Source organism: Parambassis ranga, chromosome 10 (genome assembly GCF_900634625.1).
Source record: "Parambassis ranga chromosome 10, fParRan2.1, whole genome shotgun sequence".
NCBI classification, from domain to species: Eukaryota; Metazoa; Chordata; class Actinopteri; family Ambassidae; genus Parambassis; species Parambassis ranga.
In genome coordinates, this window is record NC_041031.1 from 14,606,364 (window position 1) to 14,863,841 (window position 257,478).

Genomic DNA, 257,478 nt, shown 5'->3' on the forward strand with positions numbered 1-257,478 from the left:
GTTGTTATAAAGATAAGTCCACTCCGTCAGTTCTGCTCTTGTGCCCGTTTGAGCAGCACTCCCCAGCTCTTTTATGCAGGCCCGAGTATTGGCCTCAGCACAGTTCACTGGAGACTGGGAGTGAAAATCATTTTCATTTTCCACTTTTAAGACTAATCCGCTGATTCTAGTGTGGAACATCAAGTAAAATGCATGTCCAGCATGAAATGAATTTACTTTGTGCTATTTGCTGTGAGCAGCTGTGTGTGTTAGACCTAAACTGACCTGCTGTTCAGTCTCTTACTCTCACTTACCCCTTCTGCAGCTGAGGGGTTCAGCATGAAACCTAATCAGCTGTATGACGCTACATTGGGGCAGAGTGTGATAAAATGATTGTTGCAGTTCAACTATTAAATAGCCAGAGGCTAAAATAAAACTTCATCTTCATAAGCTGAGCTGCCGGACTTTTGTGGAACAGCTTAATTAAAGTCAGATTACCTGTCTCGGGTGCATAGTGATATAGTGATATATATTCTGTCCTCGGGCCAGTCTTTTACGTTATCCTGCAAGTTCCATGCAGGCTGGTTGTTCATGCATGTCACAAGTTCTTGTCTGTGAAATCAAGTTTTGTAAAAGATATGCTGCAAGTTTCATGCGGGCTTGTTAGCATATGTATTGACTCATGTGAAATATATATTATATATTATATATTATATATTATATATTATATATTATATATTATATATTATATATTATATATTATATATTATATTATATATTATATATTATATTATATTATATTATATATTGGGATACATTGTAAACAAACTAGTGTCAGTAAAGGAACTCTTTGAAGAAGATTAAAAACTACTAAAACATGTGTTTTAAAATCATTAAACTATATATTTTAACATATATTTCTATTTTCAGCTTGTGCTGAAGGACTGCTGTTCTGTGGAGCTGCAGAACTACAAGTGTTCCTGCACAGCAGCTCATGCAATGGCATGTGCAACCATGTGGCAGCCCTTTTGTACCAGACTGCTCATTACTGTCAACAGAAGATCCGTACTGTTCATCCAACACACAGCTGCACAAAAACTGAGCAGAAATGGCACAAGCCAAGAACCATGGTAACTATTTACTATTATTTACCCTTTTCAATATTTGAATAGATTGATTAAAGTAAAAAATAAATATTGCAGGGTGTTAAACCTGGTCTGGTAAATGACATGGTCATTCGCTCAGCAAGACCAAAAGAAAGAAGAGTGGGATAGGGCATCAGGTTAGTATTGTTAAATAGAATAAGGTAATAACGTCAGTAAGATAATAAACCAATAATCTGCTAAATGAAAGACTAAATCTTTTTTCATCTTATATTGTATGCATTTTATCTGTCAATCAATCAAAAAATGTCCAAACTGGATTTATTTTTATTCACAGAATAAGGCCTACTACTATGTACTATTCATAATCTTTTGTCTTTTTTATCTGTGGTTTATTCAAACTAGGTCTACTGAGGTCTACCATGATTTTCCAAGTGATACAGCTCCATTAATAACAACTATGGCAATATCGAATGATGTACCTCTGGTTGACTCTCTATTTGGAAAAGTGCAAGAGGGAAGTGTGTTGTTGTGTTTGATCCACGGGGGCAGCCAGCGTCTGGCCTTGTAGTGGTTAAATGCCCAAATGTGACAAGTTATGTAGATTGCCCATACATTAAGATCATTGACAGTAAAAACTATGGACAGAGTTTCCGTGACGTCACCCGTTTGTTTCTGAAGAGCGGTTTTGAGTCTCGGTGGGAGGTTCCGGGACGTGATGACCGCCGCCATGTTGGCAGCGTCACGTCAACTGAAGTTCCGAATATGGACAAAGAGGGGGAGCACGAGCGGGGTTTAGGGGGGCGGGCGATCGTGGGAGCAGGAAACTCACGCTGTGATACGTCAACTGTCTGTCACTCAAGCGGCAACGCCCATAATTAGGCGTAATTTTAAGTCCGAATACAATTGAAACGAGTGAGTTGTAAAAAAATTCACCCCCCCTACAATTGACACTAGAAGAGAACCTATCATCTGAGACCAGAGTGGTTTTTTGTACCAGGCCGTAAACATGTTCTTTTCTGCTGTGAAATCGGCCATTTTAACTGTTGTGACCTAATCTGGTCACCCCGGATTCCCAGACTCCGTCCCCGATGCACAGAACATTGAATGAAAACCAGTACTGATCAGTTTCAGTTTCGCCTTTATAAAGGGAGAATGCACAGCTCAATACAGACCCCTCGATCTGCTCCTGCAGCTGACCATTTGCATATTTCTGTCCGTCCCATGCATTAGGCTCGTTTTATTAATCTCACAACAAGGTGTGGTTACATTTACATAGAAAGGCATAAAAGGTAATGTTTTTCAGTGAAACATGCATATTCAATAATCACAAGGTGGAGGGCGTATACGAAACTAAAAGACATTGAAGTTCTCCCACTCACATCTTTGATGTGAGTGTGTGTGTGTATTCTCACAGGTCCTCCTGTTACGGCCTTGAGTATATCTTGTCTCTTTGGCAAGCTTGTGTTTTCATCTTTGGGGTCAACTAAGGGGTTTGCAGTTCGAATTTCTAAACTAACCATTAAACATCAGAATACTTTATGGCCTCAGTCAGAGGTCTCGATCTATGAGCAACCATACACTTTTACCATATGTGCAAACAAACATATATTTTGACCAAGTTTGACCATATATTTCCACAATTTTCCACATAACATGGGAGTCTATGGGAAGTTACTCGCTTCTGGAGCCAGCCCCCAGCTGTTGCAGCGTGAATTACAAGTTTTGACACTTCCGCATGGGCTTCAACTTTGAGCCCCGAAGGTTGCCGCTTGATTAAGATCCATGATGGCACAGAAGAGATACCCAGACCCACCCACATAGGTCTGTAACCACATACAGTATAAACCATGTTTCCCCACCAAACAGTTAGAACTGATGAAGCTGCTTGGATGAGCAGCGAAACGTCTTCTAGAAAACTCAAGTTTTTCACAAGTCCAGACGCCTTGCTTCAATCTTCTCTACGTATGATGACCTGGATGACTGAGAATCTTCATCAACATGTTGCCAATCACTCAGGAAATCTCATCCTTATGTAACCCAGGTTGTCTGCATTTATTTACAGATTTATTTATTTGTTACATTAGCCTATGTACATTTGTTCGAGTGTGCCATGAACGCAGCACTAGCGAGCTTCCTGACCGGTGGCTCGGCAATGCTGCGTACACAGGATTCCGAGCGCCCCTTGAACACAGCACTGGCGAGCTCCCGCAGAGGTGGCTGAACAGCGGATGTGCGGCTCGAGAAAAAAAAACTATCCTCTGAAAGTTTTAAAAGTAACAAGTGATACGCTGCTGGAGCAGGTGTTCCAGGTACACTACAGTGAGAGAGATAGTTTGTGGCCTTTGTGTCAGTTGAGTTGTGGGGAGCACGCCAGTTTGCTGTGTGTGGAACGGCTGAGGGACCTTGTTACCTTGAATATCCTGGTGAGTCAGCTGTTCTGTTAACGAGTACATGATGCGAGTTTGTTTCATGAGTTTATATATATATATATATATATATATATATATATATATATATATATATATATATATATATATATATATATATATATATTGTCAGGATATTGTCTGTGGCAAATGGGTGTTTGTTTGAAATGTGTTTATGTTGTTACTGTATGATTTGTTGGCTAGCCTACTAGGAATTGGCAGTGATGTAATAGCATGTAACCAACGGTTTTCGAACGGAGGCTAGCTGCCTGGATACGTTGATGTATTTTGCATGGGAAATTGGCAGTTGGCTTACGTATTTTGTTGTTAAGATGCAGTGTACAGAAAACGTTTTTAACTGTATGCTAATTGTTCTGCACACTTGTGTGCAGACTGTTTTTTTTCTGGCTGAGATTCTGCTGAGATTCTGATTGGGATCCTCTGTGTCCGGTGCTTTTTCGTCTGGATGCTGGTGGAGGAGCAAGGTGCCTTCCAGGAGGGCGGTAGGACAGACAACTGGATACATTTTTTTAATTTTTTCTCCTGAGATCTCAGTGATTTATTTTAACCGTGAAGGACAGAGCAAGAAGAAGCAGGACAGAAGGAAAGGCCAGACATTTGAACTTTTTATTCTTGTTATTTTACTTACATTGTTACATTCTACTTTTGAATCAAATCAATTTATTGTTCCTTGATTCTTAATTATTATTGATTCTGTTTTAAATATATATATATATATATATGTATCTTCAATAATAATTTTTTATCCACCTTATAACTACAGCGTTGTACGTGTGACTGTGTATGTGGGCTGGAGGTCTTATTGTTCTCAGAGAGTCTGCTACCACCAACCTCCTCAAAGACCTACTAAATTTTAGAAGCCTGTAACAGATCCAGAGTGTCCTAGACATTGGATCCTCGATCCTCTCTCTTCTTTTAGGGTTGTAGGAGTTACACTTACTTTTGGCAGATCCAGGGCTAAATGTTGATTTCTGGACTTGACTGGTGTGACTTTGTGGTCTATGCACAGGAAGACCTTTTGGTTCAGAGGATACCCAGAGATAAGGAGAGCACAGAAAAGAAATTGTTGATGGTTTCTTTTTTAACTTTTACCTTTACCTTTCCCCAAAAATAGAGCAAGTGTCCCACTGCAAACAGAAACATCTGTCTGAAGTTTAAAGGCCATTTCCAGTCATAATGTTTACCTCAGGCATGATCAGTTCATGTTGAGTTATCATTACCACTCTTAATGTTTGGTTAAATTGGAGCTGTTTTGTTTTACAGGTGTTCCTTCTGATGTTCCTGTGTCAGATGTACTACAATGCAACAATTTTTTGCACTAATGTGCCTATTTTTATGTATTTGTACATATCTGTGTAGCTGTTTTCTTTAGGTGTTCTATATATGTGTTAGTACAATGTTATCATGCTCTGTTTTGAGTAGCTTGAATCGCCAAATCTATTTTGTTACAAATTAAATGAAATGATAAAGCACTGTCAAATCACTTTGAAGTAACAGGTCATGATCGCTCCTGAATGACACATAAGGCGTATGTATGTGTATAGGCCTATTAAGATGCACAGGTTTAAAAAAATGTTTATCTTACCTCAGTTAAACATCAGTGTCAAAATAATACAATAAATCAAATTAGCATATGAGTGTCACTGCTTTGTTAACTCAGTTAATTGTTAACTTGTAGGTGAGGGGGACCAAAAACATAGTGCAAGTCAGGTTGGTCAAAGAAAATGTTTTATCAGTATTCAATTAATTTTAAAGATAGAACAGAACATTGTAATTTACAAGATGTGTGTTTGTAGCCTGATTGACCCCGTTGTGCAGCAGGGGCTGCTCTGCGATGCTGTCATCAGAGTGAAGGATGATGACTTTCCCATCCATAGAGTAATCTTGGGGAAGTACACTTACTTGAACTGGTGAACTGATTATCTCAATTTTATATTAATGTGTTAGTAACCCTGACATAGGGAGACAAAAACAAGGATTTGTTGTAGTTTATGATGTGAGTGTTTGGAGATTATTCATTGCAATCTTGTTTTTATAGCTTACAGTCAGTGTGTTTGCTGAAATTGTTGTGATGACTAGTCAACTGCTGGGGAAAATGTTGACAGCCTGACCTCATAAAGAAAGCAGCAGCAGTCCTTAACATGACAAAAACAACCGGTGAACAAGTGTGTGTTAATCTGCTGGCCCCAGGTGGGACTTGGATGAAATGACATGTTTGACATGTTGACATTAAAGCATCTAATAGTGATTTCTCCCTCTATAGGCTCAAACTAATTTTATCTTAAACTTAAACTTGATGTATAGTTTAGAAGTCACAAGTGAATTAGATAATGTTACAGCAATCAGATTTAGACCTTTAACTAGACTGTTGTATAAAGTTACCCATAAATCCACCAGTGACTTAGTGACTAATTTTAGTATCTGTTTTAAAAACTGAAATGCATAAAAGTGGTGTATAATGTTGTGGAACCTTTTCTGTGTCTTTCAGAGCTCTCACACACTCATCTGAAGCTGACAAGAAAGTCTACAGTATTCCTGACCTATCCTCAGACATGATGAAGCTCATCATTGAGTTTGCATACACCGGCTCTGTTGCAATGAGTCCAATGCACGGAGGCTTTTCATGGCAGCTGATTACCTCAATATAGTGAAGCTGGTGCAAATATGCTGCAACTTTTTTGAAAAGATGCTCTGCCCAAACAACTGCGTCAGCATCTGGCAGTTCACAAAAAACTACCACGTCCCTGAACTGCACCTCAAGGCTTTCCACTATGTCCTCAGTCACTTTGAGGAAGTGGTTTTCGGTGAAGAGTTCCTGCAGCTCTCAGCCCAAGATGTCATTGACATCATCAGCCGTGACAAACTCAATGTGAGACAGGAGGCACCTGTGTTTGAGGCTATCATTCGGTGGATCACACATGAACCTCAGGAACGAGAAGAATACGCAGATCTTCTCTTGTCAGAGGTACTTTATATTATACATTATCATTTTCATATTATAGGTTAATCTATTTCTTTATCAGGAGTCAGGACAGGAACACATATGTGCATTGTTAAACAAAAGTGTCAAATACAGACAAGACAGGGAAAGATTAGACTATTGTTATATATCGCTCAGCTACACAACACAAGAGCAATAGGATGAGTAAGCACAGACTACCTGCAATTAAGGTACTACTTCACAAAAGACGGACAGATGAACCAAATGAAACTCTAAATACAAACTTAGATACAAAACTTGTTTGGAAGATTTCATTGACAAGTCTTGACTCACATTAGAGGCTTTTACTGGTCCAGGGTTATGCATTAATTAATATTGCGCAGCAAAACAATAAATAAGACTAAAGGATGTATACAATGAAGATTCGAGCTCCATATCATTACCCCCTTTCACACAGCCTGGTCTTTACATGCTGTGGTCCCGTTAAAGTGCCCCCTCCTCTATGTGAAAAGCAGAGCAGTGGGTGAGCATTTGCGTTTATGAGCCAACAGCAAAGTAACAGCGCCGAAGCGACCCCTGTATGACAGACAGAGATGCAGATGTGATACTGAATGTGTGTGCAGATTCAAACGTGTTATTTATACTTCCAGATTAAAGATCACTCAATAGGTGTATGTGTAATTGACATAAAACAGTTAAATACTATCACCAAATCAATACTAAAACATACCCTTGAGCTCTGCAATGTTAAATAGTTGAACAACATAACAGTGTCCTGATCATTGATTTGCCCACTCCAGCATGAGGGTGCCTTGGGTCTCAGGTTAGCCCATTGCCTCCCTAGAAGAATTTAGCACTTTGGCTAAAAGTTATAAGAAGCACCTCATATTACACTGTAACAACTGTATGTAGGTACACAAAAAATACATGATGTATCTACAACACTAGTACATGGTATTGACACCGTAGATTTGTATACATGTCTCCATGGTAATGTGACAAGTGTTCCATTCACAGTGTGTCACAGGCAAAAAACACTGACAGAAGAAGTCTGCAAAGTCAACATGAACGTGTACACAGATCTCCGTGACCAGGAGCTGCTCTGCGATGCTGTCATCAGAGTGGAGGAGGTTGACTTTCCCATCCACAGAGTAATCTTGGGGAAGTACACTTACTTCAGGTGAACTGATTATCTCAATTTTAAACTAGAAAATCATTTTCTGAAGAAAATGCAAGTTTGATTGCTGCAGCTGAAGGATTGCTTTAAAAACTGATGTGAAGGATTGCTCTGAATTGCTGGAGAATCTGAATTTACTTTGCTGAAACATAGTTAAGAATTTGAAAAGATGAAGCTCTTAATTTGCAAAGTAGAAATGTTTGAATATTAGGAAGATAAGGAAAAGAAACAGCTGAAGACAAGAACAGTATGAAGTCACTGACCTGGCTGCTTGTATGCTTCCTGTGTCAGCCTGTCACCATAGTAACAGCCCTGCCTGCCTGCCTGCCTGCCTTCTAATACACTCAGGTGTGTCTATGAGGGGCCGTCAGGGACATTATTCAGAATTACCTCTCACACACACTACTGAAATGTTATCCTCTCACACACACTACTGAAACACTCTCATACACACTACTGAAACTCTCTCACACACACTACTGAAACGCTGTCACACACACTACTGAAACGCTCTCATACACACTACTGAAACGCTCTCATACACACTACTGAAATGTTATCCTCTCACACACACTACTGAAACACTCTCATACACACTACTGAAACACTCTCACACACACTACTGAAACGCTGTCACACACACTACTGAAACGCTCTCATACACACTACTGAAACGCTCTCATACACACTACTGAAATGTTATCCCCTCACACACACTACTGAAACACTCTCATACACACTACTGAAACACTCTCACACACACTACTAAAACGCTGTCACACACACTACTGAAACGCTCTCATACACACTACTGAAACGCTCTCATACACACTACTGAAACGCTCTCATACACACTACTGAAATGTTATCCTCTCACACACACTATTGAGATTTCAGTGTAACAGGACGGTGTTTCAGTGTAACAGGAAGGTGGCTCAAAACAGGAAGTGCTCTGGAGCATTCTCTGGAGGCACATGCTGTCATAGTGGATAATAGCCAGGGGGAATGTCATGACAACTGAAAGGGTTGCCCGGTTGCTATGAGGGGCCGTCAGGGACATTATTCAGAAACCTCTCACACACACTACTGAAATGTTATCCTCTCACACACACTACTGAAACGCTCTCACACACACTACTACTATGTACTTAAACTTGATGTATAGTTTAGAAGTCACAAGTGAATTAGATAACTAATTTAACTAGACTGTTGTATAAAGTTACCCATAAATCCACCATTGACTTAGTGACTAATTTTAGTATCTGTTTTAAAAACTGAAATGCATATGTGGTGTAAGTGGTGTATAATGTTGTGGAACTTTTTCTGTGTCTTTCAGAGCTCTCTTCACACGCTCGTCTGAACCTGACAAGAAAGTCTACAGTATTGCTGACATATCCTCAGACATGATGAAGCTCATCATTGAGTTTGCATACACCGACTCTGTTAACATGACAGAGTCCAATGCAAGGACGCTTTTCATGGCAGCTGATTCCATTAATATAGTGAAGCTGATGCAAATATGCTGCAACTTTTTTGAAAAGACGCTCTGCCCAAACAACTGCGTCGGCATCTGGCAGTTCACAAAAACCTACCACACCCCTGAACTGCACCTCAAGGCTTTCCACTATGTCCTCAGTCACTTTGAGGCAGTGGTTTTCTGTGAAGAGTTCATGCAGCTCTCAGCCCAAGATGTCATTGACATCATCAGCCGTGACAACCTCAATGTGAGACAGGAGGCACCTGTGTTTGAGGCCATCATTCGGTGGATCACACATGAACCTCAGGAACGAGAAGGATACGCATATCTTCTCTTGTCAGAGGTACTTTATATTATACATTATAATTTTCACTTTATAGGTTAATCTATTTCAAGACTAGATTGTGACTGAAGTGACTGAAGCCAACCTCAGCCCAATAGAGGGTTATCAGTTTTAGATGTGCTCCATGTCATGATGATGGCCAGTACAGCCATCTTTTACCCTTTTATAGGCCAGAAGGTGCAATATCATCTATTCTGATGAGTGATAAATAGAAAGCAACACAGACTACCCGAGTGATGCATTGTGCTCATGTGCATGCTGGTCTTCTGGGTAACTCTGAAAATGGAGGAGAATTTATGCAAATCATCATCTTTTTCAAAACCTTACCAAGCATTTGTGGTGTGACAACCTACCTATGAAAGAGCAAATATATGAAAACGAAACAAAAGTTACCAAACCTCCTGTTAAAGCTGGGCGCTGGCACAAGCATTTATAATTATTTATTATTAGTAGTACAAGTACATAAACTAAGAAGGAACATATATATGTAATGCTGGCTATTTGCATACGCATTGTGTGCAGGTTAATGCAACTCAGACAATCAATAAGCTGATAATGATAATATGACAGATGGAGGGAGGAGAGTAATGAGAGAAAAGAAAAAATATATTAAAGATAAGACTTCAAAGAGGGCTCAGTCCATCCTGGCCAGTGGTGGAGGAAGTAAAAGTACAAATACTCAGCAAAATATATATACTCAAGTAAAAGTAGAAGTGCTACATCAACAATCCTACTTAAGTAAAAGTTAAAGTAAAAAGCTGTGGACATCAAGTGAACAGAGAGGCTGCTAATAAAAAACAGGCATTCAGCATTTTTACTGTGTAAGTATTCCTGCTGAGATTCAGGTTATGATTCATGTTAATCAGACATTAATGGATGGACATGTGTTAGCAGACAGTAGCTAACAAGACAGTCAGCTAACTGAGCCAGAGCACCGACATCATGACTGAGGCAAATTATAGAAACACAGCTGGCAGCGTGACACCACCTCCATGCAGAGTCTGACCTCACATCAGTCCAGCACTGTGTTCATCAAATGTAACAATAACTACAAACACTGTAGAAATGTAGTGGAGTAGAAAGTACAGATAACAGCTGCAACATGTAATGGAGTAAAAGTATAAAGTATGCACTATTATTTTTACTTAAGTAAGGTATAAATACATAAAAAATTTACTTAAGTACAGTAACGAAGTAGAAATAATTAGTTAAATTCCACCAGTGATCCTGACTGACTGCCACGATGTAGAACAAAGAGAATGAAGACCTCGTTTGTTCCGGTTGCTAATAGCATTTAAAATAAATGACCATTATTTTATTGTTTTACTTGTTGTATTTATTGTGATGTTCTTTATTAGGATTTTTTATGTATTTTTATTTATTCTGACACAGACAGTTTTATCCTCTTTATTCTCTGTATTGTTGTAGGTCAGGCTGAGCATGATGCCTACAGAGTACATACAGAGTTATGTGCTGCCCAATAAGCTGGTGACGGACAACTTGATGTGCCAGGCCATGGTCTCTGAGGTCATCGAATGCAAAGACAGAATCCTTGGTCGGCCTCGTCTGCCTTCTGCCATCCTATTGGCCATTGGAGGCTTGAGCAGCGGCAGGGATCTAACTAATGTAATCGAGGCATTTGACGTTCGTGCAAATCACTGGATGAACATAACAATTCTTTCTGAGCCTCCTCGCGCCTATCATGGTGCAGCCTACCTCTGTGGGTATGTCTACTGTGTTGGTGGCTTTGACCAGGTGTTCATAGCCACCAATAGTGTGCGCAGGTTTGACCTGAGCACACGGACATGGCAAGAGGTGGCACCAATGTACTATCGCCGCGGTTGTGTAAGCGTGACTGTGCTGAACGGGTGCATCTACGCCATGGGAGGCTATGATGAGCACACACATCTCAGCAGTGCTGAGTTCTATCAGCCAGAAACCAACCAGTGGCTTAAAATTGCACCCATGCATGACCAGAGGAGCGACGCCAGCTGCACAGCACTCAACGGCAGGGTGGGTGGAACACAATGGAACATAACAGAGAACAGAAACATTTGTTTACAAAACACTGCTGCTCCAGTTTGAGCCAACAAAAATGACAAGTTCTTATTGCCTCCCCCCCTTTTTTTGTATTCAGATCTACATATGTGGTGGATATGACGGGAATGAGGAATTGCGATCAGCAGAGTGCTACAACCCAGAGACCAACCAGTGGACCCTGATCTCTCCCATGAGCAGCTGGCGCAGTGCAGTAGGAGTCATTGCATACGACAACCATGTTTATGCAGTAAGTGCATGAAAGAAATGTGTGACCAGCTTTCATCAGCGGTTTAGTTCTACTTCCGGCGCTAATTCTATGTCCGGCACTGGTGGAGCCCGGCTCCTGCCTACTGTCTCTTTTTTTCCCTATTTTTCGCTATTCTTTACTTTTTATTTTTGTACAAAACTTCTCTCTACACACTAGTAGAGTATAGTACCGTGTCCCTGCAGATTTTTATCAGGATTCTCGCTGTTTTTCTGCTTTTACAACAACATCCAGCGCAACAATGCATGAAGCGGCTCACATGCGCTGTGTTTACAGTAGGGAACAGCTGATTGCACTGCGTAGTGCAATCAGCTGTAGTGTTCCCCAGGGACATACACCAAATACCCCCGGAACTGGTTCAGAAGACCCGCCGTGGTTGCAGGGCCGGGAGGAACCGTCGGGAAAAGAAGAGACGCTTCAGACTGGCTCTCCCCACCGTCACTATGGGAAACGTGGGATCTCTTCCCAATAAGATGGATGAGCTAGCGGCACTAACTCGCCATCATTGTGAGTACAGGGAGAGCAGCGTCCTACTGTTCTCCGAGACCTGGCTCACACCGAACATCCCAGATTCTACTCTTTTGCTGGAAGCACCCCCTCCTCCCCCCATGCAGTCGCACCTCCATTCTCTGACTCCTGGCCTTTGTTCCTCTCCCACAGCCCCCACACTCTTAGCTTATCACAACATCAAACCATTTCACACCCACACAGAGACACTCACCCCCCACCCCCACCCCTGTCCTCCACAGCAGCCCAGGTGACAGCAGAACTCAGGAAGACAAAGACAAGGAAGGCAGCTGGACCAGATGCCATTAGCTCCAGGCTCCAAGTCCTGTGCAGACCAGCTGTGTGGAGTTATGGAGCACGTCTTCAATCTTAGGCTCAAGCTGGGGGTGGTACCACAGCTCTGGAAGACCTCCTGTGTGGTACCAGTGCTTAAAACACTGCACCCCAAAGACCTCCGCCACTACAGACCAGTGGCTTTGACATCCCACCTGATGAAGACACTGGAGAGACTGGTCTTGAGACACCTCCGCTCCACAGTGGGCTCCTCCATGGATCCGCTGCAGTTTGCATACAGGCCTAATGTTGGAGTGGAGGATGCTGTCACTTTCCTGCTACACCGAGCTCTTTCTCACCTGGCGAAGCCCGGTAGCACTGTGAGAATCACCTTCTTTGATTTTTCCAGTTCTTTCAACACCATCCAGCCAGCGATCCTGAAGGACAAACTGGAGCAGACAGGGGTGGACCATCTGCTGTCAGAGTGGATCAGGGACTACCTCACAAACCGACCACAGTTTGTGAGAGCCCAGAACTGTGTGTCTGACCTGCTCACCTGTAGCACGAGTGCCTCTCAGGGGACTGTCCTGGCTCCCTTCCTCTTCACCCTCTACACGTCGGACTTCAGACACAACACTGACGGCTGTGTGCTGCAGAAGTTCTCTGATGACACTGCGATTGTTGGTCTCATCAGTGACGACGACGACGACGCGGAGTACAGAGGACTGACGCAGATCTTTGTGGACTGGTGTCAGCAAAACCACCTGATCAATGCAGGGAAAACCAAGGAGATGGTGGTGGACTTTCGCTGACAACACTCACTCGCTCCACCCTCGGTGTGTGAAGGAGAGATACAGAAGGTCTTTCCTTCCTGCTGCTGTCAGACTGTATAATAAACACTTCTCATAGGTGCAATATTCACACACCACAGTGTACAGTAAATTATTTATTTAGTTTTTGATGCACTATGTACAGTTTTCTTACAGACCACTTCTACCTCCACTCACCTGTGCAATAACTGTAATATACTGTTTTTTTATTCTATTCTATTCTATATTTTATTGGTAGTTTATTTTATCATGTATATATCTTTTCTTAACGTATCCTTTGCTGTCTGTATCTGCTGTTGCAAAAATGCAATTTCCCCATTGTGGGACTTTATGTGACAATTGATAAGTGGTGCATCTTCTTCTCATCTTTGACTCCGAAGGTTGGTGGCTTCGATGGAACAGCCTATCTGCAGACCGCTGAGGTCTACAACCCTCACACCAACACCTGGCGCAATGTGTCCTCCATGATGACCCCCCGCTGCAACTTTGGCATCGAAGTAGTTGAGGACCAGCTCTTTGTTTTCGGGGGCTTCAGTCGCGTCACCAGCACCTCTAATGTTGAGTACTATGACAGTGAGACGAATGAGTGGTCTCAGGCCTGCGACATGGATGTCGACCGTAGCGCTCTGAGCTGCTGTGTGCTTTCTGGTCTTCCCAACATGGCCCACTACACCATCCCTCGTGATTCGTATAAATCTTGTATAAATATGAATGAATGAATGAATAAATGTATAAAGTGCGTAACAATACTATCACAGTACCTGGCTGTAATCATCTTTTTATTCCACTCTTATGCAATCTGCATGTATGTTTTAGGCTCGCAGTTATGCTGTACACATCTGGATTACTAGACCTGTCCTATCCACCATACAGTATGTACAAGTGTGACAGGCTAAGTTTATATTTTACCTAATGGTCGCTCACATCAATACAGAAGCGCTGAACTGCCACAGTAGAAAAAAAAATGTAATCACTATCTCATTATAACGTCAAATGCTATCACATTATAACGACATATTATCTTGTTATAACGTCATATTAACTCGTTATAACGTCAAACCGTATCTCGTTTTAATGTCAAAACTTATCTCGTTATAACGTGATAAGACGCTATGTCGTTATAACGAGATACATTTTATTGCTGTAATAAAAAATGAACTGTTTATAAGTAGCCTAACCTAACCGGTTTGCTGCTCACCACCGGAAAATGACTCATTTACAAGATTTAATTAAAAAGTTCTATTTCATGCTTGGATTAAGCCATGGGGAGATTCTGTCCTTACTGGCACAGATCAGCATACTGATCACAGTATCGTCCACTGTGCAGCAGCAAACCGGTTAGGTTAGGCTACTTAAACAGTTCATTTTTTATTACAGCAATAAAATGTATCACCTTATAACGAGATAGCGTCTTATCACGTTATAAAGAGATAAGTTTTGACATTATAACGAGATAATATGCCGTTATAATGAGATTATATATGGCTGGGCTGTCAGCTACTCTGTAGCTGTATCCTGTGTAGGGGTGGAACGGTTCACTAAATCCACGGTTCGGTTCACATCTGAGGTCACGGTTTTCGGTTTGGTTCGGTTTACAATGTTGAGGTTTTTTCTACTTTTAACACTCTGGAAATACCAGATGAGCACAAAATATATATCCTAATTAAATCTGCAAGCAGCGATGACGGGCCCTCGCACTCCTTGCGGTCCGCGGGACTCGCAGCCGCCGCCTCCTTCCCCCGGTACCGGCATGAGCTGTGGTCTGCAGGCCAGAAGAGAACACCAAAACACACATGTTCAAAAGACAGGTCTTCCGGCCAGTAGGTGGCCCACTGACTATAGCATATCAGCATAGCAGTGCGTGCAGAATCAGATGTTCAGCATGACTGTGAAGTTTCATCCACGTAGGATGAAGTATGAGGGAGATACAGCCAAAAAAACATCTATTTCCTGTGCGTTGGCAAAGGGTCAACTTCGTGGTGGTACCGGAGCCAGAACAACAATCAAGTATAATAAACGCTTGCATTTCAATAGGGTTCTCGCACCACTCGGTGCTTGGGCCCTAATTATCCAACATTTACCATATTTAAGAATCAGTTTAGTGTTTCCCCCTTATTATATCAGGTCAAGTCAATTTCATTTCTATATAGCACTAGATCATAACAAGCCATTTAAAATAACTTCACCTATAGAACAGGTCTACACCTTGTTCTTTTATTAAACAAACTAAAAAGCTCATGTTATTTATCTTATTTGCTTGCTGCTGTCTGCGCAAATAGGCATGATGTGCGTACACACACAGACACACGTACACAAGCACACACTCCCACCGTCGGACAGAGACTCTATGACTACGTTAGGCTAAGCTAACGGCGCTGATATCCATGTTTTTATTTTTATTTTTGCCATTGAAATATGCTATTTACATCACGCTCTGCAAGCATTGACGGGACCAGCGGCAGCTTTGCGCACGATTGGACACAGAGTGGTGTGGGTCTCTCTGCTCTGCCTGCAGCTGAACCTGCTGCGTGAAGCTACAGTGAGAGTTTTGCTGTGAGAGTTTTGAGGCGGGGGAGGAGCTCACAGTCGCTGCTTTTCGAGGACAGTAGCCTGACTGCTGAATGATTTCATGCAGTCTCCAAACGTCACCAGAGAGTCACTAGTTGCTTTTGACAAAAAAAAGTTTGTAAGCCGCCAAATGTAGCGAGAGAGACGCCAAGTTGCCAAAACTCGTCTCCAATCCATGCTGTGGTAAAAATGCCTCTCTGTATTACATGATGCGCATGTCCAGAACCCAAGCCCCGAACCGAAACACGTGTACTGAACGGTTCAGATTTTGTTAACCGCCCCACCCCTAATTCCCACCCCATTTTGTCCTTGTGTAGACTGCTGATGGGCTGAGGCGTGAACATAAGCTGGATTCATACGCCACGAGAACAGAGAACTCGCTCCTCTCCTCCACCTCACTCGCTACTCTCAAGTTTAACCAGTACCAAATAAGGTAAACTAAACAGCAGCTGAGCTGACCCCATTGGTGCAGAATTAGGGGAGGACATGTCACTTTATGGTACCCCTGGGGATCTCAAGATAGGATAAAAGGTGTTTGTAAACGAGGAGCATGTTGTTCTCCTCTCTTGATGCTGGGCAATCCGGAGGCCTCTGTTTCTGTGACTGTGGCTTCTTCAGGTGCGCAGAGAACACAGACAGAAGGAGGAAGTACAACAAGGATGGACAGATTAGATGAGCACCAGGCAAACAACTCCTGGAAGGAGAAACACAGCGCACAGAGGAGAGTGATCACGGCGATACGGTCACTCGACGTGCACATTAAACACCGGGAGATGGGATATATTATTCCAGACAGTCATCCACACATTCACAGTGTTGTTTTTGTGTTTTTTTTTCCCCCTAGTTGCTCTTTGATTTACATAGTTTTCATTTTCTATAAAGGTCCTAACATTGTTTTTTTTTTCGATTCAGAGATTTCTGAGTTCTCTGCTGTTAACTATCATGTTAACATGCTGAGGAGGCAGAGTCGCAGCAATCTACCACTCCAGTCTTCAGATGAATCCTAAACTCACAGTTCTTTTGAGAGTCTCACTCTCAGCGTGTCTCACGGAAGCTGGAAGAAGTCAGAATTAGTTTTACTTGTCGTAGTGTATCGTCCATCTGCTGCTGCTTATTCAGAGTTTGTATCAAGTTTAGTGCTCAGCACAGATAAAGTCATTATAGTGGGTGACTTCAACATTCATATGGACGTCGACTCCGACAGTCTGAAGACTGCCTTCACCTCACTCTTGGATTCATTTGGGTTCTCTCAGTTAGTAAATGAACCCACACACTGTCACAGTCACACACTCAATCTGGTTCTCACCTACGGCCTAGAAGCTGAGAACCTGCTAGTGTGGTCTCAATATCCTGTTCTTTCAGATCACTCATTAATAACCTTCGACTTCACTCTTTCAGACCTATCGGCATCTGAGGAAAAGGTCTACTACAGCCGATGTCTGTCTGAAGACGGACAGCAATCTTACCAGTACTCCCCACAGTCCCATGTATAAGTACTGATGGGGGTACCAACTTAAATATTACTCCTGCAGAAATGGACTGCTTTGACAACAAAACAGCAGACACATTACACTCAGTCTTGAACAGCATTGCTCCACTGAAGAACAACTACAAATCAGAAAAGGCTCAAATATCCGATCACTGAAAAGCACTACACAAAGGATGGAGAGGAAGTGGCAGTCCTCTAAATCAGATGAATCCCAGAGGGCCTGGAGAGACAGTTTGCTGATGTATAAGAAGGCCCTTCGTAAAGCTAGGACAGCGTACTATTCATCACTAATAGAAGAAAACAAGAACAACCTGCGCTTTCTCTTTAACGCTGTAGCCAATCTGACAAAGTGCCACAGCTCTGTGGAGCCTCGCATTCCTGCAGCTCTTAGTAGCGAAGACTTCATAAGGTTCTTCACCGATAAAATCACTAATATTAGAGGACTAATCAACCACGATCTCTCTGTGACCGCCAAGGATACACCGCTACTTCTGGAAACAGATCCTGATCTAACTCTGGACTGCTTCGTGCCCATCGGCCTCCCTGAGCTGTCCACCAGCATCAGTAAGTCTAAACCTACTACCTGTCTTTTAGACCCGATCCAATCACGGCTCCTCAAGGATGTTATTCCTCTGATCGGAGACTCTATATTAGGACAGATCAACCTGTCTGGAAACAGGATATGTACCACAGGCTTTTAAAACTGCTGTGATCATTCCGATACTTAAAAAACCTTCACTGGACCCAGATGTCTTAGGAAACTACAGACCGATCTCCAACCTCACCTTTATTTTTAAAATACTTGAAAGAGCGGTTGTAAGTCAGCTAGTCACCTGCATAGGAACAGTCTGCTTGATGCTTTCCAGTCTGGATTCAGAACCCATCACAGCACAGAAAATGCACTGCTGCAAGTCAGGACTTCACCTTGTCCACAAATTTGGACCATCCTTCTTTTAATCTATTGCCTGAAATATAAAAATATTACACCATCAGTCATTTTCCTAACGTATTTTACCATCTTGGGTACTAAACAGAGCAAGCCTTTCCTCTACATCATGAGTGTTATGTATAATGTGAATAACAATGAAGTCTGATATCAAACTCAACAGCAGGCTGGTAAAGGAAAATATAATGTCACACAGCTCACCACAACACATTGATATTCATCAAACTGTCATTAAAAGTCATCATCTTTTCTCTAAACACCCACTACCTCCATCTGCCTTTACCAACTCACTCTGGTCTTCAACTCCATGGAGAAATAACTCAAACCAGACGTCACATGACCTGATCTATAAGTTCAAGTGTCACAGCAGCTTTGAGCTGCACTAAATCAATCACAACACACACCTTTCCCTTTTTCCTCTTTTCCCTTTTTCATGGTGGTGGTTGACATCTCGGCTCCCTGCAAGCTTCTTGGAGGAAAAAAGAAAAACACACACACAGAGATACACAGAATCAGGTCAATTCCAATTTCAAACACAGACGGTGGCTGTTACAGTCACTGCTTGGCAGCTCACTACCACAAGGTCAAGTCAGTGGGGTGCAAAAGATGACAGCCACTCACACATCACTGCCTTCCTCCTCGCCTTTGTCCTGTGAAGCCAGAGAGGTTTGGTCTGGGTCTGATCCACACAGCTCCTCCACAGAACATTTAGGTGTCACGCTGGCTCACCACCAGCTGGTTCACGTTGTCTAGGTCGGATAGCCATGTAACCAGCAGTCCCAAACCTGGAAAAAAAAAACAGCAACAAACTTTTTCAAGAATGCGGACATATTGTAAAACATGCATGCTTGCTTATTTGATGAGATACCTCACCATCATATCTGCACAGTAAATACAAATCTAAAGCAGGCACCTGGTTAACTCAGCTTAGTTTAGTACAAAGACCAGAAACAGAGCAGAAGCAGCAATCCTGGCTCCATCCATAGGTAACAAATCCATCTACAAACAGCTCTAAATCCAAGGAGCTGGGAGGCCTCAGGCCACATGTTCTAATCTTTAAGTGTATCTTTATATATATATATATATATATATATATATATATTTTTTTTTTTTGTGGCTATTACTATGAAACTCACAGCTCAGGTTGGCTTTAAGTGCAAACAGATACTTTTAAAGTCATCTTTAGTCCAAATATTTGCAGGCTTCTCTCATTTCTTCACACAGGAACTGATGAATGGTGTTTGAACTGCTATCATATGATCTACAAACACATCCCACGCTCTTTGGTTTAACTATTAACTTGTTAAATCACATCTTATCTAACAGTGCTCGCAAAAGTGGGCAATAAACACGGTGGGACCATGCAAAGCTGCAAAGTGTGGGCTCAGAGGAATACCTGGACAGGACTCTCCTTTGTCTCTTCATCAGTCTGAGTGCTGCTTTCTCGCCCTCTGTTTCCAAACACCAGTGGAGTACACAGGCAACACAAGGAACATATAAAATAGTGTAAGGCTGTGCGGCCGCAGTCTGAAAAATACCAGATCAATCCCAGAGTTATGGTGATGGAGAAGCGCCATAGAGACATCTTCTGTCCTCACAGCAGGCTCTCTGCTTCCCACTTTGAGCCGATGTGTGCTGCTCGTGTTGTTCGCCCACATCTTCTTCAGCACACAGAGGAAGCCAAGGCTGTTTCCTCGAAGGACCGAACTCAAACGACGGAAAACAACGAACTTTATTAAAAATGCCATCTACAGGTCATAGCTTTACCTGGCAGCCAGGAGCAGCGTTCAACACACACACACACACTGATGCTTTTAAAACAGAATCTTGTCTATAAATTAGGAAATTATTATTTATTACTAAAATTATCTGCTCCCTAATAGTTCCTGTTTGATTATTTAGGTGATGCACCAGTACAAGAGATGTCTGGTCTGGCTGATGCAGATCTCCAGCTAGAGCTGTTTCTGAGGTTTCCAGGATGGTGTTCACCAGCCTTATATTGAATTTATGGTAGCAGCTACTATAGTTATAGACCACAAGGTGGTGCTAACACTGTTTTACCACACAGAGCAGAGAGGGAGAGAGAGAATGTGTGTTTGTTTGTTTGTTTTTTGTACAATGGTAAATAAGATGCATGGCTCAAATGATTGACAGGCTTATTATTTATTGTTGAACATAATTTCCAAATGGTGACATCAGAATGTCTTCTGGCAGGGATGGAATTATGTAACTATGCACACAAGCATTGCAGTAAATAATCTTTAGACACACATAGGATTACTGCATATGAAGCGGAATCTTTCAAAACAAAGGCAGACATTTAGACAGCTCAATAGAGATAGAGGGCAGTATAGATCTTTTTTCCCCTATAAGCGGAAAGCACTGAGGTCACAACCTGTGAAGCTGTGACATAATCCAGTCTAACAGCTGAAATTATGCAATAGCCCCGGTGACAGAAGGTTTTTAGTAACCCAGAGTGAAGGGTAGCTTCAGTGATCCGAAGGCCTGCATGTGGACGTGCGCACTGACTATCAAGTCCCCCTTAAGAGTACAGCAGTGAAGGATTAAAGCGATGCACTGTCAGTCAAACACACTCAAGCTGAAGGAGTTATACTGCAAGATTATACTTTAGTATTGATATTTTTTCTGCAGTGCTGAGGGAGGTATTGTGCTTTTTACTTCAATATAATTTCAATTCATTTCAATTAATGAATAAAAAAAGCAGAAAGAACGATACAAGCTTCTAAATATGTAAGTGTAACGATTTAAAATGTAAACAGTTTACTGTTTACATTTTAAGTGAGGGATCTGAAGACTTGCCTCCCTGCAGCACCCTCACTCTCAAAGGCAGCTGTTTCTATTTGTAACACAGTGGAAATGCCTGCAGCAGAGATGTTTACTAAAAATAAAAAAAAAACATGTTTTCACCATGCAGATCTGAAAATACTCCATCCTCTCTTCTTCAGTGTTTACTCTATTCCATATACGTCACAAACTGGAAGGCTGTGAACGCTGCATTAATATAAAGTTCTTATAGATGATATTAAATAATTTCAGACTATGGCAAAGAGCATGTGGTTTAATGACAGTGTGTAGGCTGCACTTGTCTGATTTGTTAAGGGTGTGACCTCAAGGAGACGCAGTGTATCTGCCCCACAGACAGACAGACAGTGTGTAAATGTCTGTGATCCCTGTTAAAGCTGTAATGGAGAGAACGTCTCAGAATGAGGGATTAACTGTGGACTACCTGCTGAGAGGGGCTTTTTTAGTGATGGGACCAGTCAAAACAGTATTCCAACCGATTTCACCGGGTCACAGGTCACATCCAAGACTTTGTCAATTGCTGAGAGGAAGATTAGGCTATGTCCAACTGAGTAATCTGATAGTGTTGCTAAAATCAGGCTATGTCCTCCATTCAGGATCAGTCTGGGTCAAGGGTCCAAGACGTGACTGTGTCTCATCAAGACTGATTTTAATTGAAGTAAATGATGTGGATTTCGTAGCACTCTGTCCAGTGTCAGAATGAAACTTTTGATGAGCTTTGAGAATGGTAAAATAGGTCAAACTACTTTTTTTGTCATCACTGAAATTAGTCACGCTTTCAATGAGCGTAATTACAGTGAGTCATTGAGGATTTCAGGGACGCCCAGAGCAGCCAGTCTGGACCCCGGACATTTTTTAAGCTATTAACACTGAGAAATTGCAACTGCATGTCAAAAACTTCTCTTAATTGAAACTAAAACAGATAAATGATGCTCCAAGGGACAAAAGCTCTTTCAGTGGTAAAACAAATGGCTGATTATAGTTGTTAATTAATACATTTACCGTACTACAAGTGTCAAGGGCAAAGATTACACATGACTATAGCAGTAGGGCTCTTCCAAACGAAGGTTCAACAGGCCCAAAAATACACCAGGTCCCATCCCACGCAGGCTACAATCATGTGCCTCTTACACCCGCTGAGATCATGTATCAGGAGGAATTCGTTTTATGACGCTCCCTACTTAAAACCCACATCACTACCTGCTGCACATCCAACTATTAAACCGTATGCTTTATCATTTCTTTGCTGTGATAACTAGCTTGATTATGGATCTTTGAACACAACGTAAGGAGACAGAGATCCTTTGACCATGGCAGTAAATAACTTGTGTGTCATGCTGGTAAATGGTCAAACTGCTGAAGGACAAAGTCTGAGGCTGAAGAGGCTTTGCAGGGCATGTTAAGTATATTTAGATGGTCGGAATAATCCAACTTGCTACAGGTAATCCTGGGCATTTCTCTGCAGCAAGTCAGATATAAATACAAAATGTTGAATAATACACTGATAAAGCTCCTGACCTCCTGTGTGTGTCACTTCTCTACTAGCTGTCCCGGTTGAATTATCATCAGCAGGTCAACTTTCTCTGCTTAGTTTGGCTCCGTCCCAATTACAATCTGCAGCTCTAAACTTACACTTCAGACAGGAGGCTGCCAAATAGCTTCCCGAAGCAACATGACAGAGGACACGCCAGGACACCTAAGTCACACTCGTGTCTGTACACGTACCCTTCATAAACAGCATCACATTTCAAAACCAGGCTGGAGGTTCACTCAGTAGGTTGCCTTTATTTCTCTTTTTCTGGCAAGGTTCCTGTTGTTCAGGGAATGACATTTGGTGAAGGGGCGAAAACAAACAAAGAAAAGCATGGGCCAAGAGAAAAGTGCATAACAGATTCCCCCAGTACAACTAGTAGAAAATACTAGTTGGTCCCTATAAATATAGCTCGGCTTTTAAGTCCTTCCAAATGTACAAGATATGTAACAGTTTAACTTCACAACATGAACAGTGGACATACAAAAACAACTTAGATGACTTTCTTGAGCTCATCGTACAAGACGAGCACGAAGGCGCCACCCATGCCTCTGAGCACGTTAGACCAAGCTCCCTTGAAGAAGGCCTTGGAGCCCTCATCACGTGCGATCTTCCTCCAGCAGTCAAGGGTGCCAGTGTACATGATGTCAGCTGAGAGAAGACAGTGAACACGTCACACTTTGATGTCACACTTGCAAAAATGTGAAGTTCAGACTCTGAGGTGGTGCGTTTCTTACCTCCTTTGCGTCCAGACTGCATCATCATACGACGACGGACAGTGTCGAAGGGGTAGGATGTAAGACCAGCGACGGCAGTAACAGACTGTGCAATCATCCAGCTCACCACAATGTGTGTGTTCTTGGGATCTGGAAGCATGCCTATAAAAGAAATGTCAACTTAAGTTTCAAAAAGAAAGAAAATCCACAAGCAGAGAGACTTTGCAAGGCCTGATGATGAAAACTCACCCTTTGCTGTGTCATAGATGCCAAAGTAGGCAGCTCTGTAGATGATAATGCCCTGTACGGAAACATTGAAGCCCTGGTACAGACCCTTGAGGCCATCGGACCTAAAGATCTTCGCCAAGCAGTCACCCAGGCCTTTGAACTCACGCTCTGTGTTGCCTTTTCCGACATCAGCAGCAAGACGTGTTCTGGCGAAGTCAAGAGGGTAGACGAAACACAGAGACGTTGCTCCGGCAGCACCACCAGATGCCAGATTACCTGCAAAGTATCTCCAGAACTGTGTGCGCTTGTCTACACCGTCGAGGAAAATCTTCTTGTACTTGTCCTTGAAAGCAAAGTTGAGGGCCTGGGTGGGGAAGTATCGGATGACATTGGCCAGATTGCCTCTCCAGAAAGAGAGGAAGCCCTGTTCTTTGGGAATACGGACGACACAGTCCACGATTCCCTTGTATTGCATGTCAGCTGAAATCTGTTTGCTGGCATGTTGAACCTGTTGTTGAAGCAGAGACAATGTACCGCATTAGAGACAATAAAGTGTGACATCTTCCTTTAACCTGTTGACTCTCTAAAGAGGCAGCACAACCCTTCTGTTCTCACGTGACTCCCAGACAGACACATTTGTATACATGTGCCAACTCCTTACGCATCCATTCAACAATTCACAGCCCCTCCTCCTCCTCTTCCTCCTCCTCCTCCTCCACTGCTGCTGAGCTCAGGCCCACTGCAGCAGTGGATCATGGCGCAACCCTTACTGTGACCTTGGCTGTTTGTTGCCGAGCCAAACTACTGACTTGTCATAGAGAAGGTGTATTTATGAACCCAAAACTCTGAACAGATGAAGGTTTTCCTGCGTATTTTTGCATGGAGAGGCTGCAGCTCTGCCCGGTGTATTACGTAACAGGTCTGATACGCCTCCATTAAACTCATTCCTCATCTGTGCCTGCACCAACAGAGCCGCTCTGATTTACTATTTTTAGCACAGTTTCTACTCCTGGCATGTTTGTGTGATTCTGTCTGTCACTGCTGAATTGGAAATCAACATCAACAGCACATAAAAAAGACGCTGAGAAATGCGCATCAAGCGGTTTTGAGCCTGCAGCATCCAGGCTGTCAGATGCCAGGTGCCTGCAGAGAAAAATAAAAACACTCACCTGGAGGAGAAGCTTGACTCTCTCGATGGGGGCTACAGCTGTTTTAGAGATGGCAGCGGCAATACCACCAGCCAAGAAGTCCTTGGCGAATGAAACAGCCTGATCACTCATCTTCGGGTGTTATCAGAAGCTACTTGGTCGGTGGAGTTTGCCGGTGGAGTTGAAATGGCCGAATCCAATGTAGAAGTGAGGGGATTTAAGAAGGCTGAACGCGAGAAAAAACGTGAACTTCGACTCTCTCTTGTCATTGGTGGACTGTGGGAGTGGTGGGCGGGGCTGAGAGATGCCCTTCGATTCAGATTTGGTGATGTCTCTTGTCACTCAGGTGAATAAAATCAGGATCTGACAAATCTGAAAGTTTAACCACTAATCAATAACATGCAGATAGTCGGATTACATCAAACAAGACTCACGGTTAATGTTGTTAAATGGTAGTTTTTTATGCTGAAGGTCGGGTCAGATGTGTCAAAGTGTGTAGCAGCTGAGGCTTTCATGTTATGGTGGGTAAAGGTCATCCCCTTCTGTTAGTGTCCTTTGGCTGTCACTCAGTTTCCCACAGTGAGGAGGACATGATTCAATCAGCTGACTGATTCTACAGAAACCTGCCTGATCCAGCTTCAGAAGCACGTCACAAATTAAAACCAGACAATTATACGTGAACCACCAGAAGCTGAGGAATCGCTCAGATCTTTTAGTGAAAATAACCAGTGAAGCGCAGAAGTACTCTAAGGTCAACAGGAAAAATGTCAATATTTGATTTTGGAGTGCCTAACTAAGTTTGATCTTGTCATGTAATAATGGTTTTAAATTTTATTATACCAATTTAATAATAAAATAAGGCTTGAGAAAAGTAGACAAATACATCAAAGTGGTACTTTTTGTTTTGATAATTGGAAACAGAAAATAATTGTCTTAATGTACTCAATATTCACTTGAAGATATAAAATACCACTTTACCAATGAAAAATCAGGTCTTTTAACGTTATAAACACATTTCTTTATTAACAATCCATGTTAGTACATGTACACAGTGGAATAATTAAAATCTTACATTCACTATAAATATACAATATATCACTCAAGCAGTTCATTGTACAGTCATAATACTTACATTTACAGAACACATAAGCTTTTTGCAGCCTACTGTACTTTATGTGAGTGGCACTAGTTGATGGTCATGCAGCAACTGCCTCAAAAACAAAGGTCTGACTGAAGGCACTTATTGTGGTGAAGAAATATGAGCAATTCATGAGAAAGCAATACTGTCCAATGCAATGTAATGGAAGAGGTAGTAGAGCGTGCATGACAGGAAATCTTTTGTTTGTTGTGTGTTTTCACCAGCGATTTCTCAAGGACGACTCGCCAGACCCAAAGTTCCTGTTTTTCAAGTAACGCTTGACCTCCTGCAGCTCGTGCGGCCTAAGGCTCTGGTCGACCCCGGGAGTAAGCTTGTAGCTCAGAGGTGAGACGATGTACCCGTTGCGGTAAAGGCAAACCTGCTTACACATCTCAAAGCAGGTGAAGAGAAGGCCAAAGTACGGGACGATCTGTGAATGAATGAGACGCAGGAATTTTAATTATTGGTAACACGTGTCTGCTTTATGTCTGAACAACTTAAGCTTTGCTTTACTTTAAACTCTGGTGTGTAAAACAATGTCCAGATACACTATCATAATAGTTGCAGCTGAAATAGGAGAGTGGTGCATGCTGTTCCACCTTGCCTGTGATATTCCTGCTATGAGTTACACACTGAACATTGCTTTCCATGCCCTCCCCCTCTGCATATCCCCCTCCTTTAGAACAGGCCACTGTCATAAAGTCACCCATGTTCCTGAGCATGCACAATTATTTCAGTCGCTACAACCACAACATCGAGCACACACACGCTCAAATTATTACCAGTGTATAAGTGAACCGTACCTTTATTGTGTTGGCTGTTAGGCCGCTCCACAGTGACAGGATGCCCTTGTTTCTAACAACCTGTATGAAACAGTCAATCATTCCAGAGAAATGGACGTCAACTCCACCCATGTGGGGAAGACGGCTGCTCTGCGCCTACGAAAAGAATAGCAGGGAATAGAAGTGAATCACGAAATAATGACAGGACACAATGTTGTGATGTACAGTTTTCTTTTGCTACTATTTTAGTTTTTACTGTAAAACTGCAATTAGAAGTGGCTTAAATAATCTGTAAGATCTCTGTGTATGAGTGTGTGAGAGCATAGCAGTTGCAACTGGCTATATCCAATTAGATAAAAAAAAAGTTCATACGTGTGTGTTGTAAGCTAATACAATAAAAAAACTGAAAATAAAAAGAATTGAAGATTTAAAGAGTGAATGTGTGTTCTGTGCTCTTGTTAACCACAGATCTGCTGACCGACTGTCATGTGATGGAGGAAATGTGTCTTGAGTTTCAAGGTTCTCAGAGGGTACACACAGCCGTCAAAGTAGGACTATACAAACAGTCGCATTTGCAGAAGAAACATCAGGCTGGCTAGCAAGTTAAACTATACATAGCTTAAATCATTAGCCTGAGCTTCACCCTCATCTGTTTGCTATCATCTATTGCACTTAATGTTTGACTCTGAAACCTTTCGGAATACCTGATTGTAAATAAACTTTATTGTAAGGCAATTTAGAGGTGATGGTTTGAAATGGAAATATACAACTCTCTCCTCACTGCTGTCTGAAAGTTAGTGGCTATCTTTAGAGAACTTATCTATAGCTCCTGCAGACCCGGGGCACATTCACATTCCCAGCTGCTGTTGAACCTTGTGGTATCTAATAATAGGCTGATAAAACCGGATGTAGCATTCTGTCCTTTGCTGAGCCATTGTTACCCATGTGTCCTTTCTACCATACAGAAGACGTCTCGGACTTCAGATTCAAAGTGAACATGGGGTGCAGATCAAATTATTTTGGTATCATTACACCCTTTAAATGTATGTTTATGAATGTAATATCTAATTTTACTCCCTCATTTTGAAGTCAAACAACTTGTTTCACGTTCACTTTTCATTGACTTGCTTAAAGGGTCAGTGTGTTTTCAGGCATGCTAACACTGCCCTCTTATGGACAAAAAGTGGTAATGCAACCACATACATGACCTTCTATGGTGTAAACAGCTATTCAGCCAGTGCAAGAAAGATTTTGAAAGAAATATTTGTTAGAACCTAAATTACAGTATCACCAGCATCGTAATGCACTTTAAAGGTAAAAACAAAAGAGCTTGTTTGCACTCAATGTGATTTTTGTTTTATAGTATACAACTCTATTCAATTCTGTTTTCTATACAATCCCTTATCTTAAATACATGTGTTTCAGTTCCTGTAACAACCAGGGCCAAGTTGTAAAAATAGTTAACTTACTTGCATTTTCCTCTTTACAGTTTCAAATGGGTATGAGAGTGTTTGAGCCACTCCTGCTGCAAGGCAGCCATTAATGAAGTTCTGCAGAGGAGTGAAGCGAAAATGCGGCTCCTGCCAGAGCCTGTCCAAGTTCATGTAGACTGCATAGCAGCCCACTGAAAAAGGAAATGCGCCTGTGGAATGTGAATAAAATTTAGATGCAGTGAATGGGTAAAAATCACACACCAACCATATCAACAGAAAATCTTCAACACCACCCACAGGACATTGCTTAATACACACCCAAGACAGTGAGAGAAAATCCCCGATAGAGAGCCAACAGCCCCTCGTTGCTATAGATCTTCGAGAGTGTGTGAGCCACGCCAATATATGTAGGCTGCCGGCAGTTCTGAATGATGAGCCTGGTTTCTGCCACCTCTAGAGGGTACGTAGCCAGGGCAGCAGCAACACCAGCCAGTCCACCAGCAAATATGGCCCTCCAGTGAGAGATGAAGCCCAGTTCATCCATGTGAAGGTGGACTATCCTGCACAGACAGAAGTGAAAATATACACATTTACTACTGACAGACTCAACTATATGCATCATGTCAATTCAATGTTATTCACACATTAACAGCTGACATGACAGCAGAGCAAACACAGCACAACAGAAAACACAACAGTAATTCATAGAATAATTATTAAACCATAATTTATAAATATTTTCTTAGTGAATAATGAAAATATCCCTTCAAACATCGGTAAGTTCATATTTTAACATTAATAAAAAGTTTGACAGTAGGGCTTACACATATTCACAGTCATGGCAGTGTATGTTAACCATACAGGAAGAACCCTCTTTTCCTGGAACACTGTGTACAGAACAGCACCCAGTCAGAATGCATGTAAACACACGTGATCTAAAGCGTGAGGGGAATCACAATGGCTGGTGGTAGGTAGTCTAATGTCTGCACACAGTGCAGATAGTGGATTTATGACTCTATGGTGGATTACCACTGCCCACACCGCCCTGTAGCTTTACTTTATTCTACAGCCACGCTGTGGTCACTGCAGCATGTTTTTGTCCTGTAGTAACCCTACCGGTTGTTTAGGTAGTTCTGTGCCCTAAACTGTGACTCACAGGCAGCACTTCCGCTCATACAGGCCGTCAAATCCAAATTAAGTTCAAATTGCAAACAGTAAACATGTATAATATTTATAAGGCTTGATGTTAAAACCAGTATATAGTATTTTGCTGAAAGACTATTTTTTGAAAATAATGTTCGGTTGCGGTGAAGTTGGGGACCAAGACAACCTGTGAAACAACTGTTGGGGCACACACTACCCCTTTGCCTTTAAAAATGGACTGAGCAAATGCAGCCTTCTGATTGGCTGAAAATAGAAGGCGCACCTCGTACGGTAAAACAGGAAGTACATCTTTAGCTGCAGAAGTGAAAACAAACAACATTTGCACAAACACTTTTCGTTATATAATACTGTCAAACAATACACAATTAATCTGCAAATCGCATTCTGTCAAACAGAAGTCGGCAGTTTGTGTCTTATACACAGTTTTACAGTGTTCAGCAGCACACAAACGTGCTAACTAAACGTCAGCTGACCAGGTTTGCTAACAGGCTAAGCAACAAATATCGGCCAAAAACAACCCCATAAGACAAAGATAAAGTCGATACATGTGTAAACAAACGTAGATGTAGTTCTACTTACTTTTTGTATGTTGTGAGATGGACTGCAGTGTAAGGAAACAGCCGTAGACAAGAAGTGAAGTTTCCTTTCCAAAATCCTCGAAGTCCTTCATTTTGGTATATGATGAGAAAACTGTTCCAGAAGCCCTTCTTGCAGTGAAACGTGCCCACCTGACTTTTAATTTTCACCACCTCCAGGGGTGAAGTGACAGTTTTGCTGAAGAACCCGGAGAAACCGACGCACAGGAAGTTTTGAGTCCTGGTGAGTCTGTTGTCCTTTTTAACTGAGGCCATCACTGTTGGGCCTGAAGTGACCGGCTCCTGCGATCAATATCTCTGACAGGACAGGATTTGTATGTTGTCCAGGTTAGACATCTAAATATAGCCAGTGATGAGGTGTCCGTCTCCTGTCCTGACCAGCGGTGTTATGTGACAAACACACGTCACGTTACCAGTATGTCAACTGTGAACACAAGAGGGCGCCCTTTGACCTGTTTTTACAACCTCCAAATCCACTATTAGCCTGGATATCTGTGACACTTAATTATTCAACAATGGAACTAGTTTTGCGAAAAATGACACGAACCAAGGGGGAACAATATTTTTGAAAATTTTCTGTCTGTCTCTGCCAGGAGACAATTCCAGTTGTAGACAACACAAGTCTCTTTTGTATCTGCATAGGTCACTGCAACCTCATAGGTAGGGATGTGTTTGAACATTTTCTATATCCCTGTGTAAAGAAAAGTATGTTAATTTGTGACTACAGTCTTCACTATTTAACAAGCCTGATATTTGAAGTTGAGTACTGTTCCAGACAGATGAGAAATATTCGAATATTAGGGTAGGAGCTATTAACCTTGGCTCAATATGCTGAGGAGTCTCCAGCAAACCAATTATGCAGCTGGATTATAGTTACTGATGTATTAGAGTGTGAGCAGCATCCATAATCTTGTAGTTGAATGACATGGAGCTCATTTTAAAAAGCCTGCTCCATCCATTATTGAATAATCTACAGAGACTTTGCCTGTGAAGTAATTATGAGGTGGAATAACATGGAAGTAAAATTCATCAAGCAGAATTTTTATCATGTAATTTCAAATGTTAAAAAATCTTACATCCCTGTGGAAATATTGTTTTTTCAGTTTTACATTAAAAAACAAACAAACAGCAGATCTAAGGATCTAAGAAGCTGAGAAGAATTATAAGAATAAAAACACAACGAATTGATGTAACTTTCTGTTCCAAAAAAAAAAAAATCAGGCTGCTTTATAATCATGATCTAAGAACTATGATAAAACTTAAGTTCTTTCTTGCTTGCTTTTGTCAGAAAACCTTTAGCCAGGTTAACCATATTAATTATAATTTATCAGTGGTTTGTTAGTAGTCTACTTGGAATAAATGCATGCGCACAATTTTCAGTCATGATGGGATAGAAACGCCATATTTCTATCAAACAGTGAATTACATTATAGTAAAACAGCCACTGGTGAAAATAGCTGCGTGTTCTACTGCCATGGTAACCACATGTTCCAGGAAATAACAGGGTGTTTTATCTTTTGAGACACAGTGTTTGTGGTCAAATGTGCATGACATTAAGAGACATGGATGTAATAGTCTCCATTTTGTCTCTGCAGTTGCATGTCAACAGTCAATCCTTTGTATTTTCATTACTCTACCAACCACCTACAGTAGTAGTAGTAGTGGCACCAGGTCTGGTTTACAGCAGGAGTGTATTCATCAGCAGGGATTTGACGTCACTGTCTTGTTTCAGCCTCATGTTTGTTTTCTCCATGTCTTGGCCTGCCAGGAGCACCCTTCCTCCCCTGCCGTGCTGACAACCTCAAATGCATGCGAGGAGCCCACCTTCTGTCTGTCCCTGGGCCACATGGCTCCTTCACAAAGGCTTTCTGGAATAACAGAGCCACTAGAGGAAATGACAGCCTGATCACAAGAGGTTTCTACTGGGGGGTGAAAAAGGGTGTGTGTGTGTGGGATAGAGGCTTTCACTGCTGCAGTTTCAATGCAGTGAATGTAACCGCAGAGTAGAACTTTATTGACATTAAATATGAATGCTCACACTTTTTTAATGAAAGTTTGTGTATGTTTGAATCATGTTAAACCAGCGTAGCCAGCATATGACCATAATTTTAAAAGCGAGGATCACAGGCTGGAAAAGTGGAGCTAATTAACTTCATATCTGTGCTCCAGCTGAAGTTAAGAAGCCCACTTTGAATATTCTTTGATCTCTCTGTCATATGTCTTGTAATACATGAGATAATGAGATATCTTCCTTTAAAGATAAGTGGTGTGACTTGAGCTGTATCTTATCAATTAATGCTTCAGCAATCAAACAAGAATTGCTGCCAGTCTGTCTCCTCTGCTGTCCTTCCTCTGCCCACCAGTATTTGTATAGAATACAGATAGAGCACTGCCCTCTTCCTGTATGTATGAGCACTTCCTCCATGAAGGGAAAGTAGTGCGGGAGCTGCCTGTGTGCCTTTGTGTCTTGGGGACTTGCACCTTGCACTAGGTGTAGGCTGGCTGAGGCATTGTCATTCTCTGGATGTCATGCGCAAGTCAACCCTTGATCTCCTGCTTTGAAGTGCATTATTGCATGACTCAAGAGGACAGTGTGAGCTCCCAGTAGTCAACAGAGGGCGCCCAATACCAGAGAGCCTGACACAGAAGGCCCTTGGTGGCTGTCATCCTCACAGACTGGTGCCAGGCTCACAGACTGCTGCAATAAAATTCTCACCTCATTATCTCAGACAGTCACATCACAGGCTTGTGTTGGCAGGGGAGGGGAAAGGGGAAGAAAGGCTGGGGGTGGGCAAGAGGAACAGGCTCGGTTAGCCCACACTAAAGTCTGTCTGTATAATGTGAGAGTGGGGTGGAGGTGAGAAAAATCAGGCATAAGCACAATTCAGTTTGGCACCATGTTCACACCTCTACAAGCAAGGCTCAATGACAAACTGCTCCTGGCTCACTTAACAGGAATGAGAGACTTGTTATTCAGATGAGCCTAATTTTGAATTAATGGTTTCTGTGATGGTGTAAACTGTGAAAGGTTGTCAGCGTTTGTTAGGAATAGTAAATGCAACTTTGCACTTCATTAATGGGAACATTTTTATTACAACAGAGTACTGTTTCTCAGGTCTGCAGTAGATGTGCTTATAAAATCTGCTTTAAACATGTAGTCACAAACTTTTACGCAAGTTTATTTGCATAATAGTTGTAAAAGTGTTAATCTAAAAAATTGACTAATATTAGGTCATTTGTAGAAATATGTTCAGTGGAAATGTGCATTTGTGTGGTATTTATATCATTTTGAACTTTACAATGATATATTACCTATTTAGCCAGGATACAGAGGCCCAGGAGGCCCATTGTCTGTGAAGATGCAGAGGACATCTTCTGGCAGCTGTTGCCCTCTTATCTTCCCATGTACAGTCAATAAATCAATATCAAATCTAAGGAACAGGAAGCCAGATGGCCTTCCCACAACCTCTCTAGACCAGGACCCTCTCAGGGCCTCCTCGGCTACTGTACCGCCGGTGCATGCAGCCCTTTGAAGACATACACATTCAACAAGCAGCTCAATGAATGACTAAAGGGAACAAATAAGCTGTTACGACTCTGCTCAAATCAGTGTTTGTGTTTCCATCCACATCAAAGGCCCCAGTCTGTTTGATATGCATAAGCCCCCACACCTTCATCCAAGCCATGTACAGGTAGAGGGGAGGAGCAGTGCATTGAGGAGACAGAGGGTCATGTGGCTGCCTCTCTCAGCCCTGGCTCGAGGGTAGCTGACCCAGACGAAGGGTCTGTCAGTGTCTCTTGTTCCCCAGGGAGCTATTGCTCCTTACACCCATCACCAGACAGATTATTTATTGGGTGCCCTATTGATTACATGCTTTTAAGGAATATTCACAGAAATCTAGAGTATTAATTTGACATATTCTGCATTCTGAGATTAAATACATTTATTTTGATATTAGCCAAGGATGTTTGTAGATTGACTGGCTGAAGTAAGGTCGGTGAGGTCAGTTACCTTAAGACATCCCTCTCTAGACTCATCTTGATTCCTGCGTAGGCCAGGGGTCAGGTTAAACAGTAGTTTGATTGAATGGCTGTTCACAGGCTAGTGTGAAATGGCAGCTCTATTGCAATGTGGGAGTGGGGAAGGAGGGGGTTTCTCTGGCCTTTGTGTGTCCTGTGGTCTTAGAGCACGGACCCATTGTCTGAGGCTGACCAGCCAGCCCCTCAGACTCTCCTTTGCCCTGCTTTGTCTCGAGCAGCGTGACCATTTCCTTCACTCAGGTCAGGGCAGGGTCGTGACTTTGGACACCAGTCTTCCTCTGTCTGTCTGCCTGGCTGGCATACTAATAAATGTATGAAACACACAGACAGATGTGCTGTTGTCACATGTGAGTGTTAAAAAGCTCGTCTGTTTTGAATGATGAATGTCAATTAAAAATTGTACCTGCACACCCAAAACACTGACAATAAGTGAGACTGATTTACACATGTAGTGCCATAAATCTGCACTTATGCATTTATGGCAATTTTCCTGGTGAGAAATATGTCACTTGTGCCTTTTGTGAGTGTGTAAAACACACCGGCATACACACACACACACAGCTGAGATAACCTCTTTACTGCCTTGAAGTTATGCAACTGTTTAAAAGAGTGGACAGCTCCCTCCTTCTGTCCCGAGGCTGGACCTGCCTTATCACAGCCTGGTCATCACCGTGATAAGAAGAGGAAAGGCCAAGGGGCCGTAATGAACAGTGTGCCTGATCCAGGTCAACAGTGTGTGAGGAGACTGGACCAGAGAAGGGGAGGGGAGGGAAGGTGAACAAGAATATTATCAGATAAGAATCAAACAAGTCTTTTGATCTCAGAAGGGCTGATCCTGAGCTACAGGGTGTCATGCTGAGTGGACGAGCAGAACGACACAGCAGGTACAAACAAGCAAGCCCTTGAAGATCATCTGGGGTTAAAGCATATTTACACAGAGAGGGGTCTTTCTCTCTCTCTCTCTCTCTCACAGACACACACAAATATACGAGCGTAGCATTAAATCGTGATATTTTTTGTTAGATCAAAGAGCACCAAACAACCTGATCTCACCTAATAATATCGTTACAAAACTACAAATCAGTTTAATGAGGCAACATGTGAATATAAAACCAATGAAGGGGAGCTTGGACATCATGTCATGTCTGGTGGGTTTGTCTCATAAGTCACTGATTAAAAGCTGTCATGTGGAGGCCAGACAGTACCCAGGGCTGCAGTGCGAGCTGCGGCCTGAACCAAATGCCTTGTTGTCTCGCCCAGGGCAAGATGGAGGAGGGACTTTTTTTTTTCTTCAGAGGAGGGGTCAACAAGCTGCTGCAGAGTTTAAGTGTCCTTGGTTTCCCCATAGCAACAGTTAAAAACAAAAGAGCAGATTCACACATAAAAGCACATCTCACTATTATTGTTGAGTAGCCAGTCTGCCTATACTTCAATGGCACAGATATCAATTAAACTGTAACACATATTCAGACAGACAGCTTTGAAAGATGGTGGTTTTGTGGTATTATAGAGAAGTGGGGATTTACCAGCTTTCTCCTCTCGCCATGAAAATAAAGGTTATGATTTGTCCTTACTCCACATCGAGCCACTGCAGTGTCAGCAGGCTCTCAGCAACCTGTTACATCCACACTCCAATTAAAAGAATTAAGCTGTAAGGAGCCTTCATTATCAGCTCTCTCTGAAGCACATCAAAGAGTGTGCTGGAGTGAGAGTGCAGCTGCCCTGATGGTGTCAGTTTCTTCTTCTCTCACACCAGAGGAACTTGTTTGTGTTAAGGATGTTTACTGATCCCAGGAAAGACAAACAGCCTGTTTCTTGTTTGTCAGTGCAGCGCAGCTCAAACACACTGAGCTGTGGGCCCATTCTGTGAGTGTGCGAGACTGGGACAGGATATACTGTCTTGTTAGTCCTCATTGTTTATCTTGTCCCTTACTGTCCCAGCCCAACTTCCAAAGTTCCCATCATTGACCCTCAAATTCAATGCTGTGAAAGCAAGTGACCAAAGAGTCACAGGCAGCTGTAGCAGTAAGCATGAAATGCACTGCAAGTTATCTCAGATCTGCTTGTTTTTTATTGCAGCTGTTGTCTGATAGATAGAGGCACTTTCATGTGTAACCAGTCAATGCCACAGTTACACTGAGATACCAACATTTATTTATATGCATCCATAATAAAATCCAGTAGTTGTAATTTCTCATCTGAACACACGGTGTCACTCTTAAACATCTCTTCCCAGCAGCTGAAGGAAGTCCCTGGCACTGTTCCACATTTATCACAAACCATCATCATCATCCTCTCAGCCTGTTTTTGGCATAATACAGAGCCCTAAGTGTTATTGTGTAATATAAGTGCTTTATGTGATTTATTTTAAGTTACTTCACCCTGCACCGTCTGGTTACAGTAGTTTACTTTTATCTTTTTTGTTTTTTTTAATGGTTTCAAATAAAATAACATGTACACTGTGCTAAAATGTTTCAGTTCTATATCAAAGGTTTAAATAGATATATAATATATGTTTTAAATAAAAATATATTGTATTTAAGTGCAATGTTGAGATACTTTATTTAAATTTTTCCAGGTTATGCTACTTTCTACCCACAGCAGTTCAGGTGGAATTGTTACATATTATATGTTACTGATGGCTTTAATTGTAAAAGAACCCTATAAAAACATCTAAATGTCTAGATGTCTATGAGTTGTTAACAGCTCCATCAAATAGTGATTTTTCTTTAAAATATGGTGTCATTTATAAAAAACAGATTTGTGTAGCAGAACGGCTTCTTTCACTAACATGCTGTTAAAATATTGTTGCTTCATTATTGATGTTGAAATATCATATATTATATTAGTCAGACAGCCCAAAGGATTATCTAAATACTTCTGTCACCTCAATCAAACATGGGTAGTCTCACTTCAGTGATGTCTTATGAAATACAGACCAGTTGACATCAGTATTGCCTCCATGCAGTGTCTTAGTCTGTGAGCTTGAGTCAGCAAATGTCACTTTGTACAGCAGTTTCCTTCCACAGCTATAAATCCTGCAGGGAAACAGGCTCTGGCAGAGAAGTTTTATGGCTCGGAGACTTCCCTTCCATTCTGCAGGGGGTATCGTACTTTACACCATTCATGTGTCACAGCTTTTTTAACTGGTACAGATGTTAATACATTAGTTACACTGTTTGTTTCCTTCAAATATTTCACTATGCATTGTACTGTGTACAACACTGTATGCGACCAATTTGATTTGATTAGTCACACTTTGTATTTGTATAGTAAGCCTGAGCACATATAATGAAACACTGAGCATGTTTTTCAACATGTACTTTCACTTTCTCTGTGTTGTGTTGTTGCAGATTGAACCCAACAAGTCCATTCATAATTTTACCTTTAGAAATGGTATAAGGGCCACATTTACTGCTGCATACTGCACTGCTGTAATGTTTGCTCTTTTGCTGCTCTTTTGGAGAGCAGCATACCTAAAGACTGACTGCTGAGAAGTTGTCAGAGCTGTCTCCTGTCCTATAGGACACTTTTTATAGGACGTGTTTACCTGAGACACTTGTTTTGATCATCATTGGTGTTGTACACATATATAAAACAGAGAATTCATAAACATTTTTTTAAAATTGTTGTATGATCATCAATTGGTTCATTGAAACCAAAGATTTTGGAACAATATACATGTTATTATGGTGTTATTACTATACTGCGCAAAGAGGCTCTATGTGTGTGTGTCTCTCTCTCTCTGTGTGTGTGTGTGTGTACACCTGCGTGAACCTCCCCCTCTGTGTTGAAGCTCCTCTGTTCGCTCGAAACTGGGAAAGTCGCCCTGTCTTCGCCTGCAGGTTGAACTCCTCCGGCTGCGATATGCGGTAAAAAGAATAGAAAAGAAACTGAACTGAAAACCTTGCTTGTGTATTTAGACTTTGGGATGTTTAAAACTCGCTATTTGCCGTCTATATAGGGGTGTCTTTGTTTTAGCCACAGTGGCGTAGCTACTTCCGGGGAGAATCAACCTTCACACAGGTAAGACGAGTTTCGGTGTCGACTGACGCTAATTCTGTGGTTTCTTTCTCTAAATAAACATCATTACAAGCCCGATCCAGGCTTTAAGATGCGGATCAGACTAGAGATTATTGATAATTTATGTAAATTTAGAGCACATGAAAGCGAGTTTCTGCGCTCCAGGTGTGTGTGTGTGTGTTTGTGTGTGTGTGTGTGTAGCAGTCAGCGCGCACTCAGTGAGGGCTGAAGGTGAAGCCATGTGCTGCTGTATATTCACTTATTAAGAGCAACTTTTATTGCCTCCTCTGTCATTTGGATCTGTCACACAGACAGCCATGTGCTGTCAGAGGGGGACAGTGAGTTATTTATGGAGGCAGTGACAGCGCCCACATCCAGGCAAGGCTGGAAAGTGAAATGTCCTTCTGACTGTTGTTGATGAGCTTTTTTTATTTAAATGGACACACAACACTTAATTATCTGTTTGTCCTTAATGATGCTTTACTCTCTCAGTATTTCCGTGTTATTCTAGAAAATATGAATTTTTACACCTAATTTCACTGGTGTCTTTACATTATCAAATTAAAATCATTAATGCATGTATATAGAGTGAATGCCAAAAAAGGGCCAGATGTTAGTGGGTTTTTTGTCATGTCCGGTGTGAACAGGCCTTATTCAGCTTAAGAAAGAGAAGCAGAAGCGACCTGCTCTAAACATTGAATATGTTTTCACACTTGACTAAGGACACAGAACTTTTGACCAACCAAACCTCTGCGAGCATGTCCATCTTTGTTTATGGTTTGTTTTTACAACCTGATACTGGTCGTTGGGTGCTGACAGTGCAGTCTGTTCAAAAACAACAGCACAGGTGATGCCACAGTCACCCACCGCTGTCATTATTTGGTCCATTGGTGAAGCCTGTCCTTCACTTTTATACAACCCAGCATCAGAGACCTTCAAACTGAGCTTTAAAAAGCATATTTCTCTTATCAAAAGATGGCAGGTGTTATTTTTGTCTCGTTTATAAAGCCTGTATTTTTATCTTTTTCTTCTGAGTAAAGTTGGATTGAATAATAAAATCGTTTCTGCATGAAGGGCCCCACCTGCCATACATCCTGAATGCCTTCTAAGTTAAAGCCACGTGTGGTGTTTGTTTGGTGTGTGCAGCCTGGCTGCTGTTCAGTGAACAGCACTCACATGCCCTTTAAATGTGGGCTTAACCTCCATGTGTGATTTGTGGGTGAGACCAGAGCAGTGTCACCACGTGGGGGTCTGCTTGATGGGAGAACACATTTTAGTCACAGATCATTTCCTGCCCATGCTGTAGACATGCAATGCAAATATTGGTTATTGTCGTTAAAGCCAGAGCTTTGTGCATGTTGCTGCTACAGTAGTTACATAACAAAGGGCCAGTGCTTAAATTAGACATCAATAATATGTTACATTTTAACTCTGGTGATAAGTAGCTGCAGCTGGAATGACCTGTGAGCAGGAGCAACACCAGCAGCAGCTCATGGTGTCTCCTAAAGATGGATGCAGGTATTTTTACTCACCCACAGCATCTGTCAAACTTAAACTATGCAACTATTATTGTTGCTGAAGGTCTCCGCTGTTTCCAAGGGTTCAGCTTCTGCTTTATTTAATGACAGACAGGCAGGCAGACAGGCAGTGTGCATGATTTTACAAGGTTCAACATCAAAGAAGAGTTTTTAATCTCTCAGACATCAAATTTTCCTTTGATTATGTCATCCTCAAAACACTAATGATTAAGAGTTATTCACCTCTGTGTGGTAATTTGATTTATTTTCTTTTCCATGTGCTGCACTTCTTATGTTATTTTAATTAGTAATACCAGACACTGGTGTAATTCAGACATGACACACCTCCTGCCTCGTGGATGAGAGAAATTATTGTCTAACACGGCCTCACCTGTGTTCACCAAGGGTGTGTCGACACACGTGACTTATTCATATCAGCCATCAGCTCTGATCTGAAAAAAAAGCCACCTCAGGTAATCCCCTAGAAGACTGGAGGACACCTCATGGCCACCGACTTTTCCCTCAATAGATTACAGTGTCACATGGTTACGAGGCATTTGATATGGTTAAGGCGTTCCCTCGTTGTAGGATTTTGCTGTGGGAGGTAGTACCGACAGTGGAAGAACTCAAGTCTGCATTCCAAGACTTTGTGCCTGGCAGCCCAGGAACTTGTAACATTTCCTGTAACAACACTGGATAGGCTCGTTGTTAGTAGGGATGAAGCTTCAGGGCTTCTTAGATGCTATGGCAGGGCTCAAGCCATTACCCATGAGGGGGTTGGAGTACCCCTGCTTCCCTACAATGTGTGGGTGAGCACCCGTCTCACACGGGAAGCCCATGAAACTAACCACGAAGGCGTCGCGGGTACAGTTCTTCGGGTAAGATCTAAAGCATGGGTGGTACAGGGGCCAAGGATTGCTAGGAACATCATTGACTCTTGCATGCACTGTCGGGAAACCAAAGCAAAGATGTGCAAACAGGTTATGAGTGACAAATGGAGAACAAAGATGAAAGTGTGGGGGGTGGTGTTCAGCTGTATGGCTTCCAGAGCTATGCATGCGGACATAGTGGAAGATCTGTCCACAGAAGGATTCCAAAAAACGAATCAGCGCTTCACAGCCCTCAGGGGCCACCCACGGAAGCTCTGGTCAGATCAAGGCACCAACTTTGTGGGTGCCAGACCGATGTTACAGGAACTGTATGAGTTTCTAACAGACATTAACAGGGATCAGAGTCAGAAGAAGGCAGCAGCTAAAGGGAACTGATTGGACGTGGGTATTTCATCCAGCGGACTCTCCCCACTGAAATGGGGTGGCTGAAGCAGTTGTATTTAAGAAGGCGTTGAGCAGTGTTGGTGGAGAAAATGACCTAACAGTGTTGGAGTTCCAGACCCTCCTGTACTTGGCCGGCAACCTGTCAAATGAGAGACCAATTGGTGCCAGGGCCCAAGTACAAGATGAAACCGTGGAAGTCATCACCCCTAACTCCCTCCTGCTTGGCCGTGCAGGGCCTAGTGGGGGATACCAAAGGGTTTGAGTATCCAACTTACCCTACCGTACGACCGTACGACACCATGGTGTGTTCTGGTTTTGGATCAAGACCCCCCCCCTGCCGAACATCTTTGAGGCCAGTGGAGTGTTTCGACGAAGGATCCCAGAACGTCAATAAGAACCATTTGTGATAGTTATGTTAAGATGTAGCTTCTCCATATAAATATGAGTGCATAAGCATGGGGTGAAATCACAACATCACAAACCCGACATGCTATGGTGGCCTACTTGGATCTCGGGATCAGTAGGCCAAGTGGGAGGTGTAGGATTTTCCAGTAGAAAACTTTATTTTCTGATGTGGGTGTGTTAGACGTATACATGAATGATGCAACTGCGGAGTATGCGCAGTTGTAGTGTAGCCATAGCAACGCTTGTTGCTTTGAAGTGCAGCTATAGCGACAGTTTGTTTATTATTTCTGATTGCCCATCGGAACCCGATCTGCCGTGCTTGTTCCGACAACCCGTCCAGAGGGTAGACTAACGAAGAGTAAATCTGGACACTCGTTGAGGCTGGTAGTGCTGAGTATGTTATGTCTCAGTTGTAAGTTTTGCCTAACATTATTTTATTCTTCCTCACATGAAGGATTAGGATTAAGCTTCATCTAGTGGTTAAAGTTACAATTTTTCACTATTAATTGTTTTTCTTAATTTATCCATAATTAATTTATCTATGAATGGGACCTGAAAAAAAACTATTTTAATTTAATTTTTTTTTTTTTTACATTTATTATTTATTTGTTTACAGTCGATGGGTTTGGACATGGCCTTTATATTATTATTATTGATCACTTTCCAGATGATACCACATTTGAAAAAAGAAAACAAGTGTTTAGCTTAAAAAATTCTCAAAACCAGTCATAAAAAAATAGCACTCTTTGTCAGTAGAAGTCACAAACCTATGGATTCAGATGATATGTTAATGTTAAACTATGATACAGTATATCTCCATTTCACTTTAAGGATCCCAAGAAAGATGAGTGCTTTTATTGATGCCATGCTGTATCCTTGATAAACAGTGAAAAGCTGCTGTCAGTTTGGACCTGATGAACATGGATACTTATCTGATCTGACAGCTTCAGAATCAGGAGGCTGCTGCATGACTTCCTGTGAAGCAGTGTGTGGCTTTAATAGAGCTACAGTCAAAGCCTTTGGAAAGCCTGCTAGTGCATGTCGCTTTATCGCAAATTAAACGATAAATAAAGCAACACAGGTGAAATTTTTGATAAGAGAAGGAACCAGAGCGTATTTCAAGTAAATATGTTTGAATCTTTTATTTTACGTTCTTGCACCAAGTTATGTGGTTTCAGTAGAAAATGGAGCACAGCCTGGTTTCTCCTGTGCACTCCAGGATCTATGACCCCTATCCATTACAGGAAGAGGTATCACCTGCACAAAGTAAAGACAAAGAAAGGGGGAAGGTCTGTGTCCCTGTGTACAGAAAGACATATGCGCACACATATTTGTAGTCAGGCGTTTGTGTTTGCAATCAGTCACTGAGCTACTGAGAGTACTTTACCTGTAGTAGTGCAACATCAGCAGTCTGAGTCCCCAACCCCCAAACACACACACACACTCTCTCTCACTTGCTGGCACTGATGACAGAGGCAGAAGGAACATTTCTCCTTTCCTCTCACGCTGCCTAGTTATACCAATTCCCCTCTGCATTCCTCACACCGGTGCAGTCGCAGCTCATACACGTCCACACTGACACACACACACACACACATAGAAGCATTATACCGTCAGTCTGCTGCTAGGGAGGCAGGGCTCTGGTTTCATTCAGTCTTCAGGCAACTGCTAGAGTCTCATGTTTGCGTGCAGCGGCTACAGGGCACTTGACAACAAAGATATCATCTCGGGTGAGTCGCTTCAATAACACTGGACATAAAGCAGTCTGTTTGTGCTTGAAATCTGGACTAAGGTCACAGAGGCAGGCAAGAGGAAGGCTGTAGTTTTTGTCTTCTTTTTTTCATATGTGCCTCTATGCAAGACAAATATTCACCATTACTCTTCTGTTCTTTTGAAATGATGCTAATGTTTTGCTCCTTACTGTGATTAGCAGTTAAGAAATGTAAACTGTGGTTCAGTTTGAAGTCCACTAACTCCACTTCCATTCCCACACATATCATTTGGATCAAATCATGTTTAGTTAGTATGATTTGTGTTCTGTCACTTTATTTGGTACATTTGTTCTAATGTGAAGTAGATGTTCAAAAGTTTCTCCAAAGAATGCGTTCCTAATCAGAACTCTCCTTATGAGAAAGTATTAAAAGCAGATTAGGAGCTGCACAAAGGAATGGAGACCACTGCCGATTGGGTGCAAAGGGTCATTAGTGAAGGGGATTGCATTTCTGCTCAGTTCATTCAGGTTTCTTACTCTTGTGTAGTGCTGTGCCTTTGTTCCTCCCCATTAGCAGTGGTTTGACTTTAGTCCGTTTTCTTCTGCCTCATTTCACAGAGTTTAGTGCTTTCAGCGAGAAGCACGGTGACTTTTAGCTGAGATGAGAATTCCTTTTGTCCCTCAGGAAACTTGCTGAGAGGAAGCAGCTGTAGCTTGCTGCCATATTGCTGCTGCCTTGTGGATTTGTCATTTCCTGCAGAGCCGGCCAGAATAAGTGGGAATAGTCCTACTTCTACTTAATCTGTGTTTACTTACTGTGTTTCTCTCTCCACAGAAAAAATCAAGATGAAGACATGGAGATAACGTTGTTGACTCTGGATCATTGTTTCACCATTTCAGCGGATTCGGATTTGGACATGCAGACATAGAGGTATAACAGTTTGTGAGGAGATAAGAGGATCTTTCCCAGACACAGACTGAGCTCACTCAGACTATGGCTACAACAGAAACTAAAGTTGCAGGCAGCACCGCAGGTCTGTCGTGGGCACGCGTCTGTAAGGAGTGCGGCCAGCAGCACGAGGGTCTGGACAGCCACCTGTACGAGTACCAGGATGAGGTGGACGATGAACTGGTTTGCCATATCTGCCTGCAGCCGCTGCTCAAGCCCATGGACACGCCGTGTGGTCACACTTACTGCTTTCACTGTCTGAGCAACTTCTTGAAGGAGCAGGACTTCTGCCCTGTGGACCGCCAGCGGCTGCAGTTGCATCAGTGCCGTCCCTCCAGTCTGCTGGTCAGGAACCTGCTGGACAAACTGTCAGTCACATGTCCTCACTATGCAGAGTGCCAGCAGCAGATGCAGCGCTGTGAACTGCAGCCTCACCTGCACAATAGGTAAGACACTGGAGGTGGTGTCTACAGCAGTTTCAGTGGATGATGTTAGTACATGAACACCTTTTCTAGATAGACAGATAGACACGTCTATGTAAAGACCACCAAGTATTTAATAACAAACGTGCTATATGTACACTACAGTGAAATAATTAACAGTAGCTCTACTCTTGATTTAATGTGTCTTTTCTCATATTCATATTTCATACATCATGTGGTACTGAACTTCCTGTCGTTCTCTGAAAGCACATCCCACCAGCCGGTGGTCATCAGAGAAATAGTTTAACAAACGCTTTCTTGGCAAAACTTAGTTGAGAAGAACAAGTCCCCTGCACAGTGCATTATTATAAATGATATGACCGGTTAGATTTTTTTAGGAGATTTAAATGGTTCAATTTAGGTGTCCTTGATATTATTGTGATGATGTCATTATGTTGGTGTGTGTGTGTGTGTAAGAGGGACAAGAATGCCTGGTGTTTAAAGGTTTTTGAAGAACCTGATAGCAGGGTTTGCTAATAATAGCTCAGCATGCTGAGGTATCACGAGCAAACAGCAACATTGACCTTCAATAATAGAAATTTAATGAACCATCTTATTATGTTTTTGAGGCTTTACACAGAATGGAAGCAGTGAGCCTGTCTCTATGTGCCAAACTGAGCTAATGTTTTATATTTACATTACAGACACAATCTGAACGTTTCTCCACAGAAACAACAAAACATTTTGTGTCTCAAAATGAAGATTCATTTGAACATAAAGAAAATGCAAAGGTCATGACAAAGGAAGTGTGACAACTTTGCAGGAATTTTAAACAACTATCATCAGATTGTTTTGCTTCCCTCTTGTTGTCCTTTGAGGGAATGTGTGTTCCCTCCTTGAAGTTTTACCAGTTACTAGTTGCACAGTTCCTGTGAAAACATTGTAATTATTGAGCTTGAGATGAGGTGCAGGTTGGTCGTCTTGTTTTTCCACATGACCACTGTGGTGCTTATCGTCATGGCCAGCCATGACGCAGTCAGTTGTGGGAGGCAGATTGTCCTGCTGCAGCCTCTATGTGTAAACACTGAGGAGGCAAAGTTCAGGCATGAGGGACATGCAGCAGTCCCTGCACTCTGACTGACTTAATCAGACTCAGGCAGTCTCACCAGACACCCTGCAATGCAGTGAAATTGTCTACCCATCTGCATAGTGCTCTCTACTTGTCCTTCTGTACATTCACAAAATACATTTAATGTCTGCTTTTGTCCTTTGTTTCCGTGTTCACCAATTCCCCAAACTCTTGTAACATGAAAAAGTTAAAATAATCTTTTTATATTTTTAGTATATGGATGATTCATTACATGTTCCTGTCTCTTCTCAGATGTCCTGTGTTTAAAAGGCTGAGAGAGGAAGCAGAGAGGAGGAAGAGGCCTTCATGGAACGAATTAAAGGGGCGGAAAGGTGACGGAGAGTCGTCTGGAGATGCGAAACATTTGGCAACACTGTCTCAAAATCCCAGCCGGGATCAGCCTGAGCCTGGCCTGATTAATCCTGCCTTTGAGGAAAGTGAGGATGGTATGGAAGCATTTAATTATCACAGTCTGTTGTCTGTCTAAACAGGATAACCAACACACACCACCCCTTAGGACGGGTTTGGAAATAGGATGGTTGGGTGTGCTAATCACAATGAATGTTTATAGAAGCTTTAAAAAAATGTTTTCCTTGCTGGGCTGATTGAGACATCACACGACAGCCCATTTTGACAGGCTTCGGTTTGTGTGCTAGTGGTCAAAAAACACTGGTTTGGGCCAACATCCTGTGAGGACGTACCAGCAGTTAGTTGTATGATTTAAGTTTGAGGACACCGAGATATTTCGTTAGTCTCTGACAAACCATCTTGTGTTTCACATTAGCTGTTTTTAGCCTCGGGGTTTGATTCTGTCAGTCACAGGTGAATCATCAGCCTAGCTGTAGAAACATGTACCAGCTCACAGATGTTTTAACCAGACAGTCTCATCATGGGGAAAAACCCTTAAAGCAACGTGGAGGCTGGTACTGTGGACCAAAGTCTGCTCAAACAGAGTTGCCAGGCAACTAATGATTAGTGTCCTCTTAGAAGATTGAACTCTTGTCATCATAATCTCCATTGATGCATGCTCTTAAAGTCTGTACAGACCCAAAAATAAATCACCAGAAGCTATTTACAGTTTCACAAATGCTTTTTTTTTTACATAAAAGTGTCGGCATGACTTATCCAGGTCTCTGCTGTCAGACGAATTCTTTCCAGTGCCGGTGGGACTAACTCATTAGGTAGCACTGCTTAGAAGTTAGCATAAATACTTGTATAGTCTGCTTGTGTGTCTGTGTGTGCACAAGCCAGTTCCAAGGTTGAGATGCTCAGTGTGGTGCACTGTGAGATATTCCAAGCCGAAGCTGTCCACTCTGTTTGTATTCATGTTACTCTTCACTAGAAAATCAAACGTCACCTAAAGGTCAGAAACTGGTTACTGGTGCAGGCAGTACTCCAAAATGTTGGTAAAGTCTTGTCTCAACGAGTTAGATTTGAAGATCAAATCTGCTCCTCCACATTCTCTAGAAAGATCAGGACAGATATGCACGCCTTATCCTGGCACAAACAACGTGACTGAAGTCATCATCATATTTCTTCAAGATATAAAGATGTAAAGGAAGCTATTATTAAAAAAAGATCACTAAAAGTTCAAGGTATATTTAGTTTCTACTGTCTTAAAGGATAATAATAGCCTGGGTGATATTTATACCCATCTCCACAGTGTGCAGTAACTTTGTACTCACTTGGGTATTGATGTGTAAGCACATCTGACATCTGTGAAAATGTGATCACTACAAAAAAGGTCACACGAAGCAAGAACCACTTGAAACTTGTAAATAAGCCAAAATTTGTTCAGATAACCACTTTAGGTTTCAAGTAGGTTTCAATAGAGCTGAATCAGGATGTTTACAAATGACTACTGGGATCATAATTTAAGTGTGTGTCTGTTTTTCTAGAGTATCACTGAGCCTGTTTTCATGCCTCAGTGCTAGTTACAGCTGTGGTAGGGGGCATATGTTTACATAACCCATCATGCTCTTGTGGGCATAATATTTCAGGAAGATTCTTTAGGATATTTCTTGACATTTCTTGGATAATCTGAATAGATTTGTGTTCATTTGTTATTTTAAATCAAAGCCAGCACAGTGCTTTGAGTTTCTGCTTTGTAAACAGGAAATACAGCCATGTTTATTCCGGTCATCTTTTCTCCAGACAACACCCCGCTGCGCTCCAGTTTGGTGGCCGAGGCCAACGTGGTGGAGCTGTTCAGAGAAGACCCGGAGGAGGAGCTTGGCCTTCGGATTGTTGGGGGAAAAGACACACCGCTGGGAAACATAGTCGTACAGGAGATTATCCGGGACTCACTAGTAGCTCGGGATGGCAGGCTGGCCCCAGGGGACCATATCTTAGAGGTGAGAGAAACTATGACAAAAATGACATTATGGAGTCCATAATTCATCTTAGCTCTGGTGGCATAGCGTGACACAGGTCAGTCCAACAGAAATACCTCGTGGTAGCATTCTCATGGCTTGTAAACACTGCTGGGAATGAGAAAGTAGATATTCAAGATGAACAGGTTTGAATCCATGGTAACAAGGCGTGGTTACAAACAAAGGTTTCATGTCAGTGTAAGTAACTTTACCTAGCTGCTGCCATTTGCAGCCTTTCACTTTGAGTCAGTGTTCAAATATGAAGGAGGGATTAGAAGTTAATCTGTTATTATGAAACAATGTTGTAAATTCAGATGCATGTAATTACCTGAATTATTTTACTATAGATGACAAAAAGCCAAGTTCTCACGGAGGAGAATGGAGAGAAAGAAAATGAGTAATGAAAATAGTTTCATTAAATGTGATCCTCACTTTTCCTGCAGTATCCTCCTCCTCTTCCTCCTTGAATCTCTACCCTGCGGTGCTCTTGGTTATGTGGTAGAGCTGTAAACTGAGCTGCTTTCAGCTTCAGTGTGTCCTCTGAAATACACCTAAAGCCATCCAATCCCAAATGTGGAAATGAAAACAAAAACCTTCCAGCCAGCAGCTCACTTTCAGGATGTGAAACAAAAGCTGCAGGTTTTTTTGGAAGATAGGAAGATTTTGAAAGTTAAACATTCCCTTTTGAAAAGATTCAATTCAAATGAGTTATATTTGTATAGTCTCTAGATGCTGTCAAGAAACCCCGAGCCTGACACCTGAGCAAAATCGAGGTGCTTCAATGGGTTCTTTTTGCAGTAGCAGTGTACAGCATGCAGGACAATGTTTGTGTCGGCCTGCTTTTCTGGTGACACCATTGCCTCTCTCCTCTGTGGTGTTGTGTTTCCAGGTGAATGACGTCAGTCTGGCTTCAGTTCCCCACGCCCGGGCCATCGCAGTGCTGAGGCAGCCTGCCCTCCTCAGGCTCACTGTGATGCAGGAGAAAGGTTTCAAATTAAGGGATCAACGGTCTGATCATCACCCTGCCACCTCAACCACTCTACCCAACACCTCCCAATCCCCTCACAGTCCTTATGGCAACGCTACCTCCAATCACAACCCCGGCACAGTCCTCCAGGTGACGCTTATGAAAAACCAGCGTACAGAGCCACTTGGCATTAAACTCATCCGCAAGTCAGATGAGAGCGGGGTTTTCATCTTGGACCTGCTGCCTGGTGGTTTGGCAGCCAAAGACGGAAAACTGAGGAACAATGACAAAGTGCTGGCGATCAATGGACATGACCTGAGGCATGGAACACCTGAAAGTGCTGCTCAGATCATACAGGTACATCAAAGGATCAAGTAGGACTACAGACACTGTGAATACTGTTATATACTGTATGTTGTTGGGAGATTTAAGCTTTCGGTTTTTAAACTAACTAAAGTAAAAAGAAGGAACAATATGCAAACAGGAACTTTGTAGAAAGGGACAAATGAGGTTAAATCCATCCATCTATTTTCTAATCCGCTTCATTCTGAGGCTGAAGCCTGTTCTGGCTTTGAATAGGCGAGAGGCAGGATACACCATGGACCCCAGTCCATGGTCTGTCTCACTATTCCATACTGTGCTTTTTAATGTACTTAAATACATCTGATATCCTGATGTTCAAATGTGTCAATGCCTCACAAATCACTACACTGCACTTAAATAATAGCGTGCAAGATGATGGAGTCTAACAATTAGTTCAGCTCTTTGGATAGTTGTGTGAAAGCAGGGAGAGCATAAAGCAGGAGACTGAAGCTCCTTTCAGACATGCAGTCCTTTGATTAATCTGAAGACATCTGAACATGTTGGTTTCTTGTCTGAATGAACAATCTCTTAGTCACTTTCAACACGGCGTAACCAAAGAGAGGCATCCAGGAGCAAAGGCAATGTGAGGACAGGGATCCCAGGACTCAGCCACACAGATGGAGTAATGGAACATGATGCAGGATGCTCAAACTGTGACTGTTTAATGTGACCTGTAGTTGAAGTCATCAATGATGTCTGAGTGTTCTTTTCTTAGAGGCTTTCTTCTTTGTGCGTTTAGGCCAGTGAGGTGCGTGTGAACTTTGTGGTGATGAGACCAGCAGAGACTCAAGAGGAAGTAGGAGGCAGCCGAGAGGGACAACAGAGCAGAGCATCGGTCAGGAGGGCACCTGAGGCGCAGTATCACAGGCGCCGCTCCATCTACATGAAGGTAATATAAAAGACTTCACAAGCCTACGCTCACACTAAGGAGGATTGCTCCTGGTTACATATTTTATATCCACACATATTCAGGCACCCAGCAGCTGTCCACATACATGTTTCTGTTTACACAGTGTAGTGTAATGAGTGTGCCTCTCACACTCACTTGTACCATCCACAGTCAACAGAAAGAACAGCAACCCTACGGTTGGGGGTGAGAAGCTTTGAGCGCAGACACCTGCATTGGTGAGATGAAAGCCCTTCATTGGGGCCTCCCTCTGTCCTGATCAAAAGGCCTGGGGTGCTGCTCACTCTGCCACTACAGGGCCATCGTCTTGTTGTTGTTTTTGGTTGTTTCTTTGGGAGGCAGAGGATCAAAGCTGGTAACAGTTAGCTTTCGCCTGCAGAGTCTTGCTTTGGGGGGGATGGGTTCCCTGCTGTGGGGAAGGAAGAACCCCCACCTCCCCCGAGTTTCCCTTCTGATGGCTTACAAACTCCAGAGAGCAGCAAGGAGGCTGGTTGAAGTTGTCAGTTTCTACACATTTTTTCCACTACGAGAGCTCGGTGTTGATCCTCACACGTTCCCTCTACCCGTTCCTCTCAGCTCCATCTCAGATGTTTCACATTTGTTTCTACAAGTAGTTTTCTTTAGAAGGATCACTTAAGTCCAAGGATCCTGGGGAGGCTGAGATTAAGTGGCAGCAGAGACATAAAATGCATGTTTTGCCTAAGAAATAAGATAAAACCGTAATCCTGAGTGAAACACACCATCCCAAGTGACATTACCATCTATGTAAAAAGTGTTGAAATTGAAACCTTTATTAGTCCCACAATGGGGAAATTGCTTAAGGCAGCCCAGCAAAGAGCGCCATACACCAGTGAGTACACTGGAGGCTATGCGGGTAAACTGCCTTGCCCAAGGACACACAACAGTGTTTTTATTATCAGTATTATTATTACTAGGCTAATCAATGTGTTTCAAAATGTTTAGCATTTATTCTACTCGTTCTCTTAACAGGATCCTCCAGGTGGGTTTTCTAGTCAGGAGAAGACTGTAAGCCTGAAGAAGGAACCTCGACTTTCTCTGGGCATCACCATAGCCGGGGGGAGAGATTGTCGCTGCCGCCTGCCTGTTTACATCACAAGTGTGCATCCTGTTGGGTGTCTGCACCGAGATGGCACCATCAAAAGAGGTACAGATTGTCTCTGAACAACATTGTGGTTGTTGTCTTGATAAATTGGATGAACAATTTACGTCAGTCCGTTTACATCAGTCAGTTTACATCATAATATGGCCGGTTCTGTCAGTAGATCAAAGATAAAAATTCTACATGAATAGGAAAGCCCTCTTTTCTCTAGCGTAAATTTGGGGGACAAAAGTGTTCATTAGCTTAGTCTAAGATCAGCAGTAATGCATCTGGTTATCATGTCATCCATGATTTTTAGGCATAGGTTGTTGTGTTCATGACATCAGATATGACGCACATAAAGAGTTCATCACCTTATAACAAGAATTATATAATTTTAAACTTATTTCAGTGTAACAAGAGTGAAGGGGTGGCACTACAGCAAACTATTTGTTGGGAGTGACAGTAACTTTAAGGGAAAACCATATCAAATCCATATTCATACCACGTTTGTGTTTCCCCAGGTGACGTCCTGCTAAGCATCAACGGCGTTGATCTGACTCAGCTCACCTACACTGAGGCTGTTTCCGCGCTGAAGTCTCAGACAGCTCAGTCCCAGGTGGTGCTCCGTGTCATCCAGACCCTCTCTGAGGATGCAGAGGAGGACACTGAGGCTGCCAGCATGGATGAACTAGATCCAATAGATGAGTCGCAAGACGACACCTTCAACTGGATGCCACTGTGGACTCGCTGGCTGGGATTACCGAGGTAGATCTTTCCTTCTTCAGCGGCAGTTGCCTCACATTTGCTCCTCCACTGCAGCTGTAGACTCTTTATTGTGATGTAAAAGACTCTCTAATTCTGAACTTGTCACTGCAGTCACATGCACTGGTGTCGGGACATTGTGCTGCAAAAGACTAATAGTGAGAGCTGGGGCTTCAGTATCGTCGGTGGCTATGAGGAGAACCATGGACAGCAGCCCTTCTTTATTAAAACCATCGTGCCTGGTACACCTGCTCACTTCGATGGACGCCTCAAGTAAGTTAAATCTGATTTAAGCTCCTGCATTTCACCAGGTTTCACGTTAACAGTCTGCGGTCTGTTCAGGTGCGGTGACGAGATTGTGGCTGTGAACGGGGCCACAACTGTGGGAATGAACAATTCCTCTCTCATCCCCATGCTCAAGCTGCAGAAGAATAAAGTTACACTGACTGTGGTATCCTGGCCTGGAAGTCTAGTGTAGCAACACACACACACCTTGTCTTTTTTCTGTCCCATCCTTTCACCCTGCATTCTGTACTGTAAGACTCACTATCTTTTCCATGTGTAACACGTAATGTCACATTCTCTTCTACAGTTATGTTCTACAGTGCGCGTGTGTACATAAGAACCAACCTGTGTGCTTCAGTGTGTGGTGCACTCACAGGTTAGCCCTCTGCAGCATCAGGGTGCAAAAACGATGACAATCAAAGACAAACTGAAAGGATAGCTATTTTTGGAAGCTCTTTTTGAGGTTGTATGTACAGTACATTTACCTATTCAATATTGTATCATTTGATAGTCATTATATTTGATTCAAGTGATTCACATAAACACTGTGCAGAGATGAAACAAGGTGAATATGTCGAGAGGAGTTGCAGCTGAGTACACATCATAACAAGGCTTCTGACTCTATCGACCGATGCCAAAGAAAGAAAACACGTATCAATATAACTGCATTTTCAAACTGTGCAACAAGACAATAAGAATTAGAGAAAATTAAAATTAAATATAAACATTTTTTTAGGTGGTCTGAAGAGTCAAAAATATGTGTGATTCAGTCTATTAAACACACTTCTAATCTTTTCACCTACATGGAACAATTAATCCAATTGGCATTATTAGGAGACAGCTACATTTATTTCCTCTAAACTGTCTTAATCAAAAGTGCTGTTGATCCATATATGAAATATTTGACAGCTATTGATTTGTTACTTGAATGACAGATGATAAAATGGCTCACACTGCGGTGCCTTGCAGACACTGAAGGACGAAGCAGAATGTATAATTGCCTTAATTTGCCACTGTATCCCCATGATACTGTTTATAGTGGGTCAGATAGAGTCATGTCAGCACATTCCCAGTGGCCTGTTTGTATCTTAATATTCAAGATGGATTAAGCTGTGAAATTATAAACAGCAGATAATGTGTAATCAGGTTGTGCACTATTGTTTCATTATGTTCAATAAAATCACATTAAATCATGCTGTTCTACTGCTCTTGCCTATAGCTGCATCATAAATATGGTACTTATAATTTGTTTTGAGTTGAAGGAAACATTTTGTGGAGGAATATAAACAGAAGAACAAGGACCATGCATGTTAATTATACATGTGAATTATCAGGAACTTGGGCTTCACAGATGTAGAATGTCCAGAATTCCTTCAGAGTACAGAAACATTCATGACAGACTTTTGTGTCCAACAACCTCTATGCCTGTACAGTTTGGCTCAGTCTGACCCCTAGTGGACAGACAGAAGACAAAAATGTCCAGGATGCTAAATTTTAGACTCTTGCACACTTAAAATGTGTCTTATAAATCTATAAATTAAGTCCGAACAAACCAACAGACGGGCATCTACTTTCAACCAAACTGCAGGATGATGCTTCGTAGATTCAATTTGTGAATGTAGCTGCACTACAAACACATGCACAAGTTTTGACCCTGTAACTCTTTTCTACAGCTCTTGCTCTATGACACACACACACACACTAGTGTGTGCACACAGCAGTAAGACCAGTACAAGTGTAAAAAGTACACATATAAGTCACACACAGTTGGCAGACACAGTCTCACTGTTATCCACTATGAATAGCGAAAGGAACTCAAAGTACAATATACTTGTAACAGCTTTGTATCTTATTCCTCACAAGCCACCGAGGTTTTGTTGCAGAACAGGTTCTAAAGTTTCTATCAGTAAAGTTTCTTAACTGCTCATTTCATAAATCATATAATGAAAACATTTTCATTACATATAATCTATAATCATAAACAAAACACTGCCAAATTAATGTATTAGCAGAAAAAATGCCAACAATTCTTTTATAAATATCTAAAGTTGAATTTTTGTTGTTTTCCACCTTAAGATTAACAGATGAATGATGAATTGATCCAATTAATCTGACTGTAGTGTGTCCATTTAATAATAATTATACTCAAATTATAGATGTTGTGCTCTTATTGGAGGAAAAGATTCCTACAGATCTTGTGGTGTGATATAGGTTACAATTTCTTTAATAATCCAATCCAAATTAACTGAAACTAACTTTAAACTATTGCAGCAATAAAAGTAACCTTCCTTCAGTCCAAACAGGGAACGACTGTGAAAACAAAAACACAAAGGACCATAAAAGCAGCCACCCTGAAGTGAAACCCAGCACTTTAGCACTTTGTGGGGGGTGTAGTGGGATACAGTAGATACATGGTGCAGTACTTCTGTCTCTGACTAGTGGTGCAGAACATCAGGAAGCAGTGGCAGCAGGTTATGTTAACGGAGCATTCCTGAGTTGTACAAATGTGTTGAGTTATTGCGGGCTGTCTTGTTAAAGTTAACGATTCAACACCTTGTTAAACATGACAAATAGACACATTTCAGCTAGTAAGGCAGCAGGCTGTGCTTAGAGGGCAGCAATGATCCATAACAAACAGCAACGAAAAGTCAAAATCAACCATTTATTTTCTCTCTCTGTAGGGATTATTATGATGTACATTTACAAGAATTGTAACAAGGACGATATTGGGAGGAGGATTTAAAGGTTCCTTCTCTGTGGTTCTTTACTATTCCAGAGGCACTCTAATACAATGAGATGCAGCAGTCTGTTGACTAAGATTCAGGAAAGTAACACTGAAGAGAAAGACTGAAACAAAGGAACCATCTGCTCGTCAGGAGAGTCAAACACTGCACAGAGAGAAGTACAAAACTACAAAAATAATATAAAGTTGGAACAAACTTAAAAAAAATGAGTGGAAGTGCAGAGTTCAAATTATAATCTTCCAAACCTCTCCAGCTCTTAGTGTGATTTTCATTGGCAAAAACCTCACGGTAACGTGCACTGCTGCTGTCACTGGATGAATACTCAGGATGCACTATGGTTCTGAAATTCCCACTTTCTTCTGGGCTCAAATGCAACTTTCAGTCTTAACTCTGGCATCAGGTACATTGTCACTATATGGCTTACAAGGTAAACAGGTCCATATAAACTAGAAAGGTACATATAGACATCTTTCATTAATCAAAACTATGTTACAGCAATATATTGGCAAAAAAACTAAAGAACTACGTAACTTTATGTAAACAATGGTATACCACTGTACAGCTTATTCTAACACGATATTTACAGGTCAAGTTCTTGTTCTATCTATTTCCCATGTACAGAGGGTTCTTGTAAAGACAAAACACAGGGTGATGACGTACACTGTACGTTAGGCAATTTCAACCATCCCATCTACCTGCAAAGAACTGGAAACCCAACAAACAGCATCTACACGCTTGTTGAATCACCCCGAGCCTTCCTCCTCCTGTTACATGTAGAGTCATTTTTAAAAAATCATACATAAGGCAAGGATAGTTACAGAGGGTGGAGGCATCACATTCTTTGCAAGGGATTACTGATATAATAGATGGGATTATAGGTTGATGGTTCTTTGGGTAAATGCACTTTTCTTTCCTTTTTTTTTAAACATGTAACAAAAAGAAAAACACATCAGAGTGCAACAAAGGGGACTTGTCTAGTTTCTGTAGGGGAAATGTGCAAAATCTGCTCTAAAGCAAAGTGACAGTGTTGCAAATTCTAATGTACAGGGTACTGGGACATGTACAGGGTCGTCACAAGAGACGGTGGTGCAGACCCTTAATTCCAACATACTGTATATACAAGGCACTAAGGATAAGATTCAAGGGCCACTCATCCAGTCTGTCAACAGCCTCCTCAGTCCGGTCTGAATATAGGATATTTGGGTAAGAATTCTATAAGAATCACCTGCAGAGAGACAACGTTGGTGTTAAGAGACAAAGTTCTTGACTAATTTAGTTTTAGCTATGTCAGCCACAAGTCCTCCTTTACTTATGTCTGTCCAGCTGATTGATTGATTGGGTGATTGATTGATTAGGCGCAGGGAAGCTTTATAGATCAACAAGATTTCATCCACATGTGACGATAAACTGTCTTTGTGCCAATTATTCTGAAAGGTTTTTCTGACACATTGTTTCCCATATATATAAGTGTATTTAGCACTATCAGTTAACTAACTAAAATATGCTATCCATTAAATAATCTTAAATTATTTATAACTATTCTGAAACAGAACGTTCTCATCTCTAGCTTCTCATTACATTAGGACCTGTTTCCTGTTCTTGTCATGTGAAAGACTAAACACAGTTTTTTTGATCTATGATAAATTAAATAGAGACATTTTATGATCAGTTAATCCTGCATATCAATCATGTAGACACAATCGAGACGTTTCTGCAATAATTCAGTAAATCATTACAGTTGTGTTGAGCAGCTTACTTACATATTCCATCATATTACTGCTTTCACATTTTCTTTTACTGAGTTTCCAGTGCAGGCCCAGCTGAAGATAGAAGAAAAGACACAGACACAATGAATGAACATCTCTCTCACTCTCGAGCAGACACAAAGACACACACAAACACAAACACACAAAGGAAAATCTGTCTGAAATCTCCCCTTCAGTGTCAGGGGAATTTGTGAGCAGAACTGTCTGGTCTCACTGAGGTCAAACTGTGGCCAGACACCCTGAAGAGCTTCCTTTATACCTCTGCACAGTTACTAGCTGTAATTTGTTGCTGCGAGACAAAATAAAATTGACGCAGCCTTTTACTGCTGACCTCACAATCCTCTCAGACCCCGTGCATCAGGTCTGGCTCAAACAGCTCCGAGTGACTCATGTAGAACATGAAGAGTTTAAAAGTAAATTATTTGTCATTATTAGGATGATATTTAACCTGCCCTGCATGCTTACACACACAGATGCTAATGTGCAACTTGATGTCTTTCTTACCTTGTGATATAACCGGTTATTTTCCCACTCTAGCAACTTCTGAATGGACCGCCTTGTCTATTGTAATAGAAAACAGATACATACACATTAACACTAGCTCAGAAATACTCATTACTCAATTTAGCGCTTTAACAGGTAACAGTAAATCGCCAGTGTTTGGGTTTATGGACTGAACTTCCAATTTACCAGCTAGTAATTTCCACTTTGTTGTCAGTAATTCTCAGTGGTAACACCACCTTTAAATGACACACCCTTGAGCTGGGCAGGAGAGGGAGAGCTGCGCTGTGCAATGCATCATTTCTACACAGAGCCACTAATTGAATACGACTTATTACCCTCCACACTTAAACCAGTACAGCTGAATTGTTATAACAGCCCCTGAGTAATCAGCGCTGATGTAAGGGAGAGTTAAACTGTCCAACTCCTGTCACACGCCCGTCTGAAACTTACTCTCTTGTTGAGGCAGATAACGGGCCATAGACTGCAGCCGACTGTACAGCAACAACACAGGCAGCCGCAAAGAAGCCACTTCACATTCACAGGCAAGTTCTTCTTCAAACAAGCATTCACCCTGCTGATGCTGGTTTTGAATTCCTCTGGTGCTACCTTAAAAAAGAAAGAAAGGAAGGATGTACATGAGGATTTCCTACAGGTGTGCGCAGTGGAACAAATTATCTGTAAACCAAATAGCTGAAAGCAACAAAGAAAGACACAATGGAAGCATTTCTTGGTGTTGTTGACTTGAAAGATTCCTAATTGCTCTGAAAAAAATCTGTGCACAAGGATCAAAGAGCTTTAGACAACCAAAAGGTAGATATTTGCAGATGGTGTTCAGAGATGAGATCTCTAAACACTCTGCCCCTGACTTGCTAACCAACCTCTAGACTATTCAAGGCAAGGAGGGACTCAAAGGAGAGATAAGCTCAGTGCCTGTGGCAGCGCAGGCTAAACAACTTGAATGGATGCTCATTCCTCGCCGAGTCTGTACACCATAAAACAGGGGTCGTAATCTTTTATGACAGGATGCAAAGGTCTCTTTGCAAACAGCCAAAGACCTCAGAATAAAGCCCAGCAGGGCCTGATCTGCACCCTTCAATCATCATAATTGTGACCTCATCCATCACATGTCACCCTGGGTCACAATACTGAAGGTACATTTTATTGCCCCACACTTCCCTCGGCCTGCTCTTACCCCTGCAGCCTTTTTGTGTTTCTGCGTCCGACCCAGGAAGCTTTCCTTTCTTGTCTACGGCAGAGTCTTCATTTCTTTATTTTATCACCTGGAGCTGGACCCTCCAAAACACTGGGGTCCCTGCCAACTGAGCCCCATAGACAGCTTACTCATTTACAGAGGTGGACAGCAGCACATTCAGGCTCTTTTCTATGCCGTGTGGCACCGTGTTACTTATAATGCATCAGATCAAAACCCTTCTGGGAAGCTAGGGCTGTTAAAGGCCTAAAAAGAACAAAAGAATCACTGCAGCTTTAATTGCTTAATTCTTCCTACTTGGATTTGAACAGAAAGCAGCCAACAGGACTGAAGTGCAAGAAACCTGAAGAGAGGAACTGTACCTTTCCCGTGAGAACAGAGGGGAATTCTGTGTCAAATCTGTTGCTCAGTCCAAACCTGGAAAAACAACAAAGAGCCTGTTTGCAAAACTAAACACAAAAATCAGGCAATACATTCAGCATAATTATAAATAAATAATAATAATACTTATCTGGCAATGAATAAAGTGCTCAGGGAGACATTGAATTACACACAATTCCAAAAATGACACCACAATATTGTAGTTCTTTAGAGGCCGCTGCAGATTTTACAACAGTACTGCACAATAATTAGCTGTAATTAAATGTGTGCATCATCCTTGTAATTATATTATCTTCTATATTATCTATCTATATTATATTATCTCTTTATCATCATAGCGACACTGTACACTTTAAATGAATGATAAATCAGTTCATCAGTTTGCTACTTCAGGCTTTGTTATGTAAACACACTTATGAGATATATGAACATAAATTTGAAATAATTTGTTGTTTGATTTACTTTTTTATTTATTGTTTGATTAAAGTGACATTCAAGGCAAACGATAAGATACTTTTGATGGACAAGGTGGTCCTTAATGTGAATGCAGCAACAAACCTATTATCTGTCACTGCTGGAAATTAGAGATTTATATTCTTGTATTTATATCATTATTATTCAGATTCGCATATGATATGCAACATGTTATGGATTAGCAATGCTGCCCTCATAATATCTACAGGAGCCATAATAATAAATTGATATGCCATTTGTTTCTCATCAGCAACATTAAGCCAAGCCGACAAAAGTTGCAAGCTGGGATTTAGCATCTACTCATCAGATTAAAGATTAATATAAAGGAGGCGTGATAGCTATGAGTGTGAGAGTTTACAAGTGCACCAGTCTACTCGCTATGATCTGGATTTATTTATAGTGTCCTGACTATGATTTATGTATGTAAACAACCTTCCCTGGTCTTAACAAATCTGGACATAGTGCCTGATAAAAACCAGGGTAGTGTGGCATGTACAAATGTGAGAAAATAAAGCATAACTGCACAGAAATGACCAAGAATATATCTTAATACTGTTATGATATATATACATAATCATCTTCCTGAATAAGAAACACACTTTGCCTACTAATAAGAATGAAACACACAAAACACTGTGTGAAGTCGTGCTGAGCGCCTGTCTATTACCCCACATACTGTATTAATCACTGATGCAGCGTAGGTAATATTAAATGTACGCGACCAAAAGAATAAACAATGGTTGAATACACGGCTGTTATTATTGAGTTGTCAACACAGTTAGTAATGTCTGCTGCTGACTGTGTGTGACTGCTGTGAGTAAAGACTTCTAGCTGACGGTACATCACATGTAAACTGGACTAACATACACGTCGGTTGTTGGTCTTCCACATTTACTGTTGCCGTGGGATAAAACAGCTGTTAACGTTAGCTTATGTTGGACTAATGTCACGCTTGTAGCCAAGACAACTGTCCCCGTTCTTGATTAAACCTTTGGCTAACTGTCGGTTGTTGTGATTTGCGCTAGCTAGCATGCTACCATCAGCTAAAGGAGGCTAAAGGATAACAAAGCGACAGCAGCGACAAACACGGCTCTGCTTACACTGTGATGTGCCCGGCCCCTCGCATAACCACGGGCTCCGGACAGTATCTGGGCAAGTGTTCATCACTCACTACGTGCTCATCCTCTTCGTCTTCTAACTCATAAATGGTATCAAAGTCCGCCATGTTGGGTAGTAACACGCTCATGACGTCTCCGGCGGGGCTGCGCACGGACGCAGGGAGCGCGGAATATTATGTTTGAGAGAGACGGCGCGATCATGAACACCCCTCCGGATTCAGATGGACCAGAGCGGAGCATGTTCACCCAGCCGAGCATCCAACATCCCCGAGACCGGACAGATATGGATGTGAATACGGAAGTCTCGCTCTCAGTGTCAGACATAATCAATTAACTTCTCCAGCTCACGCATGACCAAAGGGTCAAATGAGGGAAGAGTTTGTTTCCTGAAACAGACTGTCTAGCCATAATTGAAATGTCACTTTAACTAATTAGTCTTCACATGAAACCGCAGCTGATTAACACTTAAATGTCCAAAATATATCAGGAATCAAGGTAGATGTATCAGGAACAACCCTCTTACATTTTACGTTCTGGCTGTTTCTTCAGGTATAACTGCTAACTTGTGTTCCTGAATTTATCCCAAATACCATAAGAAGTCAATAAATATTGGTCTTAAACTCAATATTTGTGATGCACCCAATTCTTCTTCACGTGGAACAAATCTACAATAGAGTCAAATAAAAAAAATGACAGGTGTTCTGCAAAAAAAAAGCCTTTTATTTACATTTTGAAAGTTGCCAACAAACGAACTTTCTACCCGCATCAATAACAGCTGCTCTTCAAACATAAATGATTTGTCAAGTCAAAGCAGTTTTTTTTTATCAGTGAGACTGAGCCACACGGCTCAAAACATCACCGGCAACATCCCTGAGTTCTCATTTTATTCACAAACACATAGACTTCATCACATACAAAAAAGGATATTTATATCTTATTAACTCACAAACAATTTAAAGCTTTGAAACACGTCGATTATTTCTCGTTGTGTAATCTCCACGTTATTAGAACTATTCTATAAAAAGCAATATTTCAAGAGCCTCCAGCAAGTCTTTGCTATAAATCAAATATCTGTCCGCAGCTTTGTGCGTCAGGACGTGAGTTCAGATCCTCTGGCTGCCTATCAAGTGTCCCGTCAGCGTGTCCGAGTGCTCAGTTATGTGAGATGGTCCACGGGGTGAACGGTTCTACTGATTCACAGTCACTTGCTGTATATTCCTGATAGATGGCAAGGTGTTCATTCCCTGAGGAGGGTACAGAGAGCCGTGGATGTCTGTGGGACTGAGAGACCCCGGCACCGGCAGTGGACTCACCGAGCCCGGGTCACTGTGAACCGAGCCGCCGCTGCCGTCAGACTGACCCAGTTTCTTCTTGATCAGCTTCCTCTCTTTAGCTCTGCGGTTCTGGAACCATATTTTAACCTAAAAAAAACACACACACACACAAAAATTAATCAATATGTTCCAGCAGCCACTTTTTTTCATTTTTTCATTTCCCTGCTAGCTTTATTAATAAATAAATAAATTATTAACAAATGGGTCATATAGACAGGCCTACAATCTGCAGAGATTTACAAAATTAAATAAAGATGGAAAGTCTGTGACCTCACATAGACCTCCACAGGGGGGAAAAAGTCTGAAAATTCAGGTGTGTTGCTCTATTATTTGTTCTCTTTTTGAGGTATAGTTTGCCTAAAACACATTATAAACAAAATAAAATAAATAATAGAATTATTGTTCATGGATTTCCCATTTCATTTTGTTTAGAAAAAAACGAAATGGCCTGAATATATAGATATTAAAATGTGCTCAATCTACCCATGTATCCATGTAATAATAATAATAATAATAATAATAAGAAGAAGAAGAAGAAGAAGAATTGACGTGTTCGTGGACATACCTGTCTTTCCGACAACCCGAGGTTGATCGCCAGTTCAGATTTCCTCCTGATGGTGATGTATCTGTTGAAATGAAACTCTTTCTCCAGCTCCAGTCTCTGGTGGTCTGTGTACACTACCCTGTATTTCTCCTTCGTTCTTGTTTTCCCTGTGAAGATGAGAAATAACATCATTAAGATTTGTGTTTGTCTTTATTTAGCAGCTGGAAGAACAGGAAGATTCGCGCAGAGCAGGCTGCAGGCCAGGAGCGGCCTATCTGCACACGGGATCTTTATTAGCTGCGTCTAAAACACACATCTCTGTGAGTTTTCCACAGATACGCAAATTGAGCTTTTTGATCTTTCTTTGATGACAGCTGTAGCTCGGTGAATTTCAAACAACCACGAGTCAGATCCTCCACTGAGCAGCTGAATAGAAACACTGGAGATAAGATCATATCTGTAGCAGAAACTGTGAATTTTAGACTCCTCTGTAAAATACCTACAGACAGCATGGAGGGTATTTGAGATTTGTTTTACACATTTACAGGCCAGATTGTTCTGTGAGAGCCTGAACATGTTAGAAAAAACATGCAGCTCATTCATTAGCGCAAATGGAGAAACATTCTATATTCGATGTTTACCTCACACTGCTGTAAAATGTGTACATGTAATGCTCCGTGTTTAAGATGTTAGCCGTGAGAACCGTCACTCTTTCCGGCCATATAACTCTCGGAGAGGAAGGGAGGTTGGTGCATATCAAAGTGACGAGGTGTTGAAAAGCAAAGGCCTCTGCCTGGATATGACGGATAACACTCAAAACACCAAACAATGTAACAGGGAAGTAAACCTCTCATCTCCAGGAATAATGACATTAACATCACAACTGGGCCTGGCGCCGACTCCTCACACCTTTTATTTAAAAAAAAAAAAAAGAGAGCCGAGCTGCAGGCCCTCAGTCCATCCACAGCTATGAGATATAGAAAAATAGTGGAACAGGTGCGAGAGATCATTCCTGCTGCCATATATTATTATTAATATTATTAGTATTATTATTGTGTTTTCTAAAGGATAAACATATTGATGTTCTAATCCTGACAACATTCTGTTATCATGTATTCATGGACCAGACGTTTCTATTTCTATTTCTACTTTTTTCGAGTTCTTTTGGTGTTTTTAAGTTTGACGATTTCCCAACAGTTAATTTAAGCATGTTTTAGTTCAATATTTGATTGGAACATTTATATGAAGTGACACGTAGCTGCTGATGTGTGCGTAAAATCCAGAATCAGACGCGTAAAAATGCCTTTGACTCAAAACAACGGGACAGCTTTCTTTGGTTAGAAATCACATCATTTCAATTTTCAGTCTGAGGATCTCACCTGTAGAAGATGACTGAGCAGTTTTGTTCATCCACTGGAATGAGTTGCGTCTTTCCCTCTCAGGAGACAGTTGTGCGACAGTAACGTTGTCCGGTGGTGGCTGTAACACCGCAGATCCCGGAGGATGCATATGACTGTACTCAGAGGAACAGTAAGGAACCTGTCCAGGAGAGGAGTTGTTCATGGGTGTAGGAATAGTATTAGGGGGTCCCAGACTGTACGCACCCCAGTCCTCTCGTGGGGCGCCATATGAAGGCCCCCAACTCCCCGCAGACTGTGTGTGCGTATCCATGTTTGGCACATGATGGTATCCAGTAAAGTCGGGGTACTGTGGTGTGGAAACAAAGTTCTGTGGAGGCAGATTGATGCCTGATCTTCTTACTGTCCCTTGGTGATACATGCCGCTTTCTTTATCCAGTAGATATCCCACATACATGATTTGTAAAAAAATAAAAAATAATAATATATATAATACAGTTAAAGCAGCGAAGAGGTGATGTGGCCTTTCTCAAGGCGACATTGTTGCTCTGCAACTGGTAAAAACAATCCTTTTACTGTTTATAGTCCAAATGGGTTCCCAAAGTGAAATGCGACGTACTTCCAGCCTGTTTCCACTCTCACATGTTGTGTCTCTGTTGACAAGAAGCTAAGGGTTTACTAAGGCTTTGCCTGACGTCAGTCAACTCCTCAACTCTCGTAGATTTGCATCCAAATGAGAGTGACCGGCGCTGCCGGCCCAGCTGTCTCCTTGCGCCTGTCCTGTAGGGCGTCATCACCTGACAGTGGGCCTATCATGAACCTGAGTTCTCAGCTTCATGAATAAATTAACACCAGGGCCTATCGGCTGCACATGCTGCACGAAGCGGCAATAAACCGAGGCCACAAATGCATCAAATAAAAAAAGGCTGCGCGTAATTACGCACAGAGACTGTATTTTATTATGCACCAGTTGTTAGGATAAATCACTTTCTAGTGGTGATTAGTTGAAATATAGCTGAAATTACAACGAAACTACTACTACTACTATGTCAGAATATAGTTTTAAAATTATCTGTGGAGTTAAATCCTTCAAAATAAAACCAAAGAGGATAAAGACATGCTTGCACTTTATGTAGATTCAAACAGTGTTACTGTGGGAATCAAGCATCTTTTGACCACGCTTCACACGTAAATCCCGATGTATTTGTTAAGATATTCACTTGCAAACGAGGTGCAAAGTATGAGAGACTTTCTTGAAGCAAGCCGGACCTTTCGTATTCCGTGTTCACACCTCAAGGTCGCACTTCACAGCTAATTCCGGTTACAAGGAAACTCCAACAACCCCCTCTGAGACAAACAGCGGCCTGTGACACATCAGTCACCGCACCGACATTACAGTGGATTTATTTCTCTGAGTCTGTGACTTTATTGGAAGCTGAGATAGATAGATAGATAGATAGATAGATAGATAGATAGATAGATAGATAGATAGATAGATAGATAGATAGATAGATAGATAGATAGATAGATAGATAGATAGATAGATAGATAGATAGACCAGCAAAACTGGTTCAGGCCATTTCTGGGGAAAATACTGACTACCTTTCATCCCACTTCTTGTCAGTCAGCCACTGCACTACATCAGTGTAATGAGCTGTATTTACTCCACTTTGCTCCATACTGTATCTGTACTTTCAAATGGCAACAGATGATATTCAGACCTACTGGTGCCCTCTTGTGGATTTAAGCAGAACTGCAGACACTGCAGACACTCCAGAATATTGACCTCAAGAGGGCATCCTCCACCAACAAACAGTCTTCAATAATCTACTGCACATCATCGTGTCATGTTGCACAGGCCGGTGTGTGGCTGCACCATGATCAGCTGCTGCTCCAATGCTCCTTTGATCCACTGTTCTCACTTTGAAATGGTTAGGCTGTCATTATTGGACAGTTCACCTTCTGTTATAAATGATGCTCCTTTACAACAACACGGCATGGAATGGAAGTATCTTGAAGACAGATGTTTATCTTCTTCTATTTTTGTCACATCTGCTGCTTCTCTTTCTGTTTCAGTAACATCCTGAGGGGAAACTCAACATTACATCATGTTATCAGGTGATATTTATTGAGTCAATAAGTCTGCGAAACCTGTATTTTGACAAATCTAAAAGCTAAAAACTAAAAACTGGACCTGACTTGTTCAGAGTGACAGATTAAACTGAGCACAGCTTGAGCTGGATTTCCCCTCACTGTTGTCATTCAATAGTGTGAGCAGCAAAGTCTTTTTTTAGATGTTGGTGCATAAATACTCTGTGCACAAATTAAACATTTTCATTAGATGGCGCAATCGAGTTACTTATCGTGCATGTCCAGACTTCCTAGAGAAGAAAAACAGTGAGCTGCTGGTCACTGAGGGAGCTTCTTTACTTAAAACACACACAGACTGAACTCCAATACATTTTAGCTGGAAACACCTCACTGTCATCTCCATTAACATTTATTACATTACACTGACACATTTGATAACAGTACAAGCCTCTCAATACAAAACACACTGTTAAAGGTTAAAGCAGCTTTTTATCTTCTGACCTATTGCAAACAGCAGAAGTGAGTTAAACTGCCAACATGGTTAAATTTCAATAAATGTTCAAATTTAAAGGAACAGTTTTAAGCTGAGGTGTTCCTGCTGTTTCTGTATGGATCTAAGATTTTTCTTGCAGGACTTGTAAAATTTAAAATAGTTGTGTTAGTATTTTTTACCACCTAAAAGTTGTAAAAATGTGTTGCTTCTTGTTTGATGACACTTTTTTGTGTCTGTATACGTTGGATGTATATGTTGCATTTGTGTATGTGCAAAATAAACAAACAAACACATAACACACAAAGCAACAGAGGCCTCATGTTTCCCTGAGCTCAGCACAGAGTCAAAGATCAATGACAGTCGGGTGGTGAAGCAGCTCAGGAATTCACTGAAGTGGCCACTGTGCTTCTCTGCAGGGAGGGAGGTGAAACATCTGCTGCTATTTTTAGTTCGGTTGAACCATCATTGAGTTTGTCATTTGTAATGTAAAACATCTGTCCAGCAGGAGGATTTCTGGTTAATATGTTCAACACAAATGTGTTTGCAGTATTGTGAAAATGTGCTTCTTTACAAGCTGAGATCACAGATGTTCACCGCTCAGAGATCAAAAGGATCTGCAGACAGGTCATTTACAGGGTGTTATGACATCACAGTAACAGATTATTCCAACAAGTAGGAACGAAGAGATTATGTTGAGATTTATTGTTACAGTGCAGCTAGTAACTGTATACATTTGTAGCGTCAGAAAGCTTACTGTAACAAACAGTGAAACTAATGGGGAAGTATCTCATAACTGTGTTCTTCAACATGTTTTGTTGGTCTGTGTATTGATGCTGAAGTGTTTTTTTGTTTATTCCAACACAAAAACAAACAAGAACACTCCTATTCCCAACAGAAATAAAAACACAAAGTGACACTACATTTTTAATGCAAATGTATACATGCTGCCACCACATTAGTGTGAATAACATGCACATGGTGTGATTTCTGTGGTGTTAATCCCTGTTCCGTGCAGTTCTGATGCCTCTTCTGGCCACCATGCTGCTCTGTGGCATCTTTTTCTCTGTGTTCAGCTGAGGGTTGCTGTGTTAGTTACTATTTACAGCATGTTATTGATGAATTTATGTGGTTAGCTGTGAAGGTTTTTTTTTACTGGAGCTCTTAAAAAAAAGTTACTGCATAAAAAAATGCTTGTGCGGTCTAAATTTGAATTTATTTAAAAGATGGAACAATGCACAATATTTACTTCACTCAGGAGATAGACAATACATTTGAATCTTATTTTCCAGTGAAGGAGCACAGAGCTTCATACTGTAAGTCTTGTTGTGAATTCACAGTCCTCCCTCACTGCTTCTGCATTGTTCCAGTCCCTGGCAGGAGTTGGTGGGTTTATAGAGTCCTCTTACACCAGGAAGGCCTGGGAAAAATGCTGCCACCACCTTGGTGTAATTAATGTGAACATGATGTGGATATTTTGGGAGTCAGATGCATGTTTGTGGTGTCAGTCCTTTTTCTTTTTTTCCTGATGCTTCCTCTGAGTCACCCTGCTGCTCTGTGGAGGCGTTTTTGTTTTTTTCTGAACTTCAGATTGTTTGCTGCACTGAGCAGTTTGTAAATGTATGGTGGCACTTTTTTCATTTTCTTTTTAGCTGTTGATCCAGACTGACATGATCAAACATCAATAACATTTTTGTATCAGTGCTCTCATCAGTGATGTAACTCTAGATGTATTATCTGTGAAGCCACCTTCTCAATAATGTTTCCTTTTTTGTGTAAAGTACCCCAGGGTTCTGTGTTGGGTCCCCATTTCCCTCTGGGCCAAAACATGCATGGACAGGACAGCCGGCCACTCCTCTCCTCTCCTCTGCCATCCATGCAGTTATCTCTGCCCACCATGCCCTCAGCTCCTATCAATAAACTTGAGTCAACCACTTCCTACAGCCAGGAATGTTTTTGCAATCATTTTTTGCATCACTCCCTGTCCATCATCTCCTTCAGCTTCACGTTATGCTAATACATGAACCTGCAGCCGATGTTTGTTTGTTTGTCTCTTCCACAGCAGCTCTTTATATAGCCGTTGTGTACATGTGTGTCTGCTTGTTAAAGGTAGACTATAGTTAGAGGTGTTTTAAGGGGGACAGCATCCGGCTCATTGTTCTGCTTTTAGGTGAGAGGCGTGAATGTGGCCGACCCACCATTCACCTTCTTAGGCAGGGGTCTGGGAATAGCATTGTGTGGCTGTTTATATGGGGAGGGGGTTAACCTTTTTTTGGCATGATTGTCAGTGGCCTCACATCACTGTATGATAGGATTTCAAGCTGCATGTTATTTTGGCACAGTTTCCCTGAATTCATTCAACATGGCATCTTTTTGGGGTGATTAATGGAGTGTTTTGCTGCTCCTTTCTTTTCTTTAGGAAGAGGCTCTTGGATGTGGTGAAGGAAGGAGGGGGAAGGAGCAAGGTTCATAATTGTAATTGTTAAATGAAGGAAACAAAAACAGGTCACACAGTGGATGTGATACAAACTGAAACTTTAAACGGTTTCTGAAAGAGGAGCTCTGCCTGACAGTGATCTGAGGGTCATATGTGGCACAGACTGCGAATAAAATATCATTAAAGACAGACTTCCAACAGTTTGGTCTTACAGGAGTGAAGTTTGAGCCAAAACTATTTTGCATTATTTTCCACATTCCATCTGGACTCATATCCTGCTCCGGCATGAGAGATTTACACTCTTGTGTGTTTCATCTGTGAAACTTGTAGCTACAGAACAATGATAGGAAGTTATCTAGACCACATTATTACAATTTGCAGTATGACACTAAACTCTGTATTGTTATTATGTGCCAAAAGAATTAATATTTGTTTGTTGTTGTCAGAAAAAAACATTTGATTTGAGTAGATGTATTCTGTGAAGGAGGTTATTCCCGTGCATACATGGTATGATTTAGTGCTGGTTTTGACTGTTGGGATTTTCATTCTTTGTGCTCTGTCTTTGCAGTGCAGCGTTCTGTCCTCATTTGGTTTCATCAGCAGATAAAATGCAGGTCACAGGTCTTTTCTGGACATGTCAGTTCCACATATACATCACATTTTGTTATCTAAGCTGCACAAATACCAGAATTTGGGTTAACTGTGGCAGGACCTTACCTGTGCCTATATGGAAAAACACTGTGTGAGCAAAGATACACAGAAACATGACAGCAACCCCCCCACCCCCACCCCCCACCCTCCAACATCCTTCCCTTGTTTGTTTGTATCTCTTATGCTGGAAATAGCGCACAGAGGTTGTGAACATTACTGTAAACATTCCTCTGAGGACCAGCAGAGACAGTCAAGGGTTCGGTCCTGTGTGTGTTGTTGTCCTCCCACCCCCCCCCCCCAACTGTGGACACACCCAGTAACCTGGGGCTCCCATAGGAAGCCCGGTGTGTTGTGGCGTCCGCCGGTCGTGACCAGGATGATTAAGAGTTTCTTCCTTTCCTGCTCAGAGGGGCATTGTCCCGGTGAACAGACAGGCTGCCGACACCTTGTCCCGGTGAGGAAGTGAGTCTCACACGGTCCAAAGAGCTCGGTGGCATGCTCTGATCTAACATACAGTACAAAGTTTGGAAACTCCAGTGGGAATAAATAAGAAGAATTTGATAAAGTGAATCAACAGGATCAGAGTTGAGAATAACCAGAGGCCTGGTCACACACACTTGGTTGTGCCAACACTGAGGGGAAATGTGAGCATTCATGAGATGTGTTCTTTTTACTGTAAAATAATGAATCATTTTTCTTTGGATCTGTAAAACCCTCCAGGTGAAAGAGAAAATCACTCCATGCTGACAGCACGATGCATCCCGTGGCTCACAGTAACTCAGACTCCTTAAACTGATGCAAAGTTTGCTTCACTCCTTAAAGCTTTTGTGAGCATTTGAATCAGAGTGACTGATGAAGAAAATAAAAACCAACAATGAATCCAGGGATTTTATAACCTTGGTAGTTATCATGGGAATCTGACTCACAGGATGGGAACTAAAAACGTAGCAGACTCTCTGTCCAAACATTATTCAGGTAATTACAAGTATATATTTAATGTGCTTGTGCATATAGCAGAATACTGAGTAGATATATGTGGCACTGGACTCAGCCTTTGGTCCACATCTGGATCCATTGTATGTTTTGGTCTTATAGAAGGCATGAAGCCATAAATTTTGTCGGATCACAGCTCCACCCAGAAATGTGCACAGCTCAGCGAGGCTTCAAGATGACTTGAGACATTTTCAGCACAATATTTTTAACAAAACAATAACAACCTCTGATGACACCGAGCCACGCTAGCAGCTTTGTGAGGTAAGTTCACAAAGAGGGCAACTGTGTGCAGCAGACTGCAAGGTAAGCTGTACAGTTAACCTTTCATCACAGAACTAACCTCAAGGTGGCGCTACAGGAAAACACAGAGGTTCAACCAAGCTTCAGGAGTCACCCTCCTGCAGCCACGCTGCAGAGTGCAGCCCGACTATAATGAATGTACAGGCAAATATGAGTCGAGAATACATATGTAACGTATAAATATATATATATCTTTATTAATTTATTTACTTAATACGCTCAGTTAACAGTGTGGGGGAACATCACTTTCATTGAAACTAACTTGTTACACTATGTTAACCATGTAGGAGGAGCTGAACCATTAGTATGAAGCTTGGAAGATTTATAATACGCAAAAATAATCTGTTAAATGAACTGTGGTGATGTTAGGCTGGCAAAAATAATACAACAAATACTGCAAGTGTTAGTTCCCTACTATGTAGCTTGCTACTGATAGTTAAATAAAAACAAAAATAAAATCTTTGTAACACGTGACCCTCAACATTAACTCATAATGATACACCTTTAAAATATAAGAAAAAATACATACTTGATATAAAGTCAGTGCATAATTACCTCTTCTCCTCTTAAACAAATCTGATCACATCATATCATTCAGAAAAAAGTCCACTTTGCTCTCAAACACTGTTACTTTAGTGGTCAATGAACAGAAAGCTAGCTGCATTTCTTCATGGTGTGTGCATGTTCAAACAGAGTAACTGAAGGGTTTGGTCTACAGTACTTTCACTCCACACACACATGTACAGCCTGCACTGCAAGCTTCACCTCATGAAGGAGGATGGAGGAGATCCCACACCTGTTTCTGCTTCAGCTTTACTCTCAGTGAATACAGCGGTGCAAACAGCATATGTGTGTCTGGATGTTATGTGTTGATGTGAGGAAGACTGGTGCTTTGGTTAGCTTTAAATATGGATCTAAATGAACAGGGCTGCGTTACTAAGTGACAGTGTTTACAGTCTATATAAATATATTTCACTAGTGTTTTCTGATAAAACTGTTCCTATGAAGTCTTTCTAACTAAATCTGTACACAAGAAATTACACAAACGTGACATCTGAACAGAAACACTTCAGGAGGAGTCTATGTGTACAGTAACTCGTCATTTAAATGCTTTCACGGTCAGGTTGTTGAATCTGAAGCTGTCTGTTCTTACTCTCAGCTCCACCCTGTTTCCTCCATTAACTTGTCGTTTTCCAAAAGTGTAGGAGAGCTTAAAAAATATCCATCCAATCCAGAGTTCTCCTCTCCTCTCTGTCACTCTGGGACAACCTGAGCTGAATTTGTATGACCTTACAGGAGCAATAACCTCAATTTTTATATATAATCATCAAATTACCTCCCAGTTGTCAATAAAATGAAAGTTTGGAAGACTTTTTTCTTCGGGATCTGTGTTAAATGCTGGAATGATTGCAGTTTTGTTTCACAGCAGTTCAAGAAATACCTGAGCCTGTTTTCAGCTGTTTGACACATCACAGTGAACGTGGATCAAACCAGCAGCATAACTTGTCTGAAACTGGAAAGGAATTGACAGGGCTCCTTAAGTTGCATGGCAGGTGCTCTGGAAGATGCAGTTGAGGTGATTCATGAGTGTCCTGAAAAAGGAGGGAGTCCCTCTAAAATGCTACAGAACAATCCGGTCATAACAATAAGAGTCATAACAGAGGAGAACAAAGCAGAGGCTGTAAGTCTCAGATCCTCCGGGGGCAGAAAAACAGGAGGCTACACAGGAGGGGTGGAGTAGCGCACCACATAGTTGTAGTCGGGTGGCGGGCTGTGACACTCTAGCCCGGCATCCAGAGCTGAGTCATCCAGGCTGAAGTCTAACGGGGGGACTGTGGGTGGGTACTTCTCCTTTTCTGTGTCAGTCAGCACAGACTCTTTACTCTTACTCACCGCCTTCATCCTGAAAACACACAGAGATACAAATGAAATCACCAAGTCACCATCAGGCCAGTACAATAAACACTATTCTAATTGCAAAAACACTGAAAAACAAACGTGACACAACAAATCACAGATAGCATGTATTAATATCTATAATTTTCACTGCAGGAAAAACAGATAATCTGGGTGGAAACTGGTGCCATAAGGAGACACAAGCCAGTTTCTCAAAGATATTTTGGACCTTTTTGCCTAGAATTGAGAGCTGTCAGTGCAGAGAGAAAGGAGGCTTTAGGGCTAGAAACAGGGCAATGACATGTAGTAAAGGCTTGTAGGTTGGAGCTGAATCTGGTCTGCTGCAGTGAGGACAACAGCCTCAGATCATGGGGTCCCGGTTCACCCAGGTAAGCTGTTTGACACCGCCAAACATGTTTGTTTTTCTTCATGATAACCTGACTTGATTGCTCTCACAACAGAGGGCTGTCTCTGACATCCTTTGTCCCTTGTGAAGTTGTACAATCCCCCCTACATTCTTGCATTATATAATTAATCATCCTGAGCTCTTTCTGCTTCATTTGATGCCCAGAATATGAGTAATTGCCTCTTATTGTCTGGCGTGTTGCTAAGGGTTTCCAGAGCTCCTCTGTTGGGGGCTAAAGGGTCAGTGCCCAGCGGGGTGAAGTGACACTGTTGTGCTGGAATGTTGTGCTGATGAACAAAGTACCTGCTCTCTTTAATAGTAAACAAGTGCACAGTGCTGTGTTGAGAGCATAGGCTGAGGCACGGGAAGTGAGTCAGGGTAAAAATCCCTTCTTCTCTGCAATGTACTAGTAGAAATCAGCACTAATTTTTTTGTTAAATGCTTCCTGCAGTCTTGTCTTCTCACACATCATGCTGAGGCAACTTCCAAAAAGCACTAATCAAAAAGTTGACAGAGACGCTCGAGGAGTGAATAGGCCTGGGGAGCATCAGGTGGACTGCAGTACAAAAGAACTACAGCAGGGGGAGGCCCTTGTAAACCCTCCTAAGTTCAAAGGTGACAGTGACTGAGTGGTTGCCTGGCAAGGAAGTCCTCCCCTTAAAATATAGATCATTCTCTGGATGCCTGTGCTGATCCTCTCTCCCACGCCGCGGCCCTGATGGGATGAACAGGCCTGTAACCTGGAGTGTGTGTTTTTTAGATCTTTGAGTGGGAGTGTGTTTTGTGTCTGGTGAGCTGTAAATTAATGACAGTACTTCAGAGGGAGACACTCTTAATAATTCATAAGTCCCATATTATGTCACAACTTTGGGTGTTCTCTTGTCGATAGATATTTGGAAGATATGCTTCAGAACAGTCTACTGCTGTTCCTCCTTTAAATCCTCTACATGTTCGCCACTACTCTTAGAAAGAGCATTAAGAGTCGCCACTGTGCAGGGAGCAGCAGAATAATGAGAAAAGGTTTAACATGCAATTATTGAGTTCAGAGGTTTGACCCAGTAAATTAACCCTGCCACTGAGCTGCTATAAACTTCACATGACACCAGGGGAGACTCTCATAAGAACAAGATTTACAGCAATCTCTCTCATATTTGAGTTTTCCCCTCAAATAACCTCTAAAGTGAGAACATATTGTCTCATTTTTCCCTCTTCAAGAGTTTTATATACTTCACATCTTTAAGTAATCATATGATCCACAGAGTTTTGGAGTAAAGACTCTGTCTACGTGACTGCGTTTGAGCTCATGTGTATTTGTTGCTTAGCTTTGCAGTATACCTCAGCAGACAGCCATGACTCATGAGTTCAATCAGTCTGGGAGGTATCTCATTCAGGAAAACAAAGAGCTTTTAGTGTGTTCTCTTTAAAACAGCCAAACCGCACTCTGCCTTTGTGGCCAGTCCTTCAGTTTGTCACCTTCAAGCTTTTTCCCACCCCACTTTTCCTTTGTGCTTCCGTCCCTCACACATGGCTTCTTCAGACAAAAGGGCAAACTAGCCTCTGAATTCTTCTTAAGGCAGAAGAAACTGTGTGTGTGGGTGTGTGTATGACAGTTACAGCGTCTACATTCCAGCACAGCAGGGAGGTTTCTAAGCTGCGTCTGTTTCTGGTTTGGTTTGAAGCCTCTTCTAGTGTGTTTGTCGTGTTCGTCGCTAATGAGTGGGTGTTGTGTGGCACAGGGTACGTACGCCAGGGCCATGATGCTCAGAGGTCGGCTTGACAACGATTCAAGGTGCATCAATGTCTTCATGTTGTCGGACGAGAGGCTCATCCCGCTGTCTGAGTGACCCTGCGAAGACAAAGGGACAGCAATTAATACCAGTAAATAGAATTAATAGAAGAGAATACTGTCATTGTACAATTAGATTTATACAACGAAATCTGGTACAAACAGACATATGATTTAGAGGTGCACATAAAACATATCTGGTCTCTCCTTGCCTCCACTTAGAATCTCTATATATTCACATACATGGTGTGAGAGTGGCTCCATCTGTGATCAGTTAACTAGGGGATTTACTTAGTTATCACTAGAGATAAATTTCATTTCATGCTTAACAATAAAAACACAGGTTCCAAGTTCCTGAACTTACATTGTTATGATAATTGTTTTGCTTTCTTGGTTTCCCTGTTTCTCTAGTTTTGATTCCCGTTTTATTTTGAAAAAGCATGTTTCCTACCTGTTCTACTTCCTCTTGTGTTCCCTCCATTACCTGCCCCACCCTGACTGTGTTCACCTGTGTCTTGTTACCCTTGTTGTGTTGCAACTCCCTGTTTGCCTCCGCTGATGTTTCTATGTTGCTCCCTGTATTTCCTGTTTGTTCTGTGGACTCCCTGTGTTTTTCATTATGTTGGTTTTAGTTAAGTTTTTGACTCTTTAGTTTGTACTTTAAACTTTTTGTTTTTGTGGCTTTATTAAATCTAATATCATATATTCAGCTGGACTTGCTTGTTTTTTTTTCCTGTCTGCATTCGGGTCTTCTTTTTGAACTTACACAAAACAAAAATATTATTTAGGATGTTATTGAGCATATTAAGTGACTGCTCCTGCTTTAGTTTGACAGTGACTGACTCACCCCGTGGTTCTCATTGGTCTGGTTCCCCATGGTAACCTCGTCAAAGGTTTTTACACTAGCGGGACGGATCTTGATGTTCCTGGGAAAATACAAACAAAAAATAAATTAAAGATTAAGAATTTGGTTACTGTTTCCAGACTTTTTAATTTACACACCTGTGAACGAGGTCAAGTTCAGCAACCAAACTGCAGGAACATAATCACTTAGATCAACATTGCATCTATGACATTGTACTTTAAAAACACACCTTGTTTGTTTTACTTTTCATCACTTAGAGGCTTAAAAGACAGCTTAACTCAACTCAAGGGGTGACGGTCATTACTGCTTTTCAGCACCTCTTTAATAAACACTCTGGACCTGTGAAAATCTAAGAGCTCAACAAATATTATTCTAAGTGGACATAAATCTTGAAGCTTGCTCTATAGTTCTTTTTTTGGTGGGGGGGGAAATTCCTCACAGGAGCCACAATACTGAAAAACTCCCATCAAGTGTGTGTACGTTTCTTATCACGTGCCAATCAGGTCTCTCATTGTCCTCAGGTCAGACCTAAATGTTCTCCTGATGGAGTTTAGTCTGAGCCGCTGCAGGAACAATAATAGTTTTGGATATTTTTCAAACAGAATGGGTAAATGATTTAGCCATTTCCTTTGCAAAACAGACTCTGAGCTGTGTCTTTAACAGTCAGAGGATTGGTTTACATGTATGTAAGACAAGGTGATTTATTTCCTTTCAGTGCCTTAACAAGTTCAAGGTGACAGATTAGAGCCAAAAAGACGAAGAGTCTACAGCCAAGCGAGCAGCTCTGTGCAACTGTGCTGTCATGTTTATTAGATTCTCAGGAATTTGGTCGCAAAAATAAAAATGAATATAAATTTAGATAGATTAAAAGTTAAGGCAGTAGTTCATCATTCATGAGTGTCTGTGGTGACGTGGAGAAGTCTGGATCACTTCTGTGTAAAATATTGTGCCAACCCTTTAGTCGATCAAATGTGTTACTAGATAAATAAGACCATATCAGCTGATGAACCCAATCTTACCATGTGCTCCCTGAATCAAGGTGGGAGACGGGTCGTGTGGGTGTCTCCTCTGATGGTATGGTTGTAGTCTGGTCTCCCACTTTCCCCAGCAAGGCTGTGTTGATGGGTATGTAGTGCTTTCCCTCCTAAATAAAAAAAACCCAAATACAGTAGATTTACAGTCAAAAGGTATCCGAGTTATGCAAACACACACATTCACAAATCACAAAAGACATCCAAAGAGACCATGTCACAGCTAATAAATCTATAACTGTGCTGAAGTTGGTGCAGGCAGCAGCAGAGATCCTGACAAGCCTTTCTGCCTTTACAAACCCTTGTGTGGTGTTGTCTTCATTTCTGATAACAGTTTCTTGAAGTGTTATGCCCAGAGTGTTATGTGTTATGCCTCTAATGGCCTGATCAGGCCATTAGAGCTGACCAATCAGTGTGCACTGCAGTGGCAGCTTCCCTAGGTCCATGTTACAGGAAACAAGATATACCCAAACAAATAGCACTTGACTTGGGCTGTTTCGTTGGACCTTTATTTATAATAATTCATATTCTATAGAACAAAACAGACTCTATTGCCACAGTGAGTACATATTGCTACAGTAAAATTGTTCTGTCTAATAAACTGTAAACTTGACCTCTATAACATGTAGTACCACATACGTTTTTCTTTATCATACCTGTTGCACGCTGGCCTGAAGCAGGTCTCCCAGCCTTTCCACCAGCTCGGTGAAGGTCGGCCGCTCCTGTGGCTGACCCTGCCAGCAGTCCAGCATGGTCTGATATCTGTGAGTAAAGAACACACCACTGAACACGCACCGCCAAGCATGCACACATGCAAACCTTCAGCATACTGTGATGGACGCAATATTCCAAATGCTAATGCCAAGAACTCACCGTATATTTGAGTTGATGTATTGTAAAATGTAACAAAATGTGTGCAAAAACATTCAACACCTTCAGAGGTGGTCCCTTTGTCTTTTCATCTTAAATAAACAAACCTGTCTGCACTGAGTAGCCACATCTGGTCTGCCTCTAAATCAGCCATCATCTAGAGCACTTGTACATATGCTGTTCTCAATGTGGCGGTAATCCTGAGCCTCTGGGACTGCATCTAACTCTTTCTTCGTCCTGGGTGTGAAGACCACAGTCCTGCTCAAGTCTCTAACAAGCTGTCAGTGTCTCTGAACGTCTATGTAAGACTACATCAGAGTGGCCTATGTTGTTTCATGAAGGAATTCAGAAACAGAACACCACAGCTGCTGTTTAAATTACGCTCACAGCATGTTACTGATCGGGATCCAGAGATCTTCAGTTTTCATGATTCCCCTCTGACATCATATATAGTCAATCTCAGGCTTGAGGACCTGGAGAAACCATGGGGCTCTTTCTCTTCTTCATGTGTGTTTGCATGTTTTCTCCTCTTAGTGATGGCAGCTTTAATAAATGTGGAGTATATTCGTCCAGGTGGTAGCCCTCATAACAGTGGCAGGATGTCTCACTGCATATCATTGAGGAGGAAGTAGACACATTGTATGGCTACACAAACTAACCCACACTTCCTGCCTACTCAATAATGAGAATGAATAGCGGAGCCCCAGATGATTTGGGTCTTGAGGGAACGTGCGGTTACTGAAGGGGAAAGATTCTGCAGAACTGAGCTGATCTGTCCGGCAACTGTGAAACGAGGGGAAATTAGCATCCTGTGTAGCAGAATTCTTTTGCTGTGTGTAGGACAGGAGATCGAGTTAACAGGCGCAAACAACATTCCTGATGAATCAGCAGTGGCACAACTTTTTTATGTCATTCTCGTACTCCATGGTTTGAGATGAGGGTTGTGGTGTCGTAACCTGGGCTTTGGAAGGCCTGTGATCAACTGCAGAACTCCTGAGGGGATCAGCACAATTCACCTTCCTGACTTTTGAGTGAAGTGCTGTGCGCCCGTTTAAACTTATATAAGCAGGTTTTATCTTGGCTTTAAATAAAGGCAGGCCTTGCAGCTGTAAGAATGCAAAATATGTGATCTGGCGGGTCTATTTTCGCCAATGGCCTGTCTGAACTGAGATGAAAAGTACAAGAGCTCCGTGGCCCCAGCAGGTCTGCACCTACAGATCTGACTGAAATCTACAGTCTGGATTAAATTTTGTTTATCATTTCCAATCACTGTCTCCTAAGTGTAGCTGATAAATTCATTTAGTTTAGTTTTACTTGGCATGAGATGTTTTAAAAATTCAAACCCTTTGATACAACATCATTGTTAAGGAGGAGTGCAACATTATGCTTTCAAAATAAATAATGTTTGTGAAGTTTAAGCATACGAGTCGTTTTAAATTGAAACCAGACACAACGTATGCACACATGTTAGGGTGAAAATCTGACTGCTGGGTTCTAGATCAGTTGCACATTGAACACAAGAATGGCAATACTAAAAAAAGTCAGACTGGCTGCATCACTGACTGACAACAGCAACACCAAAGAAGAGGACTCTGTGGTTTCCCACAGATATTTATCTCCAGCAGAACCCTCCACCTTCTCCTCACTGGAAGGGAAAGGGCTCCAGACCTGCCATTTATATGTGGTGCTCAGTTACATTTGCGCGACTGTCAGTCAGAAAGTGCTTCAGAGCTCCAAGCTGCACTGCTAATCAGAAGCTAACGTTACTTCCAAACATTACACACAGAGCAGGATTACCCATGATTCTTATCAGGAACCCCTGACCTAATGGTGCAGAGGCAGAAGGAAACAATGCTTCCTCTTAGTGGTGTATTGATATGGGAGGCTTTTTACTTGTGACCCTTGTGAGCAGAAAATGCAGCTGGTGGAGCTGACTGCATTATCTGGATAAAAAAGTAAAATGATAGTTGAGTAACTTGTCTTTACCAAGAACATATAAAATGTTTGAAATCCTAAATAATTAGTACGTTCAGTCTGGACAGTGAACATCATGGTTTTTGGTTTCTTTTGATGTTTACTGACATTTCAGAGGAAGCGTAGTCAGGTGCTCTCATCCTAGTCCCCTCTTTCAGTCGGCAGCAAAATTCTTCATCAATCTGGACGCCTGGGTATGGGGACGCGCCTGTGAGGAGGAAGAGAAGGGTTTTGTTGTGTATAAAAAGGTTACACACATAGTGTGAAGCTGCTTTGGTCAAATATGCTGCTATTAGGCAGGAGAGAAACAAGTTATATTCCTCATTTAGATTTATAATCATCATGAAATTCAACTTTAAATTCCTTTTGGGAACATTAAAGTTCCTTAACAGAAGAGTGTTGCTCTAATATTGCACATAAAAATGTATCTCTCGACACTCAAACGGGTAAAACATAACAGTAATGTTAACAGTACATGTTGATGCAGAGCCAAACCCTATTCTATGAAAACATTAAACATTATTCTCCAATATCCAGTTTTGTTGGTTTTGGGAAATAATTCTAGCATGTAATTGACATTTCTGACTCATTAAATATTACATTTGTTTGTTGAAACCCCTTTGTGCAATATAATATATATCATTTTTTTAAAGATTTATCGGGACCCACAGACTCCGGTGGGCAAAGTGTACTGCAACCCCTACATTAGCCTGGTACACTTTTTGGCATCAACACTATACTAACAAGCTGGATATTTGAACCCACAAAATGGAACTGACACATTTCGGTTCACCAAGTGTGATGTAAAAAACACACTTGGGTTACCCAGGTTTGACCTCCAAACCTGATCAGGTTGCAGACCTCACTTCTTTGCCATTTTTCTCGGCCGTATTTGTATCCATGTTTCCTGATTTATTTTTCTGAGGCCCAGCTAACACCACCCAGATGTGTAAGTGTTTGTTTAAAGGAAAATGTGGTGAGAATGTGTCAAGAGGAAAGGAGAGGAGGAAAGAGCAGGGAAGACAAAAGGTGTCATCCTGACGTCAGTGCGCTTTGAGCTTAAAAACACATACAATTTGACACACTTTTTTTTCAGCTGCAGTTGGTAAGAACACCAAATGGCACTGGGTCAAAAGCAGCACAGTCCAAATGGGCAGCACTGCCATACATCTCTGTTTCTTTACATTTACTTTTATGTTTTCTCTGCTTCCCTTGGTGATGTCTGAACATACAATATTTCATGTCAGGTCTCACTATAGAGACATGTTGTGAGCTCTGTGTCTCGGTGCACAGGCAATCATGGACAGACGCACAATGGTAAGTTAAGGGCTGCAGTTCCTCACAGCAGGAACACACGTTTACACTGATCTGGCTGCTTGGTTACTGTGAGTTTATGCTGCCAGCTGGGAAGAAACACACCGCTTAAATAGAAGGTGTTGTCCCTGTTTTAATGTCCCATGCCTGTACTAATAGGCTTACTCAGGCACTAATGTTGTGGCAGGAAAATAGTTTCCCCAGACGGACAATGCAAGTCCAGGCTCTTTGTCCCAAAGGCACAATTATACAGTGGGAGAAGACGGCTATTACCCAGTACATCTGGTGAGGCTGTATAGATGAGGGCACCAAACGAGTCCATTAAGCTAGAGGTCTTTTCTCACTGTACCTATATGAGCACAGAAACCAGTGTTTAACTCAGACTTTATGAGTCTGATGCTAAAAATAGGGAATATTATCAATAATATAGTATTATAATATCAATGTGAATATCACTTTTTACAGAGATGCAAATTTTAAGGCACACTTTTTATCTTTATTAGTTAATAAGTTAGACGTTGACTATATGTGGTGTTGTTGGTTAACATTATCACTGGATAATCCTCAATGCAACACTTCAAGTCAAAGAAGAAAGAGTTAACGTAGTGTAAGACGTAACACTGACCAGAGAGGTATTTTGCTTTTATACGTTCAACAATAAAAAACCTCTTTTCAATTTTTTCAATCGTGTTATGTGACACTTAAAAAGTAAGTAAATGAACAAAATAGTGAGCTGAAGTTTTTTGAAACTGACCATTAGAGAGTTGACCATGGTTTGTTTTCAGCCTAACATGCACCTTTGTGCTTCTGCTTTCTTGCACAATGCCAACAACATCCCCCTCTGGGGAGGCCTGCAGTCCCTAAATCAAGCCAAAATGTCACATTATCCAGCAGGCTGGTTGCCTGTGGGTTGGTTGGTGTATGATTTCAATGTTGTAGCATTGTGTGGCAAGCCTGTATTCAGAATCTGTAAAATGTAGCCTTAAAGAAAGAAACGTACCCAGAGAGAAGATCTCCCACATGAGAACACCGAAGGACCAAACGTCACTCTGAGTTGTGTAGATCTTGTCGAAAATGGCCTCAGGTGCCATCCACTTGAGGGGCAGTCTGGCCTGTGCACAATTGTTGAGATAATAAGACAGAATTTAGTGCTTTATCTCACTTTGGAGCATTTCATTCTTTAACACAGTAAGTACAAGACAGCTGTGAATAATAACTAATAATGAACCACTTACATCTCCTTTTCTCACATAATCTGGGTCTTTGTAGATGTCTCTGGCGAGTCCGAAGTCACAGATCTTTACAACGTTATTCTCAGATAGCAGAATATTACGCGCAGCCAAATCACGATGAATGCACTAATGGAAAAAAAGAAAAGGAATTACACACACTTATCTTTTTTCAAGTTATTGGCTTTACTACGTGCAGAGAAACACCTGGTTAACTCATCAGTGATATTACAATAGGAAATTATCTTGTTTTTCTTATCCAGGCTAAAAAGACTCATGCCTGTTATTTACAACAATAGCTCCATTCTCTAATCAGTCTCATCCGGTCTCCACCAAAACTATGAATGAAATGAACAGAGAATGAGCTGACATCCTTTAAAAAGCACTCTGCCGGCAAAGCAACATAAGTGGGTCAGTTGTACTTTAACGTTTATTCATTTACAATATTCAGTATCTCTTATAGTACTTTGGGAATGGTAGTCCAAGGTTAAGTTTAAGTGACACACATACACACACAAAACCGTGTAGACTGTTCTACCATGAGGAGAAACGTACCTTGCGTGAAGCTAGGAACTCCATGCCTTTTGCAACTTGGAAACCGTAGCAAATTAAATCTTCCAAAGTCAGGACCCTCTTATATAAATCCTCAGATTCTGTGAAATAAAAGCACACAAAAGTTTTCCCAGTGAGAATAATTTTTCATGCTGAACATATGAATTGTAATAATACTGTATTTTTAAATGCAGTCTGCAATCTACACCTGTCAGATAAATCAGTTAAGATGAAACCGTAATGATTCTCATGAGGAAACTACAATCCGTCCTGTCACGTACTTGCCTCCTCCTACACACTTTAAAACATCCTCTGCAGAAGAGCAATCAAAACAGATTACAATTCCCTCTATTTTTCAGATGTCTGGTGAAACGTGTGGGTATGAATGTAAAGTGCCGGTCGGCGGTCTGAAAGAGGAACTCAAAAGGACTTCTTCCACTAACCCACCTGAGTAAACAACTAATCAAACCAGAAATAACACATCAGAAACAACATGGCTGATGTGCCGAGATTAAGGCAGAGAGAAGAGCAATGCTCTGGGTCAGGACGGGAAATAAACAGACGCCTCCCCAGACTCAGCGGGGTGACAGTGGCTCCTGCTGCAGTGATTGTACTGCTGAACAGGAGGAGGAAACGTCCCATCAGGCTCAAGACTAGAAAACAATCTGTGGGGAGCTTTTTGTCTCTGGGCAGAGGTGAGTGGGGGGAGAACACATGGGGGAGGTGGTAGGAGTGCGGGGGTGGAAGACGTGCTTGGCCTTTACCTTCTTCCTCTTCCTCCGAGTCGCAGTAGCTCTTATCTTCAATGAAGCCGGAACTTGCTGAGCTGCCGGTGCTGGCCACACTCTCCAAGCGGCGCTTCATCAGCTCACTCAGCTCACAGCCTGACACCGATGACACCACCTTACCGTCCTGTCTCTGAACAGCACACATACTATATATCAGTTTTAATGAGACAAGAACACTCCTGCTTACATGCAAGGTTTAAGCGTGAGAAATGACCATGCAGCATGATAAAATGGAAATGATTCATGTGATTGAAAAATCATCAAGAATATGAACAGCTGTTCAAACAGTGATTTTCAGCTCACTGTAACAAGATGAAAAGGAATCAAGTATGCTGGGATGTTTAAATCACGCAGTTCACAACTCACCTTGTAGACAACAAAGTCTTCTCTCTTGCTTCTCAAATAGTTGGACAAGTTGCCATATTTGCAGAACTCCACTATCATCATCAGTGGCCCTATTAAATGACATGATATGATTATTACCTGTGCATGCAAACTGATGATTAAAAAAATAAAATCAGCCCTTCTTTTCTGCAGTCATGACGCTCACCTCCAGGTTTGGTGCAAGCTCCCAGCAGGTTGACCACATTCAAATGATGGCCAATGTGGATCAGGATCTTTAACTCCGACATCAGAGCTTTCCTCTCATTTGATGTAGCACCTCCTGTAGTGTTTTTAAATATAAAAATTTGTAGCATTGTGCATTGTACAGTCTCATTTTACAGCTGACAATTTTTGATTGGATAAACCTTTTACACTTAGCAAAACATGGACAATAAAAGATTATGAGTTTTTTTTTATTATAGAGATGTATCTCTCGCAGTTACAAGAGAGTAAAACATGGTACAAGGATTGTTAAAGAAATCCAATTTTCAAAGCCTAAAGATGAAAAAAAATAAGACTTTCCTAGGCCAATCAATATGAAGTGCATTTTTTGGAGCTCATCCAAGATAAATACCAAAGTAATCAGAGAAATAAAAGAGGAAATGCTCACATTACATCCTTGATTATAAGAGGTTTGTACAATTATATAAAATGCTCAACTTGAATTATGGAAATTAAGATTTAGTTGTTTTATGCTGCTTTGACTCAGTACGTTTTTATGAGCTACAAGTGAAAGCAACCAGGGAGTCTCTGGTTAACTCACGGTCAATTTGAGGAGACCTGCTGCTTTCCATTAAGTTTGACCTACGACTAACAACAGCCAGAGAGCCTGTACCTCTCAGAGAGCCGGTGATTTATGCCAGAACATGATTTATAATGAGAAAGAAAGCAATATATGCCCAGCGATCCAAAGAGTGTGCTAAAAAAATAAATGTATATATACATTATATTGTGCTTGCCTCTGCTACACATATAGATGTTCAAAAGTTAAAAATATGCAAAACATTTTGATTATCTTTTTATTATCTTTCAAATCAGTTCAGTGTTTGTTTGACATCCCACCTTTGAGCATTTTGACTGCAACAGTCTTGCAGGTTGAGAGCTTGTCAATCCCAAAAGCAGAGGCCTCAACTACTTTCCCAAAAGCTCCATGTCCAAGGGTTTTGCCTGGCAAAGAAAAAAGGTAACCGTTAAGTAGAAAGACATTAGAGCTTCCTGTTTCCAGGGTGAAAAAAATCGAACTGGACTCCCTCTCAGTCAGGCTGTGTGAAAAAACAACCTGCTGGAGCTCTGTTCCCCCTGCAGTTTTGAGAGAGAATTTATGGCTGACTCAGGACTGGGTGACAGCACAGGTCAGTGATGAGTAACGACCTGACACCTCAGCTGCAGAGAGGGTTGACATCTATTGTATGCATCTTAATGTGGCTGTATACTTATGATCATTCAATTAGCAATTGATCAATTATCTTAATTATCAATTATCTTATTTAATATGTCACTTTTTTCATATGTTGATAGGACTGTGCAGTGCTCACCTAGTCGCAGACGGTCACGGGGAAACTCCCATTTGCTGCTGTCGTACTGAAGAAGGTCATTCTGCTCCTCCAGAGGATACTCATCCGGATCAATGATGATAGATGGACCCATCTTGTAGTTAGCTGGTTGCTGAAATTTAAAGGACATATATGCATTTTTATGATCATCATTGAATTACATAAGCACATTATGTTCTCCTTTGTGGAAAACAGTACATGCAAATCTAAGCTGACAGGCAGAAACTGTGCCTGTTAAATCATAAAAACATTTCACAACCTACACACAGTAGCCAAACTATTTTTTAGTCATCAAGAACATGAAAGAGGAACTGCAAAGTTTCACCAATGCTATGTCACTTCCCATATCTTGGCAAAGATACAAATTCACATGGTTTCTGAGAAAAGAAGTAATGTCATACCTTCCTCAGCTTGCGAATGAAGAGGATGAGCATGAGCCAGAGGAATGTGGCAGCAGCTCCTGTGCACACCAAAATGATGACCTCAACGTTTGGCTTCCCTTCATCTCCTGGAAACAGACGAGCCACTGTCAACTGTCAGACCTCAGGAAATCACAGTGAACTTTTCATGATCTCATAAGTTGTCATATTGTGCTGGCAGGGATTTGTGCAGCATCATGTTTAAACGTAAACTGCCTCTTACAGTTATTCAAATAGAGTGCGGTTTTCCTTTTTGCAGACACTTCTACAGTATTCTTTGTCATTCTTTTTGGAGTAATTACTGGAACTCTTAACACTTCACACAAGTTTTGTCCTCTAGGTAAGTCCTTAGACTCAGATCATAAAACCCATGAAGGAAATGACTTTATATTCTTTGACAAATATGTCCAGTCAGATCAGGAAGAAATTACAACTCCCCTGCTGAGATAATGATGATAATGTCAGATGAGGTCTGTAGTGTGTTTAAACTTATAGATGTATAGGTATCCCACAGTGTCTGAATGACTCACCACGCACAGTAACAACAGCGCTAGTTTTCGCCACACCCTCCACATTGCTGGCTACACACTCGTAGAGACCCTCATCATCTTTCTTCACCCTCTCAATGGTCAGAGCGCCGTCCTTTCCCAGTGTGATGCCTGAAATCCACACAAGTGCAGTTAATTTTCAGCCATTAATAACATAAGATTAGTTTAAATGTGGCTTTTAACACTCTTTTTGCAGATGCAGGCATGGAAAAGTGAAATGCTATTTCATGTGCTTGAGCTTGCAAAAAATATTTTGACTGCAGCTGAAGCTTTATGCAGAATTGGAGGCACCCTGCACAAACTTTTTTACTTGGGGTGTTTTTGTCTTGATTAGCCACAAATAATATTTTTAATGGAAAATATTTGTATCATTGCACAAGAAATACTGTTTTTAGCAGTACCTGGGCTTTCTTCCACTGGAACACCATTTTTGTACCACATGATGTAAGGATGAGGAACTCCCCAAGCAAAGCAACCAAGCACCAAAGTGCTGCTACTGTTCACATCCTGATTAGTCAGATTTTGACTCAACCATGGCCGCTTCCTCTCTGAAAAAAAAAAGATTGTATTAGATGTACAATACTGTCTTGTTCCCACATTGATTCATCAAGTGTGGCAAACCCACACATGCCTTTCCTCTCTAGAACAGCTAATTTTATGTATCAGCTCAGTCATGTTGTATACATCTTCTCTGACTTACCTTCCACAGTAAGTGCTGCTGTCTTGATTTCAACCTTCTTGTGGAGCTTGTAGGCTTGGCACTTGTAACCTGTACTGTGGTTTTGGGACACGTTATGCAGATGGAGCAAAAGAGATATGGAGGTGCTGTCGATGTGGAGGCTGGACACGTTGGAAGTGATTGTTCGATTGTTGGAATCCAACCACTGCAGGTCTGTGTAGAGGTAACGTGTAGCCCGACAGGTCAGGGTAACGCCACCCCCCTCGATGGCTGTCTGAGGTTCGACACTTATTTCCTCGTGGTGATCTAATGCAACAGGTTATAGCATATGATATCAACTGGTCATTTGAGGTCAACAAGAGTTTGTAATTTAAAAAAATGGCAAGTTGCATCTGTTTTACATGCGTACACATGCGTGCTGGCCGGAAATCCTAATCTGGACAGTTTTAGACTCGTCAGAAGGCCAGGAATCTCAAATTTGCAGTTATTTCCTGTTTCATCACTGTTAATTGAAAGCATGTTGTTGGTGCACAGCACTGCGGATGGCGCTTCTGCACTCATCCAACTGGAGTGACTATGTGCCCCAAGGGAACCAGACTGTGCTTGTTTATTCAGTTTGCTGGAAAGCATTCTCTGTTCCGTAAGAGAAGACAGCTGTTATTACAATTCTGTCCTCTTTTTTAGCAGCATTCCATCATTCTCTGTCTCCCTCACCTCTGGAAGAAAGCAGCATGACCCGTGGGAATCTTCTCACTCTGGGAGAATCATTTTTTTTGTGCCATGCGTTACAACCCCCCCACCCCCCACCCCCCACCCCGTATTTTACCCTTCAGGGAATATGATTCACACAACTGTGATTCACTTTGGTGCAAAGTGAACTGTGGGGTGACACCTCATCCCTGCTGTTATTACATAACTGTCTTAATAGATATTCATTGTGGAACATTTGGACGTGCTCAGATGCACGTAAAAAATTTTAAATTCTTTACATACAAACACAGGTACAGAGAGAAAGAGGGATGGCCTGCTGGCACTGGAGCAAGAATGCAGTTATTCATAGCTGTTTTTAAGCACGTGCCATTATAGCACTCCATATGGCTCAGGACATGTTTGCCTCTCTTCCGCCCCGAAGCTGTTCAGCTACAGTGGAAGATGTTTTCAATTAATGCCCCCCTCTGGTCTCTTTATTGTACAATGCAATCTGCACATTCCTTCCCTGCTCTTGCAGGTCATTACAGTGCCAACTGTGTATGTAGATCATCTGAAGGAATTTTGTGCATGGTGCAGTGTGCTTTGCTTTACAATAAAACTCATTGGAGCCTTTCCGTATGCACTTTCCCCTGAGTAGCGAATCATAAACTTTCAGCTGCTGTATTCTGCTGACCCACTTACCATCAACGTAGAAAGGCTTTGTCACTGTGCTTAGGCCGTTCTCATTTTGGGCCAAACAGGTGTACTTTCCTGACACACGAGCCTCGCCAATTACCAGGGTACTCACAGTCTAAATGGAAACAAAAAGCCCATTGTTATTCTTCAAAACAGCATAAAATCTAATAGCATTCATAATATTACTCTGTGACTTTATACTGTCAATGTGATTTATCATTTGCGATTCAATCACAATCAGAGGTCTGCTGTGACCAAATGAGCGAGAGGTCTGGACCAAGCCTGGTGTGTTATATACTCTCCAGTGCTTGACATTAATGAAAGGATACATCTGGAGTTTTAAAGTCTCCCTCAGACCTGCACTATAGATCTAGAGCTGGGGCTCCATGTCCATTTCCTGAAAAGCACTTCTAATGCCATACTCAATTGTGAACGCCGGTGCAACATTTTAATGGCTTTAAAGAGACAAAATAATAAGTAAAACTTGGGCAAAGGCCAGACTGTGTGGGGTTCTGTTTAGTGTTCATAGTGACGTCTGTTTTTTGGGGGCAGGGAACAACATCAAAGAGGGTGAATGATGTGGGTATATTGTCTGGGGTATGCTGGCCTAAACTTCCTGAGCTTGCAGGAGCTATTGTGTTGACTTTCAGAAACCCATGAAGCCATTTCTGTGTCCCTGAACTGACAATGTTCACCTTACAAACATTCAGGCAGTAAAAGAATACGTCTTATATTATATAGTCCAATCCATGTTATTATGACATTTGTCAAAACATTGAAAGACTGGCCTTGTGGTATTATGTTACGGCTATTACTTTCCAAGATGTAACCTGAGATCAAGAACAGTCATTGCACATAGTCCTGCAAAGGTGACCCGACGAGGCACACTATGACCTCTGTGCCCATGTCTTCACCCTGTGTTTTCCTTATATTATGACCCTGGCCATGCTCGCTCTCCACTGGGCTGCTCAGAGGTCCAACTCAGGCTATGTTCTTATTCACGGGCCAAAAGATTTATGCAGGGTGACAGAGAGGAATTTGCTTCCAACAAATCCCTCTCCTTTTAAACTGGTGCTTGTTTATCATTGACCCTTAGTGCCAACCCTCATAAAGCACCAGTGACGGGCCACAAGTACTTGTAAATAAGTAGGGGCTCCCAATTTATGTCAAACACATATTAGAACTGATGTCCTGTGAAAATGTCCAAAGTTATTGTAGGATACAATATCTATCTATCGATCTTTTTACTACTACATCAATGCCAGTAGGAGGCAAAGACTTGTGGATTAGAGCTGTTGAATCTGTCCTGATTTTAAGTTCCTCTATCTCTCTCATCTTCTTGATCCAGTTCTCCTAAATCTTTCTATTGAGGTGGTCATTTCCATTTATCAAACTCATTTTATGGTTTGCTGTAAATGCATTATTTGTTTTAAAAAAATCATGTCAAACTACATACCTTGTTTTTTCCTTTAACCAGTTCAGGCTTGACATTTATGCTTTTAATCCAGTTATGGGAATCATTTCCTTTTTCATTAGTATTGACAGGGGTTTCCTCTGTGTATGTAAAGCAACTGCAGGGCAGAGAAAAAGAAAAAGAAATAGAACTGAATGCTGAAAACTGAACAATGCAGCAAAGATACAAAATCAGATTATGATGTTTTAATTGGGAATGTTGGTGTAACATTAGCAAGAATTCTAGAAGAAAGACCAGGCTGGGTTCTACAATCTAGAGAGAGAAGGCCGTGATATAACCACCTCCACCCCCTCCCACCCCAAACTCCCACCGCCTGTGGTGGTGAACAATCACCCTGATGAGTGGAGAGGCAGAGGAGGAAACAGCAGCAGCGACAGGAAGGGTTGTGCTGTGCGTCACCTCGTACCGGAACCCCCCCACGCATTCTGGCCAGAGGAGATAAGGTTGATCCTAAGACCTTGGTGGTCAGCAAGTGACAGCTGATAACTTCTCAACCTAGTGATAAAGACATCCCCATATTTCTGCCCTATCAGCCAGCATTCCCTCTAAACCCTCCGCAGACCCTGTGTTTCCCCTCTGCTCCAAGCTCCTGCAGATGAGATATGATCTTGAAGGGCTACACCTTGGATTTACAGTGACAGGTACTTTGCAGGGTGAGGGCAGTAAAAAACAAACATTTCGCACAATTGGCCTCCCACCAGGCTATGGCCATTCTTCTGTCTCATTAGCTGCCTGCCACTGTTCCTGGTGCCAGCACTGATTATCTTTGGGCCAGCAGAAACAGTTGCTTTGACCTTATTAACCCACTGCTATTATTTATCATGCATCCAGCAAGTACAAGTTGTTTTGTGAGTTGATTAAATGAATAAAATAATGGGTCAACAGCTTAAAGCTACTAGCACAATTTAGTCTCTTTCAGTCTGCGGTGTTGTTTTTGTCAGGGGTTTAGGCCTGACAACCCAATGACCCTCTGTTTTTCTGATCTAAAAACTCACAGTTCTCCTGCTGTCATTGCTCTCAGTAAATGTTCAAATGCTCATTTTGTTTCTGGGTTCACTACAAGGCCTGTACTAATGCACAGTCGCTCATGGTATTGCTCAGCTCTGTAATAGTTTAGGGAATCTGAGATTAATATATCTCCCCCTGCAGCGAACGGAACCGCTGACCACAAATAAGAGGGCAGCTCTCAAGGGCTGCGTTCCTTTGATTAATGTGTCATGTTCTGGGACAGAGTCAGTATAGATCTGTTTTATAGTGGGATCCCAGGGCTGGACTGGTGGTTCTGTGTCCTACAGTAGCATCCTGTAAGACTGAGATGGTCTTTGTCTGTGTGCATGCTTGTTTTGTGCAAAGCATGAATTTGCATAAGTGGAGAAAAAAGGAAATGCTATATATTACGTATAAATAAACACAGAGATTGTTACTCACTGTTTAAAAGTCAAGTTGGAATTGCAAGGCTGCCAAAGCCAAGTGATGTTTGGCAAAGGTAACCCGTAAGCAGTGCAGGTTAGCTGATGCTGTTTGCCTGACACGTAGGGCTGCACATCCACAGTGGCAAGCTCCGAATCTGAAATAGTTGGCTTCACTTTGAGGGACAAATACACACAAGTACACACACAGACATGGGGAGAGAGAGAGAGAGAGACAAGAGGTTAGATCAACCCATCCACAATCCATTGTCCTGACCCTGCCCACTGTGGAATCTCATAATGTCTTTATAATGAGGGACGACAGCTGTGATGGATAGCCATGACAAACGTGTCACTGACACAGGTTGTCCTTCAGATACTGTGTAGGAGAAAAATGGTGATATGACTGGCTTGCCCGGGGCTGTAGGTCAAAGAGCAACCTGTCTGTGGCCGATGCATAGGTCAGCGATTCAGCCATGAGTGCTGTAACGAACAACATGTGGTACCTGAGGAGGCAGCTGAACTATGCAAGCTACACAGTGACATGCTGTAGCTTGAACCTGCACACACACACACACGCACCAAACATCACGTAGAACACATTCATAATCCAGAGGGTGTCTGATTTTTCCACTTTTTGGCACGCTATTGAATTCCTTGGTAATGTTTAAAAGAATGCAATGAAAATAGCTCCACTCCCTCATGGTAAGCTTTAAGTCACAGATATAAACTCCTCTGCTCTCTAGACTCCGTTTAAGTTCCCACTTAACATTTATAGCCTCTGGTGTTAACAGTTATCAGTCATCATAACAATGAATTGCATGCTCAGTCCTTGTTTTTTCAGACTGTATACATATCATATAGAACATGTTGTTTATATGAGCAGCACTGCATATACACATGGTGAGGATGCAAATAAATGCTGGGGTCTGGAGGGGGACTGGAGCGGCTGGAGTCTGTGTGCAGAAAAGAGCCCCGGCCATTTACACACTGCGCCAAGCCCCTTCAAAAGAGCCCCAATAATCAACAACAGCTGCCCTGCTACGTCAATCCAGCGCTGGAATCAACAAGCCCCCAAATTCCTCTCATACTAGAGCTGCTACCTGCCGTCCAGCGAACTGGACTGAGAGCTGCAGCAGTGCAGGGGCAGCTTCAGCCGTGGCTGCTTCATTTCCTCAAGATTAGCAGTTATGATTGTAGCACGGTTATGATTGCTGATCCTTGTAGTGATGACTTACCATCTACAAACAGAGTGTAGCTCAGATTCCTGTACAGGCCCTTCTCTTTGTTGCCCAGGCTTATAGTGAAGACGCCTGCGTGCTTCTGTTGCACATCAGTAAGGACCAAGTTGAAACCAGATATCTTGTAACAAGTGGAATTCCTCTCAATAAGGTCCCCATCCTTGTACCTGAGAATTTAGAGAGACAGTTTCTCACTGTGTTTTAAATTGGTGGTGCTCACACACTCCTTGCATCAGTTTTATTTTTCAAGACTTTAAAACATTACATACCATGCTATTACGTTTGGTGGTGGTAGAGCATTGACCTTGGGCTCAAACACCAACTTCTTTCTCCCCTCTTTGACAACAACTAAACTAGGCCGCTCATGTCTGTAGGAGACGTTGAGGAATGGATGCTCTGCAACACATAACAAAGACAATGGAATCCATGCCAGAGAAAAACTGGACATTAAAGTTGAGTAGTCATATTATCACACAGTTGCAATCAATACTTTCAATAAAAAAGGCCGATAATATCAATCCATCTAACACAGTCTCACCATAGACGATGACTTTTGCTGACACATTCTTGTGTTTTGTGGGTTCAAGCTCAGCTTTGCAGCGATACACTCCCTTATCGTCCAAGGTAATGTTTGGCAACACTAAAGCGTTGCTCATTACAAGAATCTTGGCAGGCTTGAGTTTGAGCTTCTGCACATGATGTCGATCTTCCTGAAAAAAAGACAAAACAGCCATCAATGCCACAGCTACAACATATGATAGTCTGTTTTATATACAGCAACAGTAACCCCTGAACTTACTTCCTTTGCTGGAAAATCCCAGGTGAAGTTGATTCTTCCGTTATAGGTGGTCTCCCCACTACAATTGAGAATGAGGGTGTCTCCGACAAGCACCTTAACACGCTCTGGAGTGATCCTCACATTATTAAGAACAAGAGCTGTAAAATGGAGATAAATATAAAGTGAATGTGAGACCAATTAGACAAAATCTGTGCAAATCTGATTTTGTAATTCTAATTTTGTTAGAAAGACAACAAACTCACTCTGCCTCTGAGGGATGTACACTGACTTGAAGTTACGACCGTTGACCAAAGTGTTACAGGTGAGCATTGAGTACATGGTGTAAGGAGCGTAGGGAATCTTAAACCCCACCTTTGGATCCCATAACATTTGCTTAATGACCGTCTCTGATAAATGAGGCATCTGCAATAAAAACAAGGCAAAGCTGCTACATTAGGTGACACCTCTGAGGTTCAGTAAAGATCACTGAGCCAGACAGACTGAGGGGTACGGCACTCAAACTTCATTTAACATTTAACTCATGCTCTACTGGGCTCAGCTGGGGACAGACTTTGACAGAGGAGGAGGTCTAATTATATATTTTTTTTTATTGTTCTGCGGAGTGTAACCTCTGCAATCATTTATGCAACGGAGCACAAAACACTCAGAAGTCTTGGAAAAGGATGTACGTAGCTGCTGCTGTTTGTTCTCATGTCAGGAGTTGGGCTGGGAGAGGAAGCAAAGGAAGACAAGGAAGGAAGGAGGAGTGCCATAGAACGACTAATAGCAGGAAGGTCACACTGCCACAATCTGTGCCATCAGATGTGTGTCTCCACTCATGACACAGAATCAGTCACAGACATGATGAAGCATGCCATCTTTTTATGACTTTCAGGCTGTTTTATTTTTTTTTTACACAGATACTGGGTTCTTAAAGCTTCAACTTCCACAACTCCCACTATGTTACCTGTTGTTTACTGTGAGTGGACATAGTTTGTGCTGTTTTCTTCTGCATTTCCTGATGTTTGTAAGAGAAGAGCAGCTAAATTTAGTCTGAGAGTCTATTCTAAGAAGAAAAACACTCTTAGAGCACCTTCCTGCTCCTACAGGAAGCAGACAGGATGACTCCCATTGCCGCCCCTGAGCTTCCCCCCAACAAGCCACTGTCCCTGGTTTGTTTCTGTGTGTTAAAGTGATTTAACACACAGAGGGTGTGAGAACCAATGAGACATCAATAACACTGAGTGGAAACCTTTTTCCCCAAAATGGGAAGCTCTGCTGCAGTATTAACAGCAATATTGGTTCTGAAGTGACTTCCTGCATAATACTACTCAATGTCCGAGTATGCTATGTGGAGCCCTGTGTATTACAAGTTTAACCCATGAGTGTAGACTTGTCAAAGAGGTGTGTCTATGTAAGGTCTTACCGCTGTAAGTGATACAGCAGCATCAGGAAATGATGTCCGGCAGGGGATCACAAGGCTGGTCTCATGTCTGTAGATGCCCAGAAAATAAGGTGTAGGATAGTGGGGCTCCACAAATGGTTGTTCAGGATCTGAGAGATAAAAGAAATCTCACAAATAAGTTACAGATACTAACTGCACTTCAAAGCATGTGGCACCTTATATTTTTGTCTTCTGGGATAACCGTGATTTGTGCACTCATGCCACAGCAAGAAGGTTCTGGGTACAGATTATCTCACTGGCTGGGTCCTTTTTATGTGGTCGATGTTCATAACTATATTGTACCTATGAGGGTCAAGATATATGGGTTTCTCTCATACACATCTCCCGGTTAGTCTTTTTAACTAGTGACCTATGTATGTTTTACCACTTCTTTTGTCGATTGTAAATTTGAAGGCTTCCCTTACAGCAACTACATGTATGGAAATGCATACATTTAGAACAGAGATCCGATCTCAGATTATTAAATTTTAGCAACATAGGGCAACAGAGCACATCAGGCTAGTGGTGTTTTCCTACTGAGCAGCCAGGCATCACTTGAACTTTCAAGTTACATAAATAATACCTGAATATCTGAATTGCCTTTCGGGGATGAAAAAAAATCTATCTATTTATATCTATCTAATAGTCTGTAACTGGTTTGAAGTTAAGCATCAGTGATGCGTTGAAGTAACTAAGATTTGAAAAGTGAGCATGAAAAATAATTTAATAAACAACTCTGGGACTTTGAAAAGAGAATGTTAGACTAAACAAAGGCGCTACAGGCCGAGCCAACTGGAAACCGCAAGGAACAAAGGGCAAAAGCTTTCAACATCACATGACAATCCATCGCAGGTTTTAACTGTTATGGCCAACCGTTTTTGAAAATTGCATTCCCTCTCCAGAGGGATGTCAGAGACACCTCTCCAGATGGGGAACAACACATCTGGATAGTCAGGTTAATGTCTTGGAAAATATTTAATAACATTTTTAAGAGTTTTAAACTGTAAAACACATCCATGTCAAATGTCTAAAGCTGATAAAGAAATCTGCTCTCTATTTGATGCCAAAAGCAATCTTGATATGAATCACACTGTAACTGGTGCCATTTTTTTTGGGAAAAGATTTTGGAAAACAGTAGTTGTAGAAGGAAATCACAGTCAATGACGAGAGGCCTCCCGTGTAATAATGCTTGCCCTTTTACCTTCAGAAGAAACCACAGCACCACAAAACCACTTCCTGTCTCTCCCTCCTACAAAGAAACCTGTGGTACTTCAGTCTATTAGATTATCACTGATGCACAATATACAGCTACAATTTCACCCACCACTTCTTACATTCCTTCTTCTTTTTCTTCTTTCTTGCTGAAATTGATTTCTGCAGCTACTGTATCTTTCAGGAAATATCAGATTGCTCATTGCCTGTTTCATTGTTTCTATTAAGTGCCAGTGTTTGTGGGCTCAGTTCAACAGACCCCTACTGGCGTCAACAGATGCCAATCACCCTCTGAAAACCTTTTTTCTTTATCGTGTTTCTTACATGACTTTCACAAAACAAACAATGCTGAGCTGGAATGAAAAAACTAAATTCATTTCAAAAAGAAAGAACTCTTATCAGGGTTAGTTTCTGGACCAGTGCCCTGCATTTCTAAACAACATTACAGTTCTTCTCATGCAAGAACATAACATTCTGGACTGAAGGGGATAATTTGAGTCATAAAAGCGAAAATGTTTCTGCACAAAATGACATACAGTATTATATCTATGACTATCCTACATGTACAGGTCTTACCTTTGACGAAGACATAGGCGGAGGTGATGTCGTTCGAACCAGCTTTGGAGTATTTACAGGTGTACGTCCCTGTGTCATTGGCACTCAGGTGTGAGACTGTCAGTTTGCTGCAGTGTGAGTGATGTCTTAAATCACACGGCTCCACCTTCACACCCTCAGATGAGATTGATCGCTTTGCATCGGCAAGTGTCCAGTGCAAGATGCCATGACCTCTGACAGAAGACAGGTGGAGATAGAAGTTTGACTACTAATTTGCATAAAATATACTCTCTTGATGTTTTCTCTGTAAACAAAACACTGCCTAACTTGGGACTATTTTTAGGAAATGTGTCACAGCTGGCAGCGCCGTACAAGCTTCAGGAAGGCAGCGGCTGCTTGTGCCCTGGGGACTTTGCGGCTTGATGCTCATTTTAAGTTTATTTTCAGTTAATCATGAGTCATCCGATAACTTGAACTTTCACATGGGAACATGTTTGTCTTGAATGATGTGCTCAGCTAACACATTCTTTCCACATAGAATCCATTTCAAACCTCTCATTAAAGAGATCCCAGAGGAACATCAAACATGTTTTGCATACCAGTGCCATTGCTTGCAGAATTTTGGGTCAAACAACCTCTAGTTCTCATCCAGTGACAGAAAACAAGACAGCACCATATGGGCCAGGCCGCTTAGTGTATGGCCTTGTAAGGGAAGCATTAAATCAGATAAACACAAGTTCCTGAACATTCTTTGCAGGCCTGCAAAATGATGAAATACCCTAAATTCTTGACATATGTGAAGACAGCACACTTGGGTCCCACTATCCCTAAAGGAATCAAACTGATAAATGGGGACCACCATCAAAGGTTTCCCAGCTTCTTTACTGCTGCAACTCTGTCCTGGTCCAGCAAACTTGGTGTTGTGCAACATTGCATGTATTGTATGTATCTCAGGTGTGAAAAGGGTAAAACAAACAGTTGTAACTTAGTATTTAAGTAGCTTTACTGGAAAGATTCCATCACTGGTAAATTTGTGTTAGGCTACATACCTGCATACGAGGGTCAACACGTCTTCCTTATGAAGAACAAGGGGATTGTTAGAGGGAGAAATCTTAGGTGAGTGCCCCCTCTCTGAGTGCCCTGTTGAAAACACACACACAGGAAGATACGTAAACATCATCTCTTCAATGGTGTGTTTCGGTTGCTGTCAGTTACTACTAAACAACATGGAAATCACCACTGGAATTTCCCATGAATCACTTCAGCACTGTTGCTGTGCCTTTACTTTGTGCAGTTCTGCTCCTGCCTCTTATGCAAGAGATTGTCTACTGTGAGGGCACTGTGGGTGTTTCCGGTGCTGGAGGGCAGGTTGTTGAATGGACACCGTTTTGAGGATGAACAAACAGAAAAAAGACAGTACAAAGGTGGAGTAGAAGAAGATGATACAGAGAGCAGCTGTGTGAGTTTGTCAGGAAGGTGAAAGCAGTCAGAATCAGCGAGAATCGAGGCAAACTTGGATGAGTTTGTTTGCATGCATTTCCTTTTCTCGCTCAATTTGAATGCATCTTTCCTCTCTTTTTGGAACAAGGATTTTTTTCATTCAATATTGACCTTGCACTCTGACTGTTATTCTCACATTCATGAGGGAAAATAAGAGGTGGAGATGTTCAACTCAGAGGTGGGCTGTATTTGGTGAGCAGCCAGCTGAATCTGTTGAGAGGTCTTTCTAGCAGGCAATCAACATAGGAAACACTAATTCTGCCTGCTGTCCAGGAGGAGTCACAGTCCCATAAGTGATTTCCTTCTTTTCACTCATATCCCTGAACAGCTTGTCTTTGTGGTCTGAAAACACCTTTATTAAGTCTACTCTGACAGTCTTCAGGGACAACCTTTATTCATAGCACATTTTCAGGAAAGACAATGGTGTTAAAAATGCAAACACATCAACTAGCTGATGTAGCATATATGTACATTTGCATGCAATGACACAAGCACACCTGCATTCATAACTGTGCAAACACACACTCAACATGTGCACACATTCGCCTAGTATTTGCCTAATATTCCCAACAGGTGCTGTGCAAAGAATGAGCTGACGCTGCCAGTGTTGGCAGTGGCACTCAATATCCACTTCCTCACAAAATATTATAACATCATTGTTTTATTGTCCAAGGTTAAACAAAGGGGAAGGGTTGTGTCTCACACGCTTTCATGTGATACCCCACACTTCTGGCTGCATATTAGACAAAGCATGGTTCCTAGGCTTAAGTAAACAATCACTATATATTGCAGTTCACAAGTTAATAATGATCTAATGTTTTCTCTGATGTCAAATTAAATGTCCATCACTTAAGCCCATCACACTGCTTCTTCCTATTATCAACAAATCCAAAGCATTTGAAAAGAATGAGTTCGAAGTCTGATTAGACACTAACTACTTTGCAAGGGGTAATGTCATCAATGTGTCAATAATTTACTCTCCAAAATTCCACCAGTAAAGAGAGAGATCTGTACAGTAAAAGCAAAGCTGTACAGTTAAGGAGTGGGATCAGTGTCTTTTCAGATCCTTTATTTTACAAAATTGAGGCTGTACCTAACAGTTTTTATTAAAAAAATTATTACAGACAAAATATTCACAGATTCATTATTTCCCCTTTTTCTCAAAATGCATAGTATATTGGATCAGTACTTTTAATATAATTTCCATACAAACTGGAATTGCTGGTAGTAAGAAAAAAATGGATCAAAACACCAACATCTTGACCTCAAATATCACAGACAGGCTGCTCATCTCTTTAAACTACCCACTTTTGCCCTATTCTCTTCAGTAACACACCACAGATGTATGGATCAGCAGGAGACCCCAGCAGCTCACTTGAAAAAAGACTAGGAAAGAAAAGAGAGAAGAAATATCCTGCGGTTGTCTACACCCACACCCTCAAAACTCCCACCTGCCCTAGTGCCTGTCCAGCATTGACCCCAGCAAGCATCCTGAAGGCCTCAACCCCCCCACAACAGCTGTGTGCTGCATTCCTCAAGGATATTGCCTGAAAAATGTCAGAAATTGTATTTATTCTGTTGGTTCAAAGAGCCCTAAAGCTGGTTCTCATTAAGAGCCATTAAAAAGGGCAGGCATGGAACAAACAAAGAGAGGGAGGGCGAGAGAAGCTGAGTGACTCTTGGTTCAGTTTCTCAGTCACACAGCATCACATTGATCACTGACACAGGACCAAGTTAACTAAGGTTAGACATGTGTGTGTCCTTGTCCTCACTTGGCATTGATTAAGGGAAATGGCACAGAACTTGGTGTTTGAAAAACATTTGTGGTAGGTTGACAACCAGTCAGGTGCTGGACTTGAGGATATACACCACACCATCTGAAATATTTGTGGTAGAAAATATTCTTAAATATTTCGTTCTGAACAGCTAGAGTCCTTGCATTTGATCCAAAAGATCGTTGGGTGATGATGCTTGGCACTTATTGACATAAAACTGGGCATTTTCCCATGTATGTCCATTTGATAAACATACAATATCTTAATTTATGTTTATATTCTGCTTATGTAACTGCTTTTTCAATTCAATTTCAATAATTTTCTGAGTATAATTTTCTTTTGTCTCTGAGTAGAACTACTTTGGAGGGGCAACAGAACATTCCTCTATGCGGGGGAAACCTTGACAACAACAAAGAAGCTGAGAGGAAAGGACAAAAAAAGTTGGAGTAACTGCTGGCAAGGTATCACCCACTTAGCTGTTACAGCACTTAGCTGGCTGCCAGTAGCAAAGAGTTGGAGTTGCATAATAAAAACCACTATTACTGTATGAGCATACTGTGCTGACATTGAATTAAACAGGAAACCCCAAATCACAGCCTTTCAAGTGCAGAGGAATAATGTGTGGAATTCCCTTTTCTTTCGCAGAGAGAGTACACTTCGTCTCCTGTCATGAAACAACATGACCATCATGAGTTGGAGGGGGATGGAAAATCTTATTTTAAATCTGTGGAAAGAAAGATGTGGAAACGAAAGAGAAAGAATTACTGTTGAACAAAAGTGTGTATGGTCACTAGGTGAGTCATAATCACTGTGTGTGACTGAGGCAGTGAAACAGTAGTGAGCAGTTGGCAATCTGAGGCAGCCACTGCATACAACTTCTTGTAAGACTGTTTAGCCTAACACAACACACATTACAGAAGCTTATAGTAAATTTAAAAAATATATGGCACAATATTCCATTAAAAACTGAACAAAAAGCCTGATTTTTAGTCAATATTTAAGTTGTAAAAATTGACCCCAACTTAGCAAAATCCTTTACTTTGCCAACTGCAAGGTTAAGACAACAGTTATGGAGAGTGCCTTTTTTATTAGCCGCATATTAGCCTTTGGAGATTTGGAGGCAAAATGCCCCAGACTCCTCTTAAAAAAGCAAAATAAAGGAACATCTGGCCATGATGGGTGGCCATCCGAGGTTATATAAAGCTGAGTAGAGCCAACAAACAGGAATCTCCTGCATCTCTCCTAAATAGTAAACCCTGAGGATTCCTGCTCTATAATGCATGATTAAGACTAGAGGGCAGATAGAAGCTCCTTGAAATTGAAATCTCATGCAGGATTCAAAGTAAATATATTGCTGGCTCTGGGTGGATACGCCTGGTATGAAACAGATGTCACATTAATCCTATAACGCTGTGCAATTTGTAAAGCTGAATTTCCTTGTGTAAGGGAAAGACGTTTTCTGCTCTACTTGTAAGTCTTCCAAATTCAGGTTAGTGTGTGTATGTGTGTGTTTTTTTTCCTTTGTGCTGTCTGCATGAACCCAGACGTACCGCCACTGAGCAATGAGCCCTCACTGCACTTGGCTGACCTCTAATCACTCCCATTTTACAGTCCTCCTCAAGTGTCAAAGCAGGAAAGCAGGACTGACTCCAGAACAAATTAGACACAACATCAGCCTCCTCCGATGCAAAGGCAATCTCTGGATTGTAGAGGAACAAATAAATCAAATCAAATCAACCACAATGAGTGAAACTAAAAGGAGTTTACTCTTTCAATTTCTTTTGGACATTACCTCATAATTCTAAAACATATTCAACCATTAAAAAACAATACATAACACAGATTACTCACCTATTGCAGTCACACTACACTGAATTAATATCACTGCGTGCATCTTATCACTAGTGATAGAATGCTTGGAAGAGTCATTAACCATTATATACGGCATAGAACTGCAAAAAGATGATCTCCCTCTGTCTGAGCTGTTATGCTTCATTTAAAGTGGTGCCAAAAGGTCATGAAACAACACACTTGACCTGGGCTCGTTTTGTTTGACAAAGATGCCGCAAGTTAAATATTAACAAATTACCAGAGAGGCCAAAATATTTTTAGACTGTCAATCACTTATATGCCGTAGTAAAACACCGTGACAAGGCATCACTGAAAGATGGCAACATAAATCTTGATCTTGGTGGCTTTGCATGTTAGTCACACCTCAGCACAAACAGGGCCATCAGTAGCTAATGGCTCTACCAGTCAGTGCAGTAACAATACAGGCCCTTTCCTCCTTGCCATTGTCTTGTGGATGATGTTTGACATAACTGAATCTGAGCACAAGGAGCTCCAGGAAGAAATCTTTGCTCAGGTAGCGTGTCACGTTTCCGTGACCTTTACTATCCAGAACAATTCCAGGCCACCTCTTGTCTCTGCATCCTGCTTCCTCCTTACGTCTTTCCCACGCTTTGTGCGAGGACAGTGAAGGAAATCTACTCAAAAACATTGCAGACAAAGCTTCGTGCACTGAAAGTGTGTATGAGTGTGAGGAGGGGGGGGGCTGATTGTGAATAGTATTTCCTTTGTTTGGGTGGGCTTGTTTATTTGGAAGCAGTGAGGAAGCCTTGCTGTGTATCTCTGTAGTGCACTCGACCTGGCACAAGGTGAAGGAACATCCATGTTTTATCTTGTGACACTTGAGACAATGAAACTGACTGTACTGTTGGGAGAAACATGCAAAATATTTATCCTACTCATGGGATAACAATTACTAGAATAAAGTTTTTATTTTTTCATAAAATATAAAAAAACTGCAGCAAAATGATTTGAATATTCTAAAAATTCAACCATTCAAGTTTTCACTAGTGAAGTCTGTCTTATAATAAAATATATTCTGCACAACCTACCTGTCATTTTACCTACTTATTAATAAGCACCTGAGTATAACAGGGCAAGACTACCTCTGGCGGTTCAACTGATTACTGCAGCTCTAATAACGGTCTAACTATTGACTCTCTTAAGTCGTGCAAATTGATTCTGTTTATTCTATTGTCAGATGCATTGAAGGCAAAAACTCTCAAAAAGGTTTGTCTCAAATTAAAAACTGGCCAAAAACCGCTCAATTACGCACTACGGGGTGTTTTTTATAGACAATAAAAGACTCCACTCTCAGACTTCTTCTAATAACTGACAGCTGCTTACCGCGAAAGTCTGTAAAAACAATTCAGACATTCATTGGAACGACTCAAACCAGTCAGACTCTAATCCCTTTGTTTCATCTGTTTAAAGTCGTATAAACGTACACAGCCACTCTGTATGAGCATGGATGACTTCTTACCATGTGTGAGTGATGAACAGCACAAGATGACAACGAGCAATCTGAAGCAGGCGGATGAAGCCATCCTGCCAACTTTTCCAAAAATCCACACCGTGCGTTAAAGGAGGAATACCTGCAAGGCGCTTTTAATCCCGGTTGAAAAGTTTCTTCTTAAAGCAACTAAATTTAACAGGCTTGTCCGTCTTTTAAAAAAATATGCCTTACAAATCCACAAAGCCCTCAGGTGTACAAGGAAAAAGCTGCAACAATTCTCCCGAAGTCCATGACGGGGTTTCGCGGGGGAGCTGCGCAGCTTTGGCAGCTTGGCAATTCAACTCCCGCAAAGGGGAGACGGATGTGCCGCCGCTGTATCCTCCGGGCAGGTGCAGCAAAACGTTAAATGAACTAAATGTAATAAAAGGTAAAAATGATCTGACAGAGTTATGGCTCAGTTTAACAAGTAGTGATCAATAAGCTCCAGCCTTTGTGCGCGCCTCCCTTTCGCCACTGACTGTGCAACACTTTGCAGTCCATGCGTGACACACGTTTTATGGAGGCGCAGAGGAAGGACGCGCAACGTCACTTTGTTGGGGAGGACAAACTCATTTCTGTGGGTCCGGAGACAAAACCCACCTCATGAAAATGAACAGGCATGTTTATAATGACCACACTCTGTGCAACAAAAAGATGGTGAGAAAAAGAAAAGGATGATCGGGCATTACGCATTCATGGACAAATTCCATGAAAGCGACCGCAATGACCATGACTTGTGTTTCAGCTATACGCCGTCTGCAAGGGAGAGACTATGTATATATTATTTATGCCATGAAAACACTATTAAAAGGGGAGTAATACAGGCTTATATTGTCAATAGCACAACGACGATATCACAGGACATGCTCTAATAATGTATGACGATTCATTAGTCATGCAAAGGTATAATAATACTGACTGTAATACTGTTTTATGTTAATATCCAGTCAGAGGAAATGTTAGTTGGTCACAATAGTTCATGATTTACAGTATGAAGTAAACATTAACAGATGATTTTCATTTCATTTTCAGATGATTCAGTGTTAATCAAATGCAGTGATGATTTTGATGCTGAGCATCAGGAACCCATCCTATATCCTGCATGACATCATCCTGAGTATTTCACTGAGTAAGAATGAGTTAAGGTTAAAGGGGAAACTTTATTATAGAGCAGACCTGGGCAAAGTACGGCACGCAGGCCAGTACCGCTGCACTTTAAAAATGAGGTGCGCAACTATGCTGAAATGTACGGTAAAGCGTGCTGAAACTCCAGGGCGCATGCAGGTGTGACCACAGTGCTGCAGCTGACATGTTTCACTGTCTTCAGCCCCTGAAAAGCACATTTCTCACCCGAGTTTCAGAACCTTGTTTTTAAAATTACTTTGAACTTTAATGGTTTTCTTCAGTAGACTAAAATTAACTTCACACCAACTGTGCCTAACTATTTAAACTGGATCACATCATTTGCATCCCACTGAAGTTATGTGCTTATGGCACCTTCTTTAGTATATGTTTTGAAGCAGGTCGGTATGAGGAGTGACTGGTAAGTGTGTGGCTTAAAAAGCATAAAGACAGCTCTGGTTACATGCACCTCTAGCTCAGCTCTTTGATTAATCATGCAGAAAGTAGAACCAGCCTTTGTGCAGTCATGCACTAACTCAGTATAAGGTCTTATTACCCAAGGAAGTCTATGAGGACACGGATGTAACAGAGGATTCATCCTTTTTTGCATAATTTCAATATAAGCTCACAAAGTACAGTTTTTCCTCAACTGACCTGACTTGATAAAATCAACCTACAGGAAGGTTAAAGGTACCAGCAGTTATCTTCTGTGAAGAGGAAAAACAATCCAAGCAAACAATCAGTGTGACATCAGATTGAGTCTATCTGCCTGAGAGTTTAGAGTAAACATTCGCCGGTCTTATTTTTAACCTCAGAAACAGGATATGCTGCTTTTTATATCAATGTAAATAAGCCTCCTTTGTCTGTCTGTGCCCTGTAGTGTGTGGATATGCCACAGACTGTTTTCTTTTATCACTACAACAATTATCTGTCCTGCTGTATAGGTCACAGTAGCAGGGACTGTAAATAAGAACATCCTGCCCTTACCTTTTCCGCCCCCACCAGGACTCAGCGGCTACCATTTTGGAACCTGGATCAGGAGCAGTGGTGTGGATGAGGTACAGAATGAGCGAAACCTGATGAGCTTCCATCCCTGTAGAAGAAAATGGTGACATGAATACATGGAATATAATTCAGAACATTGTAGTAGTCTTGTTGGCTCATGGGATTATGAGGCCACACTGTCACAGCTCAAGAATTCACATTCCTCCACTCTGTCAGTAAATGATCATTTACAGTATCTTTTGATTTCATGTTTTCACCCAAAGAAATCACTGCCCATATTTAGACAAACACAAAAAGTCTCTCTTCTGCATGACTGACTCCAGAAATGCACACATCACCAGCTTACTTTTCTTTCGTTTGGGACTGTGGTTAAGAAACCTCAATGGCTGCCACTGTAACTGTCTTCGCGTGTGTACACAGTTAAGTCTTCGGTACAGGAGACATTACCCCGGGCTGAGAGGGCAACAGATAAGTCTACAGATGAACAATTGCTGGAAGTTGCTAGCTGAGAGGTGTGGATTTAAAGTGATTTATTTTAGAAGCTTGTGTTCAAAACACACTACAGGAGCACTGACGGGTTCTACACACACACACAGCATGCCGTCTTCCTCTTGCCTTTCTTGGGTAAATGCACTGGTAGAAATGTCTTTCTTCTGCTGTGAAGAAGAAAGACTGTCTGACTGTCTGCTCTGTTGGTCAAATGACTGTACTCAGTCTTAACAGGAAACAGGGTCACAGTCTCCAGATCCCATTCATACTGTAAGTTTGGATTGACTCATGCTGAGAGAAATCAGGTTTCTCCAACACAATAAGGCAACAGTCAAAGTTACACACATGCAACCCAAACATATGCCAACACTAAAATGTCATTATAAGACATTATTTTGTCTCTTAAGAACACAACTTTTTCAAACCAAATGTACTGCAACTTTAGAAGTTTCTGCAACTTTGTTGTACACGATGAAAAACATCACATAGGAAACAAAACAGCTAAAATTTAATGTAATCAATGTCATAAAGTATTATAAACAGCCTATCCATGTTGGCACACAAAGTCAACACCAACAAAACAAAAACTTGTATTACCGTCCAGGACACGGGCATTTGTGACAGCTATCCAAGGTTCAAGGAGCTAGGCCTAAACTCAGCCTGCCACTGTTGTCTGTGGTGAGCCGTAAAACATGGAGCACTTTGTCACAACTATAAAGTGTGAGTAGCTGTCGGTTCACTTGGTCAAACCAAACCATATATGTTATGTTAAACATAACAATTTAAGACCGCTATTGGCCACCGAATGCAGTTTTATCCGACAAAAGTTAACATTAGCCTCCAACCTAGCTATTAGCCGCCGCGGCTAACCACGTAGCTAGGTTAGCTTAATTATTATGCTAACAGCCGCTTCTGTATTTAGACACATAATCGATCTGTATGCTAATTTAGACACCGGTTTCCCTAAAAACATACATTTGATTAACAGCTGGACATTTGAAAATGCTCCTGGTTGTTCTGAATGTAATCAGTTAAAGTCACCTGTTGGTAATCTGCCATCTTTGAGTTTCAGAGTTGTTTGGATATTCTACATTACCCCACACTACCTGGATTACATTTAATACACTGCAGTACAGCAGTTTATACACTATAATGTATACTGTTGTTTTTATGTATCTATGGTAAGCTACTCTTAAATTTAGAGGTACACAATTCTATTTTAAATTGTTTAATATTTCATGTTTTGTGAGAGTAGGCCGAACGATTAAATTGCTTTGCTTTTTGGTGAAGTAATAAATAGTATGTTAGCTGTTCAACAATAAGCAATAACAGAATATCAAAGGGGTTTTAAAAACTGTCACCAGAAACTTTTTCGAAGTATTACTGGCCATTGAAACATCTGACTGAAAGCTTAATCAATCCATAATATTGATTAAACAATATTGTCACAGCTTGCTCAGTATCTAAATGTAAACACAAGTGCACATTTCCTTGGTTATCTTCCACGGGGAAATGAAATTAGCTGTCAAAACAATGCTGTGAAATGGGTAACTGCGCTTGTAAGGATGTGTGTCTGCTGTTTGCAGTTCGGCTGCTGCTAACATGTCATAATCCGCTCTTGCTCATGCACAGGTCTCACAGAAAACCTGCAGAAGCAGCAGACGGACTATGATGAGGCGATTGAGAAACTCTTCTCTGAAGTCTCTGGCCTGAAGGATTTTCCCCCAATACCAGACCCACAGGTAGATAAGAGTGTGTGAGCTAATTTTGACTTAGGGCTCACAGGCCTGGTCAGGAATATGCAACAGTAACAGTAAAATAATATTTTTCACATCACAGCTTGAGGAGTGTGCTGTCCAGCTGTGGAACTGGGCAGGTAGTAAGGGTGCCACTCTGAGAAAAAATCAGAAAGCCAAAGGTACATTTCTAGTTGCAGTACATATTTAAAAATGACAATGATACTATTGATTATGATGCCTAAAATACTCAGACAAATCAGTTGAAATGTTGCATGCAGTGGTAGTTTCAGTAGTATTGTGTCACATTAAAACATTTTCACAATCGTGACAGTGCGTCATGCAGCCTGCAGTCTGCTTTACTGCTATGATGCTGAGAATCCAACAGAGGGTGCCATACGCATACAGATCCTGGTAAGAATTACACCCCTGTGAGTGCTCAGAATTTTAGGACAAGGCACAGTTTGTCAGTGTCTAATCTTTACAGATGGCCAGCAAAACAGGGAGAACCTGGCTGGACTGCAGAAATCCACAGATGGCAGACCCTTTCCTAAGGCTTGCTGTCAAGGTGAAAGAAAGAGCACTTAAACTGAGAGAGACCTTCAATTTATTTAAGTTCAAATCGAATAGACATTTTCTGGCCCTACAAATTACTCAACCTGCAATTTCCCTAGAGCCTGGAAACCCTCTATAGCCAGCTAACGTCCAGAAGTGACGGAGCAGCTCACATGACTTCATCCAAGGAGGATGTGGAGAAAGATCTGCTTCGAATTCTCTCATGCCAGGCAGAATCGGTGAGCTGTGGTGCATGTGATATTCAACACCTTCAATGTGAATATTTGTTCTTGTGATATTTGGCAGCCTAGGAAGTGCTATTCTGACAGACTTGCAGTGTGAAGTGTGAGACAGCTAAAATGTGAACTGAGAAACAATGAGAGGGGGAAATCTAATAAGGAATATATTACTGCTGTTTTCTGACATTTAATGAAAAGTTCAAGTGTGCTCTTCTGTACAGGCCATAGGTCAAGGGAACAACCAAGAGGCTGTGGTCCATATGCAGCGCTGTAAAGACATGTTGCTCCGGATACCAAAAGATGTAAGAAAAAGCACTCTTTTATCACTTAAACAACACTTAATACCAGAGTTTCCCATCTGCAGAACATACTGTTGTGAATATACTTTCCCAATACAGACTGCATACCTTTCCCTCATGTGCTACAACTTTGGAATAGACATGTACGATCTGAGAAAATTTGAGGAGAGTGCATTTTGGTTGAGGTAAGTAAATGTTAATTACTACATTAAAGTGTTAAGAAACAGTGCGGTGGGAAAGGCTCTTCTTCTTTTTCAGCCAAAGCTATGAGATTGGGAAAATGAATGTGAAATATGCCCCTGGATCTGACGTCCAGGTAAGACAGTGTTTACAGCACCTAGTGGCTACTGTTTTATAGTATATAGTATGTTTTATAGCTATACTGTTTTTATAGTAAAATAGGAATTATTTTAAATAATGAAATGCTTGTGACTTCACTCACAATAGGCCAAAGTTTTGCGGCTCCTTGCTACTGTTTATTTGGAGTGGGACTGTCAGAGATTTGAGGAAAAGGCTCTTAATGCTGTCAGCTTAGCCAACAAGGTGGGACATGAGAAGTCAGCTACACACTGCAGTTACAGTTTGAAGCACAAACACGTTCTGTACCTGATTACACTGTGCAATTTGACAGGAATGTGTGAGTGCATCTGGACTGTACTTAAAGATCAGAATACTCCTGAAATGTGGAGCCTCAGATAACCATATCAGAGCAGGTTAGTTAACACCAGACCTGAATGAATTATTTACACAGAACGTGATTAACATTGGTAGCGGAAGATGTGAGTGGAGGAGCAGCTGCAGAGGGAAAGTGATACATAGAATGTCGCTAGTTTGATCCTTTGAAACCACTGTGAGTTTTAACAAGTTACAACTCTGGTCAGGTGTTCTCATAGAGCTGCTCAGGCTTCAGCACTAAAAGGCTGGGCCTGTCCTCATATAGAGGGAAGTACCATGTCTCTTAAGCAGATTAAAAATGCACATTTAAAAGATCACAAAAATACATTTTCAGGACTTAATGAGATGCTGGACTCTGAGGTTTCTCTTGACGGGTGCCTCAGTACAGTGAAACTGCTTATGTCTGAAGACAGGTAAAACTCTAGTAAAATCTTATAGCTCTGTGTAATGTGCAACACATACACACACACACACACACATACATACAATGGCACATTTAATTGTTTCGATTTTTCTAGAGAAGTGCTGGCATTTGAGTTTTTGAAACGTGTGTGCCAGCACTTTGAGTCCTCCCCTGACCTGGGAACAGCTCTTGTTTTGCACATTGAGCTGCTGCTTCAAAGAGGCAAGGAGCTTCTGGGCAAACAGAAGATCGAGGATATCATCACTGGTACTTTGTATTTGCAGTTTGTTCTCTAATAAGTCTAATTTGAGTAAAAAATTAAACAGGCAGTTCTCTGCCACTGTGTGGCTCTCTTTGTTCACACCCACACAGGCCACTACACAGGTAAACAGCTGACTCCACAGGCCCTCACGAGTCTACATGTCATGCTGTGGGACAAGGCATCCAAACACTTTGAGGTACAGCTTTGTTTACTCTTAATTCACAATTTGTTATAGTGAGCATACTGTGCATTTGACGTGTTCCCCTTAGTTATCATGGAAAACGCAGGTCTAGAGTTTGTGTGTGTGTTTTTCTTGGTTTCTGTGGTTTCCTAAATAACACGTTTCTACAGTTCTCCCAAATACAAGCTTAGGTTCAGTACAGACATTTTATTTCCATGTGGGCAAATAAAGTTTATCTGGATGTTTGTGTTTCCTTCCAGGCCAGAAACTATTCTGAGGCTCTTCAGTGGTATAACTACTCCCTTAGTTTCTTCAAGGCGGGTCAGATGGAGCCCAATTTATCCAAACTGCAAAGGAACAGAGCTTCCTGTTTTCTGCAACTCGAACAATTGGAAAAGGTAAGAAAAGTTGAACCACAGTGCCAACTGTTGACTTAATTTTACTGTCCAGGGGCTTCATCACTAATTATGTTATGCATATATTTTCAAATGTGTGTCTTCAGGCCAAGGACGCAATTAAGGAAGCAGAGAGATGTGATCCTGACAGTGTTTTTACTCAGTTCAGTATTTATAAGATTGCTGTGCAGGAGAATAATGTGAAGAAAGGTATGGTGTGATATCTGTTTTTAATAATGCTACATTTTAGGATGTTCTCTGTTGTGATGAGGCTGCTTGTTTATACCAGCTGCAGAGGCTGTGAATGCGATGGCACTTCTGTCCAAGAGCTCTGTGGCCAGCGAGGACAGACTGCTGCTATCTGAGAATGCTGCTTCCACTCTCCTCCCTCTGGCTGCACAGATTGCTTTGGAGGTATCATTTATCACAGGACTCATTTGTTTGTTTTTGTACCAGCACTCGTAAAATTTAGAGCTGATAGAAACATTATCACATTTCCTGGTTTTATGATATTATTATGATGATATAGCACCTCATCAGTGGTACTTGCAGCTTGAACACTCATTTTAACGCAGTGTTTGTGAGTGTGAGGCTGATGAGGGATCATGTCCTTGTCACTGAAGTCATGCTGGTTTGTGGAGGGTGGTGGCTGGGTTCTGAGAAGAATAGCATGGTCACAGATGTTAGGGCATACCACACCTTTCCAGGAAAAGCTCTCATTGTTGAGTAAAAAGAATCAGCTGTGATCAGAGGGCTCATTGTCTGCCACCTTCCCAGGTTTACTGTAAATGAAAATGAAATAGTATAGGCACATGCTGCAATAGCACAATCCCTGTACAAATAGATATATCTTCTCTCTCGAGCTACTTATTATAATTAGCAAAGATTTTCTTTGGTATACTGTGTGATTGTGACAAATGTGACAGGTGGGTGGTGGTATTAATGATGACGAGGATGTTGGTTCCCTTGTGACAGAGTGAGCAGCAGGAAATCGCCATGAAAGCCCTGGAGAGTCTGTGTGAAAACTCCAAAGACGAGGCTCAGGTTCTGACTGCTCTGAGGTCAGCATGAATACACAATTAAATAAACATCTTCATTTTACTAAGATCTATTTAAATTGTTGGCATCAATCCCTTTTTTGTTTTATTTGTTTTGCCTAAACATTATTATTATTTTCACATTTAAAAAGTGTAATAATTACTGTTAACATGTTGGAGGTGGAACACAGCGGCAGTGTTTCACACATTTAGTGACATTTAGTAGAGGTGGCTTCCAGATTGTAGTGAGTCTGTTCCGTAAACCTCTGTGATCCACTGACCTATATTCCCTCACTTCTCCACTGAAAGTGTGTCTCTGTATAATACAGTTAGTAGGTGAAAGAAAGGAGGTCAACGCTGGTTTCTTCATTCATATTTTTTTCAGGTGTTTGGTTCGCCTTGTGCTCTCCAGAATAGGAAAACCCAGTGAAGAAACCAGGTGAGGGAAAGCACCAAAAAATTATACATTATTACCGATGCCAGGACAGATTTGCATTTACTGAATTATTTCCATGTAGGGATGTGAATCTAGATGCTCTGTTGCCATATCTAAAAATGGGTGAGTACACAGCATGGGTTAGATTGTAGTTTGAGAACAAGTGTCAAAACAACAGTGTGCGTCATAACCTTCTAATGTTTTTGTTTACCATTGGTGCAGCACTGCTGGCAGTTTCAAACCAGTCCAAACTGCCTATTGAGCAGCGAACAGAGGAAGCAAATTGGTTCAGAAAGATTGGTACAGGGACTCTTTCCATGTCAGTTTTTAATCTAAAATGACTTAAAATCTTTCAGCACTTTGTCTGGTCCTGTATATCCTTGTTGCAGCCTGGAACTCTGCACTGCATTGCGAGAGCAGCCCTGACAGAATGAGGGATTTCTTTGTGCTCTCCTACAAGGCAAGTGCTGTTATTAGCTGTGTCAGGTGAAATAATCAATATCTGCTATACACGGGTCTAGATTAAGAACAGTTGAACTGGGATTAAATGGTGCTTTAGGAAGAGATTGGTATCTCTTCCCTAATGCTAGAAAACGACTTCATTTTAGTGAGAGCCTTTCTCTCAGTGCAGTATTTTAGAAATCAATCATGTATTGGTTAAGTATGTGTATCTCATAGCTTTCCCAGCTGTGCCCTCCTGATCGCACACTGCTCATGGGCCAGAAGACGTGTCTGCTAATGACCGCTGCTGCCTGTCTGGAACTCTGCAGGAAGTCTCACTCTGCTCAGGTGTGCCACCCACTGCCCATCTCCTACATTTAGCACATTCTCCATCCACATGAATGGAAATTTACCAAGTTTAATGAAAAGGAGAGGTGACTAACAGCATTTATTGGTGCTGGCGTAGGTGTTTCAGTTTAATCCCTTTGCCTTTGAAGAGCAACTGAACACTAGATGGCAGCAATGATTCCAGAATACATTGGTTCTGTTTGGTTCACAGACTGAGGAGCTCACTCAAGCTCTGGAGCACATTCAGATCTGCTGGGAGATCTGGAGGACCCTGAAAGCATCTGGTAGCGCCACTATGCAAATATCAACCACGTTTGTTTGAATATTACACAAAAACAGATGGAGGTCCTCACACAAAGACAGGATAGAGTCCTTCATGAGTTAAAATTGAGCTAAGGTTAGTATTGTCAAAATGTATTTACAGGAAGCTTCCCAATGGACCCAACAGACACACTGCTGCTGCTGTATGAATTTGAGGCTCGTGCCAAACTGAACGATCCCAAGGTTGAGACGGTATTGGAGTCTGTTCTGGAGCTTGAAAATGTTGAAGCCAAAGTGCTAGAGACCATGGCAGGTGAAGAAAACTAAAATATTTTCGGAAAGACACAATACTATTTACTTTCAGCACTCCTTTGTTTTTTGTTTTTTATAACATACATATATGCAGCGTTAGCCATGGAGCCTCCAGCCCACTTCCCTCTGCTGTGTAAAAAGGCCCTAAGAGTTGCTCTCTCTCTGCACAAGAAGCAGCCACAGGCTGACCTTGCTCGCTGCAGGTATACCCATCATTACTCTGCATGAAAACACCCTGACATTTCCACAAAGTTGTTATTCGGAGGAAGGAGTTCCTGATTGTTTTGCTGCTTTTTGTGTCCCTGTGTTAGCAAATGTGTTCACAGCCTGATCAAGCTGTCCCTCCCAAGTGGTGTAACAGAGGTGGAGGCCCATGTGCTCGAGGAATTGTGGGACTACTACGAGGAGGCCCTGTCCGTCATTGCTGCCGCAGTGAGTCAGCGCCAATCACACACTGACATCCCTTGGCTCCCACCTCCTGTTCCCTCAGAAATGCTCCCTGCTATATAATTAACCCCCTCTCTTCCACTCCATGCCTGCCTGCTGTTCTAGAAGCCTCTTTTTATCAATGGGCTTTCAGTCGCACTTCAATTAGCAGATGCTTCCATTCACCACCCCTTCCTGCCAATTTGAATGTTAATATGCTGTACAAATCATCACACTGCCGGTGAGCTACAGCTCTGAGAGAGACATGAAATTACTGAGACATTACGCTGCTTTAGAGGCAGAGCATAGTTCCCCTTTCATATTGAGATATTACTCGAAAGCTGTGGAATTCTTTGGATCAAAGCAAAGGGACTGGATTAAGTGTAGTAAAATATGAATCAAAATGAGTTTTTTTAAAGAATTTGTAAAGGTTAACCTACAAATGGACAGGATTTGATGAGAGTTTACTTGGTACTTGCTGCCTTGTTAAGAGAGTCTTCCAGGTGGCCTCTGGTAAAGGGTCTTTTGAACGTCTTCCTGCTCTCCTTTGCAGCCGGACGATTTCCCAGAGATGGAGACCCTGTGGCTGCTGACTCGGGCTTGGAACACAGGGATTTTGCTTTACAGCTTGGCTCAATACCCCGAAGCTGAGAAGTGGTGTGGCCTTGCCATGAGCTTCATCCGCCACCTGGGATCTTCGCAGGACAGCTACGAGACACAGGTAGAGGGGCTGGTGGGGGAAAAGGAAGGGATGAGGTTGTAGCACAATAGACAAAGAGTCTGCCAAAGTGACACACAAATCTTTGAAAAATGAAAGTTAACATAACTTGTACTTATTAGTGTTAGTATCATCAAAAACACACTGTGCAAATCTGACTTTTTGTAATGAAGGAATTGTGGACTTCTCCGCAGTCCTCCCAGTAGTGAGGACTGTGTTGTGCATTGCCCTTGTTACTCATTTCTTATGTGTACCCACAGATGTCTGGTCTCTACAGTGAAATCCTGGACAGGTTGGACAAAGCAAAGAAAAACCTGGTCATGGAAAAATAAAACAATCTGTGACAGGTCAGCTGGTGTTAGCCCAACGTTATCTGCATTTTCTAAAAGTTGAACTTGGATAGATTCAGTTCCGTTAATTTGTTGCAACTACATGTTCTCCCAAGATGTGAAAAAAATGTTCAGCACATGTTCAATTGTTTTGTTGGATAGGATTAAATAAGCAACATTCTGGCACTATTGTTGCTTATTTGCTCCCCACATCGTGCTATCTCCTTGGCTGTCAATACTATACATTTTTTCAAAACTCCAATGAGCTGCTAAAAGTAGAATAACAAGCACATCCAAATCATAACTGAGTCACATATTTTATTTTCAAACAAATAAACTCTTGTCAAGTCCCAAAATAAAACCCAAACAAAAATTGCAGGACTTTGTTCCCTCATAACTAGGACAGGGAAGACCATGAGGCCAAGTGTCCTGATAGGCTGTACCACCTGCAGTGACAGGAAGGAAACTACTGTACAATCAAAGGGTTCATGTTTGCAAGCACTTACTGCACAGATGTGCTATAACATAAACATATCATCACCCCAAAGTACAAACAAGAACCCTAACCCCCCCAACCCAAAAAAAGCATATATGTTGTCATTTCTCTCATCATAACAAAGACCCTCGTCAATTATACACACACAGAGGCATTCAGGTTCCATCTTGTTATCACAACCTCAATGGAAAGAGTAAAATGAAATCAAGTTCTTTGGGCTTTGACATGGCTGACTGAGGTATGAATACCACACACATTATTAACAGTCAGCTGTATTTCAACTAAACACCAGAGAGGACCAATTCTAAACTTCTAATAATGTATTGATCAATGCTCCTGGTTCCTGTGATATTGTGTAGATTTCTGTCTGCATCACTTTATTTTACAATATATTTTTTTTTTTAAATCTATACACCCAGACACGTTCCACAAGAAATCACATGTAGACAGGCCCTACATGAGGGAACTGAATTCCCAACTGACTAGTTAAGTGTTCCAATAGGCATTTGAAGAGAAATACCAACAATACAGCACATTTGTATGGAAATTATATTTCAAGAGTAGCTCAAACTTTACTTACCTGACATTTGTGGTCTATAAAACATGTTTGTCCCAGTTTGATTCACACATGCATGAAGCACAGGTGAGGGGGATCTGCTGGGGGCTTATTTACATTGTACAGCTACCACACCCTTTGAAACAGTCTGCAAGCAGTTTATAAATGGCTCTGTTCCCTTCGGTTATTCCCTGAACTCTGGTTTTGACACAGGTAATGACAGCTGGTTTAGCAGTGGTGCCTGGCAGGTGGGCACACCTGTTCAGAAAATGCCTGCAGGTACAGGTGCTCTGTGGGTGGGAGAGAGCAGGGGACCCAGACGTCTAGCTTAACACTTGTTGTTGGGTCTGGCTCTCTGAGGAGGGAACAAGAAAACAAAAACATCCCATTGCACTCTTCAAAAACAACAACAAAAAAAAGCTGAGGAAGAAAGCGTTCACAGGATCAGGGGGGCACAGCACTCCTTCAGTTGTGCCCTCTCACATGCACACGTTAACGTACAGCGCCAAGATCTGCATGGGAGGGTGAAGCAGGTCATTTCAATCCTGGTGAAGCCACACAGCCAACTCATTAGGTCACCAAACCAATGGCCTTGAACAAGCTCCCAGCCTCGCGAAAAAGAGAAGACACATTATACAACCTGATTACACCGTCCAGTTTAACACACCTTTAACTAAGCGCTTTGTTCACATTTGACTACTATGAACGGCGTCATTGTTTAAACATGGCCCTTCAGTCAGGGGAAATGGTGTCTGTGTGTTAGGATTCCTGAGCTGGTCTAGCTCACCCCAGATACACGAAGAGCTCAACACAGTGGTTCAGCATCTGCTGACAACAGATTTCTAAAAAATGTTTATAGATACACAAAGCATGTAGGTTTACTCAAACCCAACTTTAGTGTTGTTTTTGGTAGGGGGACAGGGGGACAATCCAAAACAGGTTATAATGACTCTTTAATTGTTAGGACATCCAATACAATTATTGTCTTGTTCTACCCGTTTTAAGGCCACCTTTATGGCGGCAGATAGGACAGTACCATGTGACCAATCAGATTAGAATCCTCTAGGAAGGCAGAGAGTGTAATAGGGTGATCTGCTGCTCAACATGCGTTAGGAGGCTCTGGCTGTCCAAATTGTAATCAGATGGCCAAATTCTTTAATCACACAGGAAAAAGGCTGAAATACAGGGGAGAAAAGGCGCCAACAAGGCAAGACTTTTTTTCTTTGAATCTATTGCACTAAAGTCAGGCCTCCTGACAGCTGGAGGCCCAATAAAGTAAGGAAAGATGAGACTGTTTCCTCTCTTTTCCTCGTCATTTGTGTGCAGCCTCCCTCACAGACAACAGGTAGTCACAAAACAGAATTTGTATTTGATGTAAGGCAGTTTGGTGTTTTGCAGAGAGCCCAGTTACACTTCTCTACCCCCGTCCTTTACACAGAGCAGCTAAAAACCACAAGCAAAAAAAATCCCACAAGAAAGAAAAAGAAGAACAAAAATGAAATCTAACAGCCCTCCAAATTGACAATTCTAGTGAAGTGTAAAATGTGTAGTTTTTTAATATGTAGTAAAATCTCAGTAGGATTTTATCTTTTATCTTGTGATTTCATAATATAAATGTAGAGATTCACAACGCATTTCTTCCTCTTGATCTGCCTCCCAAGATGTCTTTATCGGCTGCAGCACAGACAACTGGCAGATGACCAAACAGCAAGCTGGTTTGTGATAAATAGATCACCAGTTTGTAGACTCCTCCACTAATTTCCTCAGTCATTATAAACAAGAGAGATGACTCCGTGAACAGTACCATCAGCAGGGCTCGATTTTATCCAGTCTTAGAAAAAAGAAAAAAAAAAACCCTTAATTGGTCTTCAACTTCTCATCTTGCGTGTCTTTTTAAATGTGAATTGATGAACATTTACAAAGTGTTCCAACTTGGTATGATTTGTCTCTGTTCCCCTGCGACTTCTTTTGGAATCCCAACTCCTCTCTAGATTTCTGTAAAACATTCTGATCTTCAGTACACAAAAAGGATTAAGTCCTTTTTCCCTTTTTGTTTTCATTTGACAAATTCCTTTGGAATGGCATTTCCAGTCTTGAATGGATTTGTTGAGAAACTCATGCAGGGGTGTGCACAGTCACAGTAATGGTGATAAGACTTCTTTTTCATTTAGAGAGTAACATAATGATGACACTAAAACTTGATATGAAACATATCTGCAAAAAGGAGGTGAGGAGAGGGGGGGCTATTTGGGCTTGGGTGGGGTCTCTGGGAGGCAGAAGGGGAGCTCTGCACCGACACAGAGAGGACGGCAGGGGGCTCAGAGCTTCTCTGGGGAGGGGATCCAGATGTAGGGCCCAGACTGCTCCTCAATGATTAGCTTGATTTTGTTGTAGATCTCCTCTAGTGAATCACCCTGTACAATAGCTGGAGGTAAAAACAGACAAACATATTTGTTGGGTGAAATATTCAACAGATACATGCTTTGCAAATGTAACAATTGGTCAAATATCTGTTTTAGTATCTTCCTTTCAAATAAAAGGAATTAAAATGAAACAATTCATTTAATAATTAGATGGTGGATCTTTTCCCACAATCAATTAAAATGTGACAGACACAAAAAAAACTCTGCTTGGAGTTCAGACGGTAAAAATCACAACCCATGACCCAAACGGGTCACAGTACCTGTTAGGGTCAGAAATGAAACTAACCTGTGAAAAACTCTCCAAAGTCCTGCTCCAGCTTCACTGCCTTGTCAAAGACTTTATTGGCCTGCTCATACGTCTGTCTCTTATTCATTTCCCTAAAACAACAGTAGTTTTGGTTAGTATAGAACACACACACACACACACACACACACTTAAGAGATGCTGATATGTTGATAACAGCATATACAGTTTTGAAGGCTTGGACTTACATTAGGGCTTCAATGGATTTTGGTTTAATAAAGATGGCAATCGGATAAAGTTGTGCTTGCTGCAGTCGTTTTATGGCATTTCCAGAAACATCCAGAATGCAGTGTTTACCCTGTAGGTGGGTAGAAAACACTCACATAAGGAAGTGGAACATTAATGACAAATGTCTGCTTCATGTATTATCAGGCCGCCAGATGTAGTTATGGTTCAACCCCAGCTACACCAAAGCCACACTGATAAACCAATCATATAGAGAAACATGATGCTTACCCTCTCGGCCACAGTTCTGACTGACAAGATGCTTGTCCCGTAGAGGTTCTCATTGAACTGGCCAGCCTCAATAAATTTATTATCCTGAATGTCTTTCTCCATTTGTTCTCTAGAGCCCACAAAGTGGTAGTCCTGGCCATCTATCTCATTCTCTCGCCTTGGACGAGTTGTATCTGCAGAAGCAAATGGAACAGGTCTATTTTAATCCCTGCTTACATTTAGTGTGCCGTGCAGTAGTGACATGCGTTGACAACTCACGGGGTACGCAAGAGCCAAACTTGTGTGGGAACTCTGAGATGAGGTCATCATTTACTCTGTCCTTCATTGGGCCCAAAATGATCACAGGCCTTGTGTAGTGTACTGAAGTGGAGACAAGGAAGGCAGGTAAGGATGCATATAAACACATTCAACACATGTCTTGACCTTTGAAGTGTTTCACTCACTTTCCTGTCGAATGACTGGCTCATAGGAAAGAATTGTGTCCTCCTGACCCTCTGTAATAACACAAAACACAGTCTTCATGGGAGAGCAAATGCTAAAACAACAAAATTTAAAGTCATCTATTATATAATTTCTCTATGTGGGCAGTGTAAAATAAAACTGAAAAACCATGAGAAATTAAGGTGACTCACTTGAACTACTTTCGCTGTCACTTGTGTTGGATGTCAGGCATTCTGCAAAAGCAAGAGTGTGCATTTCAGATCAGTATACCCACAGCTGCATTCAAATAAATTCTCTTCTTATGTGTGAAAATTATTTTCACCAGCCTCAACAGCCTTAGGGGGGAAATGCACTCTGTTTCTCAACAACTAGGCCATTAAAAAAAAAGGATAGAAAGCAGAAGTCTAGTTCGGTGTGGCAGCCATGCTCTTGCAATATTAGAGAAGTGGTTTTAGGTGCAGGCAATAGGAAATTAAGTGTTTCCTGTGACAATATCCCATATGACCCACAATTCCCTGGCCAATGTTTCCTATTCCTTGATCTGTGCTGGTGGCACCGTATCTTATATCAGGGGAAAGATGGAGGAAATATACAGGTGTTTCACTGTCCACAGGAGGGAGGTAGGAGCTGGCCAACTCTAGGGAACTAGAGGGAAACATGTTTCCAGCCAGACTTAGCAACATCCTGCTCTGGTGACAAATGTGTTGTAGCTCTGTGGGACCTTATCTGACAAAACTCCACTAAACACGTATTCTAAGAAGGGATGCCTAACTTTCAGAACAAGTGTAACACTCCCTCGCCCTCTCATGGGAATGCATCTTTTATATGTACTGTGAATCTGAGTAGGTGAGTGTGAGCACGCATATTGGACTGTGTGTGTGAGAATAAAATGTGTGTGGTTTTTCTTTAAATTCTCAGCTGGGCCTGCAGTGACAAAGCATTTTTCTGAGCTCAGGGACAGCTTCTTTACACAGTACAACCACACACTTACTCAAACTCTTTGATCCATAAAAGTCATCGCTTAACCCTGGGAAGTCCTAGGTGTCCCGACAGGTGAGAGCAGAAACCAAGAGAAGAGAGCAGACAGGAAGAAGAAGAGGTTAGTCAGAAGTTGGGGCAGAGAGGGAGAGGAGTGCTGTGTAGTGCTCACCAGGCCCACTGACACATGGTGCTGCGGTACTCATTAAGCCTGAGCTCCACTTTGTTCATAGTAAGCCACGGCCTTTCAATTACAGAAGCCCAATCCCATTAAAATGGGATTTTGACCTGTTAAGTGTTAAAGCTTCAGTCCAGTTAATGAGATTCTTCTTGTTGTGGGTCAGCCACTGACTGAAGAATTGATCAGGACTTATACAGGGAGTAGCATCACAGTATTAGAAGGCCTGTGTGTTAATGCAGCCAAGAACTTGCAAATACACACATGCACAGCTTGAAACTCCTCTGAAGCCCATAGACAGATGCACAGACACACCAGAGAGAAGCCCCCCCCACACACACATACACCTCCAGCCTGATGAGGCTGGCTCATGCATGTGGAGCATCTCTCTGGGACAGTGAGAAAGGGATGAGTGGTGCCATCACACACAAACCATCCCTGGAGGTGAGCGGAAAGATGAAAGTTGAGAGACAGAACTGAAGCATGAAGGGCAAAGAACAGAAAAACACCACCCACTGCCCCTCAGTTGCACAGCTTGGTACTCACGTTCAGACTCCACCAACTCCTGCACAATATTCTCCTTGCTCTTGTAAAACGGGAACTTGCGTGAGAGGTTGAAGCTTTTTTTGCGCTTTACTTTGACTGGCTGCTTGTCGATGCGTGGGTGAGAGGAAGGAGGGAGGGGCAATGAGAAGATGAAAACAAAAACAGAATGGGTTTCAATGGGAGGTACTCAACACCCATGCAAAAAAACACAAAAACAAATGAAATTTACACAAACAATACACATCAAAAACAATGAAAATGAGAAGCAGGTAATGGGTGAAAATGAATGGCACATCAATGTCAAGAAAACAGGCATCTGTTGATCAAATTAAAAATGGTACCATTTTCAATTAATCTTTTTGTATATTAGATAATACAGACAACAATTCAGCTGATTTATGTTTCTGCAAATGAAATCTAACAGATCAGTCTCCGACAGATGTGCAGACATTTTACAAACTTAATATCACCAAATGTACAAGCTGTGGAGACCACAGAGACCTCTCATCTCCACAGAGCTTTAGTGTAATCTATACAGTAATATGAGTGCTTTTTGTGCTTGCTTCAGTGAGCAGGTGCTGGGCCCTTTCCCACACTCAGGGGGAAGTAGGCCACCTCCCTGGGAGCTGAGCAGCAGCTCTGAAGACAGCCGCTCTGGCACCAGGGCAGGGAGCAGCTGGCCCTCTACACTTACCCTGTTAGACTCAATCATGCCTGTCCTGGCGTGGAACTTGACTGTTTTTAATCTGGCTCGCTCTTTCTTCTCCACTCTGGAAAAACAAAAGGAAACACTTTAAGCTCAGGTTGGGCATGAATGGGAGTCATCACATTGCCAATGTCTGCCATTAGTATACCACTTTCATGCAGAGTGACTTTACCTTTTCTTGCTTGGTATGACACCAATTTGCTCACTCTCTCCATGAGGTGTGACGAGTCTCGCCTGCCACCATTCATCGTCAGACGCGTTTATGACATGAAGGATATCCCCATAAGAGAAGCTCAGACCTTGGCTGGGGAGGCAGCTGTCCCTCGTTCGGTCGTAGTCAAACAAAGCTCTACAAAAACAAAGGCTTTAGTTACACTCCCTGTTCTCTTTATCCTGAATTCCTGTGTAGAGATTCCACACACATCAAGCTCAAATTACTGGACCACTGTCCAAAGATGGCACAAAATGACAGATATGAACATCAAGCATTACATTATGGCCCCTGTTATTTTTTCTGTCTTCAAGTCTGGGTTTCGACTTGACTGAATTTCGAATAAATAGGATTGTGTCCGTAATAAAGGACACATTTAGAAATGTCCATATAAATATTACAGTATAATTCATGCAACACATTTACCAAGGCATTCCATTCAACATTTCAAACTGCTGTTGCTGGAGACTTTCCACTACAAACACACTGTATTTATTGTCTGTCTGAGTGCATTACCATCTTGTCAGACAGGTAAACCCAGAGCTATCTCTAAAGGTATGAATACCTGCTTGACAGGTTTAACACTTCCTTGACCTACAAGCCCATATCTTAAGGGCCTTTCTATGGTCCAGAGGACAGACAGGCTGGCTATGGCTCGCATGTATTAATAAGTGCAGCTGGTAACTGTCATGGTACAATCACGAGAAAGCTCATTGGTTTGTGAAAACAAGGCTGATGAGTGATAATCTCATTTCTTGGCTTGGCTGTGCTACAGCACCTTGACATATTTGTGTTAAAGGCAGAGTGTGAGCACACGTGATGCTTTTGTTTTTTTTTAAGCACACCTTAGAGGCTGAACGCCTCCACATTCCCGAGGCAGAGCTGGGAGGACATGGCGGCTCCCGCATCAGCTGGCAAACTAGACAGCTTTTCCAACATAACTGTGGGCTTAGTCACCCGCACAGGAGCAGGCTAGGCTCTACATGCCTCACAGGAGTCTATAAGAGAGGCATGAGTCACACTGCTTAACACACTTCTGGCTACAGCAGCCCTCCAACACCTATATACTCAGAGTAAGGTCCATCTCCACTGAACTAAAACAATCTAGTAATGTACCTATCAACTTAGCTTAGGGTAAGTGAAGCGCATTAGTGCTTTAGCAGAAAAAAGGGGAAGCAATTGGACTATAGAGTTATGTCAAAGCGTCCTTTCACCTTCACCCCTGCCAAACCTTACTGCTTTTATATGAGCAGAGGGATACCACCTGTTTTAATTCCTAAATGAGCTGCCAACCAGGTCGGCAACTAGCCAGCACTGTCATAACACAGGTCACTTTGACAAACCCCACCGTCAATCACATTACACCAAGTCAATGTCACACATTGCATCAAAACAACAACAGGGGATGCCTGTTCATTAGCTTTCAGGTGGTAATAAATTGTGTCAGCCCAATGTCCTAAATAAATTAAATGTTACGCTGCATAAAATATTGAAAAATACTGAAATATGATCTATGCTATACATGTCACACTGCTGTTATCTAACAACACAACAGCTTTTAACAACACATGCATTCAGGCTTTATTCTGTCCCACAAACAGGTCGAGGTTTATTATGCAACACTTGATATTCTACTTGCACATCTTAGAATTTGGCGTAGTGAGAGCAGTTGTGTTTGTGTGTGTGTCAACTTTACCTGACATAGAGAGACCGTTTCTCACTGGTGCGCAGGGAGCCTGATCCTGAGCTCATGCTGCTATTCATCATCTGCTCCCTCAGGTCGTGGATCTTAGACTCAAAGCGACTATACTCTGCATCAGGGAAAAAAAAACAAACTGTGTCAACAGCACCTAAAAAAATAGGTCCTGGAGCATTTCCCCTTTGGGCTTTAATGTAAAGTTTAACACAGGATAAGATGGACATATAAAAACTGTGTGTCTACATGGTGAAATCTGAAGGATTTGTGATATGGGAGCAGAGAGAAAACACAGAAATGGACCTGTGGAATTTTAATTTTTCAGAAACTTCCAATACCCAGACAACAAGGTGCACTGAGCAGTCATTTCCTGTATCTGTGTCACATGGGCATTACCACTGTGCTGTCTCTATAGGAGACACACTGGGTTTGGTTACTGTTCTCCTGGTAATACAGTATGTATCAAGCACTCCCCTGTCTGTATATTTCTAACATTAAACTATGAACACACAGACATACAATAAATACAAAAATACAGTTTGGAGTCCATCAGATAAGGCAGCTTACGTCACAAGGCAGTTTAAGGTTAACCTTTGAGAATGATGTACCCACAGTCTCTTCAATTAAGAGACCAAAGAGCAAGCACTCTTCTGTTCCAGTAAAATATTATGTGATATCTGTGTCTTGGTTTCTGCAGTGTGCAGAGAGGAAGGGGTTCAGTGAATCTTTAGGCTGATTAATTACCCCAGGAACAGATGGTTTATCACAGATCTGCCTTACACGTCTAGTAATGTCTCATGTCAGGTAATTAATTACAGAGATTAATGCAGTTCAACATGGGCTCTTTAGTGTGGTTAAAAAAAGGGAAGGCCTCCAACAATTTTGAATGCATGACCATTTGTCATAGGTGTGTAAATCCAGTTGGTGCTCAGGAGAACAGGGATGATGTATGAATCTACCTGGACCTCCTCATTAAGAATGCTCTCATTAGCCTGCTGTGCACAGCATGCTCGGTGCCTAGGCTGCTGGAACAAGCAAGGCCACCACACCACACAGCACACAGCCAGATAAACAGACCGGCAGATGCAGCTAGAAAAACAAGTAGGTGAAGGTGCTCATGTGATCACACAAAAGATGTGCCGGGGCCACAAAAAAGCTGCAATGCAAGCGACTAATCTCTACAATTCCTTGACAATTAAAATCTCTACACTGGAGACGAAAAAAGAAAGTAAATCAGGTTTTGATGTTTCCTGTAGCGCAGCAATTTAGTTTAACACAACAGAATGAAACCATTAACAAAACGCAATTATGTACGATATTACTGTAATGACAACATATCTGTGTTGTGATCATAATTAGTCTATAAAAGTAACAATTTATTCCACAGTTCTGTGACTGCCAAAGCTGCATGGGTTGACTCCTACCTTACAGCTTAATCATCCATAGCTGGCAAAACTTCCTGTAACGTGAACAACAGATCAAAGTCCATATTCAGTCAAACGAGTCCAGGAGTAGCCTTGGAAAAACAAACACCTATGCCTTGAAAAATGATCGAACCCAAAGTAACCAAGCTCCTTGAAATTCTGAGCAGGTGCAAAAACAAGCTTCAGGTCGCTGAACTGTAATCCCCTGCTGAAACCTAAAGGGGATTCAAAGCAAATACAGATCCAACCCGGGCCCAGTGACAGCTCTCCACCCTGCTCAAAGGGTTAACAATGCAACAGTGACGCTGCAAGGTGAGGTAACCAGACACCGCCTCACTGCCTGTAACCAAGAGCAACCTGCTAGCACTCCTACAACAGGGACAGCACATGCGGAAACAACCATTCAGACAAGTCCACTTGGCTTTCAGGCACAGGAGAGACGAGAAAAAGGAGTGAGTGAAGTGGCAGCTTTGGGGAAGGAGGGGCAGAGGGACAAGACAAAGAGCAGCTCTAAATAGAGAAAGGAGTCTTAATGCCCAGCTTCACAATACCTCCAATCTGAAGGGAAGCATGAGGGCTGTGCCAGTGAGATAGTTTATCGGTAGCAAAGATGGCAGAGCTAAATGCTTCCCTGTTCAAATTCCTAATGTTCAAATGATTCATCTCAATACTGTGGACATTCAGGAGGAGCAGAGAGTGCTGAACTGCAATTAGCTGCCTCTGTGGAGAAATTGGTGGGAGTCATAAGATAGCTATAAATTGCAGCCTCACCTTGTTGATAATAAAACATGTGCGATTCTGTATCACACTCCAAGTATAGAATGTAAAAAAAAACAACTCCTGTACAAGGTAATCATAGTTTGGTGACATATACACCCATTCCACTTTGATATGTTCCCTCTACTTAAGCAGAAGGCACTGTACCTCTTCACTGATAGGATTGAAGGAGCATTACAAAATCATAACTGCACCTCCAACTTCGAGAGTTTGTGGAGTTACAGTAAAGCAAACAAATCTTTTAAAAATTAGCCTGAGGCATGAGGAAATCAGGTAAGTAGTAACACAAATGGATGCAAATCCAAGTCAACAGAAATATCATAAGTAGGGGTGCAAATTTCAGCAAATTATTTATATTTTAATAATCTATAATCAATTAGTTATCAAAAAACCCTAAAATACAGGGCCCTGTGGGGCACTGACCAGACGCCACAAGATCCTCAGTTTGCTCTTTAACATAATGGAGATTTTAAAACCGATATATAGTTGATTACTGTAGTAGCACTTGGAAAAAATATAAACACTTGAGTTGTAAACTCAATTACAATGTACAATGATTATAAAAATCATATCAATGAAAATAGGCAGTGGCCTTCAGCTGTCACAGAGTGCCTAATAACTCAATCATGTTTGATTTATTCAAATTAATTTACTCTCAAAATATCCAGCTCCTAAAGGCGATCAATCACAGATATATTTTTTCCAAACACCCTTCACTCATAGACACAGGCAACAATTATGAATGTTAAATCCTGCTCCCTTAAAGCAATTAATACTCCAGAGTCTGCCTGTATTTTTAGGAGTGACCCACAGGAACTAAACAGAGCTAATAGAAACTGGGACTATTCTGTATCTCTCCCTCTCTCTCCCACTGCGTGTCCTCATTAGTCGTACAGCTTATTTTATTTTGGGGGACGGTCCTTTCTCTTTTGATCCACTTATGCAACACAGCAGGCATGTACTTGTAATGTGAGAGTGTGTTATGTTGTCAGGGACAGTCCAGTCACTAAATGTATCCCCCTTCTCTGGTGTCCAGGAGGTACATGTACACACTAGCCCTGGTTAAAATATTTTTACAGGGCTCTGTAATGTACACTGTTGTGAGTTTAATGAGGGTGCATAGAGGGTAACATTTCCTTCATGGCCCTCCTCCCATTTCCTCCATGCAGGTTTTTAGTATAATTACACTTTTTTCTGATGGTGGGGCAAGGCTGCGTGTACACATACACACACATCCCTTCCATTGCTGAATGTGAGTTAAAGACCTGGTGATGCTCCAGTAAGCTGCTGAGAGTCAGGGAGGCCTCCTGCTACAAGCCTGTGTGCTCTACTGTGGATTCTTGAAGTTCTCAGTGCTGGCCCTGGATCAGAGATCCATGGATGCCCCGGCCTTAGAGAATACTCTCCAGGCAGTTTGCCTGGCACTTACACTCCACTTCCCCCCTCTGACTGACTGTCCTTGTACAGCTCACTGGGGGTTCCTCCTGCTTCAAACTCCCAACGAATGACATGTCACACACCACTTCAGAATGCCAACAGAATTACTGACGACAGATCTCAGGTCACCAGAGGGGATGCAGGAAGTCAATCATTTGCCAGCACTCGACTCTTTCGTTTGGAGTAGTTAAGAACTGTACACAAGCAGATGAGCGTCCTTCAGTGAGTTACAATGGGGGCACAGAGCTGAAAGCATGATTTGGTATGGAAAACAAAGGTTCCCTTCAACAAACCACATCATTATTCAAGATGCTGCCTGAATGATTTGGCATGCGGGGCAGCATGAACTCACATGGCCGAGTATGCGGATTTATAATCTGCATTTTGTATCAAGAGGAACACCTACACCGCATTGTTGTCAGATTTAATCTCAGCTGGAGTCTTTCTTTAGCAGAGCCCTATCCCAATGCACAGATCCTGTTTCACCACAATTTCAATGACCTTGGAGATTTATTGGACATTTGCGGGTTGTGTTTTTTTTTCCAGACAGAAACACAAAGCGAGAGCATGCTACAACTTATGCCCCTTCACATTCCTGTCATAGTCCAACCTCAGAACTCAACCTACACATAAAGCTGATAATATCCTCCCTATTGTTGTTACAGCATTACTGCAGCATGTTCAAGGAATCACTGATGCACTAAGAAATATGCAACCGCCCAGGTAGCTGCAATACAAAGCCAAGCTACAAGGAGGGGTGTCACTTTTGATTTAAAAAAAAAAAAAAAACACTGTTTAAAAACATGAATTCTGCTGGAGTCAGCATGAAAAACAGAGCTGCGGTCAAAGAGTGGAATGTGTGCAAAGTCTGGTGAGGCAGTGGCATACACATGAAGTGTAAATACACAGAGGTGAGTTCACAGGTGAGGTCACAATTTAAAGTACCACCACAGAGCTGACAGTGTCTGACCACAGCTCGGTGTCCTCACCTACAGGTTTGGGTTACATAAGAACAGTAAAGCCTCAGCTGAATGAGTCCTGATGCATATGAATTACAACATTATTGCTACTTCGAGTAAAGACTGATTCTGAATCAATAAATAAAAGTCCATAGAAAACAAACTGCTTCCAGGTAATAGCAGAGGTTTACCATAAAATTGTATTATGTACATTAAGGGTGAGGCTAACGTGTGTCTGCCTCTGTTACTAACTAATTTCAAGGCTAATATAAAGACAGCATGTTAGCTCTATTAAGAATGTCTCAGAGATAAGGGCAACGTACACTTATGTGCGTAAATATGAGGTCGTAACTGCGGGTTAATGCTAAAAAGAAGTACCAAACTTCCTCGATACAGTAGCAATGAAATTAAAGGTGTTCTACAAATAAACTCACACACTTCGCTCCTGTTTCACCGCGTCAGCTAACTCCGACAGCTTCCCTCTCCGTCTCACCTCAATTAAATGAAACCGTGGCTATTATTTCGCCGTCGCAGCCGGCAGTTTCTTTATCCAGCCATTAGGGAGTTCATGCGGCTTCTGCTGCTGCTGCTGTTGTAGCCGAGCCCATCCCCCATCCGCGCAGGCTGGTAGACAGATAAAAGTTTTTTGTCGCCTTTCACCTTCACTTCTTTGGACGCCGTTAAAAGTTTTTGTCCCACTGGTGTCGTAATGGAAGTGGAGCCTTTTTTCGCTCAGTCCACACTTTCCATGGCTGTGCGGGTCCGCGTCCACAAACAGCGGCAGCTCGGCCGAGCTCAGAGTTTGAAACAGGGGAAGGACAACAGCGGTTCGTTTACCCGCCTTGTAACTGGCTCGACGTTTCTGCCAGCTAATACAGGAGCCGCCCCTGAACCTGAATACGGCCCACAGCCGGCCTATCCGGAGCGCAGCAGCCCCCTTCCCCGGTATGAGCCGGTGGTGGAGCACCCAGGGGGACCGGATAGAACCATTCGAGCTATTTGGAAGTGTACTTTACAGAGGTGGTAGAACTGGTTAGGGACATCAACGTGTAAAAAGCAACAAAGCACCAAATCTTAGAGGTGGTAGCCTCCAGTAAGCTCCAGGTTCCTACATCTCCCACAATGCAACGTGTCTGTACAGCCCTTTATTGTGCTGCGTTCCATTCATTTCCAGGTTGAAATCTTCAAAAACCTAATCTCAGGTGCAGCTAACCTAACAAGAACGTGAACCATGACAAACTAATATTTTCAATTAGCACTCCACACTCCCTGGTGGTCATATATATCAACAGGAAGTGGTAAAAAATATACAAAAGACACATTAGTGCTATGTTCCATTTAGCTCAGATGGAAATTAGAACTAGAACTTGTGTCACATGACAAGGTGTTGTTGTAAACCAACCATACAATACTTTGCAAATAAAAACACTGTAGCAATATGTCCACAGAAGAATAAAAGTTGGAATGTGTGGTGTGTTTGTGATTTAATGACATACAAACAGATGGAGGAACTACAATACTTAATACAGCTCTCTGGTTATGTGAGTAGCTGCCATCTTGATTTTGAGGTTCCTACCTAAATTTGCACATGAGAATGTTCCACTTTAAATTTTCAATTTTCTACTAGGATCTCAGAAATTTCAAGAGTCCAGTACAAATGACACCTGCTTCCTCATTAAGTCAACAGTTAATTTGAGAAGCTTTATATTGTATTTTTGTGCCATTCTAGTAAGAAGTCTTCGGACCCTTCCCATACAGGTTCATGTCTTTCAAAAAAAATAGTTTGAAATGCAAAAACAACAAATGCGGTAAGACTCAGCATGTAATTAGCTTAGCTTGGTATAAAAACAGGAAACAGGTAGCCTGGCTAATTAACAAATGGTATGTCATTTGTTTTATCCATAAAAAAATGTAGTCCATAAAGCAACATGTTGTGGTTTTTTTTACAGGGGGTTGTGTGCCAGACCATTTCCTGGAGTTTAGGTTTGAATGTGAGGTTGCCAGGCAACTAGCACAGAGGTGAAATTGGCAAAGAAATTACCCGTATAAAACCATAATGTATCGTCTGCACTGCTAACAAATACATTCTTTTTCTGGACTAAGCTAAGCTAACTGGCGGCAAAGGGTCCCTACATGTTTACCATACAGACATAAGCTGCCAGGTCATGAGTCAGAACTCTGTCAAATTTGTTATCTAACTCCCGGTGAATATATATGTGCAATATTTATGTAATAAATTTGCGGTCTCTGAGCCCAGTTATTATCATACTGATGACATAATTTAGCTTAATTATTATCACATCTCTAGATGGTAAAGTCTCACCTTCAGGCCTGTACTGAGCAATGATGGTGACAGTCTGCCCAGCTCTCTTCAGTGCTGCCGCTGCCTGCTCATGTGTGGCATTCCTTAGGTTCACTCCATTCACCTGCAAAAAAAAAAACCACAAAATACACAGATGTTTAATAAAAAAACAGATTAGATGTGTGTAAAATCTGTGAGAAATATAATAATAGAAAAAAGAGAGTCATATATCTTAAGTAGTACAGGGGATTTAGGCAGCTCCGTCTGTGAGTTTATAAATTTAATGTCTTGTTCAAGGACATTTAAAAACGCCAGATGTTTGCTAGCTTTCTAAACGCTAAGCCACTTTAGGTTTATCATCATTACCCTGACAGCGGGAGTTGGCTGAACACATTGTTGCCTCAAACTTGTTATAGTTGATGGATAAAAAAAATACTGACTGAGAGGATCCGGTCGCCCCTCCTTAGCTCGCCGCTCAGGTCAGCCGGCCCTCCTGCCAGGATAAAAGAGACAAAGATTCCTTCTCCATCCTCGCCGCCAACGATGTTGAAGCCCAGGCCTGTGGAGCCCTTGTGCAGCAACACTTTCCTTGGCTCCCTGCCAAACAGAGTGACAGCATTAAGGGTGAAGGGTGGGACAGAAAGAGAGACCTGGGAACACAAATATGACCAAAACTGCAATAGAAATAGCACGAAGTATACACAGAGGCACTTTCACACCACAGCCATCCTCTGTTGGTTATTGGTTGTCTTTATATAGTATATGACAGACACCACTCACTAAAAGGAAATAATAATGCTAATATTTACTCAGAGACCTACCAGAGCAGCAACATGCTTGGGTCACATGGAAATCACCCAGGAAAACACACACATGTACACACTTAGACACACATTCATCTTAATGTACAATCAGCCACCTCCTGCCCAACAGACTTGCTGAAGCTCAGCTCTAGCTTTAGCTACTACTGTATGACTCATCCTCCAGCAGGCGTTTCAGACTGCCTCAGTTTTAAGATGCTAGAGAGGCCAAACCGCTGCTACAGTCCAGCAAAAACCCCTATGACAACACACTTCACACAAAAACACACAAACACTCTTGGGAAGCCCACTCACACACACACACACACACACACACACACACACACACACACACACACACACACACACACAAACTTTCAGCACAAAAGAGCACATAAACAAGTAAATGCACATACAAATACAGTTTCCTCTCTCAACAGAAAACACTGCATGGTTCCCATTAGCGGTCTTCTCTTGCAAGTACTCAGCCTGTGGTTTACAGGAACAATTCCTACTCCGTCCCTAATGCCTGCACAACTCACCATTAAGACCATTTTCCCAGCTGAGGCAGCATTCCAGACATTCAGAATCGTATCATGACTGGAAAAAAACGTCGACTAGTGCACTAAAAGAGTGTAGAAACTCTATATTGTGAAACTGTGCTACTACTACTGCAAGACTGTTAAAGTGTATTGATTTCAAATGAACTTAAAAGGACAGATCTATAGTCATGTCATGACTCTCGGCCTCTTTACAGGCAATATTTATACAAGAAAGATTAAGAGACAGATTAAACATTTGTTCACTTATGCTTGAGAATTTTTTTTAGCACCAGGTAAAAATGTTCTTGTGGTAACTGCAATTAAATTATGCTACTTGCCTTCAAACAAGTCAAGCTTAAAATAACCTTGCTTTCCATCTTGAGCGTTTCATCTCAGCTTGATAAGGCACACACATCTCCATGGTTACCTTAGGATCCGTATCCGATGTTTGCCTCTGAAAGAGCATTTCCTAACTGTGCGTTCAGGCAGCCTCCTCGCTAGCGACATGGAAGATGAGATGTTGACTGTGAACATGTTGGCTGTGGCACATCGCTCGGCTCAGCGTTTACTCCTTAGCCCCTCTTCCCTATCTGGCCCTCCAGAGAGAGGTGGGCTGCAATTTTAGAAACTCCAGTGTTCCCTATCTCATCCTCGTGTGCTGTGATGGGAAACAGCTCCTCTATGGGCTGTGACATTAGCTCTCTCCCTATCGCCAACAAGGCTAGGCACTTAACCCTGAAGCTCCCACGCAAATATGTTTTCCATCCATTCTGCAGAAGGAAGTTAAAAATCACATCTAGAAAAATCAGGAATTGGCAGTGTCAGACTGGAGGTTATCCATGTTTGATCCCCCCTTACAGTGTGCTAGTTCCTCATCTTTGAGCTGTGATGCTGCTGCGGTGGGTTCAGTCGTCCTCTCTCTGCAATACAGCACACCAGCATTCCTGTCTGTCAGCCTGGCTCTCTGGAGACTAGGCAGATAGATTCCCAGAAGCTCCTTGCTAATTTGTCAGAGTGTAAACAAACGGAGGAGCTCATGCACCGACTTTCATGACTTCCAGGCCTTTGATTTGACATAGACTATGACCTAGCTGGATGCTAGTCAACAGGCTTAATATGATAGCAGGAAAATTATGTACTTTGCCTTAGCGCAACAAATGGATGTGCCTCTGCATGCATGCCTGGCCATTTCCATTGAAAACTGGAGTGAATACCTACAGGTTTAAGTGCAAACACAAAGTCTTTCTTCTCCATCGCCTACCTCCTCTCCCTCCCTAAAGTGAATTCCTACAGGTTTACATGCAAGGATCAAGTCTTCCCTCTCAATCACAAGACCTGCCTCTTTTCCTTCCCCCTCCCACCCTCGCCTTTTCATCCATTCCAGGAATGTAAACAGTTACAGAGCGGTAAAAACCCTTTCTCTCTGCCCAGCCATTTCTTTAATTTAGAACCCACCTCCCCCTCTGCCACTATATTTTCCCTTTTGTGCTTCAGTGTTTTGGCTCAGGCGGTCACAGCTCCATCCTAAAGCTGTGAATGAAAATTTGGGCTGTGGGGTTCAGCAGGTCATGCTGCCCTGGACTCAGCTCGATAATTGGCTCTGCTTGGCTGATTAATGGTGGATGCTGCAGATGGACACCATTTTCCACAGGCACTACCTCTTACAGCACTCTACCCTCTACCTCTCCCGCTCCCCAAATAGATCACATCAGCTTATGTAAAGAGGCGTCTTCTGTCTTCCTTTCACTGTCTAAATTTCCCCCATAAATTTTCTGCAGCTGTCTCTTCTTCATGGCCTGCTCTTCTCCTTTAATTTGACAGAGAAATATTTATTCACTGCTAAGGTGATAGACACCTTATACTTCTCACTGTGACTAAGAATAAAATCAGAGTGATAAATGATTAACGCCTCAGATGTGTTCTCAGTTGAATCTGCTGTGATCACTTGGATTTTAAATTCCCTTTTGTGAAGCAGCAGCTTTTAAAAATGCCAACCAAAGGTCAGAGTGTTATTGATGGCCAAATTCTTGCACTGACCACTCAAGGGTTTTGTGTTTGTGAGACACAAAAAGTTACTGATTAGCTCACCTGCTGCTGCAGGCTTCTGTATTTACACAGGTTGTGCCTACACAAAGGAACCTAAACATTGGTGTGTACAGTGTTCTTTTTAAAGGTAAATATTTTTTGTCTACTTGCACAATTTGTTTTCATGGTACTTTGCAGGTAGGTTGTTCTACGTCTCTGCGTCTTTAGTCTCATCGCAGGCTCTCTAATTGCTCATTGATGTTGAAATCAGGGCTCTGCTGCAGGACTCCTTGCTTTTCTTGTCGCTAAAGATGCCTTTTTCTGATTCTGGCTGTATGTTTGGAGTCAAGGCCTGATGGCTCTTGACTGACAGGGCTAGCAAAAGCTGCTTGTTCAATCACTGCATGCGCGTGTATGTTTACACCAAACACACATATTAAACACAGAGATCGTATCTCATATGTAGACAGAAACAAGGATTTTAAGGACTTACTGATTACAGTACTGATATATCTCCAGAAAGGGGGTAATATCAGATGGAGAAGGGGTGGAGGCGTCAGGGGATGTGTTTGCAATGACACTATTGAGGGGGATGTGCAGATGGGCAGAGGGCTGATACAAGCTCTGACTCATTCTTCACAACTAGCCTGTGCTTACTATAGCATAAATCTGCCCTTCCTAGTCAGAGCCAGTGGGGATGCTGCCGGGGCTGCAGGGAGACGTCTGCTATCTGCCTGCTATTCTGATGGAGTTGGATGCTCATCTGCTGTGATTGGGATCAAGTTGGTTGTCAGCCATGATGTCCCTAAAAACAATGCCACTCTTTTCTTATCTTACAGCAGACGTGACACACAAACCCACGAGGTGCAAACAGGTGCAAGCATGATCACAGTATGTAGGCCATTGATTTAGGTGTTGGCTAGTGTACAGAGTGTATACACACAGGTATGTGTCAGTGTCACAACTGTGCATTACACTTAAAGCATGTGTGTTTGTGCATGTCAGCACACTCTGAGGAAATGTCTCCATGTACAGTATGCATGTGTGATCGGTGCTGGCAGGCTGGGTGATGAGAGGGGTAAGACCTGAGTGCATGGCCTGGTTTTCCCAGTGTGCAGATGAATCATGACAGCTGCAGGACTGTCTGCTGTTTACTGGTCCCCCAGCCAGAACCAGATCAGCCTCTGCTGCTCTGTATCACATTTTTTTGGCAACAGTAAGGCACTGTGTTTATATTTACATACATAGAGAAATAGGCAAAACATTCTAGTGCTGTAAAGTAGAACCACTGGGTTGGGTGGATCCTTTCCTTCCTTTAAACGTCATACCCCATCTTTAGTTGCAAACAATAGGTCCAGAGTCTGCCTCCCTTACACACATATATCAGTGCATACATGTTACACATTAGAGGCTACATTTACTCCAACATATTACATAAAATCTGGTTTACACACAGCCATATGACAGCAGTCATGCATGAGGTGCTCCACAGACACGACTCTGGACATAATGCAAACAAACAAAAATCAGGTGACCTTTTGCCAATTTTAAATAACTTTTTCAAAAATACGGTAATGTATATAATTGTCCTCCACAGTGACTGTTAAAGTAGCTTGGCCCGAGATATAGGCTTAGTTTCATCAATGCCCCCTGACAGATGGAACTGAGCAACTTGTGGGAGTGTGAAGCCCTTTTGGCTGCACTCCTGCAGGGATTCGTTTATAAGGAGCAGGTATGACTTTTAGACTGCAGTGAACAGGGCAGTATTGGTTCCTAGATGTGAGCAGATTAGCAGGAAATTGATAGACAATTGATGACTAAATGGGGATGTTGTTACATGCTAATGACACACAAACATAAAAAGCAAAAACACATTTGCACTTTGGAGCAGCACATGAAGCAGTGGACATGAGGTGGGGGAACATTTACATGCAAATACAGAGACTGAAAGCTAAAAGAAGAACTCAAATATCACCCTGTCAAACCCTCCAGACGTCCATTCTCTTCACGTCTCTAACACTATGTCTCATTCCTAACCTTCTATCATAATATGTGCAGAGGTGTGGCACAACATACTGCTGTTCTCTGGCCCTACTCTTGGCAGAGGCAAGATCCAGATGCTGAACTACAGAGAGGAAGGTTAGCTAAGCAAGGTTTGATGGACTAGGTTAGTACCTGCCAGAGAAGGGGAGAGGACCTTGGCACAAGGGAGCAGGGGAAGGACAGAAGCCTCTGTAGAGGGCCTGGGGTACCTTGCTGTCCCCAGGTTTGTGGATGACACTGTAAATAGGTTCAGCCCTGCTGTGGGGGTACAGGAATCACAGTGAACGGGACAAGTGTAGGACACAAATAAAGCACACATAGCAACAAAGATGGGACAAATGCACATACAAGTCATGTAGACAGCTTGTACAAGGACATTACAGGGCAACATAACACTCGTCCACATTCACACCACAACACACTTGCATGCAGCCACACAAATACAGAGGGAATATAGTTCTCTCCCCAGAACTGTAGGTTAAGCAGACTCAAGGCCTTGTAGGACACTCCAATCAAGCCCCTATAAATGCTACTTCTGGTCAAGTACTTAGATAAGAGGTCAAAGGTTAAAACACAGTCATAACAAGAAGAAGAAGTGACAAGCAGCCTCTCTCAAGGTCACCACACAATGTCCAGCTATAATGTAGTATCACTGCTCAAAGAGCTGAAACCTGTCAACTAACACTTCAGGAGGAGACTCTAGTCTACACTTCATCAAAGACCCCAGGATGTCTGTAAAACAGCAACAAAATGGAGACTACCCAGGACAAAAAAAAATGCAGACCCTAAAAATGTGAAAATTAGCTCAACACTAATAGTGCTGCTATACCAGTAAACTAACTGTGCTGCAATTTAGTCAAACATACACTTACAAAACCGTGTGACCATGTTTTACTTAGAAGTAAATCATTTATGGAGGAAGTGATCTGTAACCTACCTTGTGAAGTCTTCCTCCCCCAGCATGTGACGAGGAACGGGCGAGTACCTGGACGGGGTGACCTGGGGCGGTGGGTACACAGGCTTGGGCTCCATTGCCCCCATGTAGTTGTGGCTGACGTGGTTATCCACCATAGTGGGGAAGGCTGGAGGGAGGGCCAGGCCAGTAGGAGGAAAGAAAGAATGGTTTCAACTTGAGAGGTCACATGGGTGCACACGTTAGTAGTGGATATGTGTGTAGTTGCTGAGATGTGGGAACACAGTGATGCTACTGATGCTGCAGTTTAACCAATTTAAGTATTTGTAAGTATTCTACTGCACTCATAGTATTAAAAATAAGGTTGTTGTACATCAAACAACCGCACTGAGTACAACAGGAAGAACAGCTAAAGTCAATCTGTAGGCTGTAAAATATCAGATTGCATGATAATTTTAACATCTGAATCTTTCCAGTCTACATTTATGGATGTCCATACACACAAAATAATCTTAATAATAATCAATAACCACTGTTAAGATGTTGCAGCAATATAGACCTGATGTTGTTTAAGTATAAAAAGGTTGGTGTATTCTGTGTGCATGCATACAAAAGTCATCTCACACAAAAACACTTTCTTCACAGAGGCAGCTGTGCCGGGTAGAACAAGCGTTTCAAATCCAGATCATCTGACTTTGGGTTACACTGTCAGAGCAGGGTTAAGTCTGCATCAAGGACTAGCTTAGTTCATAGTGCAAACCATTAAGAATACTGTAAAAGGCCTCAGCATCCCCCCTCACCCCCTCCTCTAATAACTAAATCACTGTTCTGTTGAAATTGGAGACGCTGCAGCACAAGATCGTGGGCTTTCATGAGCAGGTGGGATGTGAGAAACCATCCACACTCAGTGGGAGGCAGAGAACTGCGCTTGTTGTTGCTGTGGGAAGGATTGTGTGTGTGTGTTTGTGTGTGTGTGTGTGTAAGTAAGCCTTCACTACATTCACTATGTGGGTGTCTGGGCATAGCAGTTTTGGGGAGAGAACAGTGATCCAACACAAAATTTCAGAAGACATCTCTGATAAAAATGAAAAGATGCAGCACCGTGTAACATGAACTGCTGACTTGAAATCACACCTGACCTGAAGTAAAGTATTCTCTATAAATTCTGTTTTAGCTGCTGTTTTAGGCTGTGTGTAAACAGTGTGTTAGGACAAGAAGCGGTAGATACGTACTGCTGGAGTAGTCTGGAGGGGCATACATGTCATTCAGATGCACGGGTCCTGGCTTGGCCACCTTGAGGTAAACCATATCAGAGGTGTTCTTCAGTGCAGCCACTGCCTCCTCATGACGCACATCTTGCAGCACGATGTTGTTCACCTGAAAGAAAAGTAACAATTATAAAGTAATGAAAGAAAAAAAATCTTTGTACCCCTTTGTACACCTGAGAGGCTCATGACTGTGCTGCTGCACTGTGACAACATCATGCACCACATCAGTCATCGCACCAGCCAACACAATAATGAATCATGGTTTGAAGGTATTATGAAATTTTAACAGCAGAGCAAAAGGATGGTGTGCTCTTCGGTGTTAACAAAGGTCAATAGCAGTAGGTAGACATTGTCTAAAATTTGAATAGAACAAAACATAGAACTTTTATTTCTTGGCCATCTCGGACCCTTAAGAAAGTGTTCACAGAGCAGCATGGATGTCATCACTGCTGTCAAAATAGCCACCACAGAGATCCTTCTTCATTTCGGGGAAGAGGAAGCAAGAGGGTGCCAAATTAAGGTGATTTGGAACCTATACATACATACATAAATATGCCAAATTACCTTAAGGAAGATCACAGTGCTTCCTTACGTTAGGAAGGTAAGGTGTTTTTACCAATTCTTGCTCATCCTCTGATGGCCATTTTTTATTGTCACACCTGTATGCACAGTGTCATAAATGCTGATGTCTGTTGACTCACTTAGCTTAAAATGACAGGATGGTCCAACCAACCAGATAACATGGTGTACTTAACATGTCCCTTTAGCACTTAGTGCACAGTCATATAGTGAGTGTGTTTAACTGCCCAGCAATTGATACAGGTGTTTGTAATCAAGATATATTTTTTTAATTTATGAGTGAACTACATAAATGTACTTTTGATTTGGACACCAGTTAAGTGATATGTGACTCAGAAGAAAGCTCATACAGCTAGCAGGCGGTCTCCGGTCTGCAGGCGTCCATCTTTCTGGGCTGCTCCTCCTTCTATGATCTTCGTAATATAGATGCTGTTGTCTCCTGGAATATGCTGGTTCCCGATGCCACCAGCGATACTGAATCCAAGTCCTAGAGGAAAACACACAGTCAGATACATGCACAAAGAATCACCTCTGATCGTATAAATATTTTATGTATATTACATATCTACAAATATATGGTTAATTAACCTAAACATTTCACCACTACAAAATAAGTGTGGTGTGACAATGACATGTCTATGTTCCCCCCACCTTTGGGCCCTTTCAGCAGGTTGACTTCTAGAATCGTCTCAGGTGGGGCCTGCCTCCGTCGCACCAACAGTCGTACCACAGGCCCCGCCTCCTTTAGGGCTTCCACCGCCCGGCTGTGAACCACCTCAGACACGTCGACATCATTCACACGCAGCACACAGTCGTTAACCCTGTGAAAGGTAAAGTGTACATATAACACCTACATCCGCTATGTGGAGTCAATTCTCAACACAAAGGCAGGGAGAACCAGGCAAGTCTGATATAATCAGAAACCTCCAAAGCACATAAAAAAGCACTCTATATCATAATTTTTGCATGTTTCAGGCTTTGTTTTTCCAGTGAATCATAACTCTGAGGAAGCACACAGAGCTGGGGGGCAGAAGGCTGCCTCCCACACAGCACTGCCTGGCGGGACATGGTGGTGGTGAGTGTTGAAGATGTGAGTAGAAAGGTTAGAGTAGAGAGAGCGTGCAGTAGAGCTTGGAACATGTAAAAGAAAGGTGAAGAAGAGGGGGGAGGAGGAGGAGGAGGAGGAGGAGGTTAACCTACCCCAGCCGTCCATCCATAGCAGCCGCTCCTCCAGGGATGATCTTAGTGATGAAGATCCCAGGATCATCAGGAATGTGGGGATTGTCTATTCCACCAGCGATGCTAAAGCCCAAGCCAGAGTTCCCCTGAACACAGGTTATGATTGACGTTTTCAGTAGGGTACAATAAACAGCACACACATGCATGAGCTTAGATAAAAGTGATGGACCCAATGTGGACTCAAGGTCAGAGCTAAGTGTATTGGCATCAGGTGATTTCTTATGTCTGTTTTTGTGGAAACACATGTGACAAATGGTAATGTGTTCCATTAGAAGAGGGTACTTCACTCAAAATGCCACATGTATCCTATCAACACGCAGCAAACGGTCTGTTAGAAATGTCCACAGGAAAGTGGATTTATTTTAGTAAAAATGAGCATCATTTCTGTTGCATGATACAGTGCTTCTCACTCTCTGCAAGAGATAGACACTGCCACCTCCTGCCATTCCTGTCCCTCAGATGACAGCGGACCCATGTGGATCCACTGGGTCTAAGCACACTGCTGCATCTGACAGCCACGGTCACGGAGACAGGCAGCAAACAAGACAGCTGAGAAAAGACTTCACTTTATTATTTTCTATAATTAATGAGCAACAGTCGAAACAAATTAGGACAGAGGGAGGCTGAGGCCTCCCAGTGTGCTGCTCTGGAGCCGAAAGGAGTACACAGGGTCTCACCACCAAATGTTACACACCCACAGACCTTTTAAAGTGTGACTTCACATAGTTTATTTAAGCTTTCTGCATAAAGAAATGCCACTTAAAGTGAAAAGGGCAGAGAAATGCTGTGCATCTATCATGGGTTTCGGAGGTGCATCTATATGTGGGTGGAATAATGAGAGCAGAAACATATAGCTCTGCCACTACAAGCTGAACCACCACTGACAAGTGCAGTGGTGCCTGCTGAACAATTGAACAGGAGAGCACTTTACATTTCTGGCGTCTGCTGATGACATGTGCATCAGGATTATGTAAAAAGCCATGCCTCACTGGCACTGCTCTGTGCTCATGAGACATCACACTTAAGACATTCTTACTGCAGTGATGTAACAGCTACAACTTCTCTGACACACAGTTTATCACACAATTCCTATACATTCACAGAGATTAGGAGCCATGTTCTTGATGCACAATGAGCTAATTACTGCCACCTAGTGGGGAGAAAATCATCCATCATGCAGATAATACATTGAAAATGAATGTAAAATGTAACTCACCCTCTCTAAAATGATCTCTTCATATTTATACATCCCATCACTGCCATTTACCTGCCAAAATAAAAGACATAATGATTAGTTACATCACTCAGCACAAATGATGTCATTTCCTAAAAATACACTAAGAAAAAAGAGAAGCATATAAACGTTGCAGCTAAATCCTGTACCGTATACACAGAGCGGATCTAGAGCAGATGCAGACTGAACACAGAGAACCATGGAGAACAAGATTATTTACAAAATATAGAGAGCATACATTCGCCAGATTGTTTTACCAAACTAGAAATACCTCTGGGAATTTTCTGATTCACTGAAATGAAATGTGTCTTTCTTTTTGTGAAATGCACATGGACACTGTGACATGTGCAACTGCAGAATGCACATTCCCCTACAAATAGGCAGGGTCAATGGATGTCAGTCCACATGGCACATGGTAGCATGTTGCTACCAGGAGATGGCCTTTCCATGCACACCAACACACACAAACATACAGACATGTCCATGCATGGAGGAAGTGTGAATGAGAGGGATATATACTGTACAGACAGCGAGAACAGATACTTACATAAGGGCCTGCATCTAGTGAGTCTGCATTGACAATGATGGGGGGAGGGTTGGCCTGTGAATATGAAGAGATACACATTATCTCAGTGTGTGAGGCTGGCAGCACACAGACGTAATGCGGTACACACACTATCACTTGGGAGCAGAGTGAACGGATGCCATAGGAACAGTCAGTGAGTCTCCTTGGGACTGAGACTGTGAGGAGAGATGAAGTGGGAGGGGTAGGTGCAGGGTGGGTGGTGGTGGTGGTGGTGGTGTTGGTGGGGATGTTGGAAGGTGTGAGGACTGTGAATGAGGACCGGGACAGAGAGACCGCCGCTTATTAACCACCACAGCCAGACATCCTGCACCTCATAAAACAAACCGGCTGTTGGGACAATACGTTTATCCCACATTGACTTCCACTTTCATTTAACACACTTGTGAAATAACACCATGTAGTATCACATACAAAATGTGTACATTTAGTTTGTAACTAATTAGTTTAGATGGTGGAATTTAAATGATAGTCAGGTTTACACTATTATTTCCAGTTGAACCAGTGTTTATAGCCAACATTAATCTTTCTTATGGTATTAAATGACAATGCACCACATTGAAAAATAAATAAACTAAAATTAATAACTGTACTGTTAATATTGCACAAAGAAATGTTATATCAAATAAAACATTTATGAGATGTCATGAATAATATTTTACAGTATAATTGGTTAATGAATTCATAGAAGTGAAATATATACCGTATGTAGCTATTTATATATATTACTGCTGTATATCAATATATAATATATAATCAATATCTACTGTTTACACAAATGTGCCTCTTTAAATAATTAAAATGATAAATCAGATTAACTGTAAAAATAGTTTAAAGATAATCAGTAATTAAACTGTCCTAGTACTACATTCTTATGTCTCATCTACTTCCTAATTTATATTTACCGGTATTATTATTATTATGTTAACAAAAAAATGAATCCGTGTAGATCTTCTTTTGTAATTTATCTTGGCCTAAACTCTGTTTTAAATTCTTCCTCTCTGTGTCACTAATGCCATTCTAGGGGAAAATCTAAACACCGACAGGCACAACTATTGATCAGATATAAAACACAAAAAAATGGCGATCAGCAGAAGAAGTTACTAATTAATCCAAAAGCAATCCAATTCAATCAACCTTCTAGTTCAGCTCTATTGTGCCACCTGGTGTTTTGTCTTTCTCCACCGACAATGAAAACAGTCCAGAAAGCACAAGGAGGACACACACACACACACACACAGGTTGATTAAGGAGCAGCTCGAAGGCCATCCTTTACTTCAGCACAGTGACTGTCTACTTCTTATTGATTTGATTGAGTCGTGTGGGTGAGAGGCTGCTGACAGTGCTGCTTGGGGACCTTCTACTTCCTGAGGTCCAACTCACTTGCTGTCCTGATTTGAGATTCAGGGTTATCTAGAATTAGCTATGGTATTGTTGGAAAGTTTATTTACCTCACTGCTTAGAATTTTATCTCATATGTGAGAATATCATTTTAGTAAAAATGACACTACTTGGGCAAAATTAAAAACAGTTTTCTAATTAAAACACACTCTTTAATAAGAATCTGTTACACTTCTCAGTTAGTGAAGGTTGGTCTTCAGATAAATAGGAACAGCAGATTTGACCTGCTCCACTCAGTGTTGATGTGCTATGACTCTGGACAGCTGTGTCGCACACACATCCCCACCCCAACCCCCCCGTCAGCACAACCGGGCCTTCGTTTGTAATCTGCATATGGACTAACAGATGCTCATGTCTGTGCTTGTGTTTGTACATTTCTCATGAAAGCTTTGCACTTTTTCTTGCACTCGCTTTATCTAAGACCACCATCTCATAATATGTGCCCAAATACCCAGCAGTAATCTTATGGCTCTTGTGAATGAAAAGCCTGAAACCAAAGTCAATACAGCACGAAGCACAGCCTGAGGGCAGCACAGGGGAGTACTCTGGCTACTGTTGTCCCCTGGTGACTGACATACTAAGCTATTGAATCCACTACTAAGACCACATGTTAGAAAGCATACCTGTTACAATGTAATGCCTGCAGTGCTGATCATTAAAATCATGATGGAGCAATGCTGCCCAATGAGATCATGAACCTACAAGTCCGACTGGAAGACAATAAACCCAATAGTTGTAAAAAACAGCAGTATTATCCTGGCCTGGGATTGCTGCATAATCCCTCTCTCATAACAAGCAAACAAAAAGGAATAATGGAAGATAATCTCAATGTGAGTAATCTCAACATGGGTTTGTTTAACATTTAGCAATTTACTCAGGTAACTTGGATTAGGTTGGATTACCCCTCCCCTTCTTAGGCCTGTGGGTATCCTGCCATCACCTCTATGCTAACCTCACGCACAGGAAGAAGAAGAGATCTTACCACCACTGAAGTTTACATCAGAGACCAGGGGTATCACTGAAGGCCGTCTGTGTACTGTATAATGCTACCTCAGAGGAGAAACACTCTTTGGATCACACAAGTGAAGACAAAAACTGAACTGATGTCAAACCCAGAAGGGGATGTGGATGTCTGTCAGTAAATGCAGGTGAATGTAGGTCAGAGAACAAGGGGCAGCGAGATGTGGTACTATGCGAAAGAGGTAGGCCTCAGCCTGGACTTTAATCATACTAAAGGAGACCTTGATGGTTAAACCGTTGGATAGATCAGAAAATAACATTAATTTAGCCATTATTGCACTGAACAAACTACGTGTGCGTTCACAAAGTCTGCTGGCATTTGGCACCCTTACAAGGGTGTCGTATATAAAGCTGGAAGAACTTTAAGTGATGTAGCAAAAAGGCCATAGGCAGCAAATAAATAAAATAAAATTAAATTAAATTAAATGCAGCACCTGTGATCTCCAAGATGAGATGTGATCTTTTAACTTGCAGGAAACAGTTTTACTCAATAATGTTGCATGGCTGAAGCATATCATTCAATCACAATGTGATACATGAACATAGTTCATCTGTTTGGCAGAAGTAAAGAACAATGTTCTTTACTTCTGCCAAACAGACAAAGCTCAGGCTGAGATGTGGAGGGAAGCTGGCATACTGGACACAAAGACCTCATGCACAGACAATGAAAATAAGTCCAGACTGCTTCCCCAGCATGAGATCATTACAACAACTCCCCACTGACCACCAGGAGCGATGAAAACTCACTCAGTACTGTGGTTTCTTTCTCTCCCTCTGCAGGTTCATTCACCCATCTGTGCACAATAGTTTCTCATTCATCAATCTATCATCTTGCTCTTCTGCTGTGTTGGATTGTGTGTCTGTCTCTTGTCTCTCTCTATTACAGTGTAAGCCTATCATGTACTGGTGGCACTGCACCACACAGCACTCACTTGGCTGCAGACCCTCAGGACAGTACAGCTACAAACACTCCCAGTGAACCTTGGCAAGTGCAGGGCACAGGCTTCATCCAAACTGTTAAATAATCAATGTGTTCCCATGGTAACCAGCCCTTGCACGGTATTGGCCAGAAAACCTGCTTAGTCGCCTCCCCCTGCTTCACCTCTCAGGACTGTGACTGTTACCTCACTGCAGTTTATGCGGCTCTGCACTCACACATGCCTCACCAAAGGCTGGATGTGCATGGCTGCGCTCAGTGCTGCCTGTCTTATCTTACACACACACACATACACTGCGATGTATAGATATGAGGAATAAATGGTGTTTAAAAATGAGCTACAATATATATATCACACTGAATGTTCAGGATCTAATAATACGTGTTTGTTTTGACTGGGATGAGTTTAGCAGCATATTCATTTATCATTGGCATAAAGAATCATTATCATGACTAGATTGCAACATTTCCTAACACATCAACGACAAAAAAGTTCAGTTGCCAATGATACCTTAAACATCATGTATGACCAAATCTGTTGTATGAAAAGAACATACAAAAAAAGGGCTCGAACTCTGGACTTTCACCAAAGCAACTGGGGTTCATAGCTCATGTGGGATCATTTTTTTGTTGTTGTTTTTTAGATGTAGATTGGGTTAGCATAAGTCATTAAAACTACTTGCTTTTTTGGCTACTGTGGTGATGTGTCCTGCTAATCCATTTATGCAATTTTCCTAGTAAGATCTGGTAGAAACAACATGTTTCCACATAAGAACAACCATTTGTACAGATGTGTGTGGTATCAGTAATTCCCTTTGTTAAGCTAGTTATGGTTATTTCTCAAAATAAAAAATGTGTTTTAAGCAACCTAAAGATGTAAATACGATGGACAGATGATGCATACATCTATCTCTTCAAAGCACATTTCACACAGCTAATACAAGGTGGGGCTGCTGTGCCTTATATGATGCTTCACTATCCTGTATACGTCACATACTATACTGTATGTAAGCTACAGAGGTTTTTTTGCACAAAAACTACAGATGTAAGAAAGGACACGCATGCACAGCATCATAGCGGTATACCAATACCAGCTGTAGACCTCTCCGTAATCAACAAATGTAAAAAAAAGGTGTCACAATAAAAAAGGTTTCTTTCTTGGCTGTCAGAGTCATGTTTTGTGTTTTCAAACTCTCAACAAGAGCGGAGGGAAAGAACTACAGGGTACAGCATGTGCACAGCACAGCAACGGCATGCTGACACGGCAATAACCCTGCCTCCTTTGCAGACACTTCCATATGAGTTCCTCTCTCACCGAGGCACACTGACATGGGAGCTCAGTCTCCAGTGGTGACATCTCAGTGAAATATGACAGTCAACCCCGCTCTGATGATGCACCCAGTCAGTCAAATAATACAGCCAATGCTGAAGAAAGCTCTTCTTGGGCCTCAAGTCAGCACTGAATTGCAGAGATGGGAACGAGGCGTGCTATGATATGCTTATGTTTTCTAAAAACGTAGATGCCCCTTAGCTGTACTGCATTTATGTTTTCTAGCAGAATATGGGATGAGAGACGCAGTCAGTGCTGCTGCTGCTGCTCTGATCCTCCAGCTCTTATTGGCCTCTCGTAGGCCACGCTGCAGTCCAATCAATACCTACTCAATTACCATGCACCCAACATCTCATTCACGCTGTATCCCCTGTGCCTGAGGGAAGAGGGAAGGCGCGAAGCAAGGTGAGAGAAGAAGCGACAGAAGAAGGAATATGTTGAGGGATGATGAACACATGACAGCGAAACATGTGTACTCAGAGACGTTGTCGAAACTCAATGTCAGGGACAAAGGCAGAATAACGAGATGTAATAAAGAAAATCCCACAGCAGTAAAGGTCAACTGCTTCCACAGTAGCAGCTGAATTCAGGCATTTGGTTTCAATGAGGAAATTAATTAGTTCACCCATAAAACGGGCCCCAATAAAGCTCAAAGTTTTCTGATTTGATGGCTATGATTGAGCATTTTGACTGTGCTGCCCCCGTCTCCCAAACCCTCCCAACACACACTACAGTCACACATCTATGAAACCATAATTAATAGCCCGTCACAGCTGTCAGCAGAGCTCCCTCCTCATCTTTATGTAATATTACAAAAGCATGCTCTGGCTTACCTCTCTGTCATGCTGAGCAGCTCCAAATGAGAGCTGGCTAGTTTGACCTTCACAAGTGCAGGCACAGAGGGGAAAGTACTTAGTGTAACGAATATTCATGACAGTACTGAACAAGGAGGCCTTCTACAAGTCTGCTTACAGCTGATCAGATTTTTATCCTGATGTGTGTCTTTGGCAGTTACAGTACAGTACAGTAGGTAGCAATTTTTACATGCCACAGTGGACGATTATAGACAATAATATAAACAATGGCTGATATTGTTCATGCTAGCACAATGTCATTGCTGGACGCTCGAATATAACTGAACCACTTCTACACTGATATATTGTATCAGTATATATTTTGTCCAATAAATACATGAAATATATGCAGATGCTTGGTGTAATATAGAAATAATGTTATCACGTAGCTTAGCATCGAGCACGCTGACTCCACTGTCAGCTGCTGTAGCAGATTAGCAGATTACACAATGCAGCTGAACAGGCAGCGGTATTAGATTAGAGGTGTCTTTTAAACTGCTAGCTATTTTGTTCAGTCACACGAATAAATGTGAGATGAACTAAATGAGAAGAATTTTGTTAATTAAAAAACTAAATTAAATTCAGTCTCATTCAGTATGACACTGTAGCACTGGTAATTCGTTTAACTGGCAGTGCAGATTCATATAGTGTAAATGATTTTTAGCCACAATTTTAGTCAAAGAGGCCAAACATTTTTTTTCCCACACGTTGGCCATTATAATACGGGAGTCTGTGGGAACTGACTCACTTTTGGGCGGAACTGCAATCTTTATCTTTATCTTTGCATGCTGTGCTTCATTTCTGAGCCCCAGAAGTTGCTGCCTGCATATACATGTAGGCTGTAAACACTGTAACGCCCCTTGATGCACATTTTTGATGGGCTCAAAATTGACTTAAATTTCTGTAGAAGTCTAGAACTACAACCTGGTTTATGCAACAGTAGAAAAGGTGAAAAATATCCATCATACGTTCATTGTGTCTTCAGATTGCCCATTGTGTCTTTTTAATTTACAATAACATATTAATATTTTTAATCCATTGGCTTAATAAAAACAATTGCAGATTGCACGCTGATTTTACAAACTGTACTTGCTACAGTTTTAGAATCATCAATCAAATATAGTATGTCTGTTTAAACCGTCATTACATGCGATGCCTCATGTGTTATGTCTCCATCTGAGTCATCTATGCTTTTCAAATGTTCTTCTAGTGAGAGAATTACAGGTGCTCCCCCTCATGGCACAGCTGATGTTATCTGAAAAAATGTACAGAGCCAATAATCCTCACTGAATTTCATCCGTTGTTATGGTAATTACTGTGCTAATGCCTATCAGTCACCGGTGTGACGATCACACTACTAGCACCAGCAGGCCCAGCCACAAAGTCGCAGCTCCGATGAAACTTACCACATGTGCTGCAGCAAAGCTCCATACAGAATGAAGTGTGTCATGTCTGAGTGTCATCAGTATGCTTCACATAAAATCCATGTTAGCTCACCGCTCTTTACTATTTGCTATCCTTTGTTGCTAAGCTGAAAGAGCTACAGAGCCTGCTCATCTCTAGTGTTTTAGATCCGCAGCTGAAGCACCAGTGACAGTGCACAGCCACACACAACCGAGTGCTGCCATTTTGATGCTTTCACCACTGTCACGTTGCCTCCTCAGTCAACAAGAGTGTATCATTCTGCTGCTCTGATATGTGACATTTTCCTAAAAATGATCACTATGAGGATGATGCTAACATTGCTGAGGTAACAGCCTTATTTCGACATGAAAATGTGAGATACTACAAACATTTATTATGGTTTAGAAAACACCCAGAAAAATGGACCAAAAAGAAACAGTAAATGTAGGCCTGCATGAGTGGATGAGAAAAACAGTCTAACACACACTATATATTTTAGCTGAGTGTCCAAACATCCCTCTGAGCTCACAATATTAACTAAACAGTATTGCTGTTGAATTTATAATTTGACGTGACAGAGAATCAGCTGTGTTGGCCACTCATGGCTGCCATATTTGTAAATGTGAATGCGTATGCAATTTCAAAGCAGCATAGTACAGAAGAACCCAATTTGAGACAAGACATTTAAATTGCGATCTGTGATCTTAGGCTGCCACCATCGGTCTTCTCTGCTTACATCCCAAACTTAATGATGGCAGAAACTCTCAAAGAAGTACCTCACTACAACTGAAAAGGATCTGCATTAAAATTAACAATCTGAGACTGTTTACCACCAAACAACACATCTGATGGTCCACAATGCTCTGTTCTTTTCCAATGAGAGCACTCTGCTCTCTCTCACTTTTCATTTCCATCAGCCTTTCCCTGAGAACTCCAGCACACCATTTCTCAGCTACAATTAGACCCTTTCAATTTTAGTTTTTTTTTATCCTCTTCTTCTTTTAATCTGGAACATTGGACTGTGATTCTGGTTCATGCTCCCAGTGATGATGCAAACACTATCCTCCAGGGCCACAATGAACCAAAGACCCTCCATTTCATTTGATTCTATTTCTTATTTCCTTTATCTCCACAAGACTTAGCTTAGCAGCTATTTCCACAAATACGGCTATAACTACATCTCTTCAGCTTGTTCAGCTTCACAAATCAAAATCACAAGACAGTGTTAAAATGACAGAGAGCAAATACAGAGCACTTAGAGATCCACTGTAAAAATCATACAGTGAACATAACAAGGCTAACTTTGACCCACAGGCCAATGAAAAGCGTCCGTCCCCACCTCCCGGAGGACTCAGCCTGTCTCTGTGTACAGCAGCAGAAATCCTTCTGTCATGGTTGTGGTTTCATGCTCTTCTATAAGCTGCACTCAGAAACGCCCACACGCTCACATATCTCCATTCACTACCCTTGCATGAGTTTTGGCTCACAATAAGTGTAGGTGTTGAAAGTAATGAAGAATTACAGTAAGTAGGACAACAGCCGAGGCAACAAAAACAAGAACCGTGCCTCTAGTTTCCCTCTGATAGTTATGAATACATGAGCACATTTATCCATATGTTGAGGTATTTAGCGCCAAACAGCAGAGGGGGAAAAAACAGGGCATTGTTTTATACGTTTGTAGCACTTTGGTGATTGCCAAATCAATCTGCCTCCTGTCGAGGGTCCAGATTTGCCATTTTTTTTCTGCCCACCTTAGGTTGTGTTCAGGTGAGACACACAGTCCTCTAAAGAGCGCTCTGCAGCTAAGATCAGAGCAGCCATCTTATTGGAGTGGAAAGATGACATGCTGATCTGAAAACACTGAAACCTTTAATGCTCCAACACATTTAACAGTGATGAAACACTGTGTACCAGCTGGCTGTCAAAACACAACAAACCTGTTCGGTTGGACAAAAAACGTACAGCGGCCATCTAAACACAAAATGAACAGAGATAAAAATTTGGTTTCAGTTTCAGAATGAGTTCTCTCATACTGTCGTGGAGCTTAAAGGCAAACTTTGGGAAATAAACCCTTATACTCAATATCCTTTTTAACAAATTGATGTACGGTAACTTCAGATAAATCTTTATAAGCCTGTCCTAGCTGGATGCACAACATTTTATGTGACCAAGGCTGTATGGACAATCTGTAAAATCTCCCAGTTGGAGTAAGATTCATTACGATCTTGTCGCAGATGGAAGAAGTTGGTTGAAAGGGTCTGTTTTGACTTAAGCCCAAGATTTTCCTCAAACTAGCCAAGTATTATTCACAGCCCGGTCTAGGAAAGCAGTGAGTGATGATCTAATAATTAGTTTTGTGCAAAAGAAAACGTATTGGATGATACATCAGGCTGTTAACTATCATTGTGTTTGTGGACAAAGCAGATTGTAAAGCAGATGTCTTACACACTAAGAGAACAAACATCCTAAGATTAAAATAGACATATCATTTCACTAAGGATTTGTCTGTGCTAGTTAGGAATGTTTCACAGGATTACTGTTAGATCCAATATGTTATCACATAATCATAGTCAACATTTGTACACAAATTAAATTACTGCATTATTTCAGGGGCTTTAAAACACCTAGATCTTCTTGAAGCAGACATTTTTTCTGAATTTAGTTGCCTAGATTGGTGTTGCATCATTCCTATCATGCAGCCCGCCCCTCTCTTGCCCTCCCTCTTTCCCTCCTGTTGAGATATTCTAGTGAACATATGCAGGGCTTGGATTTGGCTGATTACATAATTGGAAAATTTTAATGGTGAATATTAATCCACAATGACCCATATTGGGTTTTATAAGCAGGCTGATCAGGATCTGCAGGCTCTCAGCAAACAGCAGCAGTCTGTGGACAATGAAGCTACGGACTAGAGGAGCTCTTTCTATTACACAAGAGGAGAGGCAGGGCTGAGCACTACTACATGTTCAATAATGCTGTTCACAAGGTATTAATAACACATTTTGGTATTGTATTTTTTACGGCATGCACCTACATCTTCACAGACACTATTTTCTATGTAAAAAAAATTATTTGTTCCTTGTGTCAATCAAAAAAAAGGTATGAAGATGAGGCTTTGGTTGCCTGCGTATCAACATTGCAGTCTGTGGTAATTAGCTAGCTGAGCAGCAAAGCTACTGTGCAGCTCTGACTGAGCCTGCACCATGGCAACACACAGGGCTGTGTCTGAGCACAGGCTCCTCTCTCTCCTCTCCTTTCCTCCCCCTTCTTTCTCATGTTCCTCTTCTTTACTGGCTCATCCCTTTTCTTTACGCCACACCTCTCATTTCTTCACCTCTTTTCTCCCATCCTTTCTTTCTGCCCGTCTCTTCTCTAAAACCCCCACACTCCCGCTCCTGTGCATCCCGTTTCTCTCTTGCATCATCACAGCCCAAAACGACACAACATAAAAGACACTCGCTGGATCGGGGAGGGCTCGGCCTCGCTGCTTTCCTCGACATTCTGAACACAGGACTGAGCATTTTTATGACATGTGGCGTTATTGTAATATCTATGTCTGCAAATTCATTGTTAGCCATCGTACTGTTAGCAGGATTGAGCACATCCAGTCTGGTATATAAATATCTCAAGGTACATAATGCAGATACTTTAAAACATGCATTAGCTTTCTTGCAGACAGAGTGATAGGTGGTTACTAGTGAGACAAGAGGTGCTTGATTTTTACCATCTACAATTTCTCCTGCATGCATTCTTAAGCTACAGTTTCTCATTTAAAGAGAGCAATTATGCATATTTCACAAAAATGTGACAATATTCCTATAATATTTTAATGGTGATGTTTAAATTACTTGAATTACATCAGGGGTACGTCAGGCACCATCCGGTCACTTGTGTAAGATATAAGACCGTCATCATGCATTTATTCTTGTTTGTGAAATGCTCCTAACAAAGCTGGTAATTACATTTTTCAGAGTCATGACCTTTTTGATTGGTTTGATCACAGAGAAGCAATAAGGCCTAATCATTTTTTCAACTGTGTGTCTATATATAATATCGTGCTGCGCAATACAGTCTGACCCATCTAGCCTATGAGTGGGAAAAAGGCATGTTGCAGATTTAATGTTTTAAGAGAGTATCCTTCCTCTCCTTCCTGCATGTTCTGTAGCAATCATGACACTGGTATTTCATAATATTAGGTTCTGATTTATTTCCAGCTGCTATTTACAATGCATCAAAACACAACTGCGTGCTTTGTTCCTTCCTTACGTGTCTCAGCATGTGTGACTTCAGCTTAAAGACAATAAAAATGTCAAAAGCAGATGTGGTGAAGAGCAGTTTATGTACAGTCGAGGAGGCCTGAAACATCTCTTTAAAATGTTTGTTTGATTTGGTGAACACTGGAAATTGTGCATGCACAGGTTTGTACAAGACTCCAGAGATGATGGGAAATATGAGGTATTAATATCAATTTGTCAAAAACTACTTTGTTTAGCATTTAATAATTATGAAGAAAATAATAGTGAGCAGTGACTTTACACCTGCATGCAACTGTGTTAATAAATGCACGGAATCCAAATAGTCGGTAATCTCTATTAGTCAAAATCTCTTTGAATGGAATCCTACACCTTCACAAAAGCCAACACCTGAATCAGTCACAATCAAACAGCATCCGATCTGAGCAGAATACATCTGATGACAAAACGCACACCATGTCCATATTCTCTTAGGTTTACCTCATTTAATCTACACATGTAGAGGTGTGGGTATAAGGGAGATTTTTTTCTGAGAAAGGATGTGTTCCATTTTGAAGTAATATTAACAAAAACACACGGAGGAAAACAGAAAGTAATAAATCGATAAAAAAACCTGCTTGTTCTATCAACAATGTAATAAAATGTATGATATTAAGCTGGGATTGCTTCTATTGTTTATCTGTGAGGTGGGGTGGGGGAACATGCTCTCTCTTGATCTCCCTCTGTCTCTGAAACTCAGATGTGCGTCTTTGTTTTTCCAAATTCTGGGTAGATGGAGTCAATTTTCCCTGACAGAAATGACCGATAACAAATGGAGGGACACGTTTAAAGTTGATCTGTGGTTCTGTGTACATACAACAGACACAGGTCTGGAGAATGTTAGCTGTCAGCTCTGTGGGAGGAAAACAGGAAGTCCAAGTGAGCCAAACATATGTTGCTGTACGTCTATAATGTTCGCATATCAAGCCCCATACTGGAGGAAAAAATGTGGAGTATTTTTCAACCGTTAAGCATTTCTTTACGTTTTTATAAGTACAAATCCACAACTGCTACCTAGGCAGTCTGTTATAATAGCTTCAATTTTTTTAACTAAAATATAATCACATCATGGGTTTTTTTAAGCACTGTGAATAGCATTCTTTTTAGTTTATCTTGACACAAATCAGTCTAGACCTAAACATATTTATTGGGATTATTTTTAGGATTAATGGTGATCTATCAATTATTATTATTATTAGTCTATCAATTAATGTTTCAGTGCATTTACACTGACAAGCATGACAACATGCAGTGCACTATGTACACCTGAAAAAAGTCACAAAATGTAAAATGACAGACATGTCTCAGAGGGTTATGGATCTTCTACTCACAACGCTAAACACACGTGACCAACAGTACCTTCTCCCCATCTACAGTGGCTATATAAAACACTCTTAAAAATTCATCCACTAATGTTTCCTGCTCAGGACAGATTGAGAAAGCTTTGGCAGATGGAACAAAACTACCCTGATATGTAGTTTACACAGGGTACTAACATGGGAGTGTAAAGTCTCCAGGCCCCCGCCTACATAAATATGATTTTTAAGAAGAAAAAAAACTTCTTAGGAGGACGTCTTCAGTCAGACTGAGGCAAATACTGAGAATATTTTGAAGAACTGCACACACTGTACATATCGCAGCATTACTCCCCAAAATGAAGCCTTAGATTCTCACTATGTATGAAAAAAGTAAGAGCGGAGGAGGAGAAGGGCAGTGGAAGACAGGAGGGGGATGATAGAAATGAAACACACACACATACACAAATGTGAGGCCAGACCAAATGGCTGAAGGGCTGCTTGGATAATGCATTAGGCAGAGATGGCACTCAGAGCAGCTACACATGGTAAGAAATGCACTGCTTCCACACACAAATAAATACACACACACACACTGGCATATGTACATCTTCACCAAATGAATGAAGTGCACATACGAAGGATTATTCTGTTTTTCTGAAAAAAATAATATGAATGATTGCTGCTAACTGGAGACAAAATAATTTCCTGTAAAGAACGTTTTTTTACCTGTGACGTAACTGAGTGAAATCTATGCAGCTTTATTTCACATAAGGGCTAAGTCCATTACAGAGTAATTACAATGATGATGCTGAACTTCGAGGAACTGAAGAAGCATTAGTCCTGAAAGTCTGGTATCATGTCTGCAATGCTATAGCGTGCTCTAAAACATAAAAATGACGTTCAGGTCTTTAAACCGTGCCACCAGCATATGCTGTTGAAGGTGGGATTTGTTTTAACATAGCAGCTGCACATTGCAGAGGCTGATGGAAAAGTTTTGCCATGTAAAATGTGCTAAATGTGATGATGAAAGTGTGGCAATCATTAAATAAACAACAGCCTCCTGGATGAAAGGTAGGAGATTTTTTGCGGGTCAGATGCCCAGATGTGCTGTTTTGGCCAGCGCAAATGTGAACGTAAACATTCATCAAGTGTGGCATTTATTTGTGAGGAAGTGTTTAATAGACTGTATTAAATTTAGCACAACATACATTTTGAGAGCACCACACACGGCTCTGTTTATCAGAAATGCTCTTTACATTTATGAATTCCAACAGTAAATTACCACAAATTTTACATACTGCAGATTCAATTTAAAAGTTGCTTACAAAGGGACATTGTCAATTGTAAGCAACGGAATGTAAAATCTGATCACAGAAACTCTACAGCAGTTAACAGCAAAAAGAGACCAAACGGATAAAAGAGCGAATTAAAACAGTATTCTGTTAGAAAAGTGAAGCTAGCATAATCTGATGATATCCATCAAGAGGCAAATGTACATTTTTCCAACAGGAAATGAAGATCTGAAGGTTTTTTCTGTTTTAGATAAAGGCCCAGTTCTCCCTGCAGCTGACAGCACCCACAATCTGACCGTTTGCTGTAAGAAACTCATTATATTACAAACACAAAATCTACAAGCTAATCAATTAGCAATTATTAGATTAGTCTACTCATATCCCAATTGTTAAATCCTGTGTCTTCGGTACTAACTCCGTATTTTTTGTGTACCTTGTTGTAGAGTGTTACCAAAATAACAGCTGGTATGATGGTTGAATAAAAGCAATAAAAAAGCACAAGCACTGTTGAAAGCACCCACACACCCCCACGAAAATGAAGAGGAGTCAGAAGGCTCAGGGACTAGCTCTTCACTGATATTGATTGGATATACATGTATTCCATGGCAGCATGTGGGTGATGGAACTAGTGTACTTTGCTGAGGATGCAAGCATAATTTTGCTCAAATGGAGTCTACCAAATCGAGAAAAAAAGCTTCTGAATCTGTACATACAGCCTGACACAAAGTGTGATTCTTTAATTAACAGTAACAGTACAGCGCTTAACACTGCCATCTCATTCCATCAAAGGGTGTGTGTGTGTGTGTGTGTGTGTCCCTCGCCTCTCTCGCTCTAACAGAAAATCTGATGCTTCTATCGCTGATTCAGGAGTCCGGCCTGCCCTGCACAGCACAGTCACATTTCTAGGCCAGTCTCCACTGTGATCAGCAAAAACCCCTAAATAAAACAAAGCAGGCAAGCAAACAAACAAACAGCTTTCCCCTCCCTTCTCCTTTCTTCTCTCCTCTCCTCCCCTGGCTGGCAGCAAGAGCCAGAGAGGGGAACAGGCGAGCTGATACTGGGCTGAGCCCTGGCAGGGCCTCTGACAATGACCATATGGATCACAGGGGCATGGCAGCCTCGGCTTCCAGCAGGACACACACCTCCACACACAGGATCTGCAGCTTCAGGCTATTGTACCTGTAACACTGTACAAAAGCCTCTATATACATCACATAGCTGCAGCTGAACTGCTGCAATGAGTTAACCACTTGATGAGCATAAATCTGCGTTGGCAGAGAGGACAACACATTCCTCTGAATCCAGCGATTCACAGAGGACTTCCATGTTGAAACAATAACAGCATATTCGGCCTGTGGACGCAATACAAAGGTAAAGAACAACAGATCAACTGAGTGGAGGCTTTTAAGGGACGTGTAGGAGGTGGGATTCAACACAGTTCAGGTTCTGGGTCAGAGCTAAAGCAGCTCTGCGCCACAGATCGAGCTCTTCAGCTCCCATAATGGTGGCTGGCTTGTCAAAGTCTCCTCAGTACGGTGACGTCAACATATGACCGGCCTTTTTCTCAGCTACACCGTCCCTACACCCGCTTCTAGTGTATAAAAAGCTAACTTGTGGCAAAGTGCACATAAATATTGCAGTGTACCTTGACTCTTGCTTTATAGCGCCTTTTTCCCATAATTGACCATCCTCCCCTTACCCTCAAATCCTCATGGGTAAAAAACACTTTCTACCAAACTATGTTGCTCATTTCCTATACTAACATAGCACAGTCATAAACATAGAAACAGCAAAACACTGTTAGGAACCAGCAGCTGGCGCTGCCTTCATCCACTCATGCAATAAACTGTAGATGTGTAATGCTGAATTACAGATTTGAAACTTTTCAATTAAATAGTACAATTTGGTTTCTCTGTATCTCACTAGCATCAGTCCATCATCTTTATGGCAACACTACACTCGATCCCACTGCTTGAGTATTTTTTTTGCTGGCAATACTAGAGCTAAGACCGCAAAATCCATTCTACTCTGTCTCCTGCATCTGATCTGCACTCTGACTGGAACAAACCTTCGTTACCAGCTGTGATATAATATTTAAAAACTGCTGTGCTAAAGAGTGAAAGACTTGCAAGAAATGGCAAAAAAATAATCATATTGTCTCATAGTTTAAACCATACCAGATGGATATTGTTCATAGAAGGAGTGACATCAACTCAAAAAGCATGATTGGTGCAGTTTACCTAAAATTAAGTCTTCATTTTATTCCTACACTAAAAGAACATCAAATCATATCAGACAATTCACCAGAAGTGTCACATCTGTTCAAAGTTACACTATTATAGACAATAAACTGTTGAGACTAATTTGTGCTGGAGAGGCGCACCAACTGAGCAATCGCTTGTCACAAAGTTCTTGTTTCTTTGACGTCATGGTTGCCTGCTCTCATAAGAAGTTGTTATTACTAAGAGCCGTGGAAGACGCAGGATCTTATTTTAACAGGAACCTCAAGTGACTTAAAAAGTGGAAGAACCCACAGTCCCTCCACTTCAAATTACATGAATGATGAAAGTTATGCATAATCAGGAGTGTGATGGCTGTAAGTGGCAGGTGGGGGCTGTCACAGGTTGCTAGCTGTCGGCCTACGCATCATCCATCTGCCTCAGCTTCACCTCTTTGTCTATTTGTGGTAGCTTGCTAGGCAACATAGCCACTACCAAGATACGAACATCCAGAGCCACCACACCGACATTCAAAACTGTTCTTCAAAACAGAAACCTACAAGTGACGTCATATTGTGTTCATTTATCTTTATGTTAAGACTATCTTAACCCATTTCTAGCTGAACATCATACATAATCTGTATTGCAATTTATAGCCATATTATTTATCCTCTTATTGAGCTGAAATGAGTTTTTCCCCTCTTCTCTGTCCTTAATTTGCTTATTGACATATGGCAGAATTGTTTTATGACTCTGCTTCCTACATTTCTATCACACACGACTCCTCACGACAAGCATGCAGTAATACACACTGGGCTGAATGTACAGACAGGAACAGCACCTGCAGGTTAATTCAAAAACATCATCCATCTTGGTGTTCATCATGCATGCCAGATTTCAAAAGGAAATGTATGGACACACTGAGTGCGCTTTGATTCATGTCACATACTCATACAGCTCAATTATAAATCTCTCTCCATCTGATGAGAATATTCCAGGTTTATGGATGGAGCCTTTCAAGATCACAGTAGGGGATCCAGCTCAAGACATTTGGACATGGAGCACATGTAAATCCCATCCGTTAATACTCTCTGGGTTGCTGTTACAGGAATGGCAAATCAAATCCGACCAAACAAAATCTCATCAGACAGATGTACAAACCAATGACTCCGATAAATCTATGTGACTGTAAAAGACACGCACACACAAACATTTCTGACTGAGGCCTGAAGGCTTTCAAGTTGTAATCACCTATGGGACTGTTCGACATGGAACGCCCACCATGTCTATGCATTCATTTAAAACACTGCTGCCACAACAGGGGCCTGTTATAAACAATGGGCCTGGCAAAGCATTTTTTTTGGACTAAATCTTGATGCTAATAAATAAAGTAAAATCCAATTAATATTTAAAGCTAATCATAGCAACAGAGTTGGAGAACACACAAAGACAGATTGGAGCCTGCGGGGGGAAGAGGGAGCTTTCTGACTGATGCTCCCAGTAGACTGAGGTCTCTACTTTCCTCAGATTTAAATTCAAAAGCTCTTGTTTTAAAGAATGTTCATATAATCCCAGCTGAAATCACCCATAATTAACCTAGCAAGCTCTTGACAAAAGCAGCACAATCATTTAGTAAACAGATGACAGAGGGGAAAAAATTAACATGGCATCATTATGTCTTGGGGTGTCTAATGATTTCCTCACACGTAGACAAAGCGTTCATGGCAACAGGAGCCATTTAAAAATGTCAATGCTCCAGCTCAGATAATTCTGAATGACTCTGTAAGATTACTGCTATAGCATCCAAAAACATGAGTTGTAAAAGCTATAAAATAATGTGTGTTATGTGTGTGTGTGTGTGTGTGGTTGGGCGTGTGATTCCTGCCCTGCTCTGTGTATAGGTAGAGGGGGAGGGGTAGCATTCACATTTCCCAACAAGGATGAGCAACGGTGACTGAGGAGCGTATGGAAGGGGTGGGGGTGATGGCGGGTGTGCGTTTCCATCCGTGCCCTGTTCATAGGAAAAGGTGGGGGGGGGGGGGGGACATATTGGCCATTCACATGCCTGTTTTAGGAGATGGAGGGACAGATGCTTGTCCACAGTGTCAGTGCCTCTCCTGCTTCTCTCTCTCTGACAGCACCACCAACTGCCTCCTCTTACATAACCCCCTCCCCCTCTTCAGGGCCACTGCTGCCTTTATTGGCTTATTTCTCTTTTTTCAACCTTTGCATTTTTACCCCACTGACACATCCCTGACTCGTTATCTGCTATTCTAGCTCTATTTATTCCTATGTAGAAACGTAGATGTACTCAAGCCACGAATGCCAAATTTAATGGGGTGTACATTCAGCAAGGGATCCTTCGAAAGGATGACACAAGATAGGATTCAGCAGAAGGCTTTTAACTTCATGAATCATGATGCAAAATGTCGAAAGACACATTTCATCCAGCAGGCAGTCATTTCTCTCATTGTAACTTCAATAAAATATGCTGGAAATGAGCAGTGGATTGGTGGTGGAGAGTGAAATCTCCATGTAAGCAATAAATGCTTACATAATCACAGCTGATGTGAGCTTTTACACATGTGAAGCATGAAATAAGCCTGTTGTGAATGCAGCAATTTATTTTAATGCAACCAACATAACATGTCTATCTCCAGTTTTCTCTGCCTTCCCTAAAAACCTCTCCTTGGCTGTAGTAATCTTGCTAATATCGGCCAGGTTGCTCAAATGAAAGCTCAGCTCAGGAGGATCTCTTCTGCTCTGGTATACTGAAATTTCTGCCTCCATTTTCTCCTCCTTCCATCTTTTTCCTCTTTCTTCCGACAAACACAAATGCCAGGCATGAACGAAGGAAACACAATCAACGCAGTGAGCTTCACTTGCTGCAAATACGAGACTGCATAGACACATACTCATGCACAGCAAGAACCATTCCTTGAATCTCATGCTCACTAAGCTACCCTTCCCCCACCCGAGCTCTCACTCTCATGCTCACATCATACATGCACCTTGCTTAATTAAAGCCTGTGCTTCTGAAGCTGTTCTGACCTTTTATTAACTGTAATTTACAAATATGTAAATATATGGTGATACTAGACGAAAAGTGGGCACATGTAAAGAAACAGTTTCATTCATACCGTGTGACATACAGCACAGAGGCACTGATTACTGCTGTTTATACAACACATTTGTTATGTTGCAAGTCTTTTAAGCAAAACGGCCTGCTGAATAGGAATAGTATCAGGAATAGATTGATTTCATCATCTCTTCCTGTACTCTCAGCTGATGAGACACAATCCAATTTGTTGATGTCAGAGAAATCCATTTCTTACATATAATTTCTCACAAAGTCAGCCTGTAATGTCGGAGTTGCCGGCTCGAGAGATAACTTGCATTAGCTGCATCTCAGTGCTGCTTCAATGAATGAAAATGCACCATTTTTTGGCCTGTGGTAACTGCATCAGCATAAGCCTTTGACGACATACACTAGATATGTTGAATCTATAAGCATTAGTCATCTGCATCATGTCCGAACATGAACATCATCTATATGTGTATGCAGCAATGCCAGATATGTTTGTCTTGTTCTGCTTCCAGTAGAGGACCAACACATGGGAAACAGAGGGTTTGTGGTGAATACTAAATATGAATTCCCTTCCATGAACTGTCAGCTGATCATCTCTTTTACTACAGCAACTGCTCATCCTGATCCCAGCCTACCCTGTCAGGCCCCACAGGCCTGAGCTATCTAACAAGAGTAAGGAGAATGAGTTACCTGGTCATACCACTCCCGGTTGGTACAGGTGCACTCGGGCCACCATCCTCCTTGTCCAGTGGAGTTGTTGCCATTTACTTTGGGGCCACCTTTGGACTGGCCCTTTGGGTTGGGGCCTCCAGGGCCCCCACCAGACATAATCTTGCCTTTACTTCTCCCTAAAGTACCCCCTCCTCCTCCCATGTTTCCACCTCCCCCTGAGGCCGGAGGGGGTAAGGTCTGGCCTCCCCCATACCCAGGTGGGTATCCATAGGGCTCGGCCTGCCAGTCTCCTCCATACGCTGGGGCATCCATCCTACGCAGGGCAGCCATACGGGTCACCTCATAACATTCTGGGCACTTGCAGCAGTGGTGGTGTTTGTGCATGCTGGCTGTGCTGGCTGGGCTGACGCTGAGATGAGCGGCGTGGCACTCTGTCTCTGCTGCCTCCTCAGATCTCACACAGCACGCTGTGATCGGCTCACAGAGTACTAATGCCGATGGAAATAACACTAATCACAGGAATTTCTACAGATTTTCCCTTTTTCGTCAAATCCTGTCGCTCTCCGCTTTATTCCGCTCGGATGTAGAAAAAAAAAAAGAGATTGAGAGGGACGCAGCAACAGCAAAACAAAAATACAAAATGGGCACGTAGTCTTTGTCCTCTTGACGTAGAAGATCAAAGGATATATTTAAAATATTGTATACCACCAAACAATCAGAGACCAGCCCTGATGATAAGAAATTTCCTCTTGCTTCTCTTGGTTCACAGTGATACGCATATAAATTCATAGATATATATAGATTCTTTTTGTTTATATATCATATATATTTACACACACAAATACATATAAAAATATTAATATAAACAGACAAGCACAAATACAGATATGTACAAGGTTAAATGTATATATATAAATATCTATATGCGTGTGTACAAATATATATATAGATATATAAACAATATGTATAAATAAATGATATCCGCAGATGAAAATCTTCCTCTGTTAATTCTTGGTATCTTCCGGTTCAGTCAAAATCTCACGTTTTTTTCCTCCTGCGTTGAAAATCGTTGTCTTTCGCTCTCTGTCTCTTTTCTCAGCCTGCAGAGAGGAGCTGAGCAGTGGATCGCCTCTCAGCCAGCTTGCCCTAGATGTGGATTATTCAGAGGGATGTGAGCAAGCAAGAGGGAGATGGTGAGAGAGAGAGAGCGAGAGAGAGAGAGGCAGGGAGGGGTGGGGGAGAGATACGTAGCATCATCCCTCTAGCACCTCAGCCCCTGACAGCCACAGCCAATCAACTTGCAGCGCTGCCATCAGCAGCAGCAGCACCAACAGTACTGAGTGCTTCGCTAGCTGCTCTTAAAGGGGCCACAACACCTAAAACCTCACTGCTGCCTGACTGGGTTGAAAAGATACTTTTCACAAATCACAACAGAATAGAAGCACTGTGCTTGTCTGTAATCTCAATATATTCAAAGGGAAAGGTCCGGATGATGTAGTCCACAGTCTGTCCACGATGACGCCAACCTCAGGCTCTGTGTCACAGCACACATCTGTAAATAATCTCACAATGGAAGTAGGTGCAGCACATGAAAATCCTTTTTATTAGACGTGCCTCCCAACTACAGCGTGCCTCTGAATCACGCTGCATTACTTTGCATCATTCTTTATCCCTCTTACTTTTTTTTAGTGCTGGCAAGGCAGCTCTGCTGTTGAGTTATCTTACTCTCAGGTCCTATGTGCAGGACTAGATCAAAAATAAGCACAGTGACAGGGAAAATGCACTCCTGAAGGCTCATTTAAGAACCATAGGGGAATTACTTTATGTTCACAATGATGACATCAACACATGTGTACGAAACCAACGAGATTACACGCTTGGGCTTTCGAGTGGGTGGAGGAAGAGATTGAGAGTGAGAATGTGTGAGGGGGAAAAAGAGAGCAGGAGAGGCTATATGGCTTTCATGTATCTGTGGCAGTTATATTTTGAGTAATGCAATAGGACTGTCTGTGAGCCATTTTGCATGCTTATGAATTTGTGGGTTGATCACAGCTAGATATAAAACATCCTGACACTGAGGGTGAAGGTTTATTTTTAAGAGGGAATGTTACAGTGTCGCCATTAAAGCCCTGCATATATGCATTATTAATGAAATGTGACGGGGAACGGAGCTGGGTGTGTCTGCATGGGGGGGAGAGAGATTATATATTTATACATATACTGCATGTTAGTGTGTTCATACATGAATTCTAGCACCTTTAAAGTGTTTTGATAAACACGCTGACACAGTGCCTTTTTAATTTTACATACAGCATGTGGGTGAACAGGATCATAAGCCAGGGACCTGTGTTTCAGCCCTACCAGGAAGCACACAGAGCAGACTCAGCTTCAATTAATTATATGCAACAGTAACTCACATTACAGCAACATTCTTTCACTCGAACCCAAAGATTTTTTTCAGGCAAATAACAAAAAAAAGAGGAGCAACTTGGGCATTCAACAGAGGCCAGGAACCGCTGAATGCCTCAAGTTACATTGTAGGATGTAGCCACAGACCCTGCTGAAGCCAGCGGTGAGGCGGGGCTTGGAAGCAGCGGCTTGATATACAGATGTAAGCATATCGATCAAAGCACACATGAACGAGCACATGTTGCAACCATCCCTCCCGAGCCTTGCTCTGTGCCTCCTATAAACTGTCCACATGGCATTTACCAATCAGTGCTGTTAGTTGCACGACACAAAAAAAACACATACTGTGCAGCACAAAAACAGGGAAACCTAATGTACATTATACAGGAAGGAGAGGTGGTGTCTACGCACACACAAATGCATCTAAGATATAAATAGTTCATAATGTAAAATCTATGCATTAAAACAGATGGTTTTCTATATCACAATGAGGCACTAATCAATCAGCAAAATACTGACTGAATGGATACTACTATGTCTAACAGTAGGGATATTTGCTAACGTGGGTTAGGGAGAAGTAGCTAACTTTAACTGCCTCTGATTCAAGAAACCGATCAGTAATGTGGTGATTATGTAAAATCTAGACAACAAACAGCCTAACAATAAAATGGCTACGTCTGAGAAGACTTTCTGTTAAAACTTTAACTTAAAACAATTATATGATGACACAATACTGTGGCATATACTCTGTAATTTATAACATAATAAAACATTTATGCAAGAATATTTTCAATTTGTGAAACAAATGTCAGTAGAAGAGAAAACCCTCATTTACTGGTACTAAACCGGTTTACTACACATAAACAGTAGTTGTATTTATGTGATTCCCTGGCAGGCATGAGGCATTGTAATGTCTCACATGTATTATACAATGTTTTCTCTATCACCCTTTTATACATGAACAGAACTACAATAGTAAGGATGGATGATTGATTGATTTGCTAATAAAGGTGTGAAATCAATAATTTTTCATGTGTGTGCATGCTGTGGGGTTAGCCTTTCTGTAATCATAACAAGTAATACCATGCACATATGAGCAAACAAACATGTGAGTAGATTGTGTGTGTGTGTAATCCTTGTTAATACAGAGCCTTAAACTAACCAGCATTAGGTGATTTATGTCTGTAATGATGGCTGTGACCTCTGAACTTGTGTGGGCAAATGAAAAACAGGATCTTTGCATCAGCGAAGACATTTCCTATGCTTGTGAACAAAGATGTTCTCTGCATCCCACCTTACAGCTCCCCCCAACACTATCAGCTCAGCATCAGCCTGCACAGTCCTTATTACATAAACCCACCTGGACACCATGTAAGACACACACACTCACTCTCACACACACACACACACACACACACACACACACACACACACACACACACACACACTCAAACGCGCTGTCATAATGAGCATTACAACCCCCCCAACCACTGCATGGACCATGTATTGAGCTTTTCAGTCATTTCTAGGCATTTCTCCGAGAAGCTGTGTGACTGCTTCTTTGTCACCTGACCGGATGCAGCACCATAAAAGGACAGTCGGTAGTGAGGCAGTCTTAAAGAGGCAGCTTATCATCACATGAAGCTCCTCTACTGTACCCCTAACTAACTGCATGCCAGGATGAAAGAGCAGGTCTCTCTTAGACTACATACGCTCGTGTCATTCAGACAGCTGAAAAATAGACGCACATGTTTACAGTACTGCAGTATGATAATAGCTCGCAAATGCAGGAGGGGAGAGCATGTGAATGAAACGTGGGAGAGACCACGAGACAGGAACCCAGTCTAAGAGAAATTGGAGAAATTATTCCTCCGTTTTGTACTGAAAGACTAAGTAGCCACGTTGTTGCTTTCCCAGCAATTCTAATGAAAAAAAAACAAAGACTATGCAGCTAAGACTCCTATTAATAGGCCTTAGCAGCAAGAACAGCTGCTCCACCACCACGCACATGTACCGAGACACACAACACAGAACCTCCAACTGATGGAATAATGAGAGTGAAACGCATACGCGTGGAAAATGAGGAAAATCAAAGAAGGAATGAGGAGGAAAGAGGAAGACTGGGGAACTGTAGAGAGGGAGCTATGAAACAGGGTGCACGTACAAGGTTAGGAGATTAGCTGGGAACTGACAGGAGGACGAGAGCAGTTGATAAAATATGATGAAGGTGCTGTAGGTCCACAACGGATGCCATAACAGAGGAGAAATGAAGCTAAGGTGCCCTGTGTGTGGGCAGAAATGTGATGACTAGAGGGGGCATTACTGAAGCATGGTGCCGAACAGAAGGGGAAGTAAAAATAGAGAGATCCTGAGAAAACAACAAAGTGCTTATGCATCCATGAATGCATGGGAATGCAAAATAAACTGTGTAATTACCCATTCACCTTGCCACACAGTGCAATGCATCTGAAATCAGGGTGCTTGCTGAGTGCGGATCATCACAAAATGTGCTCAATGCATGTATGATGTAAAAGCAGAACAGAAAGGCAGAGAGAGAGAGAGAGAAGGAAAAAAAACAAAGACACGAATTAAAAGAGGAATGAAAAAGACAGGATGAAAAACAGAGAAGCGAGGAGAGAGATAGCTAGAGAGAGAGAGAGAGAGAGAGAGAAAAAGAGAGTCAGAGCAGTCTGTAGGGATGCAGGCGGGGGAGGAATGTGGTTTCCATGGCAACCTGAGGAAGGCTGAGCTCTGGGTGTCCGTTCCAGCTCTGCACTGCACCGGCCCTCGCCTCTCAGCCGCCTTGCTCTCTCTTTCTCTCTCAAGCCTCCCCCACTATATCTTTCTCTCTACACCCACATTCTCTCCCTTTCGCTCCCTCCCTTCCTTTCCCTGCGCCTCCTCAGCTCCCTCAACTCCCTCCTTCATGTGACGGGGGAGTCACACACACAGCTCCATATTAAACACACCAGAGGCAACCTGTACTGTCACTGTATTCTTATGCAGACATTATCACACAAGTGCAATTAATCCATGTGCTTACAGCCTGCATCACAATTTATTTTACCTCTTCTTAGTCCCCTGATCCCCACGCCTCCACCCCCCCCCCCCCCACCCCCCCACCCTCTGCACTAGTTCTGGGCTCAGCTGAAAAGCCAACGCCTGCGGCCACTGTGCTGCCATGTGCCACTGGCCGTGTAATAGGGAACGCATGTGAACACAAGAGCCTTCAACAATACTGAGGAGCATGACAGCCTATATATGTCTTCAAGGATGAGGACTGAGCTTGTTTCCCAGATTAGCCAAAATGCTTAAAAATGGGAAGTGCGATTTTGTTCTGCATATTTATGTATTTCTTCTTCAAAGATGGAGTGAGGTAAGCACCGCCCACCTTTCCACATCTGTTCTGCCACTGTTTTTGAGAGCACGACAGCTAGCTGCTAGCTAAACACATCCTACAAGCAGAATTTATAGTCATGAAGGATGTGCCAAAGATGAGTCATCAACAGATTGTCATTTTCCAGGAAGACAAAAACCTTACCTACAGTGTGTTTTTTTGTCATTATGGGGCCTGTGATATATAGCAAAAGACATACACACCTTTAAAGGTCCTGCTAATGTATGTTTGGACAGATCCAAGTTAGCTATTTCCTGATGTTTGAGCTAAATTTAGGTAACCACTTGCTAGATTATCGTTTAATGGACAGACATGAGATGGGTTTTGACACAGAGAAAAGAATCAGCTAATACTTTTACAGCTTGAGGTGTGATTTTCATTGCAATTCATTGCAATATATATTTTTATTTCTAGCATTAAATAATAGGCTCAAGATAATTCACATTACTGGATAATTAGCAGCCCAGATTGAAGTGACTCCATTGTGATCCAGCAACAGCATTAATAAAAGGTTACAAACGTCATCAGCCTTGATGAACTGCAACTCACAAGGTGAAATGTAAAATACTTAATAATCACATCATCAGTATTAGTTGGCAGCCGTGTACCTTTGTGATGAATGTATAGTGTTCAAGAAATTTGCTGTGAAATTTCCTTTTTTGTTGGCTTAGCTCACCTTTGGTATGTCAACACGAGAGCGAGACACTAAGCCAGAAACACGCTCCACTTTGTGAGGACTACTTCTGCTGGTCACTCGCACCCGAAACACACCCTCGTCATCCTCCCGGTCCTGCAGAACACAAACAGATGATCAAAAGTCCAAAGTGCTTGTGTCAAATGAAATGAAAGTCAGATGAGTTTAATATGAAGCTAGAACAAGATGGAACTTAGCTCAACATAAAGAGGGGACTCAAAGCCAAACACACCACCTTGGCTCTCTAACATGTGTGTTTACATATCTACAGTATATAGTGCATCTAAAGGGTGAGTCTTTTCCCCTACGTCCAAGCTTTATGCTAAGCTAAGCTAACAAGCTGCTACCTCTAGCTTCATACAGAGAAAAGACTGGACCCCTAGTCTGTTCATCTTTTGGCAAAGTAAGCTTGATAATATGTGTGAGCTGGGGATCCACTATTTTAGTAATATATAAATGTTATGTTTACATTTTACAACTATAAGAAACAGACAAGAACTGATTTTAAAGTGTGAAAACACAGCTAGAGAGAAACTGGAAAATCTAAAAAGTACAAATAACACAGGATTTGTTGTGGAAACTGACCTGGGAGAGGAGCGTGAGCATGAACCCTTGAGTATTATTCTACATAAAATTGAGCTATATATTAATAATATAAAATAATTTGAACTAATCAAACCTCCAAAATAAAATGACATTTTAAGTTTTTAGTAAGAGACTACAGTACCTGACCACTGCCACAGCTGAGACCACAAAGGCCTTTAACTGACAGCAGAGGGCAGCCTTTAGAGCAGGCCATCTCTGGTGCAAAGTTGAAGTTTTTATTTTCCAAACGAACAGTTCACTATCTCTCACTCACTCTCCAAATTAAAACAAAAGCTGCTCCTATGTTCAGGTAAAAAAAACTATATTTTAAAATGTTTACATAAATACACTGATAGTCCAAAGCATGCAGGCTGAAATGATGCTGAAAACATCATTAATGCCAGGTGCTCTGTTTCTGTAGCCACGTGGATCAGATAAACTGTGTGTTATTTCACAGATGTTAAAGATGAGCTTCTCTTTAACAGCTCTATTTCTACGTGGTGAAGCTGACAGACAGGACCGAAGCTGGCGGAGGCAGAACTGCCCCCCACCCCCAATACCCAGCTGCATGTTCTGTCTAATAGCAGCAACTATTAGACAAGAGCGCTGCCTTAGCACAGTGAACACAAAATACAGACTTTTTTAAAAAATGAGTTCATCAATAAATCATTTCAATTCATACAATATGGAAATTTGCACTTTCCTTGAAAAGTATGAAAAAAGGTATAAAAAAAAGATTTTATTTCGTGATTTCTTTCATTTCTTCTCCAAAGAAGCAATTCTCCACCCTCACCTGCTACTCTGCACCAAATCAGGGAATTTGCAGACTCATTTAGTTTCCCTCCCATCCTCCACTCAGGTGACAGCATGGCTAGAATACTGATGAGCACCTCACTGGGTGTCCATTAAGCAGCTCTCTCTCTCTCTCAAACGTCCCACTATGACTGTTGCATCCTTTTTATCAGCTCCTCTCTCACCAGCAGAGTGTGCTTCTGCCCCACCAGCAGCTGGGATCCAGAGAGTGAAGGATGGGGGTTTGTTCCAGGAGCCACGCTGAACTGAAGTGGAAGCTAAACATGGTGGATCAAAGAATGTTCAGAAGAAAGTTCAAGCCACAGTCGTACTGATTCTTTGAGGTTTAGGTCAAAATGACGGTTTGTGTATGAACCCTCCCTGTGTATTCCACGGTAAACATCACTCCTGCTCAACTAATCCAGTGATTCCCAACAGTTTTTATAATGTTATCTGTTGAAATATTAAGTTATATTCCATTGAAAATGTAGGTGGGACCCCAACTAAAATGTACCTACAGGTTGGAGGAAAAAAAACATATCCTAAGTCCTTTCCATCAATTATTTCTTACTATCCTTTGACCATAGACTGAAAACACCATGAGGTCAACTAGAGGTCAGAAGGAGAATACCAAGATGGCTGCCCCTTATATCTTCACAATGTGTCTATTTTACCTGCTACAAAAATGGCCCAGAAGGTTTGGGGTTCCTGCTCCCCCTCACTCTTCTTACCAGACAGTTTAGGCATTAAAACTCCTCGCCTAGAGCATAACAGGAAAAGAGACGGCCAGAGTATAAATGTGTGCATTTCACTTTACGTGTTGAGGAGTGGTCTGCACTAGAGTGTTTAATTGAATACAGGCAAGTACTATAAATGACAAGTTTATTGCAGTTTCCCTGTTTAACTGACCTCATATGATCCAGTTTGGACTTGAATTTTAAAAACATGCCAAAGTTAAGTGATTGACTGGAGGGCAGGGCTGGTGAGCATAAAGGTAGATTAAATGTTAGATTAAAGTATTCATCTCATGTGAAAATTGAATTGCATAATTTCACCTTTATAAGGCAAAAATGCTGAAAAAATACTTTGCACTATGTGAGCCTATAAGTGCAGATGAGTAAGAAGTGAACTCTGGAATCAAAAGGCACCTTGAATTGTTTCAGCTTCTTGACAACATTTTGCCACATCTAAATATGATGCAGGAGCACCACCTTCTCCTGAGCACAGAGAGTCTACGTCCTGTCTCTCTGTCAGTATCTTTACTGTATATTTTAAAGTAAAGACCAAAATCTGCTTTATTTTGGTCTGGGTGCAGTCACACTGGAAAGCTGTCACGACCTATTAAAACTGATAAAAGCTCTGAAACTGATTTTCTAGTGGGCTCTTTTCACCTCTAAATGATTTTGGAGATGACTGGGAATGGTTGTCGTTTTAACACTATTAAAACTATTTAACACACTTCTCCAAAGGCAATGTAAGTGCACCCAATTTCACTGGATTTACAGTAGATTTCATTTCATTTGAGATGAACTTCTATATCAATAAACACACCTTTGCTTGATTTAAGTTTTTGAGTATGTTACTAGATGCAGAAAATGACCCCCCCCCTTTCTACTGTTCAATAATTATCATCAAGAAGAGTCAAAGCTAACCTTTGTATTCAAATTCAATTTCTTAAATTATATTTTAAAATTCTGTGCTAAATTAAAATCACGTTTCTCTGTTGGAGCCGCGACACACTGCGTAGAAACTCAGGCTGCACCACTGTCAGAGCAAACATCCATGCACACACACACACACGTTCTATAGCATTTTTTTCTAATCTCTTCTAGAAACCAGGCCAAAGATCATTCATTTAATGGGTTAGAGAAGCCAGCCAAAGATCAATTTCATTAACATTTTGGCATAGCTGAAGGAAATTTATAAGGCACACAAGCGATATGAAGTGAGGAGTCTCAACCCATCCAAAGCCTATTAGGGGATCAGGGACAAGGGACTATAGACAAATGTCCATAATTAAATGTATGGATTTCTTGGTGTTCTCCCTGCTGCAATGCTTCTTAAACATTCAGGTAACATTTAAGCCAAAACAAAATGCAGCCTTCCTCCCACAGGTCTGTAGTTTCACTAAAAATATTCTAAATAACCATGTGACCATGAACACTTGTTTTAATGAAGGGACTAGCTGACTTCATGAGAGCAACCCACTGATGAGCAAATGGTAATCAGTGCTCTTTTGACTCTGTTTAATTTCCTCTTCTCCTTCTACCCATGTGTTCCTCCCTCCAACTTTTTTCCTCTGTCTGACACTCACCAGGTTGAAGTCATAGCCTCCATGACTCATGTGGGTAACATGTTACCCACACAGGAGCGCGGAGGACACAGGTAATGTCACCCTGTGTTGGCTACCAAGCAAAAGCTGTGGCACACAACACGTGTGTCACCAGCTGCAATGTAAACACTGGGCACATTTTGCGGTGATCTCAAATGTAAAGTAGGAAAATTACCTCCCACGCATCCAGCCTGTTGTCTTCTTTCACAACAGTTTGTTCCTTGTTCAGTTGCAGGGTCACCTCGTAACACTCTTGAATATCTGTGAAAAAAAACTATAGTGAGCTATTTGTTTTCCTTTCTTACAATAACACACAGTAAATGTAAGCCCTTTTCCCTTTGTCATCTTTATGTTCATGACTTCCCGTCCTCCCAAAGTAACATAAGAAGACCCCATCGATCAGTCACATCAGAAATGTGGAGGTGGGAGTCGTCTGTTTACATGGAAGTTATGTCTCCACATTTGCAGTTTGTTTCTCATCTCCTTGCTGAGCTGCATGACTCAGGTACTGGCTGAGTAAAGCATCAGTCAGTGTCTCAGAGGATGACATTATAACATTTTATACTACCTGAACAGCATGTATCTCAATAACATAAATACATTTCTCCACTTTAAGATCCTTCACAGTCATTAATTACCCAACAGGTCATTTCCAGCCTGGTTGCTTTGAAGCTCCATTTTAGGGTGAGGCTCCTTTACATGTTGAATGAATGTAGACACTGCCCTCTAGTTGAACAGTGGGCAATTCATACACATTTAAATGAATAGAACTGAGTGCTATAGACAATGAGCTGCTTTTTTAAAAGTTATTTATGAAACACCAATTTTAAATTATACTTCAAACTTATTTTAGTTGTATAAAGTGTAAAAGGGAACGTTCCTCTCATATACATGGCACATGTTCGATAGTTCATGTTCAATAGGAATCAATGGAGCAGACATGAACGTACAGTAAGGGTCTTCCACAGTGGTGCTTTTAGCTAAATGCTAATGTCAACATGCTACAAAGACAAAGCAAGATTATAAGGTGACCTATGGTTACCATCATAGATAACATGAAGGACAAAGAGCAACAGACACAGATGGGAATATCATTAGTTCCACAGCTCATAAACCAAAGTGCAAGGAAACTGAATTTTACAGTAATAGTCGTCTCTATACTACATGGCAACAATTCTTGGGATTGTGAATGTTGTATGAATAATAATAGACAAACTGTACTACATAGGTATTGTGAAGAGCAGGTTTTAAATGTATGCAGTGGCCATCTTGGCAGTGCCAAAGTCCAACCAACTCCTGGCTAATCCACAAATGGGTGAAGAGATTGATTGTGAGTGGAGTGGGCGAAACCCTGACTGACAGTTTATGACCTGTCACGCCTCTCATCCGTCCCTCAAAGTGGTCACTTCCTTATAATAATACCTAACTGGACGTCTGGATTCAATTAAAACAAGATGTGTTTTCTCTAGGCTGTAAAATGCATTGAAATTTGCATTAAAGTCTTTGAGCACTGACTCTCATTTTAGAGCCACCCTTAAGTGGTGATTTGAGATTTGAGGAGGCACTTGCTCCAGTTGCTGCTCCAATTACCTTATAACTTTGAAGACAGCATACTGTCATATATCCATTTTGCATATAAAAGCCCCAGACATGTAGAGGGAATCAAACATTATGTTGCTTTTTCTCAAGTACAACAGCATGCTGTGAAATATGGACATCTACATGTGATCCTCAACTCTTCCCATCTCATCTTCACTCGTTACCTCTTGGCTCATGTCCTGTGGTCACCTATTGAGTGGCAGTCATTTGATGAGAATGCACTGGGACATATTTGCTGATGTCAAACGCACATGCCTGGTTACTGTAGTGTTGACATAAAGAGGTTGCTGAAGAGTTCATCAACTTCCCAAAGTTCACAGACAGGACATTATAACCTACAAAGTAGTCACTTGGGAAGAACATCTTTGGATACATTTTACTGCTCTCTGTGTATTCTAAGACGGTTCCACTTTGTGTTTGTATGTGTGAGAGACAGAGAAATAAGAGTCAGTATGTCCCAACAAGATACTGCGAGAACAAAAGTGTAAGAATGGAGCATGTGACTCATCACTGTGTCTGAATGTGGAGGAGTGAAGCCATGTGTGGGCAGAGGAGTTTGCTGACCAGCTGACTAAAGAGCAGCCTCACTTACACAAACTCTTCTTATGCGTTCAGAAACACAACCTGCAGGTCTAGCTGCATATACACACACAAAAATACCCACAGTCAGAATCTTTCTTGATACAGACTGATCGACCCCACTCAAAAAATATTAAAAAAATCACTGTGTGTGACGGTTTTAAAAACAAACCAGACTCTACACAGAGCTCGGTTGCCTTTCATACACTCTGCCTGCCAATTTATTCTATAAATAAATCAATTTATTGCACTAATACTCCTTGCCACTGACATATAACCTTGAGGTGAAGGTGATACTTCATATTCATGTCTTTTATTTTTGATTTGATAACATACCTGCACTTATGTTGCTCAAATATCTTCATCAGCTAGTATTCAATGTTTTCTGTCTCACACTACAACTCAGAGTACAGCTGCAGGCTATCAGACCAAAGCAATGAGTTGAAAAAACAAGCTGAAAAATGATGAATTGGTACAGATGATAACGCATCCTCACTTAAATTTAAACATCTCAAACTTTTACAGAGCACTAATATACCAAATCATGCATTAAAATGCTGGATGTGTTGAGTAATGCAGGATTTGTTCATCATCTTAGGACACCTGGCTTGCTTTCACACAACTAACACTTCTGCTTATGTCATTCATCTATTCCTGGCTAAGATAACAAGACAGACAAAGGTGTTCCACGTGTTCTAAGATCAGGATTCACAGTCACAAAGTACAGAGAGTTTTTTTAACATCTGTGATTTTCTAAAAAAAAAAAAAAAAGTCTGTTCCAAGACCACACAGACCACATGCATTCCTGGTCAGGAAACAAAAAAACATAATCAAGGCCAGAAGACAGATCACGGTTTGATGTTGGGACTATTCTGGGATGGCTCGGCCAGAGCTCTGAGAATTTTGGTCAGTCAGTGGGGTATTCCCGCACCTTCTCCTAGCCCTACAAAAACTCTGCATGTAGGATCAGTGCATTAAAGGCCTCTCCTCTTTGTTACATACCTATTCAAATGTACTGATGTCATCTCTGTGTTTCCTGCCCATGCCTTTTTACGGGATGATGAGCAACCCTCAGCTAGAACACACAAAACACTGATGAAAAACTAGGTCACAATTGCAAGTCAGGGCAAACAATTCATTTAGGGTCCTCTGTAATTTAATGTGTGTCGGCCTGCATGTGTGCCCCAGCTACCAATGAGCAGCCCCCCACATCCACACTGCATGTTTGTATGTTGGAACAAAAGGATGGTAGCACAGTTAAGGCAACCTTTGTTCGTGACTGTGCAACCATGCAGACATCCAATCAAGTGGCCAGTGCCCTTCCCACACTGCATCCATCACCTCTTTCACAATGTATCAAGGCTAGAGAACTCTTAAAGAATTACCTGTACTGTCATTTCTTTGTAATTACTAAACCACAAAAAGATTACCACACTGCCTCTCTGTTCAGGAAGCTCTTCCTACTACTGCAGTGATAAAACACAAAATGGTCCAATATAACCAGTTCACATGGCCCTGAGCATGTGAAGCAAACACAACAGGAGAGGATAAGAGGATGAGTAATGTTTGTACTGCACTGTATTCCTATTAGTGCTGTGAACCGGCTGCTCCTCCGTTCTGCCTTCTCTTGATGAGAACCACATGTTGAATGCAGGATAAAGCCACAATAGCAATGCCTGAGACACACACACGACCACCAGGCTCTTCTTTTCCTACCCTCATACACTGTGCATATAATCCAGAGAGCCGGGACAGTTTGGCATAGCTAGGAGCAGTTTATTTTCCCGTCTTCGCCTGGCTCGGCCCTGATTGAACATTCTTTGTGTGGAATGTTTGGAATCCTGATTTGGAAAGCTAATCCTCTTTGAGTCTCCCTCCTACCTCAATAAAAAACAAGGTGTGTTACATCTGATGTCACTAGATGACAACTGTGTGGAAAATTTGTGCATTGTCTATGTTAAATATATATGTCCTTAATCCATGAAAATAAAAGTGTAATAAAAGTCCCCTGGAGCAGGAACGTAACCAATGCTTTGCTCAAAAACCCTTCAACGTGGCTGATTCTGAAACCTGGGTCATGCAGAAAACAACAATTTAGCACCAAGGTATAGACAAGAAAGATATTTCTTCCATAAACTGCTGCATCTTAAGAGGTTAAATTTGTGTAAATAAAAAGGTACAGACTGACACTGAAACACTCATTCTAGCTGGTCTGTGAGGCCACAGCTGTACTTTGAGTTAAAAGCTATCAAGGATTTCAGTGAACAATGCTAAAATGCTAATGTTAAGCAGATATAAAGGATCCAAAAACTTGAGCAAGTATCCAGGGCCTGGCTGTGTTTTGTTAGTATCCTAGAAACATACCGTACATAAGCAAGTAAGCTAAGCTTACAGCCAGTTAGCTGTAACCTAGCTCCACTGTATGGAGTTGGTGTTGGTTACTTTGTAAGGTTAGCTGGTCCTTATGATTTATTCCATTTAGTGACTAAATTAGATAGATTATTCACTTTAGACAACATTCTGCTTCATTAGGTTGGCAAATTAAAGTGAGTTACAATCTGTTTATAACTCGGTAATAACATTCGATTTTCTGGAACACAATTTCTGACTGTCTCCCATTCATCTGAGCAAAAAGTAGTGGACTAACTACAACTACCTTCTTGGAGTCTTGAATGCTGCTGGTTAAAACGTTTAAAACAAAAAAGTCAAAGGTGTGAAATATGGGCAGCATTAAGGGGTGACACAAATAACACAATTTTTCAATACAATTACTTTTACAATACATTACAATGCTATTGTTTTTGTTTATCTGCAATATAAAGTTGATTTTTTAAAAATATTTTACAGCATTTAAATGCAAGTTACTGCACGTGCGTGTCCACTGTAGCGTGTCCAACAGATGATGCTACATTTAGAAGCTACCACAGGTATCCGTTGTTCATCCAAATGAAATGTGAGCTGAATGTCAGAGTGGAAACAAATCACACCAGGTTTCCATGTTAAAAGGTTCAAGGGCAGCACAGAAAATACCAACGCTAATATGGACAGGTAGTGTTTAGCTGCATGCATAGATATAATTCCAGCATCAGTCCCGTAGCAGAGCAGCCCAGAGGCTCCAGTAGATCTCCTGTAGTGGTCCATCTCACATGATAATTTACTGACCTCCTAAGAGCAAATACCACGTGTTCTCATGATAATTCTTTACATGTTGATTAGGGCGATCTAAAGGACACATAATGTAGAGTATCTCTCCCTGACAATAAAAGTAAAAAGCACAATAAATACTGTCTTCATGTCCCAAACCTGCATCAACCTCTCACGGGAATCTCTCATTCAGACCCACCTCAGTTTGCATCACTAGTAAAAACTGTCATGCTGTATTTCAGTTAACTGAGTCATGGAAGCCCTGCCCTTCCCCCTCAGATTCCCTGTAAAGAAGCAGCAGTAGGTCAGCAGAAGCAATAGCGGACCCACGGGCAAGCATCATTAGAACATGGCTGTGGTAATTAGAAGGACCACTCAACCATTGGTTAAATTGAAGCAATGTGTTTTATCTGCTCTGACAGGACCTGAGGTACACACTCAGCTGTTTTTTAAACTAAAACACAAACTTGTCAGACTTCAGATATGTAGGAGAAACTACGTACGCTTTTAAAGACTCACTTGGGGATTAGCAATATTGATTTAGACAACAATGGCAGCTTTCTCAGAGTAAATGCTACAACAGGGGCTATTTTGTTAAAGTCAATGGAAAAAGTGTAACACATTGGAGCTTAAACAGGTCGGTCTATAGATAGATGGTGTTGTGTGTGGTTTTAAAGGGATTTTATTACAATGTGAGTATGTTACAGAGGGGGTATACAGCAAACCTTTGTGAGGCAAACTGAAAGGCCTCTTTCATAAGACTTAATTGGGAAACATTTAGACTCTGTTAACTTCCCATACAAATTAATACAACCTGACCCTGTCTGCATCCTGTGTCTGCCAAGACGCCAACCACAACAACACATTATCCAACTATATTAGATACACTAAATAAAACCTGGCTCCCTTATTTAAAAAAAAAAAACATAGGCACACCAAGAGGAAAGGTTATTTAGAAATTCAACCTGATGTAATTGAAGCTAAAAGTTGTGAAAGCGTGCCGTGTTGTTGTATTTTTTCTTCTTACCTAGAAGTGCTTGGAACAGCTGGCTCCCCAAGATGGTAGATACTTTGCCCACGCTGGCCTTTAAGGCCTGCTCCTCCGGAGTGGTCAGACTGGTCTGGTACTGTCTCAGCAGGTCCACTGCCTTCGCTGTGTCTGCCTCACAAAACAAACACACTCTTAGAACAACAGGAGCAGACAGTTGGCAAAGGCACTTCTTATGAGTGCCTATATTGTGCCAGGAGACAGAATGATATGCACTGTAACATGAAACATCTACAAATGCTTTGTTTAATCAGTGAAGGATTATTCAACTGAGGTTTCTGTAAAGCAATGTATTCGTTTTTGTTTGGAAAACATTATTTAAAGACAGTCCCTTTAATGCATCGTGCCTAAAACTTAAGCTATACAGGGATGAGCTTCAGTTTTCTTTTATAGCCATCACATATAAAATAAAGATTTGCTGTCTTATGAGCACACGCATCACTGCTGTCTGCAGCAGATGAAAGGTGTTTTTCTCTTCCAGGAGGACCATACAGCTGGTTGTTGAACCCTGTGGGTGGTGAGGAACACAGCGGAGGGATGATGCACATCATCACAGAGGTAAATCTACTACTTCACAGTTTCCTGTCTGATCATTATGATGGAGGAAACCCTAGAAAGATAATATAATGAACTACAGACATGAAGTATTTCAACTTTTTCATTCCCTAAAGACACTAAAAAAATGCGTTTCTCCGGAGATTGCTATAGCTGAGGTTAGTGGGCCAGTGAAAAGCCGTGCAATAACTCTGATGGAGTAATGAGCTGGCATTAACCTAAAAACTTGAACTTTAAACCGAGATTTACTGGCAACAAAAAAATGTTTGACACATGAAGGAGATGAAGACGTTACGTTTAACGGTACTCACCGTATTTATGCACCATGGCGTGGCCACCCCGAAAAGCCATGTAAATTACTATTTTGGGAGGAGTTTCGAAGAAAAATAATTACAGCCAAAGTCTCGCATAAATGTTCCTTCTTCACAACAAGGGAGAGTTTCTGAATCCAGTCGCTGGACACTCCCAGTCCGCAGTGTGATCCACACCCACAGGCTGCGGCTCAGAAGTGACAAGAAGAGACTGTTTTTTACTTTCCAGAAGTTTTGGGCAAAACGGCCCCAGAGTGTGACATGTTCCTCCTCCCCTCTCTGACACACACACACACACACACATCGTGGAAAGACCCTCAGGCCACACAAACCCCACAATACATGTATTTACACAGTGCCGCTTGCAGTTAGCTTAAATTATATGACATATGATATGATCAGCAGTCATTACTTTGTCAGTGAAGCTGTATGTTGTTCACTTTTTGCTCTGATCAGCATGCAGTCGTCCGTTTTCCATTTTTTTGTAGTGGGCGCCATCTTGTGGTGCGTTAAGGTGGTGCTGGGAATCACAGTTTGACAGGGAACTTCACTGATTCCACAAATCACACTGCTTAGCTCTTTGAGTTGGAAAAAAATCAATAGATAAGATAAACTAATTCAAGTGAGTCATTATCGGTTAGAGCCGAAGACTGAAGAAGCGTTTGCAATCAGTTAGCTTACCGTAGCTAAGTAGCTAGTGCATCCTAGAGGCTAGTCGCGAGGGGGCTACATCAGCAGCTACTACACGCCCGAATCTTCCGACCCAACCGTCAAGGGGCGAGTTGCATCGTGGGTAATGTAGGCTACAAGTTTGCCGTATTTAGTTTTATCTCGTCTCTATTCTCGTTCTCTATTTAGAGAATTCTGATGTTGAGTGGTTGAGGTCGATAACAATTCTTCTCATTTTGTAGGCTATAAATGCAGTGGAGTAAGAAAATGGAGCTCTATGAAAGGCTGAAAGGCGTTGAATAAAATTAGGGGCCTATAAAATAATAAGATTCACACAAATGGGACAGAAAACCTAAGCCTAAAAATATAATACAGGCATAAAGGGACCACTATAGCCTAAGTATGACTGACTAATAGGAATTTAAAATGTTTCTGTTTTATTTTTTTCAATATAAATTCTACTCTTTTATGTATTTTTTTAATTTCTTTAAAGGAGGGGGTTAAATAAACTGACACAGACCAGTGTAAAAATAGTTTTAGTGCTTAGGTTACATACATGGGTGTTGAAATAGTTCTATATATAGCCTATTTTTTAACTTGGTAAAAAAAACAATGAAATTGAAAGTGCCAAAATTAAAGCAGTGTAGATTTGTACAATCAGTGTCAAAACTGACATATTTTCAGTAGCAACAGAAGAACAATTCAACGTTAAAAAAAAAACAAACAAACCAAAAAACACTCTTACAAGGTAAACTGGCTAGAAAAAAAGTGAAACCCGCATCCACTGGCATCATACTGTCTGTGATATCTGTAAACAACAATTTTTCATTTTCAGGGCTTTGTAATATGGTAACAGTACAAAAGTTCACATTAACTGGCTTTCTCCCTGATTCAGGTGAAAACTGCTTGGGCAGTGCAGAAACCAGAAAGGATGAGTGTCAGGGCTCAAATCTCCTAAGTGGATAAGAAGGGAGACAGCTCTCTCTCATTCCAGGCTTCCGTACCGTTTCTGTGAATCTCTGTCATACAAAAAGGCACAAATAATTATTATTAACTACTATTATTAACAATGATCTTTAGGTTGCCAGGATGTAAAAGAACACAAAGGCCAAATCTAGTTTTGTTGTTGTTGCAGATTTGTAATATGACAATACAGCTTGAAAAATCCATTATCATTTTCAGCCTAAGTGTTACAGTATTAGAATGTAAACTTACCTTCTGTTTGACCAAAACAGCGTGATTTCCTGGCAACAAGAAACAGTTATTTAGACGAGTCAGTCTTTTTACTCTGAGTCAGTCTTGTTCATAAAAACCTCTTCTCTGCTTACCTTCCAAGGATGTAGAGTCCAATCATCGTCACCACAGATGCGATATCCACCAGAATCCATATTGTTTTGTACTTATGAGGAGCCTGAACCACACAAACAGAGTCACGGTGCATGCTGAATTAATTAAAACAACCAAAAGCGAGCATCTGTGTGTGCAGATAAGTGTGATTCTCACCAGGACCCAGTCAGGCTGGGCCACATCTTTCAGGAGGTGGCAGGAGTTCGTGGTAACAGAGCTGGCTCCTGCACACCACAGCAGAGAGAACAACCAGCGCTCATTAACCACCCACAGGTTCACGGTCACGTTTTCACGTCGAAGCTCTCTGTCAAAGAAAATGAACGGAACATCAGTCGCTTTTGTCTTACTGTTGTTTGTGTATGAAGCATAAATCGTGGGAAAAAAGAGATGCATGCATGCACAGAGATCAGTTTTGGGTGTAGCAGCATGTTAAAAAGTCAACTGTGTGTTCATAAACAACAGCAGTTCATGGATAGTGGGTCCATTTAACTCTCAATTCAGCACTTCAGGAACATCTTACAACGTGTTGCTACACTGCGAGTCATTCTTTCTGTCTTTTAAATGGGCGGTTAAACACACTCATTGAATCTTATCCTGGAGGCCAATCCTTCGCCTCAATTTTACGAGCCAGTGCTGTGTCTCAGCTTGTCACACACAAGCTGCTACTGTGGATGTCCCCTGGCATCAGCAGCAACACATGGGTATGTTGAGTTCCTACCTGATTTCGTTTGTACTCAGGGCGCTGTATTTCACATTCAGATGGCTGCCATTTTTTGCATGCATCTGTGATTTGCTACTGTAGACCTGGACGAAGCCTGGAAACTTCATGTTTACATATTCTCTTCCTTGTGGGGGGAGCCAAAGAATCTATGAAAAATATAAAAGAAAAAAATAAGCTTCCTCATGAAATATCTCAAACAAATTAAATCAGAAGGACCGGAGATAGACTTACCAGGCGTGGGTTAATGCCAGAATCACTGATGGTTTTTACTATGTCCACTGCGTCATTGTTATCATTGTCTGTAGTGTTATATATGTCAAATATCACTGAGACGCTGTGCTGTTTTGCGAGGTCGAGCAGCTGATGTAAGGAGGGTATCGTCTGATCCTTGGCGTTTGTCTTCTCCTCGTCCGAGAGCAGTGACACTGTGTGGTAAGGATCTTTCTGGAAGGTCACATAATACTTCCTGTTAAACATGTTGCAGCCTCTACATGGAAATGTGACATAGTATGTGTGAAAGTCCTTACCTCTAGAAACCATTCTCCTGCATTCAGATGCATTAATTCCTCCCAGGTCAAGTTATTGCTGTGGGTAAATGTTTGATTGAAAAACTGCTGAGCATCCGTCGTCCTCAGTAGGAACTCAGACTCATGGTCATGCATCAAGAAGGGGATTCTGTCTTTACTGAAGCCAATAAACAAGAAAAAAAGATATTAGCATATGCAAAAATAATCCTTATGTATTTTTGCTCTGGTTCAGTTTTATTGCCTAAACACACGTCATGTGTGGAAGCTCTCTTGCTGCTGTACAGTTTGAGTTGTTTAGTCTTTTGCGGTTGCTTTCACTCATTAAGTAATTCTTGTCATGCCCAGACACTCTCCCCCCCTCCACAGGAAAAACAATGCGCTCCCTTCTTAAACATTCAAATAAATAATGAACATTTAAGGTGGAATTAAACTGGCATTTAGAAGCCATGTTCTCCATTAAGCCTGACCTTTTGACCTTAGAGGCTGCATGTGGAAGGGGCCTTCATCTGAGGCAGTCTGAACTATCAAATGATTAGGTATAAATTACTGGTGGTGTATTGGTAGCTGATTGGAAAATTGGAAAACATATCACCAACCCTGCATGACATCCTTAAAAATCAAGACAATGATGTTATTCATACTGCAGCATTTGTGTCATACTGACATGCTGTCATGCTGACCACAGAAATGACTGCGAACCTGAGGAACAGGTTACTGACAACATGTTTATTTAAAGTTGATAATTGTACTGTTCAGCCTTGATTGATGTAGCTGGCAAACACACAGGCTGCATCCAAAATTACTTTTGAGCATATTATTTAGTACCCTAAACCAGGTATGTTAGAATTTTTTGTATGTTTTGTATGAGTTGACAGACAATGTCACACAGTCACTTTTCACATAAATGCATCATAACATTGTTAATAATAACATGATTGTACCTGAGCTGCACGTCTGTCTCGAAGGCTGTCACACCACACTCGATGCTCTTGTTGAACGACATCATGGTGTTCTCCGGGGCCAGCTGAACACAAACAGGACAGATGGGCGAGAGACACTCATGTGCTTAATGTGAACACACACACACACAACCCTGTACACATTGTTAAATGGAGCTTATTGGTGAGCCAAAAGCAAAGCTAACTAACAGGGGCACAGCAGTATGACAAATGTGGTCAGCCTCACATGATGTGCTCACACCTGAGCCAGAGGTAGAGTGATGAGAAAATATATAATATATATGTAAAAATGAGTGTTATCACAAAACAGAAAATAACATTTTGTAAACAGTTTAATTTTTATTTGGTAGCCTATACTAATTGGAATAATTTTAACTATCTATCTACGTCTTAAGCATAGAAGCTCTGACAGTACTGAAAGATGCACCGTGTTCATTTTCAGGGTGTTGTCATGTGAAACAGGACACTCACCATTGGTGCACCTCTGTGGCCGATGAGCTTTGGTTTTTCAGGTAAATTTTCCAGGTCAATTAAACAGGGAGACTGGATGAGCAGGGGAGACAGGAAGATGGCAGCTGCCACCAACAAGAACACCACTGCAATCAGGAACTTGGATCCTGGAGAGAATGAAACAATGATCTTTAGCTCATTTTAAAAAGTCCCCTGAAATGGCAAAGATAATAGTAAGATGTAAATCAATTAAATGACAATTCGAAACATTAAAAATAAATGAATATTGTCCACAGTGCATGTGAAGAAGTGATAATATACTTTTACCAGACTGTGATGACAGAAATACAGCTCTGTGAGGTTTCAAAGGTGGCTGGTTTGTTTACATTAATTTGCTGCTAATTACTTCTAATTACTTCAATAGTTCATCTTTCTGCAATGTAATATAACTTTGACAATATGACACCAATGTTATTCTGCTTCCACAAGTCAGTGAATGCAAATAAGTTTTAATTACAGCCCATCACAGGATGATAAAAGTAACTTCAGCACCTTTGGGCTGTTTAACAGAAACAACCGTGGCTCCTCCCAGAGGACAAAAAAACATACACTGTAAATTTCTCCTTAAAATGACATCTCCACAAACCTTTGGTGGCCACGTGGAAGCCCCTGAAGACAAATGGGCTCAGAAGAGTCAATGCAACAACAGCCCCGAACTGCAAGAAGGGAGCCGTGGCCTGCCAAGAAGCCAAGGGAGACGTCAGAAACACAAGACGTGCTCAGATGAGAGCCATGTAAAACATCAACACTTTCTGCACCCTCTTTGTACCTGGAGGGAAAGAGGAACAGTGGGCCATTCCTGTGGCCACTTGACACTGATTCCTATGACCACAGAAGCCACGAATATCACACCAAGAAACAGGAAGAACTAGAGAGAGAGAGACAGAGAGGCAAATATGTCATTCAGTAATGTCGACAAACTCGGCATGTTGGACCGATGTTCACAGTACCTTATGTAGCGAGTGTAAGTCGAGCTTTTCTCCTAAGACAACCTGGATCAGTGCAAACATCTGTAATTATAGAAAATAAAGTCTTAGAATCCCATTCTGTGATTTAAAACCTGCCAAATGATGTTGATGCACCACAATTAGCGCTCTATTGGAACACTATATACTTACCAGCAGCAGAACGCAGTAGCTGGATAACACTGCAGAAATGATGATCACCACCATGAACCAATTCACCCAATGTTTGAGTATTGTGAATAATTTGCTGATGGGACAATAGAGGGTATAGCAAAGGGTTAACGGGGTAAAGGTCACCCATAAAAGAAGAAAAGAGCACAACAGAAAGGAGCTTTCTACACTATATCGTGTGTGTGTGTGTGTGTGTGTGTGTGTGTGTGTGTGTGTGGCCCACTTACCAGTTCACATCATCTCGGTCATTAAACATAACCAGGGAAGTGTACAGCCAGCACAGGGAGAGCAGGGTCAAGACAGTGACCACTAAGAACCACAGGCATGCATGCTGACATGTAAAAGAACAGGTGGATTATTATCTCAGATTAGATTTTATCTGAGTACAACAATAAGATCATTGGTATGCTTTGTGTGTGTGTGTTTGTGTATGGATTCCAAAGGATATTTGATCTGAAAAGACATCCAACATTTTTTCATAGTACCACGACAGCTTAACACAAACAGTTCCTTCATTCCCTCCACCTGACACTACTCCCTCATTTTGTGGAGTATTATGGGTAACCACCATCCTCCTCCCCCCTCTGTTCCAGTTAATTCTCCAACAAGCTTGTCAGAGCCTGTGGGTTTATTTTTTTTGGCACAGAAACATATTTTCAGCTTTTTTAAATGTCACCTCATGTCATCTCTGTAACAACAGCATTAGTTTAAATTCTTAACCTGTGGGATTGTGGACATGTCATTCACTACATTTAATCTTTTTCATTTTCATCCAGTGGAATTTTAATCCCTAATCACCAGGGCTCACTGACACAAAAGCAACGGAATACTCACATTTTTATTATTGGTACTTGACTTCGTCCAGTGGCAGCTATACAAACCCCTGCTGCAAACTCCGCAACAGCTTTTATCCCGAGACATCACTTCTCCTCCTCCTCTTCCTCCTCTTCCTCCTCACAGAGCAGTCTGGACACCTGATACTGAAAAGAAGGCAGATTCTCTGGAAACAGACAAGATGTGGTCTGACCTCTCCTAAAACCTGGAGAATTAAAGGGAAAAAGAGGGAGAGCTAAAGTGAAGGGAGGGAGAGTTTCTTTGGACATTAAGGCAATCCCTGCTCAATAACCTCTTCAATAGAGCCTGTGTGCTAAAGGGAAGGGGGGGGGGGGCGCAATTACAATGGCCAGCACCATGGGGTACTGAGTAGTGCAAAGTCCAGCCTGAGAGGGAAACCACAGTGTGCAGGACTTTGCAGTGGCAGGCACAGCCATGCACTGAGGACAGCTGCAGAAAACACACTACCAGCAGCCTGTAGGACATCCTTCAAATATCCCTGAGATTATAAGAGACACTGCTGTGGTGCCTGAGAATGGGTCATAGTAGACATGCTGGGGCAGGTCGGTGCTTCGGTGTGCCAGGTTTCGGTGTCCTGTATTAGAATTGATGTGGGAATCTGCACTGATTGTTTGTCACCCACCACAAAAAAAACTATTGAGCAATAAAATTGTGTTGGGAAAGTGCTCTTTACGACCAACTGTATCTTGTTGGACTTGATTTGACTTGGAGATTTGCCAGCTATGTATCACCCCACGTTGATTGTTCATCCAGTTTTTATGATGAAGGCACAAGTTTTTTTTATACAATTGTGACAAAAATGACTTCTGTCAAAGAAAAACGTCATCCTATATAAATTCACAAAGACCACAAGAACATGTTTGGACATTTTGTCCCACCACGTCCCAAAGTTTACCGATGTGACACTAAATGCAACCTGTTTAACTGCATAAGCTCAGTCTATACCAGGAAGTATTAAACATGAGCATGAGTAACAACATGACACATCTTTCGGTTAGCTGGTGACAGGGGAAAGTAAAACAAACAAAAAAAACTGTCCCTGTTACCACAATTGAATTCTTCTTCATGGATGAATGCCTGATAACAGTATCCTCTTCATGACCCTGTCTGACAAAGACATCCCAGTTTATTTTAATTAGGGCCCGAGCACCGAATGGTGCAAGAGCCCTATTGAAACCCTTAGGATTATTATTTTTTTTTTTTTTTTTTTTTTTTTTTTTTTTTTTTTCCCCCTCCGAGATCGCATTTTTGGAGGCCTTAACATGCCCAAAAACTCACCAAACTTGGTAGAAAAATTCATTCGCCCGAAAAATTTTGAAATTTGCTGACTTTTGAAATGCACATATAAAAATGGCTCTATAGCGCCCCCAACGCGTAGCCCCTCTGGCCGGTTTGACACATGATTATGAAAATTGGCACACATATGTATCACCTCAAGACGCACAAAAAAGTCTCTTGGACCCCCCCTCCAAACCCAACAGGAAGTCCGCCATTTGAAGGTTTGTGGCCATTTTTGGCGATGTGTGACCCTGCTGCCAAACTTTTCACGCCTCGCATACTTCAACGGATTGAGCTGAAATTCGCCGTGTCCACTCAGGACACCATAGGGAATAGACGCATTCCAAAACTCTTACAAAAGTCTTACGGTGTGGCCGGGGCGTGGCCTCAAAGTTTGACCATTTCTGAGGACACAGAAAGTCTCTATAACTTCTTCGTTTTCTGTCCGATCTGTACGAAATGTCACATGTATGATCAGAGTCTGACCCTAAACACATCTATACAACAATATTGAGGCTTTGACAGAGCGCCACCTACTGGCTACACAAAATGTTGTGTTTTCATAGGTTTTTCTGCCTGCCCCCCTGGCCTGTTTTGAGTAGGGTCATGAAAATTGGTACACATGTGTATCACCCCAAGATGCACAAAAAAGTCTCTTGGACCCCCCCTCCAAGCCCAACAGGAAGTCCGCAATTTTGAAATTTCTGTTAATTTTTGGCGATTTGTGACCCTCCTACAAAACTTTTCACGCCTCGCATACTTCCTCCAAATGAGCTAAAACTCACTGTGTCCACTCAGGACACCATAGGGAATAGACGCATTCAAAAACTCTTACAAAAGTCTTACGGTGTGGTGGGGGCGTGGCCTCAAACTTGACCATTCGCCATCACAAAGGAACTCACTGTATTTATTGCCCTAATGCGTAGCCCCGCTGGCCAGTTTGACACAGGATCATGAGAATTAGCACACATGTGTATCACCCCAAGACGCACAAAAAACTCTCTTGGACCCCCCCTCCAAACCCAACAGGAAGTCCACCATTTTGACCTTTATTGCCATTTTTTGCCTATTTGTGACCCTGCTTCAAAACTTTTCACGCCTCACATACTTCATGCAATTGAGCTGAAATTCACTGTGTCCACTCAGGACACCATAGGGAATAGACGCATTCCAAAACTCTTTCAAAAGTATTACCGTGTGGCGGGGGAGTGGCCTCAAAGTTGACCATTCGCCATTACAAAGGAACTCGCTGTGTTTTATGCAGTACTACCCATATACTTTATGCAATGTGGACAAAATCTTACAGTACTGCCATGGAGCCGAGTCTAAACAGATATATATGCTAATAGGATGATACGGTCATAGCGCCACCTACTGGTAGCAGGAAAGTTTGGTTGTAAACATGTGTTTGTTGTATATCTGTGGAAATGAGAGGAGGAGAGCATAGCACAGGAGAGTATAGGAGACGCGAGCATAGGAGAGAAGACTGCGATGACCCCACGGATCGCAAGGTGCGCGAGGGCCCGTAATGCTGCTTGCAGCTTTAATTATAATTTTAATTTTGCTCTGAGCCGCATTTAAAACAACAAGTGGAGGTAATAAAAGCACATCAGTGCTGTGGTTAAAACAGCCACATGTGGTGCCTGTGTTGTTTGGCAGGAACACCACACTCATTTGTTCATCCACATGGCCTTCTGTGTAAACTGTAATTAGGCACAATAATGTAACGGGTGCTTCTACTTCCCTAATGTAATCTGATGGAAGGTAAGCTATCCAGTCAGATGATCTTGTCCTCTGCACAGAGGTTCATACTGATATGCAATAATCTCGCTTCCCACTTCCTTCTTTCTTTTTTAAGATTTCTGGTAAGAAAGGAGTATAAGATTTCTACACTTTAACAAAGGGAAAGTCAGTCAACAACTGCAAAAAAACTGAAATTATGAAATTATTTTTCATATAATTATATGAAAACTGTTTGTGGTTTAGAGAACTTAACAGCAATTAGTTCACTCAGGGAATTATAATGTTTGTTTTGTTAATGTAGCTTGGATTAAAAAGCTTAACTGCTTTCAACCAAATCACTGCTTTCTTCAAAAAAGGAAAAAACAAAACAAAAACACTAAACTGTAAAAAAAAAAAAATCTATCTATCTATCTATCTATCTATCTATCTATCTATCTATCTATCTATCTATCTATCTATCTATCTATCTATCTATCTATCTATCTATCTATCTATCTAAGATTAAGATTAAGATTAAGAAACCTTTATTAGTCCCACAATGGGGAAATTGCATTTTTGCAACGGCATACAGACAGCAAGGGATAAGTTAAGAAAAAGATATATACATTATAAAATAGACTACCAATAAAAAGATCTATCTATCTATCTATCTATCTATCTATCTATCTATCTATCTATCTATCTATCTATCTATCTATCTATCTATCTATCTATCTATCTATCTATCTATCTATCTATCTATCTATCTATCAGTTAAAATTGACTCACCATGGATCAATAAACCCTCCGCAGCACCTCGTCTTCTCTCTTTGACTCAGTCACTCTTTTCTCTGCTCCTTTCTCACATCTTTTTACTTTTGCCGTGTGTGGAATGTAAATACCCACTGACATGAATGAGGCGGACTAAAGGGGCGGAACTATTCAGCCGAGAGGAGGGAAGAATGCACATTAGGGTAGGACACAGTAAGTGAAACTTACCCTGTTGCTAATGAGTTCAAAAAAAAGAGAAAGAAATGAACATAAGCTGATTAGTTCTGTGATGTATCTAAATAGCTACTTATTGATAAAAATATAAACAACTTCCCCTAAACCCCCTAATTCTCTGAAACAGAGCACATTATTTTGAACACACCTGTTACTATTAAGAAAAAAGCCATATAGAGGATATAAAGGAATTCTTATTATTCCAGAAAGAAAAAGAAGAAAAGGGGGGTTTCAGGTGACCGGCACTGAATGCTGGTTGTTTTTATTGAATGCAAGAGGCATGTTTAACTTCACTGCTCATTTTCTAAAGGGTACAATCTTTTGTTTATTTCTCAGGTATGCTCTTTTCATAGCTGCCAGTCAAATTGCTTTCCATTTAATGAAGGGTGGAAAAACCTGCAGAGACTTGAAACTGTCTCACTGTGCACTCAACAGTAAACTGAACAGTAAACTGTTTTTAATGGCATAATATTCAGCAACAATAAAACTTAGATCAACAAATGTCAGATATGAAACATGGATGAATCTTGTCTAGTCTATGTACAATTTTTATAGTTTTTTTTAATGAAGTAATGAATATGAGCCACAGCCAGGTGGGAACATGTTGCCACACACACATCCTTTACCTGAGGACACTCAGATTGTAGCAGTGTCAAGATTCAACATTTCAACAAATTTCAACATACATCATTTGTCACTCAAATACAGTAAATCTGAAATGAATTATATTACTGCCTCTGGGCGAGTACAAAGGAGAACATGCTGTAGACATTGTTACAGAAAGCTGCCTTTTAATTATATAAGCTACTATTATGTTCCATAAATACTTGTAGTCCTACTGTAAAATGTATGGCAGCATTTCAACTGCAGTAGCCTAAAAATCATCAGTAGAAAAGGGTTTTTTTGTTAATGTTAATGTGGTATCGCTGGAAAAACGACATCCACAGAATTATTATCATTATCATTATTTTTAAAGTTTTTTTTTTTGCAAGACTATCAGCACCTTATTCCAACCTAATTCGTGCGAAAAAAATGCATTTATGTAGCATGGTATTTTCAGCTTGTTTGGTCTGCGTGGTGTCGTTACTACTCCGTGCCGGTAGGTGGTGGCAAAGCACGTAGTTCCATTTATCTCTCAGTAAAAGAAGTCCATTCGGCCAGCTCTCAAACTGCTAGGTGAGCATATTTGTGTTGTTTAATGCTTGTAATTCTGCTGTGTCTTCATTTAAAGTTCGGATAATGATAATAGTGATTTTCATGATGCTCTTTGGTTGATAGAGCAATGTTTTCTTATCGAAGCTACCTAGTAAGCTAGACGTAGCGTTAGCTAGCAGCTTGTTTGTGTAGCTTTAACCTTTTTTTTCAGCCAAAATAGGAATTTATTTATTCTATTTCTCTTAACTGAATCGACCCAGAGACGCATTTTACACGTTACCAGCGTTATTGTATGTATTTCAGTAGAAGTTAGTAAATTACACAGATTTGAAGGCAGCTAACGAGCACTGACATGTAGCCAGTCTAATGTTTTGATGTTTCAAACCGAGCGTAAGTATACATGTGGATATATATAAGTCCATTAAGGTTGTTGTTCTTTGTTTATAACAAGCAATGCACGGAAGTAGTTTTGACAGTAACCGTCTCGTTCTGTAGGTAATGTCAGTAACAATGGATCAGAAGATTCCTTATGATGACTATCAGCTTCCAGTGGTATTCCTGCCTACTTATGAGAACCCACCAGCATGGATTCCTCCACAGGAGGTATGCCACATTTCAGTCGAGTCACACTGCGTTATAAACTTAAATATGTCTTTGTTAAATATTAAAAAAGTCACCTTAAAGCTTACAGAGGTCTACTAGTTATCTTCGTTCATTGCCATTGAATGGGTTCTTACCTGTGGTCATGGAGATGGCCCAGGTGTCATTACAGGACCTTAGTGTGAAAGTTTATTTTGACCCTTGGCTTTTGGGGTTAAGACATAAATGGCTACTGTTAGTCTTGTTAAGTTGTCACTGACTTCTGTTTGGTGACGTCAACTTGTGTTTCTGCTTGTGTTTTTACCAGTTTTAGTGTTCACAAAAAAGTTGTAATTTGTTTTTCACAAAGGTATCACCATTTTCTGAAGAGAAAACTCAATTTTCTCAATTTTTGCCTAGCGTGTTCATCAACCTGACTACAACAATGAGCTCACCCAGTTTTTACCTCGCACAATTGTGTTGAAGAAACCTCCTGGAGCACAGCTAGGTTTCAACATCCGTGGAGGAAAGGCATCACAATTAGGAATCTTTATATCCAAGGTGAGTGTGTGAGTGTGTTTGTGTGTGTTTGTGCTTGCATACAGCACTGCTTGGTGTTTAGTGATGCGTTTTCTGTAATGTATGTGCCAAATAATTCATTGTTTAAAAAATGTGCACATTAAAGCTTATCATTTCTGTGTGCGTGTGTGTCTGTGTGTGTTTTGTGCTGGCAGGTGGTTCCAGACTCAGATGCCCACAGAGCAGGGCTACAGGAGGGAGATCAGGTTCTTTCTGTGAACGAGGTTGATTTCCAAGACATAGAGCACTCAAGAGTAAGTCTGACCTGAGATTCATCAGACTTTATTCAAAATATTATTTTATAGCTCTTGCCTAAAGTTAAATGTAGTGTGGTATTAATATTGGTCATCTAGTGTCAGTATATTTTAATATACTTCTGAAGTGCAGCTTTGAAACATATGTGTGATTGTGTTCAGTCGCTTAGTCCTTATAATTTAGATACTGATTTTCATACTGAGAGGATGTTTTGTCTTCCTCCTCAGGCTGTTGAAATTCTGAAGACAGCACGAGAAATCCTGATGAGGGTTCGCTTCTTTCCTTACAGTAAGTCTTGATTTAATAAACAATATCAATGGCATGTAGGCATTGCAATATAAAGAATAAACATTTATGTTAATTCATATGTATATATATATATATATATTCCCATTTTGAATATGGCTTATAAAAGAGAGTGTATTATGGTCCCGAATGTTTAAGATACAAATCACTTCATCCCAAAGAAAGCTGTGTAGCTGTAATGGCAGATTCTAATCTGTTGTAAAATCTGATTTTTACACCTGTATATGTTAGAATGTTATGCATGAAAAAGAAAAATAAATAGCCCATCTCTCAGGAATTTGAGCAGATACCAGGATGTTCCAGTACCCACATATGGGTAGCAAATTAAATGATTAGGACTCTGTCCTGTAATAATGCCCTTCTGTGTGTGTGTTTTATCAGACTACCAAAGGCAGAAGGAGAGGACCGTACACTAGGTGGCAATGAACAGACACTTCACTGCACTTCCCCAGATCCTGGCCTCCATTCTGTCTCCGTTTCATAATGACTGATGTACAACTAACATTCTCATTCTTCACATAAGAGTATACACTGTCAAATGCACTGTTTCACATACATGCTGTCTGCGAGGTTTTTTTCTGATAATTCACAGGAAGTCACATTATAGTGTTTTGGTATTGGGATATAAAGGCAGAACCTTTGTAAACATTTTACACCAATAGATTACAGAACTAATGAATTTTAGCATTCCTAGTGTTTTCACATACAAGCAGCATACAACTGATCAGATATAGAGTCATATACCAATCACCCACAGCATCACAACTACCGGCCTGATGCCTTAAAGGGCTGTATGTGGCCTGCCAAAATGTGCCAAACACACAAGTACGTTGTCCAGAGCATTACAATGCATCCATCGGTCGGTCCGTCTTCCCACAGTCCATCCTGCTGCCACACCTTCAGTTTCTAACCATTGCACACATTAGCACTGACAGCCCCATACACAGCAGACTCTGTCCCGCTGGGTGCTCTGGCACATGGCAAAAGAAAATGTTTCTACGGGAGTTGACTACACAGACCAGTAGATACTTGCCACAGCATGCTGGAACACCTCCCAATAGAAACCACCATCAGGAACATGTTTGCCCATTTTTCCTGCTTTAAACTCTCCCAGTCTTTGACAGGTATCAATGTACCAACTTAATTACTGTCATTCACCTGTTTGAGGTTTGTATTGCTGTGGTCAACACAGTCGTACTGATGTGGTACAAAGCTGATGTAGCAATAGTGAGACTTCTGACTTTTTTTTTTTATTTTAATTGAATTTTGTATATTAGTCTTTTTATATTTAACACATGTAATTATGTCAGGAAATAATGAACTAAATAATAAATAACAATGAATTTATTAAATACTTAAGGAGTACTTTTCAGTTCCTTATTATAAGCTTTATACTGTATTTCAGTTCCACTATACTTTTTAGTAAATCTTTAGTAAATCAATTATTGTGTTATATTGATTAAGCTCCATTGAAAATGAAAACAGCTGTAATAAAATCAAAGTACCTGGTCAAATTCAGTTGCTAAAACGAATCACAAAAGATGCCAGACATATCCAACGCTACTGATTTTTCTGTAAAAAGTTAAAAAAGAGTTTTTCCATAATAAATTATATAGAATTGAAGAAGCCCTCAAATTTAATTCAACAAGATGTGTCTTTATCTGCTGCATTTAAACATAAGTGGAGTTGCTTGTAGTAAGATTCCCCCTTCTGCATGCAGCAGGATGATGATCATGGCTCTGCTCACTGCTGTACAGTTAAACCAAGCCTCTCAGCATGCAGTTTAATTCATTCTCCACATCACTTCACCTCCATCCTTTCTGTTTCTGAGAGTACATGTGCAGTAACTGCAAACTTTGCCTTGGTGATATTATGGTATAATATGTAGAGGCCACTAGAGGGAGCTCTCTGTTCACCTCTGCAACACTAATGAAGAGACATGTGAAATTGATAAGGGAACAGAGTCATGCTCTTTGCTTCAGCCACTGTTAACACAGGGACATGTGAACTGTATTAGTATGAATTACATTGAAAAGATATAAAGGACATAGAGACCTGGCTGTTGCCAGGATGTTATAAATACTGAGGTCCAAATAGTGAACTTGCTATTATGAAATATTGAATTAGGGTAGTATGATAGTATGTGTGAATTTAATGGCAGTATGGCATTTCATTTCATATCATTACATGAAAATAAAAGAAATAACTGTTCCTCCCTGCATGATACCGACATAAAGCGTATACTTGAGGTGCTGTAACATGCTATTAAAGTGCATAACGTGTATCTTTGTGCAGTGCTGAAGCTTGTAATGGTCTGTTTACATGTTCATGATGGAGGCCCAGAGGTTTGAGGGCTTTTATTTTAACTGCTGCTTCTGTAATTTTTGCTAAACGTGCTACGTCAGTAAATCCCTCAGGTGTTGATTTTTTGATACTTACTGTATGTAGTACATTCATGTATTTCAGTCGTGTGTGGAGCTGGTTTTTGCATTTCAACTGTACACTGATCAGGTTTATTAAAATGGAAAAATGTTTCAGTGGGTTTTAAATAGTATCTTTTGTGGTTGTGTACTTGAAGAACCTGTTACAGAGCAAGATATGAACTGGATTGTTCTGGAACAAGCAGCAAAACTTGTTCCGCTCTGTAGGTTAGTTTCGGTCAAAGACGGCGATTACTTAAACACGTTAACCTTGTAAGGTTTATTTACAAAAAAAAGTTAAAGACTGCCACATTCTTAAATATCTTAACAAGAAAATAGCAACTGATCTCAGCCTGCAGGGCTTCATTCCAGGGGCCTATTCTCCAACATCTGACTTTACAGTAACATCAAATAAATAAATAAAAATAAGATAATGGTCATTCCAATCCTTCAGACAAAATGCAAACCTTGCTATGTACGTTACCCATCATGATTCCGATTCCCCTCAATGCAAGGCTTAGCATCTGTATCTAACACATACATTTTAACGGTGCACAACATCACAATCGATGCAAAAATACACAACTATTCACATTTAAAAACAGCATCAACAACCAAAGAGAAGCTTTTCATCATGAGCGGCCTCATGTTAAAGTAAGTGTGTGTGCCTGGTATAGTCTCCAGAGGGGGCCTTGTGTTTTTAATATATAGCAGTTCATAAAAAAATAATTACCTTTCACAGTCACAGATAACAAGGCACGGCTGGAAACCCACGTGAGCATTTACATAGCTGCAGCTAAGACAATGTAGCGCTGGCACAATCAACACCTCCAGGCTGTAAAGACCTGACACCACGATGAACACTGCAGAGGGGTTTAGCTTAGTTCCACATACACTGAGGTGAGCTTGATCTGTGCTCGTGTCCGTCCATGGTCAGACAGCTGTAAACACTTCATACTCTTGCTCATCCCAAAAGGCACACTTTTTTTTTGTTTTTTGTTTTTTGAGGATCAGGGCTCAAGTCTTATCTGTACACAGTCCCCCTCGGTGAGCCTTCTACCTGCCACCCTGATGTGTTTAAGCTGCTGTCCTCGCTGTCCTGTGCGTCCTTCTTAGAGGTTTCGTCCACATTTTCTAGCGAGTCTGCTCTCTGTATGGACAGTTCAGCAGGGTTCATCATGGGCAGGGTGCTCTGCTCCGGGTACAGCCAGGGCTTCTGGTCAGGAGAGTTCTGCTGCTTCCACTCGGGGTAGTTCTGTCCCGCCTTGTGCACACTCTTCATCACCTGGAGAGGGAGAGACGATACGATTATCAGAGGGCCACAGGGCAACAATGAGGACTACACCACACCTTCAGTATCAGTCAACCAGGCTGAAGATAAAACAAGTTGCAAAACACAATGTAGCAGATTATGGCAAGCTGTTAACTATTTAAAGCCCTGTGACTCAGAACATGCTTAAACACAAATACTTCCAGATTGTGTGCAGAATCTGGCTCAGCAAACAAAACAGTCTCCCTGTTTCAGACTGACACATTTCATTTGCACAAAAAACAACAAGACCTGTTGTTGACCTATTAACTAATTAATTAAAGAATTTTCATAAACCAAACTGGCAGCAGAGCCATGAAACTAAACTTTTTTTTTTTAATATTCTTTGTGTTTGTATAAACGACTGTTACCAGTGAAGAAGTTGTGTGTCGTCAAAGGCACAAGCCTCTCCAAGTTCCTCGCACACAGTGATACACTTTGGTCTAAATACTTTCAATGTGCGAAAGATATGAAACCTGAGGAACAAGTTCTGCCAGGAGAGCAAGGCACCAGCTCAGTCTGAGATCCTCCTTTGTCAGCAGCCTTTACCAGGTCTGGGCTCTTAACTTTAGTTTCTATGGTTACCATTGTCCTTTAAGACACATGAAACCCCCACTCCCTCATGCACACACCTCTTACACACACATACACAGTCATGTCAGGCACACTCATACTCTGTATCAATCCTTTCCACTTTCCACAGGAAGTAAGCAAACATGCAGCTGTGAGTAGTCTGTGACAGACGTTGTGTAACGTTACATACCCGTGGAGCCAGGACCTGGGACGCTTTGTTCACCACCCATTTAGGAAGAGAGCCTGGAGAGAACACACAAACTTTTAAAAATGACTGTGGAAAATGTGCAGCACAAACACACGAAGAGGTGTCAGAGGTAGTGTGTGTGTAGGTGTGTGTGTGTACCTTTGGGGTCAGCTTGTGAAAGGTATATGAAGGTGCAGCTGTTTGGTCCGGTGGGCTGGATGTAATAGCCAGTCAGGAGAGAAATGGCTCTCACAAGGTCGCTGCGAGGCGAATATTTCTGTGACCGGAACAAAACAGATGATGAGAACAGCAACATTTAAAACACTGAGACAACAGGTGTTGTAGGACCAGGGCAGCAGTCAAGTGTGTTTGTGTGTTTGTGTGTGTGCGTGCAGGAGACGACATACATACCGGGTGTTTGACCGAGAAGTTAATGATAATGTACTCGTCATCCATCACCTGCCAGGAGCGCAGAGTCACCACATCTCTGTTTTTTATTGGTTTTGGACAAAGCCCTGCAGAGAGACAGAGAAATAAACATGTGGTTATGTTATGGCAGACCCACTGTGACAACTCCAGTGTGTGACAACAACTGCAGCGCACACTTGCTATGGCAATAAATACACAAGTGTAACACGGAGCCTGTGTGCGATCTTCATCACTAAGGGTGGAACCGGGAGGGACGTGTAAACAGAAGCAACAGGTTTTAATCATGAAATAAAACAATTTGCATAAGTAAATATGATTTGATGCTGATGGACTCCAATAGTGACACAGTGCACCACTAAGGAACACACTTATTGTGTCTTTGTCAGGGTCTTCAAGCACTGTGCCTGCCAACTGAGTCAGGCCTAACGGTTTTCAGATGACACACACACACACACACACACACACACACGTAGGAGTCCTTACATGAGTAGTAGCCCACATCAGCGTTATCAGACAGCCTGGCGATGTCAAAGCTCTCCAGCATGGCGGGGTCCCACTTCTTGCGGTACTGGCCGTCATGCAGCACGTCGTACATCGTGGCAGCTGACACATCTTTAATCGTCATTTTGCACTGAAACACAAACACACAATCAAAGGTTGACAGCGGGTCCTGCAGGTGTTCAGACACAGGCTGCCAGTGGAGCTGATTTGAAAGTGAACTCACCTTGATTTTGTGGACTTTGGGGACGTGGTTTCCTTTATTTGCGGGGTTAACTTCCACCCACACCTGCATCCCATTGCTGTCATACTTGTTGAGCCAATTCTCGGTGGATAAACACTGTTTCTTGAAATCAGCAAAGGCTACCTCGTCAGGTAAAATACTCGACATATTTAAGAAGTTTAAAACAACTCTCTCCTCCTTTAAAAACTCAGAAGTCCGGCTCGGCGCTCCGCGGTCCACGCTGCTCTCCTGTCCCACCTGCCTGAGGGCCTGAGGATCTGAAGGTCTGAGGCTTCTGTGCCTGTGCGCCTCTGCTCACACGGTTATATGCGCGCTGGTCACAGATCAGGTCGAGCCGGATTCCTGTGCTGGATTCCTGAGCCATTCCTTCTGACGCCTCTCCTGCTGACGTCACGGCACTTCCTGTGTCCAGGTGTGCGTAAAAAAAAAGATGAACCCCACCCTCGCAAGAAAGCACCACAGAGGTTAATCCAGTTGTTTACGACCCTTTAGCCAAACAACACAGCTTCTATAGAGTGAAAGTGATACCAGAGGACGCCGGGACAAAGGCAGGGCTGCGTGCGGGAGGCTGGACGCTGTGGGCGGCCGAGGGGAGTGGGCAGGTGTGAATTGCTCAGTGTTGATGCATCCAGGGTATCATCATCACGACTGTAAGTGTTAAACAATAAAACCAGAAAACAGTGAGTGGAGTATCTGTGACCAGTCCTAGAAAAATACATATTCTAATGAAGTCTCAACTGAATTAAATTCAGTAAGTGACAGTAATGGAGGCATTTCTATATTAACGAAAGACAGCTACAGTCAAAGATCAGGTATCAGTGATGTTTATCCAATATTTTTTATAACTTACTAAACTTGACCTTTACAAAGTTTTATATTTTGTTATCATAGCATATTGCATAGATACATACACTACAGTTCAAAGGTTTGGGGTCACCAGGCCAGTTCTCTTTGGGGTCTCTCTCCAGCTTCTCTGATCAGCATAACAGTTCAGCTGTGCTAACATAATTTCACAGGAGTTTTCTAATAATCAATTAGCCTTTTTAACAAGATTAGCTAACAGAATGCACCATTACAACACAGGAGTGATGGTTGCTGGAAAAGGGCCTCTGTATACCTTTGTATATATTCCATTAAAAATCAGCCTTTTCTAACTAGAATAGTCATTTACCACATTAACAATGTCTAGACTGTATGTCTGATTACTTTCCAAGTGACCCCCAAACTTTTGAACGGTAGTGTATGTATATATTAGTTTATCTTATACACTATACAGCCCTTTTTATGTTTACATAACAGCCCTGATTATCTCACCTTTGTGTTCTCTAGGTCTATGGATGTGCGTGATGTTGGTGAAATAAAGCAGATTCTCAACAGGTCCCAACAGTAGAAACAAGACTTTAAGCTGAATTTGTGATGGATCAAACTTCTTCTAAACAAAGTACAGCAATAGTTCAAAAATGCATATATGGTATGCCCCCCCCCCCAGTTCTTTCTTTAGAGATTCATGGGGGATGAGGGTAGGACCAGTCTCGTTCTGTCATCCTCCATTCTCTCACTGGGTGACCCTCATGGAGATTGTTTCTTGTGTCTTCCCTTCTTGGGCTATGTATATATTTTTGTTTCCCTAAATCCTAAAAAAATATGTGTAAATATGTATGTATATAAATATATTGCAGTCTCATGCTGACAGGTGGCCACACCTGTCTGTCGTAACGATTCCTGCCTGCATTGTTTCTCAATGAGTAGTTTCAGTCTACATTAGTGACTTGTGACACACACACACACACACACCTACTGTACATCTGGCAGGTTTCCCACCTTCACTTCAGGTACTGCATGATGAATACACCCTAACACCAACATGACAGTGACATGGAACTTATGGCTGACTGTGTGTTCTTGACAGATAAACCGAAGCAGAGATTTTGGTGAAATATCTTTATTTGATTCCATGTGATAGGTCTACACTTGTGTTTCATTAACTCTCCTTTTTATACATAAGATAGTAATAGTACATTATTCACACAAACCTTGCTAAACACGAAGTAGACATCATATTTCAAATGGACAGACACAATTCAGAAGAGCACAAAGCTGAGTATTTAGTCACTGACAAGTAATAGAAGAGCTGCTCATGTTAGAATGGTGCTTTGTGATTTAATCAAATACTTAAACCTTCAAATCCCATTTTTTAAAAAGCTGACATTTTAAAACAAGCTACAGCAAATGACCAGTGTCTTTTGTTGTGCTATGGCTAAGTTAGTTGAGTGTGTGTGTGTGTGAAGATGGTGCAGCCTTTACCTGTGACTGTAAACCAAGCTACTGACTACAGTGAAAAAAAGAAACAAATAAAAAAAACATCACCAGGCCTAAAACGTCACCTTTAGGTGGAGCCCCAGCAGACACGCAAACAATAAATAAAATAATCTTTCAACATGCGTGTCAGCATCGGTACTTTTGGTCAAGCGTACAATGTTTATCTGTAAGTTACAAAATAAATAAAACGCATAAAACCAACAGTCCTACGCAGGCAATATAGCAATACAGCAAAGGACACTGCAACTAACTTCTCTGCACTTTTTTTTTTACAGCAAGGGTGTTAGAAAGCTATAGCTGTATCTGAGGATGTCTATCTACCAGCTCTACAAAACAACAAGTCGAAGCCATGAACCAGTCAGCAGGCTTCTTTTGATATTTTTTTTTTACAATATTGTGGCTTGATTCAGTGCACAACGTTGGTGAACAAACAAGCAAGGCATCTGTGTTCTTATCCATATAAATCCTGCATGGTGAGCATGCTGCATGTTCTTGCAATAGTGTAATCAACACAACACAACTTATGGATGAAATGGTGGGTAAGTCGTAGCGACCCAAGTGACTTGACTTGACTTTGTTTTTAATTTCATACCTAATAACTGTAGACCTGATGTGTTAGTATGTGTGCAGCTGATTTACAGCTGCTGTAGTTTTAATGCAGACATAGTTTCAGGTTAGTAATTCTGGGGTATCAGGCTTCCCTTTGATGATGACTGACATCTATGTCCTCACTGCACATCCTGCGGCAGGACCATCCTAAATTAGGTTAATGTGGTCTTTTTAACACACTGCTGTTTAAGCCTGCAGATAGGTAATGCATGACAAATGTTTCCACTGACCCTCATCAGTGAAAAGGCTTTATTTGAGTGTAATGCAGTAATTAGTAAAAGGTGTGTATTCACTGGTAACGAGCCTGTCTCCATTTCCTCAAAATAAGTCAAGAAATGACACAGAATAAGATTCCAAGTAAAACACATTGGGCAAAGAACTCAACCTTGCAGAGTCATTTAAATAATTCCAAGCAGTTTTACTTTACAACAACGAGAGTAACAGCACTAAGATTCGGAACTGTGCAATAACTCAAGAGCGGTTAGCTATGGTCAGTCTGCGATTCTATATAATGCCATGCAACTGGATGAAAATCTGAACATATCGTTGAACTTATTCCTTGTTTTAAATTTTACTTTTGAACCATTTTCCCCCCAGATAATCTGTGTCAATACAGTAATGCACATCCACACGATTACTCTGAAAAGTCACTGAGTTGAAAAGGAGGAGGAGGGGGGAAGAAAAAAAAAGACAAGTCCTCCATCCCAAAGGCAGTGTGCCAAGGGTGGAGAGAGTGGCCACTGAGAGACAAGCTGTTGGTGGGGAGGAGACAGGCTGGGTGTGGAGGGGAGTGAGGTGTACTAGCATGAGCAGCTGCTCTCGGTTACAGTCATCTCTGGTTGTTTCTCCAGTTTGATGTCGATCACTGAGAGACGATGGTTAAGAAACACAGTCAATGAATTGCACTTTTTACTTCCACATTTTCTGCAGTGCTATCTGTCAGCTCATCGGGGAAGCTTCTTTTCTGTTCAGAACATTCTCAGCTTGTTACCGGCTTGCCAACTTTTCAATCAATAAATTATTAAAAGGATCATTTTAAAGCATAAACTGGGCCCTATTTTAGCAAGTCAGTGCATTCGATGGCAAGAGCTGCCATGCACCGTGCTCGCCTACCAACGGCAGCAACCTCAAATTACATGTTTTCCCTGTGGGTACATCAACATGTGCACCCAACGCTAGTGGACTCCTTGCTTTACCACCTGAGCCACGGCCGAATCACACATGGCATTTGGCATCAATTCACTAAATAAGCTAGCTTCTGTCAGTAACTGTTGCCACAATTGAGAAATAGACAACCAAAAACCAATGTATCCTCTAAATCTTACCAAAAACAAACAAACCTGAAGACAAATGCTCCATGTGACAGCTGTAACAGTGCTTTGACTCAAAACTGGCTGACTCCTAATGTTTTTATTCCTATTATTAACAGCAACCACCCCCTGCACGACACACTGCTGTCCTACAGGAGCACATTCAGTGGTAGACTGAGACTACTGAGGAGCAGCACAGAACGCCACAGGAGGTCCTTCCTGCCAGTGGCCATCAGACTGTATAACTCCTCCCCTTTCTGTAGGGAGAAGCGCTAGATAATCATGTCAGGCATCACTGTCATTCCCTCCACTTGTCTATATTATGTTTACTTAGCACCTTACATCTCCATATTTGTATCCATGTATCATATATTGTGCTCATACTGCGTACTGTACTCTTTTTTGGATTATAGTGACACTTATACTCTTATACTCTGTACTTAACTGCATTTATTGTGACTTGATACCTCTGGCACAAGAATTTCCTTCGGGATTAATAAAGTTTTATCGTATCTTATCTTATCTTAAAAAGAATATAGCATTTTTAAAACTTAAGTCAAAGCATTAAACACCAATCATATGACAACCTATGTAAAAACGTGACATGAAAAGGATACTGTCCTCTTTGCTCTTCTCTGGTGTACTATCCATCCCAGGCAATGCAGCAGCAACGCGTCGGAACAGCTTTAATACAAAGTGAGAATTAAACAGTTGAACACATTAGACTTACTAGAATGGGACATGCTGTACATTATAATGCTGTCAACCAGGGGTGGATGATATGGAGAAAATCATAAAATTCAACATTATATCTGCTAATTCAATAAGTAAACTACACATAAAATAACTGCCTGTTTATTTGGAGTGCATCGACTGTTTATATTTTTTTGAATGTTAGGTGTCATATAATCCAGCCCATCCACAGACAGCAAGTGATCCAAGTTATAATAACTAGTCACACCTAAATCATACATTTCATTGCATGAAGGCAAACACAAGAAGCAGTTGAAGCAGTGATACATCATGTTGCCATGCTAACTTCCTCCATTCAGCAACTATTTATATTCACAGAAATGCTGTGAAAGCTACATTTTTTAGTGACAAAAAAATTACTTGAGCAGAATGAAACACAGCAGCAGCAGCAAACCTGTGCAGAGCATGTGAAACCACACTGAAACCTCTACGAGGCTAACAGAGAACACAGTGACAAGCCACAGCAGTGGAAAAACAAAAGGAAAGCAGAAGGAGTGAAGTGCAGGTTTTGATGGAAGAATCAGCTCAGCTACCCTGAGAAAACAGAATCGCTACCTGTTTGACATTGTAGCCAGTCTTTGCGCTGGTTTCAATGAACATGACATTGAGTTCCTTAGCTCTCTGCTCGCCCTCCTCCGTGGTGATCTGTCTGCTCCGATGAAAGCAGAAAGGGGGGGGGATGGACGAACAGACAGATATGGAAAGGAACATCGCAAAGAGGACAGGCCAAAGGGATAAAAAGTAGATGAAGAGAGAAACAAACACAGCTCAGAATAAGGCATTTTGAGTGGAAAAAAGAAAGATGTTAGTATCTCAGACAGACAGGGAAGTAGACAAAAAAGAGAAGCTGCTGTGCTGAGTAAAGACAAAGCAGCAGGAAATCGACTCAGTTCATTCAACAGCCTCTTTCTAATCCATATGATGAATGAATACATGGAGAGGCACCATATTCCAGGTGTCCCAGGCGAGCCGCCTTCCTGTCCTATGGGACGTAATGATCATTTTGTCAGTGTTACACCTGCTGCCGCTGAACACCAACCTGTTTGACGTTATAGCCAGCCTTGGCACTGGTCTCTATGTACATCACATTGAGCTCACGAGCTTTCCTCTCTGCCGCCTCAACAGAAACTTGCCTGCCATGGTCCCAGGAAGGGGAGGGGGGGAAGGGGAGGTGGGGTGGGTGGAAATGTAATGTTGAGAGAAACACACACACAAATAAAATTAAAAAAAAAAAAATCAATCAAAATGACATGAGGAAAACACACCAGGCAAAAGGCAGAACAGAAATATGATCAAATCATAACAAAGAATAAATATGTAAATCACTAATAAAAGGCTGGAGTATGTAACATAACAAGGAATGACACCAGTCAAAATAGGATGAGATGCACTGAAGGGAAGAAAAATGGGATTCCAGGCTTTGGCAGAGTTTATAAACTACAACATACTGCACTACAGTAACACACGTATTTCTGGCCATCAAGTAAATCAATTAAAATAAAAACTACATTATTTAACAGTCTTTGTAAGCTAAAACTATCATAAAGTCATCATTACATTCACCCACACCTCACACAACGGTGTACCTTTTATCCGCCAGGTCCGTTTTATTCCCAACGAGCATGATGATGACATCACTTCCCCTCTCTGTTCTGACATCATCGATCCATTTTGAGGTTTGCTGGAATGAATTAAGATCTGCAAATAAAAAATGTAAAAAAACACAAAATGATTGTACTAATCAGCCAAAGACTGAACTAATCAATACATCTGTCACATTAGCTACAGTTCAAAGTATTTACTACTCATGAGAGCATCTTATGTAAGAAGTGCTTGTATTCACATGTTAGTAAGCAGAAGTATCCAGAGTAGAAGATAGAAAATAGAAAATATATTTAGAGACTCATCTACTAACAGCCAAGACATCTAGCCCCTACAAACAGGTTAGATTACAGCCCTGACTCACTGGTGATGTCATAAACAACCACAGCAATGGTAGAATCACGGATGTAGCTGGGAATTAGGCTACGAAAGCGCTCCTGTCCAGCAGTGTCCCAAAGTTGGAGCCGGACCTGAGGATTGGAATGTAAGAGAAAAAAACAGGACAAAAAGGAGAGAGATAAAGAGAGACGAAAGGAGGAACGAGAAAACTGAAGAACAGGACAGACACAAAGGAACTGCAAGCCAAGCAGCAAAGAGGAGAACGGCCTTTTCATGGAGGAATCACAGGAATCCTTCAAATGCAGAAGGCTCAGAAATGATGAGCGTTATGCAAATAAGAAGGCCCGCTGAATCATTACTGAGGCCGATCTCTACCCAGGAAGTGACATCTGTCGACACGGACCCCCAAGAATGCTTCTGGAGGAACGCTTAAGCATCACTACAGCTGATGCAGACAGACTGGAATGAATCCTTTTCATGCTCTCCAGCGGGTCTTGCCAGGCTAGCTTGCTCATGTATTCTGCCCTTCCACATACTAAGTGAAGGACAAGGAGGAGAGGCAAGGCCATGATACCTACTGGCTATGTCATAAACCACCACAGCGGCAGCTGAGTCGCGGATGTAACTGGGGATGAGGCTGCGGAAACGTTCCTGTCCAGCTGTGTCCCAGAGCTGCAGCCGAATCTGTGGCCAGCCATGAAACAAATGTGGGGATCGAGAGGGGAAGGGGGGCATTTCATGATCCAGCCAGGGGATGGAAACAAAACAAAATCTTGACATAATGATGGAAAGTAAAATACATGATCACATGTTCAACACAACGAAAGGCACAATCTAGGATAATGTACAAACACAATGTGAACTGGTGAGGACATAAAATGGAAGCTACCACATAAAAAGCAGATGCATGCATTTTTTAAGAGTTTTAATATCTCTGAGGGGAATGATAAAAATCACAATAAAGTATGCAGGGCTCACCGTGCGGTCTTCTAGGTACATGGTTTTTGACAAAAAGTCAATGCCAATTGTTGCCTGTAAGACAGTTACAATCAAACATGGTTATCAGCACATTAATCGTGCCAAAAAATGATTCTATATGTAATAATTTACTGACAAAAGATTAGAGCACACCTAATGTCTTTTTACCTGATAAGTGTTGTCAAAACTGTCATACATAAACCTGGTGATCAGTGAGGTCTTCCCAACTGTACAGACACAAGCACAGTTTAGAAATAGTTAACACAAGATCTGTCAAGCCTTCTTAAGGTTAAATACCCAGATCATACACATTCTAATGTTGTGTTATATGAAGAAATAAAATCAATACGACTTCATGACATCACATGGTGAGTACACTGCTATCATCACTGATGCAGTGTGGACTGCTGAACCCACACGCTGAGCTGGCAATATGGGTGGAGCCACAAAATGTAGAAAAATTAAGATGACTTCACTCCTGAACATTTGTGTTAGGATGCGGGACTACAGCTACAATATTACACAAACACTCCTAAAAACAAGTTATGTTTAATCATGTCATTCGCTGAAACTGAACATTAATGACGTGGGGAAAAGGCCGACTGGTCTGTTCCCAGACTAGTGGCCGACGTGGCTCTGCAAGATGCTGCTGCGGGAAGCTAACAGCTAACGACTTAAACAACGCTTAACTGACAAATGAGGGTAGTCCCACTTTATTCCCCATTTTCATCTTGAACCTGATTCGAAACAAAACTTTGATAATCGCATTAAAGTTTAAACGGGCAAATATGACTTATTACTGACGTTTCTGCTAGTCTGTTTCAGGCAAGCTAGCTCCTAGCTAAAAGTAATGCGCTAGCTTCAACTACGCTAGTGAAAGGATGCTGATGCATCGCACCAGTTTTCTGAATAACGACAGCGACGTTTGATTGATTTTATTTGACAGCAAAGAAACATGCAGGTAAACCACAAGCATGACTGCTGTGGCACGATGTTGTTGCCTTTTTTGGCATTGGTTGTAATTAAGACGAATAGCAAGGTGTGCTAGCCTAACAGCTACCCTTGGAGAACGACAGCTACTCAATGACATCATCGCCAGTGTGGACATCGGTACGTTCACTTTCTTTATCCTTCTTTTCCTCGCACACTTTGTTAACATTACAAATATTCATATATTATTCATATCATTACTGGTAGTTGGTATCCGCTGGATAACTTCATCCTGCTAACGCCAATCCGAGAAGCTAGTTAGCTAATGTTGCCACTTCTTCTTACATTTCCCCATATCCGACCAAATTTACGGTGAGTTTGAGTTCATGGTGCCCAACTTACCACTCTGTTCGCCCAGAAAGACGAGCTTGAACTTTCGTAGAGGGTTGCCAAACTCTCCGCCGCCGGTCGTGGTTGACATTTTGTCAAATATAAACAGCTAACTAGCTGAGTCGGCTAATGATGTTATGTCTAGACCGGAGAGGACCAAGCACTGTATCTTTAGCCTGCACTAGCGAGCTCTATTGTTTTCTCACGCATACAGTAGGAAATAGCGCAACCAAGAGGCGACAAAGCGCAACTTAATGAAGGAAAATGCATAGTCCATAATTTTATACGACAAATTCCATGTCTTCCAAGATGAAATCAGTTGTTTGCACCATCAGTGCACAGAGGTCCACTGCAATATTGCGTTAGTAATATAATACCTCAATTGTGCATTTTACTGGTGAAATTAATTTGAATTTGTATCATGACACTTTTTCAGTAATGGAAAAGATAGGTGTATACTTGAAAGCTGTTTATATAATTCTCTTGCATATACAACATTTTTGAGATATTCATAATTTATTATTACAAGATTACATTCATCATTTTATCTTTAATATTTATATAGCATGTGCTAAAAAACCCTAAGGGTCCATCTATAGTACATGATATGTGTCGTTCAAACATGTTTCATTCTGTATAATGCTATGATGATAGTTACAGAAAGGAAGTTCACAATAAAACAGTATATTTACAAGAGAAGAGGAGCAGTCATGACTACATGAGTCTTTGTGCTGTCCTTCACTGATGCTGAGTTCCTCTGTGTTCTGTGTAGTCTAGGACTGTAGGAAGGACTTCCCTCCCTGTTTATCTCATGCTTCTATGGGCTCAATAGTGATGTCTGTCCTGTGCATGAAGTGGACAGACAACAACTGTGAGTCAAAGATCACTCCAAGGTAACTCATCTAACGTCTATGTTTACAATGTTTGTACAACGACATGCTATAGTGATTATTTATTCCACAATGAAGACTACTACAACAGCTATGAGAGGACTTAGAGGTAAAAACAGTAGACTCATTCAAGGGCCGTGACTTCCAGAAGACCTTCCTTATGGAAATCTTTGTACAGTATAGCAAATTATTTGCTGTATTTTTTAATTAGAGATATGATCCTTGAAGAAGTGAACACTACAAAGGTTTCTTAGTCTGAGTTAATCTCACCTGAACTAAAGAGGCATCTAATCCAAAGTGCTGTGATTAATAAAACAGAACGTATCAGCAGCATGTCACAGATATGACAGCCACAACATGTCAATTCATTGATACATACAGATCTATCCTATAGATATACTTACACTTCTGTAAAGGCAGCAACAAAAAAAAGACAATAATTAGATCAGTAACAGAAAATCTTTGTAAGGTTCATGCATTCGCTCACCACACTCCACTCACCTGCTGGTTTTGGGGACATCAGAGTCAGAGGAAGCTCCACAGTGACATCACTGAAAATTATAGGTTTTATAATTAAGATGTATTCAACTGTAATTTATATATAAATCAAATAAATATAACAAAAAAAATTCCTATGTACCTTCCTGTCAGGCCACCCAGCAGGCTTTGGTGAGAGAGACACAATAAGAAACTCTTTTTCAGCACTGTTTGTAACAAAATAAACAATAATATGATTAAGTAAATGTTTGATCAGGCCTCACCCTCCGCTGGACACCATCAGGTTGACCTTGACTTTGTAGGAGACGATGATTCCCTGCATCTCTCTGTCTCCTTGACTCCTGCATGGAGACAGGAGAGTTTTCATGTTCAGGGCTAAGGGATTGGGTTTAGGACACTCTAAGTGGATAATGCAACGCTTAGCTGCAGCACTCAATAAGAAGATGGAAATCTGCCCGGCTCTCCCTGTAAGCCTGTTTAATCAGAATGTCTTACAGTGTTGTGGACGCTAAGTGGGTGTCCTCGTCTTTTAGCCGGCCGTCCACTGCGATGCCACGCTTCTCTTTGTTGTTGTTGAGCAGGGGGGTGATCTGGAAGGACTTCTCAAGTGTAGAGTTGGCGTTTACTGTCTCTCTGTAGATAGTGATAACACACATTACCATTACTCATTAATAGCCACAGATAGTGGCAGAACATGCACTTCTTACATTAAACTAAATTTAAATTGACCTCAGTGAAACTTACCCAAACTCCTGACTGCAGACTTCCTTGGTGTAGGTGTCAGATGAGTAGAGAACGACGTTTGTTAGCTGCTCCACTAAATAGAGTGAGAAATAATCAATATGCACATCTTCCCTTCATCTCCACTACAGCTACACAAACAGACATCATTGAAAAATATTCTTGTTGTTTACCTGCAACTTTGATTTTCTTCACAGTCTTGTTAGTTTCGTTGTTGATTTTGACTTTGACAGTGATTGGATCTCCATGGTAATAAATCTAAAAATAAGAATAAATCACTCATATTTTAGCAGTTTCATATGCATTTTATTGTGCTGGAAATACACTTCACAGGCTTCCATGTACCCCTTTTTCAATGGCAGCTTCTAAGTGGACTGGTTTGTCACTCATCATAAACTGCTTGGAAATCTCCGCCGTGGGTCCAGGCTTGTTAGTAGCCGGTGCAAACTGTATTTTTTTAATCATCAGACGGCAGGTATCCCTGAAACCACAGAGGAGGCATTCTTAAAGGGATAGGCCTTTGTGTGTATGTATACAGTGATAAGTTTAAATGTCTGCTCAGACTTACTTCTTCTCAATGACTTCATCTGCGTTGTCAGGTTCGTTGGCAATGTATGCTTTAATCTCAAAGTCCACGCCACAAGCCTACAGCAGAACAAAACCCAAATACAGTGTCTATCAGACATGTACTGTGATGTGTAGGAGTGAACAAAAAGACAGTAGTTGTACCTTTCCACTATCATTGGGCCCAGGCTGCAGGGCCACTGAGCAGGGGAGATCTGCTGGCATCTGAAACCAACAAAGAACAAACATTTTCAATGGACGACTGACTAAATAAACATGATCTGCGGCTGAAAGCAGAGAATAGATCTGATGCTCTCTAACCTGGAATGTAAAGGGACATCCCTGCTCCCCAGCTTTCTTCATGAGAGATTCTTGCATTGGTGTTTTAACTGCACTGTCACCTGTAGGTGGATACACCTGCATGCGATTTACCCAGATGTCTCTTCTGAAGGACAGTCCAATCACATCTAGATCGTCACTTCCATATCGAAAGGCACAAGCCAGGTAGACAAACACTGCACCGGGAGAAGATATCACTGCATGTTAGCCCTGTTAGTTACAGAGGGGATCCACAGTGTGTAACAGCAGAGTACCTTTTCTGCCATCAAGACCAGATGGGTCCACTTTAACGACACCATCTGCAAACAGGAGGAGGATCAATCAACACTCTTAAGCTTCACAGATACTGGCACATACAGTGTATAAGGAAGCTTTTGTCCCACACACCGACCACTTCCACTGAATCCACATGGTCCACGAAGTCTCTCTTTCCCAAGTACAGAGCGATCTGTGAGAAACAGAGGAGCAGAGGAGGAAACAGTTACTCCTTCACCAAGGTTACAAGTATTCAGAAGCTATTTCTGGAGGCTGGAAGAGTGGCATCTAAACCGTGCTCCTCCCTCCACCCAAGGGTGCCCTGTAATGACTGCACTGTAGAGGCCACTCACATGCCCGTTGCCACTGGTCTTCTTAAATATTCTTGAAAGAAAAAAAAGGGAAAGGAATGTGAATGCATTATTTTACAATTGAACTGACTTTTGGTGCAAACTAACACACAAGAGGCACAGGAGCAAGTCCAAATGAATCCCAGCCTGTAGTCTAATCGTAGCTGCTTCATTCATTTTATCACAATTCATTTTTTTTCCTTATTCCAAAATTGTCTTATGCCATCTGGATTAGTCCTTTAAATGCAAAAGTGCTTCCTGCTGCCACAATGTCTAACTGTGGATGTAATGTTTTAGTCCATATGGATAACATTTGTAGTAGTAATAGTTCTGTTTGCTTAGACAGGCTGTTTTACGTATGTTTTATGTAACTAGGTTACACTGTAAGCAACTTTTATGCATCTATGAAAACAAGTAATCCATGGAATCCATCTTTTATCTTCTACCATCAACGGCATGCAGTCCGTTTTATTTTATTCATTCATATCCTCCATAAATAATAAAGAATAAGCAAAAATTGTAAAATATTAAATTTAAACTAGCTTTTTTATTTTTTAAATTGCTGAGTATACAACTAAAAAAAAAAACTAAATATAAGGGTAAGCCTTTTGTACTCACTTTGCCATGTTGACTGCAAAAGGCTAGATTCAGTCTGCAAATAAAAGAACAGGTGATTTAACCCTTACAGCACAAATCTATCATTATTAGGTAGAGTAGTTAAGTAGATCAACCAAAGAAACTCATTGACTGATGAATCAGAATTAGTGCATTTCCTAATGTTGCTATTTCGTTATTTAAAAGAGAAGTGTGTTACTCACCGTCCCTTCAGTTCTGTCAGCGTGTCTTCTCTGCTGTCCTCTCTAATCCTTCACTGTTGATACTCTGATACTGCTTCCAGCTTTTATACTATGACCTCCCAACCTCTGAGCCCTCCCTTCAGATTACCCAGCCTAAAACAAGGATCTGATTAATTCATTATAATGCCACTGTTTTGGTCCTCGGCATGTGTAAAAATAAAGCTGTGTATGTGCCTTTAAAATAATAAGCTCAGAGGTTGTGTAAGTCATGAGTTTGGGAAAGATATAGAGCTCAGAAAGGGGCTGTGTCCTGGAGTAATAGTGTGTTGGCCACAATATTCTACAGTACATGTGTATATGAATACGTTTTCTTAAGTTTGGTGGAGGAGTAAGGATATAATCATCCAAAAGGTTAAAAGACTGTAAATGGACTGTGTGAATTTTAAATTCAAGGACTTCCTTTCTTATAGCTTAGACTGGAGTGGTATTAGTTGGATTTTAGTTGTTATGGTAGCTGGGAAGACAGATGGCCTCTTTGCCAAGCCTTGCACAGACTGCGCTCATGGAGGGTTTACAGAACGCTAAGTGACCTGCTGTTGTGAAAGTGACATGGCTTCAGCCATCGATTGGTTTGAGATTCTTGCCTTTCGGGTTGCTTATACGGACTAATAGCAGGACTTGGAAGTTTGGTTTCCTGGGTTGTGTTAGCTTTCACACCCTTTTCGATTTCTTGTGTCTGTGTTTTGTTCATATTTAAGTCCAACTGCACCAGATTTCATAATGAAACAGACTTATTCAAGCTGTCTAGGTCTGCTTATTTGGTGTGCAGCATGGTTGGATCACAGCATCACCTGTTCTTTATTATGTATTTGACAGACATGCACATCTCATAATGGTAATAAATGTAGCTAAGTGTAAACAAGTGTGTCCTGATTGTGTTTGATCTTGACTTTCACAGGATCAATATGACTTACAGGTCTGTCAAAGCATATTAACATGAACATTTTCAGGATGAGGCCTTCCAAGGATCTTCTCATGCAGGAATAATTAATTGATCAATGAGGGATGTGGATGATTGGTTTTAGGGACAGATTGTAACACCTTGGAAGCTAAAAGGTAATGAATGAGATTGGCGGATGTTTGTGTACGTTATACAGGGGCATAGTTTGAGAGATCTCTTTAAAGCTGCCCAGACAACACGGCACAGGTGTGAATTATCTCACCGGATCATCCGTCAGGACGTTAAGCTGTTTAATAGGATAAAGCTCTTATCATCATTCTATATTGGTGCTCTACAGAGACCCACGGCTTCACTCATGTATGTACTGTGTTACTCTTCAACATCCTGTATAGATGAAGAGCTGTGGAAAGCAGGCTTTACACTGTTCAAGTATATAAGATGTAATTGTAAGAACTTAAGCTACTTTTTCAAGAGTGGAAGCAATTTTGTGTGTTGAGTATTTTAAAAACATTTTAATTTGTGTGTGCATTAAATAGTGTGGATGAAGTAACCCTCAGTAACTGACATTAAAAAAAAATCTTATGTAATACTGTAATACTTCATGATGGACATGGTATTCTGTTTCGGCTCTGCAAGGTTACATACACTTAGATAAGCCACTTAAGAGTTAAGCTGGTGTCCTTTAGGAAAGCACTTTATATAGACAGTCTATATTGTCTGTCAAAGGGAATGCTGACTAGTCCTAGTGCATTACAGCAACATGGGATTACCGTGTCTTAACAACACAATCTTCAGTCTGTTGCTAAATTAAGCCAGAGATACAGTGTTGATAGACACTGGTATACAGTACTGCAGATGCTGAGCTAGTCAGTGCAGCCTTCAACTACTGAAGTGCTGTCAGTTTGACCTAGAACGTGATTTGTTGGTGTTCAGCATTACAGTCAGAATCACTTCTTTGAAATATTAACACACCTGAAACACTGAGGGAGGCATTTTGTTATGCTTCTTAACTCCCAGCTGACCTCCGACTGACTGTATTTTTAGCAGCTGCTGCTTGCTGATGCTGTAACATGAAGGGTTGTTGTTGCCTTCACCTGGAAAGATGGCGGTTATGAACCCATGATCATCCACAATAACCCGCCACCTATTTAAGAATGAAGCAGGAAGTAGCTAGTTTATGGACAGTATTGCATATCATTTTGTAGTTTGAACAGTACGTGGTTGTATTTGCCGTTTTAAGAACATCGTTTTTTAAGCCACTTAACGCTAATGGTGATGGTTTTAGTAGCACTGAACATGTTTAATAGAAATCAGATACATTTATGCAATTAACTCTGTTATCTTTATTCTTAAAAAATACACAGTATCTGTCTTATGTTAGATAATGAAGGCCTGGCCGACTGCCTGGCCTGGATTATGTAATACACTCAACAAAAATATAAACGCAACACTTTTGTTTTTGCTCCCATGTTTCATGAGATGGACTTGAAGATCTAAACTTCATTCCAGATACACAATATTACCATTCCTCTCAAACATTGTTCACAAATCTGTCTAAATGTGTGATAGTGAGCACTTCTGCTTTGCTGAGATAATCCATCCCACCTCACAGGTGTGCCACATCAAGATGCTGATCTGACATCATGATTAGTACACAGGTGTACCTCAAACTGCCCACAATAAAAGGCCACCCTGAAATGTGCAGTTTTGTCTCACAGCAAAATGCCACAGATGCCACAAGCATTGAGGGAGCGTGCAATTGGCATGCTGACAGCAGGAATGTCAACCAGATCTGTTGCTCGTGCATTGAATGTTCATTTCTCCACCATAAGCCGTCTCCAAAGGCGTTTCAGAGAATATGGCAGTACATCCAACCGGCCTCACAACCGCAGACCACGAGTAACCACACCAGCCCAGGACCTCCACATCCAGCAGGTTCACCTCCGAGATCGTCTGAGACCAGCCACTCAGACAGCTGCTGAAACAATTGGTTTGCATAACCAAACAATTTCTGCACAAACTGTCAGAAACCGTCTCAGGGAAGCTCAACTGCATGCTCGTCGTCCTCATCGGGGTCTTAACCTGACTCCAGATCGTCGCCGTAACAGGCTTGAGTGGGCAAATGCTCACATTCGATGGCGTCTAGCACTTTGGAGAGGTGTTCTCTTCACGGATGAATCTCGGTTTACATTGTTCAGGGCAGATGGCAGACAGCGTGTGTGGCGTCGTGTGGGTGAGCGCTTTGCTGATGTCAATGTTGTGGATCGAGTGGCCCATGGTGGTGGTGGGGTCATGGTATGGGCAGGCATCTGTTATGGACGAAGAACACAGGTGCATTTTATTGATGGCATTTTGAATGCACAGAGATACCGTGATGAGATCCTGAGGCCCATTGTTGTGCCATACATCCATGAACATCACCTCATGTTTCAGCAAGATAATGCACGGCCCCATGTTGCAAGGATCTGTACACAATTCTTGGAAGCTGAAAATGTCCCAGTTCTTGCATGGCCAGCATACTCACTGGACATGTCACCCATTGAACATGTTTGGGATGTGCTTGACCGGCGTATACGACAGCGTGCACCAGTTCCCACTAATATCCAGCAACTTCGCACAGCCATTGAAGAGGAGTGGACCAACATTCCACAGGCCACAATAGACAATCTGATAAACTCTATGCGAAGAAGATGTGTTGCACTGCATGAGGCAAATGGTGGTCACACCAGATACTGACTGGTTCTGAGTCCCCAGACCGCCAATAAAGCAGAAACAAAATGCACATTTCAGGGTGGCCTTTTATTGTGGGCAGTTTAAGGTACACCTGTGCACTAATCATGATGTCAGATCAGCATCTTGATGTGGCACACCTGTGAGGTGGGATGGATTATCTCAGCAAAGCAGAAGTGCTCACTATCACACATTTAGACAGATTTGTGAACAATGTTTGAGAGGAATGGTAATATTGTGTATCTGGAATGAAGTTTAGATCTTCAAGTCCATCTCATGAAACATGGGAGCAAAAACAAAAGTGTTGCGTTTATATTTTTGTTGAGTGTATAAAACAACCTATTTCTGAAGAGGTGCTGCTGAGTATTAACTAAATGGCACCTTTTTAAGCATCTCTGTTACTTAGATAAGGGCGTCTGACTCGAGCAAAATCATGTGAATTAAACTCACAGCTGATCTGACTTTTAGATTAGAGAACATCATACATGGTGAGGTCTATGTTTCGGTCTCAGTATCCTCTTCAGGCTGTTGCTATGACAGGAACCAGATCAGCATCACACAACTGCTGTTTCTGAGAATGACAACTGTGATGAAAAGACTTTATACAAAGGCGTTTTGCAGCATTAGTGGTTTAATATTGTGGTTTTGGTCAAAGTTATATCAGGCTACCATGATACGTTTCCTCACCAGAGCTTAAGCACTAATGTCTGTGGGTTTGTTGGAAAAAAAATGTTGGTCTGTGCTGACACATCTCTGTGAAGGTTGCTTCAGTTTTCACACAGCATTGTCTAATTTAGTAGCCATTGGCCCGCTGAAGATCATCGTCCAATTTCCCCTCTAGTCCGGTTGATACTACCTACCCATCCATCATCTGTTAACCCGCTTTGTCCTGCAGTGCAGGGTCACGGGGGGGCTGGAGCCTATCCCAGCTAAGTATAGGTGAGAGGCGGGGTACACCCTGGACAGGTCACCAGTCCATCGCAGGGCAACACACACAGACAAACAACCGTTCACACTCACTCTCACACCTACAGGCAAGTTAGTGACCACTTGACCTAACAAGCAGGTCTTTAGAATGTGGGAGGAAGCCGGAGTACCTGGAGAAAACCCACGAAGACCTATCAATCTTTCCAATATAAGGAGAACAGAAAATAATGTGCAGATATTTAAGGCTGTCAAATACTTGCTGACTTTGGTAATCCAGAAAGCATTCTTGCACATAAACTACTGAGTAAGAATCAAAATGTGCCAACAGAGGAGGAGAGGTGGAAAGAGGTGGAGGGTGGCATCAACCCAAGTTTTGAAGTGCTTAGTTCCATGTGTTATTGCTAAATAAATAAAATACATGTATTATTTGTGACAGGTATACACATCTGCAGTCGTAATTGTCTTACTGAGAGCATTAGTGTACAGCTGTGACATGAAATTGCATATCGTTTATACATTTTCTGTACTGAGGATAAGCAATAATAGATTGAGGGTTAAGAATGTGCATCATCAGATTGGGATGTAACTGCATCTATTTGTTTTATGGGGTCTGTGGTTGGTGGTCGACACATTTCTGCTGAGTAGTAAGAGGCAGAGCAGGAAATGTGGAACTAAACAGCTTCCCACAGGGTTATATGCTCTGGCTAATGGAGTGGGAGGGACATAGGAGGCTCTGTGTAATGGGCGATGGTTCTAGGAGAGCAAAAAATAAGAAAGTTAGGGATGATCATAACCATATGGGAACTGTTTTGCTGAGAGGGAAAACAGGAGTGAGGAAGAGAGGAAGGGAAGAGAAGGGAGGGTGGAAAAGGAGGAAGAAGAGTTGAAGTGGGTATGCTTGCCAGCGGATGAAATGTTGTGAAGTTGTTTTAGAATACTGAGGATTAGCCTGGTGGCTTACCTGTGAAGGAAAGCTGTGTTTTCTGTGTGGACTTTCAGGAAAGGCCAGAGGCAGCGGGAGGAAGAGGAAAATAGGCAGGAAGAGAGAGAGAGAGGGAGAGGGAGACAGAGAAAGGAAGCAGTCTGCTGTTTTACACACTGGTGGTGAAGTTGAGCTCCTCACAAGAATTCTCCTGGCTGTGTCCGCCATCTGGAATGTGGAGTCACTTCCTCTGTCTGCCCTGCGCTCTAACGGGGTTGTCCTCTGTCTTTCTGCTCCCTCCCTCTGCTCTGACAGCGCTGTGAAGACCACGCCGGTGCAGATAGCACTCTTCTGACAAGACACATGCCAGCACACAATCATCCAGCATGAAAATGAGACCCCCGGAGGAGCCTGCATCTACCCAGACACACTCAAAATGGAATCTGGACTTGGAACAAGCAAAGACAAATGCAGTCATCAGCTGAACTTTTTTGAGGGTGTTCCTATTCCCTTATATGGCAGCAGAGCTGGGAAATCATTTGAATTAGTCTGGTTTCTGTTGCATGCCTGTCTGGTTTTAGTGCTGACTGAGTTCCATCTGGTATGTTTCTGTCTCTGCTGTGTGCGTGTGTGAGTGCATGGGCGATGTGTGTGTGGCTTGATTTGTTTGTTTTGCCATTCTTGGTTCTTCTTTTCCTGTTGTTTGCATGTGGGGCTTTGTTTTGGGACAAGAGGAGGGCCTGTGTTTGTGGTTAAGCTAGAGGCACCGTCATTGCCTCAGGGGTGGCTGCTTTATTCAGACTCTGCACCTCTCGCTGTTTTTCCTCTACCTCTGCCTCTCTCCCTCCTTCACACTACTGTGATGGTCTGTGTTTGAAGCAGCACACCCACCTGGGTGCAACCAAAAACTGAAACTGCGTTTCTTTAAGGAAGTAATTTAGCAGAAAAGGGGGACTGGAGCTTCAGCTGAGGACCAGGGCGTTGTTGGAGTACACTAACTTTACAATTGGCTGGATGTTTCTTTCTTTTTCCTTCAGTGCAACAAGATGTGTGACCCAGAAGGAACCAACAGGGACCCAGGAAGTACAAGCTGATAGGGTTATTTGCTTTAACACATGAAGCAAATGATCATGGGGAAGCTTTAAATACAGACCACTCTGTTGCCCTCTGATGACTACGGTGACGGACATCCATCGTGGTGCCGTTTGAGCAAGTTGGACACAGTGAACTTGCATTAAATTGTCAAGTTCTTAACCTCATGTGGATTATTTTTAAGAACATATCTCTCTCTATTGATTGCCATGGCAACTGCACCATGGTATCATCGTGACATCAGCCGTGTGCATGCAGAGGATTTGTTGGCACGGGCAGGGAAGGATGGCAGCTACCTAGTGAGAGACAGCGAGTCTGTGCCAGGAGCCTATGCATTGTGCCTGCTGTGAGTACACACAGACACACACACACCCACACGAGTGCTCTGTCCTACCTGTCCCAGTTATAGCTGTAGTGTAAATTGCTGATTATGTATGAGTATTGCCTGACTGTTACTATATACAGTATATCTATATATATGTATATCTATCTATCTATCTATCTATCTATCTATCTATCTATCTATCTATCTATCTATCTATCTATCTATCTATCTATCTATCTATAGACAAAGAAGACAAAACATAAATAACTTTTTTATGTAAAGCATACGTTTGGCATATACTATTGGGACTACTCACAAATACATTTTGTGAAAAATCTTTTTATCTGGTGGTGCAGTGGTTAGCACTGCCCCCTCACAGCAAGCAGGTTCCCGGTGACTGGGGCCTTTCTGTGTGGAGTTTGCATGTTCTCCCTGTGCCTGCGTGGGTTTTCTCCTGGTACTCCGACTTCCTCCCACATTCTAAAGACGTGCTAGGTTAATTGGTCGCTCTAAATTGCCCATAGGTGTGAGTGTGAATGGTTGTCTGTCTCTGTGTTGCCCTGCGATGGACTGGTGACCCGTCCAGGGTGTGCCCCGCCTCTCACCCAAAGCTAGCTGGGATAGGCTCCAGCTCCCCATGACCCTGCACTGCAGGTCAGGCGGGTTAATAGAACATGAATGGATGGATCTTTTTTTTTATCTTATTTTCAGTTCAGCAGCTTCATGCCCCTCCTCCCTGTCATATCCATCACTTTTGCCAACACCTAGCAGCAGACAGCAAAGTGGTGTGCGCAGATTGGGCCAGTTTCACACATACACCCACTCCACGCTTAGCCTGTTCTGTCCAAATAAAGTCAGTTTCATTCAGTAAACCTTAGCTTATGTTTCCTCACTTACCCCCCTTTCTTCCCTGGGGCCCCTAAAAGTGGGAGGGAGCTGCAGCAACCGCACTTTGCCGACTACCCATCCGCCCGAGCCAGATACATTCCTGAAAGCTGAGCCTGGCCGCTCACAGTGGTCCCTCTTTTCCTTCATTCTTTTCCCAGTGCCTCATCCTCCTCTTTGACTTCCTTCATTTTCTTCAGAGTTGTATTTAGTTGTTCTACTATGAAGCTCCCATGTGTTATAGTAGCTGGCAAAACGCTGCACATCTTTATGTGCATCAGTGATGGATATGATGATCAGAGTGTCTCCCACTTATTGTATAACTGAAACAAGCTGCAACATTAATGATGTGTAAAACACTTGGCACCTTGTTGAGGAAAATTACAGTGTCTTTAACGACAGCTGGAGCTTTGGCCCTCATTTTAATGTTTGCTTGCTAGCAGCTACACAATGCCAATAATAACAACAGTTGTGTTTGTTTTTGAAAGGTTTCAACGTCATGTTCACACATATCGTATTCTTCCGGATGCAGACGGTCTTCTGGCAGTTCAGGTGAGCATTCATCACAACATCACCCTGAATTTTCTCTTCGTAAGATATAAGTCAGAATAAAGAAAACACGATGTCTGAAACTTTGGAGAAAACTTTACCCCAGCTGGATCCGATTGAGTTATAAGGATCAAACAATGGTGTCTTATTGCTTGTTGTACAAAGAACAGGAACATGTTTGTGTTTCCTCCGTACAGGCTCTGCAGTAACTTTGTTGTTTGAATGGCATCTCTGCCATGTGGTTGCATGCTTGCAGCATGAGCTCAGCAGCACAGAGGAGAAATTGTTTTTATGTCTCAGAGATTCCTACTCAACCCACACACTAGGTCATTGACCAGTGGGTGTGCTTATTTGTTATGAGTATGTATGGGACTGTTTGTATTAGACATAAAGAGACCGTTGGATGTGGCGGAGTGAGCCAGAGATGGTATCTGTTGGTTTTAATTCTTTGAGGGGGGAGGGGGGGATTTACTCAGCTAATGACCTAATTATTAGACCATAAAAACACCCACAGCACAAAGTTTGCCACCACACAAAAGTCGGTGAGTGAAAGTGAGAGCCTGTGCGAAGTAAAGTTTTTCAGACACTAACCTATTTTTTTCTTAACTGTCCTCATATTGAAGTCCAGTGATGAGTTTAATAATGATTGTCTGGCAGTTGTTTTTAAGCCCTTTACTTGGAAAAATCCTCTTCTTTCCAATGAAGACTGTGCTGCTATTTCAGTTGTTTTTCCACTGCCATCAGTATAAACCTCCAGTACGTATTTTCCCTCACTGGATTTGCTCCACTAACTGGCTAGTCGCATGCTTGCCTTTTAGTTTTTCCAACAGGGCCGTGGAGATATTTTAGGGCCAATTTTGTCTTTCACTGTCTCTTATTCCTTTTTCATTTCTTTTTAATTGCTATTCAAGAGCTCTTTGTGGTATAAAAATACTATTTGAAGAGTTCCTGGCAAAGGAGACAGGTAGCCAGAGCCAAAAAAACGGTTTCTTTCTCCGCAAAATGAAAACAAAAACTTCTAAAAAGAGGGCACAGGAAAAGAGCTCACTTGGTATTGTGGTCTAATGTGTACCATGTTGATTATGTGCATGTGAATGCTGGCACTGTGAGCACTTGTATTTAGCCTCCGTTTTGAGTTCCACTGACTACTCCTGCAGTAGGGCAGGATTTTGTGAGAAAATGTTGTTCTTGTGGCTTAAATGTGTGAAGATGTGTGTAAAATACAGATGCATGTGAGACTCGGGTGCTTTTCTGACACATGACAGCAAAGTTCTTCTGCAGTCAGGAAGTTGCTGTCAGTGATGTCACCTCTCCTCTGGGTGCAGGGCACAGCTTTGTAAATCCCCCTGGGATATGAGCTTTTTTATCACAGCTCATCATCTGTATGTTCTCTCATGCAAATAAATACTTCTGCTTTGCTCTATCAAGCACGATTCTGAAAGATGAGTGGGGGTTAGGGGCCCTGTGTGAAAAACTGGATGAAGTATGCAAGTTAAAACTGATTAGTTGTCCAGTTTAATACATATAGGACAATACATTACATTTGCATTCCAAGGGTTTTATCATCTTTAGTTAAAGAGGAATAAAGGTTGTAGATTGCATTAGGTTTTTTTTGTTAAAATGTCCAAAGTCCTTGGTTGATTGTTAAGTGTGAATACACACATAACCTTGTAGCTACGCATTAGTTTTTACTCCGATCTGTATTTTATACACCATCTTTCAGCAGCTTTTTTTATTTGAATTACTCAAAGGAAATTCAGCAAAACACTTAAGGAAACTGAATGCAGCATCACTACATTGCATGTTTCCTTATAATATGCATCTGTTATGAACTGCAGTAGGTTCGTATTCAGTCTAACCTTCCATGCTATGTATATATAGTGAATGTGCTGCTGTCGTGTTTCTGGCTCTCACAGACCACACAGGGGGTACAGGTGAATTGTTTCCGTACTCTGGAGGACTTGGTGCTGGGGTACCAGCATCCCCACAAAGGCTTGGTCACTCCTTTGCTCTACCCTGTTCCTCGAGATGCAGACACAGGGGATGAGAGTTCAGGTACAGGTATATTTACATATTAATATACTTAATGAAGGTCTTGTTGTCAATTAATAATGTTGCTGTTGTACATTTGTGTAAGTACAGATGATGAGAAGCCACCTCCTCATACAGCCTCTGTCAGCACAGTGCCTTTCACTGGACCCCAACCTAAACTGGCCCCTCATGCCTTTTTCCTAGATAAACTGCCAGAACTGAACACATCGAGGTATAACTGCTCCACTGCAGAGTTGTTCTGTATAATGTCTGTATTCCGATTAGCATTATAGTAACAACATCAACAACAATAAAATGATATCAGTGATGATGATAACTTATTAGCTCTGTATTTGTTAACAGTACTGCAAGTGATGTGATTGGCCTGCTCAATGACTACCTCTTCAGTGAGCTGCCGCTCGACATTGAGAATGTGCATAAAGGAGCAACGACTCTGTGCCACCTCAAGCGCACTCTGGGTGCTGCCTGTCAAGGCCTAAACAGGTGAGCATCTCTCTGCAAGTCATTTTCATTTTAATGGAGATGCAGGTGTGACGTCTGTTGCTGAATGTGTTATTTATCTGCATTTGCCAGGACAGTGGCTGCAGACTTCTTTTAATTGTTAACATTTTTAACAGTTGATTTGATGAGTTTTGTTGTGTGTTGATTGGCTGCGCAGTGAGATTGATCTGACTCTATCAAGTCTGGAAACCCTGGCCAAGGTCTTCGACCATCCAAGCTGCTCTTTAACATCTACCAAGGCACAGGTGCAGGACAAACCTTTCAGAATGCTTTTAAATCTATTTTCTTTCAACAATTTCTCAATGATAACATTCACACAAAGGATGACAAGCTCATTTCTTCTTGTTTTGTATGTCAAGGGTCCAGAGATGGAGATAGACAGCTTGTTGTGTAAGATTTCAGCACTGGTCAGCCTGCTGTCTTCATTGGAGAAAAAGGTGGGCTTATGTCCAATGAAACTTCTGAGAAGCCACTGCTGCCCAGAACAACCCAGATAAATACTGCTGCAAATTTGACAGAATGACAGAATAGAATAAGTTTTTACAATGAAACATAAAAGACACAGTGACCATATTTGTATTATTACAAATTATTATTATAACACTGGTTAAATTGTAAAGCCTAAATATTTTCTGCCCACAAAGGTGTTAAAAGCATTACAGGATGCTGTGACCAATCACAATCTGGCAGTGCAGCAAGTCCCGCCCCCTCCTGAACCAGCACCCACTGTTGAAACGCCTGTGAAGAACAATGCCAGACAGCTGCCAGTCCACTTCTTTCAGGTAAATTAGAGTAATAAAAATGCACCTCATCCTATGACCAAAAAAGTCCACGGTTATCCTGTGTGTTCTGTTAAAGTTTAATATCATCGAGCAGGACAGATAAACTGACCTCTTGCTCTGGGTGCAGGTGAAGATGGTGAGGTATGGCAGACAGACTGTGTCTGTGGATGTGAACGCGGGAGTGCTGGTTTTTGATAAGAAGGCTGGTTCATTTGGCATAGAGAGGGTCTCACATGACAGAAGTAAGAAAGTATTTGCTTTAGTGCCAGTAACATCTTATCTGCTTGCAAATACATAATATAATATATAATATTTTTATATAAAGTCCTTCAGATGATCAAGTTCCACAGCAGTCCAGCTAAGGTACGCATTGTGATTGACAGCCAACACAGCACACCGCGGGAGATGTCTTTTGAGAGTGCAAGGGTAAGGCAGCATAACAGGCTCTGTTATTTACCTGAGTCTGCCACTTCTTTTACCATAATTCAGTGTCATCTCTTTCAGAAATGTGACTCCTTCTGCCAGCTTCTCCAGCTGATGAAATCCAGACACTCTCAGCGGAGTGAACCTGACATGGTTTCTGTGTTTGTTGGCACATGGAATATGGGTAACCATTAATAATGAGGACAACATTTTACTGTCCAACAAAAGATAACTCAGTGTTTTGCTGAATTAACACTGAGTGATATTTTGAATGGCTAATTTATGGTTTTGTTTTGTGTATGAAGGTGGTTCCCCTCCTCCACGAAGCCTGCAGTCATGGGTGACCTGCTGCGGTTTAGGACATACCCCTGATGAGTCCACCGCCTTGCTCCCTCATGACATTTACGCTTTGGGAACTCAGGAAAACCCTCAGGGGGAGAGAGAGTGGACAGAACATATCAAAGCAACTCTTCGAAGCTATACTCACATTGACTTCAAGCAAGTAAGTCTCCTTTATCTAACTTCATCTTGTGATGTATGTAAAGTGGTGAGCTTCGTCTATAAATATACCAGATTTCACAGAAGAAAGATTCATAAATTTACATACTTAGAATAGTTAGAAGGGGAACTTGGCTGATTTCTACATCTGTTTGCAGGGGATTAATATGATGCATGAGAAAAAATAGTAGTTGTAACTCCAGAGGGACCAGTAGAAAGTCCGAAACTTTGTATACTCGCCTCACTTTCCTAAATGCTCCTCACAGAGATCGTAATCACAGAACTATCCAGATGTCGCATGATTACATCATATGGTATAATATTTATAATATTATAACATTTGGAAATATTACCATTCTTTATTTTAACACAAAATACAGACTGACAGGAACCTTTAAAACTTTAGGTTCACATTTGAGCCCAATCTGATTTTTTGAAATTTAAAAACACAACAAGGATCTTCTAACAGCTGCTTGAATTAATACACACACTCAGTGAGGTATGTCACACAATTAGTGTGTGACTGTTGGGTCAACTAAAGTGGGTGAAATCTACTAATGCATGTCTCGTTTCAATCATTGTAATGTGTAATGATATCCTGTAGGTGGCAGTGCAGTCCCTCTGGAACATGAGGCTCGCTGTGTTTGTGAAGCCAGAGCATGAATGTCGCATCAGTCATGTGAACACGGCCAGTGTAAAGACTGGCTTGGGGAACACATTAGGTAGGCTGCTCATCATAAATGAACACAAAGTAGATCATGACTGACACCTCCAAAAATATATATAAAAAACAACAGCAACATGCACTGTGTTAAACTGGAGGATTAAGATTGACAGTCTCCGTTGTTACAGGAAACAAGGGGGCCGTTGGGGCCTCCTTCCTCTTCAACGGAACGTCGTTTGGGTTTGTGAACTGTCATCTGACCTCTGGGAGTGAAAAGGTCCTGAGGTGCGTTGTGTGTATTACGAGTGTGCGCTCCCTGTTTGCATTGTGCCCTGTTTTAAATTGTGTTTCTATCTTATATTGATGTCCAGGAGGAACCAAAACTTTGTGGACATCCTCAGGCTGCTTTCTCTTGGTGATAAACAGCTCAGTGCTTTTGACATCAGCCTGCGATTTACCCACCTCTTCTGGTGTGGAGACCTAAACTACAGGCTTGACCTGGATGTCCAGGTCAGACTGACACACATTGTCTGTATTGTGGATGGGGTTTTCTTGCATTGTGCAGTAAGATTGACAATAATATTCAACTTATTGCACTATTATGAAAGGTCCTCTTTTTCTAATATTGTGTGTAAGAGCAGGTACAACCACAGTCCGCCTCCTTGACGTCTGTTTGATTCTCAAGAATAGGACCAGTTTTTCTTTCACTTGCTGTTTGCTTTCATTTTAAATTCAGTCACTTTCAGTCACTGCTTTGCTCATTTAGGCAACAGCACTATTTGGTGAAGCAATGATCAAGATTTGGTTCCAAAGGCACTCTTTAATGTCACTCACAATAATCTTGAGGTTTTCAGGCACAAGTTTAACCTTTTACATTAAAAGGCTACAGCACTTTTTGTGTGAGACTGGGCTGTGATGTTCTGTGTCCTCACTAACACTAGGACATCCTGAAACATGTATCAAAGAGGGAATTTGAAGAACTCATGTGTGCAGACCAGCTGACCCGAGAGAGACACAAGAGGAAGGCCTTTCTCAATTTCAGTAAGTTTCACCTGAAAGCTCTAGTCAGTTAATTACTGTAATAAAACACTAAATAAGTGATGAGTGAAAATGGATTCTTTTTATTCTATTTAAATAATTATTTTTAGGTCTACAGCCTTATCTTGCTCTGCTGTGTTTCTCTGTTTGTCATGGTTAAGAGGAAGAGAAGATTGCATTTCCGCCCACTTATCGGTATGAACGTGGCTCTAGAGACTGTTACCTTTGGGAAAAGTACAAGACCTCAGGCGTGAGTAATTTCTTGTTACACAAAAGCACCCTGCATCATGCAAGCACAGGAGTAAATACATACAATAAAAACATATATATTTAGTGAAAAATATGCATGGATAACTTTATGTTGTTGTTTTTAGACATCCTGGTGTCACCCTTATATCTGTTACATAAAGGATCTTCTTGTATCTTCATATTCTGTTCTGTTGTAAATGAGTCAAAATGTATAAAACGTGTTGCACATCAGGCCCTCTGAATAGATGTATTTGTAACTTAATCCTATTTCAGTGGTGTAGGTGACTCTGACAGCAGCTGCCTGGAACTCTAAAAATAGGAGGCTAATTCTTAACCTCTCTAAAACATGAATGTCTGGCATAACACAAGAGACAGCCTGCCACAGTGCTGCTGTTTGATTTTTGCACAGACAAAATGTTGATGATTTCTTTTTGCAGGTGCGGGTCAATGTTCCATCATGGTGCGATCGAATTCTGTGGAAATCCTACCCAGAGACACACATCATCTGCACTGCATATGGTAATGAAAAAAATGAAAAAATAAACTACTAACTACAGCTAAAAGCATTAAAAGTCTCAACATAGACACATTTTGTGCTGCCTTACTGAATTGAATCTATGGTTGATTCGTTTTAATGTAAAACACTTTCAAAAGAACGCAGGCCTGAGAATAAATAATGGACAACCTCTATAGTCTGGTTTGTGGCTTATGATAGAGACAGACACATTTCCTCTCTTTGAGCCTGAACATCTGACCAACTTTAAAAAACTATCAAGACATAACAATCACTGGCTAGAAGCAGAACTATTATTTCTGTCATGTGGATAGATGAAACCTTCTGGTATATCTATCCACATGGCATACAGGATAGTTAGGGTAGTTTTGCATCATCATAATAATAATGTAATTGTCTCCTACCAGGTTGCACAGATGACATCTGTACAAGCGATCACTCACCTGTTTTTGCCACATTTCAAGTAGGAGTTACATCACAGTTCACATCCAAAACAGGTGCTGTCATTTTAAACACAATACGTCTAATATGACTGAACCCTTTCATTAAGAGTTTTGTCTTGTCAATTTGAAAACAGATTCAAATTCCAGCATGGAGCGAGCCTGGATAGAACTTGAAGGTATGGAGGCCATTGTGAAGACAGCAAGCAAGGCAAAGTTCTTCATTGAATTTCATTCCTCATGCCTGGAAGGTATGGTGTCACATCAAAAAGACATTTTCACGGCAGCATGGTAGCAGAATGCGTTACACACATATTTCTTTTTTAGAGACACGGCGCTCCAGCGAGAATGACTCGCAGAGCTGTGATGTTCCAGGGTTTCTCAAGCTGGGCTGGTCCTTCAAACAGCTGCCAAAGGTCAGAGGCTCAGCCTGTTTGTAAATGTGCGCATGTTGTCTGCTGTTTTTATTCATTTGTTTATTTCTCTCACAGCTCCTTCCAATTATGTCTGACATGGAGTATCTTCAGGACCAACACCTGCTGCTGTCTGTGAAGTCATGTGATGGCTTTGAATCATACGGTTGGTCACAGGACGTATTTATTTTTGTCAAAATGGCCTTGACTGGACTTCTAACCTGTTCTCTCAAAGACCCCAACAACACATTGCAACTAGCAGCACAGTGCACAGTTGTGTTCTGTAGGGTTCATGATCCATGGTGCCAAATAAAAGTATAAGTGAATAAAGGTTTCAATATGCTATTAAATGTGCTGCAAATAATTTAATATTACATCCAATAATTTGATTCAGTTTTTCTAAATGTATCTGATTTATTTATTATATATTTATGCGTTTTTCTTCCTCTTACATTTTCAATATGCCTGAAGGGGGGTCAAGTGTGTGTTTGGGTATTTGGCAGTTTTACTGAGACCTGCATGTTCATTCTATAGATATGCTAAAGAAAGAACACATTTGTCAAAATATGTAGTACATGTCCAATAGTGGAGTAATTACTGTTATTAAATTAACTAAATATTAGCTCAGTCATTCATCCAAAATGTGTGTTACAGGTGAATGCTGTGTGACTCTGCGTTCTCTCACTGGTGCGTCGGAGCAGTTTGAGACGTTTCTGAGCCACAGGGGTGAGGAGATGGGCTCCATACGAGGCCGCATCCGAGTCCATGTACCCAAGGACAGACGAGGAACGCGCATGAAGATCTATGGTGCGCAAGCCAAAATGATCCTTTTCCTTGCCTCTGCTTTGCTTGCACTATCACTTCTCACTAAACTTTCATCTCCACTGTCGCTGCATTCTTTGACTCTTCTGCAAGGCTCACATTGCTTCCTCTATTTGGTTCCTCAATGATCCCTGCCTTGGCTTTACATTTGCCTGGTATCTATCGACCGCTTCCTCTTTTGGCTCCCGATTGACTGACCCTGACCAGATGCATCCTGAGACACTGAAACAGGACAGATGAGTATTTTGCCACCAGGTCAGGCACAATACACACAAACACCACCATGTTGTTTGACAGCAAACAGACAGCATTTGGCCTACACACACACACACACACAGACTTTTGAGAAGTTACATTACAAAATGAGATGTTGATTTCCTCTGGGGACTTTTTCAGAGCTGGTCTGTTTTGAGAAGGAGGATAAAGGCCCTGGGAGGGGACAGATGTCTCCTGCTGTGACACGGATCCCAATAACCAGGTGAGGACCAGTTAAAGATATCCTAAGCTTCTTCTTCAGGCTAAAAAGCACTGGCGGGGCATCAACCCAGCGTTACATTTACACATCCCTACCACACTTCATGGTTATGTTACTATGACAACATCATGACAACATAACATGCACCAGCATCATTCAGTGCCCATCAGATCTGCACCCACGGGTGTGCTTCCCTGTCTCTGTTGCTTGAGATTTTAAAGACATGGCAGGAAGTTGTTTCTCCTCCATGTTTTTGGTTACCAAGGTGTCCTGCAAATTTGCTGAGTTACCTGAATAACACCAACACCTTTCTAAAGGAGCTCTCTCCTCTCTCCTAAGGTTATTGGAAAAAGATGCTGGTGCTCAGAAAAATATTGTACAGATACTAAAGCAGTGAGAGTTTTATTATGTTATGTAATGTGTTTTGTCTACCTGCAGGTGTTCTTAAGTTGCTGTTGCTGTAGTGAAGGCCTGTCCTTTAGCAAAACAAGTCAGGCTAGAATTCTTGTGTTCCCTTTGTGTCAGTACCTGCAACTACATGCCCAAGCAGACGTTGGCGTTAAGACTTCCAAATACTTATGCTGTTACTGTACTAAGAAACACATTACAAAGTTCTGCCAAGGGAGTTTCAGAAGCAATTATATGTGATTGAGTTGGCAAAATTCAGCACTTGTATATTTATTGCAGGTCCTCTGCAGTCCCTCACAAACAAACTCCAAGCAGCTACACCAACCCCGCCTACTTCATATTTGAAGGTGTGTCAGTGACCCGCAGGGTGGAGGAGGCCCTGCCTCAGCGAAGGGACCCTCAGGTGATCTGGTCTGGTAATGAGGCCCTGCAGCTCCCAAAGGTCTCAGGACGTCAGGGCTTTGAAAGGAGACCCAGCCGCAGATCAGACTTTACAGAAATTGAAATTCCAGTCATCCTGCCTCAGTACACTCCAACCAATGACGTTCGCACATCTGAACTCAACTCCTCCTATCAGCTTTTCCCAGCCCCAAATCCACCTCCCATCCATCCACCAGCAACTAAAGCCATCTCACAGTACCAGGAACAGACTTCACAGCACAGAGACAAATACCACCGGAAAAATATATTTTCGGACTCTGCACAACCTGAAGGCAACTTAAGGAACTTGTATATGAACCACTCTGCAATCATCAGGGAAAAAGCCAGACATCAGCTTCTTCCAGAAAGGACACATTCCAGTCAAGCACCCAAAGCACCGTTAGCTTACCCCTACACCCCCACTCACAGAGCACACTGTCAATCTTCTGCTTCCTGGTTGGTGGAGCAGAAGCCCCCTGGACCTACAGGAGATAACTCACTGACTGCTTTGCAAATTGCCAAGTCCCTCAGCGAAGTTGACTTCTTCCCAACAGAGCAGAGAGACCCGTCTAAACCCAACCATCGGTCACGTTATCGAAATGGTCCTTCTGAGGAGCGAAGCTATGGCTGGGAAAAAGAGGTATGACCCCCCTGCTCTCTTATGTTGAAGGATGTTTTTTGTTCTTTGAGAACATTGGTTTTACTTTATGTCAATACAGGTGTCTGTCCTCCAAGGTGCACCGGAGACTGTGCGAGAACTTCTTAGTACTCTGGGTCTTCAAAAGTACACCCTGGGACTTAGCCTCAATGGCTGGGATGATCTAGATTATTTCAGGTAAAATGAACTGAATACATGCACAGATAGGAAGAGTAAATGCTTTTCTCAGTACCCATTAGAAAAATGAAAGTGAAGGGTTGTAATTTTCTGGAAGCCAACCACACATGAACAGAAACTAAGACCACATACGCATTAAGCTCCTCGTAGTGGTTGTGCTACTTTAATGCAATCTCAGTGTTCAATGGAACATAAGAGTTACTACAACATTTTGTAAAAACGGGAAGTGGTTTAAAATAATAGAGCACATTAGAGCTTAGTAGAAATGTTATAGAAATGTTGTTTCACTTGATTCTTAACATATATTTGTTTGTAGGGAGTAACCTTCACAAGACAGTTGCAATAAAATCAGCTGAGGGCCAAATTAAATTGCTTCTGTGCATGTGACAGTCATGCTCATCTTAGTGAGATGAGCGTGGCTATCAGGTTAGCAACAAGGACCTTATTGGGGTTACCAGTGCTAAAATAAATCCACAAATCATTCCAGTTTTCCTCTGTGCATTATGCCAGAGAGAGAAGGACACCCATTAAAACATGCACTAAACGACTTTGGAAGATACTTGTTTGGTGTCATCTATTTAACAGCTTCATTTTAACTGTTGATAAAATTGAATTTACAAGGTCCACAGGCTTCCATTAGGAGCATTGAATGATTAATGGCCAAGTGGAAAGGTGGACTCCTCCAAGCAACATGTGTACATAAGGGACGGCAAGGATTATGTTTTGATACTCCAAAGGTTTTTAAAACTAGAAAAAATAGATTTTTAAGACACAAAGACATAGCATGTGTTTCTGTCATCTGACACTGGCAATGACCAGCCTGCATGCTGATTTTCTGGATATATTACACAGCTTGTAATATGGCTATGTAGCAGAAAACCAAGCAGGCAGCCGTCTTTGTGAGGCAACAGGCCCGTGCAGGGCCCTACTGGTTGTTTTCCAGGCACTTCAGGCAGTGTTGCATTTGTTGGTTCATGGCTGTTTAATTGGCTCTCTGTCGTCATGCTTGACAAGATGACAGGTGTAGAACATATAAAGGAATCATAGTTCTCTGGACAGCACTACTGATTCTATTTATCAATAGTTATCAATATTAGTGGACATTTTTTCAACCCAGTTCTTAGATGTCTTTAAGAATGGAATTAATATTTTTCAAAGCCTTTAACTCTTCTAGTTAGTCCTTTTAAGGTACAGATAAGTGCTAAGATGCTAACACCATGTAGCGTTACATAAATTTATGACGTGTCATCCACAGTGGCATCACAGAGGAAGATCTGTGTGCTGCAGGAGTGATGAACCCTTCACACAGACGCAGAATCCTCGAGAACCTGCCGAGGAACTGGAACTGACTGACGCACAAAGCCTGCTCAGTTATAACTGGAAGTACTGACTTATCAGACGCAGCCCTGCCATATTTTCATTCGCACCATCAATACAGTAACAATAGCTTTTGAGTGTCAACACAACAAGAACATATAACAGGAAGTACCCACTGCCCACCCCCCTTAATTCATCTGTCCATTGTGATAGGTTTGTAATATGATTGGAAAGCCTTGAAAGATGTCTTCAGTCACTGACACACACAAATATTGATTATGTTGTCAAGGTCTCGTTGATTTTGTTGTCAGTGACTACAAAAATACTGTCCTTCAATTTCTAGTGTTCCCTCAAGGCTAGTGTTTGCCATTCACCTTCATCCCTTCTACTGTGTGCTTCTGTTACACTGCTACTAATGAGCCTAGACCTCAGCCTGTTAATGCCCGCAGGACATAAAATCCATCCATATCTACTGGAAGACCTGATGAAGAGCTGGTACAGAAGGACCTGCCATATGTCATTTTGTTTACTGTCTCATACTGTTGCTATCATGTCACTTAATCAGCACATTTGTCCACTGTGCATGTTTTATGTGCAATGTTTACAAAGTGCATAAACTCTCTTGACTGTCACCAAGCAATCACTGAAGTGTCACTTAATGCTGTCGAGCAAAGAGGAGAAATCCTTTCATCTCTTTCTCTCATCTCCATATATCTAGCCCGTTTTCACATGGCTGGTTTTGGTGAAAGGCAATACAACTTATTTATTAAAACTCTATACAGTACATTTTAATTGATTTAATTGACCTAATTGATTTGATGTTGTTTTGAATGTAATATCTGAACACCTTAAATTAATATCTAGAAACGTTCCGTTACACCCTGATGGAAAAGTCATCAGAAGTTTACTGTCAACACCTCTTAAAAATATTTAACCGAAGCATCAGTACACTAATTATGACAAAACAACGCAAATATTTATAGGTCATCTGGTAATAACATTTTAGCTCTTAGAGTTTAAAGGTCACATTTGGTGTGATGTCATAATATATAATTTTTTTATTTTATACAAATTATTTAAATTTCAACTTGAAAAAGTAATTCTTGTTTTCATTCACTCAACCTAGATTTAAACTTAAAAATAATGACAAGTGCACATTTTAAGTGTTGAGAGTACAATTAAAGGAAAATAATACACAAAAACCTAAAAACCTAAAAAAACCGTAAAGAGTTCAAAGTATGTGCAACAAAATCAAATGTTATTTCTATGTTAAACCATATGACTTTGAGGCAATCTGTTGAATAAGTCAAGTGATCATGGGACCATAAGGAAGTGACCATAAGGAAGTACCTATACCCCCACCCCCGTGCCCCCATTCTGGAGCCAGGCCTTAGTGGAAGGGCCCCTACCCATGGGGTCCTCTCGGCTTCAGCCTGGTTGAGTTTCACCTTCTGTCACATTCTTGTATAGATGTCCATCTATTCTCGTTAGCTAGTTACTGTAAAACAGGTGGGTCCTTAAAACACACAATTTGTTTTACCTTTTCTGACTTGTGTAAATATAATGACAGTATGTAAATGCAGATTGGCTTGGTTATAAGTGGTTACACCCAAGACACATAAGAGAGTTGCACTTGTCAACTCACACAGAGCTTTAACACCAGGCCACAGCAGAAACAGGTGAGACAACCATGAATCAGACTCTAAATATTCCACTGAGTATCTGTGTGTAGCATTCAGGTACAGTAGTTACTCATTAAGGCAAACACAGGTCTACTGACAGCAGCCATGTGTCAGTGACCACTAAGTCAGTGCCTTTCTGACTGCAGTGAGGCCATCACCTGTACAAGAGCTGAGAAATTTTGGCAACAAACAAACAATGGCTCTTTTACCATGCAACATGTTCAATACTGAGGGTGTTTTGGGTTGCCTGCAGACTTAATGGTGTGAAAACACGACTGCAGGGAATAACGACACCCGGGGGAATAACAGTCCAGCATCTAACCCCGAGTTACAGCACTGTTTTAAGTACTACTGAGGTTTTCTTTGCCCTGCAGAAATCGTTGCCTTAAAATGTCTTGACTTTGTACGTTTGTTAATATTTTTTAAAGAGTAGCTGTTAACATGCAGTTTGTCTGTGGTTCTGTAAAATTCGTCTCATGAAGAACATGCTGTGTCAGTGGCCCACTCACATTCCAGATACCTAAACCGCAGCGACCCAAAACACGGCATGAGCACAGAAACTCACACTGCTGCCAACAAGCTGACCCTTTCACACAGAAACTCACACACAACCATCACTACTGCATCCTCATGGGAAGGATTTAAACTTTTATCTCCTGATACTGCGACCTGTCCGCCATCTTTGTGTGTAATTCAAACTTAACTTACTAAAGTCTTTGAAAAGCCAAAGACTTTAGTAACTTTGAGTTAAGTTAAGCCTCCTCAGTTTATCATCCATGTCCAATGACAACACAGCTCATCCAACCTGCTTTTATTCTTTTATGATCAGGCTTTATAATTCCACACCTTGCAGAGGAGGCTGAATCAGTAAATCCACCGCAACTCTACAAAGCCTTTGTTGCCTCTGTACACTGTACAGCTGTCTGTGCAAATATTAACCTACATCTATAAGGTCAAGGAAGTGGGTGGAGTCCATGTTGCCTTTCACTTCTTGTAGGCTACATAAACATTATTACCAGTGATCTCTCAGGCAGTAGTGTAAAGACCTGTCTGTCTGTGGGTATTTACACCACTGGGCGTTTCACGTGGTTCACTACACTGGAAGTCCCTGAACTTTTTTTTTTTTTTTCCTGGGCGGTAGTTTTGTCCATTCAGCAGCGTGACTTCCCATTTCTGGCGAATACAGTAGTACACGCTGCAGCTCTGGTCTGAGCTGCAGAGCTGTCCGACACTCCCCGACATGACTTCCGAGGAACAGAACATGTTTTAGTGCGTGTCTAATGCTGTCCGCCTGGATTAAAGAGGCGGCGGAGTGAAGGAGAGAGAGAGAGAGGGGGGAGCAGCTCCCGAGGACTCCTCTGGATCAACAACACGTTCAGGATCGTGCTGTGCTGGGTGAGTACAGCGGACACTTTACCACAACGCGTTGATTGTGTGATAGAAAAGTTTCATTACAGTCGAGGTGCAGCTTTGGGTCAGTACTGGACACATACTTGCATACTTGAAGATTTCACACAAATACCCTTTAATTTAGCACATGATATAAGATCTATAATATATATATATATATATATATATATATATATACCTAATAATCATGATGTCTAACTCATATGTACTTTAGGTAGAATTTCCCCCTCAGGACTCTTGGTTGTGTTGGAGTGTTTACATTGTTGTGTTGGGTTAGTTGTAGTATGACAGTCTTGTGTAAATGTTTGTTTTTGTGTTACAGCTCCTGTTATTTGCTTCCTTAGTCTCACATCATCATGGACCGGAACATCAGCAGCTCCGACCTCTTCAACCAGTCCACGGTCTTCACCTCAGTCTTCAACTCCAGCTGCCGCTTTGACGAGGAGTTCAAGTACATCCTGCTGCCGCTGTCCTACAGTCTGGTGTTTGTGGTCGGCTTCGTGCTCAACGCCACAGCGCTGTGGCTCTTCCTGAAGATGCGTCCGTGGAAAACCAGCATGGTGTACATGTTCCACCTCGCCCTGTCCGACTTCCTGTATGTGCTCTCCCTCCCCACCCTCATCTACTACTACGCCAACCGCAGCCACTGGCCCTTCGGTGAGGCCGTCTGCAAAGGTGTGCGCTTCCTCTTCTACGCCAACCTCTACTGCAGCATCCTCTTCCTCACTTGCATCAGTGTGCACCGTTACCTCGGCATCTGCCACCCCATCAAGGCGCTGACCCTGGTGAAGTCCCGCCATGCCCACTTTGTGTGCGGCGCGGTGTGGGGCGTGGTGACCGTGTGCCTGATTCCCAACATCATTTTTGTCACCACCTCCAGGAGGGACAATGACACTCTGTGTCATGACACGACCAGTCAGGGGGCCTTCGAGGAGTATGTGGACTACAGCTCTGTGGTCATGGTGCTGCTGTTTGGCATCCCGTTCATAGTCATAGTGGTGTGTTACTGTCTGATGGCGCGGACCTTGTGTCAGCCCAGACAGGGAGTATCTGCTCGCCAGCAGGGAGCTGCCTCCCGTCAGAAATCCATCAAGCTCATCTTTGTGGTGTTGGTGGTGTTTGCGGTGAGCTTCGTCCCGTTTCACATCACACGGACCCTCTACTACACCGCCCGTGTGCTGAATCTCAACTGTGAGTTCCTCAACGTTGTAAACTTTACTTACAAGATCACCCGGCCGCTGGCGAGCGTCAACAGCTGCATCGATCCCATTCTGTATTTCCTAGCTGGGGATCACTACCGCTCCAGGCTGGTGTCAGTTCTAACGAAGAGGAAAGGAGATCAGACGAGGAGCCAAGTGTCCGAACAGCCACAGTCACCGCCGAACAGTAACTGCAATATGAACCTGATCTATAAGAAGGAGTCCCCGAAAGCAGAGGAGAGAGCCTAACTGTTCAGGCTACAGTATATTTTTGTATCTGATGTTTTATTTCTCCTCGCCTTTTTTCAAGTTACTGTATTTGTTTTTCTGTGTGCAGTATTACACAAAACTCTGCATGTAAATGCATGTTTAAAGAAAATGCAAAGGAAAGGGGGACACTCGAGTGCGAGACTCTGACACAGATGCCTTAAACTAACTCCTGTGCTCTTATATAAAGGTTTGATTAAATGCACAGGATTTGCTCTTTGACAGGCTGAGTCTGGAAGCTGCCAGTTGTGTAGCAACCCTTCCTGTTTTATCGGCTGTGTTGCCGTGTTACTCAGAGACTGCAGCTTGAATTAGTGCAGCTCTGGATTCCAGCTGTTTTTGTCTTTTCAGCTCAGATTTCAGACCCACCCACACCTCACAGCACAGGGTGAGGGGATTTTCCTCCCCCCTCCATCCTTTTTTTCACCTTTGGGATTCATACATGGAAATTTAAGGCTTGTTTTCTATCAGTGCAGGAGTGGAAATCAGTGCTGGAAACTTTTCTCCTCTGCTTTTATTCTGTATTCAACAGCATGTGTCACATGATGTTCTCGTGATGTAAAGCATATGAGCACTATTTTTGAAGACGTTTTTACCATACGGGTGTCATAACTGTCTTTATTGCATCAGATCTTACCTTAAGAAAACTGACTGATCAATGTTTTGATTATCTGTGGCCCCTTTAGGAGCGACGTACACTGAGGTCACATCTGTAAACACTTTAGCCGAGCTGAAACAAACACTCCGCGTGACAAACAACAAAACACATTTTACTGGAACTCTTCAGTCAGCCATGCAGATTCCTAGACTGATAAAGACATTTCTCACGGTGGGGAGAAACTTTTATTCCCTCTGCAGACCATACAGCTGCTAGAAGGTTTTATAAGCAGCTTTATTGGATAACAGCCCTAACAATAAGTACTATATTGTGCAATTTAGATTATCGCTTTGAATCTTGGTGATTATACACAGTGATGATACACACATTCCCACATTACATAGATCAAATTTCACCTATCCACCGTCCTAGCTGGTTGAACCCTTTTAACAAAAACCCTCAGTGTGCCATTTTTGATAAGTATCTTAAAATTGAAATTAAATAATGTTTAAAGTTGAACTGAGGTTGACACTATTTAAATCTTCTTTTACTTTAAAATAAGCAAATAAAGGGGCCCAGGTGGTCTACTTGCTGTTCCTATTGACCAAGAAGCAGCAGCTCACTCGGTGGTGTTTCACTTCCTTATCTTCTGTGTTGTCAGCTCACTGGCGCCTCCCCGTGGCCTGATTTGATCAAAACCCAACAACAGCAGGCCAAGAAGCTTCACCACACACCTACACGCTTTGTGATAAACCAGGACTGGGTGCATGTGTTTAAGACAGAAGTGTTCTTGTTGCAGTTCAGCCTCATTAAAGCTGGTTTTTGGTGCATCTGGGTCTCATCTAAAGAGAAGACAGAGGAGGAGGGAGCAACCCTGAGGGTACGGTACGGTACGGTAAGGAGGCCTGACAGCCACACCTGAAACACTCACTCTGTAGCTCAGTGTATTTTCCCACCTGCATTTAAAAGGCCCCAAAGGTAAGAGGAGAGCTTTGCGTAACGACGTCAGGGGAAAGCACACCTGTGTAATTTGGAGTTTCACCTGAGTGTTAAACAGGAAGGAGTCCGGATCAGGTTTCAGTGTGGTTCTCAGTTCTGCCCCTTTACCTCCTGCAGGCCACGGCGTTAACTCTGCATGGCTGCATGTCTCTAGGCAAACCATACCCTCCGGTAAACCTCGCAGAGACTGAGCAGAACAGTGACTATAAACACATTTCACATTTTAATCGGTGCGTTTTATGACAATAGACTGCAGCACGTGGCACGCGCACAGGTGAGGGTCCTTCTGGGTAAATTGCTCCATGCAGCTTTGGTTTTCACACAGTCAGAGCCTTGCTGCGGCCCCTCTCTTATGGAGGACGTACAGAAACGTAACCTTTCCATGCCTTGTTAAATGACATGACACACTGACTACAATCAGGTAGTAGCCTATTATTTATTTATTTTAACTCAACTTTTGATTTGTTTCTTCACGCACCGACATGTCCGCCATGCTGCTGACGCATGGCTGTTCCAAGGTGCCCTAATTAAAATCAGATATTAATCCAATCATCTCAGTTTTGTTGGTCAGGCATACATAATATGTTGTATTTTCAGATCAGACTAAATGTTCCTTTAAAAAGCTTTAAGATTCTGCCGAGTAATATTCCTGCTGTGCTTTAACGAGCATCTCCTCCAACAAACTTATTTTTAAGTTTATTTTCTTTTCGTCGAGATTCAAGATAACCAGATTTACCTTTTAATGATATGAGCGTAATACTTTGAGGACGTGTGCCTGCAAGACAAAATTGTTTTAAACAGGCTATAAAAATAAATGTGTTTCTGTACTGAGAAAAATACATATGAAGCATTAAATAATGACGTCAGTCATCTACGATAGAAAACGGTAATGGCAAGTTAATGATGGTAAATGTATTTTTAGTGCAATATTCGATCTATATCTTAAGTATTAGAATTTAGGACTTTATTGATCCTCGTAGGGAAATTAGGTTATAGTACCAGCAGCATCAAAGAATAAAAAACTTATATACACATAAAAAGCATGTTAATAAGAGTAATTAAAAAAATACCACACCCATGTTAAAATATAATAAGAACATATATTAGCTATAGTTAATTTCATAATGAGCCTCATAACTACTCATCTAAATAAATCCAACATTAATTTATGCTGTGACATGGGGAAAATGTGTCACACCGACCAGCTCTGCTGTTAAAATGATTATTAGATGAGTTTGTTTGGATGTGTGGTCGTTTCACTTCTTCAGATTTACTTGAATTCGTTTCAAGTATTTTTTTCTCCTCTTTAATAAGACCATCAATGCAGACAACACCACTGAACAAAACACTTGATATCCTCGGGCATTGAGAATGTCTGCGCTCAAGGACACTGAGCCGTGGACAGCGCGTTCAATCAATGATCGGATTCAGGAGAAGAGAATCTACTTTCTTTATTCATATAGAGGCAGCCTATAGAGAAATACACTGACGGATGAGCACCTATAAGAAAATGTGTTCGCCTCTGTGGATCTGTCTTTACTAAGACTGTCCTGTATGTATGATGGAGTGCAGAGCTGCATCATTTTGATATCTAAAAGTTGCAAGATAAGGCAGATGAAGTCTTGGAATAATAAATAATCACCCTATAATGATCTAAACAAAGTAAAGGAATATGTAAACAAATCCTGTATTAAAACACAGGAAATATAGAAAATCCCTTTTTAATGAAAAATGACTTATTTGTGTTAGATTTTTAAAAACACGCGGTGTGTTGATTGGGAGATATGCCCACACCTCGGGCCTAAAGTGAAGCGTTTGTGGAGCCTTGAACATTTTTTTTTTCTCCCTGTGTTTTTCTCTTGTTTGGCAAATTATAAGGCAGAGACGAGGGATTTCAAGGACGCGTGGACTTCAATTTAATCGAAGAGGCTGAGAGTGGAGTGGAAGAGTGACACACAGAGGAGAGAAGTTCATTATTCTGCTGAAAAGGAAACCAATGGCTTTCATAGTCGCCATGGTAACCGGTCTTTCTTTTGCCGCCAGACCTATGATAAGGTACTTCACAGCATTAAGCACAATTATTGCAAGGTAAAAGGGGAAATATTGCTTTCCAATGCTAATAGATGTTAGATATTGATTGGCGTGGGGATTCGTATAGAAGTGTGCCCCAACTGTTTCACCCGCCTGACTCTCTGCAACCTTTTGATGAAATTTGATGGAGGTGATGATGGATAGGCCCTTTGTGGCTCCGTGGGCTTCAGTTTGTTTGGAATGAACACAAGAAAAAAAAAAAAACTCAAGATGGCAAAAAAAAAAAACGAAGACAGAAAACTGTCGTGAAAGGTTGCGTGACTTACTACAAAAAGTGCAAAATGTGTCACAACGTAAATGCTAAACAGCCGCTGCTTCCCATCATCAGCATGTCATTTTGTTGTCAGGTGACCCTGCTTGCTTTCTAGCACAATGCCGGGTTGGCCTTGGTAGCAGTGAGGTCAGCACAAAGCACAAGTCCGAGCCATGGGGGGTGGTTTGTCGGTGGCAGCCTGCTTAGTTGCTGAGGGGTTGGAGGATTAGCACAGGAGCTGGCGTGTGTTTGTGTGTGTGAGTGAGTGTGTGGGATGAGGAATAGGGTGGTGGTGGTGGTGGGGGGGCAAATTGTTTTAACCCCTATTACGGCAACTGCATGGCGCTCCTCTTATCTAGGCTGCTGCAGCCACTCATTAATATTCTGTACATATGGCAGTGCTTTCTGTATCATTGTCTATTAATGGGAGGGATAATCGCTCATTCAATTATCAGGCAGTCAGCAAAAGACCAACTGTGTCTGCGCACCCCTGGTTCACACAGTGGCACGGCCCAAAACAGAGGTGTGCCAGCGAGAAGGTGAGAGCGATAGCAGGGGATTACAACATATTAGCTACTTTAATAAGCTAGGCGCAGGGAATAATGTGAAGCAAATAAGGGATCTGTTGGCGAACAAGAAACATGCCTGAACTTTGCGGAGCAGAAACCTCCTTCACACACACACACACATTCACACTCAGCTCTTTTGCTCATCAGTGTCATGGCCATGATCCATGGTATGGTTTCAGAGAGTGTTTTTATGCTTTGAAACACAGACGCACACTCTTTCTGTGGCACTGAGAACACTCCTTTGATGGAGTGTGACAGCTCGGCTTGAATAAAGTTCGACCCTGATGTCTCCAGGCCGAAAGATCTGTGAAGTGATCAGATTTAGTCTTCACCCCCTGTTGATCCGCGCTTCGTGGCCTCAGGACCTTAAGGCGTCTGCCTCTGTGCCGCTCAGGCCGCGGCCTGGATGTGAGGGTGGCTACTGATAATAGTGTGACCTCTGGCTGCTTTGACCTGAAGAGACCTTGTTGAGTCAACACACAGAAGTAGAGGAAGAAGTTGGAATTAGGTTGTTTAGTTATCCAGAGCACCGAGTTTCCTCAGGTCCACAAGATTGTAGGGACTGCTCAGGAGTGGGGGGTGTGAAGAAGATAGGAGGTGAAATGTTAAGAAAATCTTATAAAAAATCCGTAGTTTGATAAATTTTCGCATTTTGAATGAACCGAAGGCGGCTGAGGCTGTGGAGGGGCCTTTGTTGGAGGTCCCATTTTCTCTGGCAGAGCAGCACGCTCACAGGGTCAGCGAAGTTACGAAAGTAATTAAAGCTCGGTGATTCACTGCCTGCTGCAGAGAAAAGAAAGCAAGCTGTCATTCTGATTTAGAAAAATAAATTACAATTTTAATAATGGGGGAGGATGGGGGTGCAGGAACGTCTAGAGCCTTGGTGGGTTATGGGGTGGTGGTGGGGGAGGCGGGGACGGTGTGCATGTTGGGTAGGAGGAGGGGTCGAGGGGGTTGCTGGCTGCCTACTTATCAATAGTTGCAATTTTTTTTTTTTGAAACCGCATCGGTAGTACATTGCGAGAGCACAAGTGCCCTTAAAAAAAGAAAACCCTGGAACATTAACATACTGATTTCATGCGCATGGCAAAGGGCCTGAGCCAATATCAGAGAGGACTCAGCAGTCCTATTGTCTGCTGGGACTCTGGTCCCCTCTGATATGAAAATTCAATTATTTTATAACTAGATCTGGCGCTGCGTTTTGACAGTCGACGGCAGCGCCTTGCCAGCTGCATCAGTGTGGGGGACCAGAGGCTCCTGATAGCGAGAGGGAGGCCTTTCAGACATTGACATGTTTTTGGGGGACAAGATTGCCTAAATGTGTTGCATTTAAGGACTGAAAGTTAATCTAATGCACCACCATTATCTCACTCAGGTAATTCCAATACCATCCCCAATCTATGTTTACGCTCACGCACGCACCCACATACTCGCACGGCTATTCATTCTTCAGCACTTTGAATCTGATTCCCAGGCTTTCTGCATCCAAACAGGTTATGTATTTATTTATTTCTGAGCGCTGCACATTCGCAGGGAGAAAACTATATGAAATACAAGTTGTTTTCTCGGAGACATCAGCAGTTTCTAGTTCATAATTCTGTAGGAGAAAAACACTCTGCATAAAACCGTGCTCAGTGTCAAGTATATACATATATATTAAATAGGATAACTTTTGCTGTTTATCCATAAAGTAGACAGTATACAGAGTCATATGTGTACTTTAAGGTTTTTTTTAACCATGCATTTTTATATATATATGTTATATATATGTTAATCTGTGAATTTCTTCTATTTACACACATACAGACAGCACAACTTTTCAGGTGGTATCCACACAGACACATAAGCTGGCCTATTTTCTGAGTTTATGGGACCAAATCCTTTCATTACCTCCGTGCCTCATTGTGAGTGTTCTGAGGGGGTCTGTGAACATTAGGGAACAGGAAGCAGCCCCCCAGTATGGCCCACTTTACTCAGACCCACTGTGTTGTGCTTATTAACCCAGCCTGGGAGAAGACATACCTGCCTCCCCTCATTAGGCCGCGGTGGAGTACGAGCTCAGCCTGCAGAAGAATGGAGCATTAATTAGTATTCTCTGCAGGGGGAACTGCCATTAGCACTTAATTAGCGGTAAGAGTACCATTCAGCCGGGCAGCCAGTTAGTGTCTAACATAATATGTTCTGTGTCTTTTCCCTGTGTGTGTCATAGTGGAAATGAAAGACCTTGTTGTCTGTGCGGTTCTGTACAGTAGATTTGTGTTTTTCTCTTCTTATGCAGCACATAAGGCTAACGTCCTTATTTCTGTTGAATATTTGTTGGAATGCACCTCAGAGCTGATCCTTGCACACCGAGTCAGCACGCTGCTGTCCTTTTTTCTATAAGATTTAACTCTACTCTCTTGCCGCTGTTGACCTCCATGAGGCCAAACGCTGTTTTCTCATCCACCCACACGGCCCGGCCTGTGGTGGTAAAGTGGGAGATTAGGGTGGGGGGGGGATTGAGGTCAACTTTTCCCATTGGTCTCTGGGAAGTTTCTTTGATCTGCTGAGTAGGCATTCTTCTCTCTTTTTCTGTGTTCTCTGTCCAGCACCGTCACCACCGAGGAGGACAAGGGAGGCTGTTAACCCGCCTCGGTCCACTCCTCGTCCTCGCCGACTCTCGCCCCCCCCCCTCCCTTGCACTCACCCTTCCTCCCTGTCCCCAGCCCCGACAGCTTCTTGGACGCTCAGGCGAATGGTGGCAGCGCTACCTTTCACTTCCCGCAATCTGAGAGGCGGAGAGCTGTCATTTGCCAATTTGGCCTGAATGGGGCGGACAGTGGATTGAATGTCGTTTTCCCACCAGGCTGCACCATCCAGACCAGCAGGGGAGGGAGGGGGAAAGAGGAGCGGGGTGTAATGCTAGAGTAAAATTAGAGCTTTGATGGCAGCTAATAGTGTGTGATGGGTGGCACTGACGTGGATTTCCAGTAAAGACGCCACAGGTTCCCTCTCCCTCTCTCTCTCTCTCCCCCTCTCTCTCTCTCTCTCTCTCTCTCTCTCTCTCTCTCTCTCTCTCTCTTCCACCCCTGAAGCTCTGCTTCTCTCTCTGTTTGACGCACCTATAAGATTACGAGGGACCTGCCTTCTTTTCTCAAAGCTGTGATTTCTCCCTGATCAATGTAATTATACATCTGCAAGCCTGGCTGTGTCAAAGGGCTAGACAGGTCCTGTTTCTCTGGTCCCATGTAAAACATAACAAAAACACACATCTGCCTTTGAGTCAGGAAAGAATTAATGCAATTCCTCAGATTCCAGTGCCAGGTGAGCAAGCACAGATTTTGTTGCTTCAGTCCTGCACTTAAGTAATATTGTAATATTTCTCAGTTCATCCAAAGCTTCTGTAAACTCAGATTACAGAATAGACTCCCATAAAAGTTATTTTACTAAATCTGAGTGATGTGTTTTAGATTATAGGCTCTTCGAATGTGTTTTCACACATTAGAAAGATGGTCCAAATGTTCCTCGACCTTTTGTCTTCCACAGATAAAAAAATGGAAATAATTACCTTTTTTCAGTAAACAGTTTGTTACTTTTGTTTTTGTGCAACTAATTCTCTAAAAATAACTGCATGAATTGGATGACATAAACCTGAGTGGCCTAATTACAGCTAAATCTGTAAAACCTATACAGAGCAGGAAAGCTAGCTCATGTAGCCTACAAACAAGTTTGTAGTTCAACACTCAATTTGACAAATGCATAACTAGTTTCAGAGTTGTGCTTGGCTGTTGGACACTAAAGAGAAAGTGCTTAGAATATTTTTTTGCTGCAGTGTAGTAATCTTGTGTGGATTTGTGTTGCACTGGGAGGCTCGCAGGTACTGCAGCTGTTTGCTTTAGGGTGTTGTTTAAAATCCACATTAATCACTCAGGTCCTGAGCCACCACTCCCATCCTGCTCCCAGCACAGGACACGAGGATGTGCGAAACACAACACTGAGACCTGCCTCAGGGCTGCCAGGGATGTATTCACAAACACACACACACACCTAACACATACACGCTACATACAGATGTATTGATAGCTTCTGAGGCGTGAGCGGCACTGTGATGCTCTGCATATGGAAGGTTAAAGGCTTCTTAAATGTCCATATCAATCTGCACTCTTGTCAGCCTGACAATGACGGAAACAGAACACCATTAACAGCGTCAGGCAGTATCATCCTCATCTGTGCAACATTAGAGAAATAGATGGCTGACTGCGAGACATTCCTCTGGACGTTCGCCAAGCAGGGTGAATTTAAGCTCAAACTTTTGGATTGGCTGTATGAGGGCAGCACATTTCATATTATAGGATGCACACTCAGATTTTAACATGGGTTTGGTTTTGAAAGTCAGAAATATAATATCCCATTTTAAAGCGGATCTGATTGCATTGATTTCATTGTTCCGCTCTTTCTTGGTAATGTGTATATGCTTGTGACTGTGCAGGGTGATTGTCCTCTTCCTGCTGCACTGAATGCTTTGTGCTCTCCTGGGATGGGAGATGTTTTGTTTTTTGAGCTCTTTCACACCAGCTCTCCCTCTCTCTCTCTTTTTTTTAACACAATAGCCCTCTCTCCTCTCACCCAGCGTGGCAACCCTTTCAAATGGGAAGCTCCAGGTCAGTTTCCCTTGCCAAGTTTTGCAGCCTGCCATGTTGTCTATTCTGCTCAGCTATTTAAAAAATGTTGAATATCAACAATGGCTTTCACTGGTGCATTGTCAACTTTTGTATGAAGCAATCTTGGCTGAATGAGATGGGTCCCAGTGCAGGGAGAGCTCAGCTGCAGTGTGCAGCCCTACTATACCAGTGACTGCCCAGCTCTCTCACACTTTACATTTCTCTTTTGCGCTGCGTTAATGGAAGCGCACCCGTTTGAACGGCTGCGGACGGGGTCCAGGCCATGGACGTCCCCATCACCTTGCGGTCTGTGGTCAGGCTGCTGGGCCTGCTGACAGTCAGCTGTTGAAGGTGTGTCTAGGAGGGGGAATGGGAAGCAGCAGCATCCTTGGGACCAGTGAGAGCTTGGTGAGTGTCCTCGGTTTTCTGGTCAGAGTGGGAGGAGGTTAGAGAAGAGGGAGGGGGCGTTCAGGAAGATGGTGTAGGCAGCTTTGTGTTCTGTGAGTTGTGGTCTGTTCACATATGTTTGTGTCTTGTCACCTGTTGGTTTAGTGAAGTGAAATCTGGCAACATTTACTCAACAATAAGGAAAAATAGAAGACTCCTGCTGCCACTTTGTTATAAACCACCATAAAATTCTATTTAAAACCATTTTGACATTTTAACAATATTCCTGCCTGACATGCACACGGGATGCATCAGTGACTTTATGCAGAGCTCTGTGTACATCTATGTTTGTGTGGAGAAGGATGAAAGCAAGAATGAGGGCTTGCTTCCAGATAATAGTAGCTTACACTCTTTGTCCTGCTGTCAAGCCAGGAGAGGAGCGAGCCTGGAAATCTCTCCAATGCAGCAGCAACATCTTGTATGTTTCATTGACATATCAGTCTGTGGGGCAATGAGCCGTCGCCTCGGCACTCCTTCGGCACATTCCTGCATCTGTGTGTGTGTGTGAACAAATAAGAGGGGGTGTTAGGGGAAAAGGCAAAAGTCGAATATGACTAGCTGCACAGAAACATAAAGTTCAACATTTAGATTAAGATTTATTTATGTTGTTTATTCTTAATTTTCTGTGCATTTTTGAACACACAGTGGTGTATTCAACTTCAATAATAACTTCAAATAAAAATATAAAAGGTGCAGGCAAGTTTTTCCAGGCTAAATTAAATTCCTTAAACATATGATCCTACTAAAATGTCACATTTTTTTGACATTGACTTTGTTTTGCATGTTTTCACATCTCAGGTTTTATTTACTCATGTTTTTTTTTATATTGTTCTATATTTTGAAGTATTTTTCACTAGGAAAATTTGTTTCAAATTTCACCTGCAAGCTGTAAATATCAGTGTCCGGGTAAACAATGCTGAACGCTGGGCTTTTTGAGGACCTGTGTTGTCCTCTGTCTCACCTCTCCCAGCTCAACCCAACGCAAGGTGACCAAATTCATCTCAGGCCAACCCATCCATTATCTTGTCAACACAGCCAGCTTCCCACCTTAGTTTGCTCTTCTCCCACAAGACATACTCTAATGAAATACGCAGTAATCGCCGCACTTATCTCGTCATGCTCAAGGTAATTAATATATTTAGAGGGCGATGGCTAACTCTTAATTAAATTATGCCTCTTTTAATGAGACCTTGGCTGTGACTAAATTTATGACCACTATCTGCTTTATCAAGTGCTTGCTATGCAACAAAGATTTGTCATTTTCTTCCAAAAAAAAAAAAATCCCAGCCGAGATTACACACTCATGATTTATATATCAATTTATGCTTGTTTGTTTCTTTATTTAAGTTCTTAATAAATTACCTCTTATATAATTACCTAACCCAGTTAGTTTGGCTCCCAATTTTGGCAATTAATGCTCAGAGCTGTATCACTGTTACATATTCATTTTTTTAGAGGAGAATACAGATAACAAAGTTGGTGGCATTAATCATGTGTTACCGAAAAGAAAAAAAAATTGGGTGTATTTAATTAATTAAAGTTGTCTCGCAAATTAATTGTGCATCCTCACAATATTATCTGAAGCTAATGAAGGCCTGACAATGAGACTGTTTCATTTTTTAAAAGGGGGCTAGATTAGTGGGATCTCAATTATGGCTAAAACAAAAGAAGGCTGCTTGCTTGGGCATGGCTCAAAGCAAAAAGTGACGATTCAGCACTTTCTTCCAAAAACACAAAAACGGAGAAAAAGTTTCCATTGTTTTTGGAAAAAAAAGAGAACATGGCAATGATTCAACAGATACATGGAAAATAATGAGCGCTGTAATTAGCTGGTCGGGCAATAACAGTACTTAAAGTGATCAGTGTATAGAGGTGCTTGATAATGCCATTCACGTGCAGCAGTTTTTAAGCAGCAGAGCTTGCTGACAGACTATCATAACTTAAAAAAAAAGCATCCGGAGACTTAATTGTGACTCTTTTGTTGCGTGTCATTATTCAGATTGCATCTTAAAAAAATGCAGCATGTAGTAAACTGCACAGATTAGAAGTCCTTCAGCTGAAGTTTTTGTTCCTGAGCGAACACAGAACTCATGTTGTGCACACTAGATGGCTTAATATACCACCTCAGCCAGTGGCTCAGGATCATATTTATTGAAATTTTCTGCCTAATTTGAGCTGAATTGAAATTAGCTTTGAGTGGATGGGGAGCTTATAATTCAGTCATTTTATTTTTCATTTAACGCATCATATACCAAATGCTTTAATATGAATGTTTCTCCTAATCAGGCTAAGTAAACGTAAAGAGCCTTTGTCTGAGAGATGACACCAAGGAGCCAGTAATCATTGTATATTCATTTAAAAATGCTTCCACTGATGTCCTCTGCTGTGATAGAATTTAATTTGCTTTTAGCTTCATTAGTCAATAACCGCAGCAGAAAAAAATATGCTGTGTGTAAATGATGGGAACTCCAAGGGTCAGTGAGTAAATGAATTTTTAACTGCACATGATTATATTGAGTGGTCTTGTTAGCAGTGATTTACCACGAGTGTGCATCCCAAAATGATAAGCAGCTACAAGCCGATGAAGGAAAAAAAAAAAAGGTGATGAGGTGAAAAACTATTCCCTTGGCTAAGTGAGATGGAGCAGAGCGTTGGGTGGTCACGCCTTGTCTGCTCACGACAGTGGCGGGTTAAAGAGATTACACTGGGTCTATGTCAGCAGCCTTGGCCTTGCTCACACAAGAACATAATGAGGAAGGACATGCTTGGCCTGCCGGGGAGGAAGGAAAAAAAAAAAGAGACAGGGGCTCAAGTTTGAAGCAGCCTTCACAGGAGGCAAACAGCTTTTTAACGTGTTGTTTTACAAGCAGAGGTCAAAAAGTAAGACGGGTACATTCCACAGGGCTGAACGAGGTGGCCGCTGAGTGCAGGGCTGAACTCCACCACCACCATAATGACAACACAACTTGCTCTGCTCTCCTGGAAATCAGTGCATCTGTCTGAGTGTGTGTCTGTGCTTTCTTCTGAAGGTTCTGAGTGTGACGGCCGCTTCCACTGATGACTGAACTTTCACTGCCTCCGGTGGAGCCCACAGTCAGACAGGGTGGCATCTGAACGTGTGGTAAGTTCAGCCTACTTCATGACTATGTGATGGAACAACAGAGCAGTACTGACAAATAACCACAAATACAAGAAGAACACACATTAAGTTTCCTGATGCACATTCCTCTGTCTGCTCTCACTACAAAGCCTTTAACAAGCTCATAAAAAATACAGTTCAACTTAAAAACAATCCATTAGATGAATAAGAACAATCATGTATTAGTTGTTTGCTTCTCAGCATATTTTTGTTAGTGAGAAGTTTTCATCAAAGTTCCATAAATATTCATTCAGAGCCTCTAAAATGTAAAATAAAAATAAAAAATACCTGTTGCTACAGAACAAGAATAAAAAAAATAATTTCATCACCTAAATTAACAGATTATCTCAAACATTTCATCAGTTCACAGAGTAAAAATGTTCCTTCAGCCATGACTGTGCATTACGCACAGATGTCAAACATTTCGGGCAGTTTAAAGTATTTCAGTGACAGCTCCCACGGGTCAAATAAGTCACATTACCATTAGAAATACTAGCCCAGCTTTGTGTCATAAAGAGGTGATAATAGCGACACTTTTATTCCTCTAAATGACCCGTGAATATTATTTTTACCTGTGTTGAACTGGGAGGACGCAACCATTCACGGCCGCACAATAGGAACAGCAGACCGTGCGTAAATTGCGTCTTCATTTGCATTCCTGGTCAGAAAAAAAAAAAAAAATCATGCAAATCTTAATGAGCCAGTCTCCATTGTGGCTTTAATTGAAAACTCATTCTTTGTTAATTACTGTTTCTCAAAGGCCTTGTCCGCAGTCACTGGGCTTAAACAAAAAAAAACTTATTGATTTGTGGGTTTCAAGTGGACACGTAAAAACCATGTGTCATGTAAATTTATTCATCAGCTTATATAAATATATTGTGATATTTAGGATTTAAAAAAATATAAAACATAAAAACAATAAAGTGTAATTAAACAAGCCATAAATTAGCAGCCATTAACAGTAATTGTTGGAGGATGAATGGCGGACACGCAGCGTCTGTGTCTTTGTCGTATAATATTAAAGTTAAGCGCATCGTGAATTCAGTGTGTCTGACCGTAAAGCTGCACTGACAGCCGCAGAAAGGCTGCGGACATGTGCAAGACTCAAGGGTGAGATTAATGTCGCTCTGTCAGTTAGTCCAGCTGAATAGATTTTAATTCCCCTGTGGGCAGATATATTTATATACAAACATTACGGCGTGTTTGTTTTGAATTTTCTCGGCCTAAAGGCCAACATGATTCCTCCTCCAACCCTTTTATGAATCAGGTAAAGGCTGCAGTCAACATATATTGGAACATTTAAGCACGTTTTTGGCTTTTAATCGTCCATCATTGTGCGTCTGTATTTGATCGAATTATAATTCAGAAATACGCAGAAATAATTGTTTCAGATGAAATGTTGGTTTTCATGCACATGCGCATTTCATTGACTTTTTTTTAAATAAAAAAACATGAAATTATCCATGACTGCGGTGATTGCACGCATCCTCCCATCAGGACATCCACATATTTCCCAACATTCAACAGTGGGATCTTGCAGCCGTGCGCCCTGAGAGCCCCACAGGGCTGTCAGGCTTGTTGAGTCTGAATCAGAGCAAACTGTGCTGGTGGTCCTCCGTTCCTTAATTAGGAAATTAGCTGCACAGAGGCCCTCATTACCAAACTCCGGGTTACTCCTGGTGTTTTTTTTTCTTTCATTCTTTCTTTCTTTCTGTCCTCTCTCTCTACTCTCTGCTACCGGTCAATTTCCATAAGAAGATTACAAGCGGATCAGTATTGAGATTCGCCCAGATAAACAAATAACTGGTCCCTGAGAATTAGATGAGTACTAATTGGACGTTAGTTTTATGGCTCCTGCTCTGTTTGTCACGCCCCGTTGAATGTGAAAATTAAATTCATGAAGTGATGTCTCTTTTCAGCTGATTTACTACAACTATATGGCTGCTGCGCTCCGGGCTCTCCCTGCCTATAAGATAACAGAACATTTATCTTCAGTCTATTTGTGCTTGTATGTGTGCTTTCATTTGAAAAGTCATAAATATTTAGGGTCATAGCTCTTAGAAGAATCTCTATGGGTCCAAAATGTGTTGATGTTTGTTTATTTAGAGTTTAAAGTTTGAATTTTCCGTCAGTTTTCTTTAAAAATAATTGAGGAAATAAGAAAATTAACGCCACTCACTGTAAACTCTAAAATCTGAATTTAACTAAATATACAAGTTGTCAGGTTGCTCCATAAACTAAAAAAAGTCCCTGCGCACTCCGTGCATCTAATGTATAAATGCAGCGGCTGTATGTTAAGTTTTTTTTAAACCTTCAGGAGGGGGAACGCTCCAACATGCACATGCATGAACGATGTCTTATCTAGATGTGTTAATGGTTGTTTTCGATGGGCGATTCGGTCGAAGGCTGCAACATTAGCAGGTGTGAGCTTTGCCCTGTTGAGCCATTGTTTTAGTGCGAAAGTCGTTTGTAGGGGCACACATGTAAATGAAGGCCACTCCATGCTGATCATTTTAATAACCATTAACACTGCGGAGAGAAAACGAGTCAGGCGACCTGCAGCCGCTCAGTGTGAGGACGAGCAGCGCGCAGAGCCTGGAACTTTTCCTCAGGGGGCTGCAGAGATGGCCCGGCTCCTCCACAAGAGGTCGTTGATGGATTAGAGTTCTGGGCTCCATGAAGAGAACAGAAACACACAGCTCAGCGTGCCGTCCAGTTAATGTCGAGTTACGCATTATTATTTTATTTACTTCAAAAGGAGCAGGGTCAGTGTTTTTCTGTTATTGTTTATGCTTGTTTCTCACACGTCATCATCAGTTATATTTTCACATTATCGCCGTCACCAGCCTTACTTTAATTCTATGACGAACTAAGAAGGACATTTATTTTATTCAGTAAAGATTTATCTTAAAATGAAATTCCTGTTTTATTCTTATAAAAGAAACTACAAGACACCCTCAGCGCAGGGGCCCAAATAGGTTCTTTCTTTAAAATAAATAAAAAATATTGTTATTTCAAATAATTTCAGTCTGTAGAAAGTTTTGACATCTCTCCAAGGAATGTTAGGATTTTTTTTATATAATGGGAAAATAATTATGAGAAGAAAATCAAGAGAGTTTAACAGCAGAGACAAGCATGACTTTTCAAGGTCAAATATTTATTCAAATATTCATCTTTTTACTGTAAGTATCTGCATTTATCACAGGTATGTTTAAGCCTGTTGGAATGCGCCTCTTCTTGCGGACAAGCTCTCTAACACGGTTGCGTAAATACAGTCACATATGGCACGAAGGGTCTTTATTTATATTGTATACCAAACAATTTACAGTTACCAAACTTCTAAATGTCAGGAATGACAGAAGTGTTGATGGAAAAAAAAATAAACGCAACATTATAGAATTTGTCATCGAAACGACTGTGATGTGTTCAGGAACATTTGGTGCCATACTCCAAAATTAACGTGCTGCACTTTGGTGTTGCCTGTCAGATTGTAAGCGTTTTAAATGTCTTCAGATTGTGCGCTCTTGTTGTTGAGCCGCTGTTTTAAAACTTTACCTCTCCCTCCTCCTCTGACCAAAACACAGCGGTGTGCGCTCCGGTTGGTTACGCGGTGGATACGGGAGCTGCGCACTGATTGGTCGCCTGCTCCGCATTGTCATGCTGTCAATCCACATCACATGGTCCGGCCTCTAGGCCTATTAACAGATGAGCTTGGCGAACAAGTTTACAGACTTCTGTTTCAGAGCCGTGAGGGACGGAGCAGCTCTTGCGCGGAGAGAAACCAGAAGCACCTGCAGACACACTTGCCTCTTCAGGCACAACTTTTTCCTTCTTCCTATGAGACTGGTCAGTACCTCTACCTCTGCGACTTTCGGCGTTGTTTTGTGAACTTTTTTTAACGTGCCTGTGAGTGAACACTAAAAGCCGCCTGAATGTATAACATGATGGAAACCGAGCTCAAGACCCCGCTCCCGCAGTCCAACTCGGGCTCGGTGCCGGGGGGAAAGAACAACAGTGCCAGCGACCAGGAGCGGATAAAGCGACCGATGAACGCCTTCATGGTCTGGTCCCGAGGGCAGCGGAGGAAGATGGCACAAGAAAATCCCAAAATGCACAACTCTGAAATCAGCAAGCGTCTTGGAGCCGACTGGAAACTTCTGACAGACGCTGAAAAGAGGCCATTCATCGACGAGGCCAAGCGTCTACGGGCAATGCACATGAAGGAGCATCCGGATTATAAATACCGTCCCCGCAGGAAGACCAAGACCTTGCTCAAGAAAGACAAGTATTCTTTGCCCGGGGGAATGTTGGCGCCAGGAGCCAACGCCGTCAACAACTCGGTGTCGGTGGGGCAGCGGATGGATGGCTATGCGCACATGAACGGGTGGACAAACAGTGCGTACTCCCTGATGCAGGACCAGCTGGCATACCCTCAGCATCACAGCATGAACAGCCCACAGATTCAGCAGATGCACCGATACGAGATGGCAGGCCTCCAGTACCCGATGATGTCCTCAGCTCAGACCTATATGAACGCGGCGTCCACATACAGCATGTCTCCGGCGTACACGCAGCAGACCACCAACGCCATGGGACTGAGCTCCATGGCATCCGTGTGCAAGACCGAGCCGAGCTCGCCACCGCCGGCCATCACGTCCCACTCTCAGAGGGCGTGTTTGGGGGACCTGAGGGATATGATAAGCATGTACCTGCCGCCCGGCGGGGACAGCGCAGAGCATTCCTCCCTGCAGAGCAGCCGGTTACACAGCGTCCATCCGCACTATCAGACCGCAGGGACTGGCGTCAATGGGACGCTGCCTCTCACCCACATCTGAGAGCCACGCAGAAAAACAAAGACTTCAGAACTTTTTTTAAAAAAAGTACTTCGGATACTTGAACTTTTTGGTTGCTAAAGAATCAACGTTCAACAGTTTTTGTTCAAAAAAACAATTTTATCTCCACATCTCCTGAGTTGTCCGTTTGAAATGAGTTTGAAATGGATCAACAATGAACGTTGAGCCCAGCAGAGTAAATTGCAAAGAGGCTTTTTATCACAAGTATAAGCAATCAAACTTATGTAGAAGAATTGGACTTCTATATTTTAAATAATGCCATATTTTCTCTCTATGAAAAGGCATGTGGCCTCGTGAAGGGGCTGGTGTATTTCAGAAAAGCTGGATGGAAACGTTGGTTCATAAATGTTTACACTTAATTTGTAGAATGTCAGTTGTCTCGACTGTGTCCAAATTTTGTAGTCTTTTTATTTTTCCCTCCCCCCTCTCCATGAGCTAGGTTAAATGAAATGTTAAGACTGTGCGGGTCGCAAACGCAAGTTTTATTTATAGTAAAATTTTTCTTTCTTTTCTTTTTTTTTATGTTTTAGCTTGTGAACCCGATGTTTTTGTCACGTGGAAATGTTCAAATTTGTTTTTGTAAAAAATGTTCTGTTCTGTGATGTTTTTGACAGTGTCATGTTTACTCATTATCCTCAACGAAAAAAAAGGTTTTATTTAAACTGACGTTTCTACATATTTTAAGACCATCCTCTATTCCTAAATGCTGAATAAATTTCTACGAAACGTGATTTGTGACTCCCGTCTTTTGTGTGTAAAATATTTTGATTGTGTAAAAATCAGTTTGGGTACAGATTGTTTCCCCCAGTGGAGCATAAAAGTGAAAAGTGTTATTGTTAATCTGTGAATTTTCACGAACATTATTAAGGTGTATTCTCCTTACACTACTAAAAATAAGGCAGAGTGATATTATAACTAATCAGATTTTACTACATGGAGAAACAGCCAGGAATCTGACTTTCCAAATACTCTGCTAGCTTTATAAATAGTGGACAAATCATAATTTGCATCCTTGGACTTTGAAAAATCAAGAATTTCTTGGACTGGATTTTTATTTACAGAGGCATTTATTTCAGATGCCTTTTTTTTTTTAAAAAAAAAGAAGTTTTTTGTCATCTTTATCTGTTTTTAGAATTTAATAATTGAAATAATTGCTGTGAAAGCTTTACTTGATTAATTCCACCTACTTCACTGACTTATTTCAGTTCTTAGAGGTAAAGCACTTTTTTTACATTTTCTATTCAAAAACAGAATAAGTTGGACACTAAATGTGTGAAAAAATGGGTTAACTTGATCATTTTGTCACATCTATCTGTATATTTGACACGCATAGCCTATATCACACAGAATATAATAAAACTGGGACTTGTTAAGAAGAGGTTCTTTCTGTCAGTGCTGATGTGCCAAAGTAAAAATAATCTGCAAAGAGTGAAACATTATAACATTTAATAGTGTTTTTTTTTTTATTTGATGTCATATAATTTCTGATGTCTACACAGATGCAGCATGTTTAAAATAGTTGGATGCTGTGGGCTGTTAAACTCTTCTCATGACAGAATTTACAAGCTTTCATTTTACTTTTTAACAAATTACCTTGACAACGATAACAAACTTAACTCAACACACTTACACTGGCTGTCACTCTTAACAATACAAAGGTGTTTGGAAGAATGGATCGGCCTGCTGTTGCAGTGTACCTTAGGAATAAATAAGCTCTGGCCACCAAGAGGGCCGAAGCAGTGGCGGCCCTGCTGGCCTTCCCACACTCCCTGTGTAGGACTTGATCCACGGCTCAGCACAGCAGCCAGGATTAGCCCCACGCACCTTTGTGGAGGGAAAGATTATCCAGACCTCCCTGCATTCACTGACAGGGTTTAAATCACTCTAGCGTGCCAGCAGCCACCCGTCACCTAATCACACTCTCCAACTCATTTTTTTGTAATTAAGCAGCTTTTCTCTTCCTGATTCTCGGTGTCAGAGGTGTTTGCTGCGCTCTGGACAGAGCAGAGGTTTGCAGTCATTTATCATTGTCTAGAATAGAATGATGTAACTTCAGGTTTGCTTTCAGCCATAAATGCACCAAGTTATGGGTTAAATGTTGAGGTTTCTGTTATAGAGCTGGTGTGAAACAGAGGAGTGAAATGTCTTCTTAGTGATCACAGAAAACACTCACTGATGAGTTTTAGTGAAAGTCAGTGCGAAAGGCAAAGGTGTGTGAGTGTGTATGTGTGAATGGTGCATATTTATTGATTGTGTTTGAATGTTCTGGCAGTTGGGCCATCTGAGTTGTCCCCCCCACCCCCATCCACCCTCGCTCTCCCCCTGCAGAGTGCCCGGAGGGCCTCTCTCTCTCTCCTGTCATGTGGAGTTCTGTGCCCACTCAGCAAGTGCAGGCATATCCCACTTCCATCTGCCTATGACCTCACAGCCCCTGTTTGTTTAACCCCCTCTCCAAAAACTAACCTAATTATAGCCCTGTAGAACATGGATTCAGCGGATTCCCAGTGGATTCTGCCACTGTGTGTCTGCGCACACATATCTCTGTGTGTGCAGCAAACCTGAGGCTCCGGCTTAACAGCGACAGGGCCACAGGCCGTGTTTCAGTCATTCGTGTTTTCCCTGTGTCTCTGTCATATTATGTCAGAACATGCCCTTCAAGTTGCATGTCTCTTGTAAGAACAAGGCGGTAAAAGTAATAGGAGTGTGTCTCATTTTACGTCAGTGTGATGAGTGGAAAACTCTTTACACAAGTCTGACTGACGTTTATGACATCACTAACTCTCCTGCTAAACAGGCTGGGCGACCTGCAGCATGAGCACACCTTCTGAAATGCTCTTTATATAATCTTAGTCTCCAATCTGGAACCTCCTCTGATGCATCACCTGTTTCGAGGGTAATGGGTGAATACATGGCTGCTGTCGGGGATTGCACCTAACAGATTCAGACTGTATTGATTTACTGTGGCTGGGATCTCCAGAAGGCCCTTCCTTTGATGTGAGTCTGTCCATCTTGGGCAGGCCTGTCCAGAGTATAGGACCTGTGTGAGGTAGATTGACAGCAGTGTGTTGTCAGTGTGTGTGTGTGTGTGTAGGGGCGTGGGGGTTGGGGATGGTGGTGGTGGGGGGGTTAATCTCCCTGAACTG

At 41.7% G+C, this 257,478-nt stretch overlaps 18 protein-coding genes and 1 long non-coding RNA gene across 34 annotated transcripts; 8 read left to right on the forward strand and 11 right to left on the reverse strand.

The window, feature by feature from the left end:
• The first annotated feature begins 6,132 nt into the window (after window positions 1-6,132).
• On the forward strand, window positions 6,133-7,598 carry LOC114442801 (kelch-like protein 10). Its single transcript, XM_028416601.1, has 2 exons — window positions 6,133-6,497; window positions 7,491-7,598. Exons 1-2 carry the CDS (start codon window positions 6,156-6,158, stop codon window positions 7,512-7,514), a joined length of 366 nt encoding a protein of 121 aa, XP_028272402.1. The 5' UTR covers window positions 6,133-6,155; the 3' UTR covers window positions 7,515-7,598.
• Window positions 7,599-9,019: 1,421 nt separating this feature from the next.
• LOC114443050 (kelch-like protein 10) lies at window positions 9,020-14,041 on the forward strand (the record flags this gene model as incomplete). The annotated part of the gene is made up of 5 exons (XM_028416956.1): window positions 9,020-9,470; window positions 10,899-10,958; window positions 11,019-11,483; window positions 11,608-11,757; window positions 13,766-14,041. Coding segments are annotated over exons 1-5 (1,368 nt in total), but the record flags the coding sequence as incomplete, so codon positions are not given.
• Window positions 14,042-18,375: 4,334 nt separating this feature from the next.
• On the reverse strand, window positions 18,376-19,099 carry LOC114443029 (uncharacterized). The gene is made up of 3 exons (XR_003671398.1): window positions 19,010-19,099; window positions 18,793-18,854; window positions 18,376-18,407 (listed from the first exon to the last, which is right to left on the reverse strand). It is a non-coding gene; the product is annotated as an uncharacterized LOC114443029 (long non-coding RNA).
• Window positions 19,100-22,970: 3,871 nt separating this feature from the next.
• On the reverse strand, window positions 22,971-25,062 carry slc25a5 (solute carrier family 25 member 5). Its single transcript, XM_028416592.1, has 4 exons — window positions 24,856-25,062; window positions 23,708-24,194; window positions 23,480-23,620; window positions 22,971-23,393 (listed from the first exon to the last, which is right to left on the reverse strand). The coding sequence occupies exons 1-4, from the start codon at window positions 24,964-24,966 to the stop codon at window positions 23,236-23,238; spliced, it is 897 nt and encodes a 298-aa protein (XP_028272393.1). The 5' UTR covers window positions 24,967-25,062; the 3' UTR covers window positions 22,971-23,235.
• Window positions 25,063-25,829: 767 nt separating this feature from the next.
• On the reverse strand, window positions 25,830-30,358 carry slc25a43 (solute carrier family 25 member 43). The gene is made up of 5 exons (XM_028417042.1): window positions 29,931-30,358; window positions 28,506-28,747; window positions 28,224-28,396; window positions 26,776-26,910; window positions 25,830-26,402 (listed from the first exon to the last, which is right to left on the reverse strand). The coding sequence occupies exons 1-5, from the start codon at window positions 30,200-30,202 to the stop codon at window positions 26,190-26,192; spliced, it is 1,035 nt and encodes a 344-aa protein (XP_028272843.1). The 5' UTR covers window positions 30,203-30,358; the 3' UTR covers window positions 25,830-26,189.
• Window positions 30,359-37,743: 7,385 nt separating this feature from the next.
• Window positions 37,744-53,370, forward strand: lnx2b (ligand of numb-protein X 2b). 4 transcript variants are annotated; one of them, XM_028416352.1, is made up of 11 exons: window positions 37,744-37,860; window positions 37,953-38,014; window positions 43,754-44,313; window positions 45,671-45,864; window positions 47,573-47,772; window positions 48,680-49,114; window positions 49,860-50,009; window positions 51,018-51,192; window positions 51,651-51,894; window positions 52,006-52,164; window positions 52,234-53,370. In XM_028416352.1, exons 3-11 carry the CDS (start codon window positions 43,913-43,915, stop codon window positions 52,367-52,369), a joined length of 2,094 nt encoding a protein of 697 aa, XP_028272153.1. In that variant the 5' UTR covers window positions 37,744-37,860; window positions 37,953-38,014; window positions 43,754-43,912; the 3' UTR covers window positions 52,370-53,370. The 4 variants fall into 4 exon arrangements, with proteins under 4 accessions (XP_028272153.1, XP_028272154.1, XP_028272152.1 ...); XM_028416353.1 differs by lacking the exon at window positions 37,953-38,014 and having other exon boundaries at window positions 37,759-37,860; XM_028416351.1 differs by having other exon boundaries at window positions 37,762-38,014.
• A 1,449-nt stretch (window positions 53,371-54,819) lies between these two features.
• Window positions 54,820-60,501, reverse strand: chic1 (cysteine-rich hydrophobic domain 1). Its single transcript, XM_028416209.1, has 6 exons — window positions 60,356-60,501; window positions 58,763-58,817; window positions 57,641-57,796; window positions 57,191-57,247; window positions 56,681-56,740; window positions 54,820-56,145 (listed from the first exon to the last, which is right to left on the reverse strand). The coding sequence occupies exons 1-6, from the start codon at window positions 60,499-60,501 to the stop codon at window positions 56,095-56,097; spliced, it is 525 nt and encodes a 174-aa protein (XP_028272010.1). The 3' UTR covers window positions 54,820-56,094.
• Window positions 60,502-61,560: 1,059 nt separating this feature from the next.
• Window positions 61,561-64,069, reverse strand: cdx4 (caudal type homeobox 4). The gene is made up of 3 exons (XM_028416662.1): window positions 63,631-64,069; window positions 62,273-62,418; window positions 61,561-61,794 (listed from the first exon to the last, which is right to left on the reverse strand). Exons 1-3 carry the CDS (start codon window positions 64,064-64,066, stop codon window positions 61,561-61,563), a joined length of 816 nt encoding a protein of 271 aa, XP_028272463.1. The 5' UTR covers window positions 64,067-64,069.
• A 6,672-nt stretch (window positions 64,070-70,741) lies between these two features.
• kdrl (kinase insert domain receptor like) lies at window positions 70,742-103,458 on the reverse strand. Its single transcript, XM_028415899.1, has 30 exons — window positions 102,971-103,458; window positions 97,414-97,504; window positions 96,386-96,597; window positions 94,580-94,707; window positions 93,417-93,576; window positions 93,175-93,311; window positions 92,914-93,085; window positions 92,645-92,771; window positions 92,373-92,542; window positions 91,154-91,310; window positions 89,708-89,822; window positions 88,258-88,366; window positions 86,887-87,171; window positions 86,588-86,734; window positions 86,169-86,297; window positions 85,621-85,727; window positions 85,202-85,331; window positions 84,729-84,833; window positions 83,833-83,946; window positions 83,649-83,737; window positions 83,259-83,412; window positions 82,498-82,595; window positions 81,949-82,071; window positions 81,714-81,825; window positions 79,508-79,607; window positions 77,212-77,317; window positions 76,544-76,668; window positions 75,507-75,585; window positions 74,619-74,719; window positions 70,742-72,474 (listed from the first exon to the last, which is right to left on the reverse strand). The coding sequence occupies exons 1-30, from the start codon at window positions 103,032-103,034 to the stop codon at window positions 72,291-72,293; spliced, it is 3,930 nt and encodes a 1,309-aa protein (XP_028271700.1). The 5' UTR covers window positions 103,035-103,458; the 3' UTR covers window positions 70,742-72,290.
• Window positions 103,459-106,290: 2,832 nt separating this feature from the next.
• On the forward strand, window positions 106,291-114,766 carry tex11 (testis expressed 11). Its single transcript, XM_028416568.1, has 29 exons — window positions 106,291-106,318; window positions 107,231-107,340; window positions 107,438-107,516; window positions 107,669-107,748; window positions 107,822-107,902; window positions 108,009-108,128; window positions 108,350-108,430; window positions 108,527-108,612; window positions 108,686-108,743; window positions 108,875-108,970; window positions 109,059-109,140; window positions 109,437-109,515; window positions 109,621-109,772; window positions 109,878-109,963; window positions 110,209-110,346; window positions 110,451-110,553; window positions 110,633-110,757; window positions 111,319-111,404; window positions 111,766-111,819; window positions 111,899-111,939; window positions 112,039-112,116; window positions 112,206-112,285; window positions 112,504-112,605; window positions 112,817-112,889; window positions 113,030-113,179; window positions 113,273-113,381; window positions 113,490-113,610; window positions 114,158-114,325; window positions 114,583-114,766. Exons 1-29 carry the CDS (start codon window positions 106,291-106,293, stop codon window positions 114,652-114,654), a joined length of 2,718 nt encoding a protein of 905 aa, XP_028272369.1. The 3' UTR covers window positions 114,655-114,766.
• Window positions 114,767-114,949: 183 nt separating this feature from the next.
• On the reverse strand, window positions 114,950-179,255 carry dlg3 (discs, large homolog 3 (Drosophila)). 5 transcript variants are annotated; one of them, XM_028415484.1, is made up of 24 exons: window positions 179,020-179,255; window positions 178,133-178,264; window positions 171,959-172,044; window positions 168,057-168,170; window positions 141,732-141,785; window positions 141,167-141,217; window positions 139,912-140,036; window positions 139,363-139,532; window positions 139,062-139,198; window positions 138,097-138,241; window positions 136,889-137,033; window positions 130,982-131,138; window positions 130,563-130,665; window positions 123,643-123,757; window positions 121,908-122,084; window positions 121,724-121,799; window positions 121,030-121,129; window positions 119,519-119,560; window positions 119,330-119,380; window positions 119,145-119,246; window positions 118,887-119,059; window positions 118,619-118,728; window positions 118,413-118,504; window positions 114,950-118,128 (listed from the first exon to the last, which is right to left on the reverse strand). In XM_028415484.1, the coding sequence occupies exons 1-24, from the start codon at window positions 179,057-179,059 to the stop codon at window positions 118,022-118,024; spliced, it is 2,604 nt and encodes an 867-aa protein (XP_028271285.1). In that variant the 5' UTR covers window positions 179,060-179,255; the 3' UTR covers window positions 114,950-118,021. The 5 variants fall into 5 exon arrangements, with proteins under 5 accessions (XP_028271285.1, XP_028271283.1, XP_028271288.1 ...); XM_028415482.1 differs by having other exon boundaries at window positions 136,889-137,051; XM_028415487.1 differs by lacking the exons at window positions 168,057-168,170; window positions 171,959-172,044; window positions 178,133-178,264; window positions 179,020-179,255 and adding an exon at window positions 161,593-162,380.
• Window positions 179,256-180,200: 945 nt separating this feature from the next.
• Window positions 180,201-189,646, reverse strand: gdpd2 (glycerophosphodiester phosphodiesterase domain containing 2). 2 transcript variants are annotated; one of them, XM_028416761.1, is made up of 17 exons: window positions 189,533-189,613; window positions 186,790-186,850; window positions 185,723-185,927; window positions 185,116-185,219; window positions 184,871-184,964; window positions 184,703-184,762; window positions 184,522-184,620; window positions 184,339-184,429; window positions 183,714-183,859; window positions 183,225-183,307; window positions 182,284-182,440; window positions 181,988-182,200; window positions 181,754-181,902; window positions 181,192-181,339; window positions 181,017-181,099; window positions 180,904-180,932; window positions 180,201-180,707 (listed from the first exon to the last, which is right to left on the reverse strand). In XM_028416761.1, the coding sequence occupies exons 3-17, from the start codon at window positions 185,807-185,809 to the stop codon at window positions 180,643-180,645; spliced, it is 1,608 nt and encodes a 535-aa protein (XP_028272562.1). In that variant the 5' UTR covers window positions 185,810-185,927; window positions 186,790-186,850; window positions 189,533-189,613; the 3' UTR covers window positions 180,201-180,642. The 2 variants fall into 2 exon arrangements, with proteins under 2 accessions (XP_028272562.1, XP_028272561.1); XM_028416760.1 differs by lacking the exon at window positions 186,790-186,850 and having other exon boundaries at window positions 189,533-189,646.
• A 1,219-nt stretch (window positions 189,647-190,865) lies between these two features.
• Window positions 190,866-195,012, forward strand: pdzd11 (PDZ domain containing 11). Its single transcript, XM_028416630.1, has 6 exons — window positions 190,866-190,924; window positions 191,399-191,506; window positions 191,903-192,043; window positions 192,217-192,315; window positions 192,544-192,604; window positions 193,004-195,012. Exons 2-6 carry the CDS (start codon window positions 191,402-191,404, stop codon window positions 193,036-193,038), a joined length of 441 nt encoding a protein of 146 aa, XP_028272431.1. The 5' UTR covers window positions 190,866-190,924; window positions 191,399-191,401; the 3' UTR covers window positions 193,039-195,012.
• A 295-nt stretch (window positions 195,013-195,307) lies between these two features.
• Window positions 195,308-198,741, reverse strand: stard14 (START domain containing 14). Its single transcript, XM_028416629.1, has 6 exons — window positions 198,265-198,741; window positions 198,024-198,171; window positions 197,523-197,626; window positions 197,271-197,388; window positions 197,115-197,167; window positions 195,308-196,327 (listed from the first exon to the last, which is right to left on the reverse strand). Exons 1-6 carry the CDS (start codon window positions 198,427-198,429, stop codon window positions 196,067-196,069), a joined length of 849 nt encoding a protein of 282 aa, XP_028272430.1. The 5' UTR covers window positions 198,430-198,741; the 3' UTR covers window positions 195,308-196,066.
• Window positions 198,742-200,208: 1,467 nt separating this feature from the next.
• rab41 (RAB41, member RAS oncogene family) lies at window positions 200,209-207,708 on the reverse strand. 5 transcript variants are annotated; one of them, XR_003671350.1, is made up of 9 exons: window positions 207,525-207,708; window positions 206,361-206,419; window positions 206,193-206,246; window positions 205,793-205,898; window positions 204,860-204,971; window positions 204,313-204,406; window positions 203,829-203,922; window positions 203,138-203,204; window positions 202,003-202,075 (listed from the first exon to the last, which is right to left on the reverse strand). XR_003671350.1 is itself a non-coding variant. In XM_028416102.1 (8 exons), exons 1-8 carry the CDS (start codon window positions 207,601-207,603, stop codon window positions 202,011-202,013), a joined length of 636 nt encoding a protein of 211 aa, XP_028271903.1. In that variant the 5' UTR covers window positions 207,604-207,708; the 3' UTR covers window positions 200,209-202,010. The 5 variants fall into 5 exon arrangements, 4 of the variants coding, with proteins under 4 accessions (XP_028271903.1, XP_028271902.1, XP_028271901.1 ...); XM_028416102.1 differs by lacking the exons at window positions 204,313-204,406; window positions 205,793-205,898 and adding an exon at window positions 205,240-205,345 and having other exon boundaries at window positions 200,209-202,075; XM_028416101.1 differs by lacking the exons at window positions 203,829-203,922; window positions 205,793-205,898 and adding an exon at window positions 205,240-205,345 and having other exon boundaries at window positions 200,209-202,075.
• Window positions 207,709-208,320: 612 nt separating this feature from the next.
• On the forward strand, window positions 208,321-232,810 carry inppl1b (inositol polyphosphate phosphatase-like 1b). Of its 3 annotated transcripts, XM_028416920.1 has the most exons (28): window positions 208,321-208,405; window positions 217,802-218,924; window positions 220,277-220,340; window positions 222,254-222,392; window positions 222,480-222,600; window positions 222,732-222,872; window positions 223,048-223,135; window positions 223,250-223,327; window positions 223,535-223,672; window positions 223,800-223,914; window positions 223,998-224,098; window positions 224,177-224,279; window positions 224,401-224,597; window positions 225,198-225,315; window positions 225,446-225,542; window positions 225,629-225,767; window positions 226,199-226,298; window positions 226,457-226,545; window positions 226,982-227,063; window positions 227,466-227,555; window positions 227,636-227,749; window positions 227,826-227,914; window positions 227,990-228,077; window positions 228,566-228,718; window positions 229,130-229,211; window positions 229,896-230,676; window positions 230,756-230,871; window positions 232,127-232,810. In XM_028416920.1, exons 2-28 carry the CDS (start codon window positions 218,788-218,790, stop codon window positions 232,218-232,220), a joined length of 3,654 nt encoding a protein of 1,217 aa, XP_028272721.1. In that variant the 5' UTR covers window positions 208,321-208,405; window positions 217,802-218,787; the 3' UTR covers window positions 232,221-232,810. The 3 variants fall into 3 exon arrangements, with proteins under 3 accessions (XP_028272721.1, XP_028272720.1, XP_028272722.1); XM_028416919.1 differs by lacking the exon at window positions 208,321-208,405 and having other exon boundaries at window positions 217,396-218,924; XM_028416921.1 differs by lacking the exon at window positions 208,321-208,405 and having other exon boundaries at window positions 217,396-218,924; window positions 230,772-230,871.
• On the reverse strand, window positions 208,848-212,168 carry arr3b (arrestin 3b, retinal (X-arrestin)). Its single transcript, XM_028416957.1, has 15 exons — window positions 211,968-212,168; window positions 211,768-211,801; window positions 211,153-211,183; window positions 210,932-210,992; window positions 210,799-210,843; window positions 210,527-210,720; window positions 210,371-210,430; window positions 210,210-210,286; window positions 209,987-210,122; window positions 209,815-209,899; window positions 209,645-209,717; window positions 209,396-209,533; window positions 209,164-209,241; window positions 209,043-209,066; window positions 208,848-208,953 (listed from the first exon to the last, which is right to left on the reverse strand). The coding sequence occupies exons 2-15, from the start codon at window positions 211,773-211,775 to the stop codon at window positions 208,848-208,850; spliced, it is 1,116 nt and encodes a 371-aa protein (XP_028272758.1). The 5' UTR covers window positions 211,776-211,801; window positions 211,968-212,168.
• A 2,115-nt stretch (window positions 232,811-234,925) lies between the features above and the next one.
• Window positions 234,926-237,863, forward strand: LOC114443016 (P2Y purinoceptor 4). Of its 2 annotated transcripts, none has more exons than XM_028416923.1 (2): window positions 234,926-235,265; window positions 235,625-237,863. In XM_028416923.1, the coding sequence occupies exon 2, from the start codon at window positions 235,637-235,639 to the stop codon at window positions 236,726-236,728; it is 1,092 nt and encodes a 363-aa protein (XP_028272724.1). In that variant the 5' UTR covers window positions 234,926-235,265; window positions 235,625-235,636; the 3' UTR covers window positions 236,729-237,863. The 2 variants fall into 2 exon arrangements, with proteins under 2 accessions (XP_028272724.1, XP_028272723.1); XM_028416922.1 differs by having other exon boundaries at window positions 234,929-235,265; window positions 235,603-237,863.
• A 15,366-nt stretch (window positions 237,864-253,229) lies between these two features.
• On the forward strand, window positions 253,230-255,057 carry sox3 (SRY-box transcription factor 3). The gene has a single exon (XM_028416924.1). It carries the CDS (start codon window positions 253,415-253,417, stop codon window positions 254,315-254,317), a length of 903 nt encoding a protein of 300 aa, XP_028272725.1. The 5' UTR covers window positions 253,230-253,414; the 3' UTR covers window positions 254,318-255,057.
• The last annotated feature ends 2,421 nt before the right edge of the window (window positions 255,058-257,478 follow it).

What these genes read in the sequence shown, in the direction of transcription:
- inppl1b (XM_028416920.1), top strand. Translation starts at nt 218,788, where the DNA reads ATGGCAACTGCACCATGGTATCATCGTGACATCAGCCGTGTGCATGCA. An exon ending in CCAGAACTGAACACATCGAG is followed by an intron (nt 222,601 to 222,731) that starts GTATAACTGCTC and finishes ATTTGTTAACAG; the next exon opens with TACTGCAAGTGATGTGATTG. An exon ending in GCCTGTCAAGGCCTAAACAG is followed by an intron (nt 222,873 to 223,047) that starts GTGAGCATCTCT and finishes TTGGCTGCGCAG; the next exon opens with TGAGATTGATCTGACTCTAT.
- LOC114443016 (XM_028416923.1), top strand. Translation starts at nt 235,637, where the DNA reads ATGGACCGGAACATCAGCAGCTCCGACCTCTTCAACCAGTCCACGGTC.
- sox3 (XM_028416924.1), top strand. Translation starts at nt 253,415, where the DNA reads ATGTATAACATGATGGAAACCGAGCTCAAGACCCCGCTCCCGCAGTCC.
- rab41 (XM_028416102.1), bottom strand. Translation starts at nt 207,603, where the DNA reads ATGTCAACCACGACCGGCGGCGGAGAGTTTGGCAACCCTCTACGAAAG. An exon ending in CTTTCTGGGCGAACAGAGTG is followed by an intron (nt 206,420 to 207,524) that starts GTAAGTTGGGCA and finishes GTGTCTGTACAG; the next exon opens with TTGGGAAGACCTCACTGATC. An exon ending in TGTACCTAGAAGACCGCACG is followed by an intron (nt 205,346 to 206,192) that starts GTGAGCCCTGCA and finishes TCCAATCCTCAG; the next exon opens with GTCCGGCTCCAACTTTGGGA.
- tex11 (XM_028416568.1), top strand. Translation starts at nt 106,291, where the DNA reads ATGGAGCACTTTGTCACAACTATAAAGT. An exon ending in GAGAGTGCATTTTGGTTGAG is followed by an intron (nt 108,613 to 108,685) that starts GTAAGTAAATGT and finishes CTTCTTTTTCAG; the next exon opens with CCAAAGCTATGAGATTGGGA. An exon ending in AGGACAGCTACGAGACACAG is followed by an intron (nt 114,326 to 114,582) that starts GTAGAGGGGCTG and finishes GTGTACCCACAG; the next exon opens with ATGTCTGGTCTCTACAGTGA.
- slc25a5 (XM_028416592.1), bottom strand. Translation starts at nt 24,966, where the DNA reads ATGAGTGATCAGGCTGTTTCATTCGCCAAGGACTTCTTGGCTGGTGGT. An exon ending in GAGTCAAGCTTCTCCTCCAG is followed by an intron (nt 24,195 to 24,855) that starts GTGAGTGTTTTT and finishes CTTCAACAACAG; the next exon opens with GTTCAACATGCCAGCAAACA. An exon ending in GCAGTCTGGACGCAAAGGAG is followed by an intron (nt 23,394 to 23,479) that starts GTAAGAAACGCA and finishes GTCTTCTCTCAG; the next exon opens with CTGACATCATGTACACTGGC.
- kdrl (XM_028415899.1), bottom strand. Translation starts at nt 103,034, where the DNA reads ATGGCTTCATCCGCCTGCTTCAGATTGCTCGTTGTCATCTTGTGCTGT. An exon ending in AGCTTGCACCAAACCTGGAG is followed by an intron (nt 83,738 to 83,832) that starts GTGAGCGTCATG and finishes GTCATTTAATAG; the next exon opens with GGCCACTGATGATGATAGTG. An exon ending in AAGACTTTGTTGTCTACAAG is followed by an intron (nt 83,413 to 83,648) that starts GTGAGTTGTGAA and finishes TGTGCTGTTCAG; the next exon opens with AGACAGGACGGTAAGGTGGT.
- dlg3 (XM_028415482.1), bottom strand. Translation starts at nt 179,059, where the DNA reads ATGGCTTTTCGGGGTGGCCACGCCATGGTGCATAAATACG. An exon ending in GGGGCGACCGGATCCTCTCA is followed by an intron (nt 130,666 to 130,981) that starts GTCAGTATTTTT and finishes TTTTTTTTGCAG; the next exon opens with GTGAATGGAGTGAACCTAAG. An exon ending in GTCATACCAAGCAAGAAAAG is followed by an intron (nt 121,800 to 121,907) that starts GTAAAGTCACTC and finishes TTGTTTTTCCAG; the next exon opens with AGTGGAGAAGAAAGAGCGAG.
- slc25a43 (XM_028417042.1), bottom strand. Translation starts at nt 30,202, where the DNA reads ATGGCCTCAGTTAAAAAGGACAACAGACTCACCAGGACTCAAAACTTC. An exon ending in CATCTCACAACATACAAAAA is followed by an intron (nt 28,748 to 29,930) that starts GTAAGTAGAACT and finishes CTGTCTGTGCAG; the next exon opens with GATAGTCCACCTTCACATGG. An exon ending in CTGTAAAGAGGAAAATGCAA is followed by an intron (nt 26,911 to 28,223) that starts GTAAGTTAACTA and finishes TTCTTTTCGTAG; the next exon opens with GCGCAGAGCAGCCGTCTTCC.
- stard14 (XM_028416629.1), bottom strand. Translation starts at nt 198,429, where the DNA reads ATGTCGAGTATTTTACCTGACGAGGTAGCCTTTGCTGATTTCAAGAAA. An exon ending in ACTTCTCGGTCAAACACCCG is followed by an intron (nt 197,389 to 197,522) that starts GTATGTATGTCG and finishes TTCCGGTCACAG; the next exon opens with AAATATTCGCCTCGCAGCGA. An exon ending in TTCACAAGCTGACCCCAAAG is followed by an intron (nt 197,168 to 197,270) that starts GTACACACACAC and finishes TGTTCTCTCCAG; the next exon opens with GCTCTCTTCCTAAATGGGTG.
- gdpd2 (XM_028416760.1), bottom strand. Translation starts at nt 185,809, where the DNA reads ATGTCTCGGGATAAAAGCTGTTGCGGAGTTTGCAGCAGGGGTTTGTAT. An exon ending in CAAGTACCAATAATAAAAAT is followed by an intron (nt 185,220 to 185,722) that starts GTGAGTATTCCG and finishes TTTACATGTCAG; the next exon opens with CATGCATGCCTGTGGTTCTT. An exon ending in CCCAGCCTGACTGGGTCCTG is followed by an intron (nt 181,100 to 181,191) that starts GTGAGAATCACA and finishes TGTGTGGTTCAG; the next exon opens with GCTCCTCATAAGTACAAAAC.
- cdx4 (XM_028416662.1), bottom strand. Translation starts at nt 64,066, where the DNA reads ATGTATGTGGGATATCTACTGGATAAAGAAAGCGGCATGTATCACCAA. An exon ending in TGCTCAGTCATCTTCTACAG is followed by an intron (nt 62,419 to 63,630) that starts GTGAGATCCTCA and finishes TCATCTTCACAG; the next exon opens with GGAAAACAAGAACGAAGGAG. An exon ending in TCGGGTTGTCGGAAAGACAG is followed by an intron (nt 61,795 to 62,272) that starts GTATGTCCACGA and finishes TGTTTTTTTTAG; the next exon opens with GTTAAAATATGGTTCCAGAA.
- chic1 (XM_028416209.1), bottom strand. Translation starts at nt 60,501, where the DNA reads ATGAGCGTGTTACTACCCAACATGGCGGACTTTGATACCATTTATGAG. An exon ending in ATAACCGGTTATATCACAAG is followed by an intron (nt 56,741 to 57,190) that starts GTAAGAAAGACA and finishes TTCTATCTTCAG; the next exon opens with CTGGGCCTGCACTGGAAACT. An exon ending in GCAGTAATATGATGGAATAT is followed by an intron (nt 56,146 to 56,680) that starts GTAAGTAAGCTG and finishes GTCTCTCTGCAG; the next exon opens with GTGATTCTTATAGAATTCTT.
- arr3b (XM_028416957.1), bottom strand. An exon ending in AGACCAGTGGCAACGGGCAT is followed by an intron (nt 210,993 to 211,152) that starts GTGAGTGGCCTC and finishes TGTTTCTCACAG; the next exon opens with ATCGCTCTGTACTTGGGAAA. An exon ending in GTCTGCAGTCAGGAGTTTGG is followed by an intron (nt 209,534 to 209,644) that starts GTAAGTTTCACT and finishes CACTATCTACAG; the next exon opens with AGAGACAGTAAACGCCAACT.
- pdzd11 (XM_028416630.1), top strand. Translation starts at nt 191,402, where the DNA reads ATGTCAGTAACAATGGATCAGAAGATTCCTTATGATGACTATCAGCTT. An exon ending in AAGACATAGAGCACTCAAGA is followed by an intron (nt 192,316 to 192,543) that starts GTAAGTCTGACC and finishes CTTCCTCCTCAG; the next exon opens with GCTGTTGAAATTCTGAAGAC. An exon ending in GGTTCGCTTCTTTCCTTACA is followed by an intron (nt 192,605 to 193,003) that starts GTAAGTCTTGAT and finishes GTGTTTTATCAG; the next exon opens with ACTACCAAAGGCAGAAGGAG.
- LOC114442801 (XM_028416601.1), top strand. Translation starts at nt 6,156, where the DNA reads ATGGCAGCTGATTACCTCAATATAGTGAAGCTGGTGCAAATATGCTGC. An exon ending in CAGATCTTCTCTTGTCAGAG is followed by an intron (nt 6,498 to 7,490) that starts GTACTTTATATT and finishes TTCCATTCACAG; the next exon opens with TGTGTCACAGGCAAAAAACA.
- lnx2b (XM_028416352.1), top strand. Translation starts at nt 43,913, where the DNA reads ATGGCTACAACAGAAACTAAAGTTGCAGGCAGCACCGCAGGTCTGTCG. An exon ending in CAGGGGACCATATCTTAGAG is followed by an intron (nt 47,773 to 48,679) that starts GTGAGAGAAACT and finishes TTGTGTTTCCAG; the next exon opens with GTGAATGACGTCAGTCTGGC. An exon ending in AGATGGCACCATCAAAAGAG is followed by an intron (nt 51,193 to 51,650) that starts GTACAGATTGTC and finishes GTGTTTCCCCAG; the next exon opens with GTGACGTCCTGCTAAGCATC.